The sequence below is a fragment of the Astyanax mexicanus genome, chromosome 1, assembly GCF_023375975.1.
Source record: "Astyanax mexicanus isolate ESR-SI-001 chromosome 1, AstMex3_surface, whole genome shotgun sequence".
NCBI lineage: Eukaryota > Metazoa > Chordata > Actinopteri > Characiformes > Acestrorhamphidae > Astyanax > Astyanax mexicanus.
In genome coordinates, this window is record NC_064408.1 from 70,558,670 (window position 1) to 70,802,462 (window position 243,793).

General features: G+C 38.0%; 7 protein-coding genes and 2 long non-coding RNA genes across 13 annotated transcripts; 5 read left to right on the top strand and 4 right to left on the bottom strand.

Annotated features, from left to right (window-relative positions):
• Positions 1-87,801: 87,801 nt before the first annotated feature.
• baalcb (BAALC binder of MAP3K1 and KLF4 b) lies at positions 87,802-96,126 on the top strand. 2 transcript variants are annotated; one of them, XM_007256653.4, is made up of 4 exons: positions 87,802-87,956; positions 89,332-89,975; positions 92,455-92,642; positions 94,603-96,126. In XM_007256653.4, exons 2-4 carry the CDS (start codon positions 89,792-89,794, stop codon positions 94,774-94,776), a joined length of 546 nt encoding a protein of 181 aa, XP_007256715.1. In that variant the 5' UTR covers positions 87,802-87,956; positions 89,332-89,791; the 3' UTR covers positions 94,777-96,126. The 2 variants fall into 2 exon arrangements, with proteins under 2 accessions (XP_007256715.1, XP_049338410.1); XM_049482453.1 differs by having other exon boundaries at positions 89,743-89,975.
• A 1,611-nt stretch (positions 96,127-97,737) lies between these two features.
• On the bottom strand, positions 97,738-107,600 carry nme6 (NME/NM23 nucleoside diphosphate kinase 6). The gene is made up of 5 exons (XM_015607684.3): positions 107,139-107,600; positions 104,848-104,950; positions 103,986-104,025; positions 101,167-101,327; positions 97,738-98,097 (listed from the first exon to the last, which is right to left on the bottom strand). Exons 1-5 carry the CDS (start codon positions 107,229-107,231, stop codon positions 97,946-97,948), a joined length of 549 nt encoding a protein of 182 aa, XP_015463170.1. The 5' UTR covers positions 107,232-107,600; the 3' UTR covers positions 97,738-97,945.
• Positions 107,601-116,054: 8,454 nt separating this feature from the next.
• Positions 116,055-118,216, top strand: LOC111190079 (uncharacterized). The gene is made up of 2 exons (XR_002649010.2): positions 116,055-116,873; positions 117,781-118,216. It is a non-coding gene; the product is annotated as an uncharacterized LOC111190079 (long non-coding RNA).
• A 2,596-nt stretch (positions 118,217-120,812) lies between these two features.
• eif2b4 (eukaryotic translation initiation factor 2B, subunit 4 delta) lies at positions 120,813-130,184 on the top strand. Of its 2 annotated transcripts, XM_049482461.1 has the most exons (14): positions 120,813-120,955; positions 122,421-122,464; positions 123,130-123,304; positions 123,677-123,871; positions 124,913-124,995; positions 125,164-125,205; positions 125,611-125,702; positions 125,883-125,997; positions 126,983-127,059; positions 127,198-127,300; positions 127,532-127,659; positions 129,307-129,484; positions 129,597-129,777; positions 129,880-130,184. In XM_049482461.1, exons 1-14 carry the CDS (start codon positions 120,895-120,897, stop codon positions 130,077-130,079), a joined length of 1,674 nt encoding a protein of 557 aa, XP_049338418.1. In that variant the 5' UTR covers positions 120,813-120,894; the 3' UTR covers positions 130,080-130,184. The 2 variants fall into 2 exon arrangements, with proteins under 2 accessions (XP_049338418.1, XP_049338422.1); XM_049482465.1 differs by lacking the exon at positions 125,164-125,205.
• Positions 130,185-133,260: 3,076 nt separating this feature from the next.
• atraid (all-trans retinoic acid-induced differentiation factor) lies at positions 133,261-138,643 on the bottom strand. Its single transcript, XM_007256648.4, has 7 exons — positions 138,522-138,643; positions 138,145-138,299; positions 135,984-136,052; positions 135,755-135,826; positions 135,542-135,660; positions 135,359-135,459; positions 133,261-134,180 (listed from the first exon to the last, which is right to left on the bottom strand). Exons 1-7 carry the CDS (start codon positions 138,624-138,626, stop codon positions 134,076-134,078), a joined length of 726 nt encoding a protein of 241 aa, XP_007256710.2. The 5' UTR covers positions 138,627-138,643; the 3' UTR covers positions 133,261-134,075.
• On the bottom strand, positions 134,728-135,352 carry LOC125803889 (uncharacterized). The gene is made up of 2 exons (XR_007440249.1): positions 135,176-135,352; positions 134,728-135,144 (listed from the first exon to the last, which is right to left on the bottom strand). It is a non-coding gene; the product is annotated as an uncharacterized LOC125803889 (long non-coding RNA).
• A 1,388-nt stretch (positions 138,644-140,031) lies between the features above and the next one.
• snx17 (sorting nexin 17) lies at positions 140,032-187,001 on the top strand. 2 transcript variants are annotated; one of them, XM_022663793.2, is made up of 15 exons: positions 140,032-140,805; positions 149,042-149,116; positions 151,861-151,978; positions 153,965-154,029; positions 154,973-155,083; positions 163,479-163,569; positions 166,708-166,795; positions 170,860-170,929; positions 171,996-172,088; positions 173,062-173,265; positions 177,809-177,937; positions 178,588-178,665; positions 180,068-180,145; positions 180,236-180,277; positions 183,423-187,001. In XM_022663793.2, exons 1-15 carry the CDS (start codon positions 140,746-140,748, stop codon positions 183,540-183,542), a joined length of 1,422 nt encoding a protein of 473 aa, XP_022519514.1. In that variant the 5' UTR covers positions 140,032-140,745; the 3' UTR covers positions 183,543-187,001. The 2 variants fall into 2 exon arrangements, with proteins under 2 accessions (XP_022519514.1, XP_022519519.1); XM_022663798.2 differs by having other exon boundaries at positions 180,071-180,145.
• A 3,718-nt stretch (positions 187,002-190,719) lies between these two features.
• znf513a (zinc finger protein 513a) lies at positions 190,720-206,166 on the bottom strand. The gene is made up of 5 exons (XM_007256652.4): positions 205,928-206,166; positions 205,386-205,496; positions 202,864-202,998; positions 193,551-194,246; positions 190,720-192,518 (listed from the first exon to the last, which is right to left on the bottom strand). The coding sequence occupies exons 2-5, from the start codon at positions 205,423-205,425 to the stop codon at positions 191,716-191,718; spliced, it is 1,674 nt and encodes a 557-aa protein (XP_007256714.3). The 5' UTR covers positions 205,426-205,496; positions 205,928-206,166; the 3' UTR covers positions 190,720-191,715.
• Positions 206,167-207,589: 1,423 nt separating this feature from the next.
• si:ch211-278j3.3 (E3 ubiquitin-protein ligase RNF19B) lies at positions 207,590-243,193 on the top strand. Of its 2 annotated transcripts, none has more exons than XM_007256642.4 (10): positions 207,590-207,694; positions 216,961-217,373; positions 221,991-222,445; positions 224,865-225,067; positions 226,288-226,435; positions 230,878-231,040; positions 233,155-233,269; positions 238,195-238,326; positions 238,845-239,133; positions 241,559-243,193. In XM_007256642.4, the coding sequence occupies exons 2-10, from the start codon at positions 217,218-217,220 to the stop codon at positions 241,752-241,754; spliced, it is 1,857 nt and encodes a 618-aa protein (XP_007256704.3). In that variant the 5' UTR covers positions 207,590-207,694; positions 216,961-217,217; the 3' UTR covers positions 241,755-243,193. The 2 variants fall into 2 exon arrangements, with proteins under 2 accessions (XP_007256704.3, XP_007256705.3); XM_007256643.4 differs by having other exon boundaries at positions 238,866-239,133.
• Positions 243,194-243,793: the final 600 nt, after the last annotated feature.

Consider the following 243,793-nt stretch of genomic DNA (forward strand, 5'->3'; position numbering starts at 1 on the left):
AGTCTGTCTCATATCTGTATGGCGGCTGTGGAAGAGTTCCAAGAATGAGAATGAATAACATATTGAAGGTGACAACCAGGTGTCATCCGAGTGCTGCGGGTGTATGCGGAATGAATTGTAGAGAGGAACAAATGAGATTGGTGCTGGAAAAAAAACAGGATCTGTGATTGGATGACAGATGAAGATGGCTTGGTGGTTTCCTGTCTGGCTTTTGGGGTGTGATGGATGACAAACATAGTGTCACTTGGGATTGCCTTTCTCTCCGTCCTCTCACTTTCCTCTCTTTCCATTTTCTGTCTCGCTCTCCCTTTCTCTCTTTTCCCTCTCTCTCTCTCTCTCTCTCTCTCTCTCTCTCTCTCTTTCTGTCTCTGAAACACACATAACCCAGCACAGACTCACTCTGTCTGTTCTCTCCACTGAGCAGGTCAAATGAAAATAAAACAGATTATTATCTGACCAATGAAGTGAAAAGATGACACATTTTAGCTGGGAACAATTCTGTTTCTCTTTGACAGCAAATCATATGAACTGTTTTCAGAGCATGAACTCTATTTTTACTTATGTACTCCTATCCAGACTGGGGGCATGCAGTACCTTTACACATTAAATGTTACACAATATTCTAAGTTTTAGAACAAGACGTGTCTACACATTACATTGTGTGTGAAACATCAAAGTGTATTGAGAAAAGTATAACAGAAGCCCTTTTTACAGTATTTTACAGTAACTACAGTACGCAAATTTTACCATTAAAGATTAAAGATCAACATGTATAACTCTACAATTTAGCTAAAAATTGTTTAATATAGCTAAAAGAAAACTAGAAATATTCATGATATTAAGCTATTTTGTCTGATGGGGTGGCAGTTGGTGACAGTGTATGGTCTGATATATGATTTAATATTTACAAATTCATAATATAAAAGAGTGATAAATGCGCTGGATAGCAATGGGACAAGGCCAATCTCATCATCACAGATTTTTTTTTAAGTGACACCTGAAAGGGTGGTGCAAACATCATCTATTTTACCTAGTAAAAATCTATACTTCTGCATTTGTGTATTTTTTCACAGTTTTCACCATAGTAAATGAAAAAAAAAAAAAAAATATATATATATATATATATATATATATATATATATATATATATATATATATATATATATATATATATATATATAAATTATACTTGGTTTCATTTTGTATAACAAGGGTATTAAATTAGAATTCAGTTCGGTCCAGTTAGAGAAAAATACGCCAGGCCGAGGTCCGGACCGTCGCCATTTTTAACTTGTGTTATGATTCAGTATTTTATATACTGTATACTGAAGAAGTCTAGTACTTCTGTCAGTGTTTTATGTCATCAACAACTTAAAGACAAAACAAATTGCACATACTAGTATATTTCAACAATATGTATTGTTTTAAAAAGACCTGTCACAATAATTACATTATCAACCTATCATAAAATAAATGGAAACACTCTGAACTTATAGAGTTTATTAATGTGAATCTGTATGTTAACTTTGTTTCAAAATGCTATATTTATTCTATTTGATTTTATTTATATTAGATTTAGGCCTGAGTGTCATGATAATTACATGAATGATAAATCGTACAATGTATGAAGAAATGTTTGCTGAACTTGGCCTGAAAATCAGCTTTGTTTAATATTATTTGTGTTAGTATGTGTTATAAATGCAGTATTTTTCATTTCTGTGCTCCGTGCTCCGAATCTGCACAGACCTGATTGGGGAGAGCGTTTGGTGATTTTACAGCACACGTGATTGGTCTGTGAGTTTGCACCGCAAAGCAAATTTACCGTAAAGACAAGAAAAGTTCTGCCGCTTTAAATGAACTCCTTCTCAGTAGTTTATCGGTTTGGGTCTGGACCCGGACTGCGGTGACTCTACCTTGTGAAGACACTAAGATTAAAAACACATTGAATGAGAAGGTGTATCCAAACTTTTGATACTTTTGGTACTGAATAAGTAGTAAAAAGATTTCTTCTTTTAAAGGTCAACCATATGCAACAGACTCCACAGGAAAAGTGAAAAGGAGAAGTGTAAAAACACACTAAGAGGCAGAGCTCAATAAGAGTAGACTGCAGTTTTCACTGTAAAACAGCTTCAGTTAGCAGCACCAAAAACAGTTACATTATTGCTTTGACTCAAAAAAACATTTTAAAGGTCCCTTTTTCTCTTCAATTCCTAGACTGTAGTTGTTAAAAGTTAATCCATTTATTTTACTTTTTTTCTTCTTTTTAGAGATACAAATATTTACAGTGCATAGAAGCAAACAAGAAAAAAAATAAAAAATAATGTAATATAATGCTAAATATAGAAAGATGTCTTTATAGGCCTGCTATAGAAACAAGCTAAACATCAGTGCCTCCTGCTTCTACCAGTCTCTAGGTTGCAAAAACAAAAACTGAACTGACTTCTTCTTCTTCTTTCGGGTTTAATGGCGGTTGGCAGACCGACTGAAGATGCATTACCGCCACCCACTGACCTGGAGGGCGAGTGTGATTTCGGGAAATTACAGAACTATTCTATATTACCCATATAAAATGAAGAGAGAATTGAACCCGACTGTAGGAGCTTCCTCTGTAGTAAGCATTAGCCCCTCCTCTAGGTTAGTCCAACTAAACAAGACCAATTAACTCAATTCCCCAATAATTAACTTGTAGACTCTACACCAAATAATATAGAACCACTGACACACAATATACATACTGAAGCATAAACTAAAGATTTTCCTAACAAAATCATTACAGAAACAAACAAAACACCACTATAATACCCCCCTTCTCTAGCCTCAGGAATGGTACAGCCCTATCCAAAGGCGGGAAACTCCCCTATATAAGAGCTCATTGGTACAAGAGACTCTGTTACTGCTACACCTAAGTCTTTAAAATGCTCAGCTTCCAAGTGAAGAAAACTAAATGTTTTAGCAAGTGAATGCTAAATGTTGAACTTTTCCTTAGTAGTGTTTTAATTTACAGAGCAGGTTAACATATAATAAAGCTAAAATAGAGCGTGTGTTTGATAACGGGAAAAAAGGTTCTAACGTTCAACAAACTATTTCAGGTATTAGAAACAGGAAGCGCATTTAATAGATAAGATGTTTCTGCCGGCATGTCTGTGTTACACACCCCACATCCAAGACAGTAGTAGCAGCATTTTATTAATGCATCTTCATTATTATATATTTAATTCTGAAAAAAGCAAAATTGATGCAATGCCAAAAATAATATACAAATACTTTCAAGCAGTAGGAAAGGCATAGTCTGGATGGAGTAAGCTGTGGAGAATTGAATGCTTAATTGTGAATGCTATGCACACCTACCATGAAATCCTTTATCCGCTTGAAGGAGTGATGATAGCATGAATATTTTATACCAATTATAGGAAAATGAACCCAGATGTCAGATGTTCTTGTAGCTGTTTCACAAATAGTTCTGCTGCTGATTGCTTCACATTAGCCATCACTGACATAAAGTACAATAGAGAAAGGTAAACTCAAACATATTGACTGATATAGGCTATAGTTTTTTTTTTTATGTGTTAAAGTGAATAAAGAGAGTAATTGTTTTAAGCAAACTTTATTTACAGGCTTTGAACTGATTTTAGAGATACATAGTAAAATTATATATATATATTTATATCAATACTACGTCTGTGTTAAGGGCATATGTGCAATATTAGTTCCTTTCGAGTTAGAGATCGACTTTTTTAATTAATGATCATCTAAAGAAGGCGCATATCATCACTGTCCAATGAAAAACAAGCATCTCCATTTTTGACGATTTTTAGTTTTCTGCATAATTTGAACACAAACTGTCTCTTACACTGTCAATTTCTTGATTGTGCCAATAGAAATACTTAAAAATTACCTAAAGTAAACTTTTTACATTGACTTCCATTAAAAGTTTAGAAGTTTTTTTTTCTCTCTCCTGTAAAGTAGCCAGTTTGGAGATACATGTTTTTTTTTTTTATATTGAACAGCGACAATACAAACCTTGTTGCGTAAAATGTCAAATTAGTGTTTGCTGAAGTCATCAAACTGTAGAGGTGTTATCTTTCAGCACCAGCTGTTGCTCTTTGGCAAATATGTTGTTTTTGTCTCCTTGGTCATTAATTACTTAAGCTGGTTATGAAAATGGAGCACTTTAACTTTGAAAGGTACAGTGACTTTTGGAAGCTCCAGTCAGTAAACAATTGGAAGGGCAAAGAAATATTCTCCACTGCTTATTGGACCCTCAGTCATGCAGAGCAAGGCTAACAGCGCACACATTTTAAAGTGATTGGTGCGTGGATCGTTTACGTGCTAATGCAACACTGGTAGAGATTGAGCTCAGCAGTGCCTGTATTCCATATTAGTTTACGTGCACTGCAGACCCGTTCCATGACGGACAGGATAAATATTTAAGCATCTCATCTATGCCGGGGGTTCCCATGGCTGCACAGGCTTAGCAAAAGCACTGCTGTTTCATATGTACGTCAGGGATGTGCCTGTCACAGCTCTTTCTGGCATAAAGGAAAAAAAAAACGGGCAATGACCTTTGTGGGGGTTTGGAAGAGCATTTCAGGACTAATGCCAGCTCATGCCTCTTCTGAAGCTGAGGTGCCAAGCTTTAATTGCTTGTGTTGAGAACGCTAGAAGGAGAATGGGCCCATTAAAGATACAAATGGAGATATTTCACACAGGGGAAAAAAAAGGTCCAGTCCATCCAGTTTACAGTTGACTTATTCCAAATCCAGACCAGGTCTAGCTGTATTGAATACATTCTGATTCTATTTAGGAAGCCCTGAGGGTCATAGATTTATTACATGATGGAACTGGAAATCAGCAATGAAGAACACAAATTGAAGGCAGAAGTGGGGAAAAAAATGAAAGGTGTGGTATTTAAGGTAGAGCCTCAGAGCAATGGAGAATTGTAAAAAGCTCCAAAGTGGTTAAGGTCACGGGTGAACTGCACAGCGTTTACCAAATAGGATAAACCTTCAATATTTCAGAACTGGGCACCGCATCCCTCCCCCCATCAGGATCGAGCGTTCTCAGGGGCCATGTGGAGCATCACTGATCTATTTGTTCAGGTAGGGCAGGAGCTGCAAATGAGGTCCATTTTAACCTTTATATTTTGTGCTTTGATGTCAGAAAGCAAGGCCTGAAACTTTTCATCTTTTTCTCATCAGATCCGCAGGCCATGCAATACTGAGCGTTATTCCTCTTTTGCCAAACCAGGATTACGCTTGAAGTTTGAAGCATGAACATGAAAGTCGTAATAACTGGAGATTAGAGTGTAATATGATTTAAGAGTAATTTGCTCTGGAGAAGAGTGTTAGCCATATGCCACATACTATATATAAACAGTGTTTCAGTCCAATAAAAAAGTCAAGAAAAACAAATAAAACTTGCATTTACCTTTAATTTTACTGCATAAATAATTCATGCATTTTTTTCTGCTGAACGGTTTTACAAACAATTTTTAAACATACATCCGCTGTAGATCAACAGCTCTGCTGGGGAAATTGTGAAGAACACCAAGTTCCTCTGTTTTTACATTGCAGAGAACCTTACATGCTCCTTCAACACCAGCTCCATAACAAAGAAAGCCCAGCAGCGCCTCTACTTCCTGCAGAGACTGAGGAAAGCACATCTTCCCATCTCCAATTCTCACCATGTTCTACGGAGGGACTGTAGAAAGCATCTTGAGCACTTGCATAAGCATCTGGTTTGGGAACTGCAAAATATCTTAGCTTTCTCAGATCATAAGAACCTACAACGGATAGTGAGAACAGCTGAGAAGATCATCGGACTCTCTCTCTCTCCCCTCCATCACCGAGATCTACACCACACGCTGCATTGTGGACGACCCACCCACCTCCCCGTCCGGCAGAAGATACACATCAAAGCCTCCACTACCAGACTCTGCAACAGCTTTTTCCATCAGGCCGTCAGACTCCTCAACACACAGAGACAGAGCTAAACACCCTCATTTCCACACACCCAACACACTCACACAGAACTGAACTAAAACTCACTACTACTCTTCACATGCACACACAAGAGCTGTACCAAACTCACCCATCACTCTACTCACACACACACACACACACACATTTACACAGAGACTGAAATGTCTTTTTCCCTATCTGCAATGTTTGCATCATTCTGTTGATAAAACTATAAACTCTCTACCTCAGTAACTGATGTGATCATGTATGTTCTATATGTTACAGTATGTTACATATCTCTGCACCTTATTCTCAGAAATGTTATTGTACTGTATCGGTACTGCACTGTCCTGTCTGTTGAATTGTCTCATCTGCTGTATTTATTGTAGTGTTTATAGTGCACTTTGAGTGTAATTTTGTTACACTGTGTACCTGTACTCTGATGTAATGACAATAAAAGCCTCTTGACTTTACTTGACTTGACTTGAGATCCATTCTTGCATTTTAAGCTCTTAAGCTGTGCAACAGTAGAGTTTATCATTGTCATATTTATCTTTTCAAAATTCTTCTCACAGGGGACAGGTCAGGGCCGCAGAAAGGCCAGTCCAGTACCTGTGTCCTCTTTATTCTCAGCCATGTCTTTGTAATGTGTGCAGCATGTGGTTTTAAGTTATTTAGTCCTAGGGGCAGCATATTTTGCCTGATAAATGAGGTTCTATCGGCTATTGTTGAATGACAGTTCTTGATGCAGGGCCGTCTGAGGAATTGGAGAGCATGGGTATTAAATTTAGGCTTGTGCTGATGCCCTTTACTCAATGATATTCCTCCTGATTCCTTGAATAGTTTAGGAATATTATGCATTATAGTATAGAAAGAAATATGCAAATATTTTTCAATATTTCTTTTAGGATTTTTTTTTATTTGAATAATTTTCTGATCCTTTTGGGAATACTGATTTTAAATCACATGGCAGTCACAATCACCTGTTGAAATTACCTGTTGACATAATTTTTATAATTTAGTACAATAAATAATTTATTTATTGTACTATAGATTTAAAATAGAAAAAAAATTTAAATGTATAATTTCTTAGACATAAATTTCCCACCATATTTCCCACTCTGACATTGATGTCCAGGCAGTGTATCTGTTCTGTTTGGGTTTACTCCAAAAGCACAAAAACACTTCACAATAATGTCTACATGAATGCATGTTTACACATCAAAAGGTTTAGCTCCTTTCAGTCATTTCTGAACAAGTGACAGGAGCTAAAGTTCTTATTTCCTATTTCCTATTTAAAAGTCTTATATATTTCTAATTAGAGTCTAGAAATAGACAGCAGAGTTTTACCTACAAAAAAAGAAAACAATGCTGCATATTCTCTGATGTGAGAGCTCCGTGTGTCATCTTTAATAGGGTTGTCCTGTGTGTGAAGCATGTGATATTCTGTCTCGGTGCAACACACTGCTCATGTCACACTCTGTTAAGGCTGGCTGGCATGTCTGCATACAGAGCAGTGCAGCTGCTATCATGGACTGACAGCCTGCCCTGCTGTGATGGCACACTGACACATCAGTCATGTGCCCGCTTTGTTTAACTTCATTCCTTTCCTCTCTTTAGCATTCTTTCAAACTCGCCACCTTTCTCTAACAATTTATCTCATTAAGACATTGCTTCTGTAGATAGATCTCAGATCCAGCTGACTGCTTTATATCGCTAGTTAGCAGCCCAATTTCACGGAAAGCTGAATTCTCCTCGGTTTAATAAACATTATTAAAGTTTTAAAAAACACTCTGCACTCTGCAGGTCACGCGGTTCATACATGGAAACTGGAAAAACAAAGCTTATTTTAAATGCATTACTTTTGTGATATCGCTATGCATCTACATATCCAAAAGCTGCCTAGAGCCTGTCTCTCCTTGTGATTGCACATGTATTCTATACAATACAATCAAAAGAGATATATTTCAAATATATGCAAGCATTCACTGGATTCAGATTATTAATTTTGTTGGTTATACAAAATAGAACAGAACATTTGCTTAGGCCAAAGCCTCTTAAGCAGTGATATCTGTAACATGTTACAAGACATCTATTGCCAGGTTCAAACTGCACGATTTTAGCCCAGTTTGGGGGGTTTTAGTCAATTTCTTCATATGTTCCATTCATTTTGAACTCACTTCAAGTGAGTATTCTCCTCTCTAGAGATTCTCTGGCATTGCTTCGCAAGATTACAGCACAACCAGTTGTGTAGTATGAACAACGCAACAACTGAAGGACTCAAATAGTTGTGTATTAAAATAGTGTTGCTTTTTCCAATCCAATAATTAGATTAAAGTAACTAATCCAAGTCACTGTGTGTTACTATTTTTAGCATTTCCTTAGTAAAATGATATATCTTAGCTTTCTTTTTGCGTCTTAGAGAGTAACGTCTGGTCTCTGCGGCAAGTAAATCACATTTTCAGAATGAGGACAGCTCACAGGTAAAAACCATACAGCCACACAAACATAAACATGCCTAAATATGCCAGTATTAAGGTTTGTTGTACACTCTGTGCTGGTGATAAAGTGCTATCTAGCTTTAAAAACACTACGCCCAAACTGAAGAAACATTTAGGGTCACAGCACAGTCAAAATCACACAACTTTTTTAAAGGTAACTATGCCATCACTGCTCTTAAGTTCCTGTCAGTGATCATGATTGACTACAGCTGGTAGCTTCTCTGTACCCACATAAAAATGGTTTGACCAACACACAGTACAATACAAAAGTGCAAGGAGCAGATTTCACACCTATAGTTTGTTTCTCTGGTTGAAATCAGTTGCGAGTTTGTTTACTTTGAGCGTTTTCCCCTCGGTTTGGTGTGTTTTCACACAGGCTCAAATCTAAACGCACCTAAATGCGCCCCAACAAACCTTGTGAGAACAATGTCTCCTCTGATTGGTCAGAGCTGTCTGGCCCAGGAGCAAGAAAGTAAATACAGCTGCTTTAAAACATAACGTAGCCAGTGCGCTTTCAAACACATGGTTTTTAATGGGATACACGGCACAGATGTTTTCGCAGTAAGTGGAGCTGTGCTGTATCAGCGGCGAGCGCTACATATACTGCACTCAGTGTGAAAGAGATTAGCATGGAGCAGCAGCAGAGCTGGCATTATTTAATAACTGGAAACAGCAGTTTTGCTGAAACATGAGGGTTATGATTGAGTTGTTAGTATGTAGTATGTTGAGTTATAGTTGGGTCAGATTGAGATCGGATCACATTCTCACCATAAACTAATCCCTCTGTAGTTTGTTCGAAATCGAACCGAGACTACCTTCACTTGCAGGACTTGGTATAGTTGTTTTGGTCTGTAACAGCAAGCAAGTGTGATTACTGTTTTCTCACCTGCACAAACAAACCACATCAACAGTGCAACGAAACAGAGTCTGTTTTAACCAGACCAAATAGTGCTGGTGTGAAAACGCTCTAAGACTCAAACTGTCACCTTTAGCTAAGAGAAAAATTGGTAAAAGATACCTGAGATACACTAAAGCAGTGGTTTTCAACCTGTGGGCTGCACTCCCCCAGTGGGCTGCAGAGGTACTGCAAGGGGGCCGTAAGCCAAAATGTTTTTTTTCTATTTTGCAAAGTTAAAATAATTTTATATATAAATAGTTCATAAATTGTAATTTAAGATGCAAAGTTAATGAATATGACGATAAGAAGTTAATGTTTTTGCAAAATAAAAATTGTTTAGGTCAAACTTTTGATTGGTTTGGCATAGTCTGATTGATACGTTTTACACATCATGGATAAATGGTTAAAAACAGAGTATTTGGCAACAAAAGACCCTGAAAGCTTTAAGAGAAGCAGCCACTGTATCTCTGACTAAAAGAACTGAGAAATCAGCATAAATCCAAACTAATAAAACACAGCAGTGACTACCTAGAGCACTAGACTTCATATGTAGAGTTTAGATTTTCTGTAGTAAATGTGCAGAGAATGCCTGAAACTATATTCTAAGGGGAAAAACAAATCTGGTATACTAACAGGGACAATAATGCTATTATTATTTATGTAGAGCTTAGATCCCGACCTGCTTCCCACCACTTTTTTAAGCTATTTATTATTGTATATAAAGCTATTGTGTAATAATCACAATACAACAAAAGTGACAAATTAAACTTTGATCTTTGTGATGTTGCACAGGTTAGAATGGTAATATAATCAATATAATAGTATCAGGCTCATAATGACGATTTATGGAGCAGCAAGTTCGGGCTTGGGCAGAACATGCACAGGCAAGGGTTACAGTCAAGAAAAGTTTAAATTGCTGTGGACTGAGAAGCTGTCATCTATTAAAAAAGCTTGTGTTCCAAAATCAACACATATTTCACACACTTAACATTTGAGGCTGATCATGTTAAGAAAGAAAAAAAACTTTTAAAAGAAAGTTACATTGTACCTGTTATTAAGCATGGTGCTGGTAGCCTCATTCTCATGCTGTGAGGTGGTTTTGCCACCAGTAAATTTGCAACATTGCGCAAAGTGGCTGGAATAATAAAGAAGAAGGACTACCTCAGAATTCTCTATTGTTTAGATCCTGTGCTGGACTCCATTTCCCACCCTTGAGCTACATGACTGAAACAACAAACACATTTCTAAATAAACAATTATCCTCACATACCTGTTCCCATCATTCCTGACACCCAGTAAAATATTGTAAATGGGAAAAAGTCTCAGGGAAAGAAACACCTGTAGAGTAATTACACTTTAAAAGCGTAATCCTTTAAAATTGATGTATTTCAACTGTGGCATTTCTCAGTTACAACAGTGCGCACCATGGCAGTGTACACATCGAACACAGTACTCCTGTGATGGTGGTGTGTGTACACAGTTGCATGACAGGGCCAGATGTTCCTTTAACAAGCACCATTTGCCTCAGTAGCACAGAGTTGTGGGTCGGGTGGTAATTACCATCTGGAGAGGATCATTCTGCAGAATCACTTCTGAGAAGCAGCATACGCTTTAACCATTGCAAACTACTGGTGCATCCAGTCACCCAACTGTGTGCTGCGTCTCCTACACAGATGCGAGTGCCTTCCCTCAGTTAAGTGTTATTCGCACACAATGTGTTTTGATTGTGTTTGTGATAACGAGTTACTGCTCTGTAGCAGTGCTACTCTTCATCAAAATGAAGTCAAGTTTAAAAATTAAGGAAAGGGTGTGGTAGAAGGTGCACTATATTGTGGACATTTACACTTTGGGTCTGAGCAATCTCTAAGATAAAGAGTGTGTAATTTAGCCAGTGTTTTATGACTCTAATTTAAATAATTCTGTACCGTTCTATTTCCAGAAGCATAAAAAACTACATGAATAAAGATCTGTACATCAGCAGTGTTATGGTCTATGGTCAGGTCTTAGCAGAGTGTTAAAGTGGGCTCTCTTCCCAGACCTGCTGCCAGACCACCAGATACCAGACACCATGTAACTGTTTGAACCAATATGGATTTATCTGTGAAAGACTCAGTGGTAAGATGTTTAATACTAGATGGAAAGATAAAACTTCAGCTTAATGCCAAAGTAATAAACAAACAACTAATGAGCAAAAACCTTAACCTAAATCCCTGAGTAAAACCAGAAAAAAAGCATAAGTAACACTAAAGTATGTCTGCCCTAAAAGCATGAAGTGTAAAGTGGCAGGTTGGTCTGAACAGGTGATCTTTCAGGTCATATCAAAGACAAAATAGCCCTGAATGACTCTCTCTTTGTTGCCTAGTCCCAAAATCTAAGCCAAAGTACAGACCTCACTATCACTGGTACACAGCACGTAAATGTGGTCCTGTTTTCTATTGTCACACCTTGCATGTTCAGGTAAATTTCTGAGGTATTGTTATGTTGGCAGCAGAAAACATAGGTGCACCAATGACTGATTTGAACCCTGACAATTAAACAAGCTCTGCGCTGTTAAAATACCAATTCGACAGTCAGAGCACACCTGGCTCTTAAAGGGAACGACAAGTGACAATCTGATTGGTTTATTTCATGTTACGCCCAAGAATTAGTTAGAAGAGAATTAATTCATGCATTTTGCACAATTTAAGCTGTGCGGATGACGGCTCGCCTATAGATTGCTAAAATAGGGCCTACTGAATCTGACCTTTTCAAGTCTGAGCTGGGCCATTTTAAAATGTGGTACTGAAATACAATACATATTCCAATTCACAGCATTGCAATGCAGCATGAACAGCCAGATGAGAACCCATGCGACTTTTACGGCAAAGTAAAGTTGCCCAGTAGCGATCTCTGTTCAGACAGCTATCAGATATGAGTCACATTAAAAATATTGTGTGAACAGCCTAAACTAAATATCGGATGTGTGTGAATGAAGCCAAAGGCTCCTGCTCAGGGTTTATTCACATATATTTAAAATGGTTCGACTAGGTTGTACTGACACGTCATAGCTATCTGTAAACATAAGCAATGCAACAAAGGAACTTGTACATTCTAAAAATGTTAGAAAGACCCTACAAAATGAAACCAACTTCTGAAAAAAAGTATCGGCTGTTTTATAAGTTTAATTGACCATCAACACTCAGCACAACAATTGCAGAAACCAACTTGATGAATTTGGTTGACCAGCTGGTGAAGATTAGTAAATTAAGACTCAAATATTCAGGTCATGTTAGTTCTACAGGTGGACCAATCTGTTCTCACAGTAAATCTGCCAGTATTAAATCAAAACTGTAAATGGTCATGCTGGTCAGCAACCTTGGCCATGTTGTTTAATGACCATGGTTATGCTGGTCATGTTGGCTTGACTTGCTTAAGAAAGGATCACAGACTTGCACTAAGAGAAACACACAGCACACATACACACAAAGCAGCAGTAATGTACAGAGAGTGAAATATCATTATGAGCGGTGTCTTTACAGTGTCATCTTTATCATCATAAAGTTGACACATTGACAAATAGATATAATAGCTCACATGTATTAGCAAATAAATGACAATGAATGTGAAGGAGAAGTTCATTTGATGTAAAACACAGCCAAGCAAACATAATCAATCACATTTCAGAGGAAACAGGATGATAATAAGAGAAAACATTATTAATGGAAGGACATCCTCTAGTAAATCTGCTTAGCTTGATATTTTAATTGAGTTTACCTGGCTAGCAGTTGGTGGCTTCATAACGTTTTGCTAGTTTTTGGACAAATTCCACTTCCTACTTTCAGCCCTCTTTCCAAATCCACTCCCAAGATACATGAATAAACACAGTCTAACCAGTCAAAACAGAGAGGTTTAGAGAGAGTAGCGCACCATTTATTTTATCTTATAAAATAAAAAGAGCAACTTTTACATTCAAGATATTAGCTTAATGCTAAAATAACATTGCAATTCTAGAAATTTTGACAATACGATGTGATAGTAATAAAGTAAAGTAAAAAATTACAGTGAATTAGTGACTTAGAATATGTATCCATTTATCCATGTATCCAACATTGTGCATGGTATTTAACACTTAACTACGTTATAAAATGCATGGCTGGTACAAGCTTATGCATTTATGAAGATTCTAGATTTTTATTGTCACATCACAAAGCACAGGTGTACATGTGAGTAACAAACATGGGTTCAGGTTCCCACTAGTGTGCAGAGAACAATATTTACAACAAAGTAAAATAGTCAAATAAAATTTAATATACAGATATACACAATATACACAGTAACTTACACTATAGACATTGTTGTAGAAATGAAAATGAAAGGTGGGTCAACACCCACCTCTCGTCCGGGGTACAACTCCCCTGCATGTTCGTTTGATAGAGAGAGTCAGACAGGTGGAGTGAAGTTGAAAGCAAACCAAGTATTTATTACAAAGTACTGGATCCAGGAGAACATACAAAACCAATTGTTAGCTGTCTCAGTATAAGTTCTGACCCCCCTCTAATCTGACTCCATGTTTATACCCCAAATGACGTGAAACCGGCTGATGAGGCGTTACTAAAATCATGTTAGCATGCGTAATTTCATGTGTTAATACTCAAGTTTCACAGGTCTGACCGGACCACTAGTGTTTGGCCTTGACTGTATCCAGCCGGACAGTGTGGTATTGTTTCAAGAATTGACTGGGTCCAGTCAGACAGTGTGATATTGTTTCAGGAATTAGACAGTGCCGCCCTCCCTATGTGCGCGTGTCCTTCTCCCGCTTTGGTAGGTGAAGGACTTTGCACGCACAGAGAGAAAGGCCGCACTGTTCGTCCCGAAGTCTCCTTTGTATCAATTCAGTTCGTACAGAGTGCTCTAGCTGATGATTGATGGCCGTTAGTCAGAAACATGCAGTGAACGAAATGCTTCAAGCATAAGCTACACACGTCACACAATGGATTCCATATATTATATGTTAATGTGTTAGTAGCGCGTGGTTAGTCCGCCATATAATAGGTCCTATGTGTTAGTAAACGCCTTATGTATCATGTGGGTTAATTTGTCATAATAAGGTCGGTGTTAGTCACATGCCTGATCAAACAGTGTTTTACTATATATGTAAAGAATATACTGTGATTATTGGTTAATATTCTATATAAATGCGTGTAAAATACACTGTGAGTAATAAAAATGATCAAATACACTGTGAGTATTGGTTAATGCATATAGAATACAAGGTTTCACACAATGATTATGTAATTATAGATACTAAGATAAGTAATCATAATTGAAAGATATTTGTCAATACACTCAAGGTAAAATAAACAGTTACTCTTCAACATGCAGACATATGGTATTGCACGGATAAATGTTAAATATGACACTGATTCAATACACTGTAAACAATTACATAATAATAATAATTACAAAAACAAATCACGTTTTCAATCTGTCAGGAAGTTTCTGTCAGGATTAAATTAATCACATAAATCAATCACATCTCACAATACAATATTATCACGATGCATTGTGTATGATGATGTAATCACAATACTTTGATACTCGATATATCGCAAAACAATTCTCTATGATACTTCAGGATATCTGTGCTACTAAAAGAGGATAAACTACTCCTAAATAAGCAAATACTAGGAATAATTTATTTATTTATTAATGTATTCGTATTCATTTGATTAGCGCCACCATGTGGAGTGATAAAGCAGTAACTTTAGTAAATTAAATTGAGCACCTATGTTTAAGTACAAATTAAAATTTGACACCACATACTGATAATATATCGCAAATGAAAACTAAACGAAATCTTAAAAAAATACAAATATTTTGTCACACCCCTAATTTTGACTGTTTAAAAGTTTTAACCACATTTGATATAAGGCATCATACTCTGGATTGCAGTCAGCACGAAACTCTGAACAGTGCTGAACAGCGCGTGGCATCAAGCCGGAGCAGATAAAATTCCAAGCAATGAACATCTCCAGGCCATCTTTTAGAATCAATCAATAGGTAATTTGAGTAACACATGGAGCAGTGGATCGAACTCTTACTGACAGGGGCTCCATAAAAAAAAGCCTGCTGTATTGAATCAGTGTCGGGGATCCAGTGAAAAAATGCAACAGGGGATGAGGGAGTTAGCTGCTTCAAACAAAGCACACAGTGAGAGGAGGAGGAAGGAACAGGGTCCCACTTTATAATAAGTGTCCCTAAGTACTATGTAGTTACATGGTAACAATCCATGTAACTACAGTGTAACTACTGAAGAAGTACACATTGTTACAGATTAACTACATAGGTACAGGTTATGTAATTACACATGTGTATTAAGGTTAATTTTGACTTGTGTAAGTACACATGTGTACCAGGGGGAGTGTACTTACACAAGTAATAGAGCACGTGTACTTACACTTGTGTAACAATGTGTGTGTACTTACACATGTGTAATAGTGTGTGTGATAAGTTGAGTGTAAACTTATCCAACAGATATTGTCTGATATGTAATTAGGGCTGATTGAGTGTTTTGAAAACTAAAATATTTTTTTAGATTTGATCATGGGAAGAAAAGGATGTCAGCATATCATCCCCTCAGGGGGAAAGTACTCATTGATATCCAGCACATTACCTTACTTTGTTAGCTCACCTAAAGACTCCACTTATGTTCATTCAGAACAAAAACCTACAGGTTTCCATCTTATAAATCAAATCATTAAACACTCCTTCTTTTAATATTTAATGTAATGTTTAACTATACTTAAAATGTAATATAATTAAAATGTTTCTAACCTTTATCTAGTTTTAATGGTATGATTATGTTGCCATCACATTATCAGGGATCAACCCCTCTATAACCTTGCAGATCTATAACAGCAAGTTTCAGCAAACTGAATTGTAAAGATAAAACTCCTAAATATCCTATTTATTACACTATCCCAAAAGCAGTACTCTGATTAACAACCTGTAATTTACCAGTACTTACATAATAACTACACAGGAACATTTTAAAGTGTAACATTAAAATGCTATATAATAAATATTTTTAACTTTGGTACATGTATATCATATTTAACAGCAATGTACATACACAGTACTTACACAATAACTACACAGGAACATTTTAAATTGTAACATTAAAATCCTATATAATAAATATGTTTAACTTTGGTACACATATTTCATATGTAACAACAATGTACTTACACAGTACTTACACAATAACTACACAGGAACTGTCCACTTATTTTAAAGTGTAACATTTAATGTACTTACTGTGGGATAAATATGTTTAACTTTGGTACACATATATCATATGTAACAGCAATGTACTTACACAGTACTTACACAATAACTACACAGGAACTGTCCACTTATTTTAAAGTGTAACATTTAAAATACTTATTGTGGGATATGTTTAACTTTGGTACACATATTTCATATGTAACAGCAATGTACTTACACAGTACTTACACAATAACTACACAGGAACATTTTAAATTGTAACATTAAAATCCTATATAATAAATGTTTAACTTTGGTACACATATTTCATATGTAACAGCAATGTACTTACACAGTACTTACACAATAACTACACAGGAACTGTCCACTTATTTTAAAGTGTAACATTTAATGTACTTACTGTGGGATATATATTTTTAACTTTGGTACACATATTTCATATGTAACAGCAATGTACTTACACAGTACTTACACAATAACTACACAGGAACTGTCCACTTATTTTAAAGTGTAACATTTAATGTACTTACTGTGGGATATATATTTTTAACTTTGGTACACATATTTCATATGTAACAGCAATGTACTTACACAGTACTTACACAATAACTACACAGGAACATTTTAAATTGTAACATTAAAATCCTATATAATAAATATGTTTAACTTTGGTACACATATTTCATATGTAACACCAATGTACTTACACAGTACTTACACAATAACTACATAGGAACTGTCCACTTATTTTAAAGTGTAACATTTAATGTACTTACTGTGGGATATATATGTTTAACTTTGGTACACATATTTCATATGTAACAGCAATGTACTTACACAGTACTTACACAATAACTACACAGGAACTGTCCACTTATTTTAAAGTGTAACATTTAAAATACTTATTTTCGAATAAATGTATTTAGGTTTGGTACGCATATATCATATGTAACAGCAATGTACTTACACTGTACTTACACAATAACTACACAGGAACGGTCCACTTATTTTAAAGTGTAACACTTACTCTGACAGATCTGCGTTGGATTATAGTATCCTAAATAGTAATTTAACAGTCACTACCTAATAGATCACTTTATGAAAGTACACAATCACAAACATACAGAACACAATAGAAATGTTTATCCAATGTTTTAACAATAAAATTATCATGATAAAATAAAACATTTCCAATGAACCTCTATTTCCCTACAGCAAAAACAAACAAAAAAAAGCTCATGAATTCATGAGGCATGAATAAAAGTTCAGCATCCCTGCTTGAAGAAGCTATCTTATCATTGGAGACAATACACCTCCCACTTGTCCAACACCTGTAACACAAAGGAAAAGAGAAGTTAGAGATGATGCAAAAAAAATAAACATTTTTTGGACAATAATGCACAATTATTCATGAATTTTACCTGTCAGGTATTAAGGATCAGTAAACTCAAGTGGTGTACAGCGTTACAAAGGAGTTTATAAAGGAGCAGTATTAGCATTAGCTAACTGTAGCACTAGTTTTTTCGCTGTGCAAAGGTGCGTCATTGCTGTTTTAAAACAAGCTACATGAGATGACCTGGTAACTAATATCGGCCCGGCCTACCGAAACATGCAAGTAAAGGTGACATTAAAAAAACTAGACAAATAAAACTAATGAAACTAAAGGTTTGGAGGACATGACCTGTTTGATTTGTATTCAGGAACATGTGGATTTTAAAATGAAGTTCAGGAAAGAGACAATTTTATCATTTTATTTATATTTTGACATTAGCAGATTATTATTTTTTTTATTTTCTATTACAATTACAATTACATTTTTCAGTAATGTTCCTTATCAAACATGAAAGCTTTTTATGTAATGACTAAATAGAAATCCACGAGATTTAGTGGTGTAATGCTAGGCAAACAATTAACAAAAATCCCGGCCTGTTAATCTACATAAAAGTATAAAATTGCAAAATTTTCAAAACATGAACTACATCTCACATCATCTTTTGTGCACATTAATTAGATCAATTTGATAAAGGAGAGATCACTTGAAGTAGAGAAATGTCACATCTGGTGCTGTAGGCGCTTCTGTTCCTTCCACACTGAGCTCCAACGGAGGTTTTCAGTCTAACAACTACACTACCCAGAACGCACCACCCGCTGACATCACACACACACCCACTCACGTGACACCTCACCTGCTTCCTCCAGGAGGCCCGTAGTATTGATTACCTACCCTATTTAAGGACACTGCGCGCACAAACCTGTGTCGCGTATTGCCTGGTTTCTACCACTTTACAAAGCGTTATTATTCTGTGATTGTTTTCCGTGAATGACCTTGCTTTTTGTTCTCGACTTCACTGTGGATTATCTCGTGTATTACCTCCCGACTCTGATATGGTCTTAGCCTCCAGGTATCTGTTTGCTGGCGTTATATGCTTTCTGTTTTGACTATCCCTGGACCCTGTGGATTTTTAATAAAATCTCAAAACTGGTTCCGTGAGTGTCTGTATTCCGTCCCCATCATGACAAGAAAGCTCAATTAAGTAGAAACATCCACTAGATCAAGTTTTTAGTTTGGACAAATATGAATCTGAAAAACTACAAATAAATGCTTTTTTATATAAAAAAAAATACACTTAAGTCTAGTTTGCTTCTAAAAAGAAATGGTGAACAGGGCTGGACAATATGGCAAAATGTAGTTATTGTATTGTGGTGGATATGTTTTCGATAGCTGGTTATAAAGGCAGGTCTCTGAATGAAAACACACAGATCAAACCCACACTGCAGCTTGAGTCAGTTAGCTTAATTTTGGAATTGGCTAGATAGGGAGTCCAGGTTTAAGAAAAAATAAACTATATATATATATATATATATATATATATATATATATATATATATATATATATATATATATATATATATAATGTTCAACTTGCCCTGATGTGCCTGATCATTTAATTTTCAAATAGTGTTTATTAATTTGGAATTGCAGGACTGTGATCTATAATGAACGAAAATTAATTTAGCTAACTAGTTAGCTAGAAGCTGGATGTAGTGGATAGCCATAATTTAGTACAACACTGTATGTTGGTAGTTTAAAGCAATTTTTAAACCCTGGACACTGCCCTAAACTGATTAGCTAAAAAAACAGTCCTTTACTGAGTTTACCTGTTATCCCTTAGCCCCCTATGGAGCTTCATGTTTCTCCAGCAGTGTGTTAGACACATCATACCACCACTTACCTTATTAAGTGCATTTATAGAAAGCTCTATAATATGTTGTATAATACAATGCTGTAATCTGACTTCTGTTCATTTGTAGTTCACAGTAAGACCACATGTCCTGACTTCTGCCAAAAATCTCTATGAAACGAAAAGTTACTTTCTTTTACATAAAAGGACACCATCGTAAGAAGTGCACTTAGAATAAACAAATTAAAAGCACAGGACCCAATGCTTCTAAGTATTTTTTAAGAGTGAAGAAAATGTAAATATACAACATATATTGTTATATTATTTTAAATATTAGGTGATAACTGATCAATTTTAATAATATTAATATAAACATATTTTTTTCTATGTAAATGTAATGTGGAGTAACATAGAGTAACTTAGGTTGTTAAGTCACCTTTACTTGCATGTAACTAATAATAAACAGAATACAGAAAAAAAAAATATTTTTTGTGATTAAAAGTAATTGGGTGTCTGCCAAACCCCCCCCCCCCCCCCCCCCCCCCCCAAAAAAAAAAAATCAAGCCCGCTCCTATGCCCTTGTGTGTGTGTGTGTGTGCCAGCAATGAAGTAGCTAATTACATTCATTAGAATTAATGTCCACAAAATGAATATATAGCGAGTGTTTTATGTAAACATTATATATTTAAAAAAATGTTTGGGGTTATATTACACCAGCCAACTAGTCCAGTGTTTTAATGTTTTGTGTGGGCTGATTAACTCACCTTTTTCCTCAGCTGCTCTGGCAGGCATCTTTTTCCTTGCTGGTCTTGGAGGGGCCATTTTATGAAGCATTAGCAGCAGCAATCTAATGTAAACATGCAGGAACATTTACTCTTATTTCAGACAAAGTTCCAGACTCAAACACTGCAGCTTCTCTCCTCCACCGTCAGCGCGCGTGCACACACACGCGCACACACACACACACACACACACACACACACACACACACAAACACACACACACACACACACAAGCGCCCGCGCGCGGCTCTGCTCGCAAAAACCGGGGAAATATCGCGTTGCCTCAACAGCCAATCAAATCCGTCCGTGCTCATCCAATCAGTGGAAAATACCGGGAAATTCAAAATCCAAGTCCTCCACTAAGGCGCGCGGATCGTCAGAAAAAAGCGAAAATAACAGAGTTAACGCGGATAATGCTGATATATTTTAAAGTACAGCATACGATGGTTTGTTTAATTCACTGCTTTAACAACGGTAAAGGAAACAGACGACTAATTAATTGGTTTTGTAAGTAAGGACTGCTGTACAGAGATCCGCCCTGCTCCTGCTCCTGCTGCTGCTCCTGCTGCTGCTGTGGGAGGAAGATGAAGCTTCAGCACACTGCAGATCAGACGGGCTTAAACGGTAAGATCTTTCATACACTATCACAATTACATATTACAGCATTCTACACAAAATACTGCTTTTAGAACTGCAAGATGTCTTCTTCTTTTTTTTACTGGCTAAATTATGCTATAACATAGTTAATATATTGACTGAATGAAAGTGTATAAATTTAAAGTTACAAAGTTATAAAGGTACAGCGTATTATTATTATTATTATTATTATTATTATTATTATTATTATTATTATTATATTGTTTTATTATTACATTTTTATGGAAACAAAAAAGGCAACAACAGTCACATTTTCCATGAACAATGCACTGTACTAAATGGCTCTAACTAACTTTCTAACTACTAAAGATTTCCTCCATAAAAGTAAATCTGCTAATGTCAAAATATAACAAATAAAATTATAAAATTGTCTATTTCCTGAACTTCATTTTAAAATCAACATGTTCCTGAATACAAATCAAACAGGTCATGTCCTCCAAACCTTTAGTTGTATTAGTTTTATTTGTGTAGTTTTTTTGTCTATTTTTAAACCTGCAGAAATTGGGTTGATTCCTGTTACTGATTTGGAATTATTAAGTTGAATAGAGAGAAAACAAACCCTCACATTTTCACAATATAAATAACTTACTTCACTGCAAAAATCACCTACACCTTTAGCCCGTATACGGGACAAGGCTTTATAAGGGGTTATTTTACACTAAAGCCATGTTCTTGCATAAAGTTTAATGTCTAAAGCAAAGTTCTCTTTCTCCAATAGAAAAACCTGACAGCTATCTGGACAGCTATCTGGACAAAAATATAAAATACAGAAAAGAGTGAATATTAATATAAATGAGAATGGGTGTGCAAACCTATATGTATATAGAGCTCTGGAATAAAATTAAAAATGAATTTAATAATAAAAAAAAATTCTGAATCAGTTTCTGAGTAAAATGAACATTGTTGTTTTATTCTATAAACTACAGACAACATTTCTCCCAAATTCCAAATAAAAATATCATTTAGAGCATTTATTTACAGAAAATGAGAAATGGCTAAAAAAAAACAAAAAAAAAGATGCAGAGCTTTCAGACCTCAAATAATGCAAAGAAAACAAGTTCCTATTCATAAAGTTTTAAGAGTTCAGAAATCAATATTTGGTGGAATAACCCTTACTTTTAATTACAGTTTTTATGCATCTTGGCATGTTCTCCTCCACCAGTCTTACACTGCTTTTGGATAACTTTATGCCACTCCTGCTGCAAAAAATCAAGCAATTGATTATATTCCATAGGTTTTCATTTTCTTTCTCTTATTTCTTTCCAGAGCTGTATATAGTACCAGTCAAACGTTTGGACACACATTCTCATTAATGTTTGTTCTTTATTTGAACTATTTACTGCGTTTTAGATTAATATCAAACACGTTTGCAGGTAGTTATTAGACAAAAAAGTGTTTGGTTTTCACAAACACTTGATACAAAAACTCAACCCAAGTGGTTTGGGATGAATTGGAGCTCAGATTGTGTGAGTGAGTAGAACTAAATGAAAAAATTACATTTTCAGGGCTTTCAGAAAACAAAGCATGGTTCAGCATTATTTATTTGTAATATATTTTTCAGGTGTATGTGGAAATGGATTATATGACGCACTATCAACAAACGTGTATTTTCTGTTCTATGTTCATAAATAAGGCGCAACATATTGTAAGCGACAATAGTAAGAAACATGTAATTCAGCATGTATTGCTGCTGGGAGCGATTCTTAAAAAAAAGCATTTTCTTTTAAAGTCAAACGAGTGCTGGATGTTAATCTACACAGATTTCTCTCCTGAAATTTGTTTTTTAAACGTAGGTTCTAACATTTACTAGCACTAAGCGCTACTAACGACTGCTGAGTGTTTCGGTAGGCCGGGCCGATATTAGTTACCAGGTCATCTCATGTAGCTTGTTTTAAAACAGCAATGACGCACCTTTGCACAGCGAAAAAACTAGTGCTACAGTTAGCTAATGCTAATACTGCTCCTTTATAAACTCCTTTGTAACGCTGTACACCACTTGAGTTTACTGATCCTTAATACCTGACAGGTAAAATTCATGAATAATTGTGCATTATTGTCCAAAAAATGTTTATTTTTTTTGCATCATCTCTAACTTCTCTTTTCCTTTGTGTTACAGGTGTTGGACAAGTGGGAGGTGTATTGTCTCCAATGATAAGATAGCTTCTTCAAGCAGGGATGCTGAACTTTTATTCATGCCTCATGAATTCATGAGCTTTTTTTTGTTTGTTTTTGCTGTAGGGAAATAGAGGTTCATTGGAAATGTTTTATTTTATCATGATAATTTTATTGTTAAAACATTGGATAAACATTTCTATTGTGTTCTGTATGTTTGTGATTGTGTACTTTCATAAAGTGATCTATTAGGTAGTGACTGTTAAATTACTATTTAGGATACTATAATCCAACGCAGATCTGTCAGAGTAAGTGTTACACTTTAAAATAAGTGGACCGTTCCTGTGTAGTTATTGTGTAAGTACAGTGTAAGTACATTGCTGTTACATATGATATATGCGTACCAAACCTAAATACATTTATTCGAAAATAAGTATTTTAAATGTTACACTTTAAAATAAGTGGACAGTTCCTGTGTAGTTATTGTGGAAGTACTGTGTAAGTACATTGCTGTTACATATGAAATATGTGTACCAAAGTTAAACATATATATCCCACAGTAAGTACATTAAATGTTACACTTTAAAATAAGTGGACAGTTCCTGTGTAGTTATTGTGTAAGTACTGTGTAAGTACATTGTTGTTACATATGAAATATGTGTACCAAAGTTAAACATTTATTATATAGGATTTTAATGTTACAATTTAAAATGTTCCTGTGTAGTTATTGTGTAAGTACTGTGTAAGTACATTGCTGTTACATATGAAATATGTGTACCAAAGTTAAACATATCCCACAATAAGTATTTTAAATGTTACACTTTAAAATAAGTGGACAGTTCCTGTGTAGTTATTGTGTAAGTACTGTGTAAGTACATTGCTGTTACATATGATATATGTGTACCAAAGTTAAACATATTTATCCCACAGTAAGTACATTAAATGTTACACTTTAAAATAAGTGGACAGTTCCTGTGTAGTTATTGTGTAAGTACTGTGTAAGTACATTGTTGTTACATATGAAATATGTGTACCAAAGTTAAACATATCCCACAATAAGTATTTTAAATGTTACACTTTAAAATAAGTGGACAGTTCCTGTGTAGTTATTGTGTAAGTACTGTGTAAGTACATTGCTGTTACATATGATATATGTGTACCAAAGTTAAACATATTTATCCCACAGTAAGTACATTAAATGTTACACTTTAAAATAAGTGGACAGTTCCTGTGTAGTTATTGTGTAAGTACTGTGTAAGTACATTGTTGTTACATATGAAATATGTGTACCAAAGTTAAACATATTTATTATATAGGATTTTAATGTTACAATTTAAAATGTTCCTGTGTAGTTATTGTGTAAGTACTGTGTATGTACATTGCTGTTAAATATGATATACATGTACCAAAGTTAAAAATATTTATTATATAGCATTTTAATGTTACACTTTAAAATGTTCCTGTGTAGTTATTATGTAAGTACTGGTAAATTACAGGTTGTTAATCAGAGTACTGCTTTTGGGATAGTGTAATAAATAGGATATTTAGGAGTTTTATCTTTACAATTCAGTTTGCTGAAACTTGCTGTTATAGATCTGCAAGGTTATAGAGGGGTTGATCCCTGATAATGTGATGGCAACATAATCATACCATTAAAACTAGATAAAGGTTAGAAACATTTTAATTATATTACATTTTAAGTATAGTTAAACATTACATTAAATATTAAAAGAAGGAGTGTTTAATGATTTGATTTATAAGATGGAAACCTGTAGGTTTTTGTTCTGAATGAACATAAGTGGAGTCTTTAGGTGAGCTAACAAAGTAAGGTAATGTGCTGGATATCAATGAGTACTTTCCCCCTGAGGGGATGATATGCTGACATCCTTTTCTTCCCATGATCAAATCTAAAAAAATATTTTAGTTTTCAAAACACTCAATCAGCCCTAATTACATATCAGACAATATCTGTTGGATAAGTTTACACTCAACTTATCACACACACTATTACACATGTGTAAGTACACACACATTGTTACACAAGTGTAAGTACACGTGCTCTATTACTTGTGTAAGTACACTCCCCCTGGTACACATGTGTACTTACACAAGTCAAAATTAACCTTAATACACATGTGTAATTACATAACCTGTACCTATGTAGTTAATCTGTAACAATGTGTACTTCTTCAGTAGTTACACTGTAGTTACATGGATTGTTACCATGTAACTACATAGTACTTAGGGACACTTATTATAAAGTGGGACCAGGAACAGCTAATCCACAGCCTCTGCCAAAAGCACTGCAGCCACCCCAAAACAATCAGAGCAGTGAACGGCTGTTATGAGAATTTTCATTAGGCAAAGACATTAATTTGTCCAGAAAGAAAAAAATTTACAGGAATTAATTACCTATAGACTTGAGGATGAGTTCAGCTGACTGAAGAAACAAAGTAGTAATGATACATAGATTTGTTTTTTTATATATTTTTTAAAGAATACTTTTAAAACTGCAATTGATAAACAAAAAAGGTTTGGGTAGAATAAACACTTACTTAAATAAGATATTGAATTGTTTGCACTATAAGGCACACCGGATCTTAAGGCACATTTTGAGCAACAATAATAAGAAACAAGGGTGTTGCCAGGTTTCCCTTCTAATTCAGCAGGTCTTGCTGCTGGGGGCTCCTGAGTAAATAAAACTGTAACTCTTAAAAAAAATTGTCAAACAAGTGCTGGATGTTAATCTACACAGATTTCTCTACTGAAAACAGATTATTTGGGTGAGTAAAGCGCTTCTGTTTACTTACAGTAAGCTTTGATTTCCAATAAAAAGCGTGGCTAGCAGCAGTAATAGCTATGGTTAGCAGCAGTGCTAGCTATGGTTAGCAGCAATGCTAGCCACAGTTAGGGGCAGTGCTAGCCATGGTTAGCAGCTGTTAGCGTTAGTAAATGGCACACGACAGTGCTACACTGAGGAACCCTGAGTATTCCGGTAATCCAGGGTGCTACAGTCCGATATACTCATCTCTGAATGGCAAAAGAGCTAGCGCTGAGGTTAGCGGCTAATGCTAATACTGCTCCAGCCTCAGTGCTGGAGAAAAACTTTACTGAAACTCTTTTATAATGTTGTACTTCAGCAGAGTGGCTTTGCTGCTCCTTACAACCTGACTGGTAAAATGTATATATAAGGTGCACTGTCGGTTTTTGGTAAGATTAAAGGATTTTTTAAATGCACCTTATATTGTGAAATATACAGAACTAAAATAATATTATTATATTATACACTTATTCTTTAGAGCACTACTAATTACAGTCCCCACGTACATAGTTCCTCTGCAAAGCTACATTTATGCACCCTTGTTGACAATCTTCCTAAATGAACCTCAATCGCAATATATGACTTTTTAAAAAAATGTAATTTCATTTCTGTAAAATGAGCTTTTTCTGCTTTCGCTTGTGCACTGGAGAAACACTGGAGAGCTCGTGCACAAAGAAGATGGGAGCAGTGTAGAGACTCGAAACGCAGGTGAATAATGTCACATTTGCTATTTGGAGAACAATTTAAGCTAAGACTGCCTGAAGGGAACACGGAGAGTTGAGTCATCATTCCATCATTCTGCAGAGGATCTGCAGAGGTTCAACCACCTTCTCTGTATGAGCAAGGAGATCCCTCGTTCTGGGATTACTAATACATGCTCCTGATGAAATCGCCCACACTCACCGCCCACAATATTTAGCGTTCTTCTCTAGGAAAGAATATATATAAGATACAGCATCTGAGTGCACCCCTCACAGTTTTTTAAAATATATTATTATAAATTTTCTTAGGACAACACTGAAGATATGACACTTTGATACAATGTAAGTGTAAGTGTACATTGTATCAAACTGTAAGTGTACAGCTTGTATAACAGTTTAAATTTGCTGTGCTCTTAAAACAACTAAACACACAGCCAGTAATATCTACACAACTAGCAACAAAAGAGAGTGCTCCCTTTTTTATCCATATTTCATGAGGATCTAACAGAGATTTTTCCAATTTTCCAAAAGTTTCCAGGAAAGTCAAAAAAGAAAAGTTAGCCTGTAACATTACAGAAATAATGCTTCAGAAACTTTCTAAAAATATAATAATCGTTAGCATCAGAAAGTTATTAGAACATTTCTCATAAAACGTTCCCAGCTAGATCAATACACTTTTGTGGGTATGTTTCAAAACAGAATGTTTTAAAACTTGTAAACTGGGATTAACCCTCCATCTTAAGAGTTTAGATTCTCTCCTTGAGCTCGAAACAAAGCCCATTTCCACCACTTTCCTCAAGAAAATGGTGTATGATGTAGGCCTATATATTTAATGCAGTTTAAAATTGTATATAAAATCTACGGCTAATATCACAATATCGCAAAGTAACAAACCACACTGTGATCATAAAACAGCTGCACAAGTTAGAATGAATGTTATAATCATGCAGCACTGCCCTGCACAATGCGCACACATAAGCTCTTCCACGTGTTCACAGCACTGTGTGTAGAATACTAATAGGCATCACATCATTCTTGTAACCTATTTTGCCGGAGTTCTGTGTTCTCCAGAATAATGGTTCTTTTTCATCCAGTACTACTGGAATGAATTGAGGAGATGGAGATGAGATGGAGGTGGATGTGGTGCTCATCCAACATCCAGACCTCAGTAAGGATTTTGTCACTAAATACAATCAAATTCTGACAAGATCGCTCCAAAAATAAATTAGAAACAAAAGCAGAAGTAGAATCAATTATTTTTAATGATCTCAGTTTTGTATAGAATAAGCAACTGCCCCAATACTTTTGTCCATAAAGTGCATTTCAGTTTATCTTTCAGTGGTCTCATAAGGTCCATTACTATTCGTGCCTTTTGTATTAAATCTTCAGAAAGTGTACATCCAGGGATTCTCCATTCTCCATTTGATTTTATTTCTGCCTTATCCTCATCCCTACTGCTCATACTAATTAGAAGAGAAGTGGTACTGTCTGTAATGCTTTGATCTTTTCTATAAGCTAAAAGACTATAAATGCACCAACCCTATCCAGTGTCTAATGCATAAATTCATGTCTATAGTGTCTTTGAGAAAAAGATACATTAGGGTGTTTTTTTGTGAGCAAAATTATATCTCAGCTCACAATTCTGGCATTAACATGTTTTTTGTATCTTGATGGTATCTGCATGTACTTTGACTGGATTCTGTTTACACTTCCTTATCAAACTTCATCCTAATCTGTGAGACCAATGGTGGGGGTTCTACAATTCTGTAGAACAATAGATAATTTTCGCATTCCCATAACAGCTCTATCAGAAAATGCAGCAAACTGTTTAAACTGTAAGGGATTAGTCTAATGCTCTCCTCTACCAGTCAGCAAGCATGGGAGTGAGCTCACACAATCACACACAATTATTCACACTCAGAAACACTCATGAAGAGAAAGTGAGGGGAAAACAAAAGAGCAAGATACTAAATCCAAGATCAGTTATAATTATTAATATTAGTATTAGAATTATTGCTTTTTAAGAGATGGAATTCCACCTGCCAGACAGGATGCAATCATACAAAACTCATTCTGTTAACACTTGTATTAAATGTGAATTTCTTAGACTTTTTAGTCCCTGTCTTGTGTTCTAGTATGCTTGTTCTGTTGCACATGGCTCTAGTTAGTTTATTTTTATTCTCTGCCCAAACCTCGCCCTGTCATTAGTGTTCCCACATATGTCTCATTTGGAATCAAGCCACCATGTTACCTTCCCCATGTGTTTCTTGTCTGTGTTTATGAACCCCATGTTTCCCTGTTGTGTTTCTGGTTTTAAATTGTTTGTGATTTTTATTTTGTTTGTTTGTTGGTTTGATGGTTCAGTTTTTGTTAGTCTTTGCTTTTTTAAGTTAGTCTTTTGTATTTGCCTCTTTGTTTATTCTTCTATGGCTGAAATTAAAACTAACTTGCGCTTGCATCCAGCCCCAAAATTTGAATCTTTACACTAGTATTGTAAATATTAATGTGATTAATTTGCATTGCAAAAAAAAGTTTCCAGATTCATCACGAGCTAATGATTACATTTAAAAAAAAATATTAATCAAATGATCAAGTTTACAGAATCTGCTGAGGTACTAGAAGTGTCTCTCTCTCTCTCTCTCTCTCTCTCTCTCTCTCGTGTGCATGCATGTGGTACCCACACACGCTCTGTATTTTTCTATCTCACACACACACACATATTAATACGTACTAATGCTCCTCCTCTACCAAAGCTTTAAGATTCTAATTTTAAAACCAAGAGGTATTATATTATAAAGATACAGTAAAAAAGGCTCTAGGTTGCCAAGCATACCACACTACACTATTATTATTAAATATTGATTATTATTAATCCCAGAATATTGTTGTGATTGATATTTTTTCTGAACAAATTGACCCATCCAATATGAAAATAATTTTTGTTTGTCAATCTTACGTCCATTATTTTATTTATATTTAAATATACATTATTTAACACTTACATTTTAAGAAGAAGAAGAACAGTTGTGACTATTACTTGTTTAAATGATCGACACCACTAGTTAATACCTAAAGTCTTTTAGTTGTTAACCCTTCAATGTGATTGGCTGAGCGGCATTTTATGAGTGACATTATCAGCCAGTAATGCACTGTATCCGAAGCCTTCCATGTATTACTCAGGTAACCTAGCAACGATGCAGCGCTTACAAACCAAAAACAAACCAAATGCAATGTCATTAGTTACTAGTTAATACCTAAGACACTATAAACGCACCAACTTTGAATGTGGATCTGATCTAATATAAAATAGTCCATCCTGGAGGTGTTAACAACTAAAAGACCATAAAAGCCTTAAATGCACCAACACTTATAAATAAGATGTCTGACCACTACCAGAGTTTACGGCATGAATGCACGTCTACAGTGTAATTGGGAAAAACAGACATTAGGGTGTATTTTTGCGAGTGAAAATCTATCTAAGCTGCCAGTCTGTGTTTTGGCTGTGCTGCTGCACCTGTCTATTGAAGCTGCCACGGTAGTGAGGTGCTGTCTGAGTAGTGCAGAGAAGGTACGGGCAAAGCAAACAAGTGCTGAGCCCAGCTGAGGACAGATGATCAAAGAACGCATTAACAAGTTTGTCTTCAGTGGCAGGAAGTCGATGCCAGTGCCCATGAGTGGTGGATTCAGTGTGGAGCAGTTTGACATGGCACACAGGGCCCTCTCTCCACCCCCCCTCTCACCCCGCTTTAAGCCGCGCGCTGTCAGGCGCTGCGTGAGTTACGGAGAGCGAGGGATTCTGTGGGACTGTTTAATTAGCCGTGAATTATCGACGTGGTAATTCTAGCACCAGGCCTGGGAGGTCCTGGCCTGGCCGGAGTAAATGAGGTGACAGTGTCCTGATGGAGGGGCTGTAAATTTGAGACACAGACGACAGTGCTGCGGACAGGATGGTCACCTTGATGCCTCGTGGTGTTGACTCAGTAGGAACTATATCAGGACGCAGCATGTGCCTAGGGTTACAATCAGTCACCTTAATAGTGCTTCATCTGCACTTTACATGCATGCCTCAAACTATTACCGTATTTTTCGGGCTATAAGGCGCACTTAAAATACTTATTTTTTCCCAAAAATCGTCATTGCGCCTTATAATGCAGTGCGCCTTGTGTATGGATTTTGCTTGTGTTTACTGACCTCGATTTTATGTGGTACACGGCGCTCTGTTGTGCAGAATTCCTCACCCACGCCAGAAAAAGATCCCCCTCTTGGGCTAGCGCGCGGTTACCTTTGACTGCCGTACTGCCTCTCGGCTGTGGCTCAGGGTAGCTAGTTTCCACTGTAGCTCCGTGGCCAGAACAAGGTGCCGGTAAACTTTCCTTTCCACCCGTTCTGGGGTAATAGCACAAACTGTTTCTTTTTAGCGCCCACTTCTAAGTAAAGTTAACCTCTTAACACGCGCTGGCCCACCGGCGGGCCAGAAATATTTAATATTTCATAACTGGCTGTGTTTCTGAATAGTTATGAACAGTTACAGGTTCAATATAGACATCCAATATACCATTTTAAAGCTTAGAATCTCTGCTTTTGAGCTATTTAGCCTATTTAGCGGAATATCCTTTCAGAAAATAAACATTTAGGGCGAAATATGCCTTGGTTATGATTTTAATAATTCATAACTCTCATATTTGCGTTTATCGTTCGTCCATATTTCATCGAATGCGGTCATGTCATACACCATTCGAACCGTCTGGCTCTCCGGATTCCAGAACTGTGCTTTTACTGTAGGATGTATGTTTCATGAATTAGAGCTGCGTCAGAGCGCATGTTTCCAGTAATAAAAGGCTCTCCTTTTGTCCTGGGGTAACCTCCGGTCACTGCCGCCACCCCCCGAACACACACCCGCGCTCAGCCACAGGTCCTACCTTCAAAACGCGTCCAGACTAAAGAGAATCCATCAATCCAGTCTCCTGTAATCCACAGTTATATCCAAACAGCGCTGGAAATCACTTCATCCAGAAATGAAACTTATCCAATCTTTATCTCTGTTTTAAAACCGTTTTATTCACCGAATTCGGCACAACACGCTATTATAGTCAGAAGCCTCGCGGAGTAATGCGGTACTTGCTGTGCTTCAACATAATATTATGGTCTGTCGGAGCGTTGCGGCTACCGTTGTCAGGAGCATCGCGGAGTAATACGTACTTGCTGTGCTTCAACATAATATTGTGACGAGCGTGAAGAAGCCATAGTCAAAAGACAGAGTATCAGAAACACAGCTCTTTATTTGGGGAAACAGAACTCTCACTTATAGCGCTTACAAGCACATGGAGGTATCTATCCCAACTACTCACAAACATTAAACTGAGCCAGCCCTATCTACGGAGTGGGGTTCACCCTAACGGTGACCATCCAATATTTCCCCAACACAATCCCCACAGTAAATACAACACATAACAACCTGAACAGGCACTTCTACTATTAATAACGACTACATTTCAGTAAATAATAGCAGAGAATAAGGGGGAAGAGGGGGGGGCGGTGCCTCGTAGAAACACACACACACGCAGCCCCTCCCTCCCTGCACTCTGCTGCACACACAAAAGTCAGTGGTTTACTTACAGCTTTTTGGCGGTCGCCACATAGCCCCCTTCTCAAGGGTCAGACGTCCCGGCGACCCAACAGCAACAAGAAAATAACAAACCAAACAAATTACTCCAACACATAGTCTCTCAAATGCCCAGGCACCCTCCGAGCTCTTCCCACAGTCCTTAACGATACGGGACACGGTTGTCCCTCACTCACAGTCACATTTTCCTCCGGTGTGAGGAGCACCGTCTTTTTGGGCTGGTACAGTGCCAGCCGGTCCCGATGAACTACCACAGTCTTCCGCCCATTCTGCACCCGATACACTACCTCGGACAGCTTGTCCATTATCTTGCACGGACCTTCCCAGTCCGCCTGTAGCTTCGGACAGCGTCCTTTTTTTCGCCGCGGGTTAAAGAGCCACACCTCCGCTCCCGGTGTCAGCGGTTCGCCCTGGCATCGCGTGTCGTAAGCACGCTTTTGTCGTCCGGAAGCCTCTCCTTGTTGTCGCCGGGCCACCTGCTGCACATGATGTACACGCTCGCGAAGCTCCCGTACATACTCCGACCCCTTCGCCGGTTCCTCAGTCTCCGGTGGCCGGCCAAAGATCAAATCGGTCGGCGTGCGCAGTTCCCGAGCCAACATCATCTGCGCGGGGGTGAATCCCGTGGACTCCTGAACCGTGGTCCGACACGACCACAGGACCAGGGGCAAATGGCGGTCCCAGTCTCGTTGATGTCTATCAGTGAGGATGGCTAGTTGAGTGGCGAGCGTCCGGTTAAACCGCTCCACTAGCCCATCACTCTGTGGGTGGAGGGGCGTGGTCCGCGTCTTCCGGATCCCCAGTCGCCGACAGACCTCCGCCAGCACCTGAGACTCGAAGTTTCGCCCCTGATCACTGTGCAGCTCCTCTGGCAGCCCAAACCGGCAGAAGAACTCTTCAGTAAGTCGCTCTGCCGTGGTAATGGCGCTCTGATCGGGAACCGCGTATGCCTCAGGCCACTTTGTAAAGTAATCCATTGCCACGAGCACATAGCGATTCCCAGTGTCCGTGAGCGGAAACGGCCCCAAAACGTCCACAGCAACCCTCTCCATAGGCGCACCTGACTGGAGCGACTGAAGTGGAGCACGCGACCGCTTTCCCGGCCCCTTTTTCGCCGTGCATGCATCACAACAGTGCACGAATAGCTCTACGTCCATACGGCAGTTCGGCCAGTAGAACCGCTGACGAAGCTGCCGCAAAGTCTTAGTCACCCCAAAGTGCCCAACCCCCGGTGGTCCGTGAACGGCCTGCAGCACCCGGTTGCGGAGATCGTGCGGCACTAGCAGCTGCCGCACAACTTTTCCTGGTACGGCGTCCTCCCAACGCCGGTACAGCAACCCCTCCCGTACCTCCAGGTTGGACCACGCTGACCGATACGCCTTCATCGCTGTTCCGTATGGTGTCACCTCACGCCAATCTGGCAGCCGCCCCTCGCGCTTCCACCGAAACACGTGCCGTAGCACCGGGTCCGCCTCTTGAGCCTCGCCAAACTCCTCTCGACTGCAGGACTCAATCAGCCCGCTCTCTGCCACCTCTGCAACGGCGACCCGTTCCTCAGCCAGCTGTTCCCTCTCTTCCAGGCGCGTGCAGTATCGGCACTCCGCTTCACAGCACGGGCGGCGCGAAAGCGCGTCAGCGTTGCCATGCGCCTTTCCAGCTCGGTGGTGGATCTCGAACTGGTATTCCTGGAGCGCCGTGATCCACCGCGCGATCTGGCCCTCTGGCTCTTTAAAGTTCATGAGCCAGGTCAACGCGGCGTGATCCGTCCGTAGCAGAAACGGGGTGGCATAGAGATAATGCCGAAAATGTCTCAGTCCTGCCACCACAGCAAGCAATTCACGCCGCGTGACACAGTAGTTGCGTTCAGGCTTGCTGAGTGCACGGCTGTAGTAGGCGATCACTCTCTCCTTGCCCTCCTGAACTTGTGACAACACCGCTCCAACGCCCCAATTACTCGCGTCGGTGTCCACCACGAACTGGTCCCCAGCCTGAGGGAGCGCCAACACCGGGGCCTGGCACAGCGCGCCGCGGAGGAGCTGGAATGCTCGATCCGCACGCTCTGTCCACTCAAACGACACACCTTTCGTCGTCAGCTGATGGAGGGGCGCGGCAATGTCTGCGAAGCCCTGGACAAACCTCCTGTAGTATGAGGCTAAGCCCAGGAAGCTCCGCAGCTCACTCACGTTTCTCGGCGCTGGCCACTGCTGCACTGCGTGCACCTTGTCTGGATCCGTGGCCACTCCGTCGCTGTTGATCACGTGACCCAGAAATCGGACCTCGCGTTGCAGGAGCCGGCATTTCTTAGGGTGCAGACGTAGATTGGCAGCCTTGATCGCCGCCATCACCTGCTCCAAGCAGGCCAACGCATCCTCAAAGGTTGGCGCATGCGCGAGAACATCGTCAAGGTATATGATGCAGCGCTCCTTAGGAATGCCCGCCAGCACCCGCTCCATCAACCGCTCGAACGTGGCAGGTGCGTTCCGTAATCCGAAGGGCATAGATCGGAACTGCCATAGGCCAGCCCCCAGCGTGAACGCAGTCTTTTCTCTCGCGTCGGGCGTCAACTCCACCTGCCAATAGCCACTGCGCAGGTCCAACGAGCTGAACCAAGACGAGCCAGCCACTTTGTCCAGCGCATCGTCGATCCGTGGGAGCGGGTAGGAGTCGGCCTTCGTCACCGCGTTCAGACGGCGGTAATCCACACAGAAGCGCCAATCACCGTCCTTTTTCCGCACCAAGACCACAGGCGCCGCCCACGGACTGTTTGAAGGCTCGATCACCCCTGCCTTTTCCATCTCTTGCAGCTTGTTTTCAGCCGCCTGACGCTTGGCTACGGGCAAACGGTGTGGGCGGAGGCGGATGGGCGGGGCTGTCCCCGTATCAATCTGGTGCTGTACCAAGTCAGTGTGCGTGCAGTCCTCTTCGCGTGCAGCAAATACATCCATATTCGCCTCTAATAAAGTCCACAACTGCCGGCTCTCATCCTCACTCAAGCCCTGGCTGCTACGCAGCCACAACTCTCGCACAGCCTCTCTCGTGACGTCGGCGGCAAGTTCAGTGGAATGCGGGGCAAGGGGAACCCCTCCCAAGTTTAACAGTCCGGTATTCCCTTGCTCCCCGCCGGACGTGCCTGCAGCTGCAACCAGGCCCTCAGACTCGCCCATTGATGCACTCTGGTCCTGCCTCGCCAAGGGGACGCGCGTCCCGCCCACACACAACACCGCTTTGGTGACGTCAAGCACCGCCCCAAGTGCTCTCAAAAAGTCCAGACCCAAAATGCAGGCGTCCTTAATGGGGGCCAGCCAAAACTCGTGCTCCCGCACCAGTTTTCCCACAGTCACACTCAACAGTTTTTTTCCCGCCATGGTTATCAGATTGCCAGTCACCGACCTAAGTTTCGCGTCGGTCTGCTCCCACCCCTCCACGGATGTGCCGCTCACCCCCCGCAGTACTCCTGGTCTGATAAGCGTCACTGTAGAGCCGGTGTCCACCAACGCCGTGACTGGCACCCCTTCGACGACACAACGAAGCCATAATCCGCTCCTATTCCCAAGTCGGCCCACGACGAGCTGCGTGCTGAGGGTCTCGGCTTGCGGGGGCCCCCCGCCCCTCACTGGGGGGTCCCGTCATCGTTTCCCGCTGGTTCGGCTGCGCGGCACACACTCGCCTTATGTCCTTTTCGTCGACACCGCCAGCAGCGCAGATTGTCCAGCGTAGTTTTCGCTGGAGTCCTCGCTGTGTCGACTCTGCATGCTACGGCCTCTTCCTCCTCCATCGCCACCTCCGCCTGGAAGCAGCGGGGCGGCCAGTGCTCGCTCAAAATAAGCTCCGCCCGTTCTGCCTCTCTCGTCGCTTGATCGAGTGAAGCCGCCATGCTCAGCCGCACGTGACGCTGCAGACTTTCTGGCGTGATGGCATTTAAAAATGCCTCCAGCGCCAGCTCTTCTCGCACTTGCGCTGGAAACTCGGGGTATGCCTGCCTCACCATTGTGCGCAGCTCGGCAGCCAATACCCCGATCTTCTCTCCTTTCTTTCGCCGCCGCTCTCGTAGCCTCTGTCTCACCACAGTCACTGCCGGCGCTTGTCCAAACCGCTGCCGCAGTGCAGCCTTGAGCGCGTCTAGCTCGCCGTGGAGCTCCTCCGGCACATCAACGAGCGCTTGCAGTGCCCGGCCCTCCAACGCGAGGCACAGCCGAGTGGCAATCATCCTCGGTGTCCAACCAAAGTGTCGCGCCACCACTCCCAGCTGCGCTTCGTAGGGTTCCCAAGCCGCCTCTCCATCGTAACGCGGCAGCTTAATTCCCTCTACTCTCGCTGCGTGGGCACGATCGTCGACACGATGGCGCCACTGCTCGCCGTCTTCCCGCCCTCGGCCGCCGTCGTCCAACCGGGCTCCTGCCTCTTCTTTAGCCGGCCTGTGGCGTGGCCGGCTCGCCCCGTCAGGAAGGTATGGGTAGGCGTGGCGCTCGGTACCCATCCTACCCCGGCTGAGGCTGCACTCCCGGGCTGCCGCCTCCTTTTCAGCCGGCCGATGGCGTGGCCGGCTAGCCCTGTCAGGTGGGAATGGGCAGGCGTAACGCTCGGTACCCATCCTCCCCGGGCTGAGGCTGCGCTCTTGTCGCGGTCCTCCTATCTGGAGCTCCCGAACCTTCTTCTCCAGCTCGTCAATCTCTGAAGCAACATCCCACTTCTGACACCAGTGTGACGAGCGTGAAGAAGCCATAGTCAAAAGACAGAGTATCAGAAACACAGCTCTTTATTTGGGGAAACAGAACTCTCACTTATAGCGCTTACAAGCACATGGAGGTATCTATCCCAACTACTCACAAACATTAAACTGAGCCAGCCCTATCTACGGAGTGGGGTTCACCCTAACGGTGACCATCCAATATTTCCCCAACACAATCCCCACAGTAAATACAACACATAACAACCTGAACAGGCACTTCTACTATTAATAACGACTACATTTCAGTAAATAATAGCAGAGAATAAGGGGGAAGAGGGGGGGGGCGGTGCCTCGTAGAAACACACACACACGCAGCCCCTCCCTCCCTGCACTCTGCTGCACACACAAAAGTCAGTGGTTTACTTACAGCTTTTTGGCGGTCGCCACAATATTATGGTCTGTCGGAGCGTTGCGGCTACCGTTGTCAGGAGCGTCGCGGAGTAATACGTACTTGCTGTGCTTCAACATAATATTATGGTCTGTCGGAGCGTTGCGGCTACCGTTGTCAGGAGCGTCGCGGAGTAATACGTACTTGCTGTGCTTGTTGATTTATTGCTCAGAGATGTTGTTATTTTTCACAGATATTGTGAAGGATTTATTGCTCAGAGTTATTGTTACTGATATAAATAAAGTTTCATTTAGTGCGCCTTATAATCCAGTGCGCCTTGTGTATGGACTAACACTAAAAATAGACCGTTCACTCATCGTGCGCCTTATAATACGGTGCGCCTTATAGTCCGAAAAATACGGTAGATATAATATTTGTATTGTGAGCCGCCGGGGCGGGGGTGGGGGACCAAACACACCGAGACCAGGATAACTTAAACAACCCCGAAGGGGAATTTATTTAGAGTCTTTCACAGACAAAAGAAAAAAGTTCAGTCTTTAGCTCTGCAGCCCACTCCTTGTGGGATCAGCTGGGGCAGGGCCGGAGGCTGAGTCCAGAGCCAGTCCGCAGGAGGGTATGAGCTCCTCTTCGGGCTGGCAGAAGGGTCCTGGAGTTCCGGACGCGGCGGCTCACACTGCGGGTCAGGATTCTGTAGGGAGGACAGAGTGGAGGAGCAAGAAAGAGACGGACAGAGAGACAGCGTTAGTGTCGTCTTGGAGGCTCTCCTCCTAGAATGCCGTTTCAGCAGCCTTTTTGTGGGGCTGCTGAGTGGAGTTGAGAGGCTGCCAGCCGTGCAGCACTCAGTGTCTTCCAGCCGTGCTCGGAGGGCGGGGCTGTCCCGCCTGCTGGTGTTTTTCCACCACTGTCCCACCAGTGGTGCTGAACGGTGGCCAGGCATGGGAAGGCGGTGCAGCTGGGAGCTGTCCGGTGCTGAACGGTGCTCTGTTTCCAGCGTCCTCTCTCCTCGAGGTCGGCGCCGCCGGCCACACTGCCCCCCCCTCAGCTGGGACCAGAGCGCGGGATTCACCGGGTCGCCCCCTCCGAAGCATCTGGAAAGCCCATCGGCATCTGCATGGGCCACACCCGGGCGATGCCGCACCTGGAATGAGAATTCCTGTAGAGCTAGGAACCAGCGGGTTACGCGGGCATTAGTGTCTTTGTGTTTGGAAACCCACTGCAAAGGTGCATGATCAGTCACCAATGTGAATTGTCTACCCGTTAGAAAATACCTTAGCTCCTCGACAGCCCACTTGATCGCCAGGGCTTCTCGCTCCAGGGCGGCATAGCGCTTCTCTGCCGGGTTGAGGGCCCGGCTGATGTAGAGTATGGGGTGTTCCTCCCCGTGGAATTCTTGAACCAGCACGGCGCCGAGTCCTGTGTCCGAGGCGTCCGTGTGGAGTATGAAGGGCAGATTAAAGTCGGGGTTGCGAAGTACCGGTTCTGAAGTGAGGCATTTTTTTAGGGCCGCGAACGCGGCCTGGGCATCCTCGCTCCACTGTACTTCGTCAGGTTGATCCTTCCTCAGTAGGGCTGTGAGGGGGGTGGCGAGTGTGGCGAAGGGTGGGACGAACCTGCGGTAGTAGCTGGCCAACCCGAGGAAGGCTCGGACGTCGGTCTTGTTCCGGGGGGTGGGCCAGCTACTGACGGCGTCGACCTTCTGTTGCTGTGGTCGGAGGAGCCCTCTGCCAATGCGGTAGCCCAGGTAGGCGGCCTCGGTCAGGCCCAGGTGACACTTCCGTGGGTTCGTGGTGAGGCCCGCCTGATGGATGGCCGAGAGCACCTTGTTGAGATGGGCCAGGTGCTCCCCCCATGTCTCCGAGTGGACGATGACATCATCCAGGTACGCGGCCGCGAAGGACTGGTGGGGCCTTAATACCACATCCATGAGGCGCTGGAAGGTCGCGGGGGCCCCGTGAAGGCCGAAGGGTAGCACCGTGTAGTGCCAGAGTCCGGAGGGGGTGGCAAAGGCTGTCTTCTCTCGGTCTTCCGGGGCCAGGGGTACCTGCCAGTAGCCCTTGGTAAGATCGAGGGTGGACACGTACCTGGCTTTTCCGAGTCGGTCGATGAGGTCATCCACTCGGGGCATGGGGTACGAGTCGAAGTGGGAGATGGAATTCAGCCGTCTAAAGTCGTTGCAGAACCGCCACGACCCGTCCGGCTTGGGCACCAGCACGATGGGGCTGGACCAGGGGCTGGCAGAGGGCTCTATCACCTGGAGCTGGAGCATTTTCCTGACTTCCTCTTCGACGGCTTTCCTCCTGGCCTCCGGAAGCCGGTAGGGCCGCTGCCGGACGATTTTCCCGGGTTCGGTGGGTATCCGATGGTGGATCACTTGGGTCCGGCCGGGGGACTCGGAGAAGACTGAGCGATGGCGGGCCAGACATTCCTTCAACTCCTGCTTCTGGGCTGGCGTTAAATCCTCTCCTGTGGGGATTTCTGGTTTGTGCTCGGCAAAACACACCTGGGAAGAGGCAGACACAGGAGGGGGAGGGGGTTCATGCCACTCTTTCAGTAGGTTGATGTGATATACCTGTTCTCTCTTGCGCCGCCCTGGTTGTTCGACCCGATAGTTCACCTCGCTCAGCCTCTCAGTGATGGTGTATGGACCTTGCCAACTCGCTAGGAATTTACAGGTGGAGGTGGGTATTAGCACCATGACCCGATCCCCTGGCTGGAAGGTCCGCAGACGGGCTGGTCGGTTGTACACCCGGGCTTGGGCTTGTTGGGCCTGCTCCATATTTTCCTTGACGATGGGCATAATTTTTTTTATATGGTTTTGTAAGTCTTGAACATGATCGATCACTGACCTGAATGGAGACGGCTGCGATTCCCATGCATCTTTGACCAGGTCCAGAAGTCCGCGGGGATTACGGCCGTAGAGCAGTTCAAACGGGGAGAACCCCGTGGACGCCTGGGGAATCTCCCTGATGGCAAAGAGGGCGTGGGGCAGGAGCAGGTCCCAATTCCGCGGGTCCGTTGTTACCAGCCGCTTGAGGGTCTTCTTGAGCGTCTGGTTAAACCTTTCCACCAGCCCGTCTGTTTGCGGGTGCCACACGGAGGTAGTCAGCCTTTTTACCTGCAAGAGCCGGCAGAGGTCGTTCATTAGTTTGGAAACGAAAGGAGTACCTTGGTCTGTGAGGATTTCCTTGGGGATCCCGACTCGGCTCATCAGGAGCACCAGTTCCTTGGCGATGGCCTTCGAGGTGGCTTTCCTCAGGGGGACCGCGTCCGGATAGCGAGTGGCATAATCGACCATCACCAGGATGTACTCATGTCCCCGGCCAGACTTCGGCAGCGGCCCCACGATGTCCATCCCGAGTCGCTGGTACGGCGTCTCTATAATGGGGAGGGGAACTAACGGGGCCGGAGGAGGCTTATACGGGGAGGTAAGTTGGCAGGTGGAACAGCTTCGGCAATAGCGACTTACGTCGGCCCGAATGGAGGGCCAATAGAAACGTTGGAGGATTCTGGCGAGCGTGTTGTCGGTGGCCAGATGTCCCCCCAGAGGATGTTGGTGTGCGAGGTGAAGGATGGTGTGGGTTCTCCCTCTTGGCACCAGCATCTGTTCCACTCTCTCTCCATTTAGGTCAGCCACCCTATAAGCGAGGTCATCTTTAATAATGAAGTATGGGGGCACTGGGTTAGGCTCCCCTTTGGGCTCCCCATTCACCTCACGCGCCGCTTTCCATACCTCCCGTAGCCGCTCGTCCTCCCTTTGCTCTCGGCTGAGACAGCCCTCGCGCCTTGCCTGTTGGTGGAACATAAACAGAGGATTAGAGGGGGGACTGTGCTCACCTTCTGAGGCTGGCTCACTGCTGCCCGAGTGGGCGCTGGCGGCCAGAGCGCGGGGAGCAACGGGCCGGCGCTTCCTCCTCCTACGAGGGGTCATTCTCCTCTCCGGTTTGCCCCGCAGTTCCTCGTCAAAGTTTGGGTAGTCTCGACCCACCAGTAGGGGTACCGGCAGATCTGGCACGAGACCGATGGACAACTCCCAATTTCGGGAGCGTTGTCCCAAGTGTACCCGGGCCGTCGGCACCTGCCTTTGATCTCCGTGGACGCAGGAGAGTTGGATGGATTCGGGACCGGGATGGAGCCAGGGGAAAGCCGTGGGTCGGGCCAGAGTGACGGTGCTCCCGGTATCCAGGATAGCTTCCACCTTGCGGCCGTCCAGGCACAGGAGGCGGGTGGGGGCCGTGCCCCGTTCCATGCCATGCAGCCGACATCCAGCCAGCCAGGCTTTTGGACCCTGAGGCCGACTTGGCGAGGGTTCGGGTTCGGTGGGCATTGGTTCATCCTGGGGACTCCGCGCCGGCTCCCGGGGGCGGGGCCCGAAGAAGCGTGGCCGAGGTAGGTTATGGACATGGGGTTTCAGCTCGGGCCGAGTGGGGCCGAAGAGGTCTGGGCGGCCACTGCTAGCGGACTCTTTTTTCTCCGGTCGGGACAGGGACAGCACCGACTCTGCCATTTCCGTGGCCTCGACCATCTCCTTGGCTGAGGTGGGGTTCCGGAGCCCGACCGCCTTCCGGAGTTCCAATGGCAGGGAGCGTAGATAATGGTCCATAACTACTCTTTCGGTGACCGCTTCTGGCCCCAGCTGCTCCGGCTGTAGCCAACGCTTGGCGGTCCTCAGCAGCTGTGTCATTTGGGGTCGGGGGGGTTGGCTGGTTTTAAACCCCCACCGATGAAACTCCGCTGCAGCGGCGGAAGGACCAAGCCCCACCCGGGCGAGGATTTCTTCCTTCAACTTCTCGTAGTCGCTGCCATCCTCCGGGGGCAGCGCATAGTAGGCCAGCTGAGCCTCCCCAGTCAGAAACGGGGCGAGGATTTCGGCCCACTGCTCCTTCTCCCACACTTCTCGCTCGGCGATGCACTCGAAGGTGTAGAGATAGGCTTCGACGTCATCGGCCGGTCCCAACTTGGTGAGGAGCTGATGGGCATGTTTTCTGGGATCGGGAAGGGCTGCTGCCGTGCTGGCTCGTCGCGCTGCCAGGAGTTCTCCGGTGACCTCTCGAAGTCCCCGGGCGAGGTCCTGGGTTACCCCTTGTTGGGTGAGGTTGGCCTCCAAAAGCTGCCGTATCACCTGGTCCATCTCTGAGTTTAAAAAGACAGGGGAATTAGTCTCTTTTTTTTTTTTTTTTTTCCCAAGGAAAATTGATGAAAATTTTTTTTTTTTTTTTTTTTTTTTTTCGGTGGTCAGTTAGTGGTCAGTTTGGTCCCGTGCCTGCATTCTCCACCAGTGTGAGCCGCCGGGGCGGGGGTGGGGGACCAAACACACCGAGACCAGGATAACTTAAACAACCCCGAAGGGGAATTTATTTAGAGTCTTTCACAGACAAAAGAAAAAAGTTCAGTCTTTAGCTCTGCAGCCCACTCCTTGTGGGATCAGCTGGGGCAGGGCCGGAGGCTGAGTCCAGAGCCAGTCCGCAGGAGGGTATGAGCTCCTCTTCGGGCTGGCAGAAGGGTCCTGGAGTTCCGGACGCGGCGGCTCACACTGCGGGTCAGGATTCTGTAGGGAGGACAGAGTGGAGGAGCAAGAAAGAGACGGACAGAGAGACAGCGTTAGTGTCGTCTTGGAGGCTCTCCTCCTAGAATGCCGTTTCAGCAGCCTTTTTGTGGGGCTGCTGAGTGGAGTTGAGAGGCTGCCAGCCGTGCAGCACTCAGTGTCTTCCAGCCGTGCTCGGAGGGCGGGGCTGTCCCGCCTGCTGGTGTTTTTCCACCACTGTCCCACCAGTGGTGCTGAACGGTGGCCAGGCATGGGAAGGCGGTGCAGCTGGGAGCTGTCCGGTGCTGAACGGTGCTCTGTTTCCAGCGTCCTCTCTCCTCGAGGTCGGCGCCGCCGGCCACAGTATTTACATAGTTGTTCTTTATATACTGTCTAAAATGTCTGGATTAATGGACCAGTATGCATGGAAATGCTCCAAAATAGCATGAAATAAAAAAAAAACATTTTACACTAACTTCAATTAAAAGTTAAGAAGTATTTCTGTTCCTGTAAGAATTGTCATTTTGGAGATTTTGCATGTTTTATCGCTTTTACATGTTTCAGAACATCAAACTAATTTAAGTATCAGTCAAAGACATGAGTAACCACAAGTAAACACAAAATTCAGTTTTTAAATGAAGGTTTTTATCAGCAAGGCAGAAAAAAATCCAAACTTCTATGGGCCTGTGTGAAAAAGTGTTTGTCCCCTAAACCTTATATAACTGGTTGGTCCACACTCAGCAGCAACAACTGTAATTATACCACAGTTACTTCCGACCCTGCAATATGATTGGCTGAGCGGCGTTTTATGAGTGACATTATCAACCGTTAATGCACTGTAACCGAAGCTCTCCATGTATTTCATCCGTCACATACTGCCTAGCAACGATGCAGCTCTTTCAAATCAAACAAAAAACAAATGTCATGTTATTATACACCACTGAGAGCCGCTGAATCCCATAGAGGCACAGTGAAGAAACGCCATGTCTCCATTAGGTGGCGCAGTCAAAGACGTGCTCCCACAAATAAATAAGCCCAGCGATTGGAAAATCCGCATTATTACCAACATTATCAGCCACCAATATCAGAGTTATTATTATTAAAATAAAAGCTTAAGTGTATATATTTTCCAGTTAATATTGGGTATTTTAAGCTGAATTTAAGGAAGACTCTTGTAATTCCGCAGGTCTTGCCGCTGGAGGCGCCAGAGTAAACAAAACTTAAATTCTTAAAAAAACATTTTCTTTCAGTCAAACGGTGCTGGACTTTAATCTACACAGATTTATCTCTTAAAATTTTTTTTTGGTGAGTTATGCGCTTCAGCCTGCGGCCTCATGCCTACGACCGCATTACAGAAGTGCCATTATTACACGTTATAGCACTTATTATTGCTTAATCAAGCCATCTGTCTATATGTCTGTCTGTCTGTCTGTGTTCATTTTGTTTGACAATCTGAAACATGATAGAGAGACAAACATTCCAAAAATATGAAATCATGAATGGGGCAAATCCCACCACTAACTATAGCATATTTAATAACAAAGGTTGTCACAGAGAAGCTTTACAACGCTCTGGATCCAAGCCTCTTCTCATTAAGCACAAAGACAACAGTGGAAAGGAAAAACTCTCTCTGACTGAGGAAAGCAAAAATAACCATTTTTAAATAGTACGAGAAATAGTAACATTGATTGAAGATCTATAGAGCAGAAAGATCAACTGCATTGTGTGCATGAGCCAGAGGTAGGGGACATAAAGTCCGATTGTATCAATGGCAAGGGCACAACCTTTGTTCGGCCACATTAACAAAGCTGTCCATTGTGCACTATGTGGGAGTGGATTTTTATCCTGGAGCTAGAGGAGTAACCTACTGTACGTACTGTAGCTCATAAAGCCGATCCCACAACTCATTAAGCATCTGCCTGGGCTATTTATTATGCCAAGCAGCAGCATGGATTTGTGTCCACAGAAGAAATATGAACACAATTGAGCGCAGGCCTGTTTGCAACTCATTTATCCTTTGCTAAAGAGAGAGCCTAAGTGTGGCTGATATGCATGCACACACACACATACATCATACTGATACAGCAAAACCAGGTCCGCGTGCATGCGTGAGTTGGGTCATTTGTAGTCCGGCTGCAAAGACAGAGCAATGTTTGAATGTAAATGAACAAAAATAAAGCATTCAGTATAATAACTATTGTGCCTGAGGAGGAAGTCTGGGTCCTGGAAAGAATAATAAGCACTAGCTCTACTCATTCACTCAATGGTGGCCCACTTACCCCTGCAAAGTCTTCTGCACTTGCTATCTTTCTTTTTCTTCCAGCATAAAAAATATGATTCAGTAACACAAATTGCACGTTTTGAGGCTTCGAGTGGTCCAGCGGGCTAGGGCACTGTCACTATGATTGGCTGTTTAAATTACGGATTATGCTGCTTGCCATCAGTAGCCAGAGTCCGAGAGAGCACAATTGACTTTGCTCTCTCAGGGTGGGTAGATGGCACTCTCTCTCCCATAATAACTCCTAGTGTAATGTTTTATTTTGGCACAGGCAGTGTGCTGTGCTATAAACAGAATTATTTTAAAAATTGCATGATTTGTGCAGAATTAACAATTTAAGTAGGGTGAAGTGATGTTTCATGCTCAAACACACAAATTATTATTTTCTGTGCCCCACAACCCAAGTGGAAAGTGAGAGAGAGAGAGAGAGAGAGAGAAAGAGTGACTCATTTTAAAACATGCCTTTTCGTAGGGAAGCAAACAAATGCAAATAGATTATTCAAAATGAACAAATAATACATTCTAAACAGATACAAATATACAGTAGACCTGGAAAGAAACCACAATATTTTTTTTGCTGCATCTCATTTTGCAACCACTCAAACTTTGGGGCTGGATGCAAGTGCAATTTGGTTTTAATTGAAGCCATAGAAAAATAAACAAAGGGTCAAATACTAAGACTTTAAAACAATTAACAAAGACTAAAAACAAACAACAAAGGATTAGCTTGAAATGCCAGGACACAAAAGCTAACAACCCCAACAAAACCAGAAACACAACTGTGAATCAAAAAAGCACAATATAAAACAAAACATGGGGTATACAAATACAGACACAGACAAGAAACACATGGGGGAGATCATAGACTGTGTGTAGCTGGACAGAGTATTGTCTCTCAAAAGTGAAGCCACCACAGGTCGGGCGCCCCCTGCTGTTCGGTTACAAAAGCTGTGTAACTCCACCCATCCCCATAGGTTTCAGAGGTAAAACAGACAACTTTCAATCACATTTTTTTCTAATATACTGTAATTCAACCTACTTTATTTAACTGCCTCTGCTTATATTGTAAATTTTTTATATCCCCACAGAATTAGTTTTTTTTAAAACGTTATTCAGCTCTATTCAAATAAGGCGTGGTTATTTTAAAAGGGCTGGTTATGGTTGCGACCAATAACAGACCGTCAGCTCCGCAGTCTGTGACTGTGAGGCAGCCCTCAGGTGCGGGTTATGTAAAAAGGCTCTCCACAGTCTTTCTCCCTCCTCTCGACTCTACTGCGCAGGATCGCCATCTTTTTTTACAGTCTCTGGGGAAGATAATGAGGTGGCTGTGTTACTTATAAGACACAGGTGGGAACATTAATGACAGGGATAGGTTTGGGCTTAGAAACAAAACAATGAGTGATGTGCTACAGAACACACTCTGAGAAAAACAAGCAAAGAAATACAAGTGAGAAAACAAGTAAGAACACAAGAGAGGAACATATAAGACCAAGAAAAAAAGAAACAGTGGTAAGGTATTGGCATAGGAACTAAATACACAGACCTATACCCTATTGAGCATCTGTGGGGCATCCTGAAACAGAAAGAGGAGGAGCACAAGTTCGTCATGGAGGAATGGAAGAGGATTCTTGCATGTGGCAACCTGTGAAGCTCTAGTGAACTCCATGCCCAATAGAGTAAAGACAGTGCTTGAAAAAAATGGCCACACAAAATATTGAAAAGATTAGGAGAGTACTCACTTTTGTTCTGCCAGCAGTTTAGAAATGAATGGCTGTGTGTTGAGTTATTTTGAGGGCACAATAAATTTACACTGTTTTACAAGCTGTACACTGACTACTTTAAATTGTATTAAAGTGTCATATCTTCAGTGTTGTCCCATAATATATAGAAAATATAATAAAATATATACAAAAACGTGAGGAGTGTACAATACATGTTTTAGGACTTTTTTTTTTTTTTTGCTGTCTCACGTTTTTACTTCAGATCTGCAGCTCTACGTGTACAGCATGCGAACCCACAGATACACACAGTCCACCCTTTTTCCTTCTTCTCCGTTCAAATCTTTTGCGTCAGGCAAAAGTTCCATATATCCTTTAAGCTTTCTCATAAGAGCTGTTCCCTTCCAATATGATGCAGCTGCAGCTCTCCTCCTCTTCAAATCAAACAGCCTTTCACCTCTGAGAGAGTGGGAAATGGGGATTTGTAAAGGAGGGGTCGTTCTCAGAGGACCTTCAGATTGGTGCTCCACTGCCCATAAATTCATCACTTCCTCCCAGATAGCCCAAGGAGAAGTAGTGCCCGCAATCGATATTCACTGTAAATTCAATGTTGCTACATGTTTATCCTCCTCTGTGGGCCAGTAAGATCAGATGTGGATGGATGGGGGATAAAATGAACCCAGTAAATGTGTCTATGTATGAAGTGCTTGAAGGCCACAGTAAAGCTTTGCGCTGCAGAAGATCAAGAAGCTCCATAAATCTACTTCTAGAAAAGGGAGCAGAAAATGCTAAATTACTGAGTGAAAAAATACGATTGAATGAATCTAACATTCAATCGATATATATGCAAAACAAACCTTTAATTGGATATATTCAACTTATAATAAACACTTAATTATGTTAAAATATATACACTCATAAAAAAACATTGTAGCCCCCATAAGGAAGTGTCGGATTGCAATTCAGAAGGCAGATAAAGTTTACCAGGAACAATAAATGATTAACAATTTAGACTGATATTATCCACATTTATTGAGCTACAGATGCTCAATAAATAATAGTTTCTTCTGACTACAACTATTTTTTAGATTATGAATACAGATCTGGAAAAAAAATAAGAGACCACTTAAAATTATGAGTGTCTTTGATTTTACCAAATTGAAAACCTCTGGAATATAATCAAGAGGAAGATAGATGATCACAAGCCATCAAACCAAGCTGAACGGCTTGAAGTTTTGCACCAGGAGTGGCATAAAGTTATCCAAAAGCAGTGTGTAAGACTGGTGGAGGACAACACGCCAAGATGCATAAAAACTGTGATTAAAAACCAGGGTTATTCCACCAAATATTGATTTCTGAACTCTTAAAACTTTATGAATATGAACTTGTTTTCTTTGCATGATTTGAGGTCTGAAAGCTCTGCATCGTTTTTGTTTTTTCAGCCATTTCTCATTTTCTGCAGATAAATGCTCTAAATGACAATATTTTTATTTGGAATTCACAACAATATTCATTTTACTCAAACATAAATCTATAAATAGCAAAATCAGAGAAACTGATTCAGAAACTAAAGTGGTCTCTTAATTTTTTTCAGAGCTATAACAAGATGATTTTTGAGTGATGCCATAGAAGAAGCATTTGTTGGTTGTAAAAAGTCTTGAATGGTTTTAAAGGAGAAATCCAGTGTGAAATGGACTTGGGGTGTAAAGAAAAATGATAACGAGTATAAATGTTTGTTGAACAGCCCAGCAGTCCAAAATACTGCTACATGCTTTTAGCTGATGCTTGAAATGGGCTTACTATGTTAGCTATAGGGGGCATAGCTTTGCTCATGCAAAGTAATCACTATTTTTACACCATTAACAAGTTCAAAGTAGCTACATACTTAATTGATAAAATTACATTTATGACATTTATGACATTTAAAACAAGGCTCTGAGAACTTTGAAAGTGCACAGATAGTTTATTAAGTCAGACTGTTTATATACACAGTACCTAGAGGCAGTTCCATATTGAAATTGACAAGTACAAAACAAACTACAGCTGATAAGTCATATGAATATTTGCATTACTTGGAGTTGGTTCAACCGGAGTTGGCTAATATTGCAAGGATGGCAGAATATGAGGGTTATAAATTTTGCCTTCTATTTCTATTTCCCTATCCTACCTATTCATTAGTGCTCGTCAGTCGACTTATTGTTCTCAGTGCCTCGTTTTAAATGTCAGGACCCTCAGAACTCTACCGGTGTTGAATGTAACTGTAAGCTTGGTGGTGGTAGCATCATGATCATGTTCCCTAGAAAGGCAAAAAGGGGCTATATATGTGTAATTATAAGTAGGTACAAGTGAAGTGTGGTGGTACTTATGGAGCTTGTGGATGGTGTAAAAATAGCTAAAAGCTATTATAATAGCTAAAATAGCTATTATTTCACACCAGAGTTGTCCTTTTAAGAAGCTTTGTTTCATGTATTCATGAACTTTCTGTGATAATTCAAAGGTTCTTCACACCTCTCATTTACATACATGGTTCTTAATGGAACTAAAGGTGGTTCATCTATGGCAAGAGTTCACCACAAAAAAGGGGGAAAGTTTACAGCGTCAAGATCCATTTTATTGTCTGAATCCTGAGTTGAATGCTTCTGCTATTCATTGTGTATTCAAGCTGCAATAAATCCTCCTTGTACAGCAATACTCAGAGGTGTTGAGAATTGTGCAGCACAGTATTTAGAATATCTGTTCACTTCAGCCACATATCTCCAGGGCACAATCTGTAACACGGCGCATGCAGCAGATAAAGCTCAACACAATGGCCTTTGCGCTTCGTTATCAGGGGAGCCGCTGGAATCGTATGAGTTCGATATCAGCTTTAAAACACCCTGCTGTGGATTTTGAGGAATTGAAAAGTCATTTTTGGCAAATGTGAACCCCCTGCCATCCAAGAGTTAGAGCTCTGATACTGAAGCACTGAAAAGTCATGGCTTTGAATCGACGGCCCCTTCTCCTCAATGGGGATTATGTCGCTACAAAGCTGTCATTGCACTCTGCATGGCCTCGTGTTTTTGCTCGCTGGTCGCTGACAGAGACATTCAGAAGTTAGAGCTAATCCCTAAAACATCAAAAACAAGCCTTTTTAAAAAGCAACGGCAGTGAACTGAATCATTACACTTGTCTCGGTTTCACTGTGATTTATTTCAGTCAGTAAGGTGACAAACAGAGACCAGCAAGTTCTGCTATAATACATAGTTTTCTGATGCTTCTGAGCTTTTCACTTAAATCACACCCACCTACACATTTTCTAATAAAATAATAGAAGAATCTACAATTGAAGATAAGTTTAATTTAGGTAGTGATTGAATAGATGGGTCTCTAGAGACTCTGCTGTCTTTAAACCCAATGTAAGTTCATTCTACCATCTTTAAATCTTCAATTAAATTAAATTAAATTAATTTAATATATTTAAACTTTGTCATTCTACTGATACTGGGTTGCACAGTACAACAAAACACTGTCAGGCAAGATATCTGGTGCAGTAACAGACAGACATTAGTGCCGGAGGTGTTAAGTAATGAAGTACAAACTTCATTACATTACTTAAGTAGAAATGGTGGTTATCTATACTTAACTGCAGTAATTATTTTATAGGCGATTATTTTACTTTTACTTCCTACATTGTCAGACAGTTTTACTCACTTTTACTTTTACTTTTATACTTTAGGTATTTTGGAAACCAGTACTTTTACAGTTTTACTTGAGTAAAAAGCTTGAGTTAATATTTTAACTTCTACCAAAAGGACGAGACACTGCACCTGGGTGGCTTCCCTAGTGAGAACCAGTCAAATTGTCTAGATATTGTAAAGAAAAAATCTGCATGAGCAAGTCAGATTTGCATTATTCAGTAATACAAGAAGGATAATTGTTCTTCCATAAATGCATCAAGCCTTTGTGCTTCTGCTGGTTTGAGTAATTAGCAAGTTCTTGAAGAAGATGGCGAGATAGTTCCCACAGGAAGTTCCAGTGAGGAACAGTAGCTCAGTCTTGCTGGTGTTGAGTTATAGGTGCTGAAAACTAGGATCGACAAATAGAGTTGCATATATTAAAAATAAAACAATGGATAATTTTTTTTATTTACAGCATCTCACAAAAGTGAATACACCCTTCACATTATTATAAATATTTTATTGCATCATTTCATTGGACAATGTCTCATACTGGCCACTGCATATTCGGAGCACTGGCGAGGAGTACCAAGAAAACTGTGCCTTGTCTGCAGTTAAGCATAGTGGGGGTAGCATCATTGTCTGGGGCTGCATCCTGAAAGTGCTGCAAGAACTGGGGAGCTGAATTCCAACACGGACTGTGACATTATAGAGCAGAGAATGATCCCCTCCCTCCAGGAACTGGGCTGCATAGCAGTTTCCCTACATAATTACTAATAACCAACATAATAACACTTAGGGGTGCACTCACTTTTGTTGGCAGCGGTTTAGATATTTATGGCTGTGTGTGTTATATAAGTTATTTTGAGGGTGCAGCAAATGACGGTGTTACACATGCTGGTTACTACTTTACATGTCATATCTTCAGTGTTACCCCCATCAACAGACATAATGAAAACGTTTACAAAACTGTAAGAGGTGTACTCACTGTTGTGAGATACTGTATGTATATTTAATACATTTATTTATAGCTTTGCTTTAAAGTTCCAGGGGGTGAGAGACTCTTTCATGCTTTAATACTTATTAATAATAAAAAGTTATTCGACACCTGGTGTTAAATGAGATGTGCTTCAATTTTTACATCTTTTATCATTTTCAAATTCCAATAGTGTTAAGAAACTGTATGCATCTAAAAAAAAAAAGACTTGATATGAAATGTGCTATTATTTGCAAATCATTATTCCATTTCTCATATGCATATTAACCAATTTTATCCAGAAGAAACATGAATCATTTATCATTAAAAACAGAGGCAGTAACAGCACACAGTCGAGTAGGCAGCTAGTGGCAAGTCTTGTAGTTGGGTTGCCAGTGTCGCCTCGTTCAGATCCTTTGAGCCGTCATTGAATTGAACAATTCTAATATTAATCTCTAATCAGCTATGAATAATTTATACGAATTATTTTTTAGACCAAGCATGGTAATTCAGTCATTCAGAAAAAATAACGAGTGTAATCTCTTTGTGTTATTTAGTATAGAACAGATGCCATTAAGTAAGACTTTAGCTGATGTCAGAAATGCAGCCAAGTGCCAGTTGATTAAAATGCAGTGATTCAGCTCTAGTAATTTGTTGATTGGCAGTGCTATGCCATGACATGATTAAACTTTCATGAAGTCTAATTATATGTTCAAGCTCAAACATACTGGTTTCTGATTGCATTTTCTATGCTAAGGTTTGAATTAAATTTGTTGATCATTCGTCTCCGTGAAGCGCTGAATTAAATACAGGATGTTTATATCAGCACAAGCAATTCCTTCCAAATAATAATTCAGTCCAAACAATGTCTATCTAAAGCTCTGAGTCAGTGGAGCTTCTGCCAGAATAGCTGTCTAACCACAGCCTTTGCTCCGCTATCATGTCCCATGCCTTTGCAGTCCACTCTCACAGTATAGGAGTCAAGCCCAGACTTTTGGACAGCTGGTTCGGCCTGGTCAATTTGCAGTGAAAATGATTGTAAGCAGGTTTTTCAGTGGCTCTTCATGCTGTAGTTTATAGAGGCTGTCCATCCAGCACATTTTATTGCACTTTTTCATCGCTATATTATTGCAGAAATAAATTATGCAAGCATGATTCTTGTTATTCAGCACACAGAGCAATTTGTTGGGTTTATGATTACTCTGGGAATGGCGACATGTTTGATTACTGCAATCCACCCTCCTGCCTGCCTAGTTATTGCATTTCGATCATGATACAGTCCAGCACAGCAGTCCAGCACTGTGAGGGCATAAGACATGTCCACATAATATATCCAGACTCACGACCAGCCTCTAGCAGTGGGTGTGCACGGTCACTCCATGCAAGTGAGATGATAGTGGTCATGGCCCCACTCTTGGCAGGACAGAAAGGTTGAGAGAGACATGATAAGGGGTCAGCTTTGCTCTGGACTGTTTGTAGGCTCGTCATTAGTCATTAATACAGTGTGTAAAGAGCCAGCTGGCAAGCCTGGGCTTTGTTTTCTGAAAGCATCATTCTTACACTTATCCTATAGCATAAACCCTGTTCAAAAAGTCCACCTGAACTGGACGTTATAGTTATGTTTTATTATTTTTATCAGAATCTATGCATTTCAAGAAGGAGAACAGTGTACAGTGTTGTTTTTATACTTTTTTGTTTTTGTTTAGAAGGTCTTATGGTTCGGTTTATTTTGTCACATGACCACTAAAATGCATGTCTTGTGCTGGCCAGCAAAGATGAAAACCTTTCCTACACAGCAAACAAAACAAACAAAATATCTAAAAATGAAGACAGATATGGTTCAGTTAAGCAAAAGAATGGGCTAAGGTAATATTTATTAATAAAATTTCAATAAATCTGCTCGTTTATCTTGTTTCTGAGCTGGCTAATCATTAATGTGGAAAAACACAGTGTGTCTGAGCACAGGTTTGCTATGAAACATAAACAAGCAAAAAACTTTTTTATTATTAAATTTGGACAGAAGAATTAAAATAACCGTTTGTACTTATTTTGAGTCCAGATTAAGCAAAATAATGTAAATTAAAATGCTTCACACATGCTTGCTTCACCTAAATTGCAAGCAATATAAACAGCTTACATGGTTAATATTTGCCCTTTACCTTTCTTATGTTACATTACTTTCAAAAAGTACTACACTTTTTTGTTTATTAGTTTTTTTAAATAAAATGTAAAAGAAAATAAATTAAACTCAAGATATGAGTAGAACATTTGTTTAGTTTCAAATTTACAAATGAAGCAATGTTTATTAGCCCTTGGCCAAAAATACTGTATGTAATATAAATGTGTGTGTGGGGGGGGGGGTGTACAGTGTGTGTTTATCGAAAATGTGTTTTGATATATGTTTTTCACAAAAAATGAGCCAATGCCAATGAGTTAGAAAAAATATTTTTTTGTATCATTTGATGAAAAATGAAAACGGGTCCCACAGACCCGAAAACCACACAAGGGTTAAAGCAATAAATAGCTAAACAGATGCCCTACAAGTAACCTCAAAATCTTTCTTTGTAAAAGCAAACCAGTGATAATAAGACCCTCCCACAGAATGAGTGTAGGCTTTTATCCTTGCACTATGGTACTTTAGTGGAGCTGCATGAGACCTCAGGTAAAAAAATACTGAGGAACCTGAATATTATTTGTTTAAAATACTGTAGTTTTACTTGTACCTGTGTCATCATTCATCTTTCATTTGAGATGTTGTTCTTCTGTGTTTCTTTAGCTTGTCAACAAATACATGTGAAAAGCTATTCACAAGGTAATTAATCTGTTTTATTCATACATAAATTACACTCTGGGACCAAAGTGGGAGCTGAGCATAGTGGAGTTAAGGTATATGGTATATCATTTCCATAACCTGAACGCTCAATACTACCTCAAGAAGCTAAATACAGTTTTTTATTCTAGAACTTTTTAAACGTAGTGTGTGTTTTAGGTTCTCAGTTTGCAGATTTTTTTTCTTTTGTCTTCTGTTATTTATAAGCTACATTATCCACTTAGTTTCAGGCCAAGATTAAAAAGACAAATCCACACACTAAGTATGTATAATAGGCATAATGTTTAATATTTAAATATAATTATTTTCCACACTATCGCTTTAAATTCTGAATAGGAACCTGCACTAAATCAATCATATCAGGGTTCAGTGGCACTGATTTGGCCCTCCTACATGATTCAGACTCTGATGCTGTGAGCTTTCATCAGGAAAGGTTTCGACCTCTCTGTCTGCATTCGATTTCATTGATCCAGTGGACTGTTAAAATAAGTAGAGTCTTGCATCATTTATCAAACTCTGACTAATTCAGTCTGATTTACTCCAGAAAGAGCACTGCGTGTTGAGATCAATTACACAGGAAACAGTTAGTAGCCTGGGCAGCTCTACTGCAGACTCTGCTGTATGGACAATGGCTGATAAAGAATGGATGCATTGGAAAATAGTAAGTAAACTGAATGTCAATAATATCTACATTTCAGCTGAAGCAATTAGTTAGCAGACACCTCCTGTGCTGCTCGGAGTGATAAAAACTTTACTGATTGGGTAGGTCTGGAGTGCATTTTGCAATGTCACAGTAATGTCAATCCTATTGCTCTGTCCATGCCTGTGCTATTCCTGTGCTAATTAATTCTCCACAAGCAGCTCCAGTAAACAAGAATCGATTGGTTTTAAGTTTAAAGTGTTTTATTTAAGATGGAGAAAGGGAAAAAGACTAGCTCTGGTTGCGTGCTTTTTAAACTGACCTGCTGGGAAGGCAGAAAATTAGCTTGCCTCAGGGTGATTAATGATCAGAAGAGTAGCCCTCGCTTTGATGTTCAGGTGAGCATGCAAAATTTCACACTGTAACCCGACCTTAATTCACTGTTGAGCAAAGATCACCTTTTCCACGACAAGAAAAAAGCTGTGTGTAACAAGGGGTGACATTGGGTTTTAAATTGCCCAATAAGTGCTGATTTCATCTGATACTTGCATCAATCCAATACATGGTAGAAGTAAAGTCTGCTCCTAATTGCTTTTTTTACTCCTGGCTTGACTTTTTGCTTTACAGCACATTTCTTTATTCAAAATCTGACTTTATTCTTTTAAAAATAAATAATTTAAAGGAACAATCAAAATTAAATGTTGGTTAGTTTGTGAAATGGCTAAAAGAGTCCAATTTCCAAACAAAGGATAGAGATTTCAGCTTTACTCGCTTCTCCCCAGATGCAAAGCTCATACGGGTTGCCAGATTAACACACAGTGTCAAGCAAAGACAAGTCTTACTGTGTAGCTGATCAGTGAATATACACGTTTCAATTTCCAAAATGCCTGCCTCTACTACTCTACACAGTAAATTACCCAGCTATGAACAGCAACCTTACTGAAGCTCAGTGATTACCTGTTTAGTAGAAAAACAGCCAGCTCTCCTGGTTTAATGGCTGCAACACACTGTTTACATGCTATTGTCTATACCTGATAACCCTAAGAGTAGAAATGAAACTGGGGAATTATATTGTTCAGGTGAGCATGCAAAATTTCACACTGTAACCTGACCTTAATTCACTGTTGAGCAAAGATCACCTTTTCCACAACAAGAAAAAAGCTGTGTGTAACAAGGGGTGACATTGGGTTTTAAATTGCCCAATAAGCGCTGATTTCATCTGATACTTACATCAATCAAATACATGGAAGAAGTGAAGCCTCTGCTTCTAATTGCTTTTTACTTCTAACTTTCTTGCTTTACAGCATATTGCTTTATTTAAAATTAGATTTTTAGAATAGATTATTTTTCTAGAATTCACTTAAAAATACACTTATTTAAAATTAAAAAATAGCCAGCTTGCCTGTTTCCATGGCTGCAGCACACTGTTTGCATAGTGTTGCCTATACCTGGCAACCATGAGTGTGGAAAATGCTTGTTTTGGTGGTACAGAAACTTTACTGAAGCTGATTGATTACCTGTTCAGGAAAAAAATAGTCAGCTTGCTAGTTTCAATGGCTGCAGCACACTGTTTGCATGCTGTTGTATATACCTGGCAACCCTGAGTGTAAAAAAGGTACTGGGGGAATGGCGGTGTGCAGAGTCGGAGGCTAAATCCCACACAGATTTCCATGATGCACCACACTGTTCAGAACTACTACAGAAAAGATACCTAATGGTCATTTAAAGTTATATTTAAAACCATATAAAATATGGTTTTGTATAAAACATATTATTAGTTTTTATTAATGTCTCCCATGTACTGTATTTTAAATAACAATACTGTTTATGTTTCATAGCTAACCTGTGGTCAGACACACTGTATTTTTATACATTAATGATTAGCCAGCTCAGAAACATGATAGACTCAGCAGCACCGTAATTATGTGTTTTCAAACTAGATTTTTAATAAACACACCGAGTTTGAACACAGGGCATGATACATGTATCCACACGATTTTGACCAGGGCAACTCCGTCATAATTACGTTTGCTGCGTCTGATTGAGTTTTGATTAGATAACACTGATTGTCTTTACAGGGCAAGGGATAACACACGACTTTGACTCATCAGACGATCTTCTTTAATCAGTTTCAAGGAGGTCTAATCACTGGCCGGAGCTCGTCAGACACTGCACTGATTGGTGTTGTTTAACTCTATGCTGGCTGGAGGACTAAGTGTTTGTCGTGAACTGTGTGTATCAATATTATTTTGAAAAGCAGAGTTTAAAAAAGGGATAAACTGCGATCTTTATCAATGACTGCTACAGCAAATAAGTTCTAACTTTTTTAAACTAAGATTCATTGGCCTTGGTTCACCAAAATCTTTTAATAAACAGCGATAACGGAACTGTGGAATAATCGCTATAACACACTCGAGGTTTGTGCTATAATGTGTGCCTACGACCACAATACAGCAGTGCCAATATTACACGTTATAGCACTCGCTCTCGTGCATTATTGCCTAATTATAAAGCCCCAAAATACAATGGGACTCTGCAACTGTTACACCTTACCCTTTAATTGTGGTTTCTGTTCTTTTCTTGGTCTTTTGTTCCTGTCTTGTGTTCTTTTTTGTGTTCTCTAGACCTGTTTTGTTATTATCTTGTCTCTGCCTTAGCCCTGAGCTATCATTAGTGTTCCCACCTGTCAATTGTAACACAGCCCCCTCGTTATCTACCCCATGTGTTCCTAGTCTGTCTGTACCTGTCTATATAAACCACATGTTTTCCTTTGTTCGCTGTTGTGTTTTTGACCCTGTCATGTTTTGACCATCTTGATGTTTGTTTGCTATCGTTTGTTTGATCCTGAGCTGCATATGCTCAGAAAATCCAGGGACACTTTTCCTCCCAGGATCCACAGAGCATGTGGAGGGGCATCAAGTGCATCACGGACTACAAATCTAACGTTGCACAAAGCTCCAAAGACCCATCCCTGCCTGAGGCTCTCAACACGTTCTACGCCCGCTTTGAGAACCCTGACACACCCCCCAGCACCAGACTCCCACACTCACCAGGAGAGGTGCCCCTCAGCGTGACACCAGCAGAAGTAAGGAGGACGCTGAGGAGGATTAACCCCCGGAAAGCTGCCGGCCCGGACAACATCCCCGGACAGGTGCTAAAAGACTGCGCAGACCAGCTCTCGGACGTCCTGGCCGACATTTTCAACGCGTCCCTCATCCAGGCAGCTGTCCCCACTTGCCTGAAGACCGCCACCATCATCCCGGTCCCCAAGAGCTCCACAGTGACAGGTCTGAATGACTACCGGCCAGTAGCCCTCACTCCGATAGTCACAAAGTGCTTTGAACTGGTTCAGACCCACATCAAAGCCACCATCAACATCACTGTGGATCCACACCAGTATGCATACAGGAAGAACCGATCCACAGAAGATGCCATTTCCTCCGTGGTCCACACTGCCCTCACCGACCTGGAGCAGAAGGATTCCTACGTTCGGATGCTCTTTGTGGACTTCACATCTGCTTTCAACACCATGATTCCTCAGACACTGATAACCAAACTCTCCTCACTTGGACTGAGCTCTTCCCTGTGCAACTGGGTCCTAGACTTCCTGACCAACAGGCCGCAGTCTGTGAGGATTCACAACATCTCCTCCCCCTCCATAATGCTCAGCACTGGCTCCCCTCAGGGCTGTGTGCTGAGCCCCCTCCTGTTCACACTGCTCACATATGACTGCTCACCTCTCCATGCAGGCTGTCATATTGTGAAGTTTGCGGACGACACGGCAGTGGTTGGATGCATCACAAACAGAGATGAGTCCAGCTACAGGCAGGAGGTGGAACACCTGGAGGATTGGTGCAGAGAAAACAACCTCTGCATCAATGTAAAAAAGACAAAGGAGATGATTGTGGACTTCAGAAGGGGCAAGCATGCCCACCTCCCCCTGCACATTGGAGGATCTGCGGTGGAAGTGGTCGACAACTACAGGTACTTGGGTGTGCACCTGACCAGCAACCTCACCTGGAGCAACAACACTTCCACTCTGGTCAGGAAGGCACATCAGCGGCTCTACTTCCTCAGGAGGCTGAGACGAGCTGGACTCGGGAGCGTAGTCCTCACCTCCTTCTACAGATGTGTGGTGGAGAGCGTCGTGTGCTCCAGCATCAATGTGTGGCATGGAAGCTGCTCTGCTGCAGACAGGAAAGCACTGCAGAGGGTGGTGAAGGCTGCACAGAGGATTGTTGGAGTTAGCTTCCCCAGCACCACAGACATTTACACCTCCAGGTGCAGGAAAAGGGCCACCTGCATCAGGAAGGATCCCACCCACCCAGCACACGCACTTTTTGTCCCACTCCCCTCAGGCCGGAGGTGCTGCGGAGGTCGGAGGCCGGAGGCCGGAGGTGCTGCGGAGCATTAAGTGCAAAACAACAAGACTCAGAAACAGCTTCATTCCGGAAGCTGTAAGACTCTTAAACTCCACTTAACAACACACTGCACTGACACCAAGGACAAATTACTGTTTACTGTTTACCAACATGGTCACTTTACTTGCACTGAGACACTTTATCTCCACTGCTCTAATTCCCATTATCATGCTGCTATAGCACACTTGCACTCTGGAATTCATGTTGCTGAACCTTTCTACTCTCTATTTATTTTTTTTATTCTTGGGATATTTATCTATCTATTTTGTATATTCTATTTCTTTTATTGTATTCTTTTTTTATCTATATATCTATTAATAACAGCTCTTTGGGTGTAAACTGGATCGTGAGATCACAATTTCGTTCCACCTCATGTACCACATGTGATGCGAATGACAATAAAATCTCCTTGAATCCTTGAATCCTTAGTCCTGCCGTGTTTGTGTCTCCTAAGTTCTTTTTTGTTATCTTTAGTTTGTTTGTTTATTAGATGTTTTATAGTCAGTGCTTCTTAGCCTTGGTATTTGTTTCATTGTCTTAGTTTTTGTGATTTTTGTAATGGCAAATAATTAAACGGACAAGCATTTGCATCCCGCCTCTGGAACATTACAGTAACAAAAAAATGAAGATCCTATAAGGGTTCAGATTACAGTGTGATTTGCTCAGGGACATGCACAGGAAACAAAAAACAAAAAAAACAGTCTCTCCTGTATTTGTCTTTTCCGTGGGCATTTAAAATTTTCTGCATTAACACAACGTGCATGTGAATAATTTGAATAGTGCTTTATATCCGTCATTCATCTTGCTTGATAAAATGAAATGTTATCAGCTACATGTAAATTAGTTTGGTTAGCCTCCCACAAAACAACCTGAGCCATGTAATCGTTGACTGCAAGCTAGCTGGCTGTCGGGGATTTTTTTGCTACCTAAACGTGGCACAGTAGGTGGCTGTCAGATTATTTAGGATCACTAAACGTTCTAAACTCGACGACATCGGATTTTAGAGAAGTTGATTTCAAGTTCACCTTCAGGGCAGTCGCTCTACTCCCACGGTATCTTCAAACTCCTCTGCTAGTCGGCTGAAGCGCTGCCCGGTTGGTGCTGCGCTTTTTTTTTTCTAGTGAAGCGAGCTGCGTGTCCCCCGCTACGCCCGCGCCCCTCCCTTTTGCCATCTCTCGAGGTGTCTAATTCTGAACTTTGTTTTACGAATCTTCAATCAAAATTAAGAAAATCTTGTTGAAATATGAAATCATATATGCCTGTATTATTTTTTCCCCTCCCTCGGAAGGGCAATATCAGCCAAGGATGGCAAAAGGGCAGTTGCCCAAGCACATTGGGCCATTGCGTCTGCACATCACTGGGTTTGCTACTTTGTTAAATCATCGCTGTCCAATAAAAAACATTAATTTTGGCACAGTGTAAGGGACCGTTTGTCTGTTCAAATTACTGTATGTAGTAAACTAAAAATTTAGAAAAATGAAAATTAATGTTTTTCATAGGACCGCAACGATATAGTGATTATCACACCATTGTTTTACATAAAATGAAAAAATAACAGTAAAAAACGTCGGCCTATGTCACAGACTATTTTCTTAAGCCTGATCTGACAGGGCCTAACGAAAGAGGTGGGCTCGGGCAGAGAATCTGAACTCTGAACTTGTTACAAGAGTTTGGTGTATCTTTCCTCAAGGCAGCTTTAGCATTAAGCATTTTTACCACAGACTACAGAAGATAAAAACCAAGCAGTGCTACTGTGTACATGAAAAACTGCTGATGCAGGGTCAAGAATTTAAACAGTACAAAAGTGTTATGTTCTCCACTTCTGTTTAGAACTTGTGCCAGGTTTTCTTTGTCATCAGTCCAGCAGGTAGTGTTGATTTATGCCCCCACTGGTTCTCAAGTGTTTTGGAGCCAGATCCCAAAGTGCAGCTCTATGTCCCTCTGCCAGAGGCTGTCAGCCTCATCAATCCGCTGCTATTACCGTGGAAGCTTTCCCCGGTCTGATAATGGATAGTGGTTTGGACAGGTTTCCCTACAGGACTCTGAACACACAGCATGCTGCATGCCACTTAACAGGTCTGCATGCTGTCACCACTCAAGTGCTGGCTATGCACTGGAGGTTAAAGAAGTGAACTTTTTCATGATATTTTTACTGTGGAAGTGTCTAGAAAGAGATTGGATAATCTTATTAGATGCTAACAGAACATACTATATAGCTACGTTCAAGCAGTTTTTCTTAAACTGTTTAAACCACATACTACCATTGATCGGGCAGGCTAGCATGGTGTGAGGGTTGATTAGTGTTTCTGGTCAATGCAGTAAATCTACTGAGACATCTCAGAAATCTTTAGGTAGAGGAAAACAACAGCAGTGCGGTGCAGTGAATTATGGTGTATACATCCTATTCCCTTAAACCCCAGGTTAAGCTATTAATCTTAACACAGAAAATGTTGTAAATGACTTGGCAACCAGTTGGTTTAGTATATCTGCAGGGTTCTATTGTAGGGCCTATGAAAGTGATGTGAATAATACTGTAGTAATGTAATTGTGAGAGTAAAGAACTGAAATCTGAAGCCTGTAACTGTTTAAGTACTTAATACAAACAGATATATAGGTATGAAAATGTATACATTTCAACTTTTATTACTTAAATGTAGTGCTGGGGGGGTATGGCCAAAAATGCATATCACAGTATTTTTCAAGATTCTGACAGTTTCACGGTATATCGCAATATTTTAATAATTTTTGGGCTTTAATATAGTTTTGTGAGTTATTGTACTGTTAGGAGTATGTATAATACAAAACACCAAGGCTTTAAATTAAGGCTTTGATTAGTATTAGATTCACTGTGTCCCACAAAATTACACAATATATGAAGAAATCAGACTTTATTATCAGAAAAAAACAGCTAAAGAATGTAAACAATACGCCTTAAAAACAGATAAGCTAACAAATTTAACATGGCTCCCTTTACAAAATTAAATATTTTAATAGATAGTTCAATAAACACTATAAACAAATCTAAACTACTAAATGTCTAAGTATTCAAAGAGATATTTCTCAAAAGCTTTGTTGCACAAGTTAGATACAAGTTTAAAATCAATTTACTATATATTATTCCTGAAGCCATTAGAGGATTACAGTATTTATATCAGCCACAGTTCCCTTCTTTCCCCAGTTAAGAAACACATTCAAATCATCCTTTAAGCTACAGTATTAATATATTTAAAAGGGCTGTAGTTTTTCTCTATTTTACTGGGATAAAAACACTCGTACAGTAGAAACAGCAGCAGGAGGTGTTCTGATTTCTCTGCAGGACGGAGCTAGACCAGCTTATGACTCTCTTCTCTGACGGTTCTGTTCCGCACGGCACTCCGCAGCGCCCTCTAGTGGTATGGCGGTATGAGAGAAATGCATACCGGTTCAAGTTCACCCCGCAGTATACCGAATGAACCAGTACACCGTCCAGCACTTCTTGAATGCATGGAACACATATTCTGAGGTCATCCACAACCACTAATGGTACCTTTGTTTTTTTTTTTATTGGACTGCAATAATATTATCTGTTTCCTTCCGAGCAATTGCTTGGTCTTTAAAAGTATTTCTCTCTGCTGGTTATTATCAGTCAGTGTCTTTCTATTAAAATAAGATAACCCTCTGTCTCTTACACTGGAACAGCAAAAAAAAACCTATACCATGCCTGATTTCCTCCTCATATAGAGCTGATATTTTTAATACAAAAGTGATTTTAATACAGGAAATATCATCAGCTTGACAGAGCACGTCAAGTTTCATTACGGCTTTAAAAAATCCATATCCAGTGTGGCTCGCATGTTTAAAACTGAATCAGAGAAGCATTAAAATCATTGACACGTTAGTCTATTACACACTCTTAGGAATACACTCTCACGCCCCTGTGAGCTTTTCTATAGAATGACCTTTATGGGTATGGGGTGATGGAATAAATGAAGGGAGTGCAATGCACTGAAAAGGTCAATGAGTTAATAATTAAAATTTAAATGAATGTCTTGTGCCTGTAATTACTTAAAGGGAGTCATTTGAGTTAGTACTTTATATAAATAACTTAATATGCATTTACCAAAGCAAATACCAGTGCATGCAAAGCGAAACAAATGTACAAAAACATTAGAGAATTCAATAAAGACTCGATAAATAAACTTTTTTTCAATGAAGACAGACTGACAGACTAATAAGACTGATAAATAGATGGTATTGTTGTTTTATTACAATGCTATTATTACCATGTTAATGTTGTTGTGTTATTACAAATTTATTTTAATGTTATTACTATTTTAGTTTAACTGTGTTGTTGTATTGTTATTACTATAGTTTTGTTACCATGTTACTTCTACCATACTATAATGTTACCAAGTAATAATGTTATTACTATGATGATGGTACTGCATTATAACAATATGATTATGGTTGTATTATTACTGTGTTTTAAAATGGAGTTTTTCATTCTGGGAGAATAATAAGATGCAGCAGCAGAAAATGAAGCCAACAGAAAGCAATATACTGTATTTTTCACACTATAAGGCGCACTTAAAATCCTTTTATTTTACCAAAAATCGTCAGTGCGTCTTATAATCTGGTGTACCTTATGTATTAATTTTATCAGTCAGGCTGTAAGGAGGGATAAAGCCACTCTGCTGAAGTGCAGCTTTATACAGGAGTTTCAGTTTAGTTTTACGACAGTATTAGCATTAGGCGCTAACAGTGCTAAGCTCTATCTTGTTCGCCGTTCAGAGGTGAGTATTATCGGACTGTAGGTTGCGTGTTTACTGTGTTAAAACAAGCTACTTGGGACAAACCGGTGGTTAAAATTACCCTGGCTTACCAGAAGACTCAGGGTTTCTCAGTGCAGCGCTGTCGGGAGGCATTAGCTGCTAACCGCTAGCAGTTAGCTGCTAATGCTAATGCTGCAGCCTCAGACATCTGTAAATTTAAGATTACTGTAAATAAACGGAAGCGCTTTACTCACCCAAATAAACAGTTTTCTGTGTAGATTTAAATCCAGCGCTCATTTGACTTGTTTGACTCGTCTGAAATAATTCTTTTTAGAATTAGAGTTTTGTTTCCTTAACTGAGCTTAGCTGTACAGGGTGGCGGGACCTGTTGAATTAGACGGAAAACATGATGACACCCCTGTTCTTAATACTATTAACTAGTGTCGCGTAAAATATACCTGTGTCGCATAATCCGGTGCGCCTAATGTATGAAAATAGACCAGAAAACAGACATTTTTTTCTAGTGCGCCTTATAATCCGATTATAATCCTCTTGTAGTGTGAAAAATACGGTAGTGCACTGTATTATTCAAGCCAATATTTTGTCATTACACAAAGTATAAGCTGTGCTTTCATGTCACACAGATCAATTAATAATCACTGGCTTATAATTTGTATCTTCTTATGTGTTGTTCTTATAGTCTTGTATGCACTAAATAGAATAAATTGCTTTGTGATGCAAAGATTCCAAGCATGTACATATGGTACCAGAGCAGTTTCATGCATATCAATATCTTATTTCTCAGCCTTGTGTTTGATATTCTCTTTTTCTATTCATATCCCCACGGAAAAATATATTTTTTGATTTAAAATGAGTTCCTAAAAACAAACTCCATATCTAGTTGTAGTTTATTTAGTGTGTTATTGCCACAAACTTTATTTTTAAGAATGTGAATTACAATTAAAAAAAAAAGTCACGCAATGCTGTGCTTAAAACAGGCTTTATTATCTGGATTCTTTTTTTTTCTCTATGGCAGTGAGAGACCACTGAAGCATGAGCTCAGATTCACAGAGAAAAGGTCAAGAGGCAGCATCTTATTATTATAATTTTTCAATGGGATTAAATGGAGCTTGCTTTATGCTTGTAAATCTGAGAAGGATTAAAGTAATAAAAATGCTATTCTGAAGAGCAGATTTGGGTCTTGGTTTAATTGTTGAGTTTTGATGTGCTTTGATACGACAAAAAGCAATATATCTTTCAATATATCTTCTCAAGTCTCCTTTGAATGCAGAAAGTATTATTTTAGACAAGATTCGACCGTATTATCCTTTTACTACCAAATAGCTGTCATCTGAGACTGGAGAAGATCCTAGACTTAAGAAAATGCAAAATATTGAGTGTAATATTGAGTCTTTGTGCTGTGTTGTCTACCTCACTTAATGCAAATGAACTTCCTACTGAATTCATAAATAAGTTAGGTGCTAGGTGAAGGTCAGAAGCTGAAACTAGTAATGTTCTGAATCTCATATTCTGAAAGTTACTGAAAAACTGAAAAACTTAAGGTGGACTTCATTTAAAGGTCCCAACCCTTTAATTTAAGCTGTGAAATGGGAGTGAGGAATGTATTGATGTCTGCAGGTGTTGCGTTTATCATCAATCTGAGAAAAGAAGATTTTTTAATATAAAACATTACAGGCTTATATGGACTGACAGGGTGTTTAGGAGAACATATAATGACTATTCATTTTAACCCTTTCAGACCTGAATTATCTCCAGTGATGGGGAAAAAATAAGAATGTTGTTTTCTGTCTGTAATACACAGAAAAGAAGACTCTAGGGTATAGAATATTTTACTATAAAATCCATACAGCATTTTTTAAATTGATATTTCATATCAACCCGTTTTTTTTTTCATAAAACATTCCTAAAAAGTAAAAGAAAACCTGATTAAAGCGTGTTTGAAATCACAGTGAATTAGTAAAAATTAGCCTATACTTTGCCTCAGTGGTTCTAACACTACTGTGCCAAGTTCCTGTTTCATTGGTTTATAAACTCGTTGATGGACAACAGCTCTTAAATAGTGTTATGTGCAACAAAACACTTAAATATAAAGAAAATACATGATGTCCATTGTAATAGATGCAGAGGGTTAACACAATATATGTATCATATGTCTATCACATCTCATATTTAACAACAGTGTAACTGGCCATGAAGAAATGTCCTCACTGGTCACACTGCAGATTTTATTTGCTTCTTAATAGACTTTAATCTAGACTAAAAGTGTCTGCATATTTGGTGCCCCAGGACAGAGTATATAACTTTTGATCAGAACTAAGCAAGTCTATGTGACTGAGACATGGACGTGTGTGAAGAAAGAGCATATTTCAGAGCTTTCAGTGTCTGTACTTACATATGCATGATGAAATCAAATGATCAAATTTGGTAAGACTGAATGATGCAATGCTTTAAGAGCACTATAGTCTCTGCTGAGATGGGTCATCTGATGTGCACTGCACAGCCTGAATGCTCCACTAATGCCACCAAGTGGTACAAAAGGTCTGGTCAGTCACTCTGTTGGTTCTGACCCCAGCTTATAATTGTATAATTATTTTTGAATCTTTCTTTACATTTTTAAATGCTTATAATTAGGCCTGTCTCGATCATTGTGTTATTGAATTAGATTAAAATATATGCACATGAAATTCATAATTTTTGCTGATCTGAATATTGTACACTTACTTCCAGGTTGTTCATATAAAAATGAATGAAAAAACAAACATTTTTGCTGAAGGCTGTATAACAAAATAGAATTTTCTAGGTTTTCATTCATTTTGACAGTTTTTTTTTTTACCAAATGCATAAAAGACACAAATGTATTTTGTCTTAGTTCTTAAAGAAAAAAAAACTAAATAAACTAAATAAAAATACAAAACTACAAAAAAAAAAAAATTATTAACATTCCAGCGGGTGAACCAAAAAAGCATAATGTTGTTTTATATAAATTATAACTTTCTATAGTCTTTCACTTATTTTTTCTCACTATTTTCTGTTTCCTTTTATTTGTAGCTCCTTAAAAGTGTGTAACTGCAATATAATTGTTATGTTATATTATCATTTTATTAGTGCCATAAAATATTCATCAAATGACAATAACTTCATTTATTGCAGTTATTTCTGGGACAATTAAATGTAAGAGTGACAGGTTTACTGATATTTTTAAATTAAGAAGCTATAAATTTACCTGATTAAATCAAATTTAACCCTAGAACGTTAACACTGGGTGATTTTTAACCACACAATATTTTCATGTGAAATTTATTTGATGTCATTAATGTTATGGTTGATTTCCTCCTCCTATCTATAATTTTTTCAAGATCATGCATTCGGGTGATTTTGATCCGCAGTTAGTGATAGAAAGTAACATATATAATAGGTGTAATTCACCTGATTTTAGTGTTTGTGTATTGTGCTCACATGTCCCAGAAATGGGTGGAACAAAGACCAAGTTCCCAGCAGCATTCTTTTTTTTTGTTAGGACATTACCTGAAATTACCTGTCCAATATTTTTCTGCTTTTTTTAGAGGGCCATCAATGGTACCTGTTTTATTTTATGTGATGTTGTATGTTGTAAAATTAAAAAAGGTTCCAAAACTTGTCATACAGCGTTAATCCAACGTTAGTGATGGAGTTACAGTGTTTTATTGTTAGTGTTCAAGGGTTAAAACACATTTTACTGTTTTGATTTAGTTTTGATTGCAAGTAAACAGAAATAACATCTAAAAATAGTTTCAAAGATAATTGCCTTTAAACACAAGACTGTTTAAGTACAAGAAATAAAAAAGTATAAAATGTGAAATCCCATTTAGTCACACTCTCTTGAAGATGTCTCTTTCAGATTACAAATGTAATCTGTTAATCCTTCAGACTCCGGGCTCTCGGACATCTGATCTAAGACTGTTAGCTGTGACAGGGTTTGTCTGGGTCTGAGTGTGTGTGTGTGTGTGTGTGTGTGTGTGTGTGTTATTCTCCAAATGTTTTCATGTTTTTCAAGGATATCAACACATTTGCTATTGGCCTCATTGCCCCTATGCAAATGAATGAGGTAAATTCTCTTAATCCTGCTGCTGGGCACAGGGCTATTACCTCAGCACACCTGATCCAACTCATCAGTTAATTATCAAGCTTTTCAGCAGCTGGATCAGGTGTGTTGTGATAAGAAACACTTGAAACGGTATGAGCAAGTTTTCTCTCATGGTCAGGATTAAGAAACACCAATCTACATAAATTAATAAAGGGATTCTGTTGGGTTTTGCTTAATCTAGAGTGTCTGTACTGCTTTTGCTATAGATTTTAAGGGGAAAAAACAAGCATACTGGTCTGGAAATGGAGCCCTGTTGTACACCATTACTAATTTTAATGGCAAAATAAAGCATGTGTTGGGTACTGTAGGTTTGTTCTTTGACTACTACATAATTTGAACAGACAAATTGAAAGTTTCAAAATTTGAAAGTTTACTTTTTCTCTCTCCTGTAAAGTTGCTGTTTTGGAGATAAGTGTTTTTCATTGGACAGCGACGATAAATACAACCCTGTTATTTTTACGTTAGATGGAAACATAATGTTTCTCCAGTATTTTAACATAACCATATTCTCTCAGTTGCTTTCACAATTTCAATTTAAATATAAATTTGCAATAATGCAATAGGAATATTATAATAACAGTAGTTTATTATTGACATAATGCAATGATAAATACAAACACTTTCATAGACCCATGTTTTATTCACTTGACAATACAGAAAACATGTCACATGTTATAAGTGAAACATTTTACTATTTAATAAAAAACTGAGAATTGCTGATATTGCAGCTGTTTTTCTATTAGTATAAATTAATTTTCCAGGCTTTTTTTGCCCAGTCCCAACCCTTTTTATATGTGTTGCTGGTATGAAGTTCTAACTGAGTTAATGATTTTTATTAAATGATAAAATAGCTTAAATTCAACATGTGAGATGTGTTTAATGTTCCTGTTTTATGTTCTTTTGTGAAGAAATGATGGCTCCACAAGGTTTACAAATCATTGCTTTCTGTTTTAATCACGTTTATACAAAGGTTTTTACATTTAATTCTTTTTTACACAATTCAAACATTTTTTACACAATTAAAAAATTCAAACTTCTTACAATTTTGGTTTGCTAATATAAGTAGGGTTTTATTTTGTAAGATTAAACAACAGTGTTTCACATTTCATTTACTGAACTCTTATTATTTAACTATGACAAGATAAATCTAGTTTTCCATTTCAGAACACCTTTAAGAACTGTGATGAAATGCCACGGGGTGCTATCACACCTTTTATTACATCTGAATAGATGACATTTAGAGTGATTTAAATGAAGGATTCACTAAAAACTGTGATGCTGATTCACTAAAATCCATAAAGACGAGATGTATAAATCATAGGGTCCCAGTCTCATCTTCAAGAGGCTGAGGTCTGCCTGTGAGATGATTGGCAAAGTCTGTTTCAAGTATTCTATCACCCAATGCAGAATTCATTCTGCACTTATGACTGCGGGGGCCAAGTAATGCAGGGCTTTGTGGTCCATCAAGTGAAACTCAGCACTATAAATCACTGACAGGTTTAACGTGGCCTAAACTCTAGTGCTGGGATAAAATAGGAGAGGAGGTCCAGCAGTACTCACACACATCTAGTGGGCATTAGATCATCTCACTCTGTCAGCTCCCTGATGAGTCTGCACATCAAGTCAGTCCGGGGTCATTTGCCTGTCATCCTTGACCGACTCACCAGCTGACTGGAAAAAAGCTTTTTACCCTGATGCATCATTGTTCTCTCTCTCTCTCTCTCTCTCTCTCTGTTTCTCTCTCTCTCTCTCTTTTGCTTTGCACAAGTAATGCCAATGCCTTCATAATGCACACTAAACTGTAAGACTGCATGCGGTTTCCAGCTCCATTTAAGAGATAAAATGAGCCCTGTGCTTGGGTACGGGGGAATGCTGCTCTTGTTGTTTTTGCCTGTCTGTTCTAGTTTCACCCAGCATTCATCAACAATGGAACTTAGAGATCATATTGTCACCATCTTTATAGAACACAACAACAACTCAGCATTAAACACCTTCTCTTCATCACACGCTCCCTTTCTACCACTCAGAAGTTCCAGCCCTTTCACTGCAATACAAATCTGTTTTGTCACGTACTGATCGTCAGCAAAACAGGGTTTAGTGAATTTGTTTAGTAAGAAAGTTTTGTTTGTTTCGCAGAGTAATATCTTCAGATATACCATATTATTTAAGCAATTGTCACGATTGTTTAAAATATAAATATAAATTAAGTAATAACCTCCAACAAGTTCTCTCTTAAAATGTCGACCCACTGGTAGAGACCTTTATTCACCATTCACCCCAGCATCAGGAACAGCAAAAAAATAATTTAATAAATATAAATAAATCTTTACTCATATAAAACATTACTTAGCACTGCTATTGTCAGGTTTGGAGCAGGGAGGATGCGGAGGCGGACGCAAATGCAAACAAAAATACATTTAATAACGAAAACAAACACAAAATAAACATAAACTTAACAAAGAAAACAGAACTAAGTATAAACAGGAAAAACACAAGGACCAACAAGGATCGACACACGAGAAGGAAACACAGACTATAAATAGTGGTGGACACAAAGAAAACACCTGGGACTAAGGGGCGGAGTTACAAATGAACACAGGAAAGTGGAAAATAACTGGGGAAGAAACACAGAGGAGCACAGGTCACGTGGGAGACACAGGCACGAGGAACAAACAGAGAAACATGACAACAGACAGAAAATAGGGCAAGAATGTGACAGCTGTTATATTATACCATTACATTTTACAATATACATTATATTATACACTACCTTGGCCAAAAAATCACCACCCTGATTTAATTACCCAAATAGGTAAGAGCCTCCCGTTGGGTGATTACTGTATGGTGGATTATGTTTCAGCTGGTAACAAATTGTTGAACATGCTCGTAGAGAAGATGTTAATATGTTCAGAAGGGTCAAATTATTCACATCTATATAAAACATCTAGGAGATTTCTGAAACTACTAAAGTCAGGTAGGAATCCAACTATACAACACAGTGGGAAAATATAATTTTTGAGGAAGGAATGTGGTCAAAAAATTGCAAGATGTTAGATCTCTTACACAGATGTTTGGTTAAATCAAAGTGTAGAAAAACAGCACTAGAACTCATGGATATGTTTCATTGTGAATGTAAGAGCATTTCTACATGCACAATGCTTGGGAAACTCAAGAGATTGGGACTAAATAACTGTTTAAGTTTAAGAAAAGCACTTTTCAGTAAGACTAACCAAAAAAAAGTTTCTGGCTTCAGTTTGCTAGGAAGCATAAAGATTGGACTCAGGAGCAATGGAAGAAGGTAATGTTGTCTGATGAGTCCAGATTTGTCCTGTTCCAGAGTGATGGAGCATCAGGGTAGGAATGCCTAGCGTATACTATACAAGACTGTTTGGGCAGTGCAATGTGGAGTTGCTGCAGTTGGTCAGGTCTAGGTGAATGTGTGTTGCAATCAAGGCTAAAGGCAGTCCAAACAAATAATTATGTATGTGACTTTTTTTTTGACCAGTCAGGTTACTATACTCTATTCATTCTAATATATACACATTCACTGAATATGTGATGACAGAGGTCTGTCTCATAGATGGACATATGCAGTATTGATTGACAGATTTAAGATTTCTGGAAGCATGTACACATAACCAGATAAAGTCTCTATAGGGTAAATTGGGTATGGATCTAATGCTTCTAATGATCTAATATTTCTATTCATGCCCTCTGGCTGTGACCTCTAGCTGCTGTAATGGTAGTAACTCTAAAATGCAGCTTCCGAACAGGTGTAAAGTGAGAGGCTGTGTGAAAATTTGTCAAAGTGAAAGCCCTGCTGGATTGTAGCAGCCATTGAGTAAGTATGTATCTACGTATTTAGAAGCTTAAGCTTTGTTCAAATGAAATGCATAAATTAAAATCACATACAACATGAATTCTGCATTATTCAATATCCTGATTAGGATTACTCTGTCCCTAAAAATCATAGTAACACATACAGTCTTCACTTACTTAATTACTTAACTTACTTGTGTATGGAGCAAAATAAACCAACACTATCTTTAAAGTTGGTGGACCACATCTGTGGTATTATTTTTAGCTGTTCACATTAAGTTTATATGACTTGTATGATAATTCTACAATTCACTTGCTTTTAAAATAAAAACTAGTGCTTTTATTTTTTTAATAATCTATATTTGTTTATGAATGTCTTTCATCCAAAAATGAATAAATGCTGAGATGATGCACAAGATTATCCTCAATTCATCTCTCTCATTTACCTTCTCCTCAATAGGTCTGTCAAAAAATGTTTTTGACAAGAAAAATACACTTTTTACAACAAATATACTCAACTAATGCAGTTTACTTGAATTAACTGTAATCTACTAAAGAAGATAACAGGTGCATATACATGGAGATTGATAGGTGCATCATATACTGATGAAAAACACTGAAGTAACGTTTACACAATTTAATTTACTATTTCAATTTATTCAAAGTATAAGTCATTATTCAACAGTATTATTTCCAGTTAAATCAGTTGAATTTCTCCATTTGCTTAAACCACATCCATATCTTTGTTAAGGTTCCACAAACTTAGATATGTGGTCCATAACACATAATGACTTACTATGACATATAAAATAACACTTTTCTGTATAGATGATTGTAGGAGACATCACACTGCTCTGATGCCTACAATGAAGAAATTGTCACTTTTATAAGAGCATTACACTATTATTAGAGTAATCTTTGTTGCTCAACCATTCTTTGGGAGGGTAAAAATGGTCTTTAATTTCCTCCATTTGTACACAATCTGTCTGATTGGTGGAGTCCAAACTCTTTAGAGATGGTTGTGTAACCTTTTCCAGCATGATGAGCATTAACACCTCTTTTTCTCTTTTGTTCACGCCATGGTAGACATCCACAAACATGTGTAGTGAAAAGCCACTAGCAGTTCTGAAAAAGTGTCCATTCTTCCACCACAAAATTACTAGATAAATCCTCTGCAGTTTAGCGTGATTCTTGAATTGATTTTAGAAATGAAGGCAATAGCATAAAATACTGCCTCCACTATACAAAAAATCATTCACACCAGACATCACGATACCCATGGTGAGTAGATTAATTGCACAAAGAGGTTTTCACAGTTTCTCTCTCAGAACAGAACACCTGTTGTGCCTGCAGGGTATGATGGCAGCACTGTATGGAGCTTTTAAGATAGTCCCACATCATTATTCTTCTTCTCGGAGAGTAAAGAATTAGTTGCAAATAGGACTGAAGGGGGGCATTTGTAATGGACTCCGTCCTTGAAATTCAAATCAGGCATATTTCGCAAAAACTGGACTAAGGAAAATAGAAAGCACTCCAGAGAAACATGGAAAAATGTGATATCATTAAGATGTAATTATTTGTACAACAATTATATTTTACAACGATCTATCTTATTCACTGTTTCTTTTGAAAACAACAGATTAAAACAGTGTCTTTTTTCAATGAACATTTCTAGACAGATGCTGCCGATCATGATCATTACCACCCACTGCACTGTACACTGTAGGTAGCAATGCCTTCTACAATGTATTCGCACTCAAACTCACCCCACCTTGCCATAAGCATTCTGGCTAATGTTCAGCCACACCCACAAGATAATACCTCGACACCTTTACACTACTGAGGTACACTACTAAACCAAAAGTGTATTAGATTACTTACTGTATCTCAAAGTTTAATGTACACTGCTTAAAAAATACAGGTTCTCCAGAAGGATTCTGTGAGTGATGTCATAAAAAAAACACTTTTGGTTTCATAAAAAGTAATGCTTGAAAAAGGGACGTGTCACGCCCAGCACTGAAAGTGCTCCTGTCTTTCCCACGCTTAGTTCCACCAGCGATCTCCAGTCTCCAGACTACACTACCCAGAACGCACCACACACTGACATTACTCCTGTTCCCAATCACATGACACTACACACGGCACCATGAGGAAGATCACCTGAATATTGACAACACCTGCTCTAGGCCTTATTTAAAGGACTCCCTCCAGTTCACGCCTCGCTGAGTATTGACGGATTTATCCTCATACAAAAGCGTTATCTTATTGCCTTATCTTGTTTTGTATTTTTGCCTGCCCTCTGATACTGCCTGGCTGTGTATGACCTCTGGACTGTGTTTCGTTTCTGGTATATTTTATCCTCTTTGCTGCTGTTTACCGATGTTGACCTTTGCTCATTCTGACTACCTATTTGCCTAAAACTTAATCTAATAAAGTATATTTTGATTTGCATCTGCACGTGTCTGACTACTGCCTGAGCATTACAGGATGTCTAAAAGTAAAGAACCTTTTGAAGGGTTAGGCTTGTTGGAAAGATTATTTACCAATGTTCTTCACACTAACATTTCTTTATATTCATGGTTCTCTGTGGCCTTTATTTATGGGAGTCCATTCACACCCATATCCCCATTTACAGAGCAGCCTTGAAGATGTGATTCACTTCATTTTTGAGTTTAAACATTTCAACTTTAAATTCCTTTATTTTGAAATTCTTTCACAAAAAAAAAAAACATTTTGGAACAGTCACACCTATTCAAGTCACATTTTTGCTCATAGCACATGCCAGCTCCTGAGTTTAGCAGAGAATTATGCTGGTCTGGCAGCAGCTCCTGAGGCACAGAGTGGAGGCATACAAACTGGCAAAAACATTCAGGAGTTAAAATAAAATGCTGTACTTTTACAAATACATAACTGTGAAATATACAATTTATACAATGCCATTGATAGGTTTAGACACGCCTTCTCATTTAATGTTCTTTCTTTTTTTCATTTATTTTCTACATTGTAGATTAACATTAGACATAAAAACAGTTAAGGGACACATATGAAATTACGTATTCAAAAAGTGTTTGTTCTTTACAATCTCCTGACCTATACCAAACTGATGGAGATTTGAGGTGATTTGGGATGAGCTGGAGCTTCATAGTGTGAAGGAAAAGCAGAATCTATTGTTCAGCACCTCTAGGAACTCCTTCAAGATGCTGAGAAAACTATTCCAGGTGACACTCCCTCATGAAGACACTGAGATTAAAATACCAAGATTGTGGAGATCTCGTTGAATGAGAAGAGGTATGCCAAACTTTTGACTACTACTGTAAGTTTATGAAATACAGAACTGTGGTGCAAACAAGCACATATTACATTTTCATACTCAAGCTATTAAAGTCTAAGCCTTAGACGATCTCTGGCTAGAAGTTTCAGAGGTTGCATTTGTGAATTAATTAGTGATATTTTCTTCTTTTGTTTTAAAATCCACCGTCTTATGGAACCATGCTGTTCTTTTTGTTCTGAAGAGAGACTTTGCCTTTCTTAACTGTCAGGAGGAATTGGATGAGTGCTAATACCCAGACTTCCCTTGCATTCTTGTTCAATAAGCCACCACTAATGCCCATTCTGGACCGGTTCCTGGCTCTGAGAGGATTACTGTGTACTGTGTTTTGTGAGGATAGCGCAGCACAAAACAAAGTGAAAAAGTGGATTTTATGCTGATCTAACACAAGTTGAGCAAGCATATAAAGGGAATTTCCAACAGCCAGCTGAAACCCATAGGCTTCATCCAGTCAAACAGAGTAAATGATATAAACCTATCCGGTTATATTTATTATGCTAATATAAATTAACTCTATGGGTTAAAGCTGGTTTTTAATACCCAGCTCTTTTATTCTTTCAGAGTCTTAGTAAGCACATGAGGTCAGCATTTCTACTAACGCTTCTACATTTCATTAACTGCAATAAAAAGATCCAGTCCTTTCCACAATGAGAGCCATCAAAACTTAATGGATTTCTATTGATTCTCTGTTCTCAATTAGAGGTTCCTTACACAGACAGACACTGACTCACATCATCCAGGAGTGTTATAAACTCAAAATTGTGGAGACCCATTTGTTAATTCTGCTAAAGTCAGATTTGGTGTATAGCAGAGACTGTTAAAAATATGGACGCCGTGTCGCCATTCCCATTCATTTAATGAAAATGAAGCCAAAATTTTTCGCCATGTTGACGATCCTGATACTTGAGTCTGCGCAGTAGAGACCAGAGGAGGGAGAAAGACTGTGGAGGGCTGCCTCGCGGTCACAGACTGCGGAGCGAAGCGGAGCTGACGGTCTGTTATTGGTCCCGCCCATAACCAGCCCTTTTACAATAACCACACCTTTTTTGAATAGAGCTGAATAACGTTTTTAAAAACTAATTCTGTGGGGATATAAAAATTTAACAATATAAGCAGAGGTTACACTAGCTGCTGCATTTAAATAAAGGAGGTAGAATTACAGTATATTAAAAAAACGTAATTGAAAGTTGTTTGTTTTGCCATTGAAATCTATGGGGATGGGTGGGGTTATACAGCTTTCTGAAACCGAACAGCAGGGGGCGCCCGACCTGTGGTGGCTTCAATTTTGAGAGACGATGCTCTGTCCAGCTATACACAGCCTATGGTTTATAGCAAATGTAACATCTTAGACGTTTCCTCTGCTTGATGCATGCCAATAATTTGACCCTTCTTCCCCAAGATCACAGGATGAGTCTTTCCACATGGTTGTTTAACAAAGGAGAAGCAAATCACTGCATTAGTTAGAGTTAAATAACTTATTGCCAGTTGAAACATAATCACCTATGTAGAATTTATCCAATGGGAGGCTTTTACCTATTTACTTAGTTATATATAAATAGCTCTGAAAAAATTTAGGTCTCTTTAGTTTTTGAATCAGTTTCTCTGATTTTGCTATTTATATGTATATGTTTGAGTAAAATGAACATTGTTGTATTATTCCATAAACTACGCACAACATTTCTCTCAAATTCCAAATAAAAATATTGTCATTTAGAGCTTTTATTTGCAGAGAATGAGAAAAAATGAAATAACAAAAAAAAAATAATGCAAAGAAAACAAGTTCATATTCCTAAAGTTTTAAGAGTTCAGAAATAAGTATAACTCTGGTTTTAATCAAAGTTTTCATCCATCTTGGCATGTTCTCCTCCACCAGTCTTACACACTGCTTATATAAAATGGTAAGGACCCACAGAACCACAGAGCAGCTATTATTTGGGTGGTGGGCCATTCTCAGCACTCCAATGAAACTGGCATGGTAGTAGTGTGTTAGTGTGTGCTGTTCTGGTGCAACTGGCATCACCAATACAAGAAACTATTTATGAATACATGAACTGGCAGGTGAATGCTTTTTCTATAGTAGTATACTATACAGAACTCAAAAACGCCATATTCTATCCAGTTCAAGCATAAAATAAAAACATAAAAATTAGAAACCAGATATTTTTGGCTGTTTCTCTACATTTAAGACAAAATCAAATCAGATTTTGTGGTAAACTTTCACTATAAAACCAGTGTTTCTCAATCCTGGTTCTGGAGTTCTTAATATCTTGTGAATTTTCATGGTCCATGATTTACACATGATCCAACTAATCAGTTAATGCCCAAGCCCTTCCTGGGAAAGAGACAAAATTGTGCTGGGCATGGGGTACCCTATGACCACAGCCAGCATATTTTTTCCAGGTACCAACGTCACACATACAAAAAAATTGTACTGTTTATGAAATATCTTTATAAAAGTGTTGCTTTGGTAACTGTGTGTGTGTGTGTTCACACTTAAGTGGGTTCCAGGCCTCTAGGGTGCTTTGGTCTGGCTGCTGGTGTGCAGGGGCTGTGTCAGGTTTGGCTGAGATTGATGAGGTGGACCTAGCCTCTAGCGTCAGACCAAGTAGGCCTTGCTCAGCTCTGTGGAATTAAAGGAGTTGAGCTGTGTATCTCTGGAGACAGGCCTGATGGGAATCTCAGCAGACCCTAGGCAGAGAGCCTCCTGTCAACCTTGAAAACACACACAGTGTAGTGTGTCAGGAGTTACACTTATTGCTGGTGAACAGACATCCCACTGTGTTCCCGCTGAATTTGCTGGAGGACTGATTGTTTTGTTCTGCTGTAGTTAAAATAACCAAACACACATATCTGCCATTGGAGGAGCATGGAACCTACCTAGTGCTCATGCTATTTATACAATTTATTAGAGAAAAATGTGTTTAAAAAAAAACAAAACAAAATGGCTTCTAACTGAAGAGAAGAGTAATGTACAGACATCATACACGTATCATAACAAACAGTAGAACTTACTTACCATATTTAACCAGCACAGTAACATTATTCTGTTATCAAACCTCAGACATGAATTTAGCTCAGGAAACAGCTAGCATCAGGGCTAACATGCAGCAAGCCTACTGCTGAGTTCAGCTGAGGTCAATAACTTAAGACTGGAGTAAGTGAATTAAAGCCATATTCCACATATCATATCAAACATTAGAATATACTAATCTAACCAGCACAGTAAAACCCATCTGTTATCAAACATCAGCCATTAATTCAGCTAAGAAATTAGCTTAGTAATACCATTTAGCATTATAGCCATTATAGCTAGTCTGCCATTTTGAAAAAACAACATTCTTTTTTTATATAATTTTATATATTTGGAATATTTTATTTCATTTGGACTTTACTTAGTAAACTTCTGATCAAAATATGGTAAATTATCAAAAAATTGTGTAGTTACTCTTTAAGACATATCTAAGTAGCCTGAAATCTCCTGAAAATACCTTCTTTGTCTTCTATAAAACTCTATGTAATTTTTATCAATGTATCAAACTATAAAAAGTGTCATAGGGTTGTAAAAGATACAATATACAGTTTCTGACTAATGTTCATTACAGGGATATTTTAAGTCCATGTCAGTTAAGCGTTTGCTCCTCAGCTAAAAATCTATTTAATTTTGTTAAATTTAAAAAACTATACTAATTTTTCTTCTAATTGCTTGACAGTACTACCGTATTTTTCACACTTTAATGCGCTTTAAAATCCTTTCATTTCCCCAAAAATCATCAGTGTGCCTTATAATTCGGTGCACCTTATGTAATAATACAACCCATAACAGTCAGGTTGTAAGGATCAGTAAAGCCACTCTGCCGAAGCACAGCTTTATACAGAAGTGTTAGCATTAGCCGCTAATGGCAGTGCTAGCTCTTTCATCGTTCAGAGCTGAGTATTGTCTGTGTAGATAAACATCCAGCGCTCGTTTGACTTTAAAAGGAAGTCTTTTTTTAAGAATTACAGTTTGTTTACTTAGCTTAGCTTTACTTAAGTTTGTTACCTCCCCACCACCAACCAGCGGTGAGACCTGCTGAATTAGAAGGAAAACATGGCAGCACCACTGTTTCTTGTGTCGCATAATGCACCTTATAATCTGGTGTGCTTTATAATGTAAGAAATATGGTAATCAAAATATATTCCAAATAAAGCATGGCATCACAATGTCAGATGAGTCAGAATTAATAAAGTTAATCAGAACTGCTACCAAGTGCTTAATGAATTACATACAACACTGTACTATAATGTCCAGTACCAGAACCAGCAGACATAGACGTAACTTTCTGTTTTCCAGTTGGTCTGTTCACACAATCAACACCTGCACATGTTACCTGAGTTACTGACATGCTATGACACTCCAAACTAAACCTCAAAAAATGCTTCTCCTTGGATACTACAAGGAAAGGATGTTTTTCTAGATTTTGGGTTTGAGAATATACATAGACAGGTCAATTTCTGACTAGTCTGATCAAGTTTAATGCTGTGAATTTGTCCACTAAAACCACACAAATGATTTAGCCCTGTGTTCATTTCAAATCAAGAAAAACAAACAGCAACAAAACAAGTACAGAAGAAAAATATGAAAAAAAAAACAGCAGGTCTGTGAGTTATTGATATGAGCAGTAAAGGACGCTTCAGTAAAGATGGCTTTGAAATTAATATCCTTTGACTTAAAAGGATTTGACAGTTTTGCACTCCTGCCTGCATACTAATACTAATGAACATGTGGCAACTGAGAAAGTGCAGGATTCAGAATTCTAAATCAAGAGCTATACTGCCCCCTTTTGGAGAGAAAGGATGTGGATTTTTACCAGTTTTGCATCTAATGGTCAATGTTTTGTCACTGAGATGGCATTGTTCTGATCTATATATCTTGCAACACTGAATATTACCTAAATGTTTGGACAACCATTTTGAAGACTTGGATAAAGCAAGGTATTTTGGAAAATAAAGTGCTGTCCTATATTTTCCCACGATGTGAAAGTTATAACAATTTTAATTATGTGTAATATAGAGTTTGTTTTTCAATGTTAATTTGTGGTCCATACAAGAATTCATTTGAAATGTAGGGGTCTTCCTCAATTCCATTCACAATTTTGTAAAACCCTGTTCAGTACATGAAAGTGATAATTAAATGAACCTCTAACACTGATGTGTCTTCATTAATAAGAAAATATCAAAGCAGAGCTGTAGAACATATTAAATTGTAGGTTTTTAGTGATTTTCTGAATTATTAAAAATTGACTTCAAGCATTTTTTTCAATTTTCTTCAGGTTTGTGTAAGTTTTGTGAGAGTGCAATGGTCAAACTTGTCTTCTATGTTCAGGCCTGTCAGTCATGTTGCTGTGTTCCCTTCACTTGATTCCTGTAAAAACTCTTAAGATGGCCTACAAAGTAAAGAAATGGTTTACTGTTGGCAATGCTCAAAAGCCGATCCAGAACATTCGCTGTTTAATCGCAAACAAGTATCTAGACTTTTCTCTACCACCAAACTTTTTACAAGACAGATAAGAGTTGCTTGTTGTCTTCAAAATCTTCAGAAGCCAACTAAAGAAACATCTCTTTGCACACTACTAAACTTGATGTAGTGAACAAGTATTCCTCAGAGCTGACCAATTCCACACTATTTCCACAAACCCAAACTGTTTAGTAGCAGTTTGGACTCATTATATTTGCAACTGCAAAAGCTGCGTACAGCTTACACTTCAGGTAAACATGCCAGAAGACCAATGCCAGAAGACCAACCCTAGCCAGCCAGGGGAAAGATCCCTTGGAGAAGAGTCACTGTGTGTACACTGTACATCACTATTGTAAGTCACTTTGGACAAAAGGTAGGTTATCCTATATAGAAAAGGGTTACGCTAGGCTGAAATCTTCTTCTGGCTAACCACACACACTGCACAAACAACACAGCAAAACTACCTGATAAGACTCAAGATACATAAGAGAAACAACAAGAAATTAAACTGTAGAAAATTGGGGGATGAAAATAAAATGACAAAAAAAGGTGTGGGTAAAAAACAACTGTGAATTTGTTCTCAGGGACTCCAAAAAGGTGTTATTTTAGTCTAGCAGAAATACAGTAGATGTTGCACAGTTTAGCACCACATTTATTCTTAATAGGGAAAAAAGTGCATGCTAGTAAAGTGTATACAACAATCTGCAGGGCAAATTACACAGTAAAAATAATAATATTTGTATTGTAAAATACAAATTGTATAATAATATGTATAACCACAAATACTGTCTTTTTAGAGTATTTAAAACAAAGCTATTCTATGCTAAGCTTTTGTGAGCCATTGCATTGACATAAACCAGCCAATCAGAGTTTATTAGGGAAATGTGTTTCATTCTGAGGCAAAATAACACAGTTTTATGTAGGCTTGTAAACAGTGTTTTTGTCACAATAAAAAAAAAATACTTACTATTTATACATGACAACTTACAATGCTGAAAAATGCATAATAATGCACACTGAAACCATTAAGTATTGTTAAATAAATTCATTTAAAGTAGGGCTGCAAAGATTAGTCAATATAATCATGTCGATAAATTTCAATGTTGACTAATCGTTAATTTGTAACACTGCCGCATTACAGAATGTGCTGGGGATAAAAAGTGCTGGGGACACAATGGGAGATGGGTAAATTGTACACTCACACATTTTGCACTTAACCTGTGTCTCCATAGGTCCCCAAACACAACAGATGACATATTTACAAACAAAATATTAGTACTTTTAACGTTTAAACAACATGTACACATTTAAATGCCTTTTAAATCTCATGTTCAGCTGTTTCAAAAAAATTTATTTAAAAAAATGTATTAAAAAAAAAATAAGCATCATTTTATCCGACTATCAAAATAATCATTAGTTGCAGCCCTACTTTAAAAGCGTGTTTAATTAAGCTTTCTTTTTCTCTTTTCTCTTTTTTCATTACCTTATCGAAGCTGGGAGCTCCAGCCTGCTTGGCTGGAGCTCCATTAATCCACGGCACAAAGGAAGCTCTGCAGCAAGCTAAAGTCCAGCCATTACTTTCACTGACAAGTTGCGCGTAAACACTGCAGTTCAATCACAGTGCTTCCGAATTACTGAAAGCGAAAAGGTTGCCATTTATTGAAGTGAAATGCTTTGCCTGGACTGAAATATACATCACAAGACAAATCTAAAAGCCCAGACCGTACTTTACTCTGAAATTCCTGTAAAGCAGGCAGTGAGTCTGTTGACGAATTGATGAGTTATGAAATGAAGACTGAGGTAGGGAGCATTTATTATTTGACAAGCTCATAATGGAACAGGAGGAAACAGTGCCAGCACTTCAAAGGTTCTATTAGAGCTGAGGTATGTTTGTACTGCTGCCAGGGATGTATCTGGGGTAATCAAGGACCACTATGTATATTAGATCAAATTATAGGCTCTTAGTGACTTTCAGAATTATTAAAAAAATTGATTTCAAGCCAAAGCCCATTTGTTCAGATTTGTAAAAGCTTTGTGAGAGCTCAATGGCCAGACTTGACTTCTATCTTTCTATGTTCAACCTGTCAGTCATGTTACTGTGTTCCCTTCACTTGATTCCTGTTAAAGGTCTCATTCCATTATTTTTTCATTTATTTTAAAATGTCTAGTTGTGGTCTCTAGAATGAATGAATGCCATATAAGACGTTTTTTGTTTTAAAAAAGTGCTCCAGTGTTTCTGTATAAGCCTGCTTTATTTCACAAAATTAGAGGTATCTGAAGAAAGACAGGATTTCGGCTCTTGCTCATGAATATTCATACATGCAAACATATCTGATTGGCTAACAGCACTGCAGCAGAAAACGCCTACCTGCCTTCCCGCACAGTCAATTTTACATCTCTAAACTCACTAAACTCTTTTCTCAGACTTGGAGATTTAGTGCTTGGGCAGTTTCACCATGTTGAAGCCCCAGAGTCCGCTTTATATATTAAAATCTGACATGAACGGCGCCAATTTTGATCTGTCAAATTGTGCTGCCTTGTCAATCCATGCTTCCTTAGTCTATATATAAGGTCTCACTAAAATGCAGAATCAACCAGAGATCCGATTTAAACCTATAGTTACTTACACAAGATACATTAACATTAACTAGTGTAAACAGAAGCTGTAAACTCTTTAGCTGACAGTGTCGGTTCTGCTGCAGCCCGGCTTCAGCTCTGTCTGTGGGCGGTCCATAGCCAAGGTGGGCGAGGCCATGAACTCAAAAGTTGACGTAAACACAGAGCTTTTCCTTATCAACTCATTTTTCTGAATATTTTCCTTTACTAGCTACTGCAGACAATGGAAGCTGAGGAAGAGTTTCATATGCAGCATGCATATACAACTATAGTATTTCACAAAGAACAAGAAAAAGTGGATTTTAGCAGGAGACCTTTAAAGTCAGAACCTACAAAGTCGAAAAGGGACCAGATCCTCCCTTACTGTTAATAACGTTTTTAAAAGCTGACACAGACCAAGAGTTTTTCAAATATGGTTGGCTTAAACCACCATCCTAAAATACTTTCCTTCACCTGGATGACAATATAGTTGAGTTGCTTGCTGTCTTTAGATGCCCATTGAAGACCTATCTCCTTCCAGACCACAAAGCTTTGATAACTTGTGTAGTGTATTTATACTGTAACTAGCTGTTTTATCTAGCATTGATTTGTAAGTAGGCATCAGTTGTTTTGATAGTATATGTACAGGTCTCTGAACAGATCTCTATCCTCACACTCACTAGGGATATTTTCTGTTAGGATAGCAAAAGATAAGTATCTATATTAAATACCACAATTGTACATGTAAAGTACATAGTATAACGTATAATAATAATAATGGACCACCATACTATAAAGGAAAATTTGCAGTGTAAAAATGATAGTAGCTAACAAGATTTATTTTAAAGGTATAAAACATATTTTTTTCTTACACTAAATTCTGACAACAATAAATGTAATATTCGAAGGCAGGTGGATATATTTTAAACCATATTTTTATGAGCAGCTTTTTCATTTGGCTGAGCCCTCATCTTATTTAAATTTGGCGAGGTCAAGATTGCTTCATTGTGGTTTCTGGACTCTGCTGTGCTGGCTTATTCATTGTCAATTCAATACAATATGAATAAAATCTTGGTTTATTTTTATTACATTACAAAACCAATAAAGCTTTTCTTCAGGGCTGTGTCAGCTGAGCAGAGTAAGAATAAAAACAGAGCCATCAATCAAAAGAAAAAAGTGCCCGACATAATTAGTTTTGAAAGGGGGCTCTTGCTTGCTTACAATTAAGCTCTGATTGATGCACTGCATTTAGAAACAATATTTATTAAACTATGATTACAATCCAGAAATAGGTTTGTTCACCAATAAATTTGAATGCCTACAGGCTATTGCCAGCTTTAGAAGTTTATTACATCTACATAACAAAAGCCCCCAGCCTCAGGAGAAGGGGACCAGGGCACATTAAAGAGCAACATTTGCCTTAGTGTATTTATTTGCTAGACATGCAAATTGGCTTTGTCTGACTATTATATTTTTTCCCCTTTTTTTATTTCACTACTATTTTGTTAGTGTTACTTAAAGACTACAGTTTGCTTACTGTCTAAAATTGGGAGTCCATGTCTTCAGTGTTCCTAACAAACAGCTTAAAACTTTTTAATAATCTTTTATTCGAATTACTCCTCCATTTCTATCATGAATGTTAAATTTTGTTTAGGCTGGTTTGTATAGACAACCGGATGCACAGTAAACGTAACTCACTGTAAATGTCACTGGAGGCTTCCACTAGAGGCCCACAATTGCCACAGGAAGACATTATAAAGAAGCAGAGTCATTCTTCAAGACATTCTTCAAAACTTTCAGTCAAGGTGATGCTGCTAAGTTGTGTTACCAGTCATGTTTCTATACCCATACACTGCACAATTAAGCCATTTTACCATTTCACCACTGCTACAACATTGTCCACATATTCCACTGTTTAGGATTTATCAACACCAGGCTGTCACTAGGGGTATGCCATATTGTATCGTATACAATAACATCAACATATTTTTTTTAATAATGAATAAAAACAGATACTAATAATAGCAGTATTGTGTCTGTATTTGTTTTGCTATTTACTGTGAAGATTTAAGGCTGTTTTTTTATAATTGCAGTATACTGTATATGCATGCACTGAAAATATACAGAATTTTAGTTTTGTGGTGCGTTTTTTCTTACATAACACAATTTTTGTTGCATTATATGTGTTGTTACATTATTATTATTTTATACAGTATCACAGTCTTAGGAAGTTACTGTTGTTTACAAACAAATGCAAATATCTACCATTTTTCCCCACCTTTTTTGTATTCTAATGAATGTTTCAAACTGTACTCAATAAAACTTTAAAAAGAAAATGGTTACAGTAGTACAGTACCAGTCAAAAGTTTGGACACACCTTCTCTATTGATAAGACGGCTTTCAAAGTTCTTGAAATACACTGCCTGGTCAAAGATAAGTCACCACCTGGATTTATCTATGTAAAGGATTTGGGTTTGATGCTGCAGTTGGTCAGGTCTAGGTTCAGCAACAGTATGTGCTGAAAAAATGAGGTCAGCTGACTCTCTATATATACTGAATATATACCAGGTTATTCCATCAATGGATTTTTTTCTTCCCTGATGACATTCCAAGATAACAATGTCAGGATTCATGGGGATGGAATTGTGAAACAGCGATTCAGGGAGCATGAGATCATCATTATCACGCATGGATTGTTCACCACAGAGTCCAGACCTTAACCTCATTGAGAATCTTTGGCATGTGCTGGAGAAGACTTTGTGCAGTGGTTAGATAAAAAATTAATGCACTGGATTGTAATAAATCTTGTCGAAACTATGCCACAGCAAATGCGTGCTGCAATCAAAAGGCCCAGCGAAATATTAGTGAGTGACTTTTTTTTGGCCAGGCAGTGTATTTCAGAGTTACTAACCTTCATTTCTTAGAGTATTTTTGCCTTTACATAGTTGAATAGTTCTAATATGGATTAGAACATTACTCAAATAGGACTATTTACTGTATACCAGCTCAACCTCTTCACAACACAACTGATGCTCTCAAACACATTAAAGGAAAACTCTGATATACAATGGACTTTTTGTGTAGTAAAACATGATAAAAAAGTACTTACCTTTGATGAACAGCACACCTCTGTTCTCCCTCAGCATTCCAAGATTCAGAAATTTAAAAAGTTTGTAGCAGCCTGCACCAGGAGGCAGGCTATGTGGAATTTATGTATATATTTCTGTCATTATCAGTACAATGATGGCGGCACACGGAGCTGAAGCTAGCATTATGGGATGTAAACAATTGCTTTTAGCAAAGAGGTGTGGAGCTACTTTGAGCCTGGATAATGGTGTAAAAAGCGCCCCGTGTCAACCAGTCTGAAGGGTGTTTGGACAAACTGTTAAAATTTCTGGATCTCAAAATGCTGTGGGAGAATGGAAGTGGGCTATTCATCAAAAGTAAGTAATTTTTATCATGTTTTACTTCACCACAAATCCATTTTACACCAGAGTTCTTCTTTAAGAGGAGCAAGAAATTTAAGTAATGAACTCTTGACGAGTTCAGCACAGTTTGTTAACTGAAAGACATTCCAGGTGACTCTAGCTCATAAAGCTGACTGAGAAAATCCAGCCAAGATGTGCAAAGCTGTCATCTAAGCAAGAGGTTACTATTTTGAAGAATCTAAAATCTAAAATATATTCTGGTTTATTTAACACTTTTTTGGCTGGTCATTAGCATATGAGATTTTTCAGCTGTCTAAAACTTCCATCGTGTTCTATTAGCTGTAATGTGTAGATAGAGCTATAGAGTTATGGTATGATTCAGAGGGTGTTTGCTGGCTGGGTACCTGAAGGATCGTGGGCACTGCACGCGTCTTTGTCTCGGCTGCGCGGCGAGGGTTTTCTGTACGAGCTGAAATGTAATTACACGCTCTGTTCTGTGAAAAAAGCCCACATACACCACACACACTCACACACATACACCACACACACGAGTGACGTAGAAAAAGAGAGAGAGAGAGAGAGAGAGAGAGAGAGAGAGAGAGAGGGAGAGGGAGCTCCTCGTACACACTGAGGGCTGAGGGGGAGTGTCGTGCTGGAGGAGCTGAGCGCTGCTGCTGCTGCTGCTGTTTGATTAGCGCTGCTGTGAAGCTCTATTGCCGGATTCGGATTTACAGCAGAAAAACGCTTAAGATGGCTAAAAAGGCGCAGAAATCACAGTAAGTTATCATTTATAAACCTTACTGCTTCACCAGCTTCAGCCCTGAGTCACAGAGCAGTGTGTGGAGTGGCTCTAATCAGCATAACATTATAAACACAGCCTATATCTCTCTCTGTCTGTCTGTCTCTCTGTGTGATTCTCCTGAACGGCTCTTATTTCTCAGTGTATGAATGAATATGATTTTTTTGTTTATAATCTGCAGTAAAAAAAATCTGACACTCGGTCAGTTGTTTACAGTGATGTTAAATGTATGTGGAGGAGACACTGGAGGATGTCCACCATCCAGTGGTGGTGATCTGTGTTTACAATAACATTCACTGTAAGAGACACAGCTTTCTCACTGTTTACATCATTTCCTGATATAAATATATATATATATATATTGGTTTGTCTAAACCTACAGTAGGCCTTTACTTTGGACAACAACAGCAAAGCTGAATTGTATTATTTCTAATTATTTATGAATTTATTATTTTTATTATAACAAACATGTTCATGAGACACAAATGATATTTTTGAACAAATATAGAAAAAATAGTGGTTTTTTTGCTTTTTTGTACTAAGCCAGTAAATTCTATACTATATGGCAACTTTCAGCCTATGCTTTATATAGCATGAAGATAAGGTGTGAGACCCTGACATTTTTTTTCTTTTCTCCTCTATTATATTATTCAATTGATAATATATATTATTTAAAAAGTCAAAAAAGTTTGGCCACATTTTTTTCTCATTAAATTTCTTTTCTTTCTTTTTATGATTTTTACATTGTAAGTTTAATATTGAAGACATTAAAGCTATACAGGAACACATGCAAAATGATTATCTTTTTGTGTGATTAGCGTTGAGGACAGATCTGCACACTCTTGGTATTTTAATCTCAGTGTCTTCATGATGGAGAGTGCAATAGTTTTCACAGCATCTTGAAGAAGTTCCCAAAGGTGCTGAGCAATAGTTTTGCTGCTTCTCCTTCACGCTGAAAAGCTCCAGCTTTTGTTTTGTTTTCATGTCTTTAATAGTATTCTACCGCATGGGAAATAAATAAATAAAGACATAAAGAAAAGAAAAGCATGAATGAGAAGGTGTGGTACTGTATGTATTTATCATGAAGCATCTTTTTTTGTACTGAAAGAAATATAAGAAAGAAATAAAAAAAATAAGGGATTTAAATAGGCATTGGCTTACTTTATCCATTCTCGTAACTCAGAATAAATGATTTACACATTTACTACATCACATCTAATGTATTGTCTTAACTCTTGTATCTATTAAACATGTGTTCATAGGCTATTTAACATTAGCATTAGTATCACTGTTGTTGACATTGTGTAAAACTCTGTAAGTGCATATCTAACAATGGCTTTTTTCTTCCACAGAAAGAAACCACACTTCAGTGTATACATTGACAATTCAATGTGATCAATGGAAAGCTAATGGCAATCAGGAACTCTAAAGCCCAGGGTTTTTCTAGCAGCGGTGTCACAGATCAAAACGGCTTAAAGGCTTTGGACCTAAAACAAAGAGAAACCACAGGACTGTTAAAAAAATCTAACTTGCAAAACATTTGAATGACTATTTTTATCAAGTTGATGGAGCAGAAAGCCTTAACAAAAGTCTGAGCAACAGTATATTTTGTACGAATATAAGTTAAGTGAGCACGAAAATATTTGGGGAAATGTAGTACCATGTGTGGACAACAGAAGATGTTGCCAGTCAAAGCATCACGTTTTACTGATCTACTTGATATCAAGATAAAATAAATAATAATAATAATAATAACAATGCAGAAACCAACCCACTGACTGTCACTGCCAACCCCGGGTTTGAGGAGGAGCCATGGGTTGTGGAGGCTCTAGGACTGATGCTTTGGAGCCGCGTTACTTGGAGAGCTGGACCAAAGAAACAGAATCCACCTGGCTCACCAGCACAGACGCTGACATACCCCTGTCCTCGATCCACAGCATCCCCTCAGAGAACTCGTCCGAGGTGGGCTATGGAGCTGAAAAAACAGCCAGTCCTGGTAAGGAGAGCTCTTGGGAATATTGGACATTATCTGTATGTAGACCAGTTGGTTGATTTCAGATCCTGACAAACAAGTAACAGACGTTCCCGGCCTGTAGATAATTGTCACGTCATGACCTTTTGTCAGCATGTGAGCCTTGATTTATAGACCCCCCACCTAGATTTTGGCTGAAAATGTGCAGCGCCATGACAGGGAAGCATGCCAAGACACCAGAACTTGTAAGCAACCTATTCTACTAGGCTTCTGTTGCCATGGAGATGGCTACATCTCTGGCGCAACTCATGACTACATGAGGATGGTTGAGTCTTTACACAATAAGAGCTCCTCATCATCAAAAGCAGAGTTATTACAGTGACCTCACAGCCACAATGAGGGAAATACTTAAATGGATGCAAGCAAAATGAAATACATGAAAAGCACACAAAGATAGGGTGGCTTTAACGGTGAGCAACACAAGATCAAAAATCTGCCTAATCTTTAGCTGTACACTTCAGCATTATTTTTCCTCTAATAGGCTAATAGATTTCACTAAATAGGTGTGCAGATGTCAGTATTTTTAACTTTAACAGGCTTATCTTTATGTAAGACCTATTGAGGAGTAATTCATCACAAAGGCTTGGCTTGGTGTGCAGTGTGCTATCTCTGTTAAGCATGTGAATCATCCATCTCCCATTTGAATTGTGCATACAGCTAAAGCAAAACAGTCGAGTGTACCTATTCACTTGCTTTTACAAAGAATAACGTCTTTAGTTCTAATGAATAGATCTTGGCTCTTATGCCCGTCAGGGGAATGGGCAGAAAACTGTGATGAACAGTAAACACCATAGAGCAAAAAACAGAAGGCAGGTCTGTGATTGAAAATGCAGCCTCTGCCTAATAGACTTTATTAGAAGAACATGATGGGGCAGTTTCCCAGACAGGGATTAAGCCTACTCTTGGACGACCCCTCATTTTAAATGGAGATTTTCCATTTAAAGGAAAACATGGTCTACAACTAGGCATAATCACTGTCTGAGCCTTTGAATTGAGTGGTTTGACCTGTAGTTCACATGCTTACTCATCATTCTTCTTTGCTACCTCTGGCCACAGTTTCCCAAAAGCATCTTACTATTAACAATGTTAGCATAGAGAGAGAGAGTGCTCAGTGTGAAGCTCACTCAACCATCTAAGAATCATCTTATTTGGGAAACTCAACCCAGGGTTCCTGCAGTTCCTTAAAAAGTCTTAAAATGTCTTAAATTTACTGTAAATTTGCTGTAGGTTTTACATTTTCAGACTATGCATTTAATGTCGGTGGGAAAGCACATGCTAACTTTAGCGGTTAGCTAATGTTACTGGAAAGTAACATTGGAAAGAGAACTAATGTACTTGAAAGAGAACTAATGTTAACAGACTGCTAGCTAATGTTAGCGGAGAGCTAGCTAACATACTAACATTAGCAGTGAGTTATCTAGCTACAGTTCTGGGGAGAGAACTGAGGTTAGTGGAGAGCTAGCTAACATAGTAACATTAGCGGTGAGCTAGCTAACATGTTAACATAATAACATTAGTGGTGAGTTAACTGCGTTACAAGGAAAAGAACTAAGCTTAGCTGCAAACTAGCTAACATTAGCAACAAGCTAGATAACATAGTAACGTTAGAGATGAGTTAGCTGTTTTGATTTCCAATACAACAAATTTTCTTCCAAAGAAAATATGACTACATTTTTGGGTCTTAAATAAATTTTTTATTGTGGTCTAAAAAAGGACTTCAGAAGTATTAAATGTAACATTTAAAATGGTACAAGAACCCTGCCAACACTGTACTGCTATAATGGTAGCTGACCATTTAAAAAAATCATAAAGTATCTTGAAACAGAGGTTATAATTCAATATATCGTCATGTATTGGAATTGGTGAAATCAAATTGTAAAAAACATAATGGTCATAGTATAAAAACACCATATTTATAAAATATAAGTAAAAGAATAGTTTACTTTTGTCCAATTAGAACAGTGGGATTTAATGACCGAGTACAACGCTAGTGTGCACTTATCTAGTAGGTTGGGTTTAAACACAACACAAAATAAACCGCTGTCTAATATCAATCTTTACATTTAAACTAATAATTAAAATGTAAAATGTGTTTTTGAAAATGTATACAGATATTTTCATATACCCCTATTCATTACACTTTCTGTAATGTTTAGTTGGTTGGTGTTTTTATGAACCAATGATATACTCAGAAAAGTGTATCATTTAGCCTAATAACAGATCATAACAATAAAATGGAATAGACAACTGAAACCTTCTAATGTTATTTCAAATTTAGAATGCATCAGTTTACCCAAATATTAACTGGAGCACAAACAGTATAGTGGTTTCTCAATGTATTAGTGTGGTTTCTCAATGTATTAGTGTGGTTTCTCAATGTATTAGTGTGGTTTCTCAATGCATAAAGACAAAAGCCATCTCTGCATCTCTTTTTGTTCTATAGATATCTTTGATGACGGCCTGCCATCTCCTGCTCAGGCGTATCTGAAAGTGTGTTCTGCCATGTCTGAGGCCAGCCTCAGTGATGTGAAAAGCAGCAGTACACCTTCCATACTGACCTCACAGCAAGAAGAGCTGTCTTCACCGAGCTCAACAGTGCAGAGGAGAAGTGTCTTGTGCACTGAGGAAATTGTAAGATTATTCACTTTCAAGCCAGCTACAAGTATCTCTGAGAAATCAGGCACTTCTCTGTGATTTGTATTGATTCATTGCTTTATTGCTTAGACATACAGTTAATACATATTTGGATATTTGCAAGAAAGACCTACTGTATAGCTTCAAAGCAGAGAAAGAAAAAAAATCTTACATTTCATTTCCAGTCATTTTGGAGCATTTCAACTGGTTCATTCAGCATAACATTTTTGACACAAAGTGCAGGTGTGTTAAAATAATGTAGTAAACTAAAACTAATTAATGGAGGTAATGTACATGTTTATCTTTGGACAGCGACTAGAGGTTTGTAGGTACCTGTTCATCCATCAATTATTTTTAGAAATCAAGAAAAAAATAGGGTGCTTATTGCCCTTTTGATGCAATTACAGGCTCAACTCTTCTAGAACAGTGTTACAATTTGAAACATTGCTGTGAGGATTTGTTTGCATTTAGTCACAAGAGCATTAGTGAGCTTAGGCAGTGATATCGAATAGTTAGTTCCATATCATAAATGATTATTCAAATGATTCAACCTGATAGTATTTGGGCTTTTAAAACATGGAGGAAAGGAACTAAGCTGTTAAACATGATGAGATGAGACCCACCACAGCCCAATACTGAAGTGTATTTATCCCTCTAGCCATCGTTTGACATTAGATGTTGTGACCTTTTGCACATGTGCTCCAGTGTGTCTCATTCTATTGACAGTGCTTTTTTATGGAGACTATACACAGTCCAGTGAGAACATTATGATTACCTCCTTGTTTCTTCACTCATTATCCATTTTTTCAGCTCCACTGAACATATAGGATGCGTGTATAAATGTCACCTTCATGACCAACAACAAAAACATCATAATTGAGGGACGATGAGAGACAAGCTTTATAAAGGGAAATGGATGCATTAGCAGCTCATATGTGGAACATCTATTGCTGGAGTGGAGAGTAAACAGCTGGTTCATGCTCAGGTTAAAGGGGTAAAAAAAGGGCCAGGTGGTTTGCTTTTGCTGTTTTTGCAGCTATAACTGCACAACTGCACCAAGAGATGTGTTGTTATGAGAGAGAAGCACGTAGCGCAGTGTAAAAGCAAAAAGACACATAAATTCTGATTTGACCATTCACGTTCGTGTTGCATGTTTATGGATCATATACATATCCGATTTGGCACGTTCACACAGCCATGATAAAATCAGATCTGAGCCACATTGAGCAAAAAAATTTGATTTGAGACACCTTTGCCTGGTAATGTGAACGTAGCCTAAATTGATCAGACACAGCAGTGCAGCTGGATCCTACCTGTGCAGCCCAAGAAATAGGTGTTCTGTGGTGGTCTTTCCTGTGGGGGCTTGAAACTGAAGAACAGAGCGAAAGGAGGATAATAAAGTTTACAGTGAAACAGAAGGACTACCATATGTAATCGTAAAAATACAGCAATAATTTTATTTCAAATTGTTTTCCCTTTTTCTCTCCAATGTACACGGCCAATTACCCAACACCTCCTGTGTTACATGAGAAATCAGCCACCAAGTCTTTTTGAACTGCTGCTGATGTAGCATTGCTGAGTAGCATCACAGCGCACTCGGAGAAAAGCGCAGCGACTCGGTTTCTGATACAGCAGCTCACAGATGCCTTGTGCTGATCAAACATCACCCACCCAGAGAGAGAAAGGCCAACTGTGCTCTGTCAGGGCTACAGCAGCTGATGGCAAGCTACATAAACAGGATTTGAACCAGCGATCTCCTGATCATAGTGGCAGCGCTTAACCAGCTGGCACACTCGTAGCCCGAATTCCATTATTTTTAAAGATGTTTAAGATCCTTTTCTGAAAGCCTCATAAATGTGTTCTTACATTTGTATAAATGTAGTAATTCTAATAAAATCTTGATTAAATGTCATACATTATAATCATCTTTCACTTCTTGTCTTATTTCAATTTCTAGACCAAGTGGCAAGACAACAGAATGTCCACCAAGCAGGTGACCATCACAGTGACTCAGAGCATCCGTCAGGTGGACAAGAGTGGAAAGATCAAGGAGAAGTCCCACACAACATGCGAGGTCATGAAACCTCGGGATAGCTTGAAGGAAGCAGCAGTAGAAGCTGTGCTGAAATGAGAACAATAACCCAAAGGAGGCACCTCAAACGGAGTGGAGTAGTAGGACACTTTAGATCCTCAGCCCTGTGAAAACTGTGATGAACAGCAAGCACTGTGGACCAAAGAGCAGAAGGCAGGTCCGATCTGAAGCACACAGGCCTGTGTTTGGACATGCAGCCCCTGCCTGATGGACTTTATTAGGATTTATTTTGAGTTCAGTGGTCTAAAGGTTTGATTCGTAATTCATATTTTCACTTATAATTCTATGTATGTTGCTACTGCTGTACTGTAATAGTGGTAGCTGACTATTTGAAGTGATCTTGAAATTTTAAAATGTTTTAAACTTCTAGGTTTTTTTGAAATTGTAACATACAGGGTACTAGGGTTGGTGTGATATGGTAAAAAAAATATTATTGTATCATGATATTTAAAGACATCTTGCTGCAGACATTGTATCAGATTCTTAGAAAACAGCTAATCAATATACCACAGTTATTTTAAATACAGTGATTTTAGTACAAAGTGTGCTCCACTTCATCCCATTAAACAGGATTAATTCCTCTTTCTGTAATGAAAAGTGAAGTTGGTCAGTGTTTTTAAGAACTGATAACCTATTATTTTTCATAATAATACATTTATCATGATACAATAAAATATTGTCATATTGCCAAGCCCTACAGGGCACATATTGGACAATCAAAGAGGCAAGAAAAACAAAAGTGACCTCTAAAGTTACTTCAATATTAACTGGAGTATCCTCTTAATAAAGAGTATCTTTGAACGGTTTGATAATGTATTCATTATCATCATAAAGGTCATCTCAGTTATCAATCCACAGTTACAAGGTCTACTGGCTTTATTCATGAACCAATAGAACAGGGTATATTGTAGCACCGTTCTGTGCTAAGAGTACTATTGTTTGTTTTATTCATAAATTCTGTTTAACATAAATTCTATTTTCATGTTAAGCTAAGTTTAGTAACTTTTTGTTTTTTTTAAATGACCAATTCATGTTTTGAATGTTGTGTTAGAAATATCCAAAGGTATGTGTTTTACACTATCAGTATTCCTTTTTGCTATGCTTATTACAGATCATGTGCATTCATCATCTCAGAGAGAAACCTCTAACACTAACCTTTGTCACTAAGATGCCTCAAATCAGGTTACCTGACCTTCCCTTAAATTCAGTATGTGTCTACTCATAATTGTGAATGATAGTTTTAAAATCAACCTGAAACTATGAATGCTTCACAGGAAAGAATCTCTAGAATACACTTTTAAAAGAAGTTTTTTGTCTGTTTAAATTATTTTGTGCTGAGTAAAATTAAACAAGTCTAAATTGTCCAATAAAAAGATTTGAAAAATGAAATCTCTCATTTTCTTTAATCCCCAGTTACTTTATGTGAATAGTATATTTACACTTTGTAGTGCATCTCGCAGATTTGTGCAAATTCTCTTGTTTAACAGGAATTATTACTAGTGTTTTGGTTTATGAAGACCTATCTGACATCTGTCTGAATGGTTTGCGCTTTGAAAGTAGCACGCACGACAGAAATGCTTCATGTTAAGTTTCACTTTAATCCTCATCTCAATCTCAAGAGCTATGAACAAGTCCAGACTGCAGCTGAGCCTATTACCAAAAAAAAAATACTCACTAAAAAAGACATGTTTTTCTTTTTTTTCTTTGAGGCTGTAGCCACAATCTGCAGCCATATTTGGCCAATTCATTAAAAAAACTGTGGCTGTGACACAAGCCTTGTAATATTATTGAAACAGAGACATTAGTCTAAAATGTATGAGGTCTGTTATCTTGTTTTTCCACCAATTAAGTCCACAAATCACTGCTGCTGTCCATTTTCCCATCTATTCATTGTCTTTTTTCCTTCTCATTTCCTTTTTCCTTTCTTTTTATGTCCCATGAATTTTGATCTGGTTGTTCAGACAGAGTCGGTTGCCGCAAATCGGAGATTTGAACACCACATATTGAAGTGCAGAGTTTTTTTCGCTCTTTAAATCTAAAAGATTGTATTTTACCTGCTGTGTGGACAAGGAGATGGGTGTGTTTTCACTGCTATAATGTGCCTCAAATCAAGTAGTTTTTAAGTGATTGGGTTTGTATCTGTTTTAAATGCATCGTGCCTGTGTTTACACTTGTATTTTTATGTGGCTTGGCCTTATCCTGGTATAATTCAGAAATTCAACACTCATGAAGTGACCAGGTCATAAACACACTGTGGCACACTGGATAGAGTGAGGTCAGTTTTGGAGTTAGAGAGTTGGAGGTGGTAAAATTGTAAGCATTAAGCACAGTGATCTACCTTTATAACTATTCTAGTTTAACATGAATTAGACCATGAGATCTTAGAAAACCAGACAACAGTATAAACATATAACTGATGAACTCTGATAAGCTCTCTAATTCTGAAAGAACAGTAAGCCAAAACACTGAACACAGATTTACCAGACACTGGTAAAATGACTCGGAAACTGTGTTTTACCTATTGTCAAGCTACATGTTAAAGATTCAGACCCCAATACAGACTGATCAGGAGATACAGTGACATAAATATTGTCTTTAAAATGTGACATAATGTTGCAATTTTAAACCATCTTGAGAGAATACATAAAAATATTAGCAGTGCAAGAAAAAAAACAGATATATTGATCTATCCTGATGTTTTGTTTTGGAATACTACATAGTTTATTTTTGGTGACAGAAAGTGGTTAATTGTTATTATTAATGCATAAAACCACATTTTTTGTCTCACATTTTATTAATATGACATTGTGTTCTTATATTATGATGGTTTTCCTAAAATCTGATTTAAACAATTACATCAAATTTCCTTGGTTATAATATCACAATTTATTGTGATATTTTGAATCTAAACCCCTGTATCGTGGTACATATCGTATTGCCAAGTCCTTTTTAAAACTCAGGCCTACTGAATATCAACACAAAATCCCGTACTGCTGTATCTTACACTGAATAAAATAACATATTTAATGTGGACCTTCTATTTTGGCACAACAGTACAAGTGTGCAAGTGCTCACATAAATATTCAGGTCTGAGATCTGAGATCACACCACAGCAATGTGACAAGACAAAGACACATCATTCAAGTACAAGCAGTGCTTTCAATTTTTAAGGGCATGAGTCCAGTCTTTGGTGAAGGCAGATGGATGGTCAGACGTGTTTGAGTGGCATATGGATTTGCCCGTGCTGATCGTATTCTGCGTGTCCTGCCCGAAAACACGGCTCCTCCTCCTCCAGCCACTGCTCAGCACTGAATTCCGGAAAGAAGAAGGCAATCTCTCTCTTGGCTGACTCCTCCGAATCTGTCAGAGCACAAGACAACTTTAATTAGCCAAACTGAAAGCACAAAGAGGAGGACTGCTGCAGTCAGCATTACTCATAGGCCAGAGATTACAGGAACATGGTCAATAGCTGCAAAAACAAGCACTCGTGGCCATCACTGGCAAGGTCAATTTATGCAAATGTAATGTATGCACACTTGGTTTACAGATTCTTACAATAAACTTTTAAGATGGCTGTATAGCCACTTGATGTGTGTGTGCGATTGTGAGAAACCATTCACTGAGCCGTGCATAAACTGCAGATTTACAATGAGACTTCTTTGAGAAATCAATTCTTAGCGTGTTGAGCAAGGTAATAGAGCTTCATCGTACTCAGCATTGGAGAAGCACTCTGCAGAAAGCTTTCACAAGGGCATAAAAAGCCTTTCTGTTTACAACGTGATGTATTATTCTTATCTGATTATATAATAAACAATTTTATAGTGAATACACATGCTATTTTGTTTACTTTTCTGTAAACAGAGTTTAAAAATGCAGTATAATGGCTATTTTTCACACACACTCTAATCAGAACACCATTTCTTTGTTTCTGCATTTACTGTTTATTTATTCAGCTCCACTGATCATAAAGGGACACTTTACAGATTGTAGTCCTGTATCTGTTTCTCTGTATACAGTATTTTTTGTACCTTTTAATGAATGAAATGTATTAATTTTACCAGTAAGGTTGTAAAGAGAAGTAAAGGAGTTACAGTTTAGTTTCTCCAGCAGTATAAGCATTACCCGCTAACCGTGCTAAGAGCTAGCTCTAATGCCATTCAGAGGTAAGCATTATTGGTTTGTAACCTGCTGCTAACCCTGGTTAGCACTGCTAAAACAGCATTCGCATTACCCGCTAACCGTGCTAAGCACTAGCGGTTAGCCACTAATGCTGCTCCAGCTTTAGAGGAAATCTGAAAATCTAAGCCTACTGTAAATAAACAGAAGCGCTTTACTCGCCGACATAAACAGTTATTAGGACTTGTCTGAATTAAGAATTACAGTTTGGTTTACCTAACTTAGCTTAGCTTTACAGGTTTACAGACCTGCTGATTTAGAAGGAAAACATGGCGACAACCGTTCCTTACCAATGTCGCAAAAAATGCGCCTTATAATCCGGTGCGCCGTGTATGGAAAATAGACCATTAATCGTTTATTAATAGCGTGCCTTATAGTGCAAAATGTATGGTACTATATCACCGTCCTTTCACCCTGTCCGTCAATAGTCAGGAACCCACAGCAGAGAGCACCACAGAGCAGCTATTATTTTTGTGTGGTTGGTCATTCTCAGAGCTACAGTGATACTGACATGGTGTTGATTAGTGTGTTTGTGTGTGTTGTGGTTCTATGAGTGCATCAGATATAGCAGTTCTGATGGAGTTTTAAACAACTCAGTGTCACTGATGGACTTATATATGGACATGGTGTTGGAAAAACTCCACCAGCACTGCTGTATTTGTATCTTTTCTTGTTTTTGTTTTTGTGCTTCACTTTTTGACATAATGTGAACCTGATCGCATCTGAAATCCAGAAAGAATACTCACTGACTCCTTATAAAAATGATGATTTTCTCTGCCTCCTGCAATAACCAATTTGGAGATACAAGGTTTTTGTATGACAGTAAGGCCATACTGATATATGAGCCTGTGTGTTCAAAATTGCTATCGTACACCCTGCCAACAATCTATATAGCCTTGTGCTGTTAAAAAAATCAACAGAGCATACGAATATATCTTCGCTGATGGGTGTGTTGGTCTGGAAGTGAGGTGTGTTAAAGTACATTTCTGGTGTATTGCTATTTTTTTTTTTTTTTTAATAATTTTATTTCAATTTTTTCCAATTTTCTCCCCTATTTACAAAACCACCTACCCAACCCACTCATTAGGACTCCCCCTATCCCTATAAATGCCCCAACACACCAAAGTCTTTTCTTTTCGAGCTGCTGCAGCATTGCCGAGCAGCCAGCATGATTGGGGGAAAGCGCGACGGCCGGGTTCCGGTACATCAGCTCACAGACGCCCTGTCCTGCAGACATTACCCCTGGAGTGACGTGGGGAGAGAGCACCATCTACCCACCCGAAGGGAGCAGGGCCAATTGTGCTCCCTCTGAGCGCCAGCAGCTTGATGGCAAAGCTGCATGAGCGGGGGATCGAACCTGCAATCTCCCACTCATAGTGGCAGCGCTTTAGACCGCTGGACCACTCGGCGCCCCGGTGTATTGCTATCTTGGCAGCAGAAAACACAGGTGCACTATTGACAGATTAAAACCCTGACAACAGTCACCCTTAGATGTTCATTATTATATTGGCAACACAGGAGCGCATGATCAACTTGTGTACACCCCCACTCGTTACACACACGCGGACACACAGTAGTGTGCAAACTCAATATCTATATCAACAATAAACAGAATAAAAAAATAAAAAAAGATTGCTGTGAACACGATGGTCAGGTTCCTCTGCTGAGAAATGCTGCACCGTTAAACTACCAATCCGCGAGAGCACAGTCAGAGCACACCTGGCCCTTAAAGGGAATGGCAAGTGATACGCTGATTTGTTTTTCATGGACACCCATGATTGATTAAGAGATTTAGTACATGCCTTTTTAAAAACAGATTTAGACATTTAGACATTATAAATAAAAAAATATGTTTTATACTAAATTGAAATACCATGCTCACAATCATTTTAATGGCTCATAACAGGCTAAGTAAACAAATAATGTAATTATTGTGATAGGCCTAGATCAGTGCATCTGTGCAAGTACTCATGTAAAAATAGTAGGTAATCATGGAAAATAGTAGTCTAGAGGGTGCTTCAGATAATAAGTAGATGAATGACCTACTCAGTACCCGCTCTATAAATGCTCCTGTGTGATGTCTGAACAAAGACATTATATCAACCCACAGATGATCTTAATGTAGATGATTGTGACTCGTATTCAGGTTAATAACATCCTCTTAGCAATACATATTGCATCCAAGTGCTTATGTAAAGTTCTGCTGATGCATAATGTCCCCTTTTGTCATGTATTTTACATATTAAAGCATACCTGAACCATGAGTGGTGTTTCTGGTGTCTGTGAGCCCATACTGTGCCCGGATGGTGCTCGGCGAAGTGTACCGAGCCCGATACACTTTAGTAGGACCCATCAATTCCCTCCAGCGAGTGATCGCATCCTCTCTGGCCAAGATATAAGCTCTCATTGGACCACTGTGGTGGAAACAAGGTACGTACCATCTTTACCATGTCTCAATAGGCTGTACAGTGAGGAACAAACTTTACACTACTACTTTAAACAAAAGCCTAGACATAACTGTAAAGGATAAATTAGAAGTTAATTTAATTTAATGAGTACACTCAGGACTAGATAAAAAAAAACAGCAGAATGGCAAACAAGCTGTACTGTGATAGTGAATGAGGAGTCAATAATTAACATTAGACTGGTATATAATGAACATTACATATATGAAACAATGCCAATAGATATACCTGTCGCTGCAGCCACAAAGTATTTATTTATTTATTTATTTATTTTACAGTCTATTTTGTGCAATTTTATCATGATATAAAGAACACAGCAAACAATTTAGTTCAGAAGAAATGCATTTCGTTCAGTAGAAATGCATTTAATTCAGCAGGGAAAAAAGAACGGAAGATAAACATAAGCTATAAACTAAATACAACTGCAGCAACATAAACATTCTAAAGAATTTTATATTATAGGCATAATCTGAAACAGACAGCCCAGAAAATTGGGATGTTGCATATTAAGTTTGTGTATGTTTATAATTTTAAAACAAAATATCAAGTTTTAATTGGTTGGATATATGGCTGCTTTTATTTATAATAAGTGCAATATATTAAGTAGCTATAACATAGGCCATATAAACAATGCAGAAAACTTCAGAAAATCTAATCTTCTAAACTCATTTTAGATTATTTTCATTATCATCACCACATTGTGAACAATTCTGACTCAATTGTTAAGTGTCTCTAGAATTAAACATTTTTTACTCTTCACTTATTTAATACTTTAACATATTTAACACATTTTTAATTGGTACTAATGTAAAGATTTTGTTTTAAAAGGAGTACAAACTACACACAAAAATAACAAATGCAAATAACTGCACATCCAAATTATTGTTAAGCATGTAAAAATCATTTACTTTTTAAATGTAATAAAAAGATATATTGAGAACATACTGTGATATAAAATTATATCAGTATAGACCAACACTGAACTGGTGTCACTTTAGGCGTATGCTGATATTCCATTCTTATTTTCACAGGCAATGAGACATCCTGAGGACTGGCTGCCATGGTAACAAGGCTTTCACTAGCTAAACTAGACTGATAGCAAGCATCATTTTGGCTGCCCACCAGAAAGCAGAGATTACGTCTTAACAATGAACTGAACAAAACACCTCACAATACTGATTTACATTTCTCAAAAAGCTTCTCCTTTAATAGTGCATCTTCCATAATCAGGACCAGGTGTGGAATATTACTTATTCCTACACTTCCCTCACTAACATGCATTTACAAAAGGTGATAAAAATAATAATAGTGTACAAACAGTCATTATCAAAATATAGCAGCCCACTAAACCAACAGGAATGAAAATTGGTGGGTGGCTTTGCAATTGTGATTTAAATGACAATTGAAGTTTCACGCTTGGCTGTGAATGGGACGTAAGTAAGGACCAGAGTTAACATTGTACCTGACTGACTACAAAGTCAGCTCGTGCTGTTCTGCTGGTTTTATCCTTTGCTAGCAAAGTATGCTTCTAAGAAGAGTTTGAAAGCAATTCAAGCTGTTAGAAGGGTTTAAGAGGGGTTGCATTTTAGGGCCCTGGGAAGCGGGTTGTTCTTCACAATGTTTTGTGCACTATAGGGTCATGCAAATTTAATCAGTGGATACAAGAAGTCACCAGAAGATGTACATTAATAAAGTGACCCAACAATCCCAATTGCAGTCATCCTGTTAGTGCCAAAACCATTGGCAGACGGCTGCATGACACATGACTACATGCATGCAGACTATTACTACTAATATGACAGACATTAATACCACGGCAACATCACCAAAGTCATGAAGTGACTCAGAATGACAGCAGATCATCTTCAGTAACAAAATATTTTTATGACCCACACATCTGTGTAAAGGCACTTTGGTTAGTATAAAGATTAACAACTAGTTGTCATGCACTGCACGTCCAGAAGGCCACTATTCCAAGTCACTTTTGGTCTTCAATACTTAAGCACTCTGACAGCCCAAAGTTATGCTAATAAGGTCCTGCCACCATCTTTTCCATCTGAATGCACACTCTGGTGCTCTGTTCCAACAGAACAATGCTCACCCACATACTACTGCCATCTGAAGAACTTGTCTTGAAGGTACAGATGCTATACCATGGCCAGCCACACCCCCAGACCTATCCCTGATTAAAAATGTGTGTATAGTATAAAATTATGGAATAAATCATCTCAGGACAACATTAGGAACCTCTACAACGTCTTGCAGCGATGTCTACACATCTAGTATGTCTTCTGTATGTTTAGCTCGATAAATATTCCCCATATCAGTCTAAATGTAGAATCGTTTATTGCTTCTGATAACCTTCATCTTCCTTCCCAATAGAATTGCAATCCAACACTTCCTTTTGATTATGACTATTTTTAATGATGAGTCTAGTTACTGTATTAATAACTGATGTGATTAAATAAAATATATATATATATATATAAAATAATTCAAAGTCTTTTAAGCTCTGACGTGGACCACCCTATAGGCTCATATGACAGCTGCTGCTGCTGCTGAAGACTAGGTGAGGAATGATAATTACATGACTATGTTCACACTTACCTTGACATGAATTCAACAAGTCGCTGGTAGAAGAACCGTCCTGCAAGAGAAAAATAGATACAGTAACAGTCTGCAAGTAAGTGAGCAGTTATCCTCCATGTATGACCTGACACAGAACCTAGTTTTACATTCCAAAAGGATGCAGCTCAGCCTCTCCTACAGGCAAATGTCTCCAAACGCTGGTGATTCAGTATCAGGAGTCTGTTCTAGAGTCTGCTGAACTGTGATGATATGACTCATCTGCTGATCCAGAACCACAGATCACACAAGTCCTTCTTCCTCAAGCTGTTAAAACTAATGACTGTTACTGTCAATCAATTCTCCTCAGGAACAAACAGATGCTCGCAGAAGACAGTCAACAATGTGAGTGGAACTGATGTCACTGTGTAGTCACGTTGTTTACATTCTAATCAGCCTCTGAATAATACTGGTAAATAAGCCATCTGCAAGCAAATTAGCTAATAGAGAACCCCTGCCAAACGTGCTGCCGTAACATTCGAAATACATAATATTTTATAATAATTACTAATGCTTATACAGTTGTGGTTATGAGTGTTATATTCTGAAACATTTAACCATTACTGAATTAAATTGGCTTGCAAAAGTTTTTATCCCAGTTTTTTTTACCTCACAACCTGGAATTTAAATGGATTATTTGAGGGTTTGCATTATTTAATTTTACAGACAATTGTGAAACAAACAACAAATAGGACAAAATAACAGAAATCATCAATGTTCATACTTATTCACCTCCCTAAACAACTAGAGTTGTACTAGCACATTTAAAAACAATTTAATCCGTTAAGATTGCTTTAAGTTTGACACATAATCTATACACTGTACCAGACACTGTACCACATACCTTCATGTTCTGCGTAAAACCTTTCAGAATCTCCTATTCTCCATATCAGATCTTTTTTTCTGACAATGAGGAAGTCGTTTTCTAGGATTCTCTGATGAAGAGCCTTAAATGGAAGCAAAAGGGTACAGTGATTTTAAACAGTGCTGAAATACCCAAAACATCCAATTTATCCACTTTTAGGACACATTTAAACATTAAATATTAAATAAATTTGTTATTAAGGCAGAAACAATTGTATAATTTTAGTGTTTACCGATAAATATTCAATTAATAAATGATCAATTCAAAATAATCAATCAAGCATAATTAGTACAGTCCAAAGCAGTGAACATCTTGCGTGTAAATATAGGCCAGTTTTAACACAAACGCAATCTGAATTGTGTCTGATAGCCTGGCCCTACTCATTTCCATCTGCATCCACCTGCACAGATGAAAGCCCCCAGGCCGCAGCACCTCAGCCCATGCGCTCCTCTAAACTTTGATAATTAAAGACACTCTTATCTCTTTGAAGCCGTGCAGCGCGGAAATGAAATTTGGCTGAGGCTGAGATGAGTGTTAATAGGCTTTCTCCGTGTTCGCGGAAATTGCCTACAGACAGCCTGGCAGGTTTTCAGCTCAAGCCACAAAGTCAGGACACAAGTCTCTCCAAAAGTATCCAGACACCTTTTAATAGGTCTTCTGTATGAATTCAGATGATTCATAATGGATTATCTGCTAAATTCTCAATTAAATTAAATTAAATTAAATGAATACATTGTTCTCTCTGTTCAATAGCATTTTTCCACAAATACTGGTATTAAGCAAATGTACACAGTAGGGGTAGGCGATATAACCATAAAAAATAATATAACAAAATCATAGGTTTCACACCTTACTGAACATCTGTACAGCTGCACTCCTAGACACTCGAGACACTTTACAAAATATCTGCTGATACCTGCACATCATTGCACTGCCTTTTTGCCTGTTAAATTCTAATGCATATCTTTTAATATTTCCTATTTATTGTACACAGTTTTTTGCTGTAAATATATTTTTGGTACACTTTGTATTAAGTGACCATTTTTATCTATAGTTGACTGTATTATTTATAGTAATAAATTATAATTCCTGGTTATAGTTATTGATAATAATTGTAATTTGTAGTTTATTCATGCCTTATTGCTATAAGTGAGACACATGCATTTATGGTTGGCGGTACCATGTGTAGATTTTTTTATACTTTTCATACTTATTGTATTGTATTATTGTGTAACTGCTGTATTATCTCTATTGGGTAACTGCTACTGAATGCTAAATTTCCTTCAGGTCTGTCTATATATCTATCTATCTATCTATCTATCTATCTATCCATCAGAATTGACTGAAATTTAGGACATATATTTTTTTCCATTTAATGAAAATACATATTTTATGTAAAATAACAAAGCCCTTGTTGAATGTATAAATCAGGAGGTGAAGACAGGTAAATAATGTGTGGGCTGGAAGTCATTTAGCTAGTTAATATCAACAAATTGTGCCTAAATATACATCAATTATTATTCATAGTGGAAACGTACTAATGCGTAGATTTAGTAGTAGAATTATTTAACACTGACTGAAACTTTTTATAAGGTTAATTTTGGAAATTATAATTATATCCACAAATATAGAATACACACACACACTTGGTTACATGAGGTGTTCGGTACCACCAAATGTTTGGACACACCTTTTCATTCAGTGTTTTTTTAGCTCTTTATTTATTTTATTTTCTACACTGTAGATTCAATAAAAAAGTGTTTTTCCTCCACTATTTTTTCTCCGCTGATCTAAACCTGATCAACTGAGATGGTGATTTGAGGTGATTTGTGATGAGCTGGAGCTTCACAGCGTGAAGGAAAAGCCGCAGCTATTGTTCGGCACCTCTAGGAACTCCTTCGAGACGCTGAGAAAACTATTGTGAGGTGATTTTACCTCATGAAGACACTGAGATTAAAATACCAAGAGTGTGGAGATCTGTCCTCCATGATAAAAGTGATATCTAGAATAAATATTTAAAAATAATTTTGCAAAATAATTCCACGTGTTTCTGTACTCTGTACTTTAATATTACAATTGCAATGTAAAAAAATATATAAAAAGAAAGAAAACACACTGAATGAAAGGAGGTGTGTCCAATGAGACACTGTAAAAAGTTAATTTGTGAGATAATAATAGGATCCCTAAATATAAAATGACCCCTACGCTAACACGCGCGCGGCTACACGTGGGGTTTGGTGTGTTTGTACTGGGGTTTGTAAGTGTCTCACCTCCAGTATGAGCGGATGAGCTACAGCGTCCGGTTTGATGACCGCAAGGGTGAGCTGTAGGACCCTCGCTCTCCTCAGTGAGCTCAACAGCATTACCCCCAGATTTACTCTGAACCCCGCTGAACCCCGCTCTCTCTCCTCTCCTCTACCGGAGCTCTGTGACTCTCTCACTGCGGGCTTGGTGAGTTTATTTAGCTGTTCAGCTGCTGTTCAGCACTGTCCGCATTAAAGCCGAGTTAACCTGCCCTCCTCACATAACCTGCTCTACTGTACTGTACTGTACTGTACTCTACTTTACCGCCCCTAAAGCTGAAGAGCTCTCTATCGCTCCTGATATACATTTACAGTAACTAAAGACTATAAACCTGCTGATCAACTGTGGCTCGTTTCATTCGCTCTCTGTCAGAGTACACTCTCTAGCGTGTATGAGCGCTGCCATTTTGCTTTTCCGAAAACAAGCGGGTTGGTCCAATCAGAGGTGAGAGAGCAGTGACGCACCTCTCTCCAGCCCCGCCCCCTTCTCCTCTTCGGCAGACTGAGTGAAAGCAGTAGTTCCAGGAATCCTTTTCTACTGTTCACCTAGTCTCATTTTTTGTGTTAGTAAGTTAATTATGTGCCATATTTAAAAAGCTACTCAAAACCAGTATTGTTTTTAGTAATAGCTGAAATGTGTTTCTTGAAGTTATAAAACATAGCAGTCCTGCTTAAAGGTTTTATAAACATTTCCTAACTTTAAAAAAACGCTTATTCTGTGGTAATTTCTGCCTCTGCAGCGCCCTCACAGGTTCAACTGTGCTATAGGCGTGAATGGTGTGGTACGAAGATCAGTCAATTAATATTCCTTCCTGCCCAGCTCCTAAACCCATACATCACTCAGTTTCCCACCCAATCTGCCCCTCCCCTTTTTTGAGTTGAAGGTGGTCAGCAAAAATCAGGGGAATTATTGCCCCATTAAATTCACCATGTATAGCATAGCCATCACTATGTGCAATATCACCACTTATTTAATATTTATTTGCTGTGTATTTACTATCAACCTTTGTGCTATATTACTGCATTCATACTGGGGAACCTTCAATCCTCCAATCTTAGCTTATCTAGATTTACAGTATCATGAAAAAGTATTTACCCCTTACAGATTTCTTTTGTTTTTGCTTTTTTTGTCATACTAATATTTTTTTCAAATTATCAAACAAATTTTAACATCAGACAAATGTAACCTGAGTAAAAGCAAAAGGCTGTTTTAAATGATGATTTTATCATTTATAAACAGGCCCCCATGAATTATCTGTGATTGAATTCAAAAACAGATGAAAACAAAACAAAGTCACTGATCATCTACAGTATTAGAATGGAAAAGTTTACAAAGTCATTTTTAAAGCTTTAGGACTCACAGCGGATCCCAGTGAGAGCTATCAGTCACAAATGAAGATAACATGAAACATAGAAACAGGCAGTTTATGCTGAAACCCCTCCAATGTGTCTGAATTAAGAACAGTGGGCCAAAATTCCTCCACAGAGAGGTGAAAGACAGATTTAAATAATAATTACTTAAATACTTAATTACTTAAATAATATTTTTATTTGAGGGGAGTGTGGATGAGCTCAGCCCAACCATTTAAAACCTTAAATTGAATGTTGATTCAATATCTGGATTTCAACATTACCCAAACCCTATTAGATAATGTTGAATAAAGGTTATTTAAAGATTGTTTTATATCATCAATAATAAAAAATGTGTTACAACCCAAACATGTTTAGTTGTTTTTTTGTCATCAGGGAGTCAAAATGTTATCACAAAACTGTACTTGTATTGATTTTGCATAGTCATTGTGTGTATCATCAATCTGTCAGATAATAATTTATTAAATAATTTAGATGTCTGGTTATTATCACTATACTGTAAACAATGTTAAATTCTTTAATTTCTCTCGATGAGATTTCCCCAATCATACCACTCTGAATGACTTTTTTATGAATAAAATGATAATGTCATGATTCATCTAAATTACTTGTACTAAGACAGGGAGATATTTCCACATTTTAGGTCTAAAGTTGATTTTTTTATTGGTTTAACATTGCTGAAGATGGATAAAGCATGCATTACCCAGTTACCTTTGCTCACATGATCTCAGATATGTGACCTGGACTTAACTGCACAGCTGTTGCCTCCTTTTAGGAGAGCTAAACAGTGGGTTACAGAAGAGCTATTGTGTTGGAAAAATCAAAAGCATTTGGTTGCAGTTTCAGAAGAGTGTAATGCATTAAAAATATGATATATCTGTACTACTTCTATTACTTAATGTAACTAAAATATATCATATTTTAGAGTGTTTTCTATTTTGTGTCTTTCCTGATGCAGTGCTTATATGCATAACGTACATACTTTACATCACTGATTATAACAGTTATGTGCTTTAAAAATGTATATGCCATTCTTCATTATCCCCAGAAAGGAACCAAACATTAAAGTTTAAGCAACTTTAGCTAAATGACACATTTTGTAATTTGTTTAGATTAAGGTATAATTCATGAATATTTCTGATGTAACTAATCAAAAAATATATAAAGTATTTACAAGAAATCCTAATACACACAAAAATAACAGTTGGCACATTTCTTCACAAGTGTTCTTTTCATGAAAAGCATTTTCTTAAATCCAGATCTACATTTGCTAAGAGCAGCCTTTGATCGCTGAGTGTTGGCACTAAGGTTGAAGAGTCTGAGAATGTATGATGCTTACAAATTTGGTTCAGTTGACAGTTCCTATTTGCAAATTGAGACTTGCCATAGGCCTGATTTGCTAATTTAGATCTGTGACCTTGTCAAAACACATCTGAGACTTTTTTGGCACTTAAGGTGCCACACATTTTGTAAAAGCCATCAGCCACATTGACAATTTAGTGTTTTATGTTATAAAAGACAGAATAATTATGGATTAGGATTTGTGTTTTAGTGTGGTAGTTTTCCAACATTTTATGATTAGCTTTGTAAATAGTGCATTCAAATGTGCATATTGTTTGGTGTCATAGAAATCACAGCCACAGAACAAAATTTTTTGTGCAAAAGTTTTAGGCACCTCTAAGAATTTCAGTAAAAAAAAGCTTTTTATCTGTAAAGTAAGTGTTTATTAGCTTAGTAAAACACTAACATTACAATAAATACAAACAGCCATTTTACAAAAAAGCAGTGCTTTTACAGCCCTGTTTCCCTTAAAGCATCTCCTAATCTCTCTTACATAGTGTTTAATAGTGTTATTTATAGTTCTCATTATATCAACAACTGGTTTGGTAAATTGGTAAATGTGGTAAATCAGGTGAGCTGCTGACGGAACTGAACAGATACACATGCTGGCTGAGGAGCATCCAGGAGAAATCTGGAACTACACTTTGTTCTTCAGCTTGTCTCACATGATATAACATACTTAGTTAAAAATGAGAATTCCTTGTTACGTTTTACTGTATGTGTGTTTATTTGAATCTGTTTAAATCATATGTGATGCTTTTTCAGGTAAAAACACTCACAGTATATATGTACAGTACTGTACAATACATTGTACTGTATATCACAATACAAATGTCCAGGTTTTCCTCAAACAATCATTGTTTTTTAAATAATGTATTTTATTTAGTCTCTGTACATTTTTCTATTTTGAACTTCTGAACTCTGTTCACTCTACATGCCCCTGCCTGGACCCTGGACAGGTATTGCTGTTCACACACTGGTTCTCGGGACACCCCAACCTTTACAGAGCTGTTGATGACACCAGTTGAAGCCACTCACATCCCATTTTGACACCCTGTGCATTTCATGTCAAAGAGGAGGTGACAGGTTGGCAAAGGTCAGCAGGGCGTTTCCTGTCATATTACCATTTGGTGTCCTGCAGTTTAGCTCTGTTAGCAGTGATCACTTGTTTCTGCTGCAGACCATTCAAAAAAGCAGTGATTATTATTGTAATAAATAACATCAAAACTGATATTTGACAGTGGAGTATTACATACATAATTTAAAACATTTGTTTTCATTCTGCTGTTTTAAAATCCACATTTTCTTATAGATTTTTCTAGCTTACCACAATCATTATCTTTTTTTCAAGGGACAAACTCTGCCCTCCTTGACTGACACCTGTTTTAACTTTTACAAGCCTAAATACAGGTCTCCTTTGACCTTTTCTATTCTGATCCCTCCTGGTGTGGGCCTGGACTCAGAGACAGCTGCGTCAAGCTCAGACTGAACAACTGCTGCTATCCCCAAGGAAGGAGATCACCTTTATGAAGAAACTCGTGGCACAGCAACAAGACCATGCTTTAATGTTAGACAAAACTAGATGGAGTTAAGTGATTAATTCATGTGTGCTATTAAAAAAAGGTTCCAAAACTATTCTTGGTGTGGATGTAGATCTATAAGAAAAAAAACAAAAAAGATTTTAATGTATAAATGCAGAGCTTGAAAAAAGCTTGAAATCTGTTACTTTAAATAAGGGATGCACTGAATATTCAGCAGCTGACAATATTCATCTGAACTGTTTTGTTTTATAATGCAATTAAATCATTTGGGGTTTTTTTGCTGATTTAATCACATTGTCCATATTGTTCCATTTTAGTTATTTTAAAAAATGAAGGCAAAAATACATTTATGTAATATATAAAAAAAAAAATTAAAATGCCCAAATATCTAATTTTGTTCTATTTTTTGAGATGCTGTATTTTATTTATCTTTTTACTATTTTTAGAATTAATATATTTAAAAAGTTAAATTACATTTCCTAAACTCTTTTTTTAATTGCTTAAAAAAATGGCTGCTTTTTAAAACTGTATACCATCATAGGAAACATTTAGTAGTTCATAGTATGACAGAGTACAGCCATTAGGACAGGCATATATGTAAATGACTGACTCCCTAAGACCTCTAAAGGTGTCCCGTGGTATTTGGCACCAAACTTAAGCAGCAGATCCTTTAAGTCCTGTAAGTTGTGAACTAAGGCCTGCATGGATCACATTAATTAGCCTTAAGTAATGATGACCCTGGTATGGGTTCACTGTCCTTCCTTGGATCACTTTTAGTAGCCACTAAATCTGTTGTTTTGGAGGAGCTCTGATGCAGTCACATAGTTCTCTAATCAGCATGGAAATATTTGACTTGAGTGATAAGAATGAATGACCCATCACACATATAATATCTGCTCTGTGGTGGTCTATCCTGTGGGGTCCTAAGCATTGATGAACAGGGTGAAGGGAGGGTAATAATAAAGTATACAGATAAACCGATACTACAAGACTACAGTTTGTAATTGTAGAACCACAAACAGCTCCTATAAGCTCAGAACAGCAGAAAATATATGTGAAAAATGGGTGTGGAAACAAAAGAAGGTGGTCACAATGTTATGCTTGATCAGTGTAATAGTACCAGAGTTGGCATTTTACTTCATTTTGTGCTATAACTATATGTTTTAACCGCAGAGAAGGTCCCACTATTTTTTCTAATTATTATTAATTAAAGATAAAATAGAGGATTTACCTTATATTACAATATACTGTAAGACAAAATAATGAGATTAGAGCATTACCCTCCTCTGTTTTTTCTGACTTACTTCTTTTAATACTCTGCCCCACCCCACCATAGCAACCTCAGGCCAATCAAAACTATTATTCATATTAAGTTGTGTTGTTGCAACGATGCAAGAGCACTGATTTTGATTGGCTGTAAAAACAAAAAAGTTATGCAAGCCTTCATATCCGTTGGACGGCTCAAAACTTGCAAAAGGCATGTACTAATTCTCTTAATTAATCATGGGTGAGTTTTGGGTATAATGTAAAATATACCAATCAGTGTGCCTCTTGTCATTCTCTTTAAGAGCGAGATACACAGTGCTTCTGTGCTTCTCAGCAGAGGGAACTAATCTGCTCATTCACACGGAGAAATGGAGCCAGGATGTCATTTACGGGAACAGTAATTTTATTTTATTTTCTACTCTCTTTATTGTTAATGTAAAACTTGCTTTGTGTACATGTGTTGAGCATGCGGTGCGCCTGCATATCGAAGTTAGGAATGAACATCTGGCGGCTGACTGTTGTCAGAGTTTAAATCAGTCAGTAGTGGACCACTGTTTTCTGCTGCCAAGATAGCAATACACCAGAAATTTACCTGAACACGCCTCACTTCCAGGCCACCACACCCATCACTGTAGATATACTCGTGAACTCGCTGTTTGTCGCTGTTTTAAAGGTGAAGGCGCAAGGTGGGAAAATAGACTGTTTGTGGGGTGTAAGATAGTCAGCAATAGGCATCGCAGTGTGCTCTGTGCAGGGTGTCAGATAGGGCCCATGAAGCTACAATCTTATCTGGCTCGTTTTCCATGATGGCCCATTTTAGCTGACTCCATCCCTGAATTGAGGAAAGTAAATTAAACAAAGTTGGAATTTCTGAGTATCATGATATAAACTAGCAGGACACATCTACAAGCTGAACAGGGACCCATCCACCTGCTGCCAAAAAACACTAGTCAGCTGTTGGTGACTAGCTGACCGGTGGCCCCAGACAAAGCTGAGAATAGGAATGGCTTAGTGCAGTAGCTTGGCTGTACTATTCAGCTCAGATGGGAAGTCAGAGAGTCACAGAGGCCCTGTTTGGAGGAACTTCTCCATGTTCTGTCTTTGAGGAATGACTGTGAAGTTTACGTATGCCATCTGAGCTGAGATCAGCGGCCTTTGGGCAGTGCCATCTCAGGGGAAATCACATCACCCCACTGCCACAGAGAGAGAGAGAGTGATAGAGTCATGACCTCTGAGAGTATGGAGGGATGCTGGCTGACAAATTCGTGTGACAGAGAGGAACAAAGTTATTAGCACGCTGGGGCCCAGCCTGTGTGCTTGGTTTAAAAATAAACCCACTGACCCTATCTGGCACTGACGTGCCTCGCCAATGCTAGCAAGGGTTTTCTGTCCCCATGTTTTTTTTTCCTCTTTGGAGCCTGGGGAACAATTGTTGCCCATTGTTTCCTTAATGCCTTAACCACACATTCATACCAGTGTTTTACAGCGTCCATGGTTTGAGCCACGAGGGTTTTTTTTATTGCTTTGTATTTTTATTGTATTTTATAATGACATATGAAAAATACAGTTAGAAGTAGATTACTAACATAATATCAGCCATTTTAAAGCAATATGAGCAGTAATAATATTGTCACAGGGTCTATCACAGTAGCAGATATAACTGCAATAAAACATTATATAATTTCACCTATGTGGGATAATGGAAACTTTTCATTTGTGTGTATCACATATAGGATCACAGGAAATGGATGAGATATGTTGACTGAGCTGAGTGTCATCCCTGGGGTGAACTGGGCCTGGGATGTGGTGAGTTTCTATTTGTGGAGGCTATACACTGTTAAAATAGTGCAGGACATTGGGTTTCAGAGTAAGCCTCTTCTATAGCCCTGGCTTTCTGTGAATGGGGCTGGGGTTCCTGTTGCTCAGTTTATTTTAGAACACAGGTGCTGACTTCAGGGTTCTGACATGCTTGGCACAGGGGAAAATATACCCACAGACCAGCTCTCCTGTTTCTCCTCTAGAGCTGAGCTGGGTCAACATCCAGTCACAAGGACAAGCAGTAGATTTAGAATAATAAAGAAAAAAACATTTTATCCGTTTAATCCAATTAATACAGACAAACAACTTGTTCTAGAGCCAGAAACTTGTTATTAAAATTCTGTATGATTAATCGTACTATATTTAGGTAATCACTGTGCTGTACTGAAGGAGCTAAATATACAGTAAACAATTAATTATTATTAGAACATCACTAGAAAGGTAATGCTGAGATTAGTTTAACATTATGGACAAGGATTAAGCATTTTGGGATTAGACTTAATCCTTGTCTGGGAAATCAATCCTTAATAGTAATGTAAAGACTAATGTAGGCCTGTCAAAATAAGCATTTTTGGACGATATATGGTCCCAGAAATAACTGCGATAAATGTGATATCACTGTGATTTCATATTTATGTAAGTTTATGCCTCTGATTGTAACTAAACTATAACAACACAAAAATGCAACTACATACTTTTATAACGTTTTAATTCTTTTAACAATTAACTTATGTATATATATATGCTTGTCCATTTTCAGTTTATTACATAATCTGAGCACACAAACTGTCCCTTACACTAGGTCAAAATATCATGAGGAATGGACGAATAAAAACTCTCCAAAATTACTTTTTACTTTGCCTTCCATTGAAAGTTAAGAAGTTTTTTTTCTTTTATCTCTGTCCTGTAAAGTTTTAGAGATACTGTACATGTTTTTCATTGGACAGCAAGGATATATTGTATGATAAGTGTAATAACATGACATAATAATTACCATAGCAGGCTCAGACTAATCTCAACATTATCAACATTTTTATCACCTTGTATTGCAGTTGTGAAAACTCTTTGCATGGGTTTTCTAGCCTTGATGCTAATGCATAATGATTAAAATCTAAGCAAAGTCAAATGTTTGGCAACTGTAGCTTGTCACAGTGAGATACTAATAAATCTACAATGTATGCACTTGCCTACACAAAAATATAGATTTAATAAAAATAAAATTTTTACTCCTCACAGTTGTTTCCTCAGCCCTGTCGTATAACCTCCATCTCTCTCTTTTTTTCTCTTTCAGCGTAAAAAGGGGAGCGGTGGGTGTAGGGTGTCTCTGGCCGAGTGTGAACAGCTGAGAGGTGTGATTTCACAGGCTCCCTCTTCCCTGTCACGGCCCTGATTGGGCTGGACAGCAGGCACAGGAGAGGCCCAGGCTTCTAAAGGACACCAACAGGTGGGAGGCCGCTGTGGCAGAGGGGAGGGGGAGTCGGTGTGAGGGAGCTGGAGAGATAGAAAAGGCCGGGAGTACGAGGCCATGTCTGGGCAGAATCCACAAGCTGGGCTGAGAGAAGGATGGGGCAGGACTCAGCAGGAGATGGAGTGAAAGAGAGAGAGGTGTGGAGAGGACCATAACTTATTTATTGGCAGATTGAGGTGTTGGACAGACTTGGCTTGGTCTTTTAGGTTGTTTCTTTTTTATGGTGTGGTATTAACTAGGACCGGGATACTGGTTTGGCTTTTGAATATATAGTTTTAATTTATTCTCTAGTTTAGTTTTGGAGTGTACTTTAGTGTAGCATGTAAAAGAGGTCAGTTGTCCAGATACCTGTTGACCAGCACATAGGGATCTGTACAGAGGAACCAAAAGGAACGAACTAAGCAGTTATAAAGCACTTTTATCCTAAGGATTTGATGTCAATGCCCTGTCAGCCTTTCAAATCAGGCAGCGAGAGGAGGATATGGTACATTTGGGAGGAGTCTTCCACGAGAAAAGGTGCACTGAGGGAAAACAGTTAGGAGGTAGGAGTGAGTGGCCAGTTGTCATGTAAAGTGTCATTCCTTGCCTTTGATCTACTGTAGGATCTATCAGTTGGTTGCTGTCCACACCTTGTTGAGGTTAAAGGCAGCAGAGGTACAGTTTGAGAACATCACAGGGGCCAGACCTTCATTGTGGAAGGTTGGTTAGACCAAGCAGCATTGTTAGCCAAACTTGATGGAAGCAGATTTGGAGTAGAAAGAGTCTTCTTCTTCTTCTTCTCATTCTGAGAAATAGCCAAGGTATACCTTTCTCTAGGTCTTATCTTCCTTCTGCCAGAACCATGGACTGAGAACAGTGTGCTGAAGAGACATATAAAGACTTCAACATCCATTACAGGTAAACGACTACTTTTTGTTAGCACAAATATGGCTATTTAAACATTATATGACTTAATTTTATGTTTAAGTTTTTAAGTTTATCTTATTTGATACACTATGTGAATGGCCTACAAACTTTACTTTTTTGAATTACTCTCCAACTTCTCCAATGTCTTCTGAACTGCTTTGGGGTAAGCATAAGGCTAACTCAGTGGCAAATGAAAGGACACTTTGTCTGTGACGCTCCGATGGAATTCCAGTTGTTGCCCCCTGTGAAGACATGCTTCCTTATATCCCCATATGAATAACCCAGTTATGGAATGTAAGGAAGTGTGTGGTTTCAGGGGGACTTTGCCGCCAAGCTCAGAAGCTATTTTTCAAGGCCTAAACAAGAGATAGTACACAAGGATTTTGTATTAGTGATATATAATAGACACATTAAGCATATTTTATAAGTATCTTTGACACTCAGAACTATGTATACCTGTTAATTGAGGATATGCAGATCTACTTGTATTGTTGTACAGTGGGAACAATAGGTGTAAAGCTGATTTGGGTGTAATGGGCCTCATACAGCGGGCAGTGGGAGAGGTGCTAATGCTGTTGTTTATGCGGTCTGGAAGGCCATAGGCACGCGCCCGGGGCTTCCACACCCTGATCCCCTCTCACTGAGATAGCTAGCACAGACGGATAGAGCACAGCTGTCCCGCTCCATACTGATCCTCTCAGGGCTTCCTGGCCTTACATGGGTTTCCTCCACATGAAGCTGAGATCTACACACTGCTGTTATAGAGTTTTAGATGCTGTGCAGCCAGAAATGCTGCGGTTCTGATTTAGAGAGGAATTTCTTGTCAAAAGGGTTCCTGATTTTATCATATAGTAACCAATGAATTTTCTTCTTTCTCTTTCTCTCTCTCTTTCACCAGGTAAGGGTCAAGAGTCAACAGAAAGAAGCACAAGCAATATTACCTTATTTCCACTCCTATCTTCTGTACTTCTACTTCCTCATTTCATCTCATACCATGAAAAACACACCCTGCTGTGGCTGGTCAAATGGAACCAAGTCAGGTGTTTCTGTGAGGTTTGGTCCCCTTCAACCAGCTACTGCGCTGTGAATTCAGCCAGCAATGGCGGCTAAGCAAGAACAGCCCATTTCAGCACTTCTAGTGGCTATAAATATAGAATACGTATTTTAATGTATAATGTTTTTAAAATATGTTTTGGAAAGGTAAGTAACTAAGTACGTAGCACTGTTATTAAGTAATATGTAATATATTTCATATTCATATTAATATATTAAAGACTACATGATTGTACTGTGTACATTATTGCCTAATAAAAATGATGATGCCATCTTGGAAATCTTTTGAGTTGTAAATTTTCACACTGTAGACTTGAACACAATGAAAATGAAATTGTTACAAAAACAAATACTGCATTTAGCTCATTACCTACTTCCCTGTGACATTTGATCTCATTTTGATCCCCTTGTCCAACAAAATCTAGTTCATCAGGCAATGTGACATGATTAAAAAACTGTTTTACTTGATAATATTACATCTATACTTCAGGTCCAATGTTATTGCCGATTTATATAAAACAACATCAAACAATCCTCGTTAGCTGTGAATAAATATATGAAAATACTCATAATAAAAGTAATACAAGTAAAAAAAAAACTTAAATGGAACATTAAACTTAAATTTAGCAGCAATATGAGCATGTTTATGTTTAAAACATAAAGGAAAGTAATTGGTTGTCAAACAATCCATATGTTTTGTTGTTTTCATATTTGTCAGTTATAAGTAAGGCCCATACAATTACACAACTACAGTCTAGCAGTAGTCTACTTTGAGCACAGTCATCTACAACAATCTGTGCATTCAAGTTATGACCATATAAATCAATTAATATTATTAATTAAATCTTGTAATAGTAGTCACATTTGACAAGCAAACAATACTAATTTCATTATATAAACTACCATAAGCTCAGTCAGCTGCTGGCATTTGATCTGGATGTATTGCATATATATATTACCCATGAAAAAAGGTTTTAAACATTGATTATTTTACTTTGCAGTGCTGTGCATGTCTACCTGTAACTACATAATAAATGTAAAGAATGCCATGAACATTAAAATATGAGACAATAGGCAGTATTACAGCAGTATTATATATTTTTATAGATTTGTACACTTGATAGGCACAATGCTATAGGAACTATTAAGTGCCTGTAAGTGCAATTATAACATGTAATACCTTTTAAAATGCTTACTTTGTAACATGCAAACCAGTAATTATTATCAATTAGATTAGTAACCTAAATACTAATCAAATTAGATGTATAATATATAATATATATTTAATATAAAATATTACACACGCTTCCAATGCAATAGAAACAATTAAAATCCTTTTAATATTTTAGTTAGTTGGATTTATTTGCTATATAGATTTTATAGAAGAATATTAGAGTCTTCTTTTCTGAAGACAGAAAACGGCAGTCTTACATACTTTTTTCCATCACTGGAGATAATTCAGTTCTGAAAGGGTTAAAATGGTTAAACAAATCAAAATACTCTGTGAAGCGTTTAGGTGGCTTTTATTTGGGGTGCTCATAACTTGTAGTTTCTGAGGCTAATAACTCTGATAAACCTATCCTGTGCAACAGAGATGATAACTCTTGCTCTTCATTTCCTGGTGCTGGCCTGATTTTAAAGTTTTAAAGTTCTTGAAATGTTTAATTTTAAAGTAATATAGATAACAACATTACCTAAATAGAGCAATTCACTGTATATCAACTGTACGTTTTCACAACACAACTGAAGTAACTCCTGATAAACCACAGCTAAAGAAAAGCCATTTCAGGTGACTCTACCTCATAAAGCTGACTGATAAAATACAGCCAAGGTTTGCAAAGCTGTCATATAAGAAAAAGGTGTCTACTTTGATATATATAAAATATAAAACATTAAAGTATTTATGTGCAATACCATTTGTCAATATGTCTATAGCATAGACTGTGTATATCTGGACAGAGCATCGTCCCTCAAAAGTGAAGCCACCACAGGTCGGGCGCCCCCTGCTGTTCGGTTTCAGAAAGCTGTATAACCCCACCCATTCCCATAGGTTTAAATGGCAAAACAGACAACTTTCAATCACGTTTTTTTAATATACTGTAATTCTACCTCCTTTATCTAAATGCAACAGCTAGTGTAACCTCTGCTTATATTGTCAAATTGTTATATCCCCACAGAACACGTTTTTAAAACGTTATTCAGCTCTATTCAAAAAAGGTGTGGTTATTGTAAAAGGGCTGGTTATGGGAGGGACCAGTAACAGACCGTCAGCTCAGCTCTGTTCCGCCCCGCTCTGCAGTCTGTGACCACGAGGCAGCCCTCAGGGGCGGGGTTATTCAAATGAGTAGGCTGTCTCTGCACAGTGTTTCTCCCTCCTCTGGTCTCTACTGCGCAGACTCGGGTTTCAGGATCGCCAACATGGCGGAAGATTTTGGCTTCATTTTCATTGAATGAATGGGAACGGAGACACGACGTCCATCTTTTTTTACAGTCTCTGGTCTACAGTGTAAGTTATTATGTGTATTGTATGCTGTAAAGTTATCTGTATATCCAGTTTTATTTCACTATTATACTTGTTGTAAATATTGTTCTCTGCACAATAGTGGGAACCAGCACCTGTACTCTGTGACGCGACAATAAAATTTTTGCATCTTGAATATTCTGGTTTATTTAAACATTTTTTTATTTACTAAATAGATCCAGATGTTTTCCTTTATTGTTTGGGTGACTTTAGTATTAATCTACAGTGCAGGACATTTTTAAATAATAAAATACTACTGAGTTTATGCTTTTTTCAAACATTACAGCATTGAAATCTGAAGTACTAGTGAGTAAGTGTGAGCACACTGTTGTGAGTACAGCGGGTGAGGTGCAGTGTCCTATTCCCGCCGGCAGGGGCGGTGCTTCTCCTGAGCACATCTCTTCTGAACCCTCAACGTGATGTCCAGCAAGTGGAAACATGGCAGATTCAGAGGGAAACGAGCGCTCTAAACAGACAGCCATCATCAACCACGCTGCAGGTAAAGGGGCGCAGCGGGCTGTGTGAGGAGCTGAGGGAGGTGAGCGGGGGGCGGTCAGTCAGTCAGTACTGCTGTGGTTCAGTAAACCGGGCGGGAGAAGAGTGGAGCTAATGTCAGTAGTTATCTGTACAGACACAGCGAGCTGCTGCTGGTGTCGCTAGTTCTGTACGAAGTTGCATCAGAAAGCGCTCAGCTCTGGACTCACAAACAGCAGCGGGGAGCTGTCAGGGGTTAACTATCTGGGGCAGTTTGTTGACTGTAGCCACAGCTGTTGTGAAAATAATAGCTAGCAAGGTTGCTAGGTTAGCTAAGCCTCATATAGCTAACGTTAGTAGAGGTGGGTAAACCCAGGTCCAGAAAGTAGAAATCCAATACAGGGGTTTGTTCCAACTGCCGGGGCGGCTGTGCTACAGTTGGTACAAAACCCTGGATAGGATTTTTACTTTCTGGACCTGGCTTACACACATCTTACGTTAGCTAACTCCTGACAGGTAAACCCTCCTGCTGTTTTCTAAAATGTACCAACACCCTTTCTTCTCTAGGTCAATATAATCCCAACAACTTAAATCTCCAGAAATTATTATAATTGCCACCATGTTCTGTGGTCCACTGGTTCTGGAATTATTATAGCTAAGTGTTAAGTTACTATTATATAAATATTATACGTATTTTGTTGTGTATGTAAGGCCTAAAGCGAAGGGACGTTTAGAGAAAGATTTTAAAACTGAATAGTCATAGTGACCACAACATTATTACCACACAAATATGTGCTTTAATTAAACAGACATTAAAGTTGAAACATTAGAAACATTTTATTTTTTACCTACTGTCTTCATCAAATTGAGAAAAGGCAATAAATATAAATTACAAAACTATTGTCGACCATTTTTCCAGACACTTTAAACACTGAATGGGTTCAAGTTGACCGCAAAGATGCTAGATAAGCTAACGTAACCTATCTAGGTTAGTTAACTGTTGTTTAACCCATAAGAGCCCAGGCTAATTTCTGAATGTTAATACCAAAATTGAATCAGGTAAATTTAGTGAGCGAGTTCATTTATATTTTCGTATTGTGTGAACATGATACAGATATATAGCAGCGGAGGGCTGAATGTCAGCCTAGCTGCTGATTTACCAGTTAACTTTCGCTCCACCTTAAATGCTGCAGCCTCTGCCGTCGGTTGCACCATTTAAGGTGGACCAGAATAGTTAATTAATTAACAAACCCTGTTAGCTAGTGTTAGCTACTGAGACCAACTACTAGCGATTTGTTTTATGCTTATGAAGAAAATGGCCATAAAACATTGAAACTGTACATTATTATTATTATACATACTCTGAAAAAGTACAGTCCAGTAGTGTCAGATTACCCAGCTGTTTTGCAGTTTTTTGGCTAAGAATGAGAGACAAATTACATTGTAGCCATTCTTTGTTAAGTATAATAAAGCCTGTTATTCTATCACAGATGAAGGAGATGAGAAGTCTCTTGCTGAAATTCAGAAAGCAAAGGTGAGTCAGAGAAGCTAACTGAGGTAAACATCATATTTCTGCCAGTATTATTATAAGAAAGTTAGGGGTTTGATATGTTCTGAGATAATGGTGTGTTAATCATGAATGAGAGTGTGTGCTCCTGTGCTAATGTGCTGGCTTATATTAGTGATCACAGCTAAGATATTTGTTAAATGTGTTACAGTATTAGAGGATGGCTTGGGTAGTTAACGTCTTCATGTTGTATGCTTTAAACAGACAGCTTTCCTCTTATAATATTGTACCAAAGGATACAATCTTGTAAATTTTAACCAAGCAGAAAAGAATTTATGAAAAATGTTGTTTTTCCTAATTATATATGAGCGTTCCATAGTATACAATATTATTATTATTATTAAGACATACAGTCAATTCCCAATATTATGAAGATAAGATAACGAAACTGGTATTAGTCCAACAGTGGGGAAAATTCAGGTCATGAAAATTGCCTTGAAAGCATGGAAAAGTCATGGAATATCATGGAAATGTATTGGTTAAAAAGTGTATAAACCCTGAGAAAAGAATAGTGTGTGTGCGCCCGTGCGTGCATGTGGAAGTATTATGGTATACTGCCTTAATCAGTCCACTACCTAGCCCTTGTAGCCCCTGCAGTTGAATTTCTGCTGACTTTTTTTTTTCATATATAGAATGAAGGTAAGGAGCTGACAAAAGAAGAAAAACTACGTCTGAGGAAAGAGAAGAAACAACAGAAAAAGGGCAAGAAAGATGACAAGGGTCCAACGGAAAAAGCGCCTGTTAAAGAAAAAACAGCAAATCCTCCAGCTTCCTCTCAACCAGTTACGCAAAATGCAGCACAGAAAGGTAGGACAGATAACAAGTCTGAGTTAGTCTCTTACTGAATTAATCATGCTTTTGTCAGGGTTTTTTGTATGATGTTTGGTTGATGTTAAGAATTAATCATACCTGTCAGTAGGAGTTATATCTTGAGTAAGTGGATTTGTCTACTTTATGTCAGCTTATTTTTGTGTTATTTACTCACTGTATTCTAATGTCCTAACTGTTTCCTCTAATTGTCTTGTGGTCGTTGTTTGCCATGTTATTTTCATGACCTGATATTTCTTGTACATGTCCTATGCCATCTTTGTTTTACATTGCTTTATTGCTTTTTTGTACAGATTTTACTATTTTGCATATAGATAAACTGTTCTGTTCTGATTGTCTTGTGTCTGGTAGCCCCATCTGCAGTGTCTGTGCCGGTCAGTGAGTCCACTGCACCTACAGACAAGTCAGCTAAGAGCAAAGCAGAGTTGAAGGCTGAGAGGCGAGCACGCCAAGAAGCGGAACGGGCATCAAAACAGGCCAAGAAAGAGCCAGGTTCACAAGCCCCCTCCAGCAAGTCGAAAGCTCCGCCGAGTGAGCTCCAGCCAGGTAAAATAAACCTTTTCTATTACAAGTATAATATAATTTCAGTTTATGTCAGGACTGTTTTAAGAACAGAGTGCTTACATGTTCTTAAACAGTATATAATAAAGATGGAATCACCTATTTTAGGATCTCAATCCATTAAACTTCTGAAAACATCAGTAGCACAAGACATTCGAGAGGGTAAAAACATTTTTTTCACACTTATTAATTATGGTGCTCTGATGGTAGAGGAATTAAGCTTATTAAGGCTTTAAAATTTTACTTAAAGTGTCATTCCATAATTTTTTTTTTATTTTAAAATGTGTAGTTGTGGCCTCTAGTATGAATGAATGCCGGTATAATGCTGCTTTAGTCTGGCGGGGGTGGGGAAACAATAGGATTTCGGTTCTTGCTCATGAATACATGCAAACATCACCTCTGATGAACAGCACTGCGAGGTGTTGAGACGGACAACAATTATAAACGTTTTAAAATAAAGAGATTTAACAGTCTTTGCAATGTCATAAGTTACTTAACAACATGTGTAATGCCCTGCTAAGTGCAGTTCAGCCACTGACCTAGTCTTAGAGTCTCTGTAAAATGCAAAATTCACCCGAGATCCTATGTAAACTTATGTAAACACATGTTGGTGGGTCAAGAAAGTAAAAATCCATTTTTAATTTTAGCTAGTGTAAATAGAACTATTCTAAAAAACCACTTACCTATCTTAACTGTAAAAGTAGATTTTAGAGGAAGGACACCCTCAATATTGGAGCCGATCATACTTGAGGTATTGCCATCAATGAAATTCAGCAATATGGCCATAACACTGTCTCCAACTTAATGTTTGAAATGACCTGGAATCTGCATTAACTACAAATTAAATATGATGTTTGTTAAATGGTTTGTCCAAAACTGCTTGGATGTTTCACCAAGCTTTTGGGAAAAATGTTTTATGGACAGAAGTGTTAAGAACCTTTAAGCATGGTGGAGAGAGTATCATGGTGCCTGAGGTGTCTGAATACATTGTAATGGCTTTTTGTTTTCTTTTTAATCTTCTCTCAGCGGTAAAACGATTACCGGAGCATATCCAAGTGGACGATCCAGCTGTGGTGAGAAAACTTGCCAAGAAGCTGGAAAGACAACAGGTTAGAAAGATTGACATGCATGTATTTTTTTTACTATTCATTTAACGAGTGATATTTACTTCTCTTGTGTTTTCCCTGTTTATTGCTGCCCCACTTTTACTATCCCAAATTCTCCTGAAGCTATTTCAGCACACTTACTTCAGATGCTTTACTTCCTATTTTTTTCAGAAGTCAGGGCAAGGAACCAGTTTAAATGTATCTCGAGTCAAGGTCTGGGTCCACACTGTGTGTGCAGTGTTTTATCTTGTTTGATGTGTATTTTCTTTCCTGTTCTCATGCAGAGACAGATGGGGTTATTTGTGTGAAGTGTATATTGTGTGTTTTTGGTCTTCTGTAGCTTAGTTGGGATCTGTTTTGTTTTTCTGTTATGTAACAGATGTTGGTGTTTTTGTTTTAATTATGTGTCTAGTGGGCTCCATCCATTTCATCTTGTAAATGTCTCATTGTGGCCAGTGAACATTTATCTTATCTCTTACCAGCATCTCATTTAGACAGTAAATCTATTGTTCTGTTGTAGCGTCAGCGCTGACCCTGAAGACCCTCGCGCAGAGACAGGGGCAGTCACAGACATTATCCCACTGCAGCCACTGTCACTGCTTTTGTCTTATTTTTCAGATCCCACTGAGGTCAGACTATGGCTACAAAGTCAGCCTGTTCTCGCACCTACACCAGTACAGCCGCAAAGCCCCCCTCACCCAGCAGATCAGGTACTGTACAAAAACATTACAATAAATTAATACTGGCATGTCTGGTGCCATATCCAGTGATGGGGGATCTCTAAAAGATACCTCATATATACTACAGTAAAAAGCTTTCAGAATTCTGTAATGTAAATTTTACATTTTCTGCTGCATCTGCTGTCGAGTAATTAGCTGTGTCATGTTTAGCATTCCTGCCACAGTTATCCACCCCTCCATTGTGCGGTTGGGTCTGCAGTACTCACAGGGTATCGTAGCTGGTTCCAATGCTCGTTCTGTGGCCCTGCTGCATGCCTTTAAGCAGGTAAATCACTTTCATCACTTTTTTCTTCTTGCTAATTAAAATGATTATACTGATTGACTCATGCTTAGTTATAATGCATAAGTTATTATTGTTCATGTGGTGAATGTGTAGCATTTTAAACATAATTGTATTACCACCACAGCCTCACATGCAGAATATTGGAGGGTTTATGCTTGAAGCAGCTATAGTATCATTGCTATCGCAATATGCCGTATTTTTCGAACTATAAGGAGCACCATATTAGAAGGCGCACTATCAATAAATGTCTATTTTCTTGTTTATTTTCATACATAAGGCGAACTGGGATATAAGGTGCATTTTAAGAGACACTATAAGGAACTTCTAATCCAGCAGGTCTCGCTGCTTGGTGGTGGTGGGGGGTAGCTAACTAAGTTAACTAAAGCTAAGTAAACTAAACTGTAATAAAAAAAGACTTTCTTTTAAAATCAAACAAACGCTGGATGATTATCTACACAGATTTCTCTTGTGAAAACAGTTTATTTGGGCGAGTAAAGCGCTTCACTTTTTTAAACAGTAACCTCAACTTTCTTTAAAGTCAAACAAGCACTGGATGTTAATCTACACAGATTTCTCTCCACCAGTGCTAACTGGGGTTTGGTGCAGGATAATACTTACCTCTGAATTGGGAAATAGCGGTTAGCGGCTAATGCTAATACTACCCCAGCGCCAGTGCTGGAGAACCAAACTGAAACCCCTATATAATGCTGTACTTCAGTGGAGTGGCTTTATTGCTCCTTAATACCTGATTAATAAAATTCATACATAAGACGCGCTGATTATAAGGTGGACTGACGATTTTTTGGGAAAAGGGGGATTTTAAGTGCCCCTTATAGTGAGAAAAATACAATAAGTATGTAAAATAAATAAATAAATAAATTGATCACTTAAAATCACTTTATTTTATGATTTATTATTGTTCTCTATCTAGACCTATAATATTAATTATGGAATTGTGTTGTTGCAGGTGATTCAAGACTACAGCACTCCTCCTAATGAGGAGCTGGCCAGGGACCTAGTGAATAAACTGAAGCCCTACATAAGGTTGGAGTTTTGTTTCTCAATATTAGCATACCCAGTACATGTTTAGAAGTAGTTTTTAGTACTGTACAACTGCATTTTGTCACTTGTGAATTGAAGTAGCATTTTAAAGAAAGCTGTTTTTCATATTTTCCGTTGCAGTTTTCTCAATCAGTGTCGCCCTCTCTCTGCAAGCATGGGTAATGCAATCAAGTACATAAAGAAGGAGATATCCAATATACCCAGTCAGTGTAAAGAAGAGGAGGTGAGGATTATCATTAATGTACATGGAGTAACAGCTAAATGTGAAGGGATGATGTAGGTTTTCTGAAATGAGGATCCCTACAGAACACGGTTTTGCTCAAAGAATTCATTTAATGTTAATTGTCTGACTAAAATTTATGTAATTATAAAATATGAACAAAACCATGCAACGTGTTTTGTTTATAGTTTTATTTCAGGTTCTTTCTCCTAATGTTTTCCCTTTTGTCCACAGGCCAAGAAGAAACTGTTATCGTGTGTTGACAGCTATGTAAATGAGAAGATCACATTAGCCGCGAAAGGCATCTCTAAATATGCAATTGATAAGATTAGTGATGGAGACGTCATTCTAGTGTACGGATGGTAAGAAAACAGAATCTTTCTTTTTGCATTAACACATCTATGTTCATGATAGTAGGTACTATTGCAAAAAAAGTAAATGAACCATTTGAACCCTGGATTTCTGCATTAATTACTAGTAAATTGTGGACTAATAATTATAAAAGTCACAGTTATGGACTAACACATATCTAAACTATACTAATAACGCAAACATTGTATTGTTGATGTCATTTATAGAGCACACTGAGTAAACATCCAGAGTAAATGCTAGAAGGAAAAAGTAAACCCTTGAAACACCTGTATATGTTAAAGCTGTTTTGGACCATTCACCTTTTAAAATGCATTCTGTGATATTTCTGGGATGCCTTGTTTACAAACTCCTCTAACTGGTCATGCCACAGAATCTCAGTAGGGTTTAGGTCAGGACTCCAAATCACAAAAAAAAAGTTTTAAAAATATTTTTTGTTGATTTTTTGCTTTGGGTAATTGTCTTTTTTGCATCACCCACTGTCTCTACATCCAGAGTAGCTGGGGCCTCATGTACTAAGACATTCATGAAATTCATGATGTGTGCTCTTCTGCAGTTACAGGAAAAGATTAAAACAGCAAGTCATTAAAACAATTGAATTTAAAAATTTTATATTGTAACTATAATGCGTTTCCATGTTTGTATGGCCACTGGGTTAGGCTGTGCATTAACTGGTCCTGGCTCTTGGGCAGCTGGTGGCTTCACCACCTCCCGCAAGGGCAAGGCGTGCCTCTGTGTGACTCACTCTCCAAAACTGGACTTAAGTTAGCACAGAGAGAAAACTCTTGGAAATCTGGCCCAAACAAAATTATAATGGCCACAGAAAATGCGCTGTCAACGAATTCCACCATTTTCTTTCTTTTTTACTTTTATCACATTTTCTCCCAATTTACATGGCCAAATTACCCAACCCACTCATTAAGACTTCCCCTATCATTAGCGATGCCCAAACACCAAAAGAGTAAAGACTAGCACATCCCTGCTCTTGCTGATGCAGCATTGCCGAGCAGCATCACAGTGTGAGGGAGTGAAAGCACAGCAACTCTGTTTTGAGACATCAGCTCACAGACGCCTTGTGCTAATCAACATCACCCTTTGGAGTGATGAGGGGAAAGAGAGTGCCATCTACCCACCCAGAGAGGGCAAGGCCAATTGTGCTCTCTCAGGGCTCTGGTAGCTGATTGCAAGCTACATAAACAGGATTTGCAAACTCAGTGTAGCGTGAGTAAGTGTCGCTAACTGTCACAGACATTAGAAACAGGTGCATACACCTGAAATGAAACTGATGTGGAGGAACGCACATTCTCACGTTTAAGTCACATTTAGTACATTTGACCGTAAATGTGAACATGAGGCACCATAGACTTTTGATACACCTTTTGTGTTCCTTTCACTGATTGCAAGATCAGGTCCAGGTCTGACCATGGTGCTCCCTACACCATGCTTGACTGTCGAGAGGAAGTTTTGACTTCACACAGAGGTTCACATGCTTTTTGTAGTCTGCGCTGTTGATGTATACTCATTGTGTATCATCACTTCATATCATCACTTCAAAAGAAATTAAGTATTGTAATGCTGACAGTGTTCAGTTGAAACTGGTAAAAATGTGGGAATGTGATTAATCGATGTTTGTTTTTCAGCTCTTCACTTGTCAATCACATCCTGTGTGAGGCCTTTGAGAAGCAGAGGAAGTTCAGAGTCATTGTGGTGGACAGTCGGCCCAGGCTGGAGGGCAGGGAAGCACTGAGGCGTTTGGTGAACCGGGGCATACGATGTACTTACGTGCTCATTTCTGCCGTCTCCTATGTTCTGCCTGAGGTAACTTGAGCAATTTTACTTTATTGGTTTAAATGGTTAATAACAAATTTCTGTTGCTAAGTGAGCATAACAGAAGTGGTGCATAACAGTTATAATTGTACCCCATTCCCAGGTATCCAAGGTGTTTCTTGGGGCTCATGCACTTCTGGCCAACGGATACGTGATGTCCCGTGTGGGAACGTCTCAAATCGCCCTGGTGGCAAAGGCCTATAATGTGCCTGTGCTGGTCTGCTGTGAGACCTACAAGTTCTGTGAACGAGTGCAGACGGATTCCTTCGTATCTAATGAACTTGGTAATTATGCTATAATAATTAAAGTATGATTGTAGGTTAATAGTTTCAGTTTAAATTACTGTCTCGAGTATGAGAACACTAAATTTATACTTCTTCCCACAGATGACCCTGACGACCTGATTGTGACTCGGAAGGGAAAGACACATCTGGCGGACTGGCAGAGCGAGACGTCCTTGGGCCTGCTGAACTTGGTGTATGATGTAACACCTCCAGACTTTGTTGACCTGGTGATCACAGAGTTAGGCATGATCCCCTGTACTTCTGTGCCTGTAGTACTACGAGTTAAGAACGTGGATCAGTAAAGAAAGCGGCTTCTGCTTTGCATTTGTGCATTCACAAACCTTAACACAGTGGGCTTTTGGCATAAAATAAACCTGTATCTAAAATGGCACATGCTTTTAATCAAAGTTCTCTGTGTCTTCTTTTCTTTATTAGGTATCTGTTTAAAGTATCTGTATCTGTTTTAAAAAGTTCATTGTCTAGTGTAAAGGAAAAAAATGTCCACATCACTTTTCACATGCAAAAAAAAAAAAAAACACATTAAAACTCATTTTAACTAGGGGTATAAGAAAACATATATACAGCTCTGGAAAAAAAATAAGAGACCACTTCAGTTTCTGAATCTGTTTCTCTGATGTTGCTATTTATAGTTTTGTTTGAGTAAAATGAACATTGTTGTTTTATTCTATAAACTACAGACAACATTTCTCCCCAATTCCAAATAAAAATATTGTAATTTAGAGCATTTATTTGCAGAAAATGAGAAATGGCTGAAAGAAATATGCAGACCTTTCAGACCTCAAATAATGCAAATAAAACAAGTTCATATTTATAAAGTTTTAAGAGTTCAGAAATCAACATTTGTTGGAATAACACTAGCTTGTAATAACAGTTTTCATGCATCTTGGCATGTTCTCCTCCACCAGTCTTACACACTGCTTTTGGATAATTTTATACCACACCTGGTGCAAAAATTTGAGCAGTTCAGCTTGGTTTGATGGCTTGGGATCATCTGTCTTCCTCTTTATTCATCTTTCGTCCTTGATTATATTCCAGAGGTTTTCAATTTGGTAAAATCAAAGAAACTCATCATTTTTAAATGGTCTCTTTTTGTCCAGAGCTATGAATATATTACATTTTGAAATACTGTACTGATTTTGAAACATGGTACTGTTTTATTAGGGTTCAAGCACTGAAAGTGCGTAGAACCCTATTGTTTTTGCTCAGATTTTTCTTCTTCTTATTATTCTTTTTCCTCTGAAAAAGCATATCTACAGCCTTAACCGCAAGTCGTAGAGACATGACACTTCGTAGGTAGATGTAGTATTAGTGCACCTCGGAGTACAACAAAAATGGCACCGATTGGTCAAGTGGTGGCGCTATAAACAAGGAAACTCTTTTCCCTTTTTCCTTAATAACTCAAAAACCATAAGACCTACATTCAAAATTCCTTTTTCTGATGGATTCCTTGGGTCAATACCAACAACTTTCTAATTTGGACCATGCACTTCCTTCTATATAGATTTTTTGCTAATTTGCATAATAAGCAAAACATACTTTTGCGAGCTAGTCCTAGGAATTTTGGTATCAAAATACTCGTGAGAGCATGCGCTTCAATATTCATTAAGAAAAAGTTGAAATAAGTAAACAATATGGCCGCCATATGCAAATTAGTCCTTCCGGATATATGCCCCATTCACTTCAAGAGGTAAATTTGGAGCACTGTTTCTCAGCAACCGTGCAACCTAGCAAGCTGAAACTTTGCATGTAGAATCTATCATACAGCCTCTAAAGGATGTTCAAAGGGCAACTTAAGCAATCAACATGGCTGAACAACATCAGCCAATCAGCATTCAGCAGACATTTTGGCAGGCTGAATGTTGCCCAATCTGGATGACACTTGGCAGTTATGTTCAGGTGAAGACACTGTAGTGACCTGCAAAGTGCTGAAACAATCCGACCACTGGGGGGCGCTGTTCCAAAAAATCTAGTATGTGTCATTCATACTGTACTATTTTGACATCTAATTGTTTTTGCCATATTTAGTACAGTGGCTCTGACAAATTTCTCAATACAACTATGTTTAAAAAGTGCTTTGTTCATTCATAATTGCTAATTGTTTGAAAATAGCTATATTGAAACTACTCTCTGGATATTTGGCCTATCACCTCCATTTCAGTCTTGCTGCACACTGTAGAGTCTCTAGGTAAATGTTCATTAAAAACATTTGTGAAAATTTCACATACAATACTCTCCAGGCATCAAGCAATCTGTGCGTCCTTGGAATTTCTAACCTAAATTGCTGTAACTCTGCAGTATTTGCTGTAATCTCACAATGTTAAAGACCTCTGTACAATATCACTCTGATGAAGCGCCATTTAATACAGAACTAGATTAAGAATAACTTTGTAATTACATGTCATGTCAGAACATTCACTCCTTTGTGCCTCTTCTCAACATTAATAACAGGTGAAAGACTTTTGATAATTTCTAAATGTGACAGTGTCTCCAATCCTATGCTCTAGTAGGCACCATTGTGCCAGTTGGTGCTCGATGAAGCGCCATTTAATTCAGAACTAGATTTAGAATAACTGTAATTACACGTCATATCAGACAATGCACTCCTTTGTGTTAAGTTAAACTTGTTTGGTCAAACATTTCAGCTTGTTTTGCAAAGGTCAAAAGGTCAATCTGAATACCACTTTGTGAACATTCTGGTTGAAGCCACCTGATCAATACCCATAACACGTAGACACCTTTTGACTAGTTCTAACTCACTTGATGAATATCCTACAAACTTCAATAGATTTGTATGTGAATTTAAGCACTGATCATGTTGAAAGGCCTCTGCTCAACATTAATAACAGGTGAAAAACTTTTGATAATATCTAAATGTGATGGAGTGTCTCCAATCATATTAGACCTTTTTACACATCACCATTCTATGCTCTAGTAGGCACCATTGTGCCAGTTGGTGCTTGAACCCGCCGCTTGCGGCTATATTTAATTTAATTATTTGTATTCATGTAAAGATTCCTGGTACACAGTGGCTTGTGTGTTGTTTAAATGTTATTTCCTGTCTTTAGATCGCACTGTTCTGATAAAGTAAAGTTTTATGTAATCCTGAAAATGGTTAAATTGGAAAGAATAGACTGAAGCTTTTTAGCTACTGAAAAGGGAGAGGTAAAAGACCCTCAGCCTTGAACTGTGGAATACTGCCTGAAGTGATAGCACCCATATTGAGGAGTCATCTAGTATCAGTATGTGCAGCTTACTCATGCACTTGCGGCTGAATACAATCTAATTAATTACAGCTATGTTCCAAAACATGATTTCAGAAGAAACAAAAAACAAAGAATGTTAGGCTTTTGTGTGTGTTCAGTGCATCCATATATTTCTGGACATTTTCTTAAAGCAAATTTAACAAGAGAAACCTCCAAACTTTGTTGATTTGAAAAATTGTAGGATAAAATAACAAAAGACTCATTCTTGGTATCATTTATTTCAAAATACTTTTATACATGATTTTAGATTAGTTCATTTTGAAATGGACGTAGTAAACAGCTACCACCAATGAGGACCAATACTTAAAGGTAGTTGCTTACCACACTGCATACATGATTATTAGTCTTTTAATGCATTTTTACTTTTTAAATCTTTACTATGTCTACTATATAACCAACAGTCTGATGCTAAATTTGAGATAGTACTTAAACACTGGTCATCAAATGACTCTCCCTGAACTGTAAACATATTATAGTTTATACATGTTTATTTATACACATTATATATTATATATGTACATTTTAGAAAACAAGTACAATATAAGTGTATGCATGTGCAAACAAATAATAATTGAACAAATACGGTAATTGTGTGCAAAACTAAATATATATAGATATGTGCAGTCAAACCCCTGGCCAATACTGCAGAGGCTACACTGATTAAGTGTTCAGTATAAACCCACAATCAGAATATAGCTTATTTTCAGTGTAGATTAATCAACATACAGCTTTGAAAGGCCAATTGTAAATTGTCAGTTGTAACATTTATTTCTGGGACGGCTTAAAAAAAAATACTATTGCACTTCCCAGCATAATTCATTGCTCAGTAAAAAAACTGCTTTTTATTAAAAAAAAATCTTCAGAAGTACCGTTTCAAATAATACAAAAAAAATAAATAAATAAAAAAAGTATGTTTAAAATGGTAAACTTGTCATTCAATGCAGTCAGTTTTCTGTCAGTTTGTGTTTTGTACAGTGTTCTCTACCATCGTTTTGACAGTCAAGAAGCCAGAATTCAGATGCCTTTGGCTTTTCTTCTTTGGGTTACCCATAATAATGCCGAAATGACAACTGTGGATCCACCCAATATTGCCATGACCTCCATCATGGGAAACTGGCCCTGCAATTCAGCAAAGAAAGCAAACACTGGTCATATTGGCACTAAATCAATACAGTCACTGCTACCTTAATAAAAAGTAGAAAAAAAAAAAAAAAAACACCAAAACTTCTCAACATGCCCAGTCACAGCTGTGCTGCAAAAATCTCTACAGTGAGAACACTGATGAATAAAACATTACATTACAATATACACTTGATAATTCAGTTTAGATTACCAATCCCGTTCCTGATTTGTACACCTACCCCTGATTTTTAAGTGTAACCTTTCTCCTGGAAATAAAGTAACAAGAAGTAAGTGGTTGAAATCCTTCCTCTAAGAAACGGACAACCCTTTAACATCCCGATATGTCCTCAAAATAATAAAATATTAAATGAACTCTGCTTCATTACAAGGAGACTAGCAGTGCTCTGTAGACACAGATGTATAGTAACGAAGTAGACCTACTTCATTACTGTACTTAGATACTAAAATGCTGTACCTGTATCTACTGGAGTATTTTTTTTCTCCTACTTCCACTTTACTACATTTTTTATTAAAACTTTAAATCTGAGGGCCCTCTCTGGTGAGAATGAGTAATAGCGAAAGAAGCATTTTAAACCAGGCGGGTGTGATGCGGTCTCCTTTCAGAGCGGATTAATATGAGAGAGAGAGAGAGAGAGAAACTTCACTTCTTCGTTTCTTTGTTATTACTATGAGTGAATGAGCCCTGAGTTTCCTCTTCTGAAGTCTCCATTGCTCCACCAGCTGCTCGTGTTCAGTAAAACTGAGCCGGATCCTCTTTTAGAGTCTGTACGTGTAACGTAATTACGTAAAGAGGCGTGGTGTGGCCAAAAGAACTCCCAAGGAATATACAAGCCTGTAGGTGACCCTGCCAGTCTGTTGTGATGCGAAGGAGCAGTAAAGTTCAGCAACATCAACAATTATTTATTACGGTCCACACCTTAATTCCTCAATTATATGTTAGCTATCATTAGTTAATGTTAGCTATTCTCTACCTTCTTGTTTGATTTTGTTTGTTCATTAAATCATGCACAGCCTCAGTAACTGCTGTTGCACCCTTAATGCCCGGATCAGACTACATGATTTTATTACGATTTACACCTTAGACTTACAATACTGCACTGCTGAATACCGCACAGCACATGCTAGTTTTAAATGAAAGCTTTGAGAATTCCTACCTCTCTCAGGCATTTATACCCATGAAAGTTCTGAGCACAGGTACACTCAAAGAATCCTGGTCCGTAAGGCATGCAGAGAGAGTTCTCAGGACAGTCCCAAGCTACAGAAACAAAGGTAAGCAGAGTGTTTCACAAAAATCACAAGAAGAAACGATAGAAATATTACAAGCTCGGATGACTTACACATTCCTGTCTGATTGCAGGCATTCTTCTGTCCTTCACAGAGCCGAGTATTCCCTTTAACCTCCACTTTATCCCATGATGTGTTGCCTCCTGGACACTCCAGCTTTATGGGCATTATACTGAAAGAAAAGTTATGCAATGTAAGATTAGACAGATTGACAATTAAGGAAAAAGCCTGAATCTGAAGTTTTGTTACATATTTGTGTTACTTACAGATGACCCAACTGATTAAATCCCTGAAATACAAAATCACTCAGATTGGAAAGAGGGTTGTTGGAAAGATCGCTGAAAAAAAAAGAACATGACTAAGATTAGCCAATAGGTATAACATTTGAATGTCACATTTTATAATATATATTATTAAACATGTACAAAGCTTAAACATGTCATTAATTGTCTAGACGTTTCCTTCAGTGGCCTTAGTGACTTTATTATTACTCACATTATAAATGCTGCTGATGCCTCACTGAGGTCATCCAAACGACTCAGAGAACAGTTTGAGAAATCCAACCTGAAAGTACAACAGGAATAACATTTATAAGCTGTCTGTTCTTATAGGTGTTTTGTATTTTACATCACACTCCAAATAAATATTTATATAAAATTAAAGATCCCCTCTTCAAAAAAAAAAAAATCTGTATAAAACCACTTTTTGTAATGTCAGTGTGGATAGGCGGGGCTTAATCTTTTTTAACAAGATGCTATTTAGCAGTTTACATTTATTATATGTACAGATTATTAATGTCTCTTATTTGAATCTATATTATTAGCTTCTTCTGACATGACACACTCACCTCACTGCAACAAGAGGGTGCCCAGGCATTAAAAATACCCTGATTCAACGTTTATTTTTCCACCTCAAATGCAATAAAAACAATGTTGATCTTTAAGTTCATAATTGATTTATTTGTGCATATCGATTTTAGATTGATTCAACATTGATTCAGCCGTATTATTTTTTATATATATTGTTTGTATTAAACTTTACTTTTAAATATAAATATCTCGCTTCTATTTTATTTTTATAGCTTACCCTGATAGGAAAGAACATTGAATAAATGTTACTTTTTTGGTTGCATTACATCTTTTAAGGCTGATGATGAAATAACAACCTTAAAACAACCTTTATTTAACATTACCTAATATTAATTGGTTAATGTTAAAACTTTGACATTAAATTCACTTTTATTTAAAGGTGATGAATGGTTGGGCTGAGCTCTTCTAAACTCACAGTGCTTATAGGTGAAAGGTAGCTTACACAAATATTATTAATAATATAAATAATTATTATTTAAATGTCCCTTTTTACACTGCAATACCACAGTGACTACAGCTACAGAAAAAGAATCCAGACACTATATATACATATTTAATGTAAGTACAGTGGTGCTTGAAAGTTTAGTGCTGCTTGAAACCCCTTAGAACTTTCTATATTTCTGAATAAATATGACCTAAATCATCATCAGTTTTTCACAAGTCCTAAAAGTAAAGGGTTCACAAACTTTCAAGCACCACTGTGAATTAATTCATTAATACAAACCATATGTAAAAAACAATAACGTTGAATTATTGTTAAATCAGCGGTAAATCATTGTGCACAAAAGATCAATTCTGATGTCGACATTGTTTTAATGTCAGATTTTGAAACATTACCCAATATATATTAGGCAGTGTTAAATAATAAAAGTCAAAAACAGTTTTCCACATCCACATCAGCATTTCCGCATCTTTAATCTGTTGCTCCCTAGTGTAAGCTGTACCTGCATATTGCACTTTATATTGCTATCGCTATTTATATTGATTTCTTGTCTGTTTAATTTCTGCTATCAAGCTGCTAAATTATATTTTGTAGTTTTTTTTCAAACAATGACAATAAATAGATTCTGATTTTTTATTATGACGTAGAAGATCAACATTTTTTTAATGCATTAGAGATGGAAACATTGATGTTGATTCAACATCCTTTTGCTTTCTGGATATACTTGGTGCAGTGTAATTCTTGTTGTTGCTGTTGTTGTTGTTATTATTATTATTTTATGAGGGGATCACGTTCTGCCTAAAATCATTAATGTACGTCGACTCAAAGTCAGAAAGCAACCAAAAAATTATGGTTTATTCAATGTTCTTTGCTGTCTGGAGGCTCATCCTTTAACCCTTTCAGCCCTGAATTATGATCCCGTGATGAAAACATATAAGAATGCTATTTTCTGCCTGTGATGAACACAAAAGAAGAATGTAATAGTATAAAATAAACTACATAAACTAAAATATGAATTACTTTTTTTTTTATGTCCGCTGCATTGGTGTTGTGATAAAAAAAGGGTTCTACATCACATAGATTTAGTAAAAATTACCTTTTACTTTAACATTTTATTGGCTGGTTCATGATCTATGCAAATTAGCAGTATGTCTGAATTAGTGTTATGTGCAACAAAAAATGTTATAAACTGTGATGTCCATTGTGAGGGTCGCAAGGACTGAAGGGGGTAATCTTTAAATTAGTTCTAAAATAAAACCCTAAAATTGTCATTAACTACATAAAACAACCCCCAGGAAAGGTCAGCCTCGCTGACACGAGCTGTTGTACTGTAATCTCTGCCTACCCGAAAATGCTGTCCTCATCATCACCATTATCATCAGCGCTGCTGCTGCTGCTGCTGTTCCTAATGCAGCATCGCCCTTCTATTCGGCCTGCTGAGAGGCACGCGCTCCACACAGCACTGCCGCTCTGCACCACTCCATCACACAACCGACAAAACTGCAGAAACACAGACACAGTCAGAACAGCAGCTTCTACTGCAGTCCAGAGCTCCACATATTTACTCCACACATAGAAACTGCTCCATCAGAACAGCACAGCTCCACTGCACAACGCTGTGACACTCACTGCTCTCTATTTACACACAACTCTCCGCTTTTATACACTAAACATTCACATCAATCAGTAGTTTAATCAGCGCGCCGGCGCGCGCAGCCCTACCTGCGGCTCGCTCTGCTGAGAATAGACGTAGACACCGGAGAGAATGAGAAATATATAAAATAAATAAACAGCGGACAGAGTAGAAGCGCTGACCCCAGCAGGCATCTTTCCAGTCACATGACTTTGTGATGCACCCCGTGACTGTCAGCGTTTTGGTTCACGTTTACGATGAACCAATCAGCGCCCGCTTTGTGTTCCGTGGGCGCGTCTCAGAAGGCCTTTAACCCCCTATTTAGTGGACTACGTGACTTTTGATGAAATCGCACTTTTACAGCCAAAACAACGCATTAAACATTCATTCGGAAGTTGTACAGACCTGTTTTTGTAACGGGACTGGCACAGTAGATTGTACATTTTGCTTTGTTCGGGTTCATGCGCCGCTATATTTAGAGCCTCTGTAGTGCACTACGTAGGGAGCATGTAACCATTTAAGTTTACCCTGAAATACTTTTAAAGTCGCGTTTTTATTGCTTGTTTTCAGAATATTTTTATATATATATAAAAGGCTTAAAAGATTTACACCGTTATTAGCTTATTTAAGCATGTTTAATGATTTTCTTTTGTTAATTAATCAATTAATAAACAAATAGCTAGAATAAAATACAGATGTACTTAAAATTGTATCTATGCATATGAATATATATAAAAAATATTAATAAAAAATATTTATATTATATTTATAATTAAATATATGTGTACTTTTAAGCTACTTTTTAAAAATATATATTTTCTAGCTATTTGTTTAGATTAATTAATCTAAAGATTAATCAATTAAACAAGTTTAAATGCCAGTTTATAAGTGATCTTTTAAGTGTTTTAGCTGGCTGTCAGTGGAAATACTCATAAATGTAAACTGAGCAGGGATAAACTGGAATAAGCAGTTAATTAAAATGTTTTAGTGAGCCCTTGAAATGTTACCCTTTATCTTAAAGGGACAGTACAAAAGGTTATAGATATAATAGGAAATTACATGAAGCATGCTAAAAAATACTTGAATGAATCTGGTGATTTTAATGCAGATCTGCAAACTCTTTTGTCTTACCAGCTCTTTTCAAGTTCTAATTTTATGTTTTTTTGTTGTTGTTGTTTAACAATGTTTAAATGGTCTGCTGCTTTAAATAAATTACTATCTTGCTAATAAGGAACACAACACTGTTGCAACATTTAATTAGCGTGAATTATAACGCTTGTTTCCTCCCATTTTCAACTTGAGTCCTCTTAATGAAATGCATGTTAATTTACCCTGCAGACTCCTCGGGATACACCAACAAAACCAGAAGGTGGAGGAGGAAGAACCAGAAAATATATGCTATATACTTGGAATACTGAAATAAAAGCTATGATTGCGTTCACAAACGTCAGTATTTATTTAACATTACTCTAAACAAGTGCTCTACTTTGTTAAAACGCCTGAAATAAGCGTTTTGACGCAATTTCACATAAAACGGCTCCCCCTGTCTTCGAGTTGGTATGATCCGAGGGACTGTTGCAATGCCTCTAGAAGCTAGTGGACACACATTGCATGCATTATAGCTACCCAGCCACCTTCAGCGGAGGATAAACAGATCAGAGATCTGGAGATTCCAGCTTCAGTGGACTGGTTTTTATTGTCTTATCGGTTTAAGGAGGCAGTATTCCGGGGCTAGGGTTTTTTTTAACAGAGCAGCTGCAGAAATGTGCTGGTTTGTTTTCGCTTCCTCACTCGTTTGTACCACTGCAGGCTGAAGCGGGGGTTGTGTAGACTGCACATTTCCATGCAGGGAGATTGAGCTCGAAGTTTTTTAGCCAGGCTCGGTTTTTGTCTCCGCTGCAAGTGCTGATCTCCACTTTCACCAATCCTAGCAGGAGCTGGACGGACAGATCTGAGGAGACGGGCTGATAAATTGCCAACAATGAAGGTGGAATTACCTCCAATTGCAACATGGCTGCTGCTGCTGCTGCTCAGAGGTTTTATGGGAGAAGTTTAGTCCCTGAGCTGAAATAAGTTTTATCTGCTGCCCGAGGCGAAGACTGGTCTGAGAGAAGACCTCTGATTTGGAGTAGAAGAAGAGGAGCTGCAGAGCCCAGACTAAACAGTGGTGAAACCAGGACAGACAGAGAGAGAGAGAGACGGCTGGTTTAGGGGGATAGAGAGACAGGGGACTGACTTTCTGTGTGGATTTACTTGCAACTAGGAGGAAAAGACGTCTGACTCGCATATATTAAAGTTTTAATCGAGAGGAAAATGCATTTCTCTATACCTGAGACGGAGGTCCGCTCCGGGGAAAACGGATCTACATACGTGGTGAGTAATTAACTAAGTTAACTAGCTTAGTGCTACGACTGACAAACGAACCAGAGGTTTAGCTAGCCTAACTGGGTTGTGTCCCGGGCTAAGTTACTCACTTCGTGAGTTAACGTTCCCTTGGTTGCAAAAACGGTCCTTGTTTGATGCATTAACTACATCTTTAAACCTTAAAACAACATTTATTTAATCAGCTAGTGAATTGCTTACTAGACATTTCGTTAATGTTAAATCAAAGTTTGTTTCAAAGCTTTGAATGGTTGTCGCTCTTCTACACTCAGATACAATTAAGAGACAATTAATTAGGCCTGTCACGATAAAAAAAAAAGTCTGGACGATATATTGTAACAGAATTTATTGCAATAAAAGATATTGTCATTTTAAGACCACTGACATAATGGTAATGATACCAAAGCGTTCCCACACCTTTTAAAGACAACAAATAATTTCTAGAATATAATACTGCAACAAAATTAAAATAACATTTAATTATAGCATACAATGATATTGCACACCCCTAACTGAAATATAAAAAAATACAATAATTTTATCAGATTTTGATAACAGTAGTCAATGATTCAGAATGTCATGATACTAATAATGCACTCCATATATCCAGAATTAAAGTAAAATAAATGATACTGGACGGATATTATCTGTCTCTAGTAAATATATAATGGGAAATAAGAAGAGTGTAATTTTTTATTCATAAAAACAGCTAAAAAATAGTACCCTGATGTGAGAATTAGGGCTGGGACATATGGCACGATATTTAAAAAATGTTGGCGATATTATTTGATATGATATAATATAACACCTCTATATTATATAATATTTCTATAGTCTATTTTCTATTGTTTTATATAGTCACAGTTATTGAAGTATTGGTCATTTAGCATGACTGGTTAAAATAGTGGATTGGATTGTATTGGATAAAATATGTAAACAAACGTACAAATAAACAGATTAGAAAATCTGAAAAAAAAAATTATTGAGGTCCATTTATTGTATACCTATAGGAGAGTGGTGCACCTCTTAAAATAATAATATAATTGTAATTTTGCAATAATAATATTATTGAAAAAAACTATAGTATTATTAATATTATGTAAACATCCCATTCTATACTACAGATACACAGTACACAGTTTATTACAAACTACACATACAGCTAGTTAAACCATAATGTTGAATTAATGAAATTAATTCTGATGTCAAAACTAAAACTTGTTTCAGTCCATTAGAGATGGCAAAATGAACAAACGTTGACTAAACATCCTCCTGCTATTTGGGTCCTAATAGTAAATATCTAGCTTTAGCTAATTAACTGCTTCAGCATTTTACCTGGGACCCAAGCTAACTAACCAAGTTATTTTAGCTAATCTGGTGTACCTGGCTTCTTCAGCAGTCTCAGCACTGACAGCAAACTTGTCATCCATAGCAACCCATCTGATTTTTTCTTCTTCTCCTCATATGTGCTACAGGATATAGGCAGCTTTCATTGGCACCGTGTCTCTGAATGAAGTCTTCTAGCTAACAGATTAAATCAGGTCAAGGTATAGCTTCTGATCTCCCCTCACTGCCCACATATTACCTTATTACTATGAAGCAGAACATACCCTGACACTGTCCTTCACAAAAACCATCAACATCAGCTGTGGATTTAACCCAGTTACCAACCCACTATCACTGTCAGAACAGACAGACAGACTGACAGACTGATAGACTGATTAGATTATATGATGGGATGGTCGTTCAGACCCTCAGTATTCATGTGACAATTGTACTTGAATATGTCATTCTAATTAGAAGGAGATACCCATTACACTGTGTCTAAACTAAATCAGTGCAGAGCTATCCATGTTTTGAACAAGCCAGCATGACTGGAATGAGTGGAATGCACTAAAACCTTTTTTTGTGACCAAAAAACACACAATATAAATATTTTTTGCAAGTGTTAATTAATGAATTTCACTGTCGCCACTGTGTTTTTCTTAATTGTGGTATTTGCAATTTATTTGCAGCTTAAATGTATTTTTGCTTTTTGTCAAATCTACACTTTACCAACTTTAACTTTCTACACTAACTGCCCAGTCTACAAATATACTTAACATTGAACATTTTATAAATCTGAGCTGATTGTAATTTGTTCATGGTATACTAAATGGCATTGTTTATCTTATACAGTCTTTTCAATTATATGAACAAACACCACTTTTACCAATTCAAAGGATTTCTAACATTTTGGTTCTTATTTGAAGAATCCTTAAAGTAGAAGATGGCATTATAGAAAAGGACCAAATTATAACTCATGATTCTGAAAATAATGGTTCTATCTAGCGCCAAACAATGGTTCAACAATTAGTATGAGAACTTTTTTTTACCCCTCAGGACAAGAACTCTTACTGCTAGGAATTAGTTGCTCTATGACTAGGGCTGCACAATGTGCTGTTTCAGCATCGTCATAACAATGTATGGTCATTTGGTTTAGTCAAATTTTGGTGGCTGATACAAAAGGAAAATTCACACTCTTCTCATATTTCATGATGCGTGTACCAAAGGCAGAATATATATTTGCATATTTGCATTTAACTAAAATCTTGCTCTTGGCTTATTATATTTTATAAGTTATTTGTTTCAGAACATGTCAGGTGAACATTACTGTATGTATGTTTTAGTCCCTATACTATTATTTAAAAAAAACATTTCTATTCTTTAGTGACAACACTGCACTACAAAAATATTTTGGGTTTTCTGAACACTGCTCTCTTCTGGACCACCATATTTCAGTTATTTATAAGAGTTTACATAGTCTAGTAGCCTAAATATCTCTTTGTAAGTTGTCTGGAAAAATTCTGTCTAGCACGGGTCATTGTGGATCATATTTTATGGAGTTTAGAGTTGAGCCTGACTAAAAGGCAAAACATGTAGTGCCCTTCTAATATGCTTGTATTATTACTTGTGTTATTAAAGGAGAACTCCAGCATTTTATTCTGCATCAATAGTCAGTTGCCACACAAAATACGTTTTATGATTTCTTTAGAACTTAGTAAAAAAAAAAGACATTAATTTGGAGCATTGTTTTCATTTTTAAAAGCAGTTACAGCTGTTATTTAGTAACTGCTGTAAAACTATCTGGTAAGTTTTATGATTAAGTGTGAGGAACTGAAATGCAGGCCCATACAAAGAGTCCTCTAAATTAAGGAGTTAACCCAGGGTCTTGTTCCTTTTTGTAACTTCATGACTGTGTGAAGTTGTTGGTTCTAAAAGCCACAGAAGGAAACTCTTTCACTGCTGGGTTTGTCGTAAATCACTGTTGAATAGATGGGTCTTTCAAGGCCACTTGGGGAGGGGAAGAAATGTGTGAGGGCAGATGTGTGGATGTTAACTGAAAGCCAGCAGTGTCTCTGTGATCAAGCTTTGTCTGCTCTCTTGGCTCTCTTGTTGTTTTTGAAAATGTGGAGCAAGGGTTTGTTGACACTGCTGTCAGTTTGTTAGTTTCTTTTTCCTCCTAATTTACACCAGACCCAGTTCATCCAGGTGCAACATCTGTGGAATGTGGAACAAAAATGCAGCCAGGAATTCTCCTGCGCTGCGTTTCTCTCTGTTATATTTCTCCTGTGCACTTTCTCTTTCTCCATACGTTTTCCGTTCTGAATGTTTGTATATCAGCAGTCGTGGTGGATGTTCTCATTTGCGTTGTGTGTGTTTGTGTGTGTTGAGCTGAGCTGTGTAAGCAGTGTAAAGTTGACTCAATCTGGATTTAGAGGATTGTTTCTGGTGAACCTTGGAGCCGCTCGGATCACAGAATGTGCACACTTTGCAGTGGAGCTGCTGTGGAGAGAGGGAAAAGAGGGTATGCGTTCTGAAGAGCAGACTTCCTGTGCTTGCGAAAACCTTTCTTTATGATGGCTCACGCTTCCTGAATACTTAAGGGTACACTTTCCTATCCTTTCTTGTGAAAGTGTTGTGAAATGCCGACCGTCAGGGGCAGAGAAAAGTTGAGTCAACTGTACATTAATGTCAACATCATTGATTGACATACAATACCAGTCAAAAGTTTAAACACTCTCTCTTCCCTCTTCTTATTCAATGTGTTCTCTTTCTTTATATGATTTTTTTACATTTGTAAATGTAATATTGAAGATTCTAAAATATAAAACATATTCTAAGTACCCCATTTAGCTTTGAGGACAGATCTGCACTTGGTATTTTAATCTCAGTGTCTTCATGAGGGAGAGTCACCTGGAAGAGTTTTCTCAGCATCTTAAATGAGTTTATTCACTCTGTGAAGCTCCAGCTCATCCTAAATCACCATCTTAGTTGGGTTTAGATCAGGGGATTGTGGAGGACAATCACTTTTTATAGTTTACAATGTAATTCCATATTTGTTCGTTTAATATTAATAAACTATGTAGAAAAAAAACATTGAATGAGAAAGTTTGTCTGAACTTTTAACTTTTAACCACAAATGCATTTTCCATTATGGCAATTGACAAACACTCTTATCCAGAGTGACTAACTGTTTTTTTTTTTATTTTTTTTTTTTAAGTATGTGCTGGGATTTCTTGCCTATGCACTCTTATTTGTGCTCACAGTGTGGAGAGTGGAGGGTGTTGGTAACTATGCTACAACAACATGTCAAAAATGATATTTGATGATCAACTTTATTATAATGTATTATCTATAATGTTAAGGTGGCTCAATGCTGGTTTGTGTGTGTGTGTGTGTGTGTGTGTTTTAGAATAGGTTCTGTAACTGTATCAGCAGATGTGTACGGGCAATATACAAAAATACACTGCCTGGCAATAAAAAGAGGTTTGACCTGGATTTAACTAAGCAAATGATCTGGGGTTGCCACAGTTGGTCAGGTTTTGGTTCAGCATCAGAAGGAGGTCAGCTGACTACCTGAATATACTGAATATAGACCAGGTTATTCTATCAATAGGCCTTAACCAGACCTTAACCCCATTGGGAATCTTTAGGATGTACTAGAAAAGACTTTGTGCAGTGGTCAGACTCTATCATCATCATCATCATCAATGCTGTAAGATCTTGGTGAAAAATTAATGCAACACTGGATTGAAATAAATTTTGTGAGATTGCAGAAGCTTATTGAAACAATACCACAGTGAATGAGTGCAGCAATCAAATAATCTCATGGCGGTCCAATGAGATATTAGAGTGTGACTGTTTTTTTTGTTGTGTTTGTTTTTTGTTTTTGGACAGGCAGTGTATTAACCTCAGCCCAGGATTCTTAAATTAGTGCTCTTATTGTAAGGTGGGACAGTTAATAGAACCAACATTTCAGGACCTGTGATCTGTATTAAGATTTATCAACATTCAATAAATCACAATATAATGTGATACTGTAGGCAGGATAATGTATTGTAATAGTTTTAATTAAAAAATGGGGAAATTACCATAGGAAAATAAACACTAAAATAAAAATTTGAGTAAAAGGTGAGTTTAATTTTTATGCAATCAGATCAGTGTGATCTAACGACAGAGAGCATCTCTCTAGCAGTCGGAGTTTAAACGCCAAGTTATCCACTGTCTGAAACCAATTTTCACATGTAAACTAATAATTAAAAATCCATACTGTGTTTTTGAAAATCAATGCAATATTGCACAACAACATATTGCAATACTTCAGTAAATTGATCTATGGATGCATGGGTAGGCTGTTACAGGGAACCAACTTGTGTTCAGTATTCATTAAAATCATAATGTGTCAGTCTAAATCAAGGTGAAATGTTCAGTTAATAATAATAATATCAAGTCGAGGTCCCCAGCAAAGGTTCTTGGTAATCATTCTTTGCTTTGTCAGCTGGTACACTAGCAGTGTTGTCTTATTGTGCTGTTTAGATATATAATTGTTCACTGTGTAAAAATGTAGAACCTTCTGAACACGTTTTGGCTTATCAGTAAAACAGACAAAACTGGCTCGCTTTAAGATGATACAGCAGTTGCTGAACAGTTCAGCTGAGGGAAAAAATGCAGAGTGAGCAGCGGTACAGGAAGTTCACAGAGCGAGTACACTTCTTTTAAAATGCAGTTATCTGTACAAACATGAATCGGGTCTGCTGACATTCTTATTCCATCCATTTTCTACGCGCTCTTTGTTGTGAAATCTCCCTTTGAGGGCGGCTGGCTGGGGGTGTGGGTTGCAGTTGTGTTTCAGAGGAAGTAAAAGGTCAGCTAAGTTTGTTTTTCTTTCAGTCATGAGCCAAGTCCATCACTGGAACCAGTTCAGCATCTTTGGATTAAAAACTGAGAAAAGTTAGAATATTCTGGATTTTTCTGATCAGAGAGGATTTTTTTATGAGGAAAAACACAAATCCACAAATCCTCCAGCCCTGAAACTCACCCTACTATAATAAACAGGGAAGTGAAGAAGGTGGAAGCTGAACTCTGTCACTGCACATTCTTAGTGGTGTGTGTTGGCGTGGTTGCTGTGTTTAGCTGTGTTCCGACACCACAATGAAACCAGCATCAGTGTGTTTTTGGCCTGCTTGAAGAAATGGACAGTGCAGTTAGTGCATGTTTAATTCTAGCTTTATAACAAACCTAGTGCTACTTTGGTTAACTTAAGCTGCTGTAAGAGATGTGCAATAATTTTTGAACCCAAATTGGAATTGGTAGATTGTTTTTTAAAAACAGTTACAGTATACAACAAATATATACACAACTAGTGTTAAAATTTGACATTTAGTGTTAATTTAACACTAACAAGGTTAATTTAACGCTGTCAAATCTGCTTTATAGAGGTGAGCAATATGGCCCTAAATAAATCAATCATGATATTTCAGGGTACTTTGAAATGACAATTCGGCTATATGTCAAAACACTGAAACATATAATTAATTATTTTAAGAATATGCTACTGTAACAAAATAAATGTTATGTGTAGTATAAATAGAACAGTTTCAAACATTCAGTAAAAAACATTTTGGGGAAAAAAAAAAAGTAACTTTTTAACTTTTTTTTTATACAAACTGATTTTGTATTAAATAATACAATGCAAAACTTCTAAAACTTATGCAATGCAACAAAACAAATTCTACCAAAAATATATATTTTTGCAGAATATTTAGTTCATGCATATAAACCACAGATATGATCAGTAGTGCAAAAAAATGCCCTTAAAGCTTCACAGTAAATAATAGACTTTTTTCAAGATAGAATACGGCTGGGGCTCCGAGTGGTCCGGCAGACTAAGGTGCTGTCACTATGATCATGAGAATGGGTTTGAATCTCATTCAAGTAGCTTGCCATTAGCTACCAAAGCCCTGAGAGAGCACAGTTGACCTTTCTCTTTCTGGGTGGGTAGATGGCGCACTCTCCCCTCATCATTTCAAAGGGTGATGTCGATCAGCACAAGGCATCTGTGAGCTGATGTATCGGAACTGAGTTGCTTCGCTTTCCTTGGAGCACACTATGATGCTACTCTGTTATGCTGCATCAGTTTGCAAAGAGGAGGTGACTGACTTCACATGTATCGGAGGAGGCATGTGCTATTCTTTACTCTCCTGGTTTTGAGGCATCACTAGTGATAAGAAGAGTCCTAATGAGTGGGTTGTGTAATTTGCTTTAAAAATTGGGGAGTTTGTTTATGATATATTGTACACAATATATCATAATATGGCATTCCCCCTACTGCTGTGCATCTCTGCCAACCGATTAGATCAATATTTCAACAATATTCAATTATAAATGTGGTGTTTGTTTGGTTTTATATATATATTTTTTTGCCTGTTAAAATGTCTTTTCTACATTTTACTGTAAAGTTATTGGTTGTATTCATTATGATTTAATGCTCAGTATCCCTGTGGCTAATACTTGTCAATATATATCAATTACTAGCATATAATTATGAAAATGCTCAGAATCTTGCTGTAATAATCATTAATCATAAACTGTAACCATGAATCCTTTTGACATGACATGTCTCCTTGCTGTGATGGATTACTGAGCTATAAAAGTGCGATTGCTCTTTTCAATTATGCATGTAACATTAAATGGGAGGTAGAAAGAAAGGGCACTTTCGTAGCTGCTGGATGTCCTTGGAGCTCTGTAGCAGTTCCTGCTTTGATGCTGGTCGTATTTATTGTGTCCTGTATTTCACCCTGCAGCCTCTGAACTGCCTGTCAGTCTCTGTGACTGAATGTTTTGCCTTTGTGTTTTAAGTGATTTTAAAATCTGATTTTCTCTCTCTGTTTCTTGTTCTTTACAGGCCTACAATATCCATGTTAATGGCGTGCTGCACTGTCGGGTACGCTACAGCCAGTTATTAGGCCTACATGAACAGGTGAGCTATTCGTGAGCTTGTTTTATTACACTTCATGTTGATCTTTAAAATATAAAAAGATAATATATTTATTTTAATCTTTTGAATAGGTTTTAAAAGAGAAATAATGTCTGAAAATAATAGTAAGATGAATTTATCTAGGATAAAACATTAATATTTATGTTTATGTTTGCCTTGTGATTTTATTCAGAGCAGCATACAGTAGTAGCATGTTGCACAGGTAGGTGCATGTAGTAAAGATGCAACAACTAATCAATTAGATCTATTAAAATTAATTATTTAAAAAGTTGGCAACTCATTTAAAAATCAGTTAGTTAGGTCTAGAATGAGCGACCACCACAACTCAACAAGTGCCTTGACTAACCAATTCTGTGCGGGAATCCCTAGTTGTTAAAAATATGAGATCACAGCACAGCATTGGCTGTGGAATGTGCTCATGCAGTAATGCTGTACACATTCCACAGCCGATGCTGTGCTGTTCCGAATTGTGGTGGTGGCTCATTCAGACCCAACTAACTGATTATTAAATTGGTTGTCAACTTTTTAAATAATTAATTTTAAAAGATCTAATTGATTTGTTGTTGCAAATCTGCATGCTGCTCTGAATAAAATCATAAGCCAAACATAAACATAAATTTTAATGTTTCATTTTAATGTGCACAGCATTACTGCTTGAGCACCTGAGGAGAAAGCACATTGAAACCATGTTCACTACAAGTTTGCAGTAGTATTGTTGTATAGCAATACTGAAGTTTTGTTAAGACATATGCAGATTAATATGACATATTAATCTGAATTACTTTTTTTTTTTCATGTATAATGTTGAAGGGAAAGTGGTATTTAATGTGTAAATATGTATATTAATAAGGTGTTGCTGTAAAGGTCAGCACGGCCGTGTTGTGAGGACCTGCAGTTGGTTTGTTGTGGAGTGGAGTAAACTTTGTGTTTCTGCTGGCACAGCCATGTTTTCAGGTCTGGCTGCTGCTGTTGCTAGGTAACAGGGTTTAGGGGACCTAGGGAGATCAGACGCTCTGGCTAAAGGTGTTGCCATGGTGTAGAGATGCAGTCAGCTCACTCTGATTTCCTCTAAATCCAGTTACCTCCACCAGATCACACCAGTTCCTCCTCCTGTATACACTGCTGTGAATACCAATGCTCCACTTTCAGCTAATGTGTCCTGGACTCTCTTTAGTCCCACTCAGACGGGATTAGTTTTATAGGGGAGGTGGAGTCCGGTTAGTTTTGGTTTCACACTGCAGTTTAGTGAGTGAACAAAAGAACAATACTTTGTTTTTATCATTATCAGCTGTGAGTAAGCTGCATCTCTCTGTGCTTAATATTAATTGCTTTGTAGAATGTTTTAGTTTAGCGTTTGGTGAGTTGCATTGCCTTATCCTCAGGTTCCTTAATTCATTAAAAATTAATCAATCAACTGTTAAAGTAAATAAATGAATTCACAGTCTAAGTGTTTGTGGTTAAAGACTCCCTGCAATTGGTCCAAAAGTCCTAACCAGCTAGAAAGGTGCTTTTGCACTGCAGACGAACCTGATCATGGTTTATGGCCCATTACACAACAACTACTTTTGTTCAGAAGCAAACTTAAAATACTGACCAAATTTTAGACCAAACAAGGCAGGTGTGAAAGCACCCTTAATTATTGATGTAAGCAGGACTGTTAAAAAAAAAAAAAAAAAAAACTTTGATAAAAGTTAATGTTGATAAAAATGATAAAAAGGCCGGAATGAAAACAAACTGAAATTAATTAGTAACAAGGCTATTTGTGAAATGTAAGGAGTAGAAAGTTCAGATAATTGTGTGAAAATATAAGTAAAAGTAATCTGAAGAAAAATTACTCCAGTAAATTCAAGATTTTTACTTTTACCATATTTTTTTGCACTATAAGGCCCATTATGTGACACTAATAAGGAACAGTAATTCTTTAAAAAAAATGGTATGGATGGAAATCTACACACTCAGCTCTGAATGGTGAAAAAGCTAGGTCTTTGTGCGGTTAGCAACTAATGCTAATGCTGCTCCAGCCTTACTGCTGTAGGTCTAAACTGAAACTCTGCTGCACTTACTTTTCGCACTGAGATAGTGTGTGGTGGTGTGTTTTGTGGTGAAATTTAATATATGGGGGCTGCAGCCTTTTTATTCCCCCTTGTGTCAAAATGGCAACCCTGCTAAAGCCTCCACAATCTCTGCATAGTTCTGTGCAGAAAGTCCGAGCATTAGGTCTGTGATTTATGAGCATCATTCCTGAGAGATTCCCTGCTAAAGGGGAAAAGGGGAGGAATATTGCACTGTGCAAAAGGGCAATATGGTCTGACTGAATTCCATTGTTTATCCCTGAAGAATTGCAAGCCATGCTTACAAGCTGTAAAAAAATCTGTGACCTTTAATTTTTTGTGATAGTTTGTTGAGATAAGCTCTTACAAAAATCTAATTTTTGTTCTTTTGACCATTGGAACCCTTGGTTTATTATTATAGTTTGTTAATCCTAATGCATAAACTATTATGGCATATTTGGCAACAATTTAGCAATTTAGTCCCACTGGATTAAATTTTATGACTTATGAAACTGATGCCAGTTATGACTGTACGACTGTAATACCTGAGGTCATGAGGCTGATGAGGCTGGATACCTGTATTGTGGGTCTGTTTACAGGGTATAAGGAACTATAAAAAGCTAAATCTAGATAAACGTTCACTCAGACCCGCTTCTGCTTTCTGTTTTTGAACAGATAAAGAAGGAGTATGGAAACAATGTGGTGCCAACCTTTCCCCCAAAGAAGATCTTCACCTTGACACCAGCGGAGGTGGAGCAGCGGAGGGAACAGCTGGAGAAGTACATGCAGGCCGGTGAGAGGAAGATGACTGCGCTTTATTTTCCAAACCTCAGTGCCCCCTGTCTAGTCTAGAGCCTGAATGTTCCTTGGACTAACACTTTTTGAAAGGTCAGCTGTTTTTAAAGCTCACCTCAGCTGAACCCGGCTGTGTGTGTGTGTGACACGTAGTCAGGGCATGCTGTCCTGCAGTGCCGGGCTGTTGGAGGAGAACCAGGGTGTTTTCATGTCTCTGAGGGCATGAGTCATAATGTTTAAAATGTTCACCTCCAGGCAGATTGATGAGGTTTGGTGTCTTCACCTCACCTCTCTGACATCATCAGCTATGCTTCAAAAGAGCATTTGGGTGAAATTTGCATGCTAATACCTCTCTTGTGTTTTGAGCTAATGAATTTAGCTCTTTAAGCGGCTTAGGGCTTGACGTATTTAAAGGAATCTAGAGTTTGTTTCAGCAAGGTCAGGGGTTACGTTAGCCGCATACAAAGAGGAAAAAGTGGAAAAAAGAGTAACGATTGGACTGACGGCACCATGAGCCGTTTGTTGAAATCCATTCCAGTTCTGGCACATTCCGCCAAACAAGCTAAGCCTTGTTGAGCGTATTTGCTCATAGTCTGCGAGCACACAGGCTGTTCTTGGCCGGCTACTCTCGCAGTTACATCACGGTTTAACGCGGTTATGGAAAATTAAACACCTCAAACACACAAGCTGTTCAGAATGAATAAATTGTTTGTTTACGCAAACGCCGTGTGGGCTTTCAGGGGCTGCTGATAGCCAGCGTGCTATAATGAGAATGTCAATAAACATTTGAGTTTCTCCAGCCCGCCCTCTCATCCAAAGATTTCTTTTTTTCATCTATCCACCTCAGAAAACTAAAAAGCAGAATTGGAAGCCATGGTTAAAAGCTGCATTTTTTTTTCTGTCATATTTTACTTTTTTGTTTTGTCATTGTTTGTTATGGCTTGAAATAAAAATACATTTGTTTTTTTTGTTTTTTTGTCTATATTAAACCTGTAGTTTATAAATCTTTATCAAAGGAGTCAAAGGTTTTCACATTCATTACTCAGATACTAGGGTTTAAAATACTTTTGTTGAAGTTCAAGTATCAATTCTAGCTTTTTACTCAAGGAAAAGTGTTTAAGTTGTTTTGAAACCATTACTGTTAATATTTAGTGAAGTAAAAATAATGTATGTGGGGAAAAAAATGACATCAAGGACAAAAGCTTAGGCTGCACCAGAGGAGCCTATAGTGCACTAACCTGCCCCTCCCCAAAACACATTTTTTTAAAAGCCGTAATGACTATAATGTTATATTAAAATGTTAATGTTTGATAAATTTGGAATGCGCAGTTCTTCTTCAGTTGTTCACCAACGTGTGTTTCAGAACTTTCAAATCGGACAGTTCTTTGTGCCTGACACTCTGGCTGAAACTCTCTTTGACTAGGTCTGCCTAACAACAGAGCGATCTATATTCTGATTGGCTCAACGAGAGTACATTTATAATATGCAACCGATGGATTGGCAAGCGTGAGAAATACCATGTGTGGCGTGTGAGCGTGTGAACTCGCTGAGGTGCGTGTGTCACACGCACAAAGCATGAGACTTGAGAACAGTGTTGTCTAGTAATGTAATAAAGTATTTGTAATTTTTTACTCGACACAGCCGATTCTAATGCAGGAAATAGTATGACATATTTGATAACCATTCAGCATATTTGAGTCCAGCAGGGTTCAGATTTTGTCTATTAAGCAAACAACTGGCAATATTTCACAGACATGCATAAACATGGTTGACCTTTATCTGCTGTATTAATAAGGAATCTTCATGTACACCGCTCTGCTAGTTATTCTGTAATTGCCTTTATGGAGGTTTTGCTCCAGGCTGAATCTGTTAATGAGTGTCATCAAAAGTGTGACTTGTGTGTGATGTTTAAATGCTACAGTATTCCTGCCTGACTTAATCTGACACTTTTTTTTTTTTCTTCTTCTTCTTTCCCACCATGCAGTGCGCCAGGATCCCCTGCTGGGAGCTAGTGAGATGTTCAACAGCTTTTTGAGAAAAGCTCAACAGGTACAGGCTGCTTTTGAAGCTGTAATTGGAGTATGATGTAATGCATTATGTTCACATAAATCAGACATTTGCTAGGGCAACTGTTTGAGTGTCCTTTTATACTGAATGCTAGATGCATGTAAACCTGTATTTCTACGTTTGTTAGACACTGTATACCACATATCTACTAATTTATTTCTAATAATTTATATCTAATAAATTAGAGCTCTATTCGTTCAGCATGCTAAGTGCTGCCACTATTATCGGGAGATCACTTGTTTGAATCCCGTTCATGTAGCTTGCCATCGGTATCCGGAGCCCTAGGGGAACGCTATTCGCCTTGATACTAGGGTGTGCTAAGCTTTTGATAAAAGACCTTGTAAACGTCTCCGATCTGGTTAACTGTCATTTTTTCAGATCTCCCAGGCCTTGCTGGGATTCCTTGGTCTGGCAGCAGGTCGGTGTCTCATTGTGTAGTCTGATCCAGCCTTCCCCGTGGCCTCTCATCACAGGCAGAGCCACAGGAGCAGAATGAGAGATTACTCAGGCTTTTATTTGTCATTTTGTCTTGTCTGCAAAGATCAGTGACTCTTCTAAGACCCCCTGCCTTTGTGAGCATGGGCCGAGGGAGCAGGGAGAGAAGACGAATTAGCTGAGCACAGAGGAACAGACAGAACAGCTCACGGTGCTGAGTGAAAGCACACATACCTCAGCACAGCACAGTGATGCCATTTCTAGTGGTTTTGTGTCTGTTCTCCATGAGGCGTAACAATGGCTGTACTGATTGGTATCTGCCGCTTGCCCCCTGGTCATTTGTTATCAGCAGACTCTCCATTGTGTCAGTTGTGGATGTGTCTGCATTGAGGAGAGAAGCTGAATGGGAGCAGTTTAAGGTCATGTTTTTTTCAGCATGTATTTCAGGAAGATTGTTTGTGTGTTTCTGATTGCTTCTGTTTTTTCACAGGAGACGCAACAAATCCCCACTGAAGATGTTCAGCTGGAAATCCATCTCTCCAACGGCCAGAAAGTTAAAGTTAACATTCTGACATCAGACCAGACAGAAGACGTGCTGGAGGTATGGCTGAATCTCTAGTGATTAATTTTGGCTGTTATTGTGTTTTGCTGTTAAGCAGACCACCCAAGTTTCTTATGCTGTGTTTGTTGCATGTATAGCTGTAAAGGTGCCATAGAATTTATTTATACAGTGTCCTCTAAAGTCTTCATAGGAGGTATGAGGCTTTGGTTAAAGGCAAAAATACCCAGATGCAGTTTTACCACGATCATATTTGTCTCGAGAGTGAAAGAAACTGTTTTTCCTCTTCCATTGTGTTCATAAATAATTTGGTTAGCTTTGGTTTTGGTCCATTTTACAGCACTGTTTTAGTTCTACAGGCTTTTCTTTGAAGAAATCACAGCAGTGGTTAAGGGTTCATGGTTTTGTCACTTGTCCTGAACTCTCCTTATTTAATTATAGCTGAGTAAATACAGTTTTTCATTTTAGGACGCATATAAAGTGATTGTCTGGCCAAAAATCAATTAAACTTAGACAGGTTGGATAAACTTTCAACAGAGTAAGATTCTAAATATTTCAGTAGTTGGCGAGTCTTAGAGGTCAGAGAACACAAGCAGTTTCAGCAGTTATATTTTCTTAAGTTTTATTATTCTATTATTTTTGTGTCTCCTTGGCTCAAACCACAGTAATCCTAAAAGTTCCATATATTACCTGGAGGTGCTGTATGTGTAAATATACCCATTATGCATTAAGCCCTTTTACAATAACCACACCTTTTTGAATAGAGCTGAATAACGATTTAAAAAACAAATTTTGTGGGGATATAAAAATTTGACAATATGAGCAGAGGTTAGACTAGCTGTAGAATTACAGTAGAATTACAGTATATTGGGAAAAAAAACGTGATTGAAAGTTGTCTGTTTTGCCATTGAAACCTATGGGGATGGGTGGAGTTACACAGCTTTCTGAAATCGAACAGCAGGGGGCGCTCGACCTGTGGTGGCTTCACTTTTGAGAGACTATACTCTGTCCAGCTATACACAGTCTATGAATTAAATGAGTGGTTACTTAAAAACTGCTGAATTAAACAAGCTTTTATATTAGTTTCATACAAGTTTTGTTGTGCTTGCATTATCTCTTGAAAATAAATGTAAAAGAAACTGTTTGCAAATTTGAGTGGTGCTGTTTTTTAACTACCATATTTTCCTTACTATAAAGTGCGCTTAAAATCCTTTAATTTTCCAAAATATTGTCAATGTGCCTTTTAATCCGGTGCGCCTTATGTATGAATTCTACCAGTCAGGTTGTAAGGAGCAGTAAAGCCACTTTATTGAAGTACAGTGTTGTTGTTTAGTTGTATAGTTTTGTTCTCCAGCACTGAGACTCGAGACTGGAGCAGTATTAGCATTAGCTGCTAACTGCACAAAGCGCTAGCTCTTTTACTGTTCAGGTGTTATCGGCCTTTAGCCTGCTGCTAACCCCAGCTAGCACTATTGCTAGAGCAGCATTAGCACTACCCGCTAACAGCGCTAAGCGCTGGTTAGCTTTTTTGCCGTTCAGAGGTGAGTATATCAGACTGTAGTCTGTGTTTTTACAACGTTAAAACAAGCTATGAGGGATGAACCCCTAGCTGATATCACCCTGGCTTACCAGAACAATCAGTTTTTCTCAGCGTAGGTCTGTTTGGCTAGCATTAGTGTAAATCTAAGCTTACTCTAAATAAATGAAAGTGCTTTACTTACCCAAATTAACAGTTTTCAGGAAAAAATTAAAAAATAATGTGCTTAATTTTCCCGTGAACAATTATGTATGAAAATAGACCAGAAAATAGATTAAGTAGATTAAGTTAGTTAATTGATAGTGCGCTTTATAATCCAGTGCACCTTATTGTGCAAAAAATACGGTATATATGAATAAAGCAAATAAAACTTCTTTTAAGTTGTTAAGTAAAAACGTAGAAAATCAATAATTGCTTATGTACTTGAAGAATAACTAGATTTTATTATTATTATTATTATTATATATTTTTTAAACAATTAAATCGTTATCACTGTTTCTTGCCAGTACACGGTCTATTTACCCATACTCTCTACTGTCAGCCCCCCTAGTACAAAGTCTGGTTAATGTCAGAGTGAGCCCATGTGGGAATAGAGCAGGTAATTTTCCTCAGATTCCACAGTGGGTCCTGTCACACCTCCTGCAAGCACTACACGGGCTCCACCCCTTAAACACACAGAGCGTTTCCTGTAGTGAAAGCACATCTGACATGGAAAATTTCTGTCTGTATGCTGCGTGTGTGAAAGGGCAGCTTCAGATAATGTTCCAAATGGATTTTTAGAGCTTGAGAATTGAATTTTTATGACCTGTTATGTCCTTTAATAAACTGAACCAAGTTTTATGTCAAGTAGCACATTTTGAGTGTACACACACTGGATTAACAGCTGATCTGCACAAAGTGCATTGTCCTCAGTACATTAACCTGTTTGTGTAGTTCTGGCTGTGTGAAGTAGAATGAAAATGAGGATAAACTTGGATTTTATTGAAAGGGGTTAACAAGAGTTTTGATTATTTTGAATTTAGATTTTTTCACACTGCCACTTCAGTCTGTAAAACAGGTAATGCGGTTTCTAGGCTAGACATATCAAATTCCACACTGGGCTTTAGAGTGCAGCATTATTTTTCTGTTCTAATTTTAATGTGTAATTTTGTTGGTATGGTGTTAATTGAAGAGGAAATATCTTATGTTAAATTTGTCATGCAGTTTTCACTTTTTTTGCCAACATACTGATGAAGCTCACTCCCAGCCTGCTGAGATTTCACAGTTTGTTGATGTTACTGTTCAAGTCTTGAAGAAAGCGTAACCTAGATTACTTTACATGCAAATGCACTGCTATGTGGCTATGTATTGTGTAAAAATTTAATTGAAGTCATATAGTGTTGGAACAATATCGTATTTTTAGCACTGTAAGGCACCCTTGAAAATCCTTAAATTTTCCTAAAAATTTCAGTGCAACTCATGTATGAATTTTATCAGGCAGGTTGTAAGGAGCAGTAAAGCCATTCTGCTGAAGTGCAGCGTTATACAGGAGTTTCAGTAAAGTTTCTCCAGCACTGAGGCTGGGGCAATATTAGCATTAGCTGCTAACTGTGCTAAGCGCTAGCTGTTTCATTGTTCAGAATTGAGTATATTGGACTGTAGTCTGCATGTTTACCGTGTTAAAACCAGCTATGTGGGACAAACCAACAGCTGTTATTGCCCTGGTTTTCACAGTGTAGCGCTGTCTATCTAATAATAATAATACTTTTATTTTTATGTAGAGCATTTCTAAAACCCAACAACGCTTACAATCATTAGTACAAAGAAGATACAAATATTCAACACACAGACAATATAAATGTACACTTTTATATATTTATAAGTATGATCAAATTTTTCCCCCAAGCTGAGTTCAAAAACAAGTGTATTTTTCTATTTGCTGATACTGATACTCACTTAGAATTAAGCAATCAGGAGCATTGTGTAATAATGTAGTTGTAAGTGTAAAAAGAGTCACACTACATAATCACTTCTTTATGCTTGTCCAAACCAGCGAAGTTAAAAGAAACTAAGAATTATAAGATTAAGCGATAACTTTTACACTATGGACATATGGTAATTTCCCCAGTGCTAGCCAGTTGGATGAGGGAACTAACAGGAGAAATATTAATATAAGAAGTTAGGGGCTGCTGAGCAAGTTTCACTCAAGTTTTTTTTCTTCTTCTTAAACCAGCATTTTTTCCTGCTTGTGAACTTTGCATTGGATGTATGAGGTCTTGGATGAGTGTCCATTATCGTTATTCATGCTTCCCTAGTTTGAGGTAAATGTGTGATGATATAGTCATGCAGTGTTTCCAAACTTTTGAATGTTTGTTAGTTACATTAGGATTGTGGCTATAGTGCAAAACAATACGCAGCAAACTTTTAAACACCAAACTGATGGAAAATATTGTCCAATTTATTTTTTTGGTTAACAGTTCTAAGCAATAGTTAAATAATTATGTAACAATGAAACCGCACTCTGAGCCAACTGAAAGTATGACAATGTTGTTTTCACTCTAATCCTTCATGAGCTCATTAGTGCAACATTGAAACTTATCATGCTATCTCATCAGGAAATTTTAGTCAATTAGTCAGTGTGCTACAAAAAGGCCTTCCAGACAAAAGAGACGCTCTTATCTCAGAGAGTCTGAAATTCCGGCCAGACCTTGAATCATAGCTAGTGTGTTTAATTTCCGTTACATTCATTCTTTCAGACTGGAGCTGTTTTGTTTCTGTTCCATTTTAAACTCAAATGAAAGACCTAGAGGCCAGCTGACTGCTCTGTGGAGGAAATGTATTACCCCTGTCCGGCCGTGGTCCAGCATGCTTTTCTGTGTGTGTTTTTTTTCTTTTTTTTTTTTTTTTTTTGGCCAAGGTTATAGAGAACATTGCAGGTGTGCAGTTCACCATGTTCATTTTAAATGCCTCTTATCCCTGTACATAACAAATGGAATTTCCTCAGTTACAGACCTCTTTTTCTGCCTACAACGAGGGGGTTTTGCACAGTATGATTTTTTTTTTCTAATATGAAAGCTTGAATTGTTGACACTAATGTTATCTTTTAAAGAATGTCTTCACACCTGCATTTTTTTCTCTTTATTAAAAAACAAAAAACAAAACACTAGTCGCACAAATAGTTTAGGCCGGTGTAAATACAGTAATCTTAATTCAGATTTGAACCAAATCTGTTACCCTTACAGGGACCCTTACTGTAGCGGTTTGTGTGAACGTGATCTTGACTGTCTTACCAACTTTCAGCTTTACTCCACCTGTTTGAGCCAAACATAGTAGTCAAGTTTAAACAGGTTTAATTCCCAGATAATCACTGCAGCTATAATTAAATACCATCTCTATTGTTAATTCATGTTAAAGACCTTCTTCCTGTATTTATTTTCTTGCTTTCGCCCTCAGACAACTCTGACCAATAAGTAGAGAGAATGTCCATACAGGGTTTGTTAAGATGCTTTTTGGTTCATTTGGATTTTTCGCTGTGTAAAAACAAATTGAACCAAGGGGAAATGCTCTAAGTTTACCAACTGAAGGGAAAACAACTTAAAACTATAGTTCTTACCACAATTGCCATGTTCCAAAGCACAGGTATTGACAGAACTTACAGGCGTACAGACTTCTTACCTCAGTTAACCTTTAAAAACAAGAATAGTAAAACCTTATCAGTTCAGGTGTGTACAAAACTAAACATTTTTTTCCACAATTACACAATCCCATTTCAGTTATTGCCAACATTCTAGGCAGTAGCAACAATTCTAACCACTTACAGTGCCGCAGGTTCTGAGCTCTGTGCAACATCACTGGACAGCTGAGCACACTTACAGCGCTTTTTCACTGGCACTGTTCTGGATTGCAAACCTAATTTTGAACCAGTTCGCCGTGTTTCCACCAACAAAATGAGGTCTTGGAACCAGAAACATTTATTTTGCAGCTGGGACAGAGTAAGTCTAGGTTCTTCTGTGTGAACCGTGACTACATCTGTGGGCATGTCTGTTTGTACAGGAGCACCTCCGCTGTGCAGCGCCCTCTGTTGATGACGTGAGGTGTGACATTTTGATGGTTCCACTAAAACTGATGGAAACGCAGGCTGGTTTACTGAAAAGCACCAGGGTTCTTTTAAGCCCGTATGGAACTGGTATAAGAATCAAAAGCACTATTAGAGGAGAACTCCAGCTAACATCTGCTCATATTGCCTTACATCACGCAGAACCAGTTACACTGGGATGGAACCACTGACATCACAGGGATGGAACATCTCTTGTGTTTTTCTTGAGTTGATATTAGACTATACATGGGTACTGTTGATATTTTTCCCCCTCAGATACAGTGCATCACAAAAGTGAGTACACCCCTCGCATTTCTGCGGATATTTAAGTATTTCTTTTTTTATGGGACAACACTGACAGACTACTTTTCATTGTGTCAAAGTGTTATTTTGTGTGCAGCATTGCAGTGCTACCCTGGAAGAGCTGGTAAACTCGTGCCCGGGAGAGTTAGGGCATTTTTGGAAATGAATGGCAGCCACACGAAGTATTGACGCTTCAGGAAATTTTACTTAGGGGTGTACTCACTTTTGTTGCCAGTGGTTTAGACATTAATTTACACTGTTATATAAGCTGCACAAAGATGACTTTTCATTGTGTCAAAGTGTTGTTTTGTCATTGTTGTCCCATGAAAAGATAAACTTAAATATCTGCAGAAATATGGGGGGTGTACTCACTTTTGTGATGCACTTCCAATGAACATTTTCCACACTGTTCTCGGTTTGATTTTATATTATATGAAGGAATAATGTGTGTTTAAAAGATGAATAGAGGCTATTCAGTATTCAGCAGAGCTCCAGAGCCGTACAGCACTAAAATAGGATGTGTGGTAATGGCATCAGCAGAATGGTCTTCCTGTTGTTCAGTCTGATTCGGACGATTCCAGTTAGTGTTGCAGTCAGCACAAATGATAGAATGATGAATCAAAGCCGACCAGTTCTGTCATTCTGCTCCTGGGACACTGTATAACTGTGTAGCCACAGTTTATGCACCCTTAATTATGTAGTTGAAGGTGATAACTGTGCTTCTTCATTTGATGTCAGAGACACAGTTGTGTTTGTGTGACAGTGGCTCCCAGTCTGCTTCTGTTCACGAACAACGTGACAGTCCTGACTGTAATGGAAAACAGTTTACTGTTGCCAGTGTTCTCTACAGCTGGCCAACGAGAGGCCGGTTTGAGACCTTTTGTTCTGGATTAGACACGTATGACTCTGTGCCAGCACGGCTGTAATACACTGCACAGCTCCTGGGTTTACTATGCGCGGCCCGGAGCCTTTTCTTCAGCGTGTTTTTAACTGTGGGCCACGTGGCCAAGTGCTGCTGATTCACCGCCAGTTCATTCCCACTCACTTCTCCTTTAAAGCGCACTTGAACCTGCAGACGGGCACACCACGCTCGAAACCTCCTCAGCCTAAATACCTAGTGGCACAAACCAGCCTTTAGCACCTGATGATACACAGCTGGGTGACCTGCGTGCTGATGAGTAACCTGATCATGAGTTCCACTTGATTATAATGTGTAATTTTTAACAGAGAGCACTGCTATTTATGCTGTGTGGAATAAAATGGCACATCCACCCCCCACTTAAATTCACTCTGACGGGCTGTCTGTGTAGTGTAACAACTTATCAACTGGAAAACAGACTCGTGCAGTTGTCAAACTAAATCAGTCCGATGAAAACAAGCTTCTGCTGCCAGCATCTGAACTTTTTCCGACAGGTCTGTGTTAATTTGAAGGGTGTGTTCAGTCTTCACGGTTGTTCAATCCCTTTCTCTCACCAAGAGACTCAAATAGAAATAAAAAAAAAAAACACAATGCTTGACAGGCAGGTTTCCATGATGTTGATCCAAGTTTGTCAAGCATTGATCTTGGCACCTTGAACGATTCCTGCGGTGCTGTTTTACAAGATCCAGTGTAGATTAGAGATGAATTGAAGATTGTTTCTCTAAAAAGGGCCTAAATTACTTTTAAAGACCCTGATTCTGCATTTTAAATGCATTTTATATTTTATTATTATTATTATTTTTTTTACAGTATCATTTTCCAACCCCGTTAAACGTTTGCAATTAAACCGGCTGTTTTTAATACTGTGCCTTTAAGACTAGAGGTGGACTAGGGAATCACAGGGCATCTAATAATATGATATTAACACGATATATTGCCAATGATACAGTAATTCTGCGATACTCCAGCTATCACAAGACATTTCTCTACAATATTTCACGGCATCTGTGTTACTAAGAGGATAAAATACTCAAATAAGCAAAATACCAGGAATTATGGATTTATTGGTGTCTCAGGTTAACCCTGTTCATTTGATTAGTGCCACCATGTGAAGTAGTGAAGCAGAAACTTTAAGTCAATTTTTTTATTATTTTTTTTTTAACCAAACCAAAGTGCCTAAAAATAATACTAAATTCCAATAAGGTGAGTTTTGAAAATGATTTATTGAAAACAATCGGACTCATAAAACCACTACTTTTTGTATAAAGGCTATTCATATTTATTTAAATGGTAAAGATCTATTCAGCAAATAGTAACATGCTGCCCAGACAAGCAGCTTTTTTATTCTATTTTTACCTACAGTATATCCATGCTTTTAGATCTAACAACTCACATTGAAGTTATAAGAAGTGTTGCAGCCTGGACTGTCTGGCAGTCAGAACAGACCTAATTTACATACGTCAGTATGTAAAGGCACAGTAAGAAAAACAGCAGGTTCAGAAATATAGAATGGTTGGAAAATGGCTTTATGTTAAATGAATTACAACTGCTGATTAAATGTTTTTATGTCCTTTAATAACAACAATGCTTTTTCTTCCTTCAGGCAGTTGCAACAAAACTGGACCTGCCTGATGATCTGGTGGGATACTTCAGCCTCTTCCTGATACAGGAAGGTGTGGAGGGCAGCTGCACGTGTGAGTACACAGCTTTCACTTGCTGATTCAACAGCAAGTCTTCAGTTTATATACAGCTCTCGAAAAAAATAAGAGACAACCTAAAATGATGAGTTTCTTTTATTTTAGCAAATTGAAAACCTCTGGAATATAATCAAGAGGAAGATGGATGATTACAAGCCATCAAACCAAACTGAACTTTTTGATTTTTGCACCAGGAGTAGCATAAAATTATCCAAAAGCAGTGTGTAAGACTGGTGAAGAACATGCCAAGATGCATGAAAACTGTGATTAAAAACTAGGATTATTCCACTAAATATTGATTTCTGAACTTTTAACTTTATGAATTTGTTTACTTTGCATTATTTGAGGCCTGAAAGTTCTGCATCTTTTTTGTTACTTCAGATATTTCTCATTTTCTGCAAATAAACGACAATATTTTTATTTGGAATTTGGGAGAAATGTTTATTTTACTCAAACCTATACCTATAAATAGCAGAATCAGAGAAACTGATTCAGATACTGAAGTGGTCTCTTAATTTTTTCCAGAGCTGTGTATATATGCAGAACCTGCATATTAGTATAAATAAGGAATTAACGTTGTTTTCTGTTTATATACTTAACACACATTCAGTAATTTTTAAAGGATAGATATTTTCTTTAAAAAAACATGTACAAGTGGGGTTGATTTTATAAGCCACTGTTAATACGATAAAAGCATTTTCTTTTACCATTTTAAGAAAAGCATCAAAACAATGCAGCGTGTGAGATAAATTAGTTACACTTTTGCACCAAAGAACCTTCTAGAATAGCTGCAACCTCAGCTATATTCAAATCGGTATTGTATTGATCCATTGAATGCATTATCCTTGGTTTGAGATGGCCTGCACATAGTAATCAGTCCCACTACAACTATAACTATAAACAGACCTGCATGCATTAGATGCAGCTGAATTAATAAATGTATTATTTCTTATCGCTGGCGTTACATTTATGGATTATATTAGTGAACATCCATCCTACCAACTAAGTTTGTAAACTGAATTCCAAACTTATAAAATGTCTTAAATTATTTTCATTGGACTACAAGAGTTTTTCATCAAACAACATGACTGCATATTAATAGATTTTTTCCTCATTCATTTTGATGTTTGTTAACTCTTCTCAAAATTCTCTGCAAAGCAGCCCCTATTATTAAACACCTGCTTCCTTACATTAATTCAGTGTTCTTGTTTTGATTGTCAGAGACTTAACCTCCAGACAGTAACTAGTTCACATACATTTTTTACATTTAATATTTATTGTTTCACAAAATTATTTTCACAACTGAGTGGAGAGCAACAGACAGCCAGAAAACTAATATAGAAGAAAAAGGAGCATAAGTGACAAAGGTTTCCGTGGGTATAATCACCTTCACTGACAAAAAGAGATAGGAGTGTCCACTTTCAATGCATAATATAAATAGTATAAATATATATCAAATATTTTTTTTCTCCAAAATTGTACATCTAAGCGGCATTTCCAGAACATATGTAAATAACTACAAGTGACAGAGGTGGTACATATATTACAATAATAGTTAGTCTGAATTTTCCTTTTAAATATTCTATAAGATGTCTAGCTAGATGGTCTATGAATTAGCTTAAAATGCATGAGCTGAAATGCTACATTTTTTGGTGTTCTGCTAGGATTGGACCAGGTAGTGTCCCATTCTGGGGTGTAACCTAACATGGCAAGTGCTCTGTGCATAATTCCCTATTTCTATAATACAGTAGTAGAAAGGGGGTTTATGGAGACTCAATCAAACAGTAATAAATACTAGTTACACATCCTGTCAAAGGTAAATTAGGTTGCATGCAGTAAAAAAAGGAATAAAGTTCTTAAAAACTTTATATATAAAAAAATATATATATACAAATATTGTTAGAATATAAAGTTATATTTTTTCCCTTTTTAGTCGGATTTATGGGTCCACTGTTCCTGAAATATTCACATTGTAAAAAAAAAAAAGGACAGCTGGAGTAAACAAAAAAAAAGCAAATTCTTGATTTTCTTGGTTCTCAGTAAACAAAAGCAGCAGAAAGTGGTTTGGCTGCTGCATGTGTTAGCATTTTGTTTCTTCTCCGACATGATGAGAGAGCCTGATGGATGTCTACATTCTCTCTCATAATGACTGTGTCTCTTTGCTGATTCTCTGCAGATGTCTGTCTGTCTGTCTGTCTGTCTGTCTTTTAGGTTTTCCTTTGTCTGTTTTAGTGTGTGTGTGTGTGTGTGTGTGTGTCTTTAGCTAGATCAGCCTGCTGCTTATGACTGCTATTAATGCCATCAGTCTGCAAGTATGTCTTGCATAACTTGGCTAGTGATTTTGCCATTTTTTTCCACTTGAGTCGAGGATGCCTTTGTATCCCCGTGGGGAGCTCACTCCACTTCTTCACTTCCTCTGCACTTCCTCTTCTCACTCCTCTCTGCTCCAGATCCCTCCCACTGAGCTGCTCACCAAATCCTTCCTTGGGAGTAGAGACAGGGTTCTGTCAGACATGATAAAAACCATGCCTTACAGAGAGAGAGAAAAAGAGAGATAGAGAGAGAGACGTCCACTGTATCCCGAGGCGGCGGGAGAGCTGTGCCTGGTGTTGCCATCTTCATTGTCAGTGAAGGATAGAAGCCAGGCTGCGGCTGCAATATGTGTTTTGTGATCAACAATGATTCAAAAGAATAGATACACCTTATTATACTGAATGTTGGATTTGCTTTTACTTTATGAAGTGAAATTCTATAATAGATTTGGATAGATTTAGATCATATAAGTTAATAGCTGTCTGAAGTAAATTGAATTTTAAAGATATTCTGTTTTCTGTCAGTTCACTACCATTCCGGTTCTGTTTTAATCCCCCCTGTTTACTCCGTCTCTAGAGAAAAGAAAACAGACTTTTCAAACAGCTGCGGCATCTATCCGCTCCGTCCCCAGTGTCCTCGGCCTGCCAACTGATAAACATGTTATTGCGTGCTCCTGGGCTTCAGCCAGATGGATTCTCCTCATCTCTCCTTTCTTGCTGTTCTGTTGGCATTCGAATGTCCTTGAAGGTACTCCTACACTCACTCCTCTTCTGTCTGTCTGTCTGTCTGTCTTCTTCCATATTATCTCCCATGGTGCCGCAGTCGTGAGAAAGCTGCAGGAGTTCGAGCTGCCCTACGTGTCCGTCACCAGCTTGCGCAATCCAGACTACCACATTGTCCTCCGTAAAAGGTAGGCCATAACTACAATGAGTGGATGAGCAGATTAAGGGTGTAATCACACTAGGCACAGTTTGATTGTATTGTGCAGTAGCACGGCTCTCCCCACTCCCCCCCTCCCTCACTGGCCTGCACTCACGCTATGTTTGAACAATCCATGCCCGAGCACACTTATGTCATTACTCACTGCTCAGTAAGCTTGCCAGTGTTGTGCCAAATTCAGCACACCTGCCATGAAAAGCACCTTCTCCTGTGAGCGCGTATGCACAGTCTCCTTGATGATGATAAAATCTATAAAGATAATAATCCACTTTAATATACTTAGAAATACGCACCAAAAGTCACAGTTATCTTAGTCACGGTTACATACAAAACATGCCCTCATGAGAATGGGTGCTTTTCCTGGTGAGAGTGCTGAATTTGGCACAGCATCGCCATGTTTGTTTACAGTAACTTTGCATCACTGGCGTTATCTTGATGGCGTCCACACTGCATGCTGCGTGCCGTGCTCGAGTCCAAGTGCTCTGGCCCACCTCATCAAGCGGGCTAGGACACAGTTTAGTGAACCACGCCCTGGCACGGTTCAGAGCGATCACACTAGTCAATCGAGCCGTGCCTTGGGAGGTAACCTTGCCCGGGCACGGCACAGATTGCCTAGTGTGAGTACACCCTAATTCACTGCTTACAAGTGGGGAAAACATCTGGTTTTCTACTCAGATCCAGTACTTATACATTATAACTTTATTTATTACCATTATTTAGTATTTCTTTAAAAAGTTTAGATGCTGACAATGGCCCATATTTATCAAACTGCACAGTGTATAAATGCAGATCTAGTTAGACAGCAGATAAATAGTGGTCTTAGATCAGTACTTTTTTTCTCTGAGATGCTTGATAATTGAGGCCCAATGTTAAAGTTTGTTGAAGCAAATGTGTGTATAAAAAGAAATTAAGTCATGTTTTTCCTATTAGTTTGCAAATGTGACATGCCAAACTCATTAAATCTAAGAAAATAATAATTAAATAATTGTGTTTACTGTTTGGTATATAATTGTGATAAATAATTGGTTGTCTGCTTGCCCAAACCTACTTCGGTAGTTCAGTTTTAGAAAATTAGATTTGTTGTGATATTTTTCAGAGGTTTTTACTCCAGTTCCTGAATCTATATTAAAAATTGTGGCCTTTCTTCTTACTTCTGCTTACACAAACTTATTAATCAGTGCAGTGAAATCACAGCTTAAATCAACTTTTTTGTTTTTTTGGGGTGGGAGTGTGTGAAAGAAACATGAACTTCATATGGACATTTGTAAGTGACAGTAAGCCAACTGTAAGCTCATGAGCCGTAGAAGATCTAAATAGAAATTGCACAATTAGATCACTTTGTTCTTTAATTTGAATCCCAAACAGCTAAATAACGTGATGATGTTCATATTTGCTATTCTAAAAGTAAATCTCTGTTGCAGAGATATCTATTTGGCACTGCTTTTCAAAGCAATTCATTTTTAGGTTGTTTTCTGTAGTTTGTTTCTCTGGTCCAAATCAGTTGATTTTGTTTACATGGAGCGTTTCCCCCCTCTGTTTTGTTTGTTTTTACACAGGCACAAACCTAAATGCACCAAATTATGTCCCAACAACCCATCAGCAACAACAGCAGCGGCAGCAGATATGATGTTTTTTCACAGCTGCAGTAATTATTTGGCTAATATCAGGTTTTTGCTGCACCTGAACAGCCATTTAGCTCAAAACTGCGGAGTATATTTGATTGATGGGTCAAGACTGGATCAAATTCTCACTGCAAACTAACTACTATACACTTAGAAATAACAAGACAAGTTCCAAGCCTACAACAGCAGATAGTTTTTGGAATGTTGTACTGTAAATATTGTGTTGAAACATTAAAAAAGTTCAAAGTTACAAAGTTTTTGCTTGGATAACTATTATTTTCCACCCATAATATTTAATTATTCCCTATGATTAATTGAGAGTGGTAATCAAACAATGAGCTTCTCGTTGTTCCCTATTACCCTCTATGAATCTGTGAATGTAGGTATAACAGAAGAGTGGAATCTACATTTGCGAGGAGTATGTATAAAAAATAAAATAATAAATAACTAAAACAATACTGTGGCATTTACCTATTTGTTAAGAATTTAAGGCCACTGCATGAGTTTACTTGGCTGCATCATTCTTCTAAGCATCTAAGCATTTGAATCCAAAGAAGCTACAGATTTAGAGTTTGGGGAGTTTGAGGCAGCAGGACTTAAATATTCTTTCTGAAGCTTAAAACTGTATCAGCTGTATCAGAAGGTCTTGGTTCTTTTGAGATGTAACTAAAGGTCTAAAAAGCATTTTCTTCCCCTCGCTCCAAATATCCATTCGTGTTCAGTTGATAAATATTGATATTAGCTTAATAATTGATACTCTGCCATGTTGTGTGTTTTGGCATGCTTGATTCACGTTGTGAAATACTTGAGCTGAAACATTTCCTCTCTTGATTTCACAATGTTCTCCCTCCTTCTCTATCCTTACACAAATACACACACACACACACACACACACACACATTCCCTTCCTCTACACTCCACACACTCCTAAAAGAGGCACAGCCGACGACTGCATGTGGACTTTCCTCCTGTCTGACCCTGTTGAAGAGCCCCAGTCCTCCTGACCTACTTTTCCACAGAGTGCAGAAAGCATGATTTCAGCCAGTAGTAATACTGGAGGGAGGGGGTTCAGGAATGGAGTATAGGTTATGCAGCTTATGGTGTTGGTGTGAAGAAAAAGAGACTTATCTAAAACTTTCTCACAGAGAATTGGCAACAAATTAACATTTGCGCTGTCAAAAACACGTTAGAAGAACAGTTATCCTCCTGGAAAGTCTAGCTCAAGAGTGGCCAGGCTGGTCTTTATTGGTAGAAATGGTTGAGAAGCTGGTCATACAGGCAAACATTTAATGTGCTGGTGTATAACCAGCTTTTGACCAGCCTAGTGTGTGTTACAATTGATTTTGGTCATGTTTGTCTATGCCAGTCCTGCTGGTCCTGTTGGTTGACCAGCATAGTCCTGTTGGTCATTTGGGTTGACCAGCTGGGTTTAGTTTTGTCCTGCTAGTCCTGTAAATTGACCAACTTGGTCCTGCTGGTTGAACAGGTTGGTCCTGTTGATAATGTTGGTTGACCAGCTTTGTCCTGTTGGTCCTGTTGGTTGATCAGTTTGGCCATTTTAGTCATTTGGGTCGACCAGCTTGGTTTAGTGTGGTCCTGCTCGTCCTGAAAATTGACCAGCTTGGTTCTGCTGGTCCTGCAGGGCAACCAACTTGGTCCTGCTGGTAATGATGGTCATACCAGCATGGTTTTTGTTGGTCATGCTTGTCTATGCCAGTCCTGCTGGTCCTGTTGGTTGACCAGCTTGGTCCTGTTGGTCATTCGGGTCGACCAGCTTGGTTTAGTTTTGTCCTTCTAGTCCTGTAAGTTGACCAGCTTGGTCCTGCTGGTTGACTAGGTTGGTCCTGTTGGTAATGTTGGTTGACCAGCTCGGTCCTGCTGGTTGACCAGTTTGGTTTAGTGTGGTCCTGCTTGTCCTGTACATTGACCAGCTGGGTTGTGCTGGTCCTGTTGATAATGTTTGTTGACCAGCTTGGTCATGTTGGTCCTGTTGTTTAGACTGGTTGTCTAGCTTTTTTGGTTTTAACATCATACCTTTCTGGAAATATGCTTTTCTTTTAGTTTTTCCTCATGATCTCAGTGTTTATAAAAGTACCAGATTTGAACACAAATAAGGTTTGTATTTTAATGAGAGTAAGTATACACAGGGCCTGATGATGCATATTGCACACTGTTGTGATAAATTAAAGTAAAGGTTCAATAAAATGCATCAGGCTTGTTACTGTGTTTTCGTCTGATGACTTGAAGGTTGTATTTCAAGGTCATAAAAGGTCATATTTTTGCAGGTATTACTGCACAGTAGAAAAGTGCACCACTATTCTGCAGTGAGGCATGTTTTTCTGACTGTCTTTTGAGGTTAGCAGTCATGGAATGTAACTAAACTAGTTTGGTTTATTTTCTGATTCTGTTACAGCTATTGGGACTCGGCATATGACCGTGATGTAATGGAAAACAGAGTGGGCCTTAACTTGTTATATGCTCAGGTAAGCCAATTTATCTTAAAGATTTGGTTACAGATTTATAGCTCATAGTTATAAAAGAAAGCTTGCACATTTACGCTTTGCTGAGGTAATTTATGAATAGAGTAGCACAGCTAAGGTAATTTCTTAATTAACGAAGCACTGTTGAGGTCAATTTGTTATGCCTGGTTGGTTTGCTTGGACTTTAAAATGCCAGGATATTAAAATATATTAGTGGTAAAAAAAGAGAGATAAATGTAAAGAAGGTTAAGAGAAACTTTTTAATATTCAGTATTTATCCTTTGGCCAAATGGTTGGGTTTCAGACAAAAATAAAAATGTGGATCTCGGTTGATTTTTAAAAAAAAGTTATTTATTAACAGCTACATGCAAAGTATATTTTTCTCTGTATTTAAACCCATCCATTAAGGGAAAAAACACAATCACTGCTGATTACATATAATTTAGAAGGTAGACCAGTCTCAGCACTGCAGTAGGAGCAGCATATTAATATGTCCTGCTGCTATGAGTGCATTAGACACAGCTGAGATGTGTCCGGCATCCTCTGACCTTTCATTATTGGTCAGTTTCTGGTTCTACTGAACCTCCTTTAACTGGATATTGTTGTTTAAAGGACTATCCCTACCCCAGCATTAATAGTAAACTGTTTAAAACTCTGACCCTCACTGTTCTGCCTGATAAAAACACACCGCTAACACGTTGGTAGATCTCTATATTTTTATGGGTCCACTACATCAGGTCAGTGATGGTCATATGGAGGTCCCTTCCCATTGTTGGACAGGGAAGAGAGTGGCTGATAAAATTACCGTATGCATCAACAGATGGGTCACAGTCAGGAACTGTGGCTCATATACAAAGAACACTCTTATTTATAGCTGTATCATATAAAATAATGAGTAAGTTTTATACAGAAAGCATATTTGTTGTAAGCTTGTATATAACAACAATAATAAAACTGCCTCAAAGATCTGCAGCTATTAGGGGATATATAAGCTCTGTGGTTGTGTGTCTGTTCAGATAGTGGTGTAAGGTTTGCACTAAATGAGGTAACGCTTTTCTTCTCTCCTCAGACTGTGTCTGACATTGAGCGGGGCTGGATACTCGTGAACAAAGACCAGCACAGACAGCTGAAATCCCTGCAGGAGAAGGGCTCAAAGAAAGAGGTGAGTGTGAACCTCCTGAGGCCCGACGCTTCTGAACTCCCATGTGTGTGTGCAGCCTGCAAGCACACACTGTTTCACTACAGCTGCAGTCTGTATTATATTTTGAACGGGCATCAGCAGCAAACGGCATGAATTCTTTTCCTAATACCAGTATTACAGATCCCAGCCCAATTCAGTTTACATTTCTGTTAAGTTTCTGTCTTTTATTAGGCTGTTTTTATTTTTGTCTTCAACTAGAGCTACTAGGGCTTGGTTTTTGGCACATCTTGCCGAAATAAGATGCACCCAATATAGGCGTTAGGATTCATTGTATCACAGAATATTGTGATATTGTAAGTATGGTGATTTATATTGTGATTGAAGCCAAATTAAAGAAAATTCACATAGAATAACAAAAATCTAAATAAAAAGTTTACTTTTAGTCCAATCAGAACAGGTGGATCTCATGACAGAGTACAAATTATTTTTGGTGGTCAGAGCTTATGCACAGTAGTAAATAAACCATTGTCTGATATTATTTTTTAATAAATAAACTATACTCTTCCTAAAAATAAATACAGTATTGCACAAAATGTTGTGTTTCTTTTTTCTATAATATATATAACGAATATAATATATCGATATTTATTCTCTCAAGTTTTTTCTCCTGAGTACATAAGAGAGAAGATAAATAATAAAAGGAAAAGAAGCCCAATGCAAAAATTTGAGAATCGTAAAATATTTATAAATATAAGCTATAGTAAATATAAACATTCCAGTAGATTTTATTTGCTTAGCTAATAACAGTACATTATTTCTATATGGTCACTATGCTTTTGACTTAATTTCTCCACTTAAGACAACACTATATAAAAGTTCTTACTTCTATGTAAAACATTGTCATTTGCTATAATGAAAAATCATATATAAATACAAACACACTAACACTAATTTAAAAATTAATACATTATTGTATCCATGTTTTTTACTGCAGTTCATCAGGTTGGCCCAAACCCTGAAGTATTTTGGTTATATCAAGTTTGATCCCTGCGTCACGGATTTCCCCGAAAAGGGGTGTCACGTCATTGTCAGTGCCGGCAACAACGAACTCAACTTTCACGTCAAACTGCCCAACAACCAGATGAAGGAGGGCAGCTTTAAAGTTACACGTATGAGGTGCTGGCGGGTCACGTCTTCGGTAAGTGTCTCGAGTTCTGTGTGTTCTCAATATGATATGATAATGTACGATAAGTCCAAAAACATTTTGTGTGTTTGTAAACATTTATTTTAAGGAGTGATCCCCAAGGCAGGAAAGGCCTAAATATATAAATAACTATATTTATAAGAGCAGAAATATTGAAATAAATAATCAAATTAGCAGGTAGATATATAGTTCCTCTCTTCATGAGGCTAAAGCTAGCTTTTTATTTGCTAGCCTCCTACTGTGATTCTTCATTATACCAAAAACTTTACGAAAATAAGGAAAAATCAAAAATAGTTTTTCTACAGCATGTTTTTTTTGTTTTTTTTTTGCGAAAAGATACTGTTTGTTGGCTGCGAATGCTGATTGACTAGAATTCTGTACAAGCGTATAACCATTTACCCGATTTGAGGATTGCCAATTCAAATGCCATCAGCAGCTGGAGTCCGAGATAATCTTTGGGTTGGTAGATGGCGCTCTTTCCCACTCTAGCAAAGATGATGTTGGTTGGCACAGCCGTCAGTTAGCAGATGTATTAGAGCTGGGTTGCTGGGCTTTCCTAACGCTGACTACCCTGGCATCTGCAGCAGTTACAAAAGAGGTGGAGTCTCACTTGACGTGTGGGAAGAAGCAGTAGGGATGTTCCCTATTGTGCAAAGGTTTTAGGCACTTGTGGGAATTTCAGTAAAGAAAAAGCTTCTTATCTGTAAAGTAAGTGTTTATTTGCTCAGTAAAACACTAGTATTACAATAAATACAAACAGCAATTTTACAAAAAGCAGAGCTTTTACAGCCCTGTTTTTTCTGAAAACATTTCCTAATCTCTCATCATCTCAGTTTAATAGTGTTATTTATAGTTCTCATCATATCAACAGCTAGTTTGGTAAATTTGGTAAATCAGGTGAGCTGCTGACGGAACTGAACATATACACATGTTGGCTGAGGAGCATCCAGGAGAAATCTGAAAATAAATTTGTTCTTCAGCTCGGCTTCCAGGATATAACATACTTAGTTAAAAATGAGATTTGAATTTACATCTGTTCAAATCATGACACAGATCTTATTACAGGTAAAAACACTCATCTTGCTGAGAAAAATTTATCAGTGCAATTTGCTTTGGTGCATAAAACTTTTGCACAGTACTGTAATACTCTTCAGTCTCCTAGTCTTTGTGACATAACTTGTGATGGGAAGTCCTAATGAGTGGGTGATTGTCCTTCCAAATTGGGGAGAAAATGTGATAAAATGTCAAATAAAATTATATAAAATAATTCCTTTTTGGCAGACAGAAGGTACCTAAAACATATTTTGTCATTTTTTTTCTTTATTTTATTACACTTTCTTTACTGACGCTTTCTTTATTTTTTTTCTCCTTTCCTCTAAGTTTGTTAAAATGAGTTTGACATGTTTGACTGAGCTTTATTTAAACGTGTGATTCAAGCTCAAAACCATATTTAATAATATTTGCAGTGCTTTTAACGAGATGAGGAGAAAAACATTGCAGAAGTAGACAAAATATCTTGGGAGTGACTCAAAGCTGCTGGGCTGCTTCCTGCTATTTCCTTCAACAGTTTTCTGTAGTCATAGCAAGTGTGTGACTGTGTCTTTAGGCACCTCCGGTGTAAATATTTATGTTCTGAAAACAGAGCTGCAGTGACGAAAGCTCCTGCCACACTTGGCGTGGGCCAACTGTTACTGGCTAAAGAATCTCATTAAGAAGAGTGCGCTCACACAGTCATCTAGCAGCCATCAGTGCCAGCCGCCCATCCGTCTTCTACTTGGCTTCCGTCCATGTGCTTTCAGAAAGGCGCTGACAGTTGTGCTGTTTTCATCAGAACGCCCCTGCCTCTCTCGTCTGCTGTAGTCACAGGATATTAGCACTGCACTGTGAAATAGCATTTCTCATCGTGAGATGTAGACTCCCTTACATTTGGGCAAATTAAAGATTAGTTTGGAAGCATTGGAATCTGGATGGTGCTTGGGACCAAGTAAGCAAAATTTAAATTTTGCTTACTTGAACTCTAGTTCATGTGTTTACAGGCTTCCTGTGGGTCCTTAAAAAGTCTTAAAATATAATCTTGATATTTAAGGTCTTAAATTAACTGTAAATTTGCTGTAGGTATAACATTTTAAGATGGTGCGTTTAATGCTAGTGGGAAAACACATACTAACATTAGCAGAGTGTTACTGGGGAGAGAACCAAGGTTAGCAGAGAGCTAGCTAACATTAGCTGTGAACTAGCTAACATTACTGGGGAGAGAACTAAGGTTAGCAGAGAGCTAGCTAACATTAGCGGAAAACTAGCTAACGTTACTGGGGAGAAACAAAGGATAGTGTAGAGCTAGCTAACATACTAACATTAACAGGAAGTTAGCTACATTACTGGGGAGAAAACTAAGGTTTACAGGGGAGCTAGCTTTATATTAGCGTTGAGCTAACTAACATGCTAACATGTTCTGCATCATAATGGAACAAAATTGAAAAAAAAAAAATTAAAAACAAATTGAATACAAAAATTATTTCCACTTAAGAAGTTGACTAAATTTTGGGCCTTAAATTATATTTATTGAGGTCATAAAAAGGTCTTAAAAAGCATTAAATTTGACATTTAAAATAGAGCAAGAACCCTGGTTTAATACACTGTATACAGTATAGTATATATAGTCTGGTTAATTTTGGTTTTACACTGCAGTTTAGAGAGCAGTAGGGATTGGAATCTGTAGGCCTATAATTGGTCTAAAAATCTAAACTATCTAAAAGAAAGTGGACTGGGACCACCTCTCTTGGTCGGACCAAATTCTGGTTCACTGTACATTTTATTCTTGATATGTTTAGTTTAGACCAAACTCCAAAAGTCTGTAGTAGATTGTAGCTTTACTATAAGTTTTATTATTATTTGTTTTTTTTTTTATATATATATTGTGCTATCGGTGATATGAGACCACATCATAAGAGCTGCAATAACATAGTGCATGAGGGCTGCAGACTGTGATCACCTGACATAATTGGGACGGAGGCAGAGTGAGGTAGACTTGTCTGAGAAAATTGTGTGCAGCCAAGTCACATGGATAAAAAGCTTTAGAGTTTAAACTAATTTAGATCTTAATTTATTAAGTTTTACATTAATATTGGGATATTTACTAGTGTTATCACATTGCATTTTTTGTCCATATAGAAGTTTCAACACCTTAAATATAGTTTTTCATTATTTTATGCATTTTAGATTAATACTAATGTAATTCAAACTATGAAGAAAAAATGTGCAGTAATTAAGTAAAAAGACTAAAGAATGTTCAATAAAACAGTATATGTTTTATATTTTAGATTTCTCATAGTAGCACCTCTTGATTAGAGGAAAGCTTTGCACATTTTGGCTGGATTGTTTTTTCAGTCAGCTATATGAGGAATGGCTTTCAGTTAACAGCTGTGCTGAACTTGTTAAGAGTTATTTACTTGAATTTCCTGTCTCTTGTTTGAGAGCATCAGTAGTAAAGTTGTGAAGAGGTAGAGTTGGTATACAGTGAATAGCTCTATTTCAGCAGTGTTATAATACATATTGTGGCATGAAGTACTCAACTAAGTAAAGAAAATAATACTTTGAGAAATGAAGGTCAGTCAATTAGAGAAAAAAAAAACAGAAACAAAAAAGTATCCTCAGGTGCAGTTGCAAAGACTATCAAATATGTTATGATGAAACTGGCACTCATCAGGACTACTCTAGGAAAGGAAGACAAAGAGTTCATTTTTACCAGTCTCAAAAACCACAAGTTAACAGCGCCCCAGATAAGAGCACCTAAATGCTTCACAGAGTATTTTGGTTTGTTTAACACTTTTAAAGTTACTACATGATTCCTTATGTGTTTCTTCATAGTCTAGATGACTTCAGTATTAATTTACACATTAAATGAGAAATTGTGTCCAGACTTTTGACTGATACTGTGTATTGCATTCCTAGTCCAGAGCAAACAAGGTTAGACTACAGAAGCTCTCTTATAGTCTCTTATAGTCCGCATCCGTTATTCCTGTATTTGCAAAATGGATATAGAGACACTGCGTTTTCTACTGAGTCACATTCATCAGCACAGGGGGGGTCTTGTCCCTGTTCCAGCATGCAGCAGCTTTAACTGAGGCAAGGCCACTGCAGCTTTTTAAAAGAGCAAAGTTGAGTTGCTAATGAGCTCCAGAGAGGTATTAGAGATTGTCTGATATAAATCTCTTACTGAGTTTCTGAAGCTTTATAAAATCAGAGAGGGGGGGTGCGATCAGAGGCGCTGTGTTTTTGTGCTGCTGAACGCAGCGCTAATGAGACCTCAGCGTGGACACTGTTGGAGATAATGAGGAAGATGACATTAGAGATACAATTAATATTTGGGAACTAATTGGAGTTTGATGATATTCATGATGTGAGTGACTGTTACAGTGACTGAAGAAATGATCATGATGCAAATAAACATGATGATGATGATGATGATGATGATTATGATGATGATGATTTATTATTATGTGTTGATTTTCTTTTCTTTCTTTCTTTTTTTTTGCAGCAAGTGCCAGTGGCCAATGGCACCGCTAACCCCTGCAGTTCCAGCAAGTGTGAGGTCAAACTGGAACTAGCCTTTGAGTATCTGATGAGTAAAGACCGTCTGCAGTGGGTCACCATCACCAGTCCACAGGTCGGTACAGCACTAATTTGTCATAATTCGATTAATTAGATAATTGGGGAAGTAAATACAAATTATTCACACTCTGGTCCTGGAGGGACGAATTCTTGCCCAGTTTTGTGTTTTCACTGCTAAATATGGCTGCAATGTTGTCGACTCCAAATGTTCATTGTTGAATAAACGGTAATTCACTGGGGTCTGCTGACTCCCCAGCATGTCAAATTTAATGTATTCCGATGTTTGTGTTAATATCTTTACAGTAATCAATGTTCTGGACATTTGAAGGACATTTTAATCCCATGTTTAACTATTTCTGTAATTTTGAAGCAAACGCAGAGAAAATTAGAAACGGAAGCAGAGACTAAGGAAATGGCGGAAATAATTATTGACTAATCGACTAATCAGAAAAATAATCGACAAATTAGTCGACTTCGAAAATAATCATTAGTTGCAGCCCTTTGCTGAAAGAAACCTGATTATAAAACTCTTGACTTAAATGCAGGAACACCAGCTTCAGTAAGAGTGCTGAAGTAAGTAAATCTGCAAACTGTGCTGGGCTCTCATCCTCTGTTTTCCTGTTCTATGGCATTTATTCAAAGATGTAAAAAAAAACTATAGCGCTGGCTGAGTGTGTTTTAAACTGTTGTGGCTGATATTTCCAGGCCATCATGATGAGCATTTGTCTCCAGTCGATGGTAGATGAACTAATGGTGAAGAAGTCTGGAGGAAGCATTAAAAAGGTCAGGTTTTTTTATCCACCTGCAAAATGTCTCCTGAAATCTTTCTGTTTGTATTTTAGTATTTTAGGGCCCTAGGAAATGTTTTTTTTTTTTTTGGCAAATTCCATACTATCTGCCTTTGGTTTTTAATCTTTTTTTGTTAAATTTCAGTTAATTTCAGTTTTTAATAGTACTGTCAGGCGATGCAAAATAATTTGAATAATCACTGCCTCTATGATTAATTTATTCAAATAAACCGCATTTAATCACCTTCATCATCTAAGTTTTAAACCGTACAGTTAAATTGAAATTTATCTGAGGAGCAAATGAATGAATAAATAAATAACTGGTTTAGACTTAAAAGCTCCCTGTAATAATCATCAGTCAGTAACAGATGCTGTAAATGCTGTAAATTTCGGTAATTTTTATAGCTGCACCTTTAGTCACCTAGTAATTTCATTTTAAGATGTTTTTCACATTAAAAGCTGATGTGAACTTTAATACCCTGCTTAAAATGCTTAAAAAATTGACAATTTTTTAATAAAATATATATATATAATAAAATAGTCCAAATAAAATAACTTTTCCAATTTTGTGTGTTCTGTGTTTATATCAGATTTTTTATTTATTTATTTTATTCCTTAATTCTGTGATTCTTTGTTCATTGCAGAAATCCTAGGACCCTGCTAGTATTTATGCTTACTTTGTTTGCTTTATTTGAACATTCAGTTGATGTTCTCTTTTATTATCCGTATTTTTAAACATATCTTTTTATCGGCAAGTCTGTATGGCTCTTTTCATGGCGTGGATGCAATAAAATTTTAGTAAACTGGATCCAAAACCACATTTTGAGGTGGTTTGAAATGTGATTACAATCAGATTTTTACAGATTTCAGCATCATCTCTTGTGTCATTCATGATGTGACGAGCAACGACCTCATCAAATCCTGTGTGACGAAAACGTGTGTAGTAAACTTAGTTACTAATGCAAATGTTGTACCACAACAACCTTTGCATGTACGTCTATGATGTCTCGACATGCAAATCTGATCTGATCACATGCAAAAAAAACATTGCAGACGGTCGCGCCCAACAGGTCTGTTTTAGATACAAATCCCATTTTGCCTTCATTTGTCTGAACACAGCCTATTAATCTGAAGCCTGGGTGTCTTTAGGATTCTCTGCACAGCTCTCTCTGTGTGTACAGCAGGGATTTCATGCTCTCTCTCTCTGTGTTGATTTGCCTTGGAGCCTGACACCAAGCAAACAGTTCTGTATTTATCCAGAGACTCTGCTTTTTTAATGCTCTGTTGTGATTGGAGAGGACACTCCATCTTGAGCTCAGTTGCACAAGCATGTGGAGCTGATTCTCTACAGCCTCTGAGACTCTAATACTAATGCGTGTGTGTGTGTGTGTGCTCAGCAGATGCAGAAGAAGCGTCTCAACGGTTCCATCCATCGATCGGACAGTCAGCAAGCTGTGAAGTCTCCGCCGTTACTGGTGAGGAACAAACTTTGCTTAATTAAGACAGTGTGTTTGGCTTTGAAAATAGCTGAGTGGTTTTAAATGGTTGTTTTTGAATATCTACAGGACTCTCCTGATCCCAGCAAAGAACAAGTCGTCAAACTCTCGGTGAGTTTTTCATTTCACGTGAAACACCATGACTAGCGCTTCTAAGTTTAGGCTGCAGTCATAGTAAGTTAGGCACTAAGTAGGACTGACCTATGAAAAGCCCCTGTTTAAGATAAGAGCCTGTTGGTAATAGGGCTGCTACTAATGATTATTAGTACCGTATTTTTCGGACTATAAGGCGCACTTAAAAACTTTTAATTTTCACAAAAATTGACAGTGCGTCTTATAATACGGTGCGCCTTTTGTATGGATTTTACTCGTCAGGTTGTAAGGAGCAGTAAACACACACTCCGTGCAGCGTTATACAGAGTTTCAGTGCTATACAGAGTCCAGAGCCGTGCAGCTCCGAGGCTGAGCAGCAATAGCATTAGCTAGATGCTAACCGCTAAGCTAGCTAGCTTATTCACTGAGATCAGTATTATCTAAATTTTACTCGTCAGGTTGTAAGGAGCAGTAAACACACACTCCGTGCAGCGTTATACAGAGTTTCAGTGCTATACAGAGTCCAGAGCCGTGCAGCTCCGAGGCTGGAGCAGCAAATAGCATTAGCTAGCTTATACACTGTTCAGAGATCAGTATTATCTAAATTTTACCCGTCAGGTGTAAGGAGCAGTAAACACACACTCCGTGCAGAGCAGCAATAGCATTAGCTAGATGCTAACCGCTTAGCTAGCTAGCTTTTTCACTGTTCAGAGATCTGTATTTTCTAAATTTAGCACTTTTAATACTGCTGGAGCAGTATTATTAGAGTTAGATGCTAATCGCTAAGCGTTCACCGTTCAGAGGTGAGTTATCGGCCTGTAAGTCTGTGCTGCTTTGCCTGGCTAGCATTAGCTAGATGCTAAGCGCTAACTCTCTCAGAGGTGAGTTTTATCAGCCTGTAATCTGCTTGTTTACCGTGTTAAAACAAGCTACGGGGGACGAATCGCTAGCTAATATCTCACTGTCTTACCAGAACACGCAGGATTACTCGGTGTAACGCTGTCGTTTAAGTTTGGGTTAACTTTACTAGTTTAGGTGACTAGCTAGCGTGCTAGCGGATAGCTATGCTAACGCTGGTGCAGCAAGCCTTAGTGGACATCTGGAAATCTAAGCTTACTGTAAATAAACTGAAGCACGTTACTCACCCAAATAAACAGTTTTCAGGAGAGGAATCTGTGTAGATTAATATCCAGCACTCGTTTGACTTTGAAATAGCTAGATTTGTATACTGAGACGCTCCACCGGCAAGCGACCACCCCCGGTGGGGGAAGGGAAACATGGCGCCACCCCTGTTCACTTTGATATAGGCACCCTTTCTAGTGTCACTTAACGCGCCTTATAATGCGATGCGCCCTATGTATGGAAAAATAGCAGAAAATAGGCGTTCTTTGATAGTGCGTCTTATAATACGGTGCGCCTTATAGTCCGAAAAATACGGTAGTCATTGATTAATGATAAGTCATGATTATTTTTTCCCCATGCCCTTCATTTGTATTTCCTACTGTTCAGGCTCCCGAACCAATGCCTACTTTACTGCACATTGACTGACTGTTAAACATTTAGGGCCCAAGACCAATTGTGCAGTACACTTTGTTTTTTTATACAAAGTATATCATAGGAAACATTTGCGCAGGCTTTTCAGGAGATTCTAGGATACTTGTATGTCTCTAGTGTACTTACTATGTCTATATACAGTACAGGCCAAACGTTTGGACACACCCTCTCTTTTTTTTTAAAATATGTTTTCTTTATTTTCATGAGTTTACATTGTAGATTCTCACTAAAGGCATCAAAATTAGGAATAACTCATGCAGCTTTTCCATCAGCTGCCGATGCTCAGACGGAGCACAATTGGCCCTGCTCCCTCTGGGTGGGTAGATGGCGCTCTCTCCCCACATAACTAAAGGGTGATGTCTGCAGCACAGGGCGTCTGTGAGCTGATGTACCGGAACCGCATGTGTTATTCTTCACCCTCCTGGTGTGCTGGGGCATTACTAGTGATAGGGGGAATCCTAATGAGTGGGTTGAGTCATTGGCCGTGCATATTGGGAGAAAATGGGAAAAATTTGAATGAACACGTGCAGTTTTGTACTTAACAAAAAAAGGGGAAAACATGTTTTATATTCTAGTTTCTTCAAAATAGCCACTCTTTGCTCTGATTACTGCTTTGCACACACTCTTGGCATCATTCTCTCAATGAGCTTCATCTAGAGGTGTTCACCTGAAATGGTTTTCCAGCAGTCTTGAAGGAAGGAGTTCCCAGAGGTGTTTATTAGCACTTGTTGCCCCTTTGTTTTCCTCACACTGTGGTCCAGCTCAGCCCAAACCATCTGGATTGGGTTCAGGTCCGGTGACTGTGGAGGACAGCTCATTTTTTGTTAAGTACAAAAAAACTCCACGTGTGTTCATTCATAGTTTTGATGCCTTCAGTGAGAATCTACAATACAAATAGTCATGAAAATAAAGAAAACACATTGAAAAAGAGAAGCTGTGTCCAAACTTTTGGCCTGTACTGTACTGTGTATATATGTGTGTGTATATATATATATATATATATATATATATATATATATATATATATATATATATATATATATATATATATATATATAGTTACTATAACATCATTTTAATGGAGTGGACAGAATACAGTATTTCGCTAACTCTTAGCCACTTAACTCTTAGGTTTCTCTCTCTTTCTCTATCACACATTAACAACGCATTGACAGTTAAATTCTGCATAAACATTGTGCTGATCTACAGTACTCAGCCTGCGGCCTCATGCCTACGACCCCGACACAGCAGTGACAATATTACACATTATAGCTTGAACCTCGAGTGTATTGTTGCTTAAATATTTCCCCTTAGTTAAGTGAAACATCTGAGGGACTTTATGCAACACGCTTAAGTGATTTCATTGGTTAAGATAATTTTTTTCTAAAGGTTTATGCATAGTAAAGTATGCAAAGAGAAACAGAACAACTACAGTCTGTAATTACAGAACTATAAAGTACTCCTGTAAGCACAGTGGAGCTGAAAACATTATGCTTGATCAGTGTATGGCTCCAGTAATGTTTTCTCGATTCTTTCTCTTTGTAATAAGCTCAAGTTGTTGAACTTGAAGTTGTTTTTTATGATTTTTTTTTCTTCTTCTGTATATTAGACCAAGCTGAGTTCGGTCTCTCTGAGGGGGATCAGTGCTTCCAACTCGGCTAATGATCTCAGCGGCAACGAGTTCCATGGAAACTACGCCTTTGAAGGGATTGGAGATGATGACCTGTGATGCTCCTCTTAGACTGAACCACAGGAGAGCTGAGCCAAGCCAAGCCTAGTTTTGAGGAGAGGGGCACAATGCGCTTCTGCAAGATTCCAACCCCACTGAGCACTCTATTGCCCTACTCTAAGGTCTACTACAGCATCGCTACAATAGTCCAAAGCACACATGCACACATCGGGCCTGAATGATTTTGGGGAATAGATTAAAAACATTCCGTTCTTTTAGATTTTCTCATTTTGCGAAAAGTGTATAGAACATTATTCAAAAATGTGCCCAAACAAACTATATCCAAAGGGAGCTAACAGTCAGTTGAGCAACAGAAAGAAAGTAGGTGTTTTGAAGGAAAATAAGGCATGAAGATGCTAGCTAGGGCTGCACAATATGGACTTAATTATTTTTTTGCAGTTACTGTAATAGGTCTTCCAATATGCTGAAAACACTGTAAACCCTTAATAAATTTAAAGTGGTAATTGGCCTGTCGTTGTCATTTTAAGAGACTTTGATGCCACTGATATAATGCTAATGCTAAACACAACAATGCAATTACACATAACATTGAAAGATTAATAAATGAGTTAAGACTATTCATACATTGCAATTGGATTATTAAAATGCTTAAATATACTAAATAAATAAAAAGGAAATAAAATAAAATGGACTGTTTTAAACATAGTTAACATACCATGTTGTTCACTTTAATGGGCTCTTCTCATTAAAGCCCTGTCTGAACTGGATTAGTTACTCAGGGGGGATGTCTGTGAAAAATATTTCTACTCATTGATAAAACTCTTTCTTCTGGACTGCAATTTAAAAATTTAAAAAACGGGAGCACTAGTGAGTTTTTTTGGCTTTCTTGGTCACATGACCTCGTTCAGTAGCTCCTCCATTTCCACTCGCTGTTGTGTTTACATGGATTTCCATGGGAACACGCACCCAAAGTGGAATTACGGTGTGTAGGAGTGGACAAATAGCTATTTTATTAAACGTGAGGAGACGAAACTCAGAGATGTCGATCCAGACAGTTATAAAATTACTGGGGGACCACATAGTTCAGTGAAGGACGTCTGAGAAAAAAACATGCATGGTTGTTCCGGACGTGAATAAATTCACAGAGGAATAAAAGAAAAAATTACCACAAGACCCCCACAAACTAATCCTGTCCGGAAGGGGCTTTTGTAAAAACAATATCTATGCTAATTTCCAACCCAAAATATTAGATTTTTTAAATCATATGAATGCCTCAATTCATGGAATCCCCAAAAAGGACATTGGTCATGGGATTGATTGTTCAGTATGCTCCCAGTGCACAAAAAACAGCTATAGGTTTGATGCTCATTTCCATATTGTGCACTGCACACTTCTGCAGTATCAATAATGCAAATCTAATGCTAATGATTGACAATGTGATGATACATTGTGCAGCCCTAATCCTTGCCACAAATCATGCATAATAAATTGACCAATTTGACCATCTGTGACACAAATACTGTACTTCTGTTCAGTTAAAAACAAATCTTTAAGCATTCCTGTTGCTTTATTTAGTTGATTTGCATCTAGTGATTGCATCCAGGACAGAGACGTATTTATTGGCTGTGATGAAGGTTGCTGCTGACGTTAACCTCCAGCACTAAGTAGTACTTTTTCTTATTAGAGACTCAATGCTGTGCTTTCTCATCCTGTTTCTGTGTTACCAAATGGCTCGGCATTACATGAAGTTCAGACCTCCTTATCTCAAGCTGATGACTGCAATGATAGCTTATTGTAGTTTGGAGAACACAGATCAGTGCGAAATGTGCCAACATTAGCAGATTCGAACTGTAAAACTGTAAAACGTAGCCTAAACGTTAACTCGAAACAGAGGTCTTAATGGCCATGGCTCTTATAACTGCAGTTACCAGTATGCTGTAAAAGTAGGAGAAGCAAAACCAGGGAAAAGTTCAGGGGAAACTGCTGCCTTCAGTACGTGCAGTGTGCCAATTCTTGCCATTTTTTCTTTTCTTTTTTTTTTTTTTTTTCCTGTTCTGTTTGTCTTTTGTCTTGTCGTTAATGCTCGGAGTTCTCAATGCCTTCAGAACATTTTGTTATCACATCAGGATCATCACTATCATCTGTGTATTGATCAGAAGTCTTGATACAGGTTCTAGATTAATGGAGACCTGCTCATCCTACATAGATCATGCTTCATTAATTCAGTCACAGTAATAGAGTGGCCTGCTTTTTCCTGTTTGCCTTACAGTTACTCAGCCGCCTTACATTTTAGGATCAGCTTGTCTAGCAGTTTGAATCACACAGCCAGCGTTTGGAAGCCATTGGCTCAGAGCCGTGTCAGTGTTGGGGTCCTAGCCAGTGGAAGCTCTGGACAGAAATCTTGCAGAATTTACTGGAGTTTTGTTGGTGGTTTGGCAGAACTGCTTGCACATGTTAAACCCATGGTTTTGCACAGTATTAGGGAGGACAGATGGCATGATTTGATATTTATTGATATCTTAACATCTTAACCATGGAGAACACATTCTCAAACATGTAGAAGTGGTTTGGGTGTCATTTGATCATTTTTTCCTGTTTTCTTTTTTTGTTTGTTTTGTTTGTTCGTTTGTTTTTTCTTTACTTTCCCCAACCAATATTTTGTGAAAGGTTTCTCATAAATGCCAAAATTATAGTTTACTAAAGCATTTTGCACAAAAATACATTTAAAATCATGTTATTGTCACTTTTATAAATGTACATGCAATTAAAAAAAAGTATTCTGAGCATTTTACTAATATGTATTATCATTAGTGTATTATAATCATATACAGTAGATCAAATATATAATCTAAGCTGTGTAAAAAAGAAACTAGCATTTATCACTGTTTACAAAATTGTAGAAAATTGTGAGTAGAAATTGAAAGAAAAAAATGTTTACAAATTCAATATCTGAATTTTCATTGATTTATGTCTTTTACTCACCATGCCTTTATTTTTTGGAGAACATCATGCTTTTTTTAATATCCATTTTGTATTTTATCAAATACATTGTGGCAATCATGTACTGGGACTGTGTGAAAACGGTGCTTGGAAAATGGCTACATTTGATATCTCATGCTAGCAGATGTGTCCATGTCAATCCGAGCAAAATGGCCATTGTTTTTCTTTCGTTGAATGGCCTTCATTCCAGAGACACGGTCTTCAGTGTGATTCCTACTTATCCAGAGACTGTAAACAGAATCCTGATTGGGTTTATATTCCTGGAAAACCTGTCTGGCTGGATGTGGTGGAAGAAGAGTGTGTTATTGTTCTGGTCAACAGGTGGCTGATGGTTTCATTTATGTCTGTATTATTATATGATTGTCGACTTCACTATGCCCACCAGCTTATCTAGAAATGATGTGCTTTTATCTTCATCACCATGTTAAATTTATGAACAACGAATCAAAGCTGCACAATGCTGAGTCCTGGATTTCAATAAATTTAGGTGCCAAATAATGTGACTCTAGATTTATTTATTTATTTTTTGTGTGTGTTGGGGAAATTGCAATTGTGATGTGATGCATGATAGACATGATTGAAGGCGGGTCTGCTTTTTGATTTGGTATGTTTTCTTTTTTCCTATGTTTTTTCTGCTGGTAAGGTTATTGTAAAATCATTAGGAGGATGATTGATTAGCTCCATCTAGCTCCAGCACAGAGTCACTGCTAAACACAGAAATCTGACCATGCTGCTATAGTTACTGTAGTGAAAAACCTTTCCATTTTTAGCTTTGCATGGGATGAGGGGGGAAATTTCACCTTTTTAATAAATAGATAAAGGATGTGTTTTTTTTTTATTAAAAATCTAACAAAATTCAAACAATGCTTTTTAAAATAATCAAAAAGTGAAAAATGTCATAACAGGAGATGCTAGATTTTCTTACAACAGCGTCTTATACACTCAGCATTAAAACTTAATACTGTCAGAAGGCATTAACTACATTGGTGTGTAGTCGTACAAGACTGTCATGAAGCGACTCAAAATAAGTGGGTTATCTTCAGTGACAAGTCCCGCTTTTGTCCTGGTGGAGATGACCAATGAATCTGTATGTGGAGGCACTGTTATGTGGAACAGTGGTTTGTCACCATGGTTTGCACGTCCAGAAGTGTGGTGCAGTTCCGTACAATGCCAGCTCACCTTTGGCCTACAATACAGGTCAACATTATGTCAGTCAGGCCCATCACCAGTGTATCAGGCCCTGCGACCTACCCTACCTTTTCTGAACACACAATCTGTCATAAGAAGTGCTTGCTGTGAAGACTATGTCTTTGCCTATACTCTGGTCTTGAAGATACTATGCCATGGCCTGCCGCATCACCAGACCTAGCCCCAGTTTAAAAGGTGTAGGATGCTCTTAGGCCCAATCCCATTTCACCCCTTGGCCCTACCACTTAGAGTACCACCAGAGTTGCCAGGTTCGCTGTTCTCCTGACAAATTGAGCTTGTTTGAAAATTCAGGGGCGGTGGGGTGCGTATTTTTGAGCTACTTTTAAAAATGATTACGGCTGCCAGTTACAGCAATTAAAACAATTACAACAATAAAAACCAGGAGAACATAACAATATAAACGATATATAACGTAACCAGAAAAAAACACAATAAAAAAAATTATTAAAGAGGAGAGGAGAGAGTTCAGGAGGGGCAAGAACAGATATGAGTAAGTAAAAGTCATTGTGTTAAATTTAAAGTCAATTATGTTACTATTAAATGTTGTTGATGGGGATATAAACTGTTATAAAAGAACTAATAAAACACTAATATTACAATATCATTAATGACTTGTAAAGAGCTATACTGATGGTAAATCTCTTATAAAGTAAATATTAAGTTGTACACTCATAGTTGTTTTGCCATTTGCTGCAAATGAATGTATGAGAGACAGATATTTTGGGCGAGTTTAGGCTTCTGAATGGTGGGTTTTAGACTGAGTTTGGGCTGGATATTTTTGTTGGACCTGGCAACCCTGCTTACTCCTACCCTCTCTGTTTTGCGTGTCCATAACATGGGGTAGGGGTGTCCTGATTCTTGTTAGTGTAGGGGGAAGGGATTGGGCTTGTTAGCCTTCCATACAGAGATTGTTCAGAGGCACACTTCAAACCAGGGACCATAAGAATCAAGTAAGATGGAGGAACAAGCAACCAAAGACCTAGACATGTAAGTATTTTCCTTTCCGCAGATCCAGTTTTTGCTCATGTTCATGCAGTTTGCAATACTACGCTATAACACTGGATATCTTAGTTTTCTAAGTTTTACATATAGCACAATTACCATTAGGGCTTAAACTGAAGTAGACACTTGGGACAAAACTGTCATATGAAGTCTTGACAAACAAATTACAACATTTTTTAAAATATATCAGAAAGCATTAAGAAGCTACACAGCATTATATAAGGTTTCCACCAGGTGTCTCCAAAGGGTTCAAAACCTCTCCACTCCAGAGAAATATATATATAGAATCTAGAAGAGGACATCCTTAGCTTTGTATTCAGGTACAAGTTTACGTGAAATCATTACATTGTGTAGTCGCTAGGAGCTTGATCATATTGCGTTCAGGTTGCCCTGAAAATAAACTCATGTTTGTGAGGAGGAGTGAGCAGGCGAATAAAGGACTTTTTGGATATTTTATCTGCGGTTCAGTGCTGTACTGTGGATGCTGTGATAGTAAGTGAATTTTCTATAATATAATCTGATGTTATTTTACATAATAATAATATTTTTTTAGGCTATTTTGTTGGGGAGGCGTGTTCCTCATGTAAACAATGTGGAAAAAACAGGCTGTTTTCCGTTGGAGATTTCTGTAGCTAGCTGAACATTTGCATGCAGGTAGTCATAGTATTACTAAGAAATATGAGCCGGTTAGTTGGTCGGTGTGTTTAGAATATTTGACGCTTTTAAGCATTCTACTTTACACAGTCAAAACGAGCCCGCCGCTACTCGAGTAACACTATATGACCATAGATTAGTGTGTAGTTTCAAAGTTTTATGGCTGAATTCTTTATATAAAACAAAAAAAGATCGCTAGTAGTTCGTCTGAGTAGCTAACGCTAGCTAGCGAACTTTCCTGTTCCACCTTAAATAGACCACTGAAGTCGTGCGTCATTCTGTAGTCTAGCATTTCTGGAGTTGACAAGGGATAAAATATTGTGTTTAAAGCCTAATATATTTTTCCAAAAACTGGGGTGTCGGGTCTCCTTTCGTGGGAGGCCATTTCACGCGTCTTTACGTACTTACGTCACACATACAGCCTCTAAAAGAGGTTTTACTGAACGCGAGCGGCTGGTGGAGCAATGGAGTTTTTAGAAGGGGAAACTCAGAGCTCAGTAGCTCATTCACTCATAGTAAAAACAAAGAAACATAGGAGTGAAGTTTCTGACTGAGCGCTCTCTCTCTCTGGAATTGGATTCATCCGCACTGAAAGGAGACACATTACACCCGCCCAGTTTAAAATGATTCTTCTGCATGCTCGGTGCAATTACCCATTCTCACCAGAGAGGGCCCTAAATCCCAAAACTTACAGACATCAGCTTTAACCAACGGCTAGGTTACTGAAATTTAGCGCTCTGCCACTTAGTAGCCTGGTACTAAAGCACCGATATTTATTCAGTCATTTTTATTTTTTATTTTTTCATTGACAAACGTCATTGTGATATACCGCTGGTCCCCAACTTTTTCATTAAGGATCCACATTCCTTGCACATTTTGTGGTTTCTTGTAACACATTATCTATAACCTGATGACATATCGGGTGCTTGAAGGGTTGTCCCAATTCTTAGGGGTAGGGGTAAGTGGCAGGGCCAAGAGGTGAAATGGGATTGGGCCTTAGATGTGCTATCAGCACTGCACTCCCACCCAAAAATCTGCGTAAATGTTAACTGAGACAGATTATCCTAGGACAAAAGAAATAACCTCTATGCTTAGACATCACATATGCTGAGTTACCCTTGCATTCATTACACACTACTTCTGTTTGGTTTCACAATAAATGTTTTATATATTTATATTGTTTTATCATGTGTTGTTCCTGGTAGCATTTTATCTTCCTTCCCAGTAGCACTGCAATCAGACACTTCCGTCTGGGTGCAACTATTATACAACCATTGCTTTCACAATTAACACACCCACACACACACATTTTCTATATGATTTTCCCACCAAACATATCAACCAACACTGGTCACAACAAAGTGTTTTATTTCAGAATATTTAAGGCAATTATGAAACCACTGCATAATTACAAGAAAACACTCAAGCACCACACACTGAAAGGATTTTGTCTCAATACTCATTAAATTTGGCAACCTGAAAGTTATAAACTGCATATAGAATTTATGGTCCTTTTTCTTTTACTTAATGCCACTGGTGGCAAATACATGCCGAACATTCTTTAAAAAAAAAAAAAGAACAATAACAACAACAAACAAAAAAAAATCACATACAAAAATAAAAGCTTTACATTAAGCATGACCAGTCTAACGTTTACTATGTGTCCTTTTGCTTCAAGTAACATCAGACAAAACAATGAGCTATATCACACCGAAGACGTACAAACAAAAAGCAACACTATTCCCAGTAATCACTCTTTACATGAGCGCTTAAGTATTAATGATTCATTAATGGTTTTAATGTTGACAATGACAGTAATGTAAACATGTGGTTTGTAAAGGGGTGTTGTGCAGGTTTAAAAATGGCTGGACAGCAAAGGTCTCAGAATCCAAAAGGCTTATTTAGTGAGTTGGATACAGATACAGTCTGACTGTTCTATAGGCAGCGGTGCAGAGCAAGGGTAAATAGGCATGCAGGTAAACACTGATTGAGGAATTGCATTTTAGTAAGGTAGCAGTATATAATAATAATAATAGTAATAATGTCTGTTTGGCACTCACAAATGAATCAAGGGCACTCTTATTAGCCACCCAGTTGTATTCAAAGGCATTTCAACATTCTATTCAATGTCAGACTTGTGCACAAATCTGCGTAGCAGCATGGATGTTTTTTTTTTTTAACAAACATGAAAAACATAACGACACCAAAGACAAAGTAAAAAAATAATAATTAATGACAACTAAGCTTATGCTGGTACAGTAACACCTCCATCATCTGCTATCTGCAGTACAATCTCAATTTCAAATGACCTCTCCTCATTATTATAGTCATTTCTCCTGTTGCCAGGCTACACGTCCTCGTCATCCTCCGCCTCTTCCTCGTTCTCAGGCAATGGCACTTTCACCCAACCATCTGTGGCCAGTCCGTGCTTTTTCTGGTGCCGTTTGTAATTGTCCCAGTGGCCCGTGGTGTATCCGCACTCCTGGCACTTGTGCGGTTTCTCTCCGGTGTGCCGCAGCATGTGCCGCTTTAGGTTCATGCTCTGGTTGCAGCTGTAGTTGCAAATGGCACACTGGAAAGGTTTGGCACCCGAGTGCACCCTCTGGTGCCTCTTGAGATTGGCCAGGTTGCCGCAGGCGTAATCGCACAGGTGGCACTTGTAGGGCTTCTCGCCCGTGTGCACGCGGTGGTGCCGCTTGAGGTTGTCGAAGTGGGCGGACGCGTAGTCGCACTGCGGGCACTTGTAAGGCTTCTCGCCGCTGTGGGTCTTCATGTGCCTAGCCAAATGGTTGGGGTAGTGCGTGAGGAAGGGGCAGGCAGCACAGGTGTACACTTTGTCACCGCGTTCGCCAGCACCGCCTGCAGTGTCTTTTGTGAGCATCTCCAAGGTGCACTTAGCACAGATCTGCGCCGAGGAACCGTCCTCGTCGTCCAGGGCCAGGCCGCACAGCCGGCAGGTGAAGGGGAACAGTAGTGGTGGTAGAGCTGCAGGCTGAGTTCTGGCCTGCCCTGGTTCCAACGCCCGGGAGGAGGACTGCTGCTCTGGTTTCAGGGCCGCAAATGCATGAACGTACCTACTGTCACCTCCACTGTTTATATTTGCTTCTGAGCGTACAGCTTCGGATCTCACAGCATCAGATCGCACAGCTCCTGACAATAAAAATTAAAATTAGTAAGTCCTACTTCTTTAGCACAACAGTAAAGGCATTTATCAAAGCTTGGAACCTAAATATCGAAGATCACTGATTTCGTCTTTGCCATTTTAGGGCTGAACAGTTCTGAGCATTGAGAAGTGACTGTTCTCATAGAAAGGTTTGATGTAGAGAATTTAAAGTATATATATGTAGTATATTGTATGTGTTATATCCTTCTGCAGGAATTAATCATACAAATTTGTAGGGTGTTTCATAAGATATGAGTAAACATGCTAAGATTATGCACTGGCATCTCTTGACTGCAATTTTTCAGCTACATATATCCTTCTAAAAAGCTCCATGTCCAGAGACTCAGTATAATCTGAGCCAAGACTGCCAATGCTACTGATGGATGGAGACTGGTTAGACCCCAGAAGGACTACAAGACAGATGCAGAGCAAGGCTAATTTTCTCCTCTTGAATGGGTAACAACTGCATATTAGCTAATATTAGCTAACCTTGGCTAATATTTTTTTTTTTACTATAACATTGGCTATTTTATCACAACCACTAGTACAGACATTTGAATGTTGGCATTCATACCCAATATTCTGTGTCCGACTAGGTTATGAGGGAAGCAAGTATTTGAACTTGAGTCTGACTGCTGCACAAATCCTTCTCCAGCACATGCCAAAGATTCTTAATGTGGTGAACAATCTATGTGTGAAAATGATGATCTCATGCTCCCTGAATCACTCTTTCACAATTCCAGCCCAGTGAATCCTGACATTATCATCTTGGAATATGTCCGTGTCATCAGGGAAGAAAAAATCCATTGATGGAATAACCTGGTCTATATTCAGTATATTCAGGTAGTCAGCTGACCTCATTCTTTCAGCACATACTGTTGCTGAACCCAGACCTGACCAACTGCAGCAATCCTAGATCATCTGCTTAGTTAAATCCAGGTAAAGACTTGTTTTTGGCCAGGCAGTGTATTTGGACCTACAGTGTCAAAGAGGCTTTAGAAAGGGGAAGAAAACCTTACCGTCACGTGAGGCACTGGAAGCATCTTCTCTGGGTTTCTGGCCTACAGGAGGACATCGAAGGCTCTGTCCACTCGCAGGTCGTTGTATATTCTGAACAGAATTTGTGACCATATGCATACGCTGGTGCCTCTTCAGGTTCCCCAAAGAACTGCAGGCAAATGTGCAGTGCTCACACTTGTAAGGCTTTTCCCCAGTGTGGATCCGCAAGTGTCTCTGCAGGTTAACTAGCTGAGCAGAGGCGTAAGAACACAGCGGGCACCTGTACGGCTTTTCGCCGTTGTGGACCTTCATGTGCCTCTTGACGTGGTTTGTGTAGCGCGAGGAGAAACCACATAGCATGCAGGAGTGGAGTTTCAGAGCACTGTCCTCACCCCCGGGTTGCCCAGCACCAGTGCCAGGAGCTTGTGAGCCTGAGCACAGCAGGCGCTGCGCCCTGTCCACTACGCTACCCATGTTCCCTTTACAGCAGCGCAGACAGTAAGGCCCGACCAGGTCCATGCCAGGTCCCAGAGGTTCATCAAGGAGCTGAGTGCAGCCCCTGCAGGAGAGGTACGGTGGAAATGTGGGCTCGGACGCCCCCTCTTCACGCTCACTGTCGCCTGGGCGGAGATCATCCGTGTCACTCTCCATGCTGAGTCGACTGAAGGAGGAGCTCTCTTCGTCTCCCAGTTGAAAGCTCGGCAGACTAAGATCAGCTGCACAGGGTAGGAGAGAAAAAAAAAACAAAACAAAAAAAAAAAAACAGTATATTAACTTAAGTATATCTTGAAAACTATTTATAAAAGATATTGTAGTATCGCACCTGCTACAGAATTTACAGTGTTTTGCATGGGAAATGCATGGGACATTTGTGTGGAAATGGTTTGGTGTTCGGAGGAGTAACATTTAACAAAGAAAAATTTAGTGCAACTTTTTCTGTACAAACGTTGCAATTAAAGGTAGCAGCACAAAAATTTGTCTGCTTACTATTTTCACCCTACTTTTACCCTAATCTCATTGAGCTTCTGTGGCAAGACAAGAAATTGCTGTTCACAGACGCTCTCCATCTTTTTTTATGAATTTCTTTCCACTTCACAATTATGTGCTACTTTATGTTTGTCTATCACTTAAAATCTCTAAAAAAGTACATTTAAGTTTGTGGTTTTAGGGTGACAAAATGTGGAAAAGTTCAAGGGGTATGAATACTTTTGCAAGACACTGTATATATTACTTAGAAACACTGCAGGAACAGGGCGATATTTTTAAAAATTAGTCTCAACAGTCTTCAAATATATGATTGATTCTCATTTTTTGTTCTTACATAACAATTGAAAGTTTTATAATTTTTTTTTTATTTGTAGATGTGCCAGTAAAAACAGCACTACTGTTTTTTTACACTCATTTTCAAATAAAGGAGTCAAAACCATGCAGGCTCAAAAAACATCATGAAGAAACCAACAATAAAACAATAAAAAAAGTTTAGATATATTTTACAATAGCAATTTCCGTTTTCTATTGAAAAATCTGCAAACATAACCTTATATTTTAATTAACTCCAAATAAAAAAAAATTACTAACACACTTACTAAAGCACAAGCCTCATTTTGAAAAATTCATTTAAATAGTAAGTTCATTAATCAAGTTAAATCGATTACCCTCTCAGCTTGTGCTGATGTTTCTGTGTTACAAATAAATACTAATACTTGAGTATTATTATACTTTAAGGCTTATTTTATAGTATTGTGTATCTGCATTTCTTTAAAGCATATTAAAATATGAGTTTTTAGTTATATCTCCTACCCTGTTTTTAGAAATTTTAGAAAAACTTAATTTCCCTAGTCCTACGCAATGAGTAAATCAGACCCACGTTTTAAATAGTATCGCTACAATTAGGGCTAGGCAGTGACCAAAAATTAATATCACAATTTATTTCCTAATTTAAGTCAATATGATATAAGTCAGATATTGATATGAACAACAGAAAAGCTACAGAAAAACTGCTAAGTATGCTTTTAATGGATGTCTGTTCCTATAAATACTTCTTTAAATAAATTTGACAATTCATGTACCAGTAATATATGTAATGCACATTAATCAGTGACAAATGCTGTGAAAAAGACATCTTGAAATACGGTAAACATCACATATTAACAATATTTAATAACAATAACAGTTATTGAAACATTTCATAAGACCATATACATTGATATTAAGTTATAATCCAGCCCTACTACCATTACAATCCATGACAATTCATAGCAAAAATCATATTACTGTTACTGGAACATTTTATATAATCATATCTATCATCTATATATATATATATATATATATTTATATATGTACTAAATTATTATCAAGTGAAGTACAAACACCAAAATCATCCCGTGTTCTTACTTACACAGTTTAAGAGTTAAAAGATGCCTCAGTGTCCTTCTTATAAAGAAAGAAAATAAATAAAGTTGCACACTGACTCTCGCAGAGCGAAATCTCCAGTGTTCTCGTGTAGCTGCTGTCTGTGAGGTGGTCCTCTCTGCTTTGCAGTCCTCTCCTCACACATGGAAGAAATGCGCAGCCGAAGCCTGAGCTGGCCTTTATATTGGGCTTTTCAGGAACCCTTGGTGGATGATTACCCAGCCTAATGATAATGATGATGACTATAATGGCGGTGCTGATGATGATGAGGGGGTGATGATGATGATGATGATGATGATGATGATGATGATAAAGACACCAAGAGGAGATGATGATGATGATGATGATGATGATGATGATGATGATGGTAGTGGTGATGATGATGATGATGATGATGAATAAATGCCTTCCTGTAATGGTGTCCTTGATGATGATGGCTGTCTTGATGACCCTTATAATGGTGGCACATTGCATTTTTTTTTTACGATTTGCCATTTTCAGATTGTATGCTTTGACAGAACACTACAGCCAGAGATATTTCCAGTACTGAGCTTCATCTTTCAGCTGTGCATGAAAAAGGAAGCTGTGCCTCCCTTTCTCCCCCCCACAAAAGTCACACTCCCATCTGAACCACACCATTAAATGAGCACATTTGCATAACAAACATACAAGGCAAAGAAGGCATTAAATGTAATGCACACAGCAGCATAAGGTCTGCAGGACGAAAAGTTATGACCTTTAATCACTCGTCTTCATAAAGTTGCATGCACAAGTTTGCACAGGGCATCCTGGCCAAATAGCATTTCAATTCCCTGACATTTCAAACTTTAAATCAACCAGGGATTCCTCAGCAAGGAGATGAACACCAGAAAATGCACCCAATTTGTGCCTATAAAGCTAAGGAATGCTTAAAAAAGGTTCAGAAGTAACAAAGCATAAATATATTATTCATTTTCTTGAATTGACATTTTGTGTATAGTTATTTTTCAGATGACTTTTTCCTTCTACACTTTCCACACAGCTATCTGAAATTTCTACTCCTTACATTAAAAATATAGCATCATTACTAGTATTTCATTTCAGCTTGTTTTCATTCCAGCTTTGTATTGTTAAAAAAACCCTATTTAAACATATACCTTTCCGACACCCTTTTGGTTTACACACGATCCATCTCACCTGCACACATCCTGTCACGTTCTATATGAAGATGATTCGTGGACTCAAGAGATTTAAGAGAACTCAAGTGAAATGTCAAGCGAAGATTGTTTAATATGTTTGCATTGTACTGAAGGTGTGGTTATCTCCAATCACACCCTTCACTTCTCCAATCACACCCTTCAGTACGAAAATACATTTATTTGTCCATTGGACATTCAGTGGTCCATTGGTGGTGTTTTCACACCACACTTTTTCACACAGGGTCATGTAGGTTTGGATTTATTTTCTTTTTAAATAATAAAAATGTAAAAACTGCATTTTGTATTTACTTGTGTTGTCTTTGACCAATATTTAAATTAGTTTGATGATCTGTAACATTTAAGAGTGAAAAAAGTAAAAAAAAAAAAAATTATGAAGGGGCAAACACTAATTTATACTTTTAATACATATTCTTCTTCTTTTTGCTACAGTCTTTATAATATTTATTTCTAAAAATTCATCAATTGTACAATAAAATGATATTACAATATTTCTATATTTTTTGTGATAATGGTATTCTTGGCGATATGACAAAACACTGAATTAAAAAAAAATCCAAAATACGCTACTGCAACAGTATTAATATAACATTTTATTTGGCAATATTATTGCATACGATATGGTATGGCAAACCCCTAATTAAGATTTTCAATAGAAGTTAATTATACTAATAATGCACTCCATATATCCAGGACTGAGGTGAAATGAATGATACTGGACATATATAATTTGTCTATAGTAGATATTAAATGGGGAATGAGAACAGTCTGAGTTTTTCTTTTGCTATAAACAGCAAAAAAGTTGTATCCTGATCGCCCAAATGGCCCTAAAATGATATAATGATATTTCAGGGTATTTTTGCGATAACGACATTCAGAAATGTTGGAGATATCAAACAGTAAAAAAAAAAAAGACTCTAGGGTGCACCAGATTAAAAGGCACACTATCAATGAATGTCTACTTTCTGTTCTATTTTTATACATAAGGCGCATTGGATAATAAAACACCTTATGCAACACTAGGAAGGAACAGGGGTGTCACCATGTCTTCCTTATAATCCAGCAGGGCGCTGCTGGGTGGTGGTAAGTAAAATAAAGCTAAGTAAAAAAAAAACTGTAATTCTTAAAAAAAAAAAAAAAAAACATTCTGAAAACTGTTTATTTGGATGGATAAAGCACTTTTGTTTATTTACAGTAAGCTTAGATTTCCACTAAGGCTAGTGCTAGTAGCCATGCTTAATGCTAGTAAATGCTGCAATAATTTGATTTGAATTGATTTATTTAATTTATTGCTAATGGCTAATGGTTAATAATATGGCTAATTTTCATCTGCTGCCTCTGGGCAGGTTGATGTTCTAAAGGAAACCATCTTAAACAACACAGTGGAAATAATTTAAAACACACAAGTAATTTAAAATACAGCATAAAACAGGGTCAATCATTATTGCTTATAAATCTATAAAGCTTATAAAACTTCTGCAGAACAAACCAATAGCTGTTAACCCTTTTTTCCTTAGATGGGAGAGAAGCACATAAGGAAACCACATTCTAGCCAAAAACACATTTCCTTAGTGGAAGAGTACCGTCACCTCTTGTGGTAGACCTTATTGACCTATTTGTGACTTTACACACATAATCTTATTTGGCAATAAGTATTATGTGGTAAAATCATGGCGTTCATGTACAATTTTGCTGCCTGTGTAGTTAAACTATTCCTAATAAATCTAAAGTTACTCACAATAAATCTCACCATTTAAAGCACAGTTAGCGGCTAATGCTAATACTGCTTCAGCCTCGGTGTTGGAGTAAACTGAAACCCCTGTATAAAGCTGAACTTCAGCGGAGTAGCTTTACTGCTCCTTTCAACCTGACTGGTAGAATCCATACATAAGTCACACCAGATTATAAGGCACACTGATGTTTTTTGGGAAAAGTAAAGGATTTTTTAGTGTGTCTTATAATGTGAAAAATACAATATATCAGGGTTGGATCTTCTAGCTGGACCTCTACCTGGACCACCAGTTTTATATACAGTTCCCTCTCTAATGTTTTTATTTGATATGCTCTTGTTCCATGGTTTATAAATTTAAATCAAACCAAATCAGAAACGACTGAAGTTCACATTCCAACAATTGAAGTAGACGTTCTGTATGCATTTTATTCACCACTAGATGTCGTACTAGAGCACCAGCATCTCAGACCAAAATGTTTCATTTACGCCCCTCATTAATATAATTAATAACCAAAAATAACCAATATTAATAATATTAATAACCAAAAGACTTTTGGATCTTAAGAAGTCAGCCAGTTTATTAACAAATGCATTCCCACTTGAACATGCTTTTTTTCAGCTGATCAAAAGTTTAAGACCACATCTTTTAAAGTCAAAACCTTTCATAACCCTCAGAGGAAAAAGCACTTATTTTCTCGTCAGAGAACAAAACTTCTCTACACCTTTTAATGTGCCATGTTTTGTGCTACCTAGCAAAGTCCCGTGTCTTGACGGACAGCCAATCAGATCCTGTGGCTCAGCACCAGTGACTTTTTGTGGGGGTACCACTTGACTTTTTTGGATTCCAAAAGTCTCTAAGGGTTAACTCTTAAGAGGTTATGGAACCCTGATTGCAGCTCAATATCCATCAGACTGCATCATTTCGCTTAACTCAATATTGCCCATAATGTTTCTCTTGGCAAACAACTATAAACACAATAGAAACCATATAGCAAAAACCATAGCATTTTTACAGACCTAAAATTATGTTATTCCTTTAAGAAATGCACTTTCCTAGTTTATTACAAGCATTATATTTGCTATAATTATTTATCATTCTTACTTTAAAATGTTTGAAAAAGCGTTCTTATTTTATTTTATTTATTTTGAATATTGTGTGAATATTCTCAATAATTTTATGTTCATTGCATTTTGTATTGATAAACATGCATAATTATGCAATTATTTCTTTTTAAATCAGTGGCATAATTTGTTTTGTTATTGTCAAAATGACAATAACGTTGTTAATCAGAAACCGTATATCTATGGTAGAACAGTATATCTATATCTATAATATATGGCACAGTATATCATCAAAAAAGTAGTAGTCATCACAGGCAAATCTGCAGGTTTTTGTGCTTTAACACACTGAGCTAAAATGGCACAGTATTTAACGAAAGAGAGCTCTCATGTACCCTGCTTTAAATATTTATCTATACTTTTTAGTCATCATATTTTATTTTTAACATTAACACATTTATTAAATCCTTAGTGACAGCAAATCTACAATGCTGGTGTTGAATATATATTATTTTATTATATACGCTTACTGTACCTCAGTATACCTTAAATACTAGCCACCTTTTGAAAGATACAGCATTAACATGCATTTTTAAATTTTATTACTCATATAGTTTCCATCTAAAACAACAGGTTACTAGCTAAGATAACGACACACTGTGTACATTATGAGTGTATATTATATATCAGTATATTAAAAGAAATTATCTGCATTTTATTTATTTTAGTAATATATATGTCTTATGTCTAATATTCATTGCACTTCGTTGCACTCTTCATGGTATTTCAATGACTCAAATATGACTTCAAATAAACTCAATTATGTTGTTTGAGATGTTGAAATAAAGTCATAATGCTGCTCCTTTATCTGTGAAGTTCCTACTCTGTAATTATACAGAAAATTCTGTATAATTATACAACAAAACTACACACTGTTCTGTGCCATTCCCCCCAGAAACCAAATCATTTCCACAAAATGCTGGGGCTTTGCATATAACTGCTTTTCTCTGACAAATATCCTTTATACAGTATGTCCTGCACATTGTTCTTCTTCTTCAGGGATCAGGGAATATAATATATTATATGGAACCTAATGTTTAAAACATTTACATATTTACAGTGACCCTACTGTATATTAAACCCTAGCCTTAAACTAGGCACGCTGCCCTGCACATTTTAGTGGATTCCCTGCTTCAACAAACCAACTGCTACTCTGAATGAGCTTTTTAGTTGAATCAGTTGTGTTGGGTCACTGAAAGCACTAAAATGTGCAGGGAAGGGTGCATCCACAACCAAAGTTGAATAACATTGCATTAGACTGTAAGGTGCATGATATTATACTGTATATGGTATTGCTTTTTTGCATATGGTAATAATGACTTTGCTGACATCAGCAAATTTCAGCAATTTTGTTTCTAGTTTATCTGTCTTACTTTCAATTAGTATATTTATATTTTTTAGATCTAAAAAAATAAATAAATAAAAAGAAAAAACAAAAAGTTTAAAAATAAAAAGTTACTTCAATAGTTTTTTTGATTTTCCTATTTATAGGTACATGTTTGACTAAAATTATTAATTAATATTTGTTGTTTTATTCTATAAACTATGGACAACATTTCTGGCTAATTCCAAATAAAATATTTGTCATTTAGAGCAGAAATGGCTGAAATAACAAAAAATGCAGAGCTTTCAGACCACAAATAATGCAAAGAAAACAAGTTCATATTCATAAAGTTTTAAGAGCTCAGAAATCAATATTTGGTGGAATAACCCTGTTTTTAATCACAGTTTTCATGCATCTTGGCATGTTCTCCTCCACCAGTCTTACACGCTGCTTTTGGATAACTTTATGCCACTACTGGTGCAAAAAATCAAGCAGTTCAGCTTGGTTTGATGGCTTGTGATCATCCATCCTCCTCTGGATTATAATCCAGAGTTTTTTTAATTGGTTAAATCACAGAAACTCATCATTTTTAAGTGGTTTCTTATTTTTTTCCAGCGCTGTATTTAAAAGGAAAAATACTTTTTTTTCTTTTAGGGAAACATTTGAATGGAAACCTATGTTTTAAATAGTGTTCCTAACCTACTCTTACTTCAAATGTACCATAACAACCATGGTATTCATGCAATATTATGGCCTGGTTGAATTGTGTTGTCCAGGTCTGTACTGCACTGAAGTCAATTTCAATTAAGACTTATAACATAGGGCTTCTTTTTTAATTGGATTTCTAAATCAGGAGGAAAAAATGTCTAAACCCTGATGGTACATGTTTTACAGAACCTTTATAAAAAATATCCTCCTTTTATTAATATAATTCCACATGGAACATATTTTTTGAACATTTATAAATGTATTTTGGGGATCTGGGATTTTGGAGAATTTTCTAATGTTACATTTTTGTATTCACTATTTTAACCACAGTCAACTAATTAAAGCTGACAAATTAGTTATTAACAAGCATTTCTTTTTTCAGTTACTTAGCTATAACCTTAGCAACTATTGTTGGTTTTACATATGTTGCATGTATTTTTTGGATTTTGTTTCACAATTATTTATAACACTCATGTAACTAGCCCATTTTTCAGTATGCATTTATTAAGAGTAGGCCTGTCACAATAATATCATTACTAACTAATCATACCATATAAGTCATGGCCTCAATCATTTCTTGCTGACAAGTTCCTATATTGTGTGGCCTGCTATGCTTTACAAACAGTGGTTTTATTGTATTTGTTGAGGTTTATTTTTTTTTCTATTCAAATTCCAATTTATAAATGTGTAAAGATTTAAAAAAAATCACTTCTCTTTAAAGTAATGTGTATGAGCATTACTAAGCTTCTGTATCATTGCTGTATCTTAGAATAAAATGGTCATAACACAATAATGAAAGACCTAATTAAAGGTTATGCAGAAACTCACTGAACACTCACCTGAAAACTTATCCAGACCTATAATTTTGTTGTCATTATCTGGATCTGAGAAGTCAAGATCTTGGCCCAGCAGAAAGTCACCCTCGAAAGAAAGGCTTGCTTGAGTGTTTATTCCTACGCCATCTTTAGAATCCACTGAAAAAAAGCAGAAGAGAGTTTAGAGAACCTAGTATGTGTGTTTATAGACATACAACATGATTTACATCTGGCACAGTAACAGACATTGGGGTTTATTGATATGTAACTTAATTTAAGATAATCAATCTCTAAATGCGCTGCTAATAAGTAATTGTGCTGTAATAATATTACAGGAAGAACCGTTTAGTGTAATTGCATTTCTTTAATAACTGTAAAAATCAGCCACTGGGTTGCAACAATTTGATTAAACTGATTTGTTTTGTGGTGCCTGCATTATGCTGCCATCTACTGGACAAAGTAGCAGGAATTAATTTATAGCAGTTTTTCTCACCCTGGTCTTGGGGACCCTCTATCCTGCACATTTTAGTGCTTCTTCTTCTTTGTCACACCAATGTAAATCAATAATGCATTGCTAATGGGATAATAAATTGAATCTGGTGTGCTGGCAGTCCAGGGCACTGAGCCTCCAGTATCAGTGTTGAGAAACACAAATTTGAAGTGTAAAGAAATACTCTGGGTGCATTCGAAAAAACATACAAGCCCTATTTCCAATGGAATTTGGATTCACAATACAAGTGATTGACAGCCCTGTGTTTATATTTATTATTATCACAGCAACAATGAGTTTATATGTAAACATGCAGGATTTAGGGGAAAAGTCAGAGTGGGACTTTTATTTTGTAAAAAAATGACCTGTGCTCAATAATGTCATTGACAAATCACCTCTGGATTTTTTTTATTAAAATAATAATGGTTTAAAAAGGTGGGGGGGTGGGGGGGGTGGGGAGGGGGGGTTATTGAGGAAATAAATATCATTATCGGTGTTCAATGAAGTAATTACTAAATCACTTGAAAGATATATTTTCAATATTAATAATACACAGTCTTATATATACACGATGTTTGTGATACAAGCATTTTTCTAGGTTTAAAAAGGGCAGGAATTATTGAGGAGTTTTATATTATATACTTATATATTTATTGTGTAAATATAAAAGATTGTGTTAAATTAAATCATTTATAAATTACATCTTAAACAGGCATATTGTATGTGTGTATAATAATAATAATAATAATAATAATAATAAACAGTTGTAGGACTTTTATTATGTAAATAATAATAATAAACTGTGTTGAATTATGTAATTTCTACATGCCATCTAAATTAGGAATATTTTATCCATATCAAAAGTACATGTACAATATTTGTGACCTATGATTTCTTATGGTTTTAAACATAGGACAATCATTGTGGAGGATTTTCATTTTATAAATATAATTAATTCTGTTCAATAATAGCATTTATAAATCACATCCTTTTTTTCTATATGAATAAAACACATTCCTATACATATTTTTGATGTAACCATTTCTTATGGTTTTAAAAGAGGAAAAAAAAAGTTACAAACTATGTTCAATTGTGTTGCTTTTAAACTACATACAAAATAATAATACACAGTCCTACATAGGTATGATACATGTGATCCAAGCATTTCCTATGGTTTTTGAAAAATTAAGGACTTTTATTATGTACATACATTTAGCTATGTTCAATTATGTCATTTATAAATCACATCTGAAACATATTTTTTATATATATTAATAATACACAGCCATATACATATATATAATCTAAGCATTTTTACAGATTTAAAAAAGAAAAAATAAGGACTTTTATTATGTACATATAAAAAACTTGGTTCTAAATAACATCTAAAATAGACTTATTTAAACAAAATAATAATATACAGTCCTACATATGTATAACAGTTGTGATCTACGCATTTCTTATGGTTTTAAAAAAGTGGAAAAGTCATTGATAACTTTTATTATGTAAATACAATTAGCTATGTTTAATAATGGCATTTAAAAACAACATCTATAATAGGCATATTTTATATAAATAGTAATACACTGTAATACACAGTAAATCACATCTAAAAAAACAGTCCTATAGGTGAACAATAAGTTACTTTTTATCGATTTTTTTTACAGGTTTCTTATAGGAGAACTTTTTTTATCATTGAGAACTTTTATTATATAAATATAATAAACTGTTTAAATATGCAATTTACATATCACATCTGAAATAGTCATATATTATATCTATATTAATAATGCACAGTCCTACACATGTAACACTCTTCTCAGCACTTCTTGTGAATTAAAAAAAGGGGGAAAATCATTGGGGAGGACTTTTATTATGTAGATCTGATACATTTTGTTAAATTAACGTTATCTGACGAGTAAATGTAAATATACATATGTATTTTACTATGTTATTATATCATAGATACTGTGTAATAACTAAAATCTGTAAGATTAGGTTTAAACCAATTGGTTTGTTAATGTCTGTCTGTTTAATCCAGCATTAAAGCGCTTACACTTGACAGGCTGTGGATTCTGCTGTTTTCTTCTTGGCATCTTCCAGTCAGGCTTTCTTGATTTGCAGCCTCTTCCACGAGCCCTCCAACCATCAGCTCAGTCTTCTCATGCTTTAAACACACAGGAGATATGATGATAATAATAATAAGACACTGCTTAAACCCTGCAGAGAGAGGAGAGGCGCGTCTTCAGAAGAGACACTTCAGACAAAACCACAGCAGCTCATCAATCACACCCCTCACTGTCACTCTGCTGCCGGACCTCGCTGTTCACATAAAATCACCACATGTCTCTCAGTTTAAACTCAGCCTGAGTCCTAACTCCTGAGTCCTGTCTCACACCGCTGCTCTCCTCCAGCTCCTGAGCTCCGGTTTAAACCCGGGCTCGGGGGCTGAGGGAGCTGTCGCAGCGCGGCGGACTCCAGTCCAGACCCACAGCTGCTTCATATCTGCCTCCACACAGCAGCTCAGCTCTGCTGGGTCTCCTGCTGGAGCAGACCCTCAGCAGACCCTGCTGCTCCTCAGGATCATTAGATATTTACCTCCTCCAGTCTGACTGCAGCCCGTCTCTCTCTCTCCGCCGCTCCTCCGCTCTCCGCCTCTCACACACTCCGCCAGCTGTCCGCCATTCCGCACCGGGGCGGGCATGAAGAAAGGCAATTAATGCTCTTTTTTTCTCTACTTAATTGATTTCCAGATTGCCATTGTGTACATTTTCTTCCGCTATTTTACGTGTATCCGCTTCCCGAGCCTACGTAGAGCACATACGTAGTGAAGGTCATGATACTGGGAGTTGTAGTTTCCACCCTCGACATTTTAAAGGATTTACAGCGCTCTCTCCAAACACTGCGGAAAAAACACACACACACCGCTAAAACACACACAGCGCACTCAACACTAAACACACACAGCTCTAATCTATGACATACCCGATATACCGATACATGCTGTATAAAAATGATAAAAACCAATAATAATTACTTTGCACAAGTCACCACAATAACAACAATAATAATAATAATAATAATAATAATAATAATAATAATAATAATAATAATAATAATAATAATAATAATAATTTGTAATATTGTAAAGCAAAACTTTAATGATTACTGTTTGCAACAGAGAGACATTTTGATTGGTTGTTAAAAAAAAGCAATAAATAAAATTAACTAACTACCTTGATTTATTTTGTATTATTAATTAATTTTTTGGATTGGATTATTGTAGTAGAAGTTGTAATAGTAGTAGTAAGATCAGCAGTAGTAAGAGTAAAAGCATTATTATTATTATTATTATTATTATTATTATTATTATTATTATTATTATTATTATATATAGTTTTGGTTCCTACTATTATTACTACTGATACTACTATAATTACTAAACATTATTATGCATAACAGCAATACCACTACTACTACTGCTACTACTACTACTACTACTACTAATAATAATAATAATAATAATATAAACTTGTTATTATTTTATATATTTTATTCTATTGCTATATTATTAGTGTAGTAGTCGTAGTAATAGTTGTAGTAACAGTAGTATTAGTAAGTGTAGTAATAGTAATATTATTACTATTATGAAGATGATGATGATTCTGCTTTTTATTATCATGATTATTACTATTATTATCAGTAGGCGTTAGTGCTAATATTATTAGATGTAATAACCGTAGTAAAAGTAATAGTATATGTGCGAAAAGTACTTGTTGTAGTATTATTTTAGTAATAATAGTAGTGAATTAATGTTAATATTGCTTATATTAGTACAGTTATCAATGTTATTAATAATATTAATATTATAATATAATATAAAAATATAAGTAATAATAATAGTAGCAGCAATAGTAATTCTGTTCATGAGGCTGGGGATTTTTAAAATATTTATATATATAATGATGTAGTAAATGATCAGGTGTAGATTATGAATGTGTGTAAAGGTAGAAGTAGTGCTGTCCTCAGTGTGAGCTGAAGGTCTGCTCAGGGCCCGTGGTGTGGTGTAGAGTGGTGTATTGTGGGTACAGCAGCAGTGTGAGCAGTATATCAGAGGGAGTGAAGGGGAATCTCTGAGGTTAACGGGGATCCTCCGCTTTAACGTCACGCGCAGCGCCGCTCCCGGGCCTCGGCTGCCCGCGCGCTCCTCCTCCTCCTCCTCGCTTCCCGAGCGCCGGGCGCGTTTTACAGCAGTGGGCGGGTCCGCGCGGGCGCGAGCCTGTACGTGCTGTGCTGTGAGGGGGAGGAGCTAACTGACGGTGCTGAGCAGCAATAAGATACCGCCGCGAGAAGAGAGAGAGAGAGGTAAGAGGCGCATTTCTGCTTTATTTTCTCCCGTGTTTTAAACATTGCGGAGTGTTTATGATCATATCATTAGGACCAGCGGGCTGTCAGTACTCAGAGATAGGGCTGCGGTTAGTGCAGGCTGAGCCCTGGGACACAGGCTGATGATAACCTTGCCACTCCCTGCAGTGCTGTGATGCCCGGGCAGACCCTCTGGTTCATTATTGAAAACGATGTCCTGCGATAATTCTGATTCTCCACTGGGTCTTGTGGTCTGAGTGTGATTAATGGCCTGTGGGCTCCGGGCAGCATGGCTCTGCGGGCCGGGCGGAGGGATGGTGCTCTGCGCTTCGGTGGCGGAGGGATGGTGGGTCTCTCAGTCAGTCAGTGCAGCCTGTGCTGGAATAAAGCACAGACTCAGCGCAGTGATTTAGTGATGCGCCTCAAAAAGCAGTGCGGGATGGGATGGGGAGGGGTGTGTGTGTATGTGTCCTGACCTGCACTGGCCTGATGCTGTCTCAGGGACTGCACTGTCTGATAGGGTACCACCACCTCATCCTCCACTCTAGCCTATAGGAAGCCTCGTGCAGTGAGCTCATACTCTAGCAGAGACACTGCATGAGGAAGGTGTTGCATTGTTGCTTCTGCGTAAAGTCCCATGAAATCAAGCTCAACCAGACCCCAAAAGTTCTGCAGTCTGACAGCACAAGCAGTGCAGTGTTGCTTCTAGCTAAAAAAAAAAAAAGAATACATCTCTCGGGTTATATTAGCCTACCGGCTACCCAGCTAACAATACAACGTCTTCCGGATGTCCTTAAATGTTTTTTAACAGAGCTGCAAGGATTTTGTTTTGTAGGGTTTCAAAACCATTAAATAGACGTCTTTCTGACATTCTAATAATGCTCCAGATATGTCCTAACACACACAAACACAGGTTTTGAAAGTCCCCAGAATGGCTTAGAGGTTGTAAACTAGTGTGAAAAATGTTTTAAATATGTTATTTTGTAAGGACCTGTCTTTCTGACATTCTCACAGTGTTCCAGAAATGTCCAAATCACCATTAAAAAACAAACAGAGCATTTAAAAAACAAACAGAGCATTGACCTTAATTTTTTAAGGTCATAGAAACAATTCAAGCAAGTTTAGCAAGTAACAAGGACTTTTGTTTTGCACTGTTCAGAGGATGTCTTTCTGATATTTCTGATGTTCTGACAATGTTCTAGAAATGTCCTTAACACTGAGAAAGAAACACATCTTTTACACATCCTCAGAAGTTGTAAACACTCATAGAAAACAGCTTTTGGAACTTCAGAATTGCTTAGAAGTTATGGTATGAAAGTTTCATACCATAAAGGTATATACCATAAAGTTTCATACCAAGGACATCCAGCAATATTTTTTCTTTAAAAAGCAAAGGACTTTTGTTTTGTAGAGTGTCTAAATTGTTCAATGGATGTCTTTCTGACGATTCTAAAATGTTCAAGAAATGTCCCTCATAAACAGCTTTTAAAGTCCTCAGAATGGCTTTGAAGCTGTAAAAGTAAAAGTGTAAAAGTAACATAGTAAAGACATTATTTTGTAAGGTCCTAGAAATGTGACATTTTCCCCATCAGATTTTGAATGTCTTTAGCATTGCTGAGATGTTATGGTATGAAAGAAACTTTGTAAAGGAGTTATTTTGTAAGATCCTAGAACCATTCGAGGGATGTCTTTTCTGGTGCTCTCACAGCATTTAAAAAATGTCCCCATTGCGTGGGTTGAAAGTGGACAGATATAAAAGTAACACTGTAGACATTTTTTGTAAGGTCCATGAAACTGGTCATTGAACATCTACTCTGATGTTTTCCCAATGTTCCAAAATCAACATTAGTAGTCAAAAACAAACAAAGCTTTTGAACATCCTAAAAAAACATTTAATGGATGTCTTTTCAGTGTTCTCCCCATCACTCAGCTTTTGAAAGTTTTCAGCACTTCTTAGAAGTTATGGTATGAAAGACGTTTAATAAAGTTACAAATACTGTGTCCAGGGATCTCTACTGCTTTCACAGTGTTCGAAGAATTTCATCATGTATATGGCCACATCCTTCTTAAGTTCTCAGAATGGATTTGAAGTTGACATATATAAAAGTAATATTGTAGACATTATTTTATAAGGTCCATTAAATCATTTTATTAATTAAGATTTATTCTAATGTTCTCACATTATTCCAAGAATCCTTTTTAATCCTAAACAAACACATCCTCAGAATGGCTTGGACATTGTAATCCAGGATGAAAGGTTTCAGAAACTGTTTAGGGACATATTTTCTGCCATTCTCACAACAATTCAAGAATATTTCCATGGCTCAGAAACAGGTGATTAGTACGTTTTTTAAAAATGTTGTGAAAGTAAATTGGCATAAAATTTAAGTTTTAAGGAAATCCTTTTGTAGGGTCCTAGAAACTGTTAAAGAGATATATATTTTTTGTTGTTATGAAAGTACTTTTGTTCTCTAGGCAGAGCTAGTAGATGCATGCTAAGTGTGTGTTGCTGTAAGGCCCTAACCTTTTTATTAAGATGTTTTTTTTTTTCTCATGGACATCAGCATGGACATAAAAGGAGAGAGAGATAGAGTCTTTCTTATTCAGGATTTTTATTTATTTTCTCCCCTCTCCTATGGTTTGTTTGTTAATCAGAGTTTTGGAATTTCTCCATGTTGATTGCAGGGCTCTTGGGTTCATAACAGTAGCCTGTTTGCTTTTGTGCATGAAGTCCAGTTCACTCCAAGAGAGCTGCTTCTGGACCGCATTACGTGGCTTGGGAAAATTTTTCTTTTTTAATCAGCTTTTAGCTGAGGCAGGGAGGGAGAGCAGTTAGGCACGTCAGAGGAAATGGAGGGGCCTCAGACCTTGAGCTGATTGTTTAATGGTGTTTGAGTAGCCTGGCATTAGTTTATGTCCTGAGACGAAAACTCTTGACACTATAATATCTTCCAATTATCTCATAACATTTCAGAATGGCCGCTTTGTACATTTTAAGTATGATAAATGTCAGTCTATGCTTCAAATAAAATTTCAAGTTTGCAAAATGTTTAGTGACCTCAAACCTGCTCAAAATACAATCATTCACAAAAAATAGTGCACCAAGATGTTGTTGGAATGGAATGGCACAAATTAGAGCAAAATGATTTGTTTATTGGGGAAAACTGGACAATTGAAAGCACCCTGGCACAAGCATATATACAAGATTTGATATAGTTGGGCATAGATGCATACATAAGTTACTGAAGTGCACTCATCACAAGTTACTGAAGTTGGCATCCCAGCTGCTCCCATCAATCATCTTCAAATGCTTGATTTGATTAAACCTGGTGACCAGGCAAGCAAAATAAGTGTTGCATTCTGGGGGAGAGATTCCTGGGAAACCCTTGCTTGTGTGGGTGAACATTATCCTGCTAAAAATGCCATTTGGAAGCCCTGCCTTAGAAGCAGCACATGTGGCCGCAGGATGTCCTGCACATCTGACTGAGCTGTTAGTGTTCGTTGTATCACTACTAGCAGTGATCGACTGTTGCATGCAATGGCTCCCCAGATCATCACACCAGCAGTTGGGGTGGTGTGTTGCTCTGCAGTAAAGTCATGATTGAAGCAGTCACCATACTCTCAACCTCCATACTCTAATCTAACCATAATCAAGTCTCAAACAGATCCTGTCTTGATTTGTGGCTACAGACACTACAGTTTCAGGCTATAGCAGTCTAGGTTTCTCATTCAGGACACCACTGCAAATGAAGGTCACAATGGCTGGCTGATGAAACGCTTAGATGAAAGGCAGTTCAACAACAACCACTGTGTCTTTCTCAGTCCAAACCTTTTTTTCAAAAAAAATTGAGAACTGGGTAAATGTTTTGGCATGCATTGTAGAGGCATGTCTAGAGGCAGTGATCTCTCACCAAGAGGTACACTACCCAAAAATAGCATTTGAGAGACTCTTTCAGGGCAGCAGGGAAAGCACTTTTATGCCCCTCTTGTGGCAAGACTGAGTGTGTAGTCAGACCACATCCATTATCATTTATGAATCTTACTGAGACAGAACTGCATGCAGAGTTTTGCTGTAATTTGTGTGTTGTATTTAGTATACATAGGAGCTGAGCTCTGTTGAGTCTTTTGAGATCTTTGTAATATTCTTAATCTTGTGAGTCTGTGTGCATTTTTGAAAGTGATGTTCTTGAATAACGAAACCATTAGCTTAGAGGGAAATTCAACTGAAATTAAAAAGATGTAATCAAAGTCATTGAGATGTAATCAAAGTAATTTATATTAACAGTCCATTAAAAAAAAAAACATTAACTAATTCAAGCACATTTCTTTAACATTTTTTCACATGGCCTGCAACACAAATGTAGCCATTAGACCTGTCACAATAATTGCAATATCGATTTATTGTACAATAAATGAACATGAACTCAATCATTTTTAATAACCGTGATATCGTCTATTGTGTTTTTGTATGTTTATTCACATATAACAGTAAACAGTATTTTAGCCAGTTATGCTTCAATAACTGTGACTTCATACACATAGTGTGGACTGCAGTAGGTGAAGAAATAAGTATATAATTCCCAAATTAATTATAATAAAAGATTAATAAAAATGTAGTTGTCTGTTGTTCTGTTATCATTATGTCAGTGACATTTAATAGTCTTAAAATAAAAAACATATTGTGTATCGCAATAATTTCTGGGACAATATATATTTTCCACCAAAAAAATCTTTTTGTGACAGGCCTAGTAGCCATTTTTTAATACTATACGATACTGGTTATATAATAAAAAATGGATTTTGGAATAGAATTTCAGTATTTGGAAAAGTCATTTTCTTTTGGAACTATTTTGCTTTAAAATTACTTGTATGTACCACTCCACAATGAAAAATAAATAAATTTAATGCCAAATACTTATCTAAAACTATTGTAAATAATGCCCCAGGCTTTAGAAAAAAATAAAAATATTCATAATCATGTAGTTAATTTATTTTCTGTAAGAAAACATTTAGGGGATGATAATCCTCTCCATGAACAATTCTGACAATGCAAATTTCTCCAGGACTGGTAATTAAATCAGAATATAATTTGTGATGAAAATGTAATTTGATAACATTTTGAAGGAGAGTTTTATATTTGTCATTTGTAAACATGTAATACATTTAGAAAGAAATATGAAACTCTCCTTCAAAAGGTTCTTAAATTACATTTGTATCACAAATGCCTCAGGGTTATGATGATACTACACACTATATGGCATCTCATGTTGTTGCTATTATTATTGTTGATTACCACTATCTTCTACAGCTTAATTTTGGCATACATATCCAAAGATTTCAACAAAAATGTCTTACGTAGAATAGTTCTCATTTATAAGTTCAAATACCTTTTTATATCTGGTGATGTGGCTGACCATGGCATATTAAATGTGTTTTTAAGGCAAGCTCCTGAGAGAGCAGCAGTATGTGGATGAACACTGTCCTGTTAGAACATCGCACAAGAGTGTGTGTGTGTTTAGAAACAGTATGATCACTGGTTGCAGGGCCTGGTTGACATAATTTTGGGCTGTTAAAGTGCCTGTAATTAAGAGCAAGGTGATCTGGCATTGTACACGATTGTTCCCCACACTGTGACACAAGGCCTTCTGGATATATAGCAAACAACAGTATTAACAATGGCTAAAAGATATAGTAAGTGACAGTGCAGCATTTTATTTTTTTTTGGCTTAAATAATCAGCATCTGGAAATTCACTTCTGGTTATGCAGGTTATACAATTTCTGTCCTACACTTTATTACACCCCCAAGCAAAGCATGCAATATTTTTCTTATGAAAATATATGACATAATCATGTCCACTTTAAAAAGGTTTTTAAGAACATGTGAGGATATAATATGGTCTGTATAAAGAAATTAATATCTGCATCTTTAGAGAAAATTGCTGTAGAAGCCCTAGATGGTTTGTCCTGGCTGTTTTTTTAGTCTCTACCACTTATGTTATTGCATTTGTAGGCAATCCAACAGAAGTTAATTCTTGGCAGGACATTTGCTTCCAGTACAATGCAACCTTTGACTGAACGATTTGCACACTCACTGCTTCAGCACAAGGGGTGGAATAATATGCATATTTCTGGGTACAGCACTGTTTTGTGTTTTGGTTTTGATATTGTATGTGTTAAAAATCTCGTGGTTATACAAGGTCCTGTTGCTATACTACATATAATTTAGACAAATACTGATTTCATTTCATTACTGAAACTAGCCAAAGTATCATACACAGAAAAAACAGATCTTATTAAACAGTTGTTCTGTCACAATAATTACATTTTTCGTCCAATATATACACACATCTCAATAATTTTTGCTGACCTCAATATTGCCCATTATGTTTTTTTTTTTTTAGTAAATCTATTAATCTGAATTTAGAAAGAGCATATTTATTTTGTTTATGTTACATATTTAGGATTTTTTTTAAATAAGTTCATTGTTATTTAAAATGGTAAAATTACATTATTTTGTAATTAAATTAAATTATCATTATATAAACATGAAATAGTTTTACCTAGAGTTTATGTGACCACTTCAGTCAGTGTTCTTAGTACAAGTAAGAGACAACATCTTAAGGATGCTCAGAATAAACCATGAGGTCTATATGGAGTACAGTTATCCAGTACACACACACATATATATATATATATATATATATATATATATATATATATATATATATATATATATATATATATATATATATATATATGTGTGTGTATTTTTTTTTAATACTGTATTTTTTAAAGATGAATAATTTGTTAATAGAAATATGGGGACACAGCTTAATTACTAAGTTTTATTCAGTTTTATTTCTGCTGATGTTTTCAAATATTAAAATATGAGTGTCTCTAAAGGGCTCACTGAATCCCATTATGGGAAAGTAGTAGGATAGGTCTTTTGGCAAAATTCTTAAAATTCATAAAATGTCAAACTTAAATATAATGTAAATGCACTCATTGTTCAATATATAGTTGCACACAGATACATGTCAGAGCCAAGAGCCTTATTTTAGGGATCTATAGAGCACCGGTCAGTTGTGGATCACTCAGCTGGATTAAGAGCATGTCAGTGTGCCTTTGGTATCATGTGGACACAAAAAAATACAGGCTCTGAGCTCATGTACGGTATATACAGTTGTGGGGAAACTCAAAGACAATACAGAGCTTATTATACTTCAGAATGTGTATTTGTGACTGAAAACTGAGAAATAAGCAGTAAATGAGTCACAGAAAGTTACTTTGAAAGAAGCATTGAAAGAGTGCTAAGTAGTTAGTGCTTTATACACTGGATTAATCACCGATCCTCATCGGAGATATTAGGCAAAGTGAGATTTTTTTTATGTTGAACACGATCATTATAAACTCTAACAGATATTTTTTAATCATACATGCTTGCGTGATAGATATGCGGTACAGACCGCTTATTTATTGAATATATAAAATGAATATAAAGTAAGTAAAGCAGAAGTAAAGCAGGAAGATGCAGATTTATTCTGGGTGTCAGGTTCAGACTTGGGTCAAAGCACAGTGTGGGGGATTTCCTTTAGCAGTACAGTGTTTTATTTGAACTGTTATATGAATGCTTTAACTATTTCACCCAGCTGTGTATGTCCTGTATATTTGAATGCATTAATCTTATGTAATCTATAGCGGAAACTATGAGCAATATGGTCAGGGAAAAAAAGCATGTAAAATATTAAAGAGGCACTTCGACTTTATCTCCCACAAGGATTTCCATGAATCCCCAGGACGCTGCTCTCTTGCTCACTATTAGGCAGTTAAATGATGCAATATCTGCCTGCAGCTTCTTCCTCCAGTTCTAGCTCAGGCCCACCCCAGGAGCCTCTTCTTGGGAAAAGGATGTTAACAAAGGAAGAGAAAGAGGGATCCTCAGTAATGCTCCCATTAAGGAATAAGAATTCATACTGGTCTGTTCAGCCTCTGGCTGTTTTTGTATTTTCCAAATATACACAGCACAATCATGGGATTGGAATTGGTCGTGTTGTGACAGTAACACAGTTCAGTTTCTGGTAAGCATGTCTGAATGCAGGACAGGGTTTTGCTGGGTGTGTTTTTTCCAGGTTCTCTGCTCTCTATAACGAGCTGTTCCAGTCAGCTTGAGTAAACATGACTATAGCTGGGCTGCTGCTTAGCTGCTGGTCTTTCAACATGGATGATTCTTGGTGTCCTTTACTGACCGTGTCTTCCCGGCTCACTGCCCACATACACTGTGCTGCAGACACCTCCACTCTCAGCATTTCTTCAACACTCTTCTCCATGCAGATCTTTACAAATGATTGATTTGAGAATGTACAATATATGGAAAAAAACTATTAAGAGACCTTCTCGTTTTTGTTGGGTTTTCATAGGGTAAATATCAAGGGGATTAAAATAAATGTTATCCTTATCATTTTTTTGGACTATCTAATTGGGATTTTTTTTAAAGGTTTGGAATCAGATGGAAAATATCAAAAATATCAAAAATATCAAAAATATCAAAAACTCCATGAGTACACTCTCTTAAACACACACACACACACACATACACACACACACACGGTTTCCTCTTTCCAAGGTGGAAGTTGCAAAAAATAGGAATATATTGAGCTACTCTATTTCCTCCACTAGAACTCAGAAACTCAATACATTAAAATATTCTAGTTTAAAAAGCATCAAAACTACTTTGAGATATTATAATACAGTAAAAATGCTCCAGTCTGCTAGGCCTAAACCACACTGCAATATTATTGCTGTCAGCATTCAAAAATAATAATAATAAATAAACAAAACAAAAAAATAAATCAGAAACTTAATTATGATTAATTACAGAATTGTTGTTGTGTGACCTTTTTAGGTTAATTTATTTTATAGAAGATGCATATTTAAATGAAAATTATTCATATGGCAATTTAGTACTTGTTTATTTTGTGACATAAATTATTATTTAAATTATTTAAATTTAATAATTAAATAATTAAAAATGAACAGACAACTTGGTACTTAGCTCAATGCATTTTGTGTCGTTCAAGACGTGTGATGAACTGACTTTGTGGAGGTAGTTGAGTTTGGTAGCTTTGTGTATAACCACATTAATATTTAAAAAAAAGAGCAACAATAATCAATCAAAAAAGATATGTCTATTATATAAGCATTGTTTAACTCATTTCTTGTTCTCCAGATAATGTATTTTACGTTTTTTTTTCTTTTCATTTTTCAGGGTGGCTAAAATTTATGCTTCATCTACTTGTAAAATACAGAAAACAGAAGATTTGGGGAAAAGTGCAGATTATCATTATTATTGATGATGACCTCCACTGGGAAAACCTCTAATGGACGCCTTTCTCACTCTACCATAATGCCTGATCTACTACGTCTTACCGGTGAGCCGTAAAGGTCTCCCATATACAGACGCTCATAAACAGTAAGAACCTGATTTGCTCATGCTGGTTTGGCTGGTCTGTCCAACTTCCTACTATGAAGAGGCCCAAGCAGCAGTCCCAACCCTTTAGCTTCCTCAGCTTTTTCAGCCGCAAGCCCAAATCGGACCCGAAGACTGAGAAACCGACCACGCCGAGCCGAGAAGAGGTGGCCATTACCCTAACACCCAACGAGCAGGAGCCGGCTGAACAGGTAAGAAAGTGTCTTAATGTAACTTTTTTAATTCAATGGCAAATCGAATTAATTTATCTGTCATCTGTTACTAAAACTGATGGATTAATTTACAGTTTTTAAATACTGAGAAGAAAACTAGAACAAATAGAAGTGAAATATGTAATCTGACAGTATTGTAATTATTTGGGAAAGTAATAATGACCTAAACTGGGCACTTTGGGTCCCTGTTTTACACCTCTGGCACCTGCTGGACACACTAACTAAAAAAGGAGCTTCAAAAAGCTGCAACAGTGGCCTCAATATGAAGAAATTGCAAGTTTGACCCCTGGTGATACCACAGCCATCTGTGGCTGGGAGTCCGAGAGAGCCTAATTGGCCTTACTCTCTCTGAGTAATTAAGATGCTTCTCCCCCTCTCTTCCTCAGTCTGTTATCTGACATCACAGGGAGTCCTTGTCTGTGGGTGGGAATTGGCAATAATAAAATAAGAGAAAAATATGCTGTGCGATAGTGCTTTAGAATTTAGTATGCGTTTTTCTCATACCGCCACACCACTAGAGGCGCTGTGAAGCACTGTGTAGAAGCACACAGTGTAGAACAGCACTGCCAGAGTAGCATTTTTTTTACTTTAACTGTTCCATGCTAAATTGGTTATTTGCCCAGTGAACTGATTATTCTCATAATGAGTCCAAAATTAGAGAGCTTTAGTTTGCATATGTTTGTTAGATGTGCAGCTATTAAGACACATAAAAAAAACTCTAAAGGGTCATTCCCTGTATCAAAACTGAAACAACTCTTGCTCTTGAGTGAGAAATGGTTGAGTTCATATTGTCTTTAGTAAACAACTGGTTTGGCAAATATGAGCAGAAGGTAAGACTTCATTGAGTTCATCTGTTCTAAAACTGTTTTAGGTTTTAAGAGACACATTTAATTAAGAGGAGAATTATTCTGAAGTCCTCTTTGTCTCTTTATCTGATTTTATTGTTGTCTTGGAGAAACTACAGAGATATTAACGTTAAATGGTAATAGAAACAGAAATAGGCGATGACATAGAGGGAGTAAAAGTCACATGTTTGGCATGGCGTCCTCTCAGAGCTGTTTGCTACAGGGGCCGTTCTCAGGGGTTTGAGAGTGAAGTGAGGCAGTGGCTTCAGCCCTCATAAAGTGGGCCATTGCCTGCTTCATTCAGCATCTATAAACTAACAAGATTACAGACATGCTATCATATATTTAAACTAATGATGTTATAAAGTTAAAATGCTCATACTTGCTGGTATTCCTTGTAAACAAAATGAGAGGGAGAGGGAAGCAAAGAAAATTAGAATAGGAGGGAGGAGTAAGACAGTGATAGTTAGTTATGAGATTTAATCCAGATTTCAACATCAATTAAAATGTAATCTATGCTTGCATTGACTAATTAAGTAATCTAGGTTGCCTAAATGCTACTCTGTAATTCTGCATCAGCAGCAGTTTAAAAAGAGGTGGTGGCTGACTTCACATGTATCGGATGAGTCATGTGCTAGTCTTTACTCTCCTGGTCTTGAGGCATCACTAGTAATAGGGGGAGTCCTAATGAGTGGGTTGAGTAAATGGCCTCGTAAATTGGGGAGAAAATGGAATGAAAAAATTTGAAGTAAAATAAAATAAAATAAATATAGCTCCTGAACTCAACATTAGTGATGCTGTGTTACATCACTAAATAAAACTATCACTAATATGTCACACGTATGTGTAATAAGATTGAATTACAGGGAAAATTTTGGGCCAAACTTGGTAAAATTATTAATCTGTGTTATAGTTTTCATATCATTGTATGTGTTAATACATAAATGATTACAGCACTAGTTTAATTATTTTTTGTTTACGCCTTGCGTTTTGAGTGGGATCATTCTCAAATTGGATCTTTTCAGGATATTTTCTTAGTTTCTCAGGTTTGCTTATGCTAATAGGTTTGTAGACAGTCCAGCAGAAGTTATTTCTTGCCAGAACTTTTGCTTCCACTAAATTACAACCCTTTGATTACCTCTAAATATTTTCACATTCATTCCTCTACACAAGTATCTCAGAAGAAGGAGAAAGAATGTGATCTTTAAAAGCAGTATAACAAAAAACATTGCTATCTCGTCTCAGAGATGAGCTTTTGTGTTACTTATGAAAGCACAAATGTTCAATATATCTCACATTTACTCTAAAAGAGTATATTATGTAGCTTTTTTCTCTGTGGTTTAGCCTGTTTACAAAGCTCAGTTCAAAGAAACCTGAAGCCACATCTTGACTTGCATCATAATAAACAGAAGTGATATTGCTATCAACAGGCTGTAAAGGTTAGTAATGGAATACCATATTTAACACTGTTGCTAGGTAAGACATGCACTTCTGCCCGCCCCCCTCACTCTGATATTTTATTTAATTAGTATTATTGTGAGTGTCTCCTTGCTGTTGCCAGGAAACAGAGTGGTTTAGCCCTACATTTTACCCCATCCACATGAATGCACATTCACGCATGCACACACACACACACACACACACACACACATACACACACAAGCAAGTAAACATAACTAAAAGCTTCTTCAAAACTCTTTCCAATTCCAAAAACTGTGTAAAATGGCAAACAAAAATATACAAAACATTTCTTTGACACATATTTTATTCACAATAGAAAATAAGACACATAGCAGATGTTGAATGCAACACACTTTACCATGTCTTGAAAACCATGAAATTAATTTATACTTGTTAGAGCAGCAGCCCTTAAAAAGTTGGGACAGGGCCAAGAAAATACTAAGAAAGTATGTGATACTAGTAAAAAAAAATAGCTGGAATAGGAGCAGTTTACAATGAACTAACATACCTGGGTATTAAAAGAGCATTATAGACTGGCAACTTCTCTTAGAAATAAACTAAACATGTGTATAAGTTCACCAGTCTGAGGAAAAACTGCATTGTCAATTTGTGTAATAGTTTCACAAAAATGTTCCTCAATGTAAAATTAAAAATACTTTGGATATCCCACTATCTACAGTGAATAATATCACTTACAAAATTATGGAGAAATCACTCCATCGGCTCAGGAACATGCAGTAATAATTCAGTGCCACCTGAGTGCCTGAAGATCACTAGCATAGTGATCCAATATTGTTCATCTGCTTTGTGCCTTGTGCATACTATTTGAAAGTTTTTTCATTTCATTCTTGTTAACTTGTTTAAAATGTCCATAAAAATGAGTCCAGAACAGGTGTTCAAATGTTACATTCTGCAGCTACTGTTCATAATTTAGGCTTTTAGCTTATATAAGTATATGCATATAGAACAAATGGTTGTTCATATCTGAATGCTTAACACTGTCAGTATCTAACTATCTGCTGGACCATACTTCTGAAATAGAGGTCACTCAAGCTATCATTATGAGTTGGCACTGTCTTACAAAACAATCTCAGGACTCGCTTTGGAGTCTTGTTTAAATCTTGGTAAGAAATTATTATTTTTTTTTTTTACATTTTAAATGAATACTGAAGTCATCTAGACTATGAAGGAACACATAAAGGAATAATGCAGTAACTTAAAAGTGTGCCTTTAAGTCTGCTTCTATCTGGGGTGCTGTTAACTTGCTCTTTCTGAGGCTGGTAACTCTGATGAATTTATCCTGTGGTGGACCTGGTGAGAGCCAGTTTCATCATAACAATTTTGATTATCTTTTCAAATGCACTTTAGGATACTTTTCTGGAAAGGTTTTGAATTGACTGACCTTCATTTCTTAAAGTATATTTTTTCCTTACATAGTTGAGTAATCCATAATCTGGATTAGAACATTACTCAAAAAGGGCTATTCACTGTACACCAATTTAAACACATTAAGAGGGCAAGAAATTCAAGTACAGCTGTTAACTGAAAGCCATTCCTGGTGACTTCCTCATAAACTGACTGAGAAAATCTAGCCAAGATGTGCAAATCTGTTCTCTAAGTGGTGCCGACGTTAAAGAATGTAAAATATAAAACATATATATTTTTTCCATAGGAAAAAAAACAATCTAGTCAAATTATAAAACAATGAAAAACCACTGAATTTAAGGTGTGTGTAAAATTTTGACTGGTACTGTATGTTGTAGCAAATGTTATGAGGAAAGTGATACAATTGTGTATTTGCTAAAACAAATGTGTTATTACAGATTTTAGAGGGGCAGATATACAAAAGTGACGGAAATGTATTTTTTCCAATATATCTATGGATTTCTGTTAAAGTCTACTACTCCAATTTTTTTATTGTGTTTTCAGAACCATATGAACTTACATTGTACCTTTGTAACAGTGGAACATTTGTCCAGTGACAACATTACAGTTCCAAATCCCACAACATCCGCAAACCCCTAAAGGGGGTGTTTACCCTGATACCAAACTCTCCCCAGAAACCCTTCCACTCCCTCTGGAAGCTTCTAAAATTACATATGACTAGTGAAAAGTTGACTTCCATCAAAACCTGATAGTTTACTACTTTTTAGCCTAGTCTGCTCTTTCAGTAAGTAACAGAACAGGACAGCCAATCAGAGCAGAGGTCATTTTCATATGTAAAGTCTTAAACCCATGACATTAAAAAGGGTTTGATTCACATCAGTGTGTTCATTATTTTTTCTTCTAGGATCCGAGCCTTAGTGAGCGAGAGGATGGTGGAGAGAGTGGTGAAGGGGGTCTGGCGAAGGGCGAAGTGGTCGGGGGCGAGCAGCAGGTGGCAGAGTGCGGTAGCAGCGGCTCCACAGGGGTCCTGTCTCTGTCTTCATCCAGCCAGGAGCAGCTGTTGGAGCACCTGGTGGAGTGTCCCTTGTGTCTGCTAAGCCAGCCTCGCGGTCACTTCCCCCGCTTGTCCTCCTGCCCGCACCGAGCCTGCGCTGACTGCCTGCGCCAGTACCTGCGCATTGAGATCTCGGAGAGCCGAGTGGGCATCGCCTGCCCGCAGTGCCCTGAGGCTCTGGCCCCGCCGGACGTCCGAGCAATCCTGGACGATGGTGCCCTGCTGGAGCGCTTTGAGGAGTTCCAGCTGCGCCGCTTTCTTGCCTCTGACCCCGACACACGCTGGTGCCCCGCGCCGGACTGCAGGTTAACACAATAACACAACTAATGACTGACAAATCACTCACCATTACATAGCCATTACATTACATTATTTATACACTGGATTTAACATGCATCAATACAATTTTGAAATTACTATAATCAATCATGATCAATAACAGGAAATTAAGAGGTATTGGCCAAAGCCAAGCACCACTTTTCAGCACCACTTAATTAATAGTCTAAATGGGTGTGTATGTCTATGTTTTGATATGTCAACATTATTCAGCTCTGGAAAAATATAAGAGACCACTTAAAATTATGAGTTTCTTTGATTTTACCAAATTGAAAACCTCTGGAATATAATCAAGAGGAAGATTTTTTCCAGAGCTGTAAATTGGAAAAAAATATAATTAGCATTTAAGATATTAAATGCAATGAATGTTTTGTCTACACAAACAAAAGAAAACATGGTAGCAAGCAATGATAAATTGACAATGGCCTTTATTTAACTATCAACTATCAAATATTACACATTTGCACACTATATAAGCTAATTTAATTCATACGCTCATTATATTACAGCCTGCATGCTGTAGCTCACAGGGTCTGTGTGATAGGGTTCATTGTTGCATTATGTATAGCTCTACAGGACAGTGTTGGGTTTCTTCACAGCAGCAGAACCAGTGTAGTTCAGGGAAGCTGTGGCTGACCGGTGAGATGATTGTTCTCTCCTGTCAACAGTGCAGGATAAGATATCTCCTGCAGTCACACTTCATAACAGACTATAAAAGACCAAAAGCCTCTGACCATGACATTTTTTCTTCAAGATCTTTCTTTCTTTCTGCAAGATGTACTCAACTGAAAAATACTTAATGTAGAGTTCAGATTCTAAGATTTTACTGAACTACTCTCTAACCTACCAACCAACCAACTCAACAAACCACGAACCCACCTACCAACAAAAAAACTCAAACCAACTCAGCTAACCCCCACCCAACCAGCTCAACCAACCACCCACCTACCAACCAACCGATATGCTAAATCAACCAACCACCTACCAACCAACCCAATCAACCACCACCTACCAAAAAACAAACTAAACAACTCAGCTAACCCACATCCACTTAACAACCATCCACCCACCTACCAGCCAACCAATCAGCTCATTCAACTGCCCAGTCACGTACCTATCAATCAATTTAACCAACCAACCATCCACCTACCAGCTCAATCCACCATTCACCAACCAAGTATCCCACTCAATCAACCACCCACCTACAGAAGAACCAGCCAACCAACCAACTGCCCACCTACCAAACCAGTCAACTCAACTAACCACCCACCAAACAACCAACCAACCAACCAACCAACCAACCAACCAACCAACACAACCATCCGCCCATTCACATACAACCATTCAATTCAACCAAATACCCATCCCCCTACCAGCCCAATCCACCCATGTACCAACCAAGTAACCCACTCAATCAACCACCCACCTATGGAAGAACCAACCAACCAACCAACCAACCAACCAACCTACCAAACCAGTCAACTTAACCAAGCAACCAACCACCCACCTAACAATCAGCCAACTTGACCAACCACCCTTTCATGTACCAACCAACCACCTATGCAACTACTAGCTCAGTTCACCCTTTCACCAACCAACTAACCAATTAACTCTACCAACCAACAAACTCTACCTCCCACCTACCAACATCAATATCGCAAATATTATATTGTTTTCGTTTGTAACACATTATTATTGAAACATAGCGGCTCTAAACTTTTTAAGACTCCACAAATATGATTTACCAAAGTTACTGCTTTATTACTCAACATGGCGGTGCTAATCAAATGAATAAGGGGAAATCTGAAGTGAAGAATATTGGCTAGCAAATTCTGTGAAACTGTAACAATTAGTCTATAATTGCTCTTATCCTTTTCATTAACACAGATGTCGTGAAGTATGCCAGAGTATTGCCTTGCAATATATTGGGTATCACAGAATTAGTAATGTGATAGGAAATGTATCATGATATTGTATCATGAGATGCCCTGTGATTCCCACCCATACCTACCAACCAACCTGTCCACCCACACACCTATCCAGAAAACATGTACAGAAAACTGAAACTTTTTTCTCTACTGGTTCCATGTTGGCCTTGAATATGAATTTCAGTAAGGGGCCACAGCTGGGTTGTACACTTCACATGGGGTCTAGATGGGTCCCATGTGAGATTAAGGTGGGCTATAAAAAGGGGATCCAGAAGCCAAACTGAGTCCCAGAAACAACACATGTACAAATAACCCTTAGGGCTCCTCCATTCCCATCTGGAACCTACCTAGCGCACATTTCACCCATGTGAGTCCTACATGAGAATGTTAGATGCCTATACCTGTCTGTCTGTCTGTTTCTATATGCTCTAATGTGTAAGTGTGTGTACTGTTTGTGCAGTTATGCAGTGATCGCCTATGGCTGTGCGGAGTGTCCTAAGCTGAGCTGCGGTCGAGAGGGCTGCGACACTGAATTCTGCTACCACTGCCGTCAGCTCTGGCACCCTGACCAGACGTGTGACCAGGCCAGGAGACAGCGCGCTCGCCACACCTCTGGTGCTGATGCCTCCACACTGTATGTCTTCAGCGAGGAACCAGGAGGAGGTACAGCAGAAAGTGCTGCAGTTAATTATTTTGTCTTTCTACTGTTTTAAAGTGCAGCACTGATGATTTCATTAATTGAAGCAAATGCATGGTCACCACCTGACCTCATCCTCAACTCCTCAACTCATCCCAGAAGTACTTGATGGAGCACTTCTCCACAGCTCAATGCTGTGAGGCTTTATTCCCCCTTTAACCCATACCTGGGATTAGGCATAGTCTTAATAGGTTCATGTTTAGGGACTAGACAAGCTGTGTATGTGTGTACTTGCACATCTGTGTCTGCAACGTATGAAGGATAAATAGCTAAATGCATTAAATATTACAATTTAAATGCTCCAATTCCTTATCATACCTCCCAAAAGCCTGTCTAAACTTAGCATAGATAGTATTATGACTAGCAACTAGGAGTGGACGATAGGACCCTAAAATAATATCATGATACTTCAGGGTCATTTTGCAATAGAAATATTCTTGGCAACATGACAAAATATTATGTTTTTAAAATAAAATGTACTCTTTACTGTAACAAAATAAATATAAGTTTTATTTAGTATTTAGTGAATATAACATAGTTTTATACAGTAAACAGTAGCGTATCAAGACTGCTATATTAGAAAACATTAATAATAACAAAATTAAAAATATAACATTAATACAAAAAAGTCATGAAACACTGCACTAATACACATTTTCACCGATAGCAGTGATGCTGCTGAGTTTAATCAATTTGGTGCTATATGTGTCAGGAGTTTTAGAAAAAATGCACCAGTAAACCAGTTCTGCCACATTTAGTAAAGTACTGTCTACTGTATAAAATATAATAAAAGGCTATGAAGAATAATGTAATGCAAATAAAGACAAATAGGGAAGACAATCATACAATTTATATAATTAACAATACAAATAAGATGAGCTAATATATCTTTGTCTAAAACGCAAGAAATGCTGTCTTGGTGCCTTGCTGCCCACATTATCTCAGAAGAAGACAACAAAATAGTCTGATGTTGCCAAGCTAAGGACAGCTCACTGTTGATGTTGTATATGATGCACATGATGTTCTCAGAAAGGTCTGCTGTGGCATAATTTATGATAGAGGTAGCATATTGTCATATTGGACACCTCTATTAAGCACATACTGAGACACATATTCATACTGAGACATATATAGTGGAGGTTTTCGTGCTCTGAGTGATTCCAGCTGTTGTGTGTGTGTGCTGCAGATGCGGAGGAGATTAAAGCATGTCCTCGCTGTGGTGCCTATATCATGAAGACCAACGATGGCAGCTGTAACCGGATGAACTGCACAGTGTGTGCTTGTCAGTTTTGCTGGCTGTGTATGCAGGAGATCACAGACGTGCACTACCTCAGGTATGCAACAGCACATGCTCTCTCTCTCACACACACACACACACACACACACACATACACACACACACGCATGCATGCATGCATAAACAAAGGCTTCTCCAGTTATCAATACATGCTATCCATTGTAAGGAACAACGCCTTACAGCTACATGTGTAACCTGAGCTCCTATGGTGCTGATACTAAAACCAAATACACTGATTCACTGTAGGTGTCACATATCTTCAGTGCAACAAAATGTATCTTGGCAAATGAAAGCATCTTTTATCTATTAATAATTTCGTTACTATTAAAGGATCATTAAGGATTATTTTTTCTATAGAAACTCATAAAATGATCAGGATGTATCATCAGACATTAAAGAAACATGCTGAGTTAAAGCACTGAGAGCTAGTGTCATCAGAGTATTTTCTTACTTAAACTATGCAGTACTTCACAGTAATCTGTGTGGGATATGGCTTCAGAATCTGTCCACCCTCATTCCCCCAGTCACATTTCCACACTTAGCGCTGCCAGGCATACAAACAATGTGTTGCAGCCATGGTAATGGGTGACCTGGCTATTTTTCTGCTAAACAGGTAATCACTGAGCTTCAGTAAGGTTGCTTACCATAGCTGGGTAATTTACCCTCACTATTGGTGTAGTAGAGACTGGCATTTTGGACACTGTGTCTGGGGAGGAGTGGGAAGTGCAGACAACTCTGTCTAGTGTTTGGAAATTGGACTCCTGTAGCCATTTCACACACTTGCTTGCCTTTATTACTAAAATTTTCTTTTAGTAAAATTGTACTTATTTTGAAAAGATTGTAAAAAATGAAATCAAGAAAGCACATTACTACATCTACATCTACATCTACTACCATAAAATCAATATAAAGTATAAGTATAAAATCAAACATCTAGCCATGCAGCCTGCCTTTACAACACATTAGTGATAATTATTCTTTTATACATATTTCATTCTTTGATTTCATTATGATTGAAGTTATAAGAAAAGTGCTTATTATCCAGATCTAAAGTTACAGAGTTTATATTATATACAGGATTGTCACTGTACCCAGGATAACGTCTGCTTATAATACACATTTGAACATCTCATTAAAATGTCATGCAATTGCATTAACTAGTTGTTTTGCTACAGCATAGCACCAATATATGGGTATGCCCAAACAAATACATTTTTAAACTTATTGTGCCATGAATTGTTTTGTGAAGGTTATATTAAAAGACAAATCAAATGACATAGTTCTATGGTTAATAAAAATAAAAGCTTGTTACATGAATAAAATAAAAGTCCAAATATTCAGCTTTGGTAAATCACGTTTCTTACAGATAAATCTGGAGCAGCACTTTGAATAATTAAAAAAAATATATATATAAATATATATATATATGAGAGTAGAAATAGCTGTTATTTTGCACTGGAATTCAGAGGGTTAATTCTAGTTGCTGAGAAGCCGTGCGTCCATGTTTTGCTGCTGGACTATCGCTACACTGAAGTTGAGGGCATCATTGATTTTTCCGCTCTTGGGCACCAGCCAGTGCTGACTTTCATCAATTAATCAACAAAATCTCTTCATATTTCCATGCTTGTGCAAACCAAACCCTCACGACTGTTTGGAAGCAAGCAGGCTTTATTTAGGGAACGTGCATGCAGTCTTGCATATTAAGAGCTATTTTTGTTTTTAAGTAAACTGTAAACTGTTTATTGATCCGAACTGATTTAATAATAGTAAAGAATAAAAGCAGGTTTTAGATTTTATAAGGTTTGATTGAAGCAGTTTTGTTGACTGTGGTGTTTCTGCTTGCTTTGTTGAGTTGGCAGTGAAGGATGATCTGTGTGTGTGTGTGTGTGTGCTAAATTGGTGAAAGTCTGGCTCTAGCTCTTCACGTCTCTTGCTGACGTGTGTCCTCCTCTCCTTGTCCGAGCGCTTTTAAGCAAACAAGGACAAAGTGAAGCTCCGCTAAACAACAAGCTCTTCATTTTCTACTGCTCAGAACTGTCCTCTTTAACCCTGCTCTGCTGCTGGACATCACCATCCACCTCCATTTTATTCAAATAACATCCATATTGTAACACAAGGCAACAAAAAATATTTTTTGGTGCTTTTTAAACAATTGTTTAAAACATCCAAGAGGTTTATTATATCTAAAGAACCAGGCAAAGAATAAATGACACATTTCAGGGGATCATGTGTTTTTTTTTTGTTTTTTTTTTATACATAAAACCATTACTGACCTTTACTAAGGAACCCCTGCAGAACCGTGCTGTGAGAGTGTATAGTGACATTAGCTGTTTTTCTGAGCTGCAGAATGAACCAAAATCAGACATTAACTGCGAGGAGCATTATTCAGAAAGGGTATGAGGCTAATCGAGGATGAGATCATTGCATATCGATCTGTGTGTGTATTTATGTGTGTGTGAGAGTGTGTGTGTGTGTTTGGCTATAAAAGACAATGAACTGTAAAATTCCTACTGATACAGCCTTTTCCCAGCATGCACTCTGTCCTCAGCTTTAACCGGTTGGATTGATTAAAATGGTTGTAAACAGACCGTCCTGTTTGCCCAGTTCAGGTCATTTCAGAGGGTCCATCAATCATTCATCAGAGAAGTAGGACTTGGAGCTTTATAAAGTAAACATCCTTTTCCTGGTAAATATAAACACGTATTCATTGTAGATCTGATTCGTAGTCCAGCTCACCACAGATATGTGTTGAGTGAATGATAAAAATACAGTACTGATATAGCAGTGACTCCCAATAATAATAATAATAATAATAATATGTGTAAGCATGTAATGTGTCCTGATAGCAATGTTAAAAATACTGCTATTTTAACTAAGTCTATCATTGTACAAAACCAACAAATGAGATAATAGTGCACACTCTGGACCCTATCTTACACCCTGCGGTGTGCGAGTGCTCATTGCTATCTTACACCTCACAAAGAGTCTATTCTCATGCTTTTTGCCTGCATGGTTTAAATTAAAAAAAGACATTTGTGAATATGTCTATGCTGTTGGGCGAGGTGGTCTGGAGGTGAGGTGCACTTCTCGGCAGGGGAAAGTGACCTGCTCGTTCACGCTGTAAAGGTGCGTGAGCAGGTCAGTTTTCTTTGCTTAGAATTGCAGAAGTGTTTAAGCGCCATTAAAGTAGCAATGCGCCAAAGTCAGAGAGCACCTGACTCTTAAAGGGAATTGCAAGTGACATGTTGATCGGTTTATTTCACATTACACCAAAAACACACCCATGATTCATTAAAAGAATTAGTACATGCCTTTTGCGTGTTTTGTTCTAGACTAAATTTTGTTTTTCCTATCCATTCAACAATTCTGAAAATTCTTTTTTACTTATGAGACATTTTAACAAAAGGCTCATTTTTGCCATGATGCCTTTAAAAAAAAAAAGAATTTTAAATGGGTTTGTTAATTATTGTTGTAATACAATTATTGTAGGATAATTACTTTGTTAAGGTTGTTAAATAACTACCATAACTACCACAATTTCAGCCTTGTCGAGGATACAGACCAAATTGTTCACATGAATAAAGCCGTCATTTTAATTTATGGCTCAGGCAAACCACAGATGATATGTATGTTTGTGGGTTTTATTCTGGCCAAAAAAGCTAAGTTAGATTTTTTTACGCTCACCAGTAGTGTGCAGCCGACAATTGTTGACAAGTTCTGTTGTGAAAGAATTACTTCCAAAATCTTTAAGACGGTAAAACCCTAAACAGGGCCCTATTTTAGCGCTGTGAAGCGCACTGGTCAAGTGCGAATGGCGCCGCTGGATTCAGGGCATGTCTGGGCGTTTGGTATCGTGAGGGTGCAAAAACAAGTACACCTTGCGCAGCTCAAAACGTGCAAGAAGCTTGTATGTATTCTCTAAATTAGTCATAATTGTGTTTTGGGTGTACTTTGAAATAAACCAATCGGTGTGCCAGTTGTCATTCCCTATTGTCAGGGTTTTAATCAGTCAGTGGCGCAACTGTATTTCCTGCTGCCAAGATAGAAACACTCCAAATAATTTTCTAAACACACCTCACTTCCATACCACCAGGGCCATCAGCGTAGATATATTCCTTAATTTCCAATGCTTTTTTAACATAGCATGCACACAGTGTGAAAATAGACTTTTGACAGAGTGTAAGATAGGGATTTGCAGGGTGTACGGTAAGGCCCATAGACTTAACTGGAGTATTCTCAAATTTCTCAGACTGTAAAAACGGAACTCCAGGAATTAAGCATACAGTGTTTAACACAGCACTCATGAAAAAGGTGACAGAACATGCTGAAACTGAAGCATTTTTTAAAAAATCTGATTGTTGTCTCACACATGGAAATTTGGAGTTTTTCTATTATGTTACTCCCCACATTCACAGAAACATGTTTCACTGATTAACAGATTACCAACAAATTTTGTCTGTTTTTAATTTTTTCCCACAGTCCCTCAGGCTGCACTTTCTGGGGAAAGAAGCCGTGGTCCCAGACGCGGAAGGTCCTGTGGCAGGTGGGGATGCTGCTGGGGGCTCCAGTAGTGATCTCACTCATAGCAGGCATTGCCATACCAGTCATCATAGTGGGCATCCCTATATACATGGGCCGCAAGGTAAGGAGACCGTAAACTGCTGCATTGTTGTATTATTCTACCATATATTACCACTAGCCTTGAGCTGTGATAGATCAAGCAGCGTTTAAGAGCTCTGGGTAGATCATAAAGACAAGGTCATGCCAGGGGTGGGGCCACATCTGCCTTATTATGAGCGCTGTTAAAAACATAAATGTAAATTTATGCGGATGGGTCAGCCCTGGTATACTTCACATTATAGCATGGCTACCTACTTAAGTCTGTATTTCCACAGAAAATCAGTGCAGGAATGCTGTTTCTGGATTAATGTTGGAGGGATCAGTATTGACCATTATGTATTGTGTTCAAGAAAAACAATAATCTGATTAGGTAATGTTCATTTAAATACAGAATACTGTAAAAAGGGAAGATTAAAGGAGAAACGACAACTGTAAATATACACAAGTGTGAGACATTTTGACATTTTGTTATAATAGTGTTACAATTTTTGACTTAATAAAAATCCATATAATCTATATGGGATTAATAGTAGTATTTAGTTTGAAAGCAATCTATTTTTTCTTATTAGTTTGACTGTTTACTGTGGAGGTTTATTGGTATTGTTTGTATAATTATTAATGCTTGCTGTTGTACACACTGTACACACTAAATATTTTTGTAAAATTAGTTTATTAACACAGGTACATCACTGACTGATTAGAACCTAGACAACAGTCAACAGTCAGACATTCATTGCTATCTTGGCAGTAAATTGTCAACAAAGGCGCAGCCACAGAGTGTGTACATCTCCGCTCGTTACACACATAAGAGCACGCAGCACTGTCAACACAATGAACAGAATACTAAACAAAATAACATCGCTATTCCCATAAATGACCTGCTCATGTGCCTTCACAGCATGAGGGAGCAGGTCAGTTTCTGCTGCACGTTTAAAATACCAACCCGACAAAGTCAAAGCAAAGTGACACGCTGATTGGTTTATTTCATGTTACAGTCAAAACACACCAATGATTAATTAAGATAATTAGTACATGCGTTTTGCATATTTTGAGCTGCTGAAGGTGTAATTTTCCTGCGATTAATGGCTCGACTATAGATTGTTAAAATAGGGCCCTATAGTATGATCCTGCATATTTATAAGCTCAAACCCATGTTAACTGTTAAGGATCTGAAAATAATCTATATAATCGAAATCTAGACTATTCTTGTTTACTTATCTTATATCTTATTTGTTATTTAGTCTTATACATTTAATTGTTTGTACTTCTGTATTCTACAGAACTTTGGTTGGCCCTTGTGGTTTTTAAATGTGCTCTAGAAAAAAAAATGACCTGACTTGACTTGAAAAACTGCACAATTCAGCTACCTTTTTAGTGCTTTTGCAAATTGTAAGCAGCTGTTTCATCTTTCTGCATTAACACCCTACATGAGGGGTCAGCAATAGGTGGCCCGCAGGCCAGATCTGGCCTGAAAGCATGAAACATCTGGCCCGTGATGTTGTTTGAACTATAATGAACGATTTAATAAAAAAAATCTTCTCTGGCGAGCTTTTGTTTCCCCTGTCTCTCTCTGTTGCGCTCTGTGTGACTTTAGTTTCTGACTTTAGTTTGTTTCTCGTTTTTTTACCCGTTCTTGTGCTTATAAGGGTGTTTTTTCCTTGGTCGTGTCCCAATTCACTAGCCGTGACAGTGGTAGTGCATTGGTAGGCGACCCTGACGACACAGGTTCAATCCCGCATGAGGAGCGGTGTGTTTATTCATTTATTTAATTTCCTTTCTTTTTTAGTTTACCTCCTTTGAGAACAACTGTTCTGCAATTGGGTTCAGCAACCCTCTGGGCTGGAGAGCTACAAGTCTGTACTACTCCAACCACTCCACCCCACCCTCTGTGGCCCGCCACTTAATGACTTGGAAAATATCTGGCCTAAGGACAAACTTAATTTTCAACACCTGCCCTACATTGTGTGTGTCTGAATGATCTGCTTCTGATTTTTAATATTTGTTTTTAAGTAATAAGCAACTTAAGACCTGTGCTTTTACTGCTCTTTGTGCAAAATCCACGGCTTTGAGTTTACGCTCTTTAAAAATTTCACCTTTCTCATGTCTCTCGTTTTTCTGTGTGTCTATGTTCCTCAGGTCCACAGTCGCTGTAAGAAAAACAATATCTCAGGAAGTAAACATTACTTGACAGTGGCCAGCGGGGTCATGACATCAGTGTTTGTGTCTCCAGTCATAGCGGCCACTACTGTGGGTAAGAAACTCATTTTTCTTTTTCAGTGCTCTCTCAGTTCTCACTGTAATATATGCTGCATTCCTCTGCTCACGCTCTTTTTGGCGCAGTGGGTTAGCGCTATAAATTAATCCACAGGGAAGTGGTAATGTTCTGGAACACGATGGATACTGCCCTTGACCAGGAGCCTGTAATTAATACTGTTGGCTTATAGCACATAGAAATCGCTGACTAAGAGTTCTGTGTAATGTTGTCCATCCAATGGAAGACCTCAGCACTAGATCACACTCACGACAAGCCCTGCCTCCTGCTAGGAGCCTCCATCTGGGAGGAAATCACTGTACACACATACGACAGTAAAACACTGAATGCACCCATGTATACACATGCTAGCAGAGCACTATTTGGCAGTAAATAGAAAAAAATAACTTAAAGTAAAAATATTTTAGGCACAATCAGCACATTTTTGTTTATACTCAAAAGAACGTCATAAAAAAACATTTGGACAACCTCGGTTAACTGTGGATGTACTAAAAAGTTCATAAGTATTTGGACAGTGACACAGTTTTTGTAATGCTGCAATTGAGGACAGTGAAATTGACATGAAGCAATCAAGATGCAGTTGAAAAGAATATACTTTCAGCTTTAGTTTTAAGGATTATCAAAAAGAGTTACAGCCTTTTTTACCTATATTTTTACAAGCCTAAACATAATTGGATGACTGGCTGTATGCGCATTATTTAATTTCAGATTAAAGATCCTGGAGTTGATTTCAGATGTTGATTTTGCCTTTTAGTAAGCAAATAAAAAAAAATGCTTAACAGCGTCATGTTTAGTATTTTCCTACAGAAAATTGGCCAGTTTACACATTTATTTTAAAAACAAAAAAATGTAATCCAAAACTTTTGCATTTGACTCAATAGAAACATTGTAGCACTGTAAAATGAAAATGCTAAAGATGTGGAACTGCAGTTTGCGACAGATGTTTAATGGAGGTGCAGCCCTGAAACTCAAAACTCAAGGTCACTTATCTGTTTAGTCATTTGAAAACTCATCATTCTAGTCAGCTGTCTAGACTGAAAAAGAGGAGACAGCTAGCAGATTCGAGTGCCTTCAATCTAATGTAAATTTATGGTTTGTAGTTTATTAATATTATATTCATTATTATATATATAATATAATCTTAAATATTGTTTAAATATCTGGTATGCACTGTACTACTCTCTCTCTCTCTATATATATATTTTTTATTTTTTTATTTTTTTAATATTTGACATTTCTGATGATTTCAATAATTCTAATGTTCTAATGCATGATATATGTATATATATATATATACGTATATATATATATATATATATATATATATATATATATATATACGTATATATATATACTTCTAGAATAAAATTGCACATCTATGAAACACGTAAAATGATCTTCCAATAAAATAACACACCCAACAGGTGTTATAAACTGTCAGGCAAATTATAATTATACAGCTCTGGAAGAATTAAGAGACCACTTCAGTTTCTGAATCAGTTTCTCTGATTTTGCTACTTATAGGTAGGCCTGTCACGATAAGAAATTTTTTTGGACGATATATTATACTAGAAATTATTGCGATAAACAATATTATTGTCATTTTAAGCCAAATTAAATGGCACTGATATAATGGTAATTTTTTAGCATAACAAAGCAATTATACCCTTTTAAAGACAACACAATTTATTATCATTTTTTGGGGAATATACACTATTTTCTTTGCCTACTGCAGTCACTGCACACTGTGTGTCTGGAGTCAGAGTTATTGAAACATTGGTCTGCTATTGCATGACGAATTAAAATACTTGTTACTGCTATATATGTGAACAAACATACAAATAAACACAATAGACGATATCACGATTATCAAATATTATTCAAGTCATGTCCATTTATTGTGCAATGAGTCAATATTGTAATTATCGTGATAGGCCTATTTATAGGTATATGTTTGATAAAAATGAACATTGTAGTTTTATTCTATAAACTACTGACAACATTTCTCCCAAATTACAAATAAAAATATAAGTATATAAATAATATAAATATGTAATTTAGAACATTTATTTGCAGAAAATAAAAAATGGCTGACAAAAAATGCAGAGCTTTCATATAATGCAAAGAAAACAAGTTCATATCCATAAGGTTTTAGAGTTCAGAAATCAATATTTGGTGTAATAAACCTGGTTGGTTTTTAATCATTTTTTTTCACAGTTTCCTTGACGTGTTCTGCTTCACCAGTCTTACACACTGCTTTTGGATAACTTTATGCCACTCCTGGTGCAGAAATTCAAGCAGTTCAGCTTAGTTTGGTGGTTTGTGATCATCCATCTTCCTCTTGATTATATTCCAGAGGTTTTCAGTTTGGTAAAATCAAAGAAACCCATACAATTTAAGTGGTCACTTATTTTTTCCAGAGCTGTATATTTAGTGCATATGGTAATGGCATTGGCATAATGACAGCACATGTGTGAGTGTTTTGCGTGCACTCAGACAGAGATGAGGTTTTAAGTTGTGTCTCTTGTCCAGCAGCATTGTTGTGATTTTTTTTGCTGGAGCACATGCACGCACACACACACACACACACACACACACACACACACACACCCTGAGTAACTGCCCCCTATCCCACTTTTGGTTGAGTCATGTGTCCTCAGAGTTTGTACTGCAGTGAGGGCTCTGGTGGCCAGATTACAGCGGCTGGCTGCCACTGAAGTGTCAGAGCGATCTCCATAGCATGGTGTGAATTCACATTCACATTCCGTATTGCCCCCCTCCTCCCTCCGCTCCCCAGCGCTCTTACTGTCTTTCCTTGCCTGTGAATAGCCCCGTGTGTTCTCCAGCGCTGACCTGGCCTCAGCACAGCCACAGAGGGGCCCTGTCCCCCCGGAGTACAGCTCTGCCCCGGAGCAGCCTTGACAATGCCACTCTGTTCTGCCCTGTAACCTTGAGAATGATGGGCCTTTTGTCCCAGGCTGTGTGATCTGCAGCCGCAGTCCTAATAGGTAGAAATATTGTTCCATGATTTATTTTTTTTACGGTCAGCTCTGAAGAAAGTACAGATGTTGGCCCTTAGTCACAATTGTATTTTGATGAGTTAAATCATCTGTTTCTAGTGTCTAGTCTAGTAGTAAAATTTACAGCTTTGAAAAAAGACCACTTCAGTTTCTGAATCAGTTTCTCTCATTTTGCTATTTATATGTATATATTTGATTAAAATGAACTTTGTTGTTTTATTCTATAAACTATGAACAACATTTCTCGCAAATTCCAAATAAATTTCGTTTTCTGCATTTATTTGCAGAAAATGAGAAATGGCTGAAATAACAAAAAAGTAGCAGAGCTTCAAGTTCATATTTATAAAGTTTGAAGAGTTCAGAAATCAATATTTGGTGGAATAACCCTGTTTTTTAATCACAGTTTTCATGCATCTTGGCATGTTCTCCTCCACCAGTCTTACACACTGCTTTTGGAAAACTTTATGCCACTCCTGGAGAAAGAATTCAAGCAGTTCAGTTTTGTTTGATGGCTTGTGATCATCCATCTTCCTCGTGATTATACTCCAGAGGTTTTCAATTTGGTAAAATCAAAGAATCTTATCATTTTTCAAGTGATCTGTTATTTTTCTTCAGAGCTGCATATCATGATATATGGTTTTTAATTGTGCATTGCTAAGCAACTTATTTAATGTTGTTCAATTTAGGGTTTATTTAAATACTTGCTTTAATTTGAGTAACTCCGTTTAGCCTGATTGGGTTGTTCTGTTACTGCTGGTCATTAAAGTAAGGCCGGACCCTGCTTAAATTTTATTACTTGATTACTGGGAAATCAAACTAAGAAAAGACCAAGAATACAAAAAAATAGATTAGATAGATTAAACAAAACTAAGAAAACAAAACCAAGACTAGAACACACAAAGCATTCAAAATTACTATTATAGGACTAGGAAAACAAGACAGGGTTAACTAGATTAAGAAAACAAGAAACAACCGAAAACAGGCTAGGACGACAAACAAACTTCCAAAACTGACAAAAGTACACAAAAGACTCGACAAGAAACACTGAAACAAAGAGTCTTATATACAAGATGAGGGTGAGGAACACCTGGGACTGGTAACAAGGGAGCGGGGTAATAAACAAGACAGGAGGGGAGTCTAATGATAGGGTGGGGCTAGGGCGGAGTTAGGACAAAAACACAGTGCCATGTGCTAGTGGAGCACATGAGGAGGAAAACAAAACAGGGAAATAGAGAACAAGAGCAAAAAGGACCAAAACTTATAACAGACAGGACTTATAAGAGACATGGGCTATGGTGTGACAACAGGTTTTTGGTTGAGTATTTTCAAAGAGTAAAATTTATTTTTTGTTTGTTTGTTTGTTTTTTTCAAAATGAAAAGGATACAGATATGTGTCACCTTCTATTAGACTAGTACAGCCAAACTGTCTTAGAACACCATAGAAGCCACCTGAGACATCAAAGCAACCACCTGAGATACAATAGCAACACCACAGCAACCAACTAGCCAAAACAGTTTTAACAATCGCATACTAACTGTGTGGAAATGGGAACAACTTAAGCTGCACATCCACTATGCTGATTATGCTAATTATGCTGATGGCAACTGCATAGCCACCACCTAGCCAACACTAAACAACACAACTACCTGAAATACCATAGCAACCATCTATCCTAGCCACACCATAGCAATATACACATATTAAAAACAGTTTCACCATAGTGATCATGCAACCACAGCCTAGCAACGATTTGGAATTAAACTTCTCTAGTAAGTTTAATTTTCTATACCATTTCATATACATTACCATTGGTAATAATGCCCTTACCTGTTGAGGATTCATGTTGTATATGGAGGTTGAAGATTATGGTTGTTGTCCTGCAGCGGTCGGAGTGCCTCTGATGTTGACTTATGTTTACGGAGTGGTTCCTATGTCGCTGTGTCGGAATGGCTGGTGCAGGCCTCAGACCGAACCCCCTGACACACGCAAGATCCAGCTGGAGGACCTGGCTACTTGTGAGTTCTCCACCACAAGAATGACAACTGTGACCACAGTGCATTTTTTTGGACATGGTATTTTCAGAAGTACCTCATTTTGTGTAACACAAATATGCTAAAAATGGCTCTGGAGCAGTGCACTGCTTGACCCTCTGCAGTAATAGCACTATAAAGTATATGAAATAGTACATATTAGAACATTATTATTATATTGCTTAAATTGTGTTCCTAAACTGATGTGTGAATGCTTATATAATAACTGTAACAAGAGAGGCATATCTGTATTTTTAGATCTGTAATTGTTTAATTAGTTATGATATGTTTTCACACAATAAGAAGTCTACAGTTTTGCAATGCTTTAGATGTATACAGTAAATAATTAATAAATAAACAAAAAGCATAAAAACATATTTTTATCTTGACATCCTATTTACTTACACATACAGCCTCAGAAACCAAGTTTGATAAATGTAAATGATATTGTCTAGTTCACAGTTCGACCTTCTGATCTGATGAAGTTTCAACTTCTCTTGAAGATCTTTTGTTTTCTCATGTAGTCAGTGACCACTGGACCGGAGAGCCCAAGCCCCCTGTGAATGATGCCGCTGTCCAGGAAGTGAGTGTGAATATGGAAGAAGTGGCAGCGCTGCCCAGTACCAGCGACGTCCTGTCACAGCCCGAGGCCTCGCCTGAGTCGCAGGATGATGAACAGGCAGACAGCGCCGAGCAAGATGACCAGTCTGATGATGATGATGAGGATGATGATAATGATGGAGATGCAGTTGAAAATGGTGCCTTCAGCGGCACACAGACTTTTGCCTTGAGGTGTGTGTCCTGAATCATCAGAATTCTGTATTTATTTAATTATTTAGTAATTTAAATAATTATACATTATACATCAGTGCATGTTTACTAACGCATAAACACGTGTATTAATATAAGAATATTCTTTGACTTTTACTCCCAAACATGCCCAAATTGTGGCTTATGATATAAGCAAATCAATTACAAATGTGGGTACTACTTTAAAATAAGACTACATTTATAAAGGGTTTATACATGTTTTTTACAATAAGTTTATTAATGGTTACTAGTTTACTGGTTTTAAATGTCTTAAAAATCATTAATAATCAGTTATAACACATACGTAGAAAGGGCAACAGTATAGATGGCTGTAGGTTCACTATTTGGCAAGCAACAGGTCATTGTTGCCCTTTCTACGTATGTAACCACCTAATAAGTAACCATTAATAAGCTAATTGTAAACTATTTATAAGCTCTTTATAAAGGCAGTCTTATTTTAAAGTGGTACCCAAATGTGTGATACCAATATTATTGGATTTTACAAGCAAACAACTTAAGTGGAATACATTCTCAAACACTTTGCCAAAAAGGTTTTTTGGAGTCGAACAGTAAATTTATTTCCACAACTCAAATAAAAAAACGACATAAATTCAACAAAGAAAACCTACCTACAGAGCTAAAAAGAATCATGGTGGAAAAAGAACAGAAACAAAAGGGTTAAATATCCCTGCTAAAACATTCTGGTTTGCGTTTCCCAAAAGCAATACATTTGAGTGAATAACAAAAAAACTAACGCATACCATAAGAAAATAACGAACCAGTTCTGCAAATGTGTTTTACCAAAGATTGTCGCAAAGCAACCGTCTTTGTTGACTCTCACTATTCTGCCTGAAAAGCGCAGAAATGTATTGGAATCATTATAATTATACATTCTATACATTCTAAAATTCAAATAAGAAACAGATTAACTATAGATATAGATATTGTGAAACACTGGTGAACAAACATGACTAAGTATATAAACTAAAAGAGATATTAATGCTACAACCTGTTTAAAAAAAATGTAAACTGTTATATAAATTGTTATATACATCTGCAACACCAAGGATATTCCCAACGGCATGGAATGTGTTGTTGTGCAATTCCCAGCGGGTTGATCTTGCCAGCTGCTGTTTGACCAAATCTAATAGTCTTTATTTCATGTTTCTCTATCAGCTCCTCATTGCTACGTTCACCTAGAGGGTTGATATCTGCAATATCTGCATGTAAAGCAGCATTGACCCCACCTTGTAAACGGCGCAGTTGTATTGAACTCTATTCAAAAAGAACAATTAGAGTACACACTACAGACAGGTGATGTCATTAGGGCTGTGATGAGAATGAGTGAGCTGACAAGTGTTTTTAGTGTGCATACAAATTGTACCTCTGGTGTTTAAGGTGCTGAACTTCAAGAATAACGAGTGGGTCAAGTTACTTGTTCATTTGATTTCACATGGTACTTTAGTAACTTAAGGGTTTGGGAAACAATTGAATTAATAATCAAATTAAGAGTAAACGTAGTTCTTAGCTTTCCAAAACTTTTGGGAAATGCAGCCTCAGTTAAAAATTGTTAAACAGGTTGAGCAGCTCAACGGTTGACTAGAATATGATTTTAATCACAAGTTTGATGGTTTAACTGAGGGATGCACAACTCTAGTTTTGGACCTCCAGTCTTTAGCAAACTTTGATAGGTTTCCTACTCAAACTCCCTCTCTTTACCTGGTAATTTGCTGAGTTGTGTATGTTTGAGCAGAGACTAGTGTGGTAGGCCCCTGGGGTTAGGGGTGTGACCACTGTGACCCGGAAGGAGGAAGTACACAGAGATACACAGACACGGGGGGTAAATGAACTCAAAACATACCTTTATTTGGTCTTTACACCCTCCACCACACCCAAAAGGAACTTAAAAGAACATAACTCGGCCCAATGGGGCTTTAGAGTCTGTAGAGAACTTTTTAAAGTGTTGAATATGAGTCCGTGCAGCCTCAGCCCTCAGCTCCCCAGTGAAAGTTCCCCTCAGTGAGGGCTGAGGCTTAGTTTATATGCCTGTCCCAGCTGGCGGCTCAATCTGTCCTCATGCGGACCAGCTGAGACAGACATGGTTTAGCGCTCTGGCGTGGGGCGGACCCACAACTCCCCCGCCTCCTCATGCCACACTAGTGACTAGAGACTTTTCAGGACTAGAGTTTTTCACCTCTGGTTTGCCTGTCTGGCCTGATTAACCTAATCAAGCTAGTCAAATAGTATGACTAAGCTTGTTGACCAGTGTAACCAAGGTGGTGATCTATATAATGATCTTATGATCTTATAATTCATATAAAAAATCTAAAGAAACAACGGAAACTTAATCATGTAACTCTGTAATTATATTTAAATGGTCTTTATACGCTGTTGTGTCTGACTACAGGGAGGGGACCAACATTGAGGTGCGGGTGGAGATCGAGGCTCAGCCGAGGAGAGGCCGGCAACCCAGCCTCAGCAGCGTCCTCTCCAGCAGGAGCCTGTCGTCAGAGTCCCTGCATCAGTCCAACGAACCTCTCTGTGCCTCAAAACATCCAGCGGGCAGAGACCCCCCGCCACTCACCGAGACCGACAGCGTCTGAGCTGCATCCAGGCCACACCCGCTTCCACCGCCCACTGCACCGCCCACCAGCCGCTTCTAGCCTCTGCCTCTTAACGCAGAGTCAGCGACATGGAGACCAATGGAGTGAGAGATCAGGAGAGGAAGCGAGAGGAAGAGAGAGAGAGGGGGCAGGAGGGAGAAAGAGTTCTGGACAACAGTAAAAGAGGGCATGGAGACTTGCATCCCGGGCAGCTGTCGAAAACGCCGCGAAGAGGATTACTGACTATACTACAAACTAAAATGACAGAGAGCATGTTCGTCAAGTAGTCTTACGGTCATTAGCTCTTTTTTTTACTGTGTTGCAATGAAGAGCCTATTGCCTACCCGGATGGTGTTCTTTTCTAATTTATTCATTTAGCCCTTCTTCTAGCTCCAGTATATACCCTTGTACTTAGCAGCTATATGATTTCTCCCCTCTAAATAACAATAAACGGAAGAAACGACAGCATGATTTCCTCTGCAGGGCTCTGTGGCCTAGTTTGACTGGCAACTGTACACTGCCACAGTGTGGAATCCAATGCTTCCTTGGCTGGGGATTGTAGTGCTACAGGCTACTGTGCAACAGGGTATCTAGGGCTTTTCCTTATGGGGTAAATTCACTTAAATTATGCAAGTTCTTACATAACACCAGGCCATGCCCCATTTGAAGTGGGATGCAGTGAAAATAATGAGACTCAGATCTGGATTTAGCCCTCATTCATTAGTGTTCCCTGTGTGTAGCAATTAGCCAATAAGCCCTGTGATTCTAACAGCGCAGTTCAAAAGAACTTGGCCAATATTTGCATTGTCCATAACAGTGTATAAGACGACCACAAACTGCTTACTGATGTTTATTTCAACCTGCGTTGTTTGATAGCGTTAGTAGTGGGCCACCATGTCCATGTCCAACTGACTGAACCAACGAATTAGGCTCAGAATAGAAAACTAGATTGGGCACCTTGTTTACATGGTTATCAATAGTTTGGTGACTTAAGATCTTAAGAAGATTGATGTGTTCTACAGTTCTACAGTTATCTGAACTGATAACGCTGATTTGGGTTTGGAATGATTTGGACATGGATTCATCTGTTTTTAACTGGTGGAGCTAATAAAGATAATAGTCTCTCCATCCATCCCATCCACAGTATATGGAGGCGTGAAGCCAAAGTGATGCTCCTTACAGAAAACACTCTTTCCGATCTGCTCTTTGTGAGTCAGCACTAATCGAAAACCCTCTCCTCAGCATGTCATCTGTTTCAGGTCTCTGCTTTCCTGAAAAACAGCCAGTGGATAAGAAATGAAAAATGAAATTTGACATTTGACATCAATTATTTGATGTCTGTCGATACACACCCACAGATCCAAAGTTACTGAAATGTGAAATGGCCTGGAAAATGAAATGGTATATAAATAAACATTCTAAGTCAAAGACGAGGCTTATGTTCTTGCCAAGTGTGAGTTTTGTAATATTGCTCTTTTATGTACTGATTTATGTACTGTACTGATGTACTGATCTTATGTATTGATTTGATAAGCACTGCTACAGTGCATCACAAAAGTAAGTACACCCCTCACATTTCTGCAGATATTTAAGTGTATCTTTTCATGGGAAAATACTGACAAAATTACACATCAACACAATGAAAAGTAGTCTGTGTGCAGCTTGTATAACAGTGTAAATTTTTTCTTCCCTCAAAACAACTCAATAAACAGCCTTTAATGTCTAAACCACCGGCAACAAAAGTGAGTACACCTCTTAGTGAAAGATCCTGAAGTGTCAATATTTTGTGTGGCCATCATTATTTTCCAAAAGTGCCTTAACTCTCCTGGGCATGGAGTTTAGCAGAGCTTCACAGGTTGCCACTGGAATGCTTTTCACTCACGCTTTTAATGACACACTTATCGTTGTACTCCTCACCTGATTGCTGCCACACATGCTTAAGACCATCTGAACCAAACAAAGTAATCTTGGTCTCATTAGACCATAGGAGATGGTTCCAGTAATCCATGTCCTTTGTTGAAATGTCTTCAGCAAACTGT

Excerpts from the sequence above, each read along its gene's own strand:
- snx17 (XM_022663793.2), top strand. The coding sequence starts at position 140,746 with ATGCATTTCTCTATACCTGAGACGGAGGTCCGCTCCGGGGAAAACGGA. Across the intron at positions 154,030-154,972 it reads TTTTGAGAAAAGCTCAACAG|GAGACGCAACAAATCCCCAC; the intron begins GTACAGGCTGCT and ends GTTTTTTCACAG. Across the intron at positions 177,938-178,587 it reads TCACCATCACCAGTCCACAG|GCCATCATGATGAGCATTTG; the intron begins GTCGGTACAGCA and ends TGATATTTCCAG.
- baalcb (XM_007256653.4), top strand. The coding sequence starts at position 89,792 with ATGGGTTGTGGAGGCTCTAGGACTGATGCTTTGGAGCCGCGTTACTTG. Across the intron at positions 89,976-92,454 it reads TGAAAAAACAGCCAGTCCTG|ATATCTTTGATGACGGCCTG; the intron begins GTAAGGAGAGCT and ends TTTGTTCTATAG. Across the intron at positions 92,643-94,602 it reads TCTTGTGCACTGAGGAAATT|ACCAAGTGGCAAGACAACAG; the intron begins GTAAGATTATTC and ends TTCAATTTCTAG.
- znf513a (XM_007256652.4), bottom strand. The coding sequence starts at position 205,425 with ATGCCAAGAAGAAAACAGCAGAATCCACAGCCTGTCAAGT. Across the intron at positions 202,999-205,385 it reads GAATCCACAGCCTGTCAAGT|TGGATTCTAAAGATGGCGTA; the intron begins GTAAGCGCTTTA and ends GCTTTTTTTCAG. Across the intron at positions 192,519-193,550 it reads TTCCAGTGCCTCACGTGACG|GAGCTGTGCGATCTGATGCT; the intron begins GTAAGGTTTTCT and ends TTTTATTGTCAG.
- si:ch211-278j3.3 (XM_007256642.4), top strand. The coding sequence starts at position 217,218 with ATGAAGAGGCCCAAGCAGCAGTCCCAACCCTTTAGCTTCCTCAGCTTT. Across the intron at positions 231,041-233,154 it reads CTATATACATGGGCCGCAAG|GTCCACAGTCGCTGTAAGAA; the intron begins GTAAGGAGACCG and ends TATGTTCCTCAG. Across the intron at positions 239,134-241,558 it reads ACACAGACTTTTGCCTTGAG|GGAGGGGACCAACATTGAGG; the intron begins GTGTGTGTCCTG and ends GTCTGACTACAG.
- eif2b4 (XM_049482461.1), top strand. The coding sequence starts at position 120,895 with ATGGCAGATTCAGAGGGAAACGAGCGCTCTAAACAGACAGCCATCATC. Across the intron at positions 123,872-124,912 it reads GCCGAGTGAGCTCCAGCCAG|CGGTAAAACGATTACCGGAG; the intron begins GTAAAATAAACC and ends ATCTTCTCTCAG. Across the intron at positions 129,485-129,596 it reads TCTCCTATGTTCTGCCTGAG|GTATCCAAGGTGTTTCTTGG; the intron begins GTAACTTGAGCA and ends CCCCATTCCCAG.
- nme6 (XM_015607684.3), bottom strand. The coding sequence starts at position 107,231 with ATGCTGTTGAGCTCACTGAGGAGAGCGAGGGTCCTACAGCTCACCCTT. Across the intron at positions 104,951-107,138 it reads CTCATCCGCTCATACTGGAG|GCTCTTCATCAGAGAATCCT; the intron begins GTGAGACACTTA and ends CTTCCATTTAAG. Across the intron at positions 104,026-104,847 it reads GTTTTACGCAGAACATGAAG|GACGGTTCTTCTACCAGCGA; the intron begins GTATGTGGTACA and ends TTTCTCTTGCAG.
- atraid (XM_007256648.4), bottom strand. The coding sequence starts at position 138,626 with ATGCCTGCTGGGGTCAGCGCTTCTACTCTGTCCGCTGTTTATTTATTT. Across the intron at positions 136,053-138,144 it reads GATGAGGACAGCATTTTCGG|GTTGGATTTCTCAAACTGTT; the intron begins GTAGGCAGAGAT and ends TTGTACTTTCAG. Across the intron at positions 135,827-135,983 it reads GCATCAGCAGCATTTATAAT|CGATCTTTCCAACAACCCTC; the intron begins GTGAGTAATAAT and ends TTTTTTTTTCAG.